This window comes from Zophobas morio, unplaced genomic scaffold (genome assembly GCF_036711695.1).
Source record: "Zophobas morio isolate AGI-343-1 ecotype UQ-CSIRO unplaced genomic scaffold, CSIRO_AGI_Zmor_V1 ptg000030l, whole genome shotgun sequence".
NCBI lineage: Eukaryota > Metazoa > Arthropoda > Insecta > Coleoptera > Tenebrionidae > Zophobas > Zophobas morio.
This window is the reverse complement of record NW_026972135.1, coordinates 6,222,171-6,443,094: the sequence shown is the minus strand read 5'-3', so window position 1 is coordinate 6,443,094 and position 220,924 is coordinate 6,222,171. Positions and strand designations below refer to the sequence as shown.

Here is a 220,924-nt window from a genome sequence, read left to right as displayed (position 1 = left end):
TTTCAGAATGAGCAAGAATAAGTACATGTAGTACACGTATTAGATACGAAAAAAGATTTTGTTGATCAGCGTTATTTAAGATGCGCTAATTTTATCGTATTTAAATTTAAGAGTGACACTACAGGACATTTTAAGTTAAGATTTTTTAATTATCCGATTTTTCAATTTTCCAATTTATTAAATTTTCAAGTTTCGATTTCTCGATGTGTGGATTTTTCCGTTTTTCGATTTTTAAATTTTAGATTTTCGTTCTTATTGTGGTTTTTCTTCTATTTTCCAATTTTTCGATATTTCAGTTTTAGGATTTTTTAGTATTTCGACTTTTCAATTTTTTGAGTTCTGGATTTTTCGATTTCTCGATATTTTATTTTTTGGATTTTCAATTTTTCGTTGTTTAAATTTTAAATTTTTCGACTGCTTTATACTTCGATTTCTTAATTTTTCAAGGTTTCAATTTTTAAAATTTTAGGTTTTTCGATTTCTTGAGTTTTCAGTTCTTCTATACTTCAATTTTTGGAATTTTTACATTTTCGATTTTCCAATTTTTCGATGTTTCGAAATATAAATAGGTCACAATCGAAAAATCGAAAAGTTAAAAATAGAATAATTGATAAATCGAGAGATTGAACAATCAAAATATCGAAACATCCGAATCTCGATGAATCGAGAGTTGAAAAAATTGAAAAACCGAAAATTTAAAAATTCGTAAAATTGAAAAAGTAAAATAGGAGAACTGAAAACTCGAGAAATCGAAAAATCTCTAAAAATTGAAGAATTACAATATCGAAAAGTTGAAAAATTGAGAAATCGAAATATGAAACAGTCGAAAAATTGAAAAATTTTTAAGAAACGAAAAACTAAAAATCCAAAAAATAAAAAATCGAAGAATCGAAATATTGAAAAATCCCAAAATTGAAACATTAAAAAATTGGAAACTTGAGAAATCGAAAAACCAAAAAAGCAAAGTCAAAAAATCGAAGAATTGATAACTGAAAAATCGAAACTTTGAGAATTCGAGAAATGGAAGTATCAAAAATGGGTTAATTGAGGAATCGGAAAACTAAAAATTTAGCAACGTCGAAATTCGAAAAAATTGAAAAATCGAAAATCTAAAAATCTAATATTTAAAACATTGAACAATTAAAATATCGCAAAATTGAAAAATCCAGAAATCCAAATATGAAAAAGTCAAAAAATAAAAATCTGAAATTTAAAAATCGAGAAATTGTATAATCGACAAATCGGGAAATCGAAAGCTCACATTTTAAGAAATTGAAAAATTGAAAAATCGGATAACTGAAAACTCGAAACTTCGAAAAATTGGAAAATCGAAGAATTAAAAAGCCCAAAAGTCAAAAATCGAAACATCGAAAAATTCAAAAAAACTGAGATATGGACAAATTGAAAGAAAGAAAAGTAATAATTGAAAAAATGATAAATGGAGAAATCAAAAAATTGGAAAATCGAAAAATTTTAAGGAAGAAAAATACGGAAAATTGAAAAATTAAAACATCGAGAATTGAAAAATTGAGAAATCGAAATATAAAACAGTCGAAAAATTGAAAAATCTAAAATTTAAAAAACGAAAAACTAAATATCCAAAAAATAAAAAATCGAAAAATGAAAAAATCCATAAGTCGAAAAATCGAAGAATCTAAATTTTTAAAAACCCCAGAACTGAAAAAAATATCCGAAAATTGTAAAATTAAAAAAATGGAAAATTGAGAAATCGAAAAACCAAAAAAGCAAAGCCAAACAATCGAAAAATCCAAGAATTGATAACTGAAAAATCGAAACTTTGAGGAGTCGAGAAATGGGAAAATCAAAAATAGGTTAATTGAGAAATCGGAAAACTAAAAATTTAGCAACCCCGAAATTCGAAAAATTGGAAAATAGAAATGCCGAAGAACTGAAAAATCAGAAAATCGAGAATCTAAAAATCTAATATTTAAAACATTGAACAATTAAAATATCGCAAAATTGAAAAATCCAGAAATCCAAATGTCAAAAAGTTAAAAAATAAAAATCTAAAATTTAAAAGTCGAAAAATCGAAAGCTCAGATTTTAAAAAATTGAAAAATAGAAAAATCGGATAACTGAAAACTCGAAACATCGAAAAATTGGAAAATCGAAGAATTGAAAAGCCCAAAAGTCAAAAATCGAAACACTGAAATATTCAAAAAACTGAGTCATCGACAAATTGAAAGAAAGAAAAGTAATAATTGAAAAATTGATAAAGGAAGAAATCAAAAAATTTAGAAATCGAAAAATTTTAAAGAAAAACTGGAAAATCGAAAACTTAAAAATTTGGAAAATTGAAAAATTAAAACATCGAAAGTTGAAAAATTGAGCAATCAAAATGTAAAACAGTCGAAAAATTGAAAAATCTAAAGTTTGAATATCAAAAAACTGAAAATCCAAAAAATAAAAAACCCAATAATCAAAAAATCCAGAAGTCGAAGAATCGAAAAATCCCTAAATTGAAAGAAATATCCAAAACTTAAAAAATTAAAAAATTAGAAAATTGAGAAATCGAAGAACCAAAAAAGCAAAGTCGAAAAATCCGAAAAATCCAAGAACTGATAACTGAAAAATCGAAACTTTGAGAAGTCGGAAATGGGAAAATCAAAAAAAGGTTAATTAAGAAATTAGAAAACTAAAAAGTTAGTAACGTCATAATTTGAAACATTGAAAAATAGAAATACTGAAGAATTGAAAAATCAGAAAATCGAGAATCTAAAAATCTAATATTTAAAAGATCGAACAATTAAAATATCGCAAAATTGAAAAATCTAAAATTTAAAAATCGAAAAATTGAAAAATCGACAAGTAGAGAAATCGAAAGCTCAGATTTTAAAATATCGAAAAGTTGAAAATTTGAGAAATCGAAATATAAAACAGTCGAAAAATTGAAAAATCTAAAGTTTGAAAATCAAAAAAATTAAAATTCCAAAAAATAAAAAATCGAATAATCAAAAAATCCAGAAGTCGAAAAATCGAACAATCGAAATATTGAAAAATTCCAAAACTGAAAGAAATATCCAAAAATTGAAAAATTAAAAAATTGGAAAATTGAGAAATCGAAGAACCAAAAAAGCAAAGTCGAAAAACACGAAAAATCGAAGAACTGATAACTGAAAAATCGAAACTTTGAGATGTCGGGAAATGGGAAAATCAAAAATAGGTTAATTAAGAAATTAGGAAACTAAAAATTTAGCAACGTCATAATTTGAAAAATTGAAAAATAGAAATACTGAAGAACTGAAAAATCAGAAAATCGAGAATGAAAAAGTCTAATATTTAAAACATTGAACAATTAAAATATCGCAAAATTGAAAAATTCAGAAATTCAAATGTCCAGTAAAAAAATAAAAATTTAAAATTTAAAAATCGAAAAATTGAAAAATCGACATATCGAAGAATCGAAAGCTCAGAAAAATCGGATAAATGAAAACTCGAGAAATGTCCAAAACTCAAAAATCGAAAAACCGAGAAATCCAAAAATCGAAGGAGTCGAAAGCCGAGAAGAAAATAATTGAAAAACTGATAAATGTTGAAATCAAAAAATTTGGAAAATCGAGAAATTTTAAATAATTTTCCGAATTTTAAAAATTGATTTTCGAAAGTTGAAAAATTGAGAAATCGAAGTAATAAAACAGTCGAAAAATTAAAAAATCTAAAGTTTAGCGAAAAATTTAAAGCCAAAAAGTAAAAAATCGAGAAATCAAAAAATCCAGGAGTTGAAAAATCGAAAGTTGAAAAAATCGAAAAATTGAAAAATTGAAGAATTGAAAATTACAAACTTTGGGAAAGCGAGAAATGGGAAAATGAAAGAAATCGGAAAACTGAAAATTTAGAAACGTCAAAGTTTGAAAAACTGAAAAATCGAAATATTTAAAAATCGTAAAGTTGAAAAGGACAAAAATTGAGAAATCGTATTATTGAAAGATCGGAAAATTGAGAAATCGAAAAATTAAAAATTCGAGAAATCGAAAATTCGAAGAATGAAAAAATACTCGCCCCGATCTCAATTGTCAGTCATGATGAATTTTTCATTCGTTGCCAGATCGAGGGTTGGGGCTTAATTGCAAGATCAATATTTGTCTAAAGAATTTACCATTTTAAACATTTTTTAAGTTTCTTTTTCTGAAAAGACGACTACGTATATTAACAAAAAAGGCAAAATATAAGTAGATGGGGTGGGTGGGCGGCGTTTATATTTTGCCTTTTTTTTTAATATACTCAGTATTCTTGGAACAACACGATATTCAAAAGTATGTTTTTAATTTCTTGTATAGAAATAAGTATTTTGCAGTTAAGTTCCGCCCTCTTGGTTCACGGCGAATAAAAAAAATCATCACAATTGAGATAGGACGGGTGGGCGGGTTTAAATTTTGCCTTTTGGTTTTAATATGTGTAGACTTCTTTTCACAACATGAAACTTAAAACATGTTTTAAATGGAAAATGTATATACGAAAATATCGAGTTTGCAATTGGGCTCCGCCCCATTATTGCAAAATCCATATTTCTTTCCAAAAATGTACCATTTTAATCATCTTTTAAGTTTCGTCTTGGGAAAAGATGGCTTTATATATTAAGAAAAAAAAAGGCAAAATATAAAATAAAAACTCGCACACTTGAATGTTTAAATTGTCGCTAATGTTGAGTGTTATAACTTTTTTACTTTTTTTTTCTGTTTCCAGATGTTCTAGAATAAAGTTATGTTTTCAATTAATGAATACATTAATGAATTGATTTTCGGAATATTTTTAACAAAAGTTCGACCAATTTCAGATAATCACAAAAAAATCAGTTCTTTCGATTTTTTGTCTGGCAGTCTACATTATTTAAGGTCGTTTTTGATATTTTTAATCGGGATAAAAATTTTAAGTTTCCTTCGGTACGAAATGCGAATTTTTTAAAATTTCTAAAAATTTCGATATTTCAACGTTCGATTCTGGAAAAACGGTTGCCCGTATCAAAGAAACGATGCCGGAAGTGAGTTCTAGAACCCCAAATCTACAAGAAAAAAATGTATTTAGTTAAGTTTCGAAAATGTCAAAAATTGGCCGAAATTTGAAGAAGGGGGGATCATTGCAAAAATTTCACTTTTAAAAAGCTTGTCTAAAAATTGTGAAAAAATTCAGGGACGTAGATCTCGACATGCTGAGTCCAAAAATATAGCGTGTTGATGGTAAGGCAGAAATATTTTCGAAAAATTCGGCGTGAAATTCGAATTTTTCGAAATTTTCAAAAATCGCAATATTTCAATGGACGATTCTAGAAAAACAGTTTAAGTTATCGAAGAAATGAAGTCAGAAGTGACTTCTGCAGCCCAAAGTCAAAAAATCGAAAAATCGAAAAACTAAAATGGAAAAATTGAAAAATTTAAATTTAAAAATACGGAAAAATCGAAATTTCTATAAATCAAGAAATCGAAAAATACAATAAAAATAAAAAATCGAAAAATTTGAAAAGCGAAAAATTGAGAAATCGAAAAACTAAGAACCCAAAAAACGAGATATCGAGAATTTAAGAAATCAAAAATTGGAGAAACGAGAAACTAAAAAATCCCAACACTCAAATATCGAAAAACTGGTCAATCCAAAAATTGAAGAATCGGAAAACTGAAAATTTACAAATTATCGAAAAATCGAGAAATTGAAGAGCTGAATCTGAAAATCAAAAATCCCGAAATCAAGAATTGGAAAATCAAAATACATATGTATATAAAAATCTAAAAATTGAAAAGTCGAAAAGAATCGAAATCTGAAGACTAGAAAAATTGAAAAATCAAAAAATAAAAAATCCTAAAACTTAAAATATTTGGAATAAAAAAATCCAGGAAACGAGAATTTGAAAAATCGACATATCTAGAAATAAAAATATTTAACCCAAATCGAAAAATCGAAAAATTAAAATGTGAAAAATTGAAAAATTTAAACTTAAAAATACGGAAAAATCGAAATCTCGATAAATCGAGAAATCGAAAAATTGATAAAAGTGAAAAATCGAAACATTTGAACATTAAAAAAATGAAAAATCAAAGAATGTAAGATTTCAACAACCAAAATTCGAAAAATCGAAAAACTAAACAACCAAAAAAACGACATATCGAGAAATTGAAAAGTCAAGAATTTAAGAAATCAAAAATTGGAAAATCGAAAAACTGAAAAGTCCACAAGAAAATGTATTTAGTTAAGGTTCGAAAATGTCAAAAATTGGCCGAAATTTGAAGGGGAACCATTGAAAAAATTTTACTCTTAAAAAACTTGTCTAAAAATTGTGAAAAAATGCAGGAACGTAGATATCAACATGCTGATTCCAAAAATATAGCGTGTTGATGGTCACGGTACAACATTTTCGAAAGAATCGGTACGAAATGCGAATTTTTGAAAATTTCAAAAAATGTCGGTATTTCAACGGACGATTCCTGGAAAAACGATTGGAGTTATCAATGAAACCAGGCCGGAAGTGAGTTCTAGAGCTCGAAATCTACAAGAAAATGTATTTAGTTAAGTTTCAAAAATGTCAAAAATTGGCTGAAATTTGAAGAAGGCGGGACCATTGAAAAAATTTTACTTTTAAAAAAGTTGTCTAAAAATTGTGAAAAAATTCAGGGACTTAGATATTAACCTGCTGATTCCAAAAATATAACATGTTGCACTGAGCAACATTTTCGAAAGAATTGGTACGAAATGCGAATATTTGAAAAATTTCTAAAAATCTCGATACTTCAACGGCCGATTCCGGAAAAACGGTTGCAGTTATCAAAGAACGGAGGCTCGAAATGGGTTCTGGAGCTCGAAATTTACAAGAAAATGTATTTCGTTAAGTTTCTAAAACGTCAAAAATTGGCTGAAATTTGAAGGTGGGCCATTGAAAAAATTTCACTTTTATAAAAGTTGTCTAAAAATTTTGAAAAATTGAGGGACGTAGATCTCGACATGCTGATTCCAAAAATATAGCGTGTTGTTGGTAAGAGAGAAATATTTTCGGAAAATTCGGTGTGAAACTCGAATTTTTCGAAATTTTCAAAAATTGCGATATTTCAATGGACGATGATGGAAAAACAGTTTAAGTTATCGAAGAAGTGAAGCCAGAAGTGACTTCTTCGGGCCAAAGTCTATAAAAATATGTATTTAGTTAAAGTTCGAAAATCGTCGAGAATGGGTCGAAATATGCATAAGGGATACCTACGATTTGTATGTTTTTCTTCTTAATAAGCATAGTCTTCTTTTCACAACAAGAAATTGAAAACGTGCTTAAAATGGTGTTTCTCTAATCATTTACCACTTTTAAGCATATTTTTAGTTTCTTGTCATGAAAAGAAAACTACTTACATATATTAAGAAAAAAAGCTAAATACAAACTCCTTAATATGCATAGTTTTCTTTTCACAACAAGAAACTGAAAACATGTTTAAATGGTAATTTTTTCCCCCTACTTTTCTTTACAATTTTACCATGTTTACAAATATTTTTAGTTTCTTGTCATAAAAAGAAAACTCCGTATATATATTAAGAAAAAAAAGCAAAAACAATGAATTTTATCCCCTACTTCTCCAAACATTTCCCATTTTTAAGCATATCTGTAGTGTCTTGTGATGAAAAGAAAATATATATTAAGAAAAAAAGTCAAAATACTAAGGCCGCCCACCCGCCCTCCTTATAATTGTGATGACTTATTTTATTCGCCATGAGCCGAGGGGCGGAGCTTAATTGCAAAATGCTTATTTCTCTGCAAGAATCTTCCATGTGAAACATGTCTGAAAAAAACTGTACCATTTTCAATGTTTTAAATATCTTGTGAAAAGAAGATTACGTATCTACAGAAAAAAGACAAAACTTTTGCAATTAAACTCCGCCCCAACTGGCTCACAACGAATAGGGAAAAATCGCCACAACTGAGTCAGGGCGGGTGGGTGGGGTTACTTTTTTTTTATTTTAAGCTGAAAACATGTTTAAAATGGTAAATTTTATCCCCACACTTTTCTCTACAAATTTACCATGTTTACCAATATTTTTAATTTCTTGTTATGTAAAGAAAACTACAAGAGCTTAAACTTGTCAGCAAAATACGTATTATAAGGCGAAAATGTAGAGAAAGATTTAAAACTGAAACTCGCTGAAATTGCTAATTTTAAATATTCTCCTTTAACATCGTGTGATGGTGAAAGATCCTTCTCTAGGTATAAAAATGTCCTAACTGAAAAAAGGAAAAATTTTTCTGCCGAACATTTAGAAAAGTATCTAACGTGTTATGTAGAGTAATAAAATCTTCTTGTAGACCGAGTTCTTGGTGCTCAACGAATGGAAAATTTCATTTTTGAAAAAGTCATCTGAAAATTCTGAAAAAATTCAGGGATATAGATCCCGACATGTTCATTCCAAAAAGATAGCGTGTTTATGGTCACGGAGTAATAATTATTTTTTTACAAAAAAAACCACGTGGTCCTCCTCGGAACGCCTCGGTCACCGCTTCTAGATTTGTCTGGAGCACCCATCGCGACTTCCGCTTCCAGGCTCTTCTTTAGTGAACCCCCTCCGGGCGCCGTCACCCACGGTAAGTCATCGCCGCACATACTAGAAAATCCATAGGCGTCGAACCGGGGCATGGGTTTATTTCTTAACAATATAGATAACTGAAACCATTACGGAAAAAATGAACAGTTACGAAAATATCGAACAAAAAAATTTGTAGTCACATTGTGCCACCACTAATAAAGTTTCTTGTAATGTTCTAAATTGATACAAAGTTATTTAATTCAGGTCATCGATCACTTAAATTATTGAAATAAATTAGTGCTTGTTATTATTTTCATCCAATAGGTTTTAATGTTTTAAGCTCCTTTAGATTTGATAGCAATAATGAACTTGATAATTTTTGCTTTAAAAATGTAATTCATTAGACAAACATTTTATGATAATTTAGTATAAAAATGAGAAATTTATGACACCAAATTAAAAAAAATCCATATTTTTTTATCTATGGTATTTCTACGTAATTTCTTATTTTCTGTTAATTTTGGATTTGGAAAACGTAGTAGAACATTATGAACTCCAAATGCACTTCTTGTTAATTTATAGAAATTATTTTAATAACAATTTTATCCCACCAGCAATCACTTAAATTACCTCCGATTTACAAATAACTGGCATTTTGCACAGTTTTGTTTGTGATTTCGAAATTGCTACTTACATATTGTAAAATCTAAAACGGGGAAAAAAGAAACAATTGTTGGTAATAATATTATTAATTAGTAGTAATAGTTATGGTTATTACATCACTATTGAACAAAAGGGTAAAAGAACATAATATATAATAGGAAAATAAAGCATATAATTTAATTAGAAGATGTAAAAAAATACTATACAGGGTCGCTAAAATGTATGGAAACGGTTAAACATTAAAAAGTATTGCATTACTTTAAGAATTAGTTTTTCCCTATGCTGAAATATGCTTCAGCTCACCCTTAAAACGATGAAGAGCTTATGTATATTATGGTTACCTGATTTCTTAACAAATTCTGTGCTAAACTTGGTGTAGAATTTACTTTAATACTAAAGACATATTAAAGAATCCATCATAGTTGGTATTGGTATGTACAGAAATGTTTTGATAGGTTATCACATTTCGGATGGTACAGTTATCAAAATGCCAGTGGGTGGTTGGTAATTTTGTAACACCAAGATAGTATTCTGGAATGCAAAATCCCTCTCACAAACAACTTGTCACAAACACCCAGCTGCCAATTCGCCCCATCTTATCAAAATTGACAATTCTTGAAATGCACACCATATCACTTCCTTCTCTCCCTATCAACTTCCTGAGGAACTGATAAGGGTCAAGTTCGTTCAAATCTCCAGTCGTGGCCCAAAGATGAACCTGTTCGGCGTTTTCATTTGCACCCTCTTCGTTTTGGAAGGGTGGACGGCGCGTCGATTGCCGGGATTGTGCCCCACGATGACAATTCGAAACGGGAGAGTGAGGTACAGGCAAAGGGGAAAAATCGCGCGGTTTTTGTGCAACCCGGGCTATAAACTAGCCGGCGATAGGTATAGTGTGTGTCTTGGGACCAACTGGGACAACCAGGGCTCCAAATGTGTCCGTAAGTTGGCAGATTGGAGAGTTGGATGGTGGCTGATAGTTTGTTTGTGGTAGGACCGGGCTGCAAGACCGCCAATCCACCTGCTAATGGGCTGATTTATACGTCGTACGGAGGGGCGGTACTGAATTTTTACTGCAAGAGTGGGTACGGGTTGAATGGGGCGAATATTACCTACTGCGATGGGGTGCGATGGGACAACCCGCTGCCGACGTGTTTTGGTAAGTACCTAGGTTAAGGGAGCGCGTGTTTGGGTTGACAAATTATATGCTTAAAATATAAATCACACCACATTCTTCTGCACATATCAACTTCCCGAGGAACCGATAAGGGTCAAGTTCGTCCGTATTCCTATCGTGGCCTACGCGATGAACAAATTTTACGGGAGGTTTATATGATTATATGCAAGCCGGGTTATAAACTAGGTGGCGCCCAATATAGTAGTGCAATGTGATTTCTAGATGTGTAGGTTGTGCTGGTTTTTTAAACTTTGTTTAACGCACCTAGAAAAAGACAAAGTTGATGTCATTTCCAAAAAACTATATAAGTAATATAAAGTTAATCCTACAATGAGTATACATTTTTCTCTATAACCCATAACCTTAAATAACCTCAAAAATTCGTTGGGTAACTAACACTATATCTCCATGTATTTTGCATAACTTATTGACGGGAAAAAAAATCGAAAATCGATAAATGGAAAAACGGAAAATCTAAAACTGAAAAAATCAAAAAATTGAAAAGTAAAATATTGAAAAATCGAAATTCGAAAACTGGAGAAATCAAAAAATCAAAAAGTAAATTAACTGAAACGTATAAAAATTGAAAAGTGGAAACATTGAAAAAAATCAAAAATCGAAGAATTGAAGAATTGAACTGAAAATTCGAATATCGAAAAACGGAAAATACTAACGATGAATCAAAAATTCGAAAATCTAAAATTTGAAAATCCAAGTCAAATATCGAAAAATCGAAAAACCTAGCAATTGAAACAACGAAATTCAAAAAAATTGAACATCAAAGAAACTGAAAAATTGAAAAATCAGAAATGGAAAGATTCCCAAAATCAATAACTTCAAAAATCAAGAAATTGAACAATTTTTTTTTAAATATTGAAAAACCTAGAATGAAAAATTCGAAGTATTAAAAAACTAAAAAAATCTAAAAATTGAAAATTCGAAAAATGTATAATTTAAAAAAAAAACGAGAAATCGAGGAATCGAAAAATCTAAAATTTAAAATGTGAAAAATTGAAAAATTTAAATTTAAAATACAGAAAAATCGAAATCTCGATAAATCAAGAAATCGAAAAATTGATAAAAGGGAAAAATTGAAGAATTTGAACACCGAAAAATTGAGAAATCGAAAAACTAATAACCAAAAAAACGAGATATCGAGAATTTAAGAAATCAAAAATTGGAGAATCGAAAAACTAAAAAATCCCAACACTCAAATATCAAAAAATTGGTCAATCCAAAAATTGAAAATACAAGGAAAATTGAAGAATCGAAAAACTGAAAATTTACAGATTTGAAATATCGGAAAACCGAATTAGCGAAAAATTGAAAAATCGGGAAACCGTAAAATCGAGAAATCGGGAACAGGAAGTTCAAAATATACAAAAATCTAAAAGTTGAAAACTCGAGAAGAATCGGAAAATTGAAGAATGGAAAAACTGAAAAACCGAAAAATTGAAAAATCAAAAAACCGAAAAATCCTAAAACTTAAAATATTGGAAAATAAAAAAAATTGAAAATCAAAAAATCCGGAAAACGAGAATGTGAAAAATCGACATATTTAGAAATAGAAATATTTAACCCAAAATCGAAAAATTAAAATGTGAAAAATTGAAAAATTTAAACTTAAAAATACGGAAAAATCGAAATCTCGATAAATCAAGAAATCGAAAAATTGATAAAAGTGAAAAATCTAAAAATTTGAACACTGAATAACTGAAAAATCAAAAACGTAAGATATAAGAAACGAAAATTTGAAAAATCGAAAAACTAAACGACCAAAAAAATGAGATATTGAGAAATTGAAAAGTCGAGAATTTAAGAAATTGAAAATTAGAGAATCGAAAAACTAAAAAATCCCAACATTCAAATATCGAAAAATTGATCAATCCAAAAATTGAAAAATTGAAAGGAAATTGAAGAATCGAAAAACTGAGAATTTACAAATTTGAAACATCGGGAAACCGAATTAGCGAAAAATTGAAAAATCGAAAAATCGTAAAGTCGAAAAATTCAAAAATTAAAGAGCTCCGAAAATCGAAAAATCGGGAAATCGGAAACTGAAAAATCAAAATACATAAAAATTGAAAAACCGAAAAATTTAAAAATCAAAAAATCGAAAAATCCTTGAACTTAAATTATTAGAAAATAAAAAAATTAAAAAATAAAAAAATCCAGAAAAGGACAATTTGAGAAATCGACATATCTAGAAATAGAAATATGTAATTCAAAATCGAAAAATCGAAAAATTAAAATGCGAAAAATTGAAAAATTTAAATTTAAAAATATGGAAAAATCGATATCTCGATAAATCAAAAAGTCGAAAAATTGATAAAAGTTAAAAATCGGTAAATTAAAATGTGAAAAATTGAAAAATTGAAATTTAAAAATATGGAAAAATCGATATCTCGATAAATCAAAAAATTGAAAAATTGATAAAAACGATATAAAGATAAAAAGTCGCGATATCAAGAAATCAAAAATTGGAGAATTGAAATACTAAAAAATCCCAAAACTCAAATATCGAAAAATTGGTCAATGATTCAAAAATTGAAAAATCGAAGAAAAATTGAAGAATCGATAAATTGAAAATTTACAAATTTGAAACATCGGGAAACCTGAATTTGAAAATCTAAAAATCGAGAAATCGGGAACTGGAAAATCAAAATATATAAAAATCTAAAAATTGAAAAGTCAAGAAGTAGAAAAATCGAGAAATCGAAAAGTCGAAAAATCCAAAATTCCTAAAATCGACAAATGGAAAAAAATCGAAATTTAGAAACATCAAAACTGAAATATTGGAAAATGGAAAAATTTTAAAATCGAAAAGTTGAAGAATTGGGAAATTGATGAATCGAAAAATTGAAAAATCCCAAAAATGAAATATCAAAAAATTGAGTAATCGAGAAATTGAACAATTGGAAAATCGGAAAGCCGAAAACTAAAAAAATCGAAAAATCTAGAAATTAAAACAAGGAGAAATCCCAAAATCCAGAAATGGAAATATGTCGCCCAAATTTGAAAATTCGAGAAAATAAAATGTGAAAAACAGAAAATTTTGAATTAAGAAAAAATCGAAAAATTGAAAACTCGAAATCTCGATAAATCGACAAATGGAAAAATTGATAAAAGTGGAAAATCGAAAAAGTTAAAAATCGAAAAATTAAAAAATCGAAAAACTGAAAAAGCAGAAACACGAGAAATTGAGAAATCAAATATTTAAGACATAAAAATTTAAAATATCAAAAAATCAACAATTTGAAAAATTTCAAAACCCAAATATCGAAAACTTAATTAGGTATTCGACAAATGGAAAAATTGAAAAATTGAGGAAAATTGAAAAATTGAAAAAGTGAAAAATTCCAGAGTGGAAATATCGAAAAACCGACATACGGAAAAATTAAAAAATCAAAAATCTGAAATTAAAAAAATTGAAGAACTGAAAATTTGAAAACCGAAAATACTAAAACCGAAAGAATCGAGAAATTGAAAAACGGGGAAATCAAAATATCGAGAAATGAGAAAATCGAAAAATCAAAAAATCCAAAAATCGAAAATTTTTTAAACGCAAAAATTGAAACATTGAATACTTGGAAAATTTAGAATTCGAAAAATTGAAGAATCGAAAAATGAAAAAACCGAAAAAATTAAAAAGTGTAAATCTGAAATATCGGAAAATAGAGAAATCGAAAATATTTTGCAAAATCGAGAATATTTTGCAAAATCGAGAAATTAAAGAATCGAAAAATTGAGGAATCGAGAAATCGAAAAATTGCAAAATTGGAAAACCGAAAAGTGAAAAAATTAAAAAATCTAAAAAATAAAATGGGAAATATAGAAAATTTTGAATCTACAAAAATTTGAAAATCGAGGAATACCTAGATATAGAAAAATTGAAAAATCTCAAAAATCGAAAAATTAAATAACCGAAAAGTCGAAAAATCATAAAACTGAAATATTGGAAAATAGAGGAATCGAAGAGTAAAAAAATTGGTCTAAAGAGTTTAGACAGTACTTCCCTCGCTGTCGGAAACTTGACGACTGCATGCCTATTGTGTTTTTTTTCTCATTACATTTTTGTAGTGGGAATTTAAAAAAAAATTGCGATGACGTCATCAACATTTTTGCAAGGACACGTATATCAGTTAGGATAGATGTAGTGTAATACTAAGAATAAAATTATTATATTCTCAAATTTTCGGGAAAATGAATTGGGTCGTTTGAATATTGATTTGTAATAATCAATAAAATAACGAAACAATTTACTCACGTATACCTACGTATCAGAGGCAACTGAAAATCGTGTATGTATAAACATTGTTAATTTAAGATGACAGGCGTAACAGCATACGTGAGAGTCAAACAGAGAAACTGTAAACAAAACGACCATCGGTTTTATTGCTTCGACTTCCGCTTATTATATAAAACATTGGGTTTTATTTTAATTCTTGACGGTGAAATTCACAATTGGTTGATTATAAACATGTCTATTTCACATTCGCGGAATCAAGTGAACGCATAAAACAAATGCAGGTCTGTAATGTTAAAGTCGATGTAAATAAGCGTGCTACCCTTATGTTTCAATCGAGTTTTTCCTTTAACAAATTTTGTGTCTACCAAATTGAGTTGGTTGGGGTGTAATACTAATAATAAGTGTTGCCTTTAATTTAATCAATAAAATAAATTGACTTCATTAATTTTTTTGAACCACCTCTTAAGAAAATCTAAAAAATATGAATGGAATGATAAATCACAAGTACAAACTCATCATATTTTTTGCATTTTAGATAGGATTTATTCAGCAAAATTTAAGGGTGACGTCATCAATTTTTTTAGGAGGGATGAACAAATACATTTTGAACAAAAGTTTACCATGCTTATAATAACTTTAAAATATTCCCAAGATTTCAAAGCATTCGGTTTTGTAATTCCTGATTAAATCGATAAAATAAATTCACGCCTTCATTAATTTTTTTGAGTCACCCTGCATATGCAAATCCAAAAATATGAATGGAATGATAAATCACAAGTACAGACTCATCATATTTTGTACATTTTAGATACGATTTATTCGGAAAACTTTTGAGCTGACGTCATCAGTTTTTTGTAGAAGATAACCAAATATATTTTGACTAAAAATTTATTATGCTCTTTATAACCTTAAAACATCTGCAAGATTTCAAAGCATTCGGTTTTGTAGTTCCTGATTAAATCAATAAAATAAATTTACGCATTCATTAATTTTTTTGAGTCACTCTGTATATGCAAATCCAAAAAATATGAATGGAGTGATAAATGACAAGTACAGGCTCATCATATTTTGTACATTTTAGATATGATTTATTCGGCAAACTTTCGAGCTGACGTCATCAAGTTTTTGGAGGGGATAAGCAAATATATTTTGACTAAACATTTATTATGCTCTTTATGACCTTAAGACATCTGCAAGATTTCAGAGCATTCGGTTTTGTAGTTCCTGATTAAATCAATAAAATATATTTACGCATTCATTAATTTTTTTGAGTCACCCTGTATATGCAAATCCAAAAAATATTAATGGAGTGATAGTTCACAAGTACAGACTCATCATATTTTGTACATTTTAGATATGATTTATTCCACAAACTTTTGAGCTGACGTCATCAAGTTTTTGGAGGGGATAAGCAAATATTTTTTGACTAAAGATTTATGATGCTCTTTATAGCCTTAAAACATCTGCAACATTTCAAAGCATTCTGGTTAGCAGATTAAAAATTAAATTTCAAAATGTTGTTTTATAATTTTGATTTTTTTTCCAAAAATCTGGACGTTTCGGGTGAAAAGTCGATTCAGAGTTGTAAACTACATGTGTAGGACTATGTTATTTTATACAATTGAAAACCCATTTACTATGTACAATTTTGAAGTGACGTCATCGCTTTAGTGGTGGGGATGATTCGACAAATTTTGGTTAGCGTTTTACCATCTACATGATATTCTTAATATAAGTACAAGATTTCACAACAATCGGTCGAGTACTTTCGGAGATTATCTGTCTAATAAAAATCCGTGACAACAGACGGACAGACGGACAGACGGACGGACAGACGGACAGACGGACAGACAGACGGAAATGGGAGACCTATTTCTTCGTCTTCTAGGGGTCATGAAAGATCGAGAAAACGTAAAAGTAGAGAGTCGGCCGACGGACTCGATTACAATACTTCCTTTGCTTACGCTCGGGAAGTAAAAATCGAGAAATCGAATATTTGCAAAATCGAGAAATTAGAAAATCAAAGAATTGAAAAACCCAAGAAAAATTGAGTAATCGAGGAATTGAAAAATTGCAAAATAGGAAAGCCGAAAAGTGACAAATTCAAAAATCGGGCAATCGAAAAATCAAGAAATGGAAATACGTCACCCAAATTTAAAACATTAAAAGAATAAAATGTGAAAAATAGAAAACGTTAAATCTACAAAAATCGGAAAATTGAAATCTCGAAATCTCGATAAATCAAGAAATCGAAAAATTGACATAACTGGAAAATCGAAAAATCTAAAAACCGAAAAATTGAAAAATCTAAAAGTGTAAAATTTAAAAAACGAAAAATTGAAAAATCGGAAAACTGAAAAATCAGAAAAACGAGAAATTGAGAAATCGAACATTGAAGAAACAAAAAATGAAAAACTAAAGAATCCAAGATCTGAAAAACTTCAAAACTCAAATATCGAAAAATTAATTAGGCAGTCGATACATTAAAAAATCGAAAAATTGAAAAACCCCAAAAATGAAATATCGAAAAATTGAGAAATTGGAAAATCGAAGAAATGAAAATCGACAAAAATTTTAAAAATTCAATAACCACCTAAAATATCGAAAATTTAAGAAATTAAAACTTGAGAAATCGAGAAATCGGACTCGAAAAGTCGAGAAATTAAATAAAAAAAAAAAAATTGTACACATTGATTTGTTTCCAAAAATTTGGATGTCTAGTGAAAAACTTAACACGGATTCATAAACCACAAGTGCAGGAGTATTTTATTTTATAAAATTTAAATAACAGATTAACCAAATTTTGGTTAGCGTTTTAGCATCTGCAGTATTTTCGGGGATTGTTTGTCTAATACAAATTCGGACAGACGACAGACAGACAGACAGACAGACAGACAGACGGAGGAACAAGAAGATGAACTTTTTCTGTATCGCAAAGAAAATTACAATAGATAGCGCTAGTTACCCAACGAATTTTTGAGGTTAGCAGAATCAATAAATACCCCAGGTCTTAGTCGGTCATGTAAAGAGTTACGAACTCAAATCCCGACATATAAACAACGTCAGTCATTTTAGCGAAACTTTAACTTGCCACTCTTGATTACCAACCAAGTCATCATATTTCCACGACTCACTGGGGTCTAAAAAGGTCGTGAAGGCACTATGTATAATAAGCGTCCAATTATTACCACTTATTAAAATGCACATCACATCGCCTCCTTCTCAATTTACCGACTTCCTGAGGCACCGATAAGGTCAAATGTAGTCGTGGTTCAAATATGAACTTGTTCGGTGTTTTGATTTGCATCGTCTTCGCGTTCCGAGAGTCGAGAGCCTCGAAACTGCCTCACAACTGCCCCTCGGTAACGCTCACAAACGGCATAGTTGATTACAGGCGATACGAAGATGGCGCGTTACACGCGATTTATCGATGCAATGCGGGTTATCAAATAGCCAGCGGCCCGTCGAGTTGGTGCCTGGGTAACGGCTGGCCTTTCCATCCTAGGTGTGTTCGTAAGTTGGCATGTCTGGGGGTTGTTTGGTTTCTGATAGTTTCTTGTTGGTAGGGCAGGGTTGCAAGGCGATGAAACCAATTGTTAATGGGTTTGTTCGGTCTCTGATAGACAATGCGGTGCTGTATTTTGTATGCAAGTTTGGGTACGAGCTGAAGGGGGCGGCTAGATTGTACTGCGACGGGGAGCGATGGGACAAGTCGCCGCCGACGTGTTCGGGTAAGTTGTGAATGCAGAATTTATGAGTGTTTTTAATTCATACTGACATCTCTAGAACTTCTACAAAGCGGATTTTAGACTAAAAACTGAAATATTTTTACAATATACAAGATATCGACTTTGCAATTACGCTCCGCCCCTCGATCTGACAACGAATGAAACATTCATCACGGTTGAGATCGAGACGGATGGGTGGGGCTTCTCTTTTGATTTTCTTTTTTAATTAATACATTTAGTTTTCTTTGTAAACACGATCACTTAAGAACATATGTCACAGAGTAATTTCTCGTAGAAAAATAAGAATTTTATAAATAAGCTCCGCCCCTTGGCTTACAACGAATAAAAAAAATCATCTGAATTGAGATAGGGTGGGTGGGCGGAGCTTATATTTTGCTTTTTTTTAATATACATAGCCATCTTTTCATAACAAGAAACTTAAAACAAGGGTAAAATCTTTTTTGCAAGGAAATATGGATTTTGCAATTATGGGGCGGAGCCTAATTGCAAAACTTATATTTCCTTATACAAATTTTCCATTTTAAACATGTTTTAAGTTTCATGTTGTAAAAAGAAGTCTACATATATTAAAAAAAACAAAATCGACCAACAGAGTATCACAAAATTCGAGAAAGTGAAAAATTAAAAAATCGAAAAATGCATAAGGTGGAAAATCAAAAATTAGAATAATTTTAAAAGGAAACTAGAAAATCGCAAACCAAAAACCTGAAGACACGAAAAGGTGAAAAAGTGAACGATTAAAAAAAAGTTAAAATACCTGTACTTACTGTGATAAAATGTATAACTGAAACGAGAAAAAGTTAAAAACCTTAGTTTTTGAAAATTGAAAAACCGAAAAATTAAAATATCCAAACAGTGAAAAACAGAAATTGTGAAATTAAAAATTGTAAAACTGAAAAATCTAGATAGTACAAAAATTGTAAATCTGTAGAAACGAAAAATTTAAGAAGCGAAAAATTGAAAATTGTGACATCCATAAATTTTAAATTAAAAATGGAAAAACTGCGAATCAAAAAATTTAACAAACGAAAAACAAACTCAAAAGCTTGAAAGTTGAAGAGTAAAAAAAAATGTAAAATCGAAAATATAACAACTCTAAAAACTCAAAATTGTAGAATATCTCGAAATTTTATTGTAAAATTAAATCACCGAAAAATTGAAAAATTGAAATATCTAATAACTGAAAAATCGAAAAATTAAACAATGGAAAATTGAGAAATTAAAAAAAAGTAAAGAACTTGCAAAGCGAAAAATTGAAGAAAAAAAATGAAATATCCAAAAATTGAAAAAAAAAAAATGAAATATCGAAAAATTGAAAAACCAAAAGTTAAAACATCGAAGAGGTGTAAAATTGAAAATTTATAAGACTGAAATACCGAAAAATTACTTATATGTATAGTAATTAAAAATTGAAAAATTGAAAAATCCAAGGATTGAAAGTTTTAGAAGTTGAAAAATTACAAAACCAACTGGAAAAACAAAAAATCAAAATATCCAAACTGAAAAACTCAGAAATTGTAAAATTAAAAATTTGTAAAACTGAAAAGTCGAAAAATCGGAAAAGTATAAAATTTTAAAATTGAAACATTGGAAAATTTATACCAAAAATTAAGAAACTCAAAAAGACAAAAAACCCAATAAATAAATTTGAAAATTGTAAAATAGAATAACTGAAAAATGGAAAAATAAAAAATCTAATAAATGAAAAATCGAAAATCTAAACAATGAAAAATTGAGATATTTTAGAATAAACAGTCAAGAAATTACAAAGTGAGAAATTGAAGAAAAAAGTGAAATATCGAAAAATTGAAAAACCAAAAGTTAAAAAGTGGAAGAAGTGTAAAATCGAAAATTTATAAGACTGATATATCGAAAAATTATAGAGTAATTAAAAATTGAGAAATTGAAAAATCGAAACACTGAAAATTCTAAAAATTGAAAAATTACAAAACCAACTGGAAAAATCGAAAAATTAAAATATCCAAACTGAAAAGCTGAGAAATTGTGAAATTAAAAATTCGTAAAACTGAAAAGTCGAAAAATCGGAAAAGTGTAAAATTTTAAAATCGAAACATTGGAAAATTTAAAAATCCAAAATTAAGAAACTAAAAATCGAAAACTTTAAAATCCCCAAAAAATTAAAAACGCAAAAATGGCATAAAAAACACAAAAAAATTTAATAAATAAATTTCAAAATTGTAAAATAGAATAACTGAAAAATTGGAAAACTGAAAAATTAAGAGATAGATAGCTCAAAATCGTAAATCTGTAGAAACGAATAATTTAAGGAGCGAAAATTTGAAAATTGTGACATGGATAAATTTTAAATTAAAAACAGAAAAATTGCGAATCAACAAATTGAACAAACGAAAAACAAACTCAAAGAAAGTAAAATCTAAAACTTGCAGAATAAAAATAGAAAATATAACAAATCTAAAAACTCAAAATTGTAAAATATCTCGAAACATTGAAAAAGTGGAAATTTGCATTAAATTTGTAAAATTGAATAACTGAAAAACTGAAGAAATGAAATATCTAAAGCTGAAAAATCGAAAAACTAAACAATAGAAAATTCTGAAATTTTAGAATAAAAAGTCAAGAAATTATAAAGTGAGAAATTGAAGAAAAAATGAAACTTTGAAAAATTGAAAAACCAAAAGTTAAAAACTCGAAGAGATGTAAAATCGAAAATTTATAAGACCGAAATGTCGAAAAATTATATAGTAATTAAAAATTGAGAAATTGGATAAAAAAAATCATCAGAATTGCGATAGGGTGGGTGGGCGGGGCTTATATTTCGCCTCTTTTTTCTTAATATACATAGCCATCTTTTCACAACAAGAAACTTAAAACATGGTTGCAAGGAAATATGGATTTTGCAATTATGGAGCGGAGTCTAATTGCAAAATCGATAATTTTTATACAAATTTTCCATTTTAAACATGTTTTAAGTTTCATGTTGTGGAAAGAAGTCTACATATATTCAAACAAAAAGGCAAAATGTAAGCCCGCCCACCCACCCTGTCTCTATTGTAATGATTTTTTTTATGCACCCTGAAGCAAGGGGGCGAAGTTTAATTGCAAAATACTTATTTTATTACAAGAAATTAAAACATCTTTTTGAGTATCGTGTTGTTCAAAGAATACTATGTATATTAAGAAAAAAAGGCAAAATATAAAAACAAAACAATTAGGGCTCTGATAAAAGGATTTCCTCAGATACACATTTATATACAACTTTCAAGCATTCGCCTACAAAAATCCATTAAGCGATATACAGTCTTGCGGTTGATATCACGGTTTAACGTGTTGCCTACAATCTCCCACTTTGAGGTTTGGGCAAAGATATCTATATAATTATCAAACGAGGTCTTCTGCGGTTACCAGTTAATTTATTCGTTAATTGGGTGGGCTAGTTTGATATAAGTGCTAGTGATAACTTAATACACAAAATTGTTGCAAGGTCTGTTTATAAAAATAAATACATGTACCTATAGAAATATACTTAAATGAAATAAGTATAAAGTAGTTCAAATAAATAATACTTAATTTATAGTGAATTTGAATTTTCAGCTTATGTAAAAACCTTCAGATTTTATAAATATGTAGTATAGGTTATGTATTTTAAAACATTTTTACTATTTATAAGGTCGAGAGGGTCAAGTTTTACCAGAATTGAAATTTTTGGAAGAAATATTTTGCTGCATTACAGTTATGTTATATTTGCTTACAGCGGTGTATTGTAGGTTATCTAACCACTTCGTCTTTGCTCAAATAACATTAATCTTTCAAAAAATCGATAAATGGTGTATATGTTACAGCTAATATCCGAAATCCGTTATTATGCATAATAACTAGACATTTTAGGAATTATGCGTAATAACTAAACTTGTCAGTTATTATGCATAATAACCGGAAAGATTAGGAATTATGCATAATAACGGAAACGTTTAGGTAATACTGATAATAACTAACAGAGGAACAGGAATTATGCATAATATTTTCAAAAAAGCTACCCACCCTGCTTCACTTTCCCCTACATATCACATGTACAGTTGATTTAAAAAAAAAATTGGTCCAAAGAGTTTAGACAGTACTTCCCTCGCTGTCGGAAACGTGACGACTGCACGCCTATTATGTTTTTTTCGTATTACATTTTGGTGGCGGGACATTTTAAAATAAAAATTGAGTAAGTATTAATTGTTTAAATTTTATCATTATTTGGCATTGACATCTTTGTCATTTTTTTTGTGATTCCTATGATTGCTTATTAAAAACAAAGTCGTCTCTGGGGTGTATAATATGTCGCCTATGCAAAAATTGTCAGGCGTGAACAGATAAAAGGAACATCTTGTATAGTACTTGTAATTTAAGACAAATAGCCATAACACTTATCAACCTGTAGACGTGACGGTGAAACATAAACTAAACTAAAACATGTTTTCCACGAATTGGAATAACCGGATGACAATGCCGACGGACCAGACATTTTTATTGCTCTGATTTCCGTTTATTGAATAAAACACTACCTACATTTTATTCGGTTTTTGGATGCTGTAATTCACATTTGGTTAATTATAACTTGTCTAGATCTAGGGGAGCATCCCCTAACCTCCCCCTAGCTACGGCCTTGTCTAGGGGTTATGAAATGTCGAGAAAATTTGAAAGTAACAAATTGCCCAATGGACTCTATTATATTACTGAACGTCGTTAGGTTATCCTCGATAAGAAAAACAACTTGAAAGTGTTTATGTTTATCCATCAAAAAAATGTCACCTAGAAATTAGTTTGATTTGAATGAGTTCGTCCCCTGAAAACAGAGGATTAAAACAATTAACTAGTAAGCTACAATCGACATAATTTTGGGTAGAATTTATGCGGCAAAATTTTGAGATAACGTCATCAATTTTGTGGGGGAAATAAACAGATTTATTTTGATTAATAATTTGCCAAGTATATAGTATTTCAAAGTATTCAGTTTTGTAATTCTTGATTTAATCCATAAAATTAATTGACTAAGGGGCCAATTCCAAGTTGGTGGCGCAAGTCACTGGTGCAGCGCAACTTTATAATGCTAATTTGGGTATCAAATGCTGGTTGCTAGGGGTAACGGAATCAACAAACGCAGTTTTGTCGAATTTTCCATTGAAATTTGCACCATGGAGTTGCGGCACCTCTAGTAGGCAGTGCACGTTGGCGCAATTTATCTCGAAAAATTGCGCTTGTTTATTCCGTCACCCCTAGCAACCAGCATTTGATACCCAAATTAGCATTATAAAGTTGCGCTGCACCAGTGACTTGCGCCACCAACTTGGAATTGGCCCCTTAGTCATTAATTTTTTTCAGACACCCCGTATAAGCAAATCTACAAAATATTAATGCAGTGATAAATCACAAGTACAGAGTCATCATTCTTTACACATTTAGGATAGAATTTGTTCGGTAAAATTTTAAGGTGACGTCATCAATTTTAGAAAGCAAATATATTTTGATTAAAAATCTTACCATACTTATGATAAATTTAAAACATCTCCAAGATTTCAAAATAATCGGTTTAATTAATACAATAAATTCACGCACTCATTAATTTTTTAGATTCACCCTGTATATGCAAATCCAATACAGACTCATCATATTTTGTACATTTGAAATATATGATTTATTCAGCAAAATTTTCAGGAGACGTCATAAATTTTTTAGGAGGGAGGAGCAAATACATTTTGACTAAAAATTTACCATGCCTATGGAAACTGTAAAACATATTCAAGATTTGAAAGCAGTCGGTATTGTAGTTCCTGATTAATTCAATAAAATAAATTCACACATTCATTAATTTTTTGAGTCACCCTGTATTTGCAAATCAAAAAAATATGAATGGAATGATAAATCACAAGTACAGACTTCATAGTTTGTACATTTTATATAGGATTTATTTGGCAAACTTTTGAGCTGACGTCATCAATTTTTTGGAGGGGACAAGTAAATATATTTTGACTAAAAATTTACCATGCTTAAACTGTAAACCATCTGCAAATTTCAAAGCATTCGGTCTTGCAGATTCAAAATTTAATTGCAAAATGTTGCTTTGTAATTTTGATCTTTTTTCCAAAAATCTGGACGTTTCGGGTAAAAACTCAATTCTGAGTCGTAAACTACATGTGTAGGACTCATCGCATTAGTGGTGGGCCTGATTAGACAAAATTTGGTTAGCGTTTTACCATCTACATCATATTCCTAATATAAGTACAAAATTTCACAACAATCAGTTCAGTACTTTCGGAGATTATCTGTCTAATAAAAATCCGGGGCGGCAGACAGACGGACAGACGGACAGACGGACAGACAGACGGAAACGGGAGACCTATTTCTTCGTCCTCTAGGGGTCATGAAAGATCGAGAAAACGTAAAAGTAGAGAGTCGGCCGACGGACTCGATTACAATACTTCCTTTGCTTACGCTCGGAAAGTAAAAACGGGACAAATTACAGTAACATAAACGTCATATTCCCATTGCTTTTCATTGATCTATGAGAACCTGATTTGCTCATTTTGTCCCGTTTTTTTGTGAAATCACCTGGACATGTTAGGCAATATGCTTAATGACTAATATTTCAGGTATTATGCATAATTCCTGTTCCTCTGTTAGTTACTATCAATATTACCTAAACGTTCCCGTTATTATGCATAATAACTGAAAGTTTCAGTTATTACGCATAATTCCTAATCTTTCCGGTTATTATGCATAATAACTGACAAGTTTAGTTATTACGCATAATTCCTAAAATGTCTAGTTATTATGCATAATAACGTATTTCGGATATTAGCTGTAACATATACAAACTTCGAGAAAGTGAAAAATGAAAAAATCGAAAAATTCATAAACTGGAATATTAAAAATGAGAAAGATATTAAAATGGAAACTAGAAAAATCGTAAATTAAAAAACTGAAGAAACGAAAAAATGGAAAAGTGAACGATTAAAAATCTCGCAAAACTGAAAAACTGAAAAATTAAAAAAACTGAAAATACCTGTATTGTGATAAAATGTATGTAAAAAAAAACTAGAAAAAGTTAAAAACTAAGAAACCAAACAATTTGCTAAATAAAATAGAAAAGATAAAAATTTGAACATTGGAACATGAAGGTAAATTGAAAAATTGAAAGATCTAAAAATGAAAAAACGAAAAATTAAAATATCCAAACACTGAAACACTGAGAAATTGTAAAATTAAAAAATTCAAAAACTGAAAAGTCGAAAAATCGAAAAGGTGTAAAATTTTAAAATCGAAACATTGGAAAATTTAAAAACTAAAAATTAAGAAACACAAAATCGAATTTAAAAAGACAAAGACCGGAATAAACAAATTTAAAATAGAATAACTGAAAAATTGAAAAACTGAAAAATTAGAATATCCAGATCGTAAAACTGTAGAAACGAAGGAGCGAAAAATTGAAAATTGGGACATCGATAAACTTTAAATTAAAAATGGAAAAATTGCGAATAAAAAAATTGAACAAACGAAAAACAAACTCAAAAGTTTAAAAGTTGAAAAGTAAAAATAAAATGTAATATCTAAAACTTGCAGAATAAAATTAGAAAATATGACGAATCTAAAAACTCAAAATTGTAGAATATCTCGAAACATTTGAAAAATTAAATAACCGAAAAATTGAAAAATTGAAATATCTATTAACTGAAAAATCTAAAAACTAAACAATGGAAAATTGAGAAATTATAGAATCAAAAGTCAAGAAATTACAAAGCGAGAAATTGAAGAAAAAAAAAAAGAAATATCGAAAAATTGAAAAACCAAAAGTTAAAAAGTCGAAGAGGTGTAAAATCGAAAATTTATAAGACTGAATATCGAAAAAATGTCTAGTAATTAAAAATTGAGAAATTGAAAAATCGAAAGACTGGAAATTCTAAAAACTGAAAAATTACAAAACCAACTGGAAAAAACGAAAAATTAAAACATCCAAACTGAAAAATTAAGAAATTGTAAAATACAAAATTTGAAAAACTGAAAAGTCGTAAGATCGAAAAAGTGTAAAATTTTAAAATCGAAACATTCAAAAATTTAACAACCAAAAATTAAGGGACTCAAAATCGAAAACTTTAAAACCCCCAAAAAACTGAAAAGACAAAAAACGGAATAAATAAATTTGAAAATTGTAAAATAGAATAACTCAAAAATTGAAAAACTGAAAGATCTAGTTAGTGAAAAAATCGTAAATCTGTAGAAACGAAAAATTTAACGAGCGAAAAATTGAAAATTGTGACATTGATAAATTTTAAATTAAAAATGGGAAAACTGCGAATCAAAAAATTGAACAAACGAAAAACAAACTCAAAAGTTTAAAAGTTGAAGAGTAAAAAAAAATGTAAAATTTAAAACAGAATAAAAATAGAAAATACAACAAATCTAAAAACTCAAAATTGTAGAATATCTCGAAACATTTGTAAAATTAAATAACCGAAAAATTGAAAAATTAAAATATCTCATAACTGAAAAATTGAAAAACTAAACAATCAAAAATTGAGAAATTTTAGAATAAAAAGTCAAAAAATCGAAAATTTATACGACCGAAATGTCGAAAAATTATATAGTATTTAAAAATCGAGAAACTGAAAAATCGAAAGACTGAAAATTCTAAATACTGAAAAATTACAAAACCAACTGGAAAAACGAAAAATTAAGATATCCAAACTGAAAAACTGAGAAATTGTAAAATAAAAAATTTGTAAAGGTGAAAAGTTGAAAAATCGATAAGGTGTAGAATTTTAAAATCGTAACATTGGAAAATCTAAAAATTAAAGATTAAGAAACTCAAAATCGAAAACCTTCAAATCCCAACACAAAAAACGGAATAAACAAATTTGAAAATTGTAAAATAGAATAACTGAAAAATTGAAAAACTGAAAAATTAAGAGAACTAGAAAGTTAAAAAATCGTAAATCTGTAGAAACGAAAAATTGAAAATTGTGATATCGATGGTTTGCGGAATTAAGGTCGTAACACATAAAATCGAAAATACAAAAGGTCGAATAACAAGATATCGAAAATACATTGCGTCGAAACACAAAAAATCTAAAACTAAATACTTGAATTGAAAAATCTAAACATTGAAAAACTCAAAATCGAAAATTTTGAAAATCCCAAAAAACTGGAAAGTCAAAAAATGGAATAATAATAAATAGAAACATCAAAAATTTAAACACCAAGAAATTTGAAAATCTGGAAAATTGAATAATTGAAAAACTGAAAAACAGAAAAATTTTATAAGATCTATTCGGTAAAAAATCGTAAATTTGGAGAAACGAAAAATTTAAAAACAGGAAAATTAAAAATCGAAATTGAATTAATTAAACTGAAACATTTAAAATGCAAAAATTTGAATCAAAAAACTGCATAAACAAACAATATCTAATAAAATCGATAAATTGAAAAGTTGAAAATTAAAAAAAAAAATGTAAAACCTAAAACTTGGAAAAATAAAAAAGCGAATTGAAAAATAGTAACATTTAAAAATTGAAAATTTGTAATATCGAATAAGTGAAAAATCAAAAAATTGCAAAATTATAAAATTGGGGAAAAGGATATTTTAAAAATCGAACAAATTTTAAATAAAACATTGCAAAAATTGCTAATTAAAATATTGGACAAACAAAAACTAAAAATCGAAAACTAAATATAGAGAAATTGAAAAATAGAAAAGTCGGAAAATCGAATAATCAAAAAATGTATAAAATAAAAATCCAATAATTGAAAAATCGAAAAATTGTATAATCGTAAAACTGATGAAGGAAAAAGTAAAGAAAATTCAAAAATTGAAAAATTTATGATTGGAATTTAGAAAAATTGCAAACCGAAAAATTGAAAAAAAAAGTTGAAAAATCGAAAATTAAAGGTTGAAATGTTGAAAAATTGTAAAATTTAATAAGTAGTTTCAAAACAAAAATCGGAAAACGGAATGATTGAAAAAGGGGAAACAGTTTTTGCTTTTTTTCTTTTTTGAGAGCCCCATCGGCAAACTGAAAGAAAAAGAACAAAAAATATCGCATAGGCTGTTCCATTTGAAAAATCGATGGTTGAAAATTATAACGTTTTAGAATTTTTTTATAAACATTCTGTACATTTAATATTATTTTGATTATTTTACAAACATTTTGAAAAATAATATTATAGTTATATTTTTGAACTTTTGCATTGCTTAAAAATTCAAGATTCAGTATGCAGTTAGTCTTTAACTTTTATTTTTTACTTCTGAGTAATTATGAAAAATCGAGGACTGCGCGATAAGTGGCTCAACCTGTATATTAATGGGGTCTTAAAATGGGCGTTAGTTAACAAGATGTAGTTATCCAAAAACAATAATAATTATTAATAGTAATTAATTACTTTAATTGCTACTTTTACTAAATACTAATTGTTAACTAACTGGTTAGTTTGCGTAATTAATTAAGTACTTATGATGTTTAACTACATGTTAAACAAATTAGTGTTGTTTTTTGCAATCTCAACCAGACACCGAACAACTACTAACCTTGCGAGATCAGGTTTATAATGTTATGGTGTTTTTTGTTATTTCCATTCGTATTTAAGCATTCAAAGATCGGAAATCCGCATTCTGAAACGAAAAATGAACAGTTTAGTGCTCTGTGTAACATTATTGCTAATTTCTTACGACGGTCTTCAATCTCGTCAGAATTTTCTAACTAGTTCTAGCAGCATTTTAAATAAAAGTGAATCTCCTATTTGGAAAAAGTGTGATAGAAGAAGAACCGATTTTAACCAGTGTTTAAGCAAAACTATTCATAAGACCCTTAGACTCTTAGACAAGCCTTTGAAACTCTACGGTTTGCCAAGCTTGTACGATGTCACATTTCCACCAGACGCTGTCATCGAATTTGGAAACACAACAGATGGACTGAGACAAAAATATCACAATTATAGAATTATTGGTCTTACTAAACCGCGAAGTATACGAGCCAGGTACTCTTTTCAAGTGGAAGTAGTTAACAGTTACTTATATTAGATTTTTTTTGCAGACTAGACTCTGGTGTCGCCACTAACACTTTAACAATTGAGACCACTTATTCCAAACTTGTATGGAAATGTGAATGCGAAGCTAACGGAACTCTCGTTCTTTTACCTCTGAATGTCCGAACACCGCTTGAATTCACTTTCGGTGCGTTTTTTCAACAATTTAATAACAATTTTTTTAAAGAGGTTATTTCGTAGACAACCCAACTTTTATTTTCGCTTTTGAGTTAGAAGAATACGAGAAAGCAGCTGCTACTTATTTTAGAGTAATCGAGTCAGCATTCGATGCTCGAGCCCGTGATATAAGATTTGATTTTAAGCACTTATTTTCAAACACATGGCTAAATGACGAATTTAATTCAGAACTGAGTGCTAAAGGGTCTCAAATGTATGCTCTTGTTAAACATTATGAAGCTATTTTTGCGCCATACTTTGGCTCTGTGTTCAACAGTTTCCTGGAAAAAGTTCCAGTAGTTGAACTCTTCGACGGATAATGAAACATGCCTTCGCTAAAGAATATGGAGAAGGTCTATGAAAGCAGTGACCGGTGTAATAGATACACAAATAAATAGGTGCTGAATTTAAAATTAAATTAGAAATTAGAAATTGTTTAATCGAGTTTTATTACAAATAGAAAAACACTTCTCCAGCGACATAAACCCGGCGCCTCCACCTTTTTTAATAGTTCTACGTAATTATATGTATGTATGTTATAAATTTAATAGAAAGCGAAAAATTCGAACAGTTATTTAATTTGTAATAATTAGATCTAATTCATAAAATAACAAGATTTGCGAACGATGTATATTATTAAAATTGGAACTTAATTATAATTACTGTGGATATAGACATTTTTATTTCCTGAGCATAAGCTAAGGAAGCATTGTAATCGAGTTCATTGGACAACTGGCTACTTTTATGTTTTCTTGATGTTTCATGACCCCTAGAGTATGAAAAATAGGTCTTCCGTTTTCGTCTGCCTATCTTGTTTGCCGTCTATCCGGATTTTATTAGACAGATAATCGTTGAAACTTCTGGACCGATTGTTGTAAAATTTTATATGTATGTTAGCAATATCGCGTAGATGGTAAAACGCTATCCAAAATTTTGGATAATGTTATCTTTAAAATTTATATTAGTAAATATTATTTAAATTCCATAAAATAAGATAGTCTTGTGGTTTATGAATCTGTGTCGCGTTTTTGTCCTAAGTATCCAAACTTTCGAAAAAAAAAAAAAACAAATTGGTAAATCATTAATCAAAATTTATCCGTTCATGTCCCCTCAGAAACTGTAGTCATTTTACAGTTTTATCGAATAAATGTTATTCAAATGATAAAAAGTAACATAGTCCTAAATTATTTGTAGTTAGTTTGTTATGAATATGTATCTAATATTTCGTTTATTCGATTTTTAATTTTTTCAATTTTTCAATTTTTGACGCTTCTCAATTTTCAATTTCTGGATTTCTTTCTTTCAGTTTTTTTTTCAATTTTTCGATTTTCAGTTTTTTGATTTCTCGATTTTTCGACTTCTTGATTTCTCAAGTTTTCAATTTTTGGTGTTGCAACTTTGGGATTTTTCCGTTTTTCGTGCTTCAGTTTTTTTCCCTTTGTTTAATTTTTCGATATTACAGTTTGGGATTTTACTAAATATATTTTGATTTTTCAATTTTTCGATTTCTAGATTTTTAACTTTTCAAATTTTTGGATTTTTAAATTTTAATTTCTTCTATTATTCGATTTTTTAATGCTATAATTTTCCGATGTTTTAATTTTTCAATTTTTTAAATTTTGGATTTTTCCATTTTCCTATTTCTTGATTTTCCGAATTTTTTAATTTTAGATTTTTTAGAGTTTTTGTGTATTGATTTTTCGATCTTTCAATTTTTCAGCTTCTCGATTTTGGATTTATGGGATTTTCTATTTTTGATTTTTCGATATTTCACTTTTTCGGTTAATAAATTTTTCGATTTTTCAGTTTTTTGATTTTCCAAGTTTCTCTATTTCTTGATTTGCCGAAATTTCGATGTATCGATCTTTTGATTTTTCATTTTTACGATTTGTGGATTTTGACCTATTTTGATTTTTTTCAAATATTCGATTTTTCAATTTCACCACTTTCGCATTTCTCGATTTCTCAATTTTTGATGGTTCGATTTCAAGATGCTTGGGTTTTTGAATATTTCGATTTTCCGATTTTTCAATGTTTCGATTTTTCAGTTTTTCGCCACTTCAGTTTTGGAATTTTTCCTTTTTTTCGATTTCTCGATTTCTGGATTTTTTTCTCTATTTCTCGATTCCCCGATTTCTCGACTTTTTGTTTCTGCAGTTTTTCGATATTTCTATTTTTCAATTTTTTGAATTTTGGAATTTTTGATTTTTCAGTTTTTTCATTTTTCAGTTTGTCGATTTTTCAAATTTTACATTTTTTGATTTTACGATTTTTTAGTGTTTCTAATTTTTGACATCTCGATAATTCGATTTTGAAAATTTTTCGACTTCGTGATTTATAGATTTCTCAATTTTCCAAGTTTTCTATTTCTCAATTTTGGCAACTGCTCAATTTTTGGATTTTTGAATTTTGATTATTTCGCTTTTCCAGTTTTTAAATGATTCGGTTTTTCAATTTTTCGGTTTGATAGTTTTTAATCATTTCACTTTTAGACTATTTCAATTTCTCAATTTTTCAGTTTTTCAATTGTTCACTTTCCCAATTTTTCAATGTTTGTTAATTTTTAAAACTTGGATTTGGATTTGTCGATTAGTCGCTTTTTTTAATTTTCGACTTTTCAGTTTTTTTAATTTTTTGATTTTTAAATTTTGGATGTTAGAATTTTTGAGTTATTTGATGTTTTCAATTTTTTAATTTTTCTTCTGTTTTTAGATGTGTGCTATTTTTCAATTTTATGTAAATTTTAGATTTTTCGTTTTCTCGATTTCTCGATTTTTTAATCTGTTTCTCGATTCCTTGATTTTTAGTTTTTGCAGTTTTTCGATATTTTCATTTTTTAATTTTTCGAATTTTGGAATTTTTGATTTTTCAGTTTTTTCATTTTTCAGTTTGGTGATTTTTCACATTTTACATTTTTTGATTTTATGATTTTTTAATGTTTCTAATTTTTAACTTCGTGATTTATAGATTTCTCAATTTCCTAAGTTTTCTATTTCTCAATTTTGGCACCTGCTCAATTTTTGGATTTTTGAATTTTGAATATTTCGATTTTCCAGTTTTTAAATGTTTCGGTTTTTCAATTTTTCGATCTCATAATTTTTGGTCATTTCACTTTTAGACTATTTCAATTTCTTGGTTTTTCAGTTTTTTAGTTATTCACTTTCCCAATTTTTCAACATCTGTTGATTTTTAAAATTTTGGATGTTCGATTTGTCGATTAGTTACTTTTTTTAGTTTTTCGACTTTTCAGTTTTTTTAATTTTTTGATTTTTAAATTTTAGATTTTAGAATTTTTGAAATTATTTGATGTTTTCAATTTTTCAATTTTTCTTCAGTTTTTAGATGTGTGTTATTTTTCAATTTTATGTAAATTTTAGATTTTTCGTTTTCTCGATTTCTCGTTTTCTCGATTCCTTGATTTTTCGTTTTTGCAGTTTTGCGATATTTTCATTTTTCGATTTTTCAAATTTTACATATTTTGATTTTACGACTTTTTGATGTTTCTAATTTTTGACATCTCGGTAATTCGATCTTCAAAATTTTCCGACTTTTTTTGATTTATAGATTTCTCAGTTTTCCAAGTTTTCTTTTTCCCAATTTTGGAAACTGCTCAATTTCTGGATTTTTGAATTTTTGAATATTTCGATTTTTCAGCTTTTCAGTGGTTTAATTTTTCAATTTTTTAGTTTTCATCATTACACTCTTGGGCTGTTTCAATTTCTCGATTTTTCAGTTTTTCATTTTAACTTTTCCAGTTTTTCAACTTTTGCTGATTTTTAAAATTGTTCAGTTTTTAGCTTTTCGATTTTTCGATTTTGACCTATTTCGATTTTTTAAATTTTCGATTTTTCGACTTCACGACTTTCCCATTTCTTTCCCGGTTCTATTTCTCGATTCTTATGTTTTTGAATATTTCAATTTTTCTTTTTTTCGATGTTTGGATTTTTAAAATTTTTCGCCACTTCAGTTTTGGAATTTTTCAATTTCTCGATTTTTCAGTTTTTTGATTCTTCACTTTTTAATTCTTCAATTTTTTTATTGATTTTTTAAATTATGGATTTTCAGTTACTCGATTTCTCGATTTTTCGATTGTTCGACTTTTCACTTTTTAAATTTTGGAATTTTAAAATTTTATGTTTTTGAATTATTGAGTTTTTATTTTTTTCATGTTTCGGATCATCGATTTTCCAATTTTTCGATTCTTCAATTTTTTTTAGTTTATTTTTCGATTTTGTAAATTTTAGATTTTCTCGATTTCTGGATTTCTTGAGTTCTCGATTTTTCGACTTTTCAGTTTTTCAATTTTTTAGTTCTATAATTTTTCATCATTTCAGTTTTGACTGTTTCAATTTCTCGATTTTTCAGTTTTCAATTAAGTATTCACTTTCCCAATATTTCAATTTTTGTTGATTTTTTAAATTTTGGATTTTCGATTTTGGATTACTCGCTTTTTACGATTTTTCGATTTTTCAGTTTTTCAATTGTTCGATTTTTAAATTTTTTTGATGTTTCGAATCCTCGACTAAATTTTTCGATTCTTTAGTTTTTAGATTTTATCTTTCAGTTATGTAAATTTTAGATTTTTAGATTTCTTGATTTGTCGGTTGCTCGATTTTTATGTTTTTTCAGTTTTTTGATTTTTCTAGTTCTCAAGTTTTCGAATCCTTGATTTTTGTAGATTATTCGATTTTTAAAATTTTTCGATTTCTCGTTTTTTCGAGTTTTCGATTTTTGATTTCTGAACTTTTCAGTTTTTAAATATTTCGATTTTCCAGCTTTTGGATTCTTCAGTTATCCATTTTTTTAACTTTGATTTTTAAAATTTTGGATTTTCGGTTACTCTATTTCTTGATTTCTCGATTTTTCGACTTTTCAGTTTTTCGAGTTTTAAATTTGTGAATTTTTCTATTTTTTTACATTCCAAATTCCCAACTTGTCTCGATTCCTCAATTTTTAGATTTTTTATTTTACAATTTTGTAAATTTTAGATGTTTCGATTTTTCGATTTCTCAATTGTCCAATTTCTGGATTTTTAGTTTTTCTGTTTTTCCATATTTCTAGTTTTTAATTTTTCAAATTTGTTATTTTTCAGTTTTTTGTTTCAGATTTTACATTTTCTGATTTTACGATTTTTTCATTATTCGATTTTTTGATATCTCTATACATATTCGATTTTTAAAATTTTTCAATCTTCGCTTTCTAGATTTCACGATATTTCAAGTTTTCGATTTTCCAATTTTGGGAACTGTTCAGTGTCTGGATTTTTGAATTATGTATTGTATAATTTAGTTTTTGGATTTTTTGTTGATTATTTAAATTATGGACTTTCCATTACTTGATTTCTCGATTTTTCGATTTTGAAATTTTAGATTTTTGAATTTTTAATTTTTCGATTTTGTTGGCATTTCAAATTCTCGATTTTTCAGTTTTTTGATTTCTCAATTTTTTGATTTTTGCATTTCCTTTCTTATAATAATAATAATATATTTAATAACAAAATTTTCTCAAAACTCTAAAAGAACTATTTTTAATTTTAAATAATATATAATACAACTTCAGACCAATTTTTATTAATTTATTCTAGAATCCAGTTCGGAAAACAATCCCATTGCAGTCAATAAGAATACATTTAATTTTTGTAATTTATTAAAACTGTGTTTTTAACCTCAACCAGACGTCGAAAAAAGGCAATAACAGTTTCAAAGCGTCTGCGATTTCGATCCTTCGGTCATTTAGGTAATTAATTGTAATACAAACTGCAACAACATTGAATATGGCTTGATTTTTAACGTAAATGATGAATATTCAGCAACCAGGTTTTCGAATTATTATAGCAAGAATTTTTATGTTAATTTCATTTTTATTTTTTTTAATTTTATTTTCATGAGTATTTAAACATTCAAATATTGGAAATCCACAAACACACTCCCAAACCAAAAATGAACAGTTTAGTGTTGTGTGTAATATTTTTGCTAATTTCTTGCAACGGCCTTCAACTTCGTGAGTATTTATTGGGATACTTTTAACATCTTTCTAAATCAAAGTGAAGCTTCCAGTTTCAAAAAATGTGATAGAAGAAGGAGCGATTTTAACCGGTGTTTAAGTAAGGCTGTCTATACGGCTGTCAAGGTTTTAGACAAGCCTTTAGAATTGTATGGTTTGCCAAGTTTGTATGATGTGGCGTTTCCTTCAGACGTTGTGGTTGAACTTGGAAATAGTACATATGGACTAAGACAAAAATATACTCAGTATAGAGTCATTGGTCTTACTAAGCCACAAAGTATAATAGCCAGGTATTAATTTCAACTGTGTCCAAATTATTTAGTTATTTATTGATTTTGATAATAGACTAGATCCTGGCCCTTTGACTAATACATTGACAATAGAAGCTATTTACCCTAAACTTATATGGGACGTTGAACTGGAAGCCAAAGGAACTGTCGTTCTGTTACCTCTGAATGTCATAACACCACTAGAATTCACTTTCGGTGGGTATTTTCAACAGTAATTTTACAACAAACTATCTAAAACTTTACTTCCTAGAGAGTCCCACGCTGACTTTCACTTTTGAATTAGAAGAATACCTGAATGAAGTTACCCACTTTAAAGTGATCGATTCAGCCCTCGATATACAAGTACATGGTCTTAAATTTGATTTTAAACACTTGTTTTCAAACAAGCGTCTAAATAAGGAATTTAATTCGGAATTTAGTGCAAAAGGGATGCAAGCTTTTGTCCTTTTTAAACATGTAGGGGCGATTTTCGGGCCGTACTTTCATTCTGTGTTCAATAATTTTCTAGATAAAGTTCCAGTTGGTGAACTTTTCGACGGATAATGAAGCATTAGAGTACGAAAAAATAGGTCTTCCGTTTCCGTCTGTCTGTCTGTCGTCTGTTTTTTTTTTTATTAGACAGATAATCTTCGAAACTACTGGACCGATTGTTGTCAAATTTTATTAGGAATATCGTATAAATGGTGAAATGCTAACCAAAATTTGAAAAAACCATCCTCATCATTAATAGGATGACGAATGTTATTTCAATTTTATAAAATAATATAATTTTTCACATGAGGTTTATGAATCCGTGTTGAGTTTTTACTCCGAAAAAATTCAAAAATGAATAACATTTTCCAATTTAAATTTGAAACTTCATCTTAAAATGTCGAATAAATCCTTTCTGAAATTTGCAAAATATAATTAAAATTGTGGTTTGTTAGTTCATTTATAGATTTTAGAATTTCTTATATAGGTTGACTCAAAAACTTAATGTATGAAGCAATTTATTGCATTGATTAAAATCAAGAACGACTTGCTCCATTTTCGACCAATTTTTTGATATCATAATTTTTTATTTTTTGAATTTTTTAATTTTTCTTTTCTTTAATTTGTCGATTTGCCATTCTTTATTTTTTGATTTTTCAGTTTCTCAATTATTTAATGATTTTCCGAATTCTTTAATTTTCAATATTTGGATTTTACAATATTTCGATTTTACAATATTTTGTCTTTTCAATTTTGCACTTTTTCAATTTAAAATTTAAATTTTTGATATCACAATTTTTCGTTTTTTCGTTGTCTTTATTTTTTCAATGTTTCGATTTCATAATTTTTCATTTTTACAAATAATTTTTTCAATTGTTTAATTTTTCGTTTCTTCAATATCTCTACTTGCCATTTCTCAATTTTACAGTTATTTATTTTTCGATTTTTCAGTGTCTCAATTTTTTAATTTTTAGATTATTTAATATTTCGTTTCCTCGATTTTTCAAGTTCTTTATTTTTGTTTTTCATTTGCCCGATTTTTTAATTTGTATTTCGTTGATTTTATAATATCACAATTTTTCCTTAATTTTTCATTGTTTCTTTCGGTTTTATACTTTTTCGCTTAATCAATTTTTCAAATTTTCAAATTTTAATTTTTCAAAGTTTCGATTTTCCAATTTAAAAATTTTTCAATTTTGTAATTTTTGAATTTCCCAATTATCCGATTTTCGAATTTTTTAATTTTCAACATTTCGATTTTACAATGTTTTGTTCTTTCAATTTTGCACTTTTCTGATTTTGAAGTTTCTCAATTTTTAATCTTTCGATTTTACAATTTTTTGATATCACAATTTTTGGTTTTTTATTTCTCGAGTTCTCAATTCTTCCATTTTTTTTTTCTCAAAATATCTATTTCTCGACTGTTTGATTTCTGGATTCTGGATACTTTTTCTGTTTCGGTATTTCAATTTTTTCATTTTTCAGTTTTTTAAAATTCTACATTTTTTGATTTCACTATTTTTGACTATTTTTGGATACTTTGGTTTTTAGATTTTTTGTGGATTTTTTAAATTACGGATTTTCGATTACTCGATTACTCGGTTTACGATTTTTCTACTTGTCAGTTTCTCAATTTTTCGATGCGTGAATTTTTAAGTATTTTATTTTTCAATTTTGTAAATTTCAGATTTTGCAATTTCTCGATTTCTCGACTTCTTGACTCATCGTTTCCTCTATTTTTCGATTTATTGATTTCTCGATTGGTGGATTTCTAGATTTTCAGTTTTTCGATATTTCTAATTTTCAATTTTTTGTATTTTTAATTTTTTGATTTTTCAGCTTTTTGATTTTTCTATTTTTAAATTTTTCGAATTTTATATTTTTTTATTGCACTTTTTTTATTTTACGAGTTTTTCATTTTTCGATTTTTTGACATCTCGGTTATTCGACTTTTAAAATTGTCCAAATTTTGGACTTCTCAATTTTGGAAGGATTTTATTTAATTTTTCAATTTTTTGTTGTTTTTTTAAATTATAGATTCTCGATTTCGCGGTTTCTCGGTTTTTCGATTCTGAAGTTTCCCAATTTTTGATCTTTAGATTTTTCTATTTTTTGATATCACAATTTTTGTTTATTTTTATTGTCTTTATTTTTTTTATTATTCAATTTTTCAGTTTTACGTTTCCTCAATTTTTCAAGTTCTTTATTTTTTATTTTTCTTTTTTCCCGATGTTTTAATTTGCATTTTCTCGATTAACATCATAATTTTTTCTTTCTTTTTCCAATGTTCCTTTCGATTTTATAGTTTTTCGCTTAATCAATTTTTGAAATTTTCAATCTTTACTATTTCAATTTCCCAATTATCCGGTTTTCCGATTTCTTTAATTTTCAATATTTGGATTCTACAATATTTTGTTTTTTCAATTTTGCACTTTTTCAATTTTAAATCTTTCGAATTTTCAATTTTTTAATATCATAATTTATCGTTTCTTTAATTGTCTCTATTTTTTTCACTTACTCCATTTTTAAATGTTTCGATTTCATAATTTTTCATTTTTCCAACTTTCATTTTTTTAATTTTTCAATTTTTCGTTTCCTCAAGTTTTCAAGTTCTTCATGTTTATTTTCCATTTTCCTGATTTATTAGTTTACATTTTCTCGTTTTTATATCACAATTTTCTCTTTATTTATTTATAATTTAACGGTTTTATAACTTTTCGGTTATTCAATTTTTCAAATTTTCAATGATTAATTTTTTAATTTGTTGATTTTCTAGTTTGAAAATTTTCGATTTTGCAAGTTTTCATCTCTTCGAATTTTGAAGTTATCGATTTCCTTCTTTTTAAATTTTAAAAGTTTACATTTTGCACTTTTTCATAATTTAATTTTTGATTTGAAGAACAATTTTGCAATGTTTTTATTTTTTTGTTATGAAAAGTTCAAAATTCGAAAAACTAAACAAAAGTGGAAAATCGGAAGATTGCTAATAGAAAAACCAAAGAAACGAAAAATCGAAACACGAAAAATGAATCGAAAATTATTGGAAAGAGGAAAAACGAATCGAATCAAAAAGTTGAAAACCCAAAAGTTATAGAATTATCAAAATTGTAAAATTGAAAAACTGTAACAGTGAAATATCGAAAAATTAACTTAAAAAATTAAAAATCGGAAAATTGAAAAATCGGATAAATGGAAAAGTAATAACACAGTGAAAGTTTTAAAATGTAATTATTATTACTTAAAATGAAAATTAGAAAAATTGCAAATTAAAAATTGAAGAAAGGAAAAATTGAAAAATTCGTCTGAAAATTAAAAAACCGGAAAATTGAAAAACCGACAATTGAAAAACATCGAAACAAAAAATTGCAAATTTAAAACTCGTGAAATTTCAAATCGCAAATTTGCAATATCTAAAAGCTGAAACATGCAAAAGTTGGAAAATCGAAGAACTGAAAAATTAAAAAATAAAAATTGGAAGAGTTACATATCGTAAAATTGAAAAAACAAAAAAAAATAAAGAATAGAAAAATTGAAAAATTAAGAATCGAAAACACGGGAAATTTTAAATTGAAAAATTGAAAAACTAAAAAATTGTATATTGAGAAGTTGAAAAATTAAAAATCCAAAATTTAAAAATCGCAAAAATAAAAAATCGAATAAATGAAAACGTTTTAAAAATTTAACAATTGGAAAAATTCAAAAATCGTAAGAAAGTCAAATATTTTAAAAATAATACTCCTAGTTATTATTACATATTTAAAATGAAAACGAGAAAAATTGCCAGTCAAGAATTAACGGAACGAAATATTGAAAAATCGAAGGAAGAAAAGAAAAATCTAAAATTGAAAAAACCGAAAAATAAAAAAATTTGGAAGTTAAAAAACCCAAAAATTGAAACCCACAGATTGAAAATTTCACATTAAAAAAAGAAAAATTATAAAATGAAAGCATTGAAAAACCGATAATTGAAAAACAAAACCGATTCGAAAAATTGTAAATTGACGAAATGAAAAATTGAAAAATTAAAAATTGTAAACTCGTGAAATTTCAAATCGAAGAATTGCAAAATTTAAAAATTGAGAAATTCTAAAAATAGAAAATTGAAAAACTAAAAAACTTAAACTTGAAGAAGCGGGATTTGTTTGACTGCATTTCAGGGGCGAGGGAAGATCTGTCGAAATAATCTTCGACCATTTTTTTGCAATGTTCGTCTTTTGTAGCAGATCTACGAAAACAATGACCGGTGTAGCATGTTCACAAACCAAACTGAATTTAAAATTAAATTTAAAATTAGAAGTTGTTTCAATTAGTTTTATTAGCCATAATATATTACTAATTTGTAATTAGATCTAATTTATAAATGAAAACTACAGTTATCTTTCTAATTAATTGGAGCGAAAAGGTGGTTGAAAGTAATTAATTGAATCATTCTTTACACTGAATGACGCCTAGATATATTTAAATTAAAATTAATTACTGATTAATTCCAGTAAATGTCAGTTTATGACCAGTTAATTACACAATTGATGGGAATTGTGTCGTAAAAAATCTAGTGTGCAGCTTCCATGGAGTAAGTATACGTCCTGATTTTCTCCAAATATATTTTTATTGTACACCCGTTAGTGATTATTATTTAAAACACTATTATTTTACTATAAGTAGTACCATACACCTATATAAATAACTCTTTATTCCCTTTAAACGAAAAAGCTCTTCGCTGGTACTAGTTCTAAAACGTTATTAAACCACTTTTGAAAATCCACCGTAAAATACTGTGGGAATAGCTTTTGCAGGTAGTCGAAAGCTTCATTTCCATTTTGGTTAATTCTGGCGTTTAGAGCATCGTTCTGGGATTGATTATCAAATACCCTAGTGTAATTAAATATAGCTCTCTTTGGTACCATATTCAACGTACTGTTGACTGCTCTAAAATACACCACACCATTCCTTCGAACTTCATACATGTAGAATACTAATTCAAACGTCGGTTCAACTGAAAAACACAAACCATCAATGACTGTCACTCCACTAGAAAAATATTTTCTCACCTAAGTGAAGACTACTATTTCGACTTAGCACGTCCACAGGTATTGTGATAAACCTGCCACGTATTCTATAGTCAAACGTTACAAAAAAATCATTGAAGGTAACATTTATAGCCAAAATTTCCGACGCACGACTGAATCTGCAAAAAAGTGTCAAAGTCGATGTGTTTCACATTTTTAAGTATAGTACGAGGCGCTAGTCGAGTTTATGTTAGTAAATCCAAAAATTTCAATGTTACTGTAGGTTTGTCGAAGACCGGTTTTAGAGTTTCCATAGACGGCAGTATGACCTGGCTTGAAAGGATCGATAACTGGTAAATCGTAGTCGGGTATTGGCACTTTTAGCTGTATGATGGCATGTTGAATGGCATCTGATAGACATTGGTTGAAACTCGGAAGGTGTATATCACATCTTCCAATAAAATCTGGTACTAAAAAAACGTTTCAGTTTTGAAAAAAATGGGAAAATGCACTCACCTGGCCCTAAGCAGTAGACGAAGATTATGAGGGCTGTTGGAAGGATTAACGACAAAGTTTTCATTTTTGGTATTACGATTTGGTGACCAGGGTTTCTGTATTTATAGGAGAACTGATTTTTTTTGGAAGATAACGAATATTTATTGCCACATTTTTGTCACTAAAGGTACAATTTACTAGATTAATTGCAATTATAGATGGAAATTTATTTTAATAATAATGGAATTATATAATTCATGCATGCGTTAAAACATAAAGTGCGTACATTATGAAGACCTCAGTAAATATTCGTCAAAGTTTATGAGCACCTACACTCCATTATCTAACAATGAATTATGATGAGTTTCTAAGAGTGAAATATTCGTACGTTACAAGGGTGACAGTGTAGCAAACTAATATATTAAGATCTTTATTATCATCATTATCCAAACACGTGTGGCAATAAAATACACGAAATTTTTTTAATGGAGTTTCATAGCTCCTAGATTTTGAAAAAGTAGGTCCTCCATTTCCGTTTGCAAGTTGTCTGTCGTCTGTTTTATTAAACAATCTCCATAGCTGCCAGACTGAATGTTGTGAAATTTTAGATTTAAGTATTTTAAAAATATTGTACCGATTGTTCATTCCTTCGGGAAAATTGATGACGTCATCTCAAAATTTTGCCGACTCTAAAATAAATTGTGGTTTGTCAATTCATTCATAGATTTTAGATAATACTTATATACGGCGATTCAAAACAGTAATATATATGAGGTAATTTAAAAAATCAAGAATAATTTACTCCATTTTCGAGCAATTTATTGATATCACAAATTTTCGATTTTTCATTTTCTTTATTTTTTATAATAATTCCATTTTTCAATGTTTCGATTTAATAATTTTTCTTCAATTTTTCGATTTGTAGTTTTTCAAGTTTGCAGTTTTTCATTTTTCGATGTTTCAGTTTCCCAATTTTTTAATTTTTCGATTTTTCAAGTTCTTTATTTTTATTTTTCTTTTTTTGGATTTTTTAGTTTGCATGTTCTCGATTTTATATCACAATACCTCGTTTCTTCATTTCCTTTTTCCAATGTTTCTTTCGGCTTTATAATTTTTCGCTTACTCAATTTTTCAAATTTTCAATCTTTGATTTCATCTTAAACTTTTGTCGAATAAATCCTTCCTGAAATATGCAAAATATAATGACTTTAGATTGTGATTTGTTAATGCACTTATAGATTTTAGAATTACTTATATAGGGTGACTCAAAAAATTAATATGTGAGGAACTTTATTGAAATCAAGAACGACTCACTCCATTTTCGACCAATTTTTTCTTTTTTTTTGTTAAAATTTTTTGGTACCTGAATTTTTCGTTTTTTCGTTTTACTTGATTTTTTCGATTTTACAATATTTTGGTTTTCTCAGTTCTGCCCTTTTTCGATTGTAGTTTCTCAATTTTTAATCTTTCGATTTTACATTTTACATAATTTTTCGTTCTTTCATTTTTTTTATTTTTTTTTAGTTTTTTCAATTTTCAATTCTTCGTTTTCTCAATTTTTCATTTTCTCAATTTCATAATATTACAATTTTTCCTTAATTTTTTCAATGTTTTTTCGGTTTTATAATTTTTCGCTTAATCAATTTTTCAAATTTTAATTTTTCGATTTTCCAAAATAAAAATTTTTCAATAATGCAATTTTTAAATCTCTCAATTATCCGCTTTTCCGATTTCTTTAATTTTAATTTTTGGATTTTACAATATTCTGTTTTTTTCGAATTTGCACTTCGATTTTGAAGTTTCTCAATTTTTATTCTTTCGATTTTTCAATTTTTCGTCTCTTCAATTTTTCAAATGCTTGATTTACAATTTTTAGATTATTCAAAATCTTCGTTTTGCACTTTCTCGGAATTTTATTTTTGATTTTTCAAATTTTAAAATTTTGCTATTTGTCCCTATTTTTCATTTGAAAAGTTGAAAAATCGAAAAATTTGTAATCGAAAAACTAAAAAATCGGAAAAAATTGCAAAATCGAAACGGTGGAAAATCGGAAGATTTCAAATCGAAGAATTGAAGAAACCAAAAACTGGAACGTTAAAAAACTAAAACTCGATAATCCAAAAAATCTAAAAAATATTAAATCGAAAAATTGGAAAGAAGAAAAAACGAATCGAATCGAAAAATTGGAAAACTCATGTCATAGAATCCTCAAAATGGTAAAGTTGAAGAACTGTAACACTGAAAGAATGAAAAATTGAAAAATTAAACAAGGAGAAATTCAAAATTTAAAAATCGAAAAATTAAGAATCGAAAAACAAAAAAATCGAAAAAAATTGAAAAATTGAAAAACTGAATAAACGGAAAATTGCAAATCGAAAAAGTGGAAAATGGGAAGATTGCAAATCGAAAAATTGAAGAAACAAAATTTGAAAAATCCGGAAACTGAAAAATCTGAATTTGGGAAAACGAAAAATTAAAAAATCAAAAAATCTGAAATTTGAGTTTACGATGTTTTGTTTTTTCAATTTTTCGTTTATTCAATTTCTCAAGTTCTTGTTTTCCAATTTTTAGATTTTTCAAAGTTTTCATTTTACAGTTTTTCATAATACCAGTTTTAATTTCTCAATTTTACAATTTTGCTATTTTTCCATTTTTTTTAGCGAAAAGTTGAAAAACCGAAAGACTGAATAATCGAAAAATTAGAAAATTGGAAAAAATTGAAAAATCGAAAATTAAAAATCGCTCAATTGAAAAATCGAATGAAAAATGTAAAAGTTTTAAAATCCAAAAATTGAAAAATGGAAAAATTTGAAAATTGTAAATTTAAGAATTTTAAAAATTATAATTATTTTTACAAATTTAAAACAAAAACTAGAAAATTTGCAAATTGGGAATCGAAAAATCGAAAAACTGAAAAATTTAAATTGAAACATAAAAACTTAAAAAATCTCAAAGTGGAAAAATCGAAAAATTGGAAAATCCAAAAATTATAGAATTCTCAAAATTGTAAACTCGTAGAACTGTAACACTGCGAGCAAGAATGAAAAATTAAGAATCGGAAAAAAAAATCGGAAATAATTGAAAAACCGAATTAACGAGAAATTGCAAAATTGAAAAAGTGGAAATTGGGAAGATTGCAAATCAAAAAACTGAAGGAACGGAAAATTTGAAACACTGAAAAACTAAAAGTCGAAAATCTAAAAACTCTAAAAAAATTGACGAATCCAATCGAAAAATTGGAAAACGCAAAAATTATAGAATCGTCAAAATTGTAATGTCATAAAACTGTAACTGTAACGTTGAAAGATCGAAATATTATATATATAGGAATTTAAAAATTCAAAATGGAAAAATTAAAAATCGAAAAATTGAAAAATCGAATAAATGAAAAAGCTTTAAAATCCAATATCTGAAAAATTCAAAAATTGTAAAGTTTTAAAAATCATAATTATTATTACAAATTTAAAATGAAAATTAGAAACCTTGCAAATCGAAAACTGAAAAATCGGGAAACTGAAAAATTTAAATTTGAAACATGAAAACTTAAAATAAGTATCTCAAAGTTGAAAAACCGAAAAATTGAAAAATTTCACAATGAAAAAAAGAAAAGTGATAAAATCAGAACCTTGCAAAAAAAATTGAAAAGATAAAGAAAATAAGAACCAAAATGAAAAATTGCAAATCGAAAAATTGGAGAAATGATAAAAATATAATGAAGCGAAAAATTGGAAAGAAGAAAAAACGAATCGAATCCAAAAATTGGAAAACCCAAAAGTTTTAAAGAATCCTCAAATTTTACAGTTGAAGAAATGTAACACTGAAAAAATGAAAAATTGAAAAATTACATATCGAGGAATTAAAAAATTAAATATCGTGAAATTAAGAATAGAAAAACAAAAAATCGGAAAAACTGGAAAAATCGAAAAACTGAATAAACGAGAAACTAGAAAATCAAAAAAGGGGAAGATTACAAATCGAAGAACTGAAGAAACGAAAATTTGAAAATCGAGAAGCTGAAAAATCTGAAATTGGAAAAACGAAAAATTAAAAATGTGAAATTTGAGTTGTTGTTTTTTCAATTTTGAAGTTTCTCAATTTTTAATGTTTCGATTTTTTAATATTTCGATTTTTTAATTTTTCGTTTATTGAATTTTTCAAGTTCTTGATTTCAAATTTTTAAATTTTTCAAAGTTTTCATTTTACAGTTTTTCGTAATTTCATTTTTAATTTTCCAATTTTCCAATTTTGCTATTTAAATTTTTTTTTTTATTCGAAAAGGTGAAAAACCTAAAGGCTGAATTATCGAAAAATTAAAAAATCGGAAAAAATTGAAAGATCGAAAATGTGGAAAATCGGAAGATTGCAAATCGAAGAACTGAAGAAACGAAACATTGAAAAACTGAAAATCATGTAACCAAAAAATCAAAAGAAATCAATGAATCGAAAAATTGGAAAACTCAAAATTTATAGATTCTTCAAAATTGTGCAGCGAAAAAGTGTAACACTGAAATATCGAAAAGTCATAGAATCATCAAAATGGTAAAGTTGAAGAACTGTAACACTGAAAGAATGAAAAATTGAAAAATTAAACAACGAGAAATTCAAAATTTATAAATCGAAAAATTAAGAATCCAAAAACAAAAAAAATCGAAAAAATTTGAAAAATTGGAAAACGGAATAAACGAGAAATTGTAAAATCGAAAAAGTGGGAAATGGGAAGTTTGCAAATCGAAAAATTGAAGAAACAAAATTTGAAAAATCAGAAACTGAAAAATATGAAATTGGGGAAACGAAAAATTAAAAAATCAAAATCTGAAATTTGAGTTTACGATGTTTTGTCCTTGCAATTTTTCGTTTATTCAAATTTTCAAGTTCTTGATTTCCAATTTTTAGATTTTTCAAAGTTTTCATTTTACATTTTTCGTAATACCATTTTTAATTTTTCACTTTTACAATTTTGCTATTTTTCCATTTTTTTTTTATTCGAAAAGTTGAAAAACCATAAGACTGACTGAATAATCGAAAATTTAAAAAATTGGAAAAAATTGAAAAATCGAAAATTAAAAATCACAGAATTGAAAAATCGAATAAAAAATGCAAAAGTTTTAAAATCCAAAAATTGAGAAACGGAAAAATTAAAAAATTGTAAAATTTAAAAATTTTAAAAATCATAATTCTTATTGCGTATTTAAAACAAAAACTAGGAAATTTGCAAATTGGGAATCGAAAAATCGAAAAACTGAAAAATTTAAATTGAAACATGAAAACTTAAAAAATCTCAAAGTGGAAAAATCCAAAAATTAAAAAATTTCACATTGAAAAAAAGAAAAATTATAAAATCAGAACTTTGAAAAAAAAAATTGAAAGGATAAAGAAAATAAAAAACCTAATTGGAAAATTGCAAATCGGAAAATTGAAGAAATGATAAATTGAAAAATAAAAAAAAAATGAATCGAAAAATTAGAAAGAAGTAAAGACGTATCGAATCGAAAAATTGGAAAATCCAAAAATTATAGAATTCTCAAAATTGTAAAGTCGTAAAACTGTAACATTGCAAGAATGAAAAATCGAAAAATTAAGAATCGGAAAAAAAAAATCGGAAATAATTGAAAAACCGAATAAACGAGAAATTGCAAAATTGAAAAAGTGGAAATTGGGAAGATTGCAAATCAAAAAACTGAAGAAACGAAAATTTGGAACACTGAAAAACTAAAAGTCGAAAATCTAAAAACTCTAAAAAATTAACGAATCCAATCGAAAAATTGGAAAACGCAAAAATTTTAGAATCGTCAAAATTGTAATGTCAAAAAACTGTAACTGTAACATTGAAAGATCGAAATATTATATATACATATAGGAATTCAAAAACTCAAAATGGAAAAATTAAAAATCGAAAAATTGAAAAATCGAATAAATGAAAAAGCTTTAAAATCCAATATCTGAAAAATTCAAAAATTGTAAAGTTTTAAAAATCATAATTATTATTACAAATTTAAAATGAAAATTAGAAACCTTGCAAATCGAAAACTGAAAAATCGAGAAACTCAAAAATTTAAATTTGAAACATGAAAACTTAAAATAAGTATCTCAAAGTTGAAAAACCGAAAAATTGAAAAATTTCACAATGAAAAAAAGAAAAATGATAAAATCAGAACCTTGCAAAAAAATTGAAAAGATAAAGAAAATAAAAACCAAAATGAAAAATTGCAAATCGAAAAATTGGAGAAATGATAAAAAAAATAATGAAGGGAAAAATTGGAAAGAAGACAAAACGAATCGAATCCAAAAATTGGAAAACCCAAAAGTTTTAAAGAATCCTCAAAATTTTACAGTTGATGAAATGTAACAGTGAAAGAATGAAAAATTGAAAAAATACATATCGAGAAATTCAAAAATTGAAAATCGCGAAATTAAGAATCGAAAAACAAAAAAATGGGAAAAAATGGAAAAATCGAAAAATTGAATAAACGAGAAACTGGAAAATCGAAAAAGGGGAAGATAACAAATCGGAAAACTGAACAAACGAAAATTTGATCTTGATTTCCAATTTTTAGATTTTTCAAAGTTTTCATTTTACAGTTTTTCGTAATTTCATTTTTAATTTTCCAATTTTACAATTTTGCTATTTAAATTTTTTTTTTATTCGAAAAGGTGAAAAACCTAAAGACTGAATTATCCAAAAATTGAAAAGTCGGAAAAAATTGAAAAATCGAAAAAGTGGAAAATCGAAAGAGTGCAAATCGAAGAACTGAAGAAACGAAACATTGAAAAATTAAAAATCAAGTAACCAAAAAATCCAAAGTAATCAATGAATCGAAAAATTGGAAAACTCAAAATTTATAGATTCATCAAACCGAAAAAGTGTAACAACACTGAAATATGGAAAAATTAAAAATTGAAGAATTGAAAAATCGAATAAATATAAAATAAAAAAAGTAGAAAACTTGCAAATCGGAAATTGAAAAATCGAGAAACTGAAACATTTTAAAATGAAAACTTCAAAAATCTCAAAGTTGAAAAACCGAAAAATTAAAAAATCCAAAAATTGAAAAAATTCTTGTGTTTCTTTTTGGTGGCTAAATAATAATGTAATTAAGACGGTGTATGTTAAAAAATAAAAATAGTCTGTTTTAAAACAAATTTTATTTTTCCTTTTAGAACCCAAGAAGAGAATTTATTAAACTAATGCAAAAATATGTGCAATAATTTTTTATGATTGTAATAATAATATATTTAATAATAACAGAATTGCTTAAAAAAAATCAAAAAAGTAATTTTAAAATAATCAAAGACTTGTAAATAAAAATCTCAAAACAACATTTATCTAACTAACGTTACGTGTTGTTTTGCCAACCTTGAAGAATCAGGTTTACAATTTTAATTATTTTTTATTTTCATAAGTATTTAAACGTTCAAAGTCTGGGAATCCGTCAAGTGCACTCCCAAACGAAAAATGAACAGTTTAGTGTTCTGTGTAATATTTTTGCTAATTTCTTGCAGCGGCCTCCAACTTCGTAAGTATTTATTAGCTACGTTTAACATTTTTCTAAATAAAAGTGAAGCTTCCAGTTTCAAAAAATGTGATCGAAGAAGAAGCGACTTTAACCGGTGTTTAAGCAAGGCTATTTATAAAGCTGTCAAGGTTCTAGACAAGCCTTTGAAATTTTATGGTTTGCCAAGTTTATATGAAGTCGCATTTCCTCCAGAATTTGTAATTGAATTTGGAAATAGTACATATGGATTAAGACAAAAGTATACTAACTACAGACTTATTGGTCTTACTAAGCCACAAAGTATAACAGCTAGGTATTAATTTAACTCTGTCCAAATTTTTTATTTATTAATTTTGATAATAGACTATATCCTGGCCCGTTAGCTAGTATACTGACAATAGAAGCCACTTACCATAAACTCGAGTGGGAAGTTGAATTGGAAGCCCAAGGAACCCTCGTTCTTTTACCTTTGAACGTAAAAACACCACTCGATTTCACTTTCGGTGGGTATTTGCAAGCAATTTTCCAACTAATATATAATAATAAAATGTTACTTCTTAGAGAACCCAACGTTCACTTTCACTTTTGAATTAGAAGAATACGAAAAAGGTGCTACTTATTTCAGAGTAATTGATTCTGGATTGGATATGCAAGCCCATGGTATTAAGTTTGATTTTAAACACTTATTTTCAAACAGGCATCTAAATAAGGAATTTAATTCGGAAATGAGCGCGAAAGGGCGGCAAATTTGTATCCTTTTCAAGAGCTTAGGAACGTTCTTTGGGCGCTATTTTGGCTCGGTGTTCAATAGCTTGTTGGAAAAAGTGCCAGCTAGTGAACTTTTTGACGGTTAATTGTTTTGTTTGTGTAAATTTTGACGAAGAGTAAAAGTTTTGACATTTTTGCGCAGTTTTATTATTTCTCACTAGATTTACATATCTATAAGTAGTTTATTTATGATAATATTCAGGAAGCAGGTTTAGAATTGTTGTGCCATTATTACTTTTTGGTCATTTTGTAACTAAGTATTTAAATACAGACACACCGAAAATTTATTAAGTGTAGTTCGACACACAAAATGAAGAGTTTAGTGGTTTGTGTGGTAACTTTGGCCACTTTTTGTAGCAGTCTCCGATTGCGTAAGTGTTTCATTAAGTTGTTTAATAAGTTTTATAAATAAACTTTGAAGCTTCTGGTTTCAAAAAATGTGACAAGAGACGTAGCGATTTCAACCAGTGTTTAAGCGATGCCGTTTATGACACTCTTAGAATTCTAGACAAACCTGTGAAATCTCATGGTTTACCAAGTTTGTACGATGTTGAATTTCCACCAGATGCTGTTATTGAAGTAGGAAACAGTACGTATGGATTGACACAGAAGTTTAGCAGATTCAGATTAGTCGGTCTTTCTAAACCACAAAGTGTCACAGCTAGGTCTAATTTTTTTTGTGTGTTTAGCATTTTTATTTTTTGGTCTAAACACTTAGGTTAGATTTTGGGCCTGTGACTAGTACTTTAACAATAGAGGCTTCCTTCGCTGAACTTACATGGGAGTGTGAGTACGAAGCTCGAGGTACTCTTGTTCTGTTGCCTCTGGACGTCACAACATTTCTTGAATACAATATGGGTATGGTTAATGAATTATTATATTTAATTTTGTTAAGATAAAATAGCAAGTGCTTGTTCTAGATCATCCAACGTTCACGTTTACAATTAAATTGGAAGAATACGAAAAAGGTACTACCTACTTTAGAGTGATTGATTCTGAATTCGATATGCCAGCACTGGGTGTCCGAGTTGATTTTAAGCAATTATTCTCTAACAAAGTTCTTAACGATGAATTTAATTCCGCCATGACTGAAAAAGGGTTGCAAGGTTTGCACCACTTTAAACATTTGCAGGCGCATTTAGCACCATATCTTGGTTCGATCGTCAGTAATTTCCTGGACAAAGTACCAGTGGCTGAACTTTTTTAGAATAGTGGTCTGCTTGAAACAAGGAAACTATGTAAAGTTGTGTAACAATAAAAGTCTTGAATTTGAAATGTGTTAAGCATTATTCAGAGTTACATTGATCTTATGTTGCACTGATTCTTCCACATACAGGATGGTCCACGAGTAATAAAGAGCCTGATAAATATAGCTCTACATACCTCCACTTACTCTAGAACAATTAAAAAATGAACTTTCCAAAACCACTAATCCACTTCTTGAAGATATCAACAACAAACCACCAAACACATTACTGACTGACACATTTACTAAAGATTTTTTAAACAAAACACCTCAAAATAAGATCACAACCATAACACAAATTACCAACACACTATCAAACAGATCCCAGACATTAACTGACAAATCACTTAACAATTTATCAAGAACAATCCAAAACCAAATTAACATCACAGATAATCTACAAAACACGTACTACAACACCGAAGACACATTAATCAAAACTGTAAGCAACAATTTTAAATTTCACATTAATTTCCAAAATGAAATTGAAGACCAATTTAAATTAACTTTCGAAACATGTTCTAAATTAAAACCAAATGATAGACATTCACTTCCCAGCCAGTGTTATTTTAAAAAGTTTCTGGCAATTGTAGAAATAATGAACTCCTTCGTTTACCAAAATATCTCACAAACTCGATCTCTTTTGAAAAACTTCATACAATTATCTACTGTGCAGCTTTAACTTGTATTCAAATTAACACATGTAAAGATAACATAATAAATACAAACACCAATCGTATACCTTCCACCCCTCATTGGAATCACGGTTAAATTATAAAATTAATAACATTAGAAAACAACTAGGTCAAATAACACAGTACCTTAGAGGATTACGATGAGTACAATACAATACTATCCCAAATTAAAGGTACCCTAGTACAAAAGCTTTCCTTATATAGCAAAAGACTTAAAAGATACAAACAATCACATCTCAGAAACATTCATAACACTAAATTTTTAAACAACGAAAAACTATTCTATCAACATTTAACTAATTCAAGCAAAACTCAATTATCCGGTGAACTTCCAAGTTCACAGGATGTAACAACATTTTGGTCAAAACTTTGGTCTCAAGAATTTGAATTTAACCAATCTGCCAAATGGATTCCTCATATATCCCATAAACTATCCACAGTTACACCAATGAATGATCAAGAGATAACACTTGCCGGATTAATAAATACCATCAATAAGACACACAACTGGAAATCACCAGGACCAGACAAAATCCATAATTTTTGGATAAAAAAATTAAATTGTGTACATATTCATTTACTACATCACTTAAATCAGTTCCTTCTTGACCCATCCTCCTTTCCAACATTCTTATGTTATGGTGTAACATACCTAAAACCTAAAGATAACGACACAAAAAATCCATCAAAATACAGACCTATAACATGTTTACCGACAATCTATAAAATATTAACCTCATGCATTACCCAAAAAATCTATCAACACTGTTTTAACTCTGACATCATTAATGAAGAACAGAAAGGATGTATTAAAGGAACCTTTGTTTGCAAAGAGCAATTAATCATAGATTCCATCATCTGTGAACAAGCTAGAAAAGAAAACCGAAACATATATACTGCTTTTATTGATTATAAGAAAGCTTACGATTCTGTCCCTCATTCCTGGCTATGCAAAATTCTGGAATTATACAAAGTTGATACTAAAATCTGCACTTTTCTCAAATGTTCCATGGAATTTTGGAAGACCACCCTTAAATGAACAAACAATTCAGTCAGATCCAATAATGATCCGAAGAGGAATTTTTCAAGGCGATTCTCTTAGCCCGTTATGCTTCTGCTTAGCAATAAATCCCCTCTCCGATATCCTGAACAGCTGCAATTATGGGTTCAATATAAGAATTAACAAACAAAGAGAAAACAGAATAAGTCACTTGCTGTATATGGATGACATAAAAATATATGCAAGTACACAAAATCAGTTAACAACCCTATTAAATCTGACTGAACAGTTTTCCGGTGATATTGGTATGTGTTTTGGTATTGAGAAATGTAAGACCCAAGCAATCAGAAAAGGCGTCCAACACCAAGTACCACATATAACCCAGAATAACGAAATAATCGAACCCCAAGAACGAAATGATACATACAAATATCCGGGTTTCTGTCAATCCTCCCACATCAATCATACCAAAACGAAAACACAGTTGAAAGATCAATACCTAGCGAGATTAAAATTAATACTGAAGACACAGTTAAATGGAAAAAATTCAATGAAAGCAGTAAATACATTCTGCGTTCCACTGCTAACATATTCTCTTGGAGTGATTAAATGATCCAAAACTGATCTTGAAAATTTAACATCGCAACAAGGAAAATCTTCACACAGTATAGAAGGCATCATCCAAAATCGTCCATTGAACGATTCTCATTACCAAGAAAAAATGGAGGAAGGGGTTTCCAGAACCTAGAAAACTTATATCAGAGACAAATCTCAGATCTGAAGAAGTATTTCTTGAAACGAACAGAAAGAAATGAAATGTTTCGCACCATCACAAGGGCAGATTTGAACCACACACCCTTAAATCTGTCGAACACCGAAGAAATCTCACCCCCCACACAATAGACAAAATAATAAGTGGGCTAAAACAAAAGCAACTACATGGAAAATTCTACAAAGACTTAGAAGAAACTCATGTCAACAAGAAGATGTCATTGATTTTGTTAAAAAAATCAAGTTTGTATGCCGAAACAGAAGGATTTGTGTTTGGTATTCAAGACCAAGTAATCAATACCAAGAATTATAGAAAATACATTATCAAAGATCCGAACATAAGAAACGACTGCTGTCGCCTGTCATTTAATTGAGAGCAAAACTATTTAAAATCTGGCGTTTCAGAAAATAGGGACACCTATAAAAACTGTATTTGTATTCTTTATTATATCAGTGAACGTACTCATCGCAGGTAGTATGCCGGATTTAACGTCATGAATGCCACCAAAAATAATTAGGTAGTCGTTGACTGTAAGCACAAACGGTCGGCCGGAAGTAAGAAAGTCTTTGAGGCACCGACAAGCGTCCGAACCCTAGATGGTCAGCTACAAGCAGCTACAACATATAATCTGAGCCTTAGTAATCATAGTCATAAAACACTAATAAACTTATTTTATGAAGCTAATTCATTAGTGGTGTTTTGTTGGTTGCCTATTTATAGATAAAAAAATTGAAATTGCCACTACCTCAAACTATTTATTGTTAGAACAAAATTACAAATAAGTGCCCAGAAATTTCGAAAACTGTACAGGTGCCATTCATACCGAAACTAACATGCATTAAATAAAAAAAAAGACAGGTTTCGCGTTCAACTTCCTGACTCAAGTAAGGAACATTCTTCGTACACATAAAACCGCCTGCTACCACACTCCCGTCCACCAGTCGACGACCAATTTCGCCCCACTTTATCAAATTAACAATCACATCACATACTTCTCTATCTACCAACTTCCTGAGGAACTAATAGGGTCAAGAGCTTCCAAATCTTCAGTCGTGATCCAACAATGAGCCCGTTTACCAAATGATAAAACGATGATTAAAATTTGTGTGATCATCTCCACCAATGATGATATGACATAATCTACAATTTTTAAAATATAAGAAAAGTTATTTAAATTGCATAAAATAAGAACCATACTCCTCTAGTTGTAGTTTATCAATCCGTGCTGACTTTTTAACCTAGGTAAATTTTTTCTGTGAAAATAAACCTCTGAGTAAACAAGTTATAAAAAATCGACGACTTCAAAAGTCGAGAAGTCGAAAAATTAAAAAATCGAAAAATTGAGAAACCGAAATAGGGCAAAATCGAAAAGTTAAAAATAGAAAAATTGATAAATTGAGAAATTCAATCGTCAAAATATCCGAATATCCATATCTCGATAAATCGAGAAATCAAAAAATGAAAAGCTCGAAAAACTGAAAAATCCAAAAATTTTAAAAAAGAAAAATTGAAAAATCGAAAATTTAAAAGTTCAAAACTTTGAAAAATTGAAATATAGAACTGAAAACTCGAGAATTAAAAATTAAAATATCGAAAAGTTGAAAAATTGAAAAATCTAAAATATAAAAAACGAAAAATTGAAAATCCAAAAAGTAAAAAATCGAGTAATCGAAAAATTCAGAAGTCGAAAAATGAAATGGTCCAAAAAATCGAAATACTGAAAAATCCCAAGACTGAAACATCAAGAAATTGGAAAATAAAAGAGAAATTGAAAAATCCCAAAACTGCAAAAACATCCAAAAATTGAGAAATTAAAAAATTGCAAAATTCAAAAATCAGAAACCTGAGAAAAACTGAAGAACTGAAAAATTGAAACTTTGGGAAATTGAGAAATGGGAAAACCAAAATATAGATTCATTCAGGAATCGGAAAACAAAATATCTAGAAACGTCAAAAATTGAAAAATTGATAAATCGAAATATTTAAAAACGAAAAATTGAAAATCCGAAAAATAAAAAATCGAATAATCGAAAAGTTCACATGTCGAAAAATTGAAAAGTCGAAGAATCGAGATATTGAAAAATCCCAAAACTGAAATATGGAAAAATTGAAAAATAGAAAACAAATCGAGAAATCGAAAACTAGAAAAATCGAAAAGTTGAGAAATTTTAAAAATCGAGAAACCAAGATGACAAGAAATCGAAACATAAAAAAAACCTAAAAAAAAATGTAAAAGTTCAAAATTCGAACAATTGAAAAATCGACAAATTCAAACATCAAAAAATCAAGAAAATAAAAATTAAAAAAATCTAAAACTCAAAAATCGAAAAATCGAAAAGCCGAAAAGTAAAAAATCAAAAAACCGAGGAATCGAAAATCGAAAGCATGGAAAGATACCAAAACTAAGACATCGAGACATCGAAAAATCAAAAGATCGGGAAATCGGGAAGTAGAAAAGTGGAGAAGTTGAAAAATCAAACTATCGGATCATCCAAATCTCAATAAATCGAAGAAGAATTGAAAAATCGAAAATTTAAAAATTCGAAAAATTGACAAATTGAAACAGAACTGAAAAATTAAAATATCAGGGAAGTTGAAAAATTTAGAAATCGAAATATAAAACAATTGAAAAATTGAAAAATCTATAATTTAAAAAACGAAAAACTTAAAACCGAAAAATAAAAACCCAAGTAATCGATAAATCGAAAAGTCAAAACATCGAAAAATTGTAAAAACCCAAAACTGAATGAAATATGCAAAAATTGGCAAAATAAAAAACTGAAAAATCAAAAACCTGCCAAAAATTGAAGAACTGAAAAATCGAAATAGGGAAATCGGGAAGTGGGAAAATAAAAAAAATTGATTAATTGAGAAATCGGAAAACTAAAAATCTAGAAACGTAGAAAATTGAAAAATTGACAAATCAAAATATTTAAAAACGAATAATTAAAAATCCAAAAAGTAAAAAATCGAGTAATCAAAAAATCCGGAAGTCGAAAAACCAAAAAATCGAAAAATCGAAATATTGAAAAATCCCAAAATTGAAATATCGAAAATTGGAAAAAAAAATCGAGAATGTAAAAATTAAAAATTGAAAAATTGAGAAATAGAAATACTGAAAAACTGAAAAATCGAGAAATAATAAAATCAAAAATCTAAAATTTAAAACAGTGCAAAAAAATTTAAATATCGAAAAAATTGAAAAATCGAGAAATGCGACCAAAAAATCATAAACTTAGAAATAAAAAATCTAAAATTTCAAAATCGACAAAACTAAAAAATCGATGAAGTGAAAAATGGAAAAATTTGAAAAGCCGAAAAGTAAAACATCGAAAAACTGAGAAATCGAAAAATTAAAGGACGGAAAACTGAAAAATCCAAAAATTTTTAAAAAGGAAAATTGAAAAATCGAAAATTCGAAACATGGAAAAATTGAACTATAGAACTGAAAACTCGAGAATTGAAAAATTAAAATATTGAAAAGCTGAAAAATTGGAAAATCGAAATACAAAACAATTGAACAATTGAAAAATCTAAAATATAAAAAACGAAAACTGAAAACCCAAAAGGTGAAAAATCGAGAAATCGAAAAATTCAGAAGTCGAAGAATTGAAATATTGAAAAATTGAAACAACTGAAAACTCAAAAATTGAAAAATAAAAATATCGAAAAGTTAAAAAATTGAGAAATCGAAATATAAGACAATTGAAAAATTGAAAAATCTAAAATTTCAAAAACTAAAAACTTAAAACCGAAAAAATGAAAACCCGAGTAATCGAAAAATCTAAAAGTCGAAAAATCGAAAAGTCAAAAAATCGAAAAATTGTAAAATCGAAAAGCGGAAAAGTAAAAAATCACAAAAACCGAAACATGGAAACATTCCAAAACTAACACATCGAGACATCGAAAAATCGAAAGATCGGAAAATCGATAAGTTGAAAAATCAAAAAATCGAAAAATTGAGAAATCAAAAAAGGCTAAAATCGAAAAATTGAAGGTTGAAAACTTGATAAATCGAAAAATTGAACAATGAAAATATCGAAACATCTAAATCTTGTTAAATCGAGAAATCAAAAATTTGAAAAATTGAAAAAATTAAATATACTCGTAGAACTGAAAGTCGAGAATTGCAAAATTTAAAGATCGAAAAGTTGAAAAATTGAGCAATCGAAAAATAAAACAATTGAAAAGTTGAAAGATTTATAGTTTAAAAAACGAAGAATTGGAAATCGAAAGAAATAAATAATCGAGCAATAAAAAAATTCAGAAGTTGAAAAATCGAAATATTGAAGAATCCCAAGATTGAAACATCGGAAAATTGAAAAATACTAGAAGAAAATTTGAAAATCCAAAAAATAAAAAATCGAATAATCGAAAAATTCAGATGTCGAAAAATCGAAAAGTCGAAGAATCGAGATACTGAAAATCCCAAAACTGAAACATGGGAAAATTGAAAAATCGATAAATCGGAACATCAAAAAATAAAAAAAAAAATAAAAATTGAAAAATCTACAATTACTTTTTTTTTTATTAAAATTTATTTGTTTATTTAAATCGAAACATGGAAAAATTCCAAAACTGAGACATCAAGACATCGAAAAATCAGTAATCGAGAAATCGAGAAGTCGAAAAGCCGAGAAATCCAAGCATCCAAATCTCAATAAAACGAAAAATAAAAAAATTGATGAAAAATCGAAAAATTTTAAACAAAAATAAAAAAATCGAGAATTTAAAAAGGAAAAAAATCGAAAAGCTGAAAAATCTCAATGTCCATAGTGAAAATTCAACGTGTATTCATAAAGCACAAGTTTAGGACTAGGTTATTTTTCAACAATCAAATAACACTTATTCGACAAAGTGAAACTTTTATAACTTTTTTATCTGAAGAAAATCTATTTTTAAGAAAACAAAATCTGTTATAATTACAAAAATTATCATATTCAGTGTTTACGTCTATCCCTGACCTAACCTCTAAATAAATTAGAACATTTATTGGTGATTAACGTGTCTTTATTGTAGACAAGATTTACGTAACAAACCCATTTTAGTATAAAATGCTGCTTTTATTACCTCTTAAGAAGCAGGTTTTCAAAATTTGTGCCATTTTTTGTGGTTGTTGCTTCCTATATATAACCACAGAAGAATTGAAACTTTATTAAGTGAATTTCCACCACGAAAATGAAGAACTTACTCTTTTGTGTAGTAGCTTTGGCGACACTTTGTGACTGCTTGCAATTTCGTAAGTATATTTTAACAACTAAACTGATAGTCTTTGTAAATAGATGTTGAAGCTTCTAGTTTCAAAAAATGCGATAAGAGACGAAGCGATTTCAACGACTGTTTAAGTGACGTAGTTTACAACAGTCTTAAAGTACTCGACAAACCTCTGAAATCGCATGGTTTACCAGGATTGTATGATGTTGAATTTCCACCAGATGTTGTGGTAGAAATCGGAAACAGCACGTATGGATTATTGCAAAAATTTGCTAAATTCAGGCTGACTGGTCTTTCGAAGCCCCAAGGTGTAAAAGCCAGGTATTATTCTATTATCAACTATTTTTATTTGATAACGTACTTAATTAGGTTAGATTTTGGGCCTCTAACTAGTACTTTAACAATAGACGTTTCTTACTCTGAACTGACATGGGGAGTCGACTACGAAGCCCAAGGTACTGCGGTTCTTCTGCCTTTAAATGTTGTAACACCTGTGGAACTTATTATGTGTGGGTATTAATTATTTACAAATGTCAAGATTAATACATGTGAACGTTTTAGACAATCCGACGTTTAGTTTTACAATTAAACTGGAAGAATACGATAAAGGTACCACCTACTTTAGAGTGATTGATTCTGAATTCGATATGAAGACAGCAGACCGTTTCAAATTCGAATTTAAACAATTATTTTCCAACAGACGTCTCAATGATGAATTTAACTCCGCACTATCTGAAAAAGGGTTGCAAGTTTTACATACTTTTAAACATTTACAAGTGGTATTTGCACCTCGTTTTGGTTCTATTTTCAACAGTTTCCTGGAGAAAGTACCAGTTGCTGAGCTTTTTGAAGATTAGATATTTAGGTCGAAGAAAAATATATAGTTATGTTTTGTGCTTACGCTAATTTGCGGACATAGTTTTTATTGATAATAAAGTTTATGGGTTTGGAATGTTTTCGTTGCTATGATTTTTTCCGAGTACTAGAATAGTTTTATCTATTTTATCATTTGAAAGAGATTTTATGTTAAAATAATTTTATCGGTTTCGGACTGTCCTTAGCATTCACAAAAGTTAGTTTGTAATGCACCTTGATTGGAATGATTACTTTTGAACAGTAATGCATTACTTTAACAATGACTTTTTGCACTTCGAAAAATTTGATGAAAACACAATTTTAGATATTTGTTGTATATGACCAGAAAAATGGCTAAAGTTTGTTTGACCAAAAATTTTAAATATTCTACCCCCTTTTACTCAATTATTTATTAAGATAATTTATTTCTGTAAAGCGCAATGGATTTTTTAATACAATTTCTACTAATGTACCTTTCTGAAAATTTAAAATTAATCCATAAATAGCGAAAACCAGATAATCTCGTTGACTGGGTCAATTTATTATATTGATTAAATCAAGGACTGCAAAACTGAATACCTTGAAATCTTGACGTTTTGTGAGCATAGTAATTTTTAGTCAAAATGTATGATTCTCAACCCCAAAAAATTGATCGTCATCTCAAAATTTTCCGAATAATGAGTCCGTTAATAATGGACAATTTCTTTCTTACAATTTAACTATCAAATGCACAAACCGATACATGGCAGCATAGGTTTTATTATCAATAGTGCCAACGTAATGTGACAAAATACTAACATTGCTGATTTAGTGATGACGAGTGTCAAAGAACCGACTCCTATCAAAGTTACAAATAAGCCAAACCGGAGATCCCATGTTGCTGCCATCAGACCAAAATCTAAACAGAACACAAGGGCCGAACAATGTGACCTTTGCTCAGGTACGTCACGATGAGATTGCAAACATTATTTTTCATATTTCGGCCGGGAAATTGCACATTTTCAAGGTTAATTTAATAATATTTAAGCAAATTGCTTTGTTTTTAGTAACTTTGTGTTCTTAAGAAAACGGTGTTCGATTTAATTAACATATATTAATACGTATCGTATTTAAACATTATAAATAATATTAATTATATTTAAATATTATTTAATTATATGGTGAAAATTTATAGCTTTGTTCGACCAACTTCAATCGTCTTGAAACTTTCTCCAAAATTTAAACTTTGTCGAGTAAACGAATCACGAAACCTGATAAATTAAAACTGAAGTCGTGCTTACCCTGTTTTCGGTCCTTTTCGGAAGAATATCCATTTTCTTCCGTGTTCACAGCACCAACACAACACATTTTCACTAATATTTATTAATAATAAATTAGAAATCCACGAAAAGAGCCCTACTTTTAAGCCAAACTGGAGTTCCAATGTTGCTGCCATCAGAACGAAATCTAAACTGAACACAAGGGGCCGAAAAATGCGACCTTTGAAGATGTAGCTCACGTGACAGTGACGGCATCGTACGTCACGATGAGATTGCAAAAATTATGTTTCATATTTTGGCCGGAAAATTGCCCATTTTCGGGGTTAATTTAATAATACTTAAACAAATTGCTTTATTTTTAGTAACTTTGCGTTTTGAAGAAAACGGTTTTAGATTTAATTATCATATATTAATACTTATCGTATTCAAACATTAAAAATAATATTAATTATGTTTAAATATTATTTAATTATATCCTGAAAATGATCGACCAACTTCAATCGTTTTGAAAATTTCCCCAAAATTTAAACTTTGTCGAGGAAACGAATCACGGAACCTGAGAAATTATAACTGAAGTCCTGCTTACCTTGTTTTCGGTCCTTTTCGGAAAAATATCCATTTTCTTCCGTGTTCACAACCATAACACAGCATATTTTCCCTAATATTTATTAATAATAAGTAAATTAGAAATTCGCGAAATTGCTCTACCTTTACGCCAAAAGGACGTGACGATCTTGTCGCCATCAACAGAAATTAAAACTGAACACAAAGGACCGAAAACCGTGACCTTTGGACAGGTAGCTCACGTGACAGTGACGTCATCGCACGTCACAATGAGAATACAAAAATTATTTTTCAAATTTTGGCCGGGAAATTAAGACATTTTCGGAATTAACTTAACAATATTTAAAAAAATTGCTGTTTTTAATACCATCGTGTTTTTACTAAAACGGTTTTCGGTTTGGTTATCATATATTAATAGTTACTTACCATATTTGACCATTGTAAATAATATTAATTATGTGTAAATTTTATTTATTAATATTATTATATCGTGAAAATGTATAGCTTTGATCGATCAAGTTCAACCGTTTCGAATTTTTTTCCAAAATTCAAACATTGTTAAGTAAACGAAACACGGAACCCGATAAATTAAAACTGAAGTCGTACTTACCCCGGTTTCACTCCTTTTCGGAAAAATATCCATTTTAATTCGTGTTCACAGCACCAACACAACACATTTTCACTAATATTTATTAATAATAAATTATAAATTCGTGAAAAGAGCCCCACTTTTAAGCCAAACCGGAGTTCCAATGTTGCTGCCATCAGACCGAGATCTAAACTGAACACAAGGGGCCGAAAAATACGACGTTTGAACAGGTAGCTCACGTGAGAGTGACGTCATCGTACGTCACGATTAGATTGCAAAAATTATTTTTCATATTTTGGCCGGGAAATTGCACATTTTCTGGATTAATTTAATAATATTTAAACAAATTGCTTTGTTTTTAGTAACTTGGCTTCTTGATGAAAACGGTGTTCGATTTAATTATCATATATTAATACTTATCGTATATAAACATTATAAATAATAATAATTATGTTTAAATATTATTTAATTATATCGTGAAAATGTATAGCTTTGATCGAGCATTGATTAAATAGATATAGATAGACCCATGCTATTGTTTGGAGCGAACAGGCCAACGGCCGGCGAACAAGAGATGGCGCACCAACAGTCGGCCGTCAAACGCCGGCGAAAAGCTTGGACACCAATCGCGCGCGTAGATAACCCAAATCGCAGCAACAATACATTTAATAAAGCTAGCACTCGACAGAGGGCGACGAAAACAATGTGTAAAAATCTCATAGTAACCATTTATATAATTTGCAACGTTGCCAGATGAGCCTAGCACAACTTTGCCGTTATTTCTAGTCGATTAGATTTTATTTCGTTTAAAAGTTTCTGGTGAATAAATGGAATTATTATAATGAATAAACAATACAAACAAATTATTACTTGTTATTTTAAATACTTGTTAGTGTTGATGAAAACATAAATGGTAATTAAAGTTATTCTAAATACGGTCCGGTCCGGTAGCTCAAATTTTACAGTACGAGTGATATGTTTCAGGTCGAGTAGGTAGCCGAGTCTTTAATTTCGAAACGAGTACTGCGAAAAGAGTTACCGGACGTATGTTGTTATGTATTTTATTTCATACTGTCAACATACTTTTTTATTCGATAATATTATTATTATTTTGAGAAAAAATCCAAATCGAGTCACTTTTTCTGACATCGTTAGCAACCGCTCTTTGGTAAATGTTTTAATTTGTTTATTCGTGCAAATCAGCATCATATGTTTAAACACATAGTACTTATAACACTTTACAGGACTTATTGTTTTGTATAATCCGACTCGATGGACGAATGTTTTGTGCAATCCGTCTCGAAGGACCAATGTTTGTGCAACTCGGCTCGTCCTACCAGTATTTTTTGTAATCTGGTTGATACGACAATGTGATACCGAATTGTACTTTGATATTGCTCCAAGGACCTTTGTTTTCTTGTGTGCGAGATAATAGACAGCGTTCGGTTTCGATGTTTAATACAGGACGGTTACAGAAATACTAAATTTACATTTGTATTTACAATAACAGGTAAAGCAAAAGAGACCCAAAAGGGTCAGTGGCCGCTTCCGGAAATGGAACACTTGTCCTTTTTGGCTCAATTTTATCGGACTTGTCCGTTTTTTTGATTTTACCGGAATCGTTCGATCCAGTAAAACGTCATTAATTCCTATTGGTAAACTGGGATTTTGAATAGAGGTCGCAGGAAAATTTTGTATGGTTTTATGGTTTATTTACATAATTTTCTTATTTACAATGAATGTTTTTGATATATAATACAAGTTCTTGATATTATTTATTTTAATTACATTTAATAAACCATAAAACCACAAAAATCTTTTTTTAACACAAATTATATTTCAATAAATTTTTAGTAGCGAATTATCGATACACTTAATTGTATTTACATCATAAAATTTATTTATTTTACTTCATACTATGTCAAGTTTGACGTTTTACTGGATCGAACTGTTCCGGTAAAATCAAAAAAACGGACAAGTCCGATAAAATTGAGCCAAAAACACGGAGGTAGAAGAGACACTCTTCTACCTCCGTGGCCAAAAAGGACAAGTCTTCCATTTCCGGAAGCGGCCACTGACCCTTTTGGGTCTCTTTTGCTTTACCTGTTATTGTAAATACAAATGTAAATTTAGTATTTCTGTAACCGTCCTGTATTAAACATCGAAACCGAACGCTGTCTATTATCTCGCACGCAAGAAAACAAAGGTCCTTGGAGCAATATCAAAGTACAATTCGGTATCACATTGTCGTATCAACCAGATTACAAAAAATACTGGTAGGACGAGCCGAGTTGCACAAACATTGGTCCTTCGAGACGGATTGCACAAAACATTCGTCCATCGAGTCGGATTATACAAAACAATAAGTCCTGTAAAGTGTTATAAGTACTATGTGTTTAAACATATGATGCTGATTTGCACGAATAAACAAATTAAAACATTTACCAAAGAGCGGTTGCTAACGATGTCAGAAAAAGTGACTCGATTTGGATTTTTTTCTCAAAATAATAATAATATTATCGAATAAAAAAGTATGTTGACAGTATGAAATAAAATACATAACAACATACGTCCGGTAACTCTTTTCGCAGTACTCGTTTCGAAATTAAAGACTCGGCTACCTACTCGTCCTGAAACATATCACTCGTACTGTAAAATTTGAGCTACCGGACCGGACCGTATTTAGAATAACTTTAATTACCATTTATGTTTTCATCAACACTAACAAGTATTTAAAATAACAAGTAATAATTTGTTTGTATTGTTTATTCATTATAATAATTCCATTTATTCACCAGAAACTTTTAAACGAAATAAAATCTAATCGACTAGAAATAACGGCAAAGTTGTGCTAGGCTCATCTGGCAACGTTGCAAATTATATAAATGGTTACTATGAGATTTTTACACATTGTTTTCGTCGCCCTCTGTCGAGTGCTAGCTTTATTAAATGTATTGTTGCTGCGATTTGGGTTATCTACGCGCGTGATTGGTGTCCAAGCTTTTCGCCGGCGTTTGACGGCCGACTGTTGGTGCGCCATCTCTTGTTCGCCGGCCGTTGGCCTGTTCGCTCCAAACAATAGCATGGGTCTATCTATATGTATTTAATCAATGGATCGAGCAACTTCAATCGTTTCGACGTTTTCTCCAAAATTTAAACATTGTCGAGTAAACGAATCACGGAACTTGATAAATTAAAACTGAAGTCGTACTTCCCCGTTTTCGGTCCTTTTCGGAAAAATATCCACTTTAGTTCGTGTTCACAGTACTAACACAACACATTTTCAATAATATTTATTAACAATAAATTAAAAATTCGCGAAAAGAAGTCTTCATTTAAGCCAAAATATTTTGCCTTTTTTTCTTGTTCGTAATCTTCTTTTCGCAACAGAAATCTTAAAACGTGTTTAAAACAGGAAATATGGATTTTGTAATTACGCTCCGCCCCTCGGTCTGGCAACGAATGGAAAATTCATCCGATTAAAAACTGAGATCGGGGTGGGGCTTATCTTTTTTTATTTTTTTTGTTGTTTTAAACATGTTTTCAGTTTCTTGTCGAGAGACGGAAAGTACGGACATATATTAAGAAAAAAAAAGGCAAAATACAAAAACCAGCCCACCCACCCTCACCTCAACTGTGATTCGTTGGCAGCCAAAGGGCGGAGTTTATTGCAAAAGGCTTATTTCTCTACAAGAAACTTCTATGTGAAACATGTTTATAAGTAACATGTTGTTGAAAAGAAACTATGTATATGTTAAAGAAAAAAAAATATTATTTTATATAATTTAAGACACATTTACGTTGTACAATAAACATAAATTCTTCAACTAACCTCCAGACTAATTAAATAATTTGTAGTCAAAATTCGTCAAGTTTCTTATCAGTTATCAGTCACAGACGACTTACATAACGGGTCTATTTTAGTATGATAATGACTGTTTGCTTACCTTGCAGGAAGCAGGTTTTCAATTGTTGTGCCATTATTTTTTTAGTGTTTTCGTATATATTTAAGCACCGGAAAATAGACAATTCGTTAAGTGCATTTCGGCCGCAAAAATGACAAATACTTCACTATTCTGGGTGCTAACTTTGGCGTATTTTTGTACCTGTGTGCAATTATGTAAGTGTTATTTAATACACAATTTGGTACTTCGTTTTAATAAACATTGAAGCTTCTAGTTTCAAAAAATGCGACAAAAGACGAAGCGATACATTACAAATGTTTACTCAAGTCACACACTTAGATACTAATAATAATTAAACTAATTCAAAATATATCTCAATAAAATCAAATTTCTTTAAGTTGAGAAACAACACAAAATTCATCAAGGCTAAAGAATGCCTTTCTCGCCAGAAATAATTTAATTCTTTTTTTGAAAACCTCTTTCCTCAAGCTTTTTATAAAAGGTGGAAGAGCGTTATAAAATTTAACAGCAAAATAGTCTGATCCTCTTGACTTATTTATACGCGTAAAGTTAGGGCGAAAGAGATCACAAGATCTTGTCATGTACATATGATCGGCAGTGTTAAATTCTGAAATATGAGAATGAATATACATTAAACAATGAAGTATATAAACGGAAGGGACGGTAAGGATCCTTAAATCTTTAAATACATGTCGACATTCTTGTCTATATCCCAGACCAGCTATGACACGTAGGTATACATTTTTGCTTTGAAATGAAAATATTGTTGCAGCATGAGGTGAATGATCCCACAGAAGAATACCATAAGAAATTAGGCTACCAACACAAGAATGATACACAGTCAACAATGTTTCAAGTGCAACAACACCATGCATTTGTCTGAGAACAAAGAGATTTTTGGCAATTTTGTCTAGAATATAGTCCACATGAAAATTCCAACACAACGTTGTGTCTAACACAATACCTAGCAACTTAATACTCTTTTTTTTGCAATCTAATGTCCTAAGAGAGCAAATCAAATTTTGGCTTTTATCTTTATTAATCACTAATTTGTTACTTAATGACCATCTAGTAAAATATTCATTAGAAATATTATCATTATTACTTAGCTTTGCAATATCATCACTGGTATTAGTAATTGTAGTATCATCTGCAAAGAGAGTTATTTTGCCAGTTGGTGCAGCTTGTGGCAAGTCATTAATATATATAAGGAAAAGTATGGGACCCAGTACTGATCCTTGTGGGACACCTTTCTTAATATACGTTGTTTCTGATTTGTCACCATTAACATAAACAAACTGACATCTAGAACGGAGGTAGGATTCAAGGAAAGTTACGGAATTTTGATCAATAGAAAGCCATTTTAACTTTGTGCATAAAATGTCGTGATCGACACGATCGAAAGCTTTAGAAAGGTCATAACAAATAACACAAGCATATTCTTTGGATTCAAATGTAGTTAATATAATGTCACAGATTGTCTTAACAGCAAGAGTTGTTGAAAGATTATGTCTAAAACCGAATTGGGAAGGATGAATTAATTGGTTACTTTCTAAATAGTCAACTAATTGGTTTTTCATACAAACTTCCAGAATTTTGCTTAAAACTGGAACAAGAGAAGTAGGACGGTAATTACCAACGTCAAATATGTTTATGAAGTGGAATAACTTTAGATATTTTAAGAGCATCGGGAAATATGTTGTGCATTAAGCATTTATTAATAAGTTTAGTGAGCGGAGATATCAACACATTTATTGTAGACTTTACAATATAGGAAGATATATTATAGGCATCTACACTTTTTGAGCGCTTCATGTTATTAATTATATTTCTAATATCAATTTGGGAAATCTGACAAAATGTGAAATGCTGATCCCCTCGCAAATTTGGCTTGAAGTCATTGTAACTAACACTATTAATAAGTCCTAAATCATTGTCATTTATAACATTCAAGAAGTAATTATTAAAATCATTAGAAGATAATTCAGAAGGAATGTCATGTTTTTTTGAGTTCTTTTTATATGAGTTTATCACATCCCAGGAGGGTTTTTGTTTATTGTTTGACTTAGAAATGTAATTGTCGTAGGCTCTCTTTTTTGATTCAATTATAGCTTTACGGTAAATATTTCTAAATTTATTGAACTGTTTCGGGTAATCAGGTTTCTGCTTAGTAAGTTACCATAAAATATTAATTGTTCACGCATTTTTCTAAGTGTCTCATTAAACCAAAATATTTTATCCTTAGGAGAACGGATCTTTTTATGTTTGATTGGTAAAAAAAAAGGTTAACACATGATGTCGCAGAATAAAGACGTGTCTCCGGGTCTCCCCGTATTACCATGTAAAAAGTGCAAAATTTTGCCGGTAGCTGGTCTCACATGTATTAAATGTGGGTCACTAAGCCACCCTAGCTGTGTTAAACTACTAAAAAACGTAAAAACAATAAGTGAAACGCGTATTAATTGTTGTGATAATAGTGATAACTTTGATAATAGTGTTCTTTAATCGCAACCAGATGAATTACTTATCCCGCAATCACAGTTCGAAATTCTTATTACAAAGGCAATAGAGCCACTGCTTATGCAAATTGAATCGTTACGAAATGATGTACGTAATCTCAAAGAAAGCAATGTGGAATTGGTAAGGTTGTTAACAAGTCCCTCAATGGTGAATGGTCAACAGATGCAACAGTTGAAATCTTATTGTGTCACAAACTCGGAAAAGAGCGTCAATTTTTCTGAGTCTGAAGTCAGTGCTCCTAAAAACCCTGTACTTTCACACACTAAAAATGAGTATAGAGTTGGTAAAAAGTATGTAAATACTAGAGACAAAAAAGCAACAGCTGATAATCCAACACAAGACATTATGAGTTCATCGTCCCGTGACGAACCGAAGGATGAAATTGTCTGTAAGGATGTTCAAGATGATGACTGGGTTGTGCAACGTCGTTCTCATAAATCCGGACGAAGGAAGGCTCCCACAATAGTTGGTACTTTAAAAAATGTTAAAGAGTGTGTTGAACTTCGTTCTAGTTATGTAAAGAGGGCATGGTTCTATGTAGGGAAAGTCGTTAAGGGCACTGTAGCCTCAGTTGTCAAACAGTACGTCCGTAATAAGCTCTCGTCTAATGATATGGTTGTAGAGAATATCTCTGTCAATGGGATCTATGAAACCTTCAAATTAGGAGTTCCATTTGAATACAAGGATTTGGTTTTAAAGGAAGATTTCTGGCCACAGGATGTTAGCATTAGACGTTTTAATTTCCCTAAAAATTCTTTTTTAGGAGGAAAACAGCCGCAAATAAGTGCCAAAAACCTAAACTTGCCAATCCCTTAGTGTACTATCAAAACATAAGGGGCTTAAAGACAAAATTGAAGGATTTCTACTGTGCCGTCCTCTCTGAGGAATATCCTATTATTGTCCTTACAGAAACTTGGTTATCTGATGATATTATTAGTACATCTGTTTTTGATGATCGCTATATAGTCTTTCGTACTGACAGAAATGCTATTAGTAGTGTCAAAAGTCATGGAGGCGGTGTATTAATAGCGGTTAACAAATATTTAAAATCTAGTCAAATAATGCTTAATGACTCCGTGGTGGAAGAGCTGTGGGTCAAAATTTGTTCTGAATCTAGTACCTTAATAGTAGGTTGTGTTTATTTACCTCCTAATTGCGATTTTTCAAAATTTGTTAGTCATATAAATTCACTGCATTTTGTTTGTGATCAGTCATGTGATGATAATATGATTATTATTGGTGATTTTAATCTACCTAATATTGAATGGAAGATTGTTGATGATAATTTTGGCTTTGTACCCTTTGATCTCAGTGATGAACGCTCATCTTATATTTGTGATCATTATGCTTCTCTAGGTTTTAGTCAATTTAATAATTTTAAAAATAATTGTAATCATGTTTTAGATCTATGTTTTTATAATGCATCAACTATTGAGTTGCAATTATGTAATCCTTTGATTAGGCCTGATCCGAGTCACCCTACTTTTATTGTTATTATTGATAATTTTCTTGCATGTGACTATAATTATTATTTTGAATATTTCTATGATTTCAATAATGCTAGTTATAATAGAGTTTTAAATTTTTTGATGTCCATTAACTGGAATCAAATCCTTACTAGTAATGATGTTAATGTAGCTGTGGAAACTTTTTATATGTACATATATGAAGCTTGTCAATTGTTTGTTCCTTTTAAAAGGAAATTTGTAAATAATTTGTTTCCTCCATGGTTCTCGAAATCTTTGATTTCTCTCATAAGGAAAAAAAAAATAGTGCATAAACGTTTTAAAATGTATAATCGTAATTGTGATCTCCTAACTTTGGAAGCTCTTAGAAAACGTTGTAAATCTGAAATTAAGATTGCTCATAGTATATATTTAGCTGGCATTGAAAATGATCGTAAGTCTAATCCCAAAAATTTTTGGAAATTTGTTAGCAAAAAATCTAAACTTAATTATACACCTTCGCCTATGTTATCTCAGGACTTGCATATTTTAAGTGATGATAAAGCCATCTGTGATGCATTTAATGAATACTTCTTTACTGCATTTGATTTCAATAATTTTGTGAAATGTACTTTGCTACCTGATAAGTCTGTTAATGTTGGATCTATTTCTGTTAGTCTTGTTGAAATTGAAAATGCTCTTAATAAGTTAGACGTTAATAAGGGACCCGGGCCTGATGGACTGCCACCTAAATTTTTAAAAATGTGTCATGAAGCTCTTGTCTTGCCTTTGCAAATTTTATTTAATCTTTCTCTTTCATCAGGAGTATTCCCTGATACATGGAAACATGCGTTTGTAGTCCCAGTATACAAAAATGGTGCTAGAAATCGTATCAATAATTACCGTCCAATTTCGTTGTTTTCTACTATAAGTAAACTGTTTGAATTTATTGTGTTAGAGAAACTATTTCCTTTGTTTAAATCTGTAATTTCTCCATGTCAACATGGGTTCTTTCCAAAGCGCTCTGTAATCACTAATCTATTTCATTATGTAAATTCTATTCTTGAATCCATGGGTAATGGTCTGGAGGTTCATGCCGTCTATAGTGATTTTTGTAAGGCATTTGACAAAGTCAATCATTATATTTTAGTACAAAAATTAGCTGCTTACGGAGTCTTTGACCCTCTCCTTAAATGGTTTGGTAGTTATCTGGATAGTAGAACTCAGCAGGTTAAAATCAAAAGTATCTTATCTGACAGACGAGGTGTGCCTTCGGGGGTTCCTCAAGGATCTATTTTGGGACCATTTCTATTTTGTTTATTTATCAATGATATTGGAAAGAATTTTAAATGCAATTACAGTTTATTTGCTGACGACTTGAAATTTTTTTTTAATATTAATAGTAACAGTGACTGTGAATTAATGCAAGCAGATCTTAACAGTTTATATCGTTGGTGTGTTGAGAATAGCATGAATTTAAACTTGGAAACATGTTATAGTATATGCTTTACTCGGAAAAAAAATAAATCGATTCCTCGTTACTTAATTAACAATACTGTTTTAAAATCTGTGCCCTGTGTTAAGGATCTCGGTATATTTCTTAATAGTCAGCTGAATTTCTCTTTTCATATTGATCATGTTATTAACAAAGCAAGTAAGGTACTGGGATGCATCAAAAGGTATTCAAGAGACTTCCTTGATTATACAACTATTGTTCATTTATATAAAACTTTAGTCGTACCTATTATTGACTATGGATGTATAATTTGGGGTCCACATTACAAAACTCACCTGGAGCGTATTGATTCGATATTAAAATATTTTTGAATTTTGTCAAGTTTAGATTACCTTCAAATATAAATTGCTCTCTAGAGCTTATGCTGTCTTACCTTCATTTGTCTACCTTTTGTACTAGGAAAACTTATTTTAGTATTTGCTTCATTTATAAACTGCTTAATAACCTTATTGATGTGCCTGATCTACTTAACATGATCAAATTTAGAGTGCCCCAACATCTGACTAGGATTAAGTCTTTATTTTATATTGATTTTGCCGTAACTAATTATATGTTAAAGCTTCACCTTTACATGAAATTTTGAATGTTTCTAACTTGTATTACAATGAAATTGATTTCTTTTGTTATGCTTCATTTAACTCTTTTAAACATAAATTACGAATTCTTCTTCTTATGTAGGTAATTATAGGTGTGTGTATTTTTTACTCTATGTATCCTCCTTCTTTGTAAATCCATGTACTTAAAGCTATTTTGGCGTTGAAATAAAGTATTATTATTATAAATAGTAGGGATGTACCGACCAGTGGCCGACCGGTCGGATAAGCCGACTATTCGGCCGTTTTTCATCGTCGGCTGCAGTCGGCGACTGGTCGGCTAAACAGCCGATCGGTCGGCTTCTTTTATTAAAATTAAAATAGTATATAAAACAATTAAACACAGTTTACAGAACCTCAATTAAATATTTAATTGCGATTTAATTACTAAAAATAATTAAATGTTAAAATTATCCAAACAAATTTAACACATTTTTTGGAAAACAAAGAAACTTTAGTTATTCCTTTTATTAAAATAAAACACATTTTTAAGGTAGTCAGAGAAATAGAAAAAAAAAAACACACTGTCTGTCGCATTTATAAACCGGTTTTAGCAAAGCCGAACAGTCGGCCGACTAGTTGGTTTTTACTGGCCGAACAATCGGCTGGTCGGTTAGTCGCCCAGACCTACAGTCGGTACATCTCTAGTAAATAGACATCAATGGTAGATGACAAAAAGAAAGTCTGTGTTGAAATCACCAGTTACAACAATGTGTGAAGCACTGTTTCTCCCTATTATGCTATTTAGTAGAGAATCTAGGTTTGAAAGGAAAACATCAAAGTCACCACTAGGCGATCTATAGACAGAAACTATGACGAGATTGTTGGTGCTTATTCGAACAAATTCACAATGAATTTCATGACAGAATTTAGTACAGTTTAAAATCTTAAAATGAGTAATACTTCTATGTAGAAGAATACAAACTCCACCATGAATATGACGTAAACGACAAAAATTTGTAACAATCTCATACTGTTCCAATTTTAATGAATGAATTTCAGTGGAATTCAGCCAATGTTCATTTAAGCAAATTATTTCAAGAGGTTCTGAACATTTCAAAAATGCCCCTAACTCGTGGATCTTATTACTAAGGCACTGAATATTTATAGTGTAAATATTAATAATTGCCTGATTTAAATCATTCCCTGACGATGACCTATTAAATTGCTTTATGTTACCTGAACAACTTGAGGAGTTAACTGAAAACCCCTACTATTTTTAAAGATAGTGGAAGATCAGCAAAAAGAGCAATTAATTTATGGAGGATTTCTTTGTTTTTACTGCAGACAAGATTTACGTAACCAACTTATTTTAGTATGATAATGCTACTGATAACCTTGCCAAAATCAGGTTTCCAATTATTGTGCCATTATTTTTTTTGGCATTTTGCTATATATTTAAGCCCAGGACAATTGAAATTCTATTAAGTGTACTTCGGTCTCCATAATGAACAACTTTCTGGTTTGTTTTGTCACTTTGGCGACTTTTTGTAACTGTGTTCAATTTCGTAAGTTTATTTTAATATTACTGACACTCTATACTAAGACATATTGAAGCTTCTAGTTTCAAAAAATGCGACAAAAGACGAAGTGATTTCAACCAGTGCTTAAGTGATGTTGTTTATGAAGGGTTTAAAGTACTCGACAAACCTCTGAAATCCCATGGTTTACCAAGTCTGCACGACATTGAATATCCGCCAGACGTTATTATAGAAATAGGAAATAGTACCTACGGACTAGAACAAAAGTTTAGTAAACTCAGGATAATTGGTCTCTCTAAACCCGAAAGTGTAACAGCTAGGTTAGAATTTGGGCCTGTAGTCAGTACTCTAACAATAGAAGCGTCTTACATTGAAATTATCTGGCAAATGAAATATGACGCTCAAGGTACCACCGTTCTTCTGCCTTTAAAAGTCCAAACATCTCTGGATTTGATATTACGTGAGTGTTCACCGGTTGTAATTGTTAAAGTTTGTACACGGGCAAGTTTTAGGCAACCCAACTTTAACTTTCACAATTGAACTCGAAGAATACGAAAAAGGTGCTACCTACTTTAAAGTGATCCATTCTGATTTCGATATGCACACAGACGACTTTACGCCTCGTTTTGAGCAGTTGTTCTCCGACAAACTCCTTAATGATGAATTTAATTCCGCACTGAACGAAAAAGGAGTGCAGGTTTTCAACATTCATAAACACCTACAAGTGAATATGGCACCGTATTTTGGGTCTATTTTTAATAGTTTCTTCGAGAAAGTACCAGTCGCTGAACTTTTTGTAGATTAGACGTTTGCTTCAAACACAGCATATTAACTGTTAATTTGAACTATGTTATGTTTTAATATCTAAAAATAAAAAAAGGATTTGGATTGCTTTAGTTAATATTAGTTATTGATTATTAACATATCTCTTGGAGACAAGATTTACGTAACATGTCTATTCTGGTATGGTAATATCATTTAATTACCTTGCAAGCAGCAGGTTTTCAATTGTACTCGTTTTATTATTGTGGTCTTCTTATATATAACAACACATTATTTGAAATTTTATTAAGTGAATTTTTACCACGAAGATGAATAGTTTGGTGCTTTGTGTAGTAACATTGGCGACTTTAAGTAGTTATGTGCAATGTCGTAAGTGCATTTTGACAATTAATCTAACAACTTATGTGAATAAATTTGGAAGCTTCTAGTTTCAAAAAATGCGATAAGAGACGAAGCGATTTCAACCAGTGTTTAAGTGAGGTTATTTAAAACAGTCTTAAACTATTCGACAAACCTCAACAATCGCATGGTTTACCGAATTTGTATCATCTTGAATTTCCGCCAGATGTGGTTATTGAAATAGGGAATCGTACGTATGGATTATTACAAAAGTATAACAAATTCAGTATTGTTGGTCTTACTAAACCCGAGAGTGTAAAAGCCAGGTACCATTTGAATTAGTATATTTACGATTTGTTATTAACTTTGAAAAACAGGTTAGACTTCGGGCCTGTAATTAGTAGAGGAGAGGCGGTGATTGTGGAATACCCTTTTTGTTCTTGCTTGCAGAAAAAAAATGTTTCAACAAAAAATCATGTAACTATGTCAAATGATAGGCTAATTATTATTCTATAAACCTCTCAGAAGATTTTTTTCAATTATGGATTTTTGTTCGATATATAACAAATTTTGTACTTTTATGTAATTTTCGGGGGTCGAGAAAATGGGTGGCTATTGTGGAATACCGCCAAAAATCTCACATTATCATACAAAGGTACATGGAAATGATGAAATATTTGGATTGTTTTATTAAAAAATAATAGATTAATTAAAATTAATAAATAATTCTCAATTTTATTTACTTTGGCCAACTGGTAAGCAATTGAACGCACATCTTTCCTCGTTAGGCCAAAAAATTTCGACTCCATAGTTAACAGATATTGAACAAGTTCTTCTTCTAGTTCAGGAGGTAGGACAGCTTTCCTGTCTAATTTTTCTTTCTTAATTTCCTTGTTTTTTTTAACATATCTATATAAAGTCGTTCTAGGCACATTGAAATGTTTGGCTGCCCGCAAATAGCCCATTTTTTTACTTTTTACAGCTACGCCAGCTTTTTCCATACCGCTTTCGGACCATAGTTGTTCTTTTTTGACTGACATAGTCCTTAAAATACAGGTAATATTAGAATTAACTTAAAACCGGTTAATGTGGAATAGTCCACATTACCGTACTAGTCAGTATTCCACATTAACGCAACGAGCCTACGAACGATTTTTATTAAAAAATAATAGTAATACCACATAAATAAATGTTAAATGAGATGGCATTTAACTGTTGATTAGAGACGTATTCTGTATGACAATATCTATGACTTTTATAACACTTATATGAAAAATATAAAGTAAAATTGAAACTTACCAAAACTTTTCTACTGCGCAGAATATACAAATAAATTAATTCTTAGGTTATGTTCACAGTTAAAGCAGGTAACTGCAGCTGTGCATTATTATGCACCATTGATTAAATACATATAGATAGACCCATGCTATTGTTTGGAGCATTGATTAAATACATATAGATAGACCCATGCTATTGTTTGGAGCGAACAGGCCAACGGCCGGCGAACAAGAGATGGCGCACCAACAGTCGGCCGTCAAACGCCGGCGAAAAGCTTGGACACCAATCGCGCGCGTAGATAACCCCATTGATTAAATACATATAGATAGACCCATGCTATTGTTTGGAGCGAACAGGCCAACGGCCGGCGAACAAGAGATGGCGCACCAACAGTCGGCCGTCAAACGCCGGCGAAAAGCTTGGACACCAATCGCGCGCATAGATAACCCAAATCGCAGCAACAATACATTTAATAAAGCTACCACTCGACAGAGGGCGACGAAAACAATGTGTAAAAATCTCATAGTAACCATTTATATAATTTGCAACGTTGCCAGATGAGCCTAGCACAACTTTGCCGTTATTTCTAGTCGATTAGATTTTATTTCGTTTAAAAGTTTCTGGTGAATAAATGGAATTATTATAATGAATAAACAATACAAACAAATTATTACTTGTTATTTTAAATACTTGTTAGTGTTGATGAAAACATAAATGGTAATTAAAGTTATTCTAAATACGGACCGGTCCGGTAGCTCAAATTTTACAGTACGAGTGATATGTTTCAGGACGAGTAGGTAGCCGAGTCTTTAATTTCGAAACGAGTACTGCGAAAAGAGTTACCGGACGTATGTTGTTATGTATTTTATTTCATACTGTCAACATACTTTTTTATTCGATAATATTATTATTATTTTGAGAAAAAATCCAAATCGAGTCACTTTTTCTGACATCGTTAGCAACCGCTCTTTGGTAAATGTTTTAATTTGTTTATTCGTGCAAATCAGCATCATATGTTTAAACACATAGTACTTATAACACTTTACAGGACTTATTGTTTTGTATAATCCGACTCGATGAACGAATGTTTTGTGCAATCCGTCTCGAAGGACCAATGTTTGTGCAACTCGGCTCGTCCTACCAGTATTTTTTGTAATCTGGTTGATACGACAATGTGATACCGAATTGTACTTCGATATTGCTCCAAGGACCTTTGTTTTCTTGCGTGCGAGATAATAGACAGCGTTCGGTTTCGATGTTTAATACAGGACGGTTACAGAAATACTAAATTTACATTTGTATTTACAATAACAGGTAAAGCAAAAGAGACCCAAAAGGGTCAGTGGCCGCTTCCGGAAATGGAACACTTGTCCTTTTTGGCTCAATTTTATCGGACTTGTCCGTTTTTTTGATTTTACCGGAATCGTTCGATCCAGTAAAACGTCAAACTTGACATAGTATAAAGTAAAATAAATAAATTTTATTCAATTTTGACATGTAAACAAACGTTTATTTTGCCGTCAGTAGGCCACTAAAGCTTTGGTTTATCCGGTAGCACCATAAAATTTTTAAACCGCTAGCGAAATAAAATTTTTATTTTGCTGTTTTAAAACCATGGTTACCATTTCTGTAATTTCTCCAATGCCTTGCTGCTCTTTCCATCTAAGGAACTTTTGATACACTTTCTGATTTGCTCTTTTTTGGGAGCAAGTTTTGCCGTTGGAATCTTGCATGATTTTGCAATTTTTCGATAATTTTAGTTTGCTTAAAATAAACAAACACCGTCGCCAGAGTCACATACTACACACACACACCTGATATTGTAACCTAAATTCTACGCATATAAAACTTTTATTTGGTCGCTGTCAATTCTGACGTTTCTCGAATGTGAACTTTGAATCACCAATTTTTTCACAATTTGGGACTTGGGGTTGTCAAAATTGAATAAAAGTTTGTATTACACTCGCGGTTAAAATGAATGTGTAACTCGTGGTCTTAATGCGCTCGCGGCATACGCCGCTCTCGCCTTAAACTGGCCGCTCATTAAACATTCACTTTAACCGCTTGTATAATAAATAACTATTATGATGTAAATACAATTGAGTATATCGATAATTCGCTACTGAAAATTTATTGAAATATAATTTGTGTTAAAAAAAGATTTTTGTGGTTTTATGGTTTATTAACATAATGTACTTATTTGAAATTAAATATTTTTAATACATAGCACAAGTTCTTGATATTCTTTATTTTTATTCCAAGTAATAATTGTGTTTCCTTTAGTTTTAATCAAGAAAATTTTTCGGTTATTATCTAACATACTTTTGTACATTAAGAAACTCCATTCCACGTCACAGGACGTTACAGGACAATATTTAAATAAATAAAGAAGTCGTTTTATGTGTTTTAAAATTCACTCTGATTTCCGGACTTTAGACTTTTTGGTGTTTCACTTCGGCACAAGAACTAGTCGTATCTCAAAGAAAACAAACAGTGGAATATACCGTATTGTACATATATTTCATAGTAAAAATGTCTACATTTTTTTATGAAGAGACAGACTGTTCTAGGAAACTTTACTAAATCTTTTCATTTACGAGCTATTGAAAGTCCGCCGGTCTCACTGATACTTCTTACTTGGCTCCTACGAATGAAGCGAAAAATGCACAGATTGAAAATATAGTAAATGGGGTAGTATGTATGCGTGATATGTCGTTAAGACATTAGGTATTTTGCAAATAAAATTTATTTCATTGAAAACAGAAACAATAAAAAACATATCTGTACAAGTTTGGAATCGATATGGCCAGTTGTTTAGAATATGCAAATATGCTTTTGTTCGTATTTACAATTATTACGAAACAGGTTATCAAATAATCTATTTTCACATGGCGAGACTTTCAAGCGGCCGAAGAATTAAAAACCATAAATTTTCATTGAAGAAACAAACTCTTCCAAGAAAATTACCAAATCTTTTAGTTTACGCACTATTGGACGAGCACTCCTTAAAACGGTCAGTATACCTAATCGCATTATTCCATTGATACCTACCTACCGAAAACGTTGCCAGATGAGCCTAACACAAATTTGCGGATATTTCTCGTCAACCAGATATTATTTCATTTAGAAGTTTCTGGTAAATAAATGGGATTATTGTAATGAACATATAAAACAAATAAATTGTGATTATTATTTGTTGTTTTAACCCATTAGACGCTTATAGGCTTATAAGCATACTTTTCTTGAAAAATCGGTAATAAATTCAGTGAAACATCTTTGTGCCTTAATTCCTATTGGTAAACTGGGATTTTGAATAGAGGTCGCAGGAAAATTTTGTATGGTTTTATGGTTTATTTACATAATTTTCTTATTTACAATGAATGTTTTTGATATATAATACAAGTTCTTGATATTATTTATTTTAATTACATTTAATAAACCATAAAACCACAAAAATCTTTTTTTAACACAAATTATATTTCAATAAATTTTCAGTAGCGAATTATTATCGATACACTTAATTGTATTTACATCATAAAATTTATTTATTTTACTTCATACTATGTCAAGTTTGACGTTTTACTGGATCGAACTATTCCGGTAAAATAAAAAAAAACGGACAAGTCTGATAAAATTGAGTCAAAAACACGGAGGTAGAAGAGACACTCTTGAAGAGTGTCTCTTCTACCTCCGTGGCCAAAAAGGACAAGTCTTCCATTTCCGGAAGCGGCCACTGACCCTTTTGGGTCTCTTTTGCTTTACCTGTTATTGTAAATACAAATGTAAATTTAGTACTTCTGTAACCGTCCTGTATTAAACATCGAAACCGAACGCTGTCTATTATCTCGCACGCAAGAAAACAAAGGTCCTTGGAGCAATATCAAAGTACAATTCGGTATCACATTGTCGTATCAACCAGATTACAAAAAATACTGGTAGGACGAGCCGAGTTGCACAAACATTGGTCCTTCGAGACGGATTGCACAAAACATTCGTCCATCGAGTCGGATTATACAAAACAATAAGTCCTGTAAAGTGTTATAAGTACTATGTGTTTAAACATATGATGCTGATTTGCACGAATAAACAAATTAAAACATTTACCAAAGAGCGGTTGCTAACGATGTCAGAAAAAGTGACTCGATTTGGATTTTTTCTCAAAATAATAATAATTTTATCGAATAAAAAAGTATGTTGACAGTATGAAATAAAATACATAACAACATACGTCCGGTAACTCTTTTCGCAGTACTCGTTTCGAAATTAAAGACTCGGCTACCTACTCGTCCTGAAACAAATTACTCGTACTGTAAAATTTGAGCTACCGGACCGGACCGTATTTAGAATAACTTTAATTACCATTTATGTTTTCATCAACACTAACAAATATTTAAAATAACAAGTAATAATTTGTTTGTATTGTTTATTCATTATAATAATTCCATTTATTCACCAGAAACTTTTAAACGAAATAAAATCTAATCGACTAGAAATAACGGCAAAGTTGTGCTAGGCTCATCTGGCAACGTTGCAAATTATATAAATGGTTACTATGAGATTTTTACACATTGTTTTCGTCGCCCTCTGTCGAGTGGTAGCTTTATTAAATGTATTGTTGCTGCGATTTGGGTTATCTACGCGCGCGATTGGTGTCCAAGCTTTTCGCCGGCGTTTGACGGCCGACTGTTGGTGCGCCATCTCTTGTTCGCCGGCCGTTGGCCTGTTCGCTCCAAACAATAGCATGGGTCTATCTATATGTATTTAATCAATGTATGCACCAAAGGGTATTTGAGTTATGCCAGCAGAACACAGATAGCGCTGTCAATTTTTTCAAAATAGTGATATTCCACATTATCGTCCTATTCCACAATCACTGCCTTTCCTCTACCTTAACAGTTGAAAATTTTGAGATGACGTTATCAATTTTTTAGTAGCATAATCCTGAACTTGTGGTTAATAAAGACATTATTGAGATTTTTCGGCTTTTCGGTTTTTCCATTTCTCAATTTTTGATGTTTCAGTTTTAATTTTTGACATTTTCAATTTTTCCATTTTTCAAATTTTCATTTTCTCCATTTTTTTATTTTTCGATTTCTCAATTGTCCGATGTTTCACTGATACTATTTCCAATTATTTAACTTTTCGATAATTTTTCAATTTTTAAAATTCTAGATTTTTCGATTTCTCAAGTTTTCAGTTCTTCTATGCATATTTCAGTTCAATTTTCTGAATCCATTAAATTTCTGATTTTCCATTTTTTTTAATTTTTCGATTTTCCAGTTTTTCGATGTTTCGATTTTTTAATTATACGATTGTTTAATTTCTCGATTTCTAATTTAGATTTTCCAATTTTAATTTTTTTTTATTTTTTCATGTTTGGACTATTTATTATTGCTAAAAATAAAAGTAAAAAATAACTACCAAAATTGTGATTAAAAATATGTAAAAATTAATAGAAAATAGAACACATTGCTGCTAAAACATAAAAATAACTGTACTTTCCCAAAAAAATCTGTTGCATGATTACTGTTCCACTAGTATTGCTAATTTAGGACGTTAGTATCAAACGCAATGAAAGTATTAATTCTTAGTTAAACAAAAAAATAGTTGAGTGTCAAAATCGAGTGAAACATGTGAGACGTGTGTAAACAAAAGCATCTAAATAATAACTATTTGCCGCAGAATTTCTGGAGGCTTATAGAGTCGACATTGGCCTGAACGCGCTCCGGTCTGTGGATCATACAAGTTCTCGGGCGACGATGTATCTAACAAGGCAGCTGATACCTGATATGTCACAGCGCAAAAAGTATTTCTCAAAAAACTTTCAAACGTTGATGTCTATTTAATCGAACAAAACACAATTGGCGAACGCAATAATCCAGAATGGTGCGCAGAAAAAAAATCCTTTAGACTAACCGAACATTATTTTGGTAAAATTTGCAAAATGAGAGAACAAGTAACACGGCTAATCCTACTGTACTGTGAAAAACATTTTACATCCCTGCAAATCTAGTTCAGCATGTACTCTCCCAAAATCTTTGCATAGAAAATGAAGCAAGGGCAACTGAAGCATTTTGCAGTAACACTAAACTGACAATAAGACAATGCGGTTTGTACATTTTTAGCGGCATCGCCAGACGGCTTAATAAAAAAAAACGCTATCGTAGAAATATATAAAATGTCCAATTTAAATAATGCTTAATTCAACGAGATGATAAATTCTGGGAAAATAATATGATAGAGCCCTAGAAAATTTTATTTATATGCCTTACTTCCGGAGAGAGTAGATTCTCGTTATTAAACAAGTCAACCCATTAGACAAATTGTAAATAAAAAATTGTATAATTAAAATTTTTTATTTGCATTCGCGTTATGTGTAGTTCATATAAATCTTTTGCCCTTCTAGTATAAACACACACAGGAATAAATAGTATTATTGGAATAGGTTTACTGGAGAAATCACGTAAAAAACGTGCCTATAGAACTCTACCTCATAGGTGGTGCGGAAAAATTAAATTTAAATAAATATGATAGTTCAGGTAAATAAGTGGTTAGTGAAGTGATGAGAATCTAAATCTTGTCAGTTTTGTGTATTGATTCATTATAATGACACATTAATAAAAAATATTCGAATAATTTTTTGAAAGAAAATATTTTAGTAGAATACGTATAAAATTATAAAAATTTGCATACTTTTAAATCAAATTATGTCAGCAATGAAAGAAGTCGACTTGTAAAAGAGTTTCAACAATGTTGGTCAGCTAAGAGTATTTATGAGCTTTATGACCTAAAGTACCTGGACTGATTACCTGAAATGGTCGGTCGGCAAAGCTTCCTGCTGTGTAAGACTAAGCCATTTATTGAAACGGAAAACTTTGTAAATAGGGTTGCCTAGTTTCACTTTATTTTCATTATTCAGTATTTTATTAAAAAGCAAATATTTTGATAAATATAAATTTTAAACAAAAATGACCGGGTCTTCCCCATAGAGCTCAATGTTGTCTTTGCACTGATATAAAAATTGAAGTGAAAAATGCTCTCTCCTCGTTTAAAAATGCAATTTCCTTCGAAGAATGAACGATTAATTAAACAATAAACAATCACTTACTTTAAAAAATATTGTGTCTTCCCCAGAGATTTAGACATAATCTATCAATTGAAATGTCGATCTTTTTTTCAAAGTTGAAATTACGCCCGTAAAATGAAAATCTATTTAGCTTATTTTTCGGTCTGCTACTGGGCACCCTTAAGTTGTAAATGAGAAGGCATTTGCCCTAGAATCCACTCTCCACGTATCTCTGTCGTAATTTACAGTTTTTAAAATTCTGGGAATTCTGGAATTTAGAGACTGTTGAGACGAAAAACAAGAATCGGTAATATGTGTACTTCGAAAAAACCGTGAATGGATAGAATAATACATATATTATTGATTATTAATAAGTAAATTGGAGACAAGATTTACGTAACGATTCTATTTTAGTATGATAATACCCCTTCTACTACCTTGCAGGAAACAGGTTTTCAAATGTTGCTCTATTTTTGTAGTGTTTTCGTACTAATATAAGCACAGAAAAATTTAAATCTCATTAATCCCAGGCTAGTGCAGAAATGAACACCTTATTCATCCGTGTGATAACTTTGGCGACTTTGTGCAACTGTCTGCAATTTCGTAAGTGCAAGTTGGCAAGTAAATCAACACCTTATGTAAATAAAAGTTGAAGCTTCTAGTTTCAAAAAATGTGACAAGAGACGAAGCGATTTCAACCAGTGTTTAAGTGATGCTATTTACACTAATCTTAAACTACTCGACAAACCTCAGAAGTCGTTTGGTTTACCAAGTTTATATGATCTTGAATTTCCACCGGATGTTGTTACTGAGATAGGAAATCGTACGTATGGATTATTACAAATGTTTTCTAAATTCAGATTCAGTGGTCTCACTAGACCAGAGAGTGTAACAGCCAGGTACTATTTTTGTCAATGCAGTTATCATTTTTTATCAATTATCGTAACTATCTAGTTTAGATTTTGACCCTCTAGTTAGTACCTTAAGAATAGCAGCTACTTACCCTCAAGTGACCGTGCAGATGGAATACGAAGCTCAAGGTACTATTGTTCTTCTGCCTTTGAACGTTGCAACATCTGTCGATTTTATATTGAGTGAGTGTTAACCAGTTTCGGGTATCACAGTTTTTACATGGACAAGTTTCAGATAATCCGACGTTTGTTTTTACATTTAAACTGGAAGAGTACGACAAAGGTGCTACGTACTTTAGAGTAATCGAGTCGGAGTTCGATGCCCAACCACAGGACTTCAAGCTTCATTTTAAGCAGTTATTCACGAATAAACGGCTTAATGAGGAATTTAATTCTGCGCTGAGTGAAAAGGGACTACAAACTTTCCACATTCATAAGCACCTACAAGTGATATTTGCACCACATTTTGGTTCCATCGTTAATAGTTTCCTGGAGAAAGTACCAGCTGCTGAGCTTTTTGTTGAATAGACGGGACGGATTAGTTAACAATAAAGAGTTTGAGCTTGGATTGTTTCTTAATTATTTAATCTTCACCACAGACACTGAAACATAACGTATCCACATATAATGTCCGTATTTGTGGGTTACATATAAATGGGGAAGAATATAGTCCGACAATGAAAAAAAAAAGCTAAAGATAGGCAGAAGCATACCCTGTTATAGGGATATAGGTTAAAAAATTTAGCAGAAGTGGGAAACGCAATTAATTTATCGACAACTTCGCTATTTTTACTGCAGACCAGATTTACATAACCAAACTGTTTTAGTATGATAATGCTAGTAATTACCTTGCCAAAAGCAGGTTTCCAATTGTTGGGCTATTATTTTTTTGGTGTTTGCCTATATATTTAAGCCCAGGAAAATTGAAATTCTGTTAAGTGTGTTTCAATCTCAATAATGAACAACTTTCTGGTTTGTTTAGTCGCTTTGGCGACATTTTGTAACTGTGTGCAATTTCGTAAGTGTATTTTAATACCAAATTAGGACTCTACATATATTAACAAATGTTGAAGCTTCTAGATTCAAAAAATGCGATAAGAGGCGAAACGATTTCAACCAGTGCTTAAGTGATGTTGTTTATGAAGGGTTTAAAGCACTCGACAAACCTCTGAAATCCCATGGTTTACCAAGTCTGCATTACATTGAATTTCCTTCCGATGTTATTATAGAAGTAGGAAATAGTACCTACGGACTAGCGCAAAAGTTCAGTAATTTCAGGTCAATTGGTCTTTCTAACCCTGAAAGTGTAACAGCTAGGTTAGAATTTGGGCCTTTAGTTAGTACTCTAACAATAGAAGCCTCTTACGCTGAAATTACCTGGCAGATGGACTATGAAGCTCAAGGTACCACCGTTCTTTTACCTTTAAACGTCCAAACATCTCTGGAATTGATAATGGGTGAGTTTCCCCAATTGCAATTGTCAAGATTTGTACACGGGCAAGTTTTAGGTAATCCAACCTTCACTTTCACAATTGAACTCGAAGAATATGAAAAAGGTGCTACCTACTTTAAAGTGATCCATTCTAATTTCGGTATGGAAACAGACGACTTTACGCCTCGTTTTAAGCAGTTGTTCTCCGACAAACTCCTTAATGATGAATTTAATTCCGCAATAAATGAAAAAGGAGTCCAAATTTTCAGCATATATAAACCGCTGCATGGGTATATGGCACCACATTTTGGGTCTATTTTTAATAGTTTCTTCGAAAAAGTACCAGTCGCTGATCTTTTTGTAGATTAGACGTTTGTTTCAAACACAGGATATTAACTGTTAATTTGAACTATGTTATATTTAATATCTAAAAATAAAAAAAAGGTTTTGGATTGCTTTAATTAATATTATTTATTGATTATTAATATATCTCGTGGAGACAAGATTTACGTAACGTGTCTATTCTGGTATGGTAATATCATTTAATTACCTTGCAAGCAGCAGGTTTTCAATTGTACTCGTTTTATTATTGTTGTCTTTCTATATATAACAACACATTATTTGAAATTTTATTAAGTGAATTTTTATCACGAAGATGAATAGTTTGGTGCTTTGTGTAGTAACATTGGCGACTTTAAGTAACTATGTGCAATGTCGTAAGTGCATTTTGACAATTAAGCTAACAACTTATGTGAATAAATTTGGAAGCTTCTAGTTTCAAAAAATGCGATAAGAGACGAAGTGATTTCAACCAGTGTTTAAGTGAGGTTATTTATAATAGTCTTAAAAAATTCGACAAACCCCAACAATCGCATGGTTTACCAAATTTGTATCATCTTAAATTTCCACCAGATGTGGTTATTGAAATAGGGAATCGTACGTATGGATTATTACAAAAGTATAACAAATTCAGAATTGTTGGTATTACTAAACCCGAGAGTGTAACAGCTAGGTACTATTTTAATTAGTATATTTACCATTTGTTATTAACTCTGAAAAACAGGTTAGATTTTGAGCCTGTCATTAGTACCTTAACAGTTGAAGCTTTTTTCCCACAACTGATATTACAGATGGAATGCGAAGCTCAAGGTACTATTCTTTTTTTACCTTTAAATGTTGTGACCCCTGTGGATTTTATAGCAGGTAGTAAGCAGTTACAATAATCAAGGTTTTCACGTGCCCAAGTTGTAGAAAATCCAACCTTTACGTTGACAATTAAACTCGAAGAATATGATAAAGGTGATACCCATGTTAGAGTGATCGACTCTAATTTAGATGTACAGACGGAGGCCTTCAGGTTTGATTTTAATAAATTATTCTCCAACAAACGTCTTAACGATGAATTTAATTCCGCGATGAACGAAAAGGGATTACAGATTTTCCACATTCACAAACCTCTGCAAGCCCATTTTGCGCCACACTTTGATTCTCTGTTTAGTAGTTTTATGGAGAAGGTACCCGCTGCTGCACTTTTTGTTGAATAGAGATATCCATAATTGGTTAAATTCTTTATATTCATCACAAAAATTATCATAATCAATATTTATGTATATTCCTGACCTAACCTTTAAATAAATTAAACATTAATTGGTGATTAACCTGTCTTTATTGTTGTAGACAAGATTTACGTAACAAACCTATTTTAGTATAATTTCCGTTTTAATTACCTTGGACAAAACAGGTTTTCAATTGTTGTTCAATTTTTTGTTGTCGTTTTCGTCTATATAACCACAGAAAGCTCGAAATTGTGTTAAGTGAAATGCGACAAGAGACGAGACGATTTCAATGAATATTTAAGTGATGTTTTCTAATACGACAGTCTTAAAGTTCTGGACAAACCTTTGCCTGGTTTTCCAAGTTTGCGTTTTGTTGAACCAGACGCTGTGATGGAAATAGGGAATCGCACGTATGGATTATGGAAAAAGTATTTTAAATTTAGGGTGACTGGTCTTCCTAATCCTCAAAGTATAAAAACCAGGTTTTGTTTTAGGGTTGTTTTAGTACTTTTATTTGACAACTTATAAATAGGTTAGATTTTGGGTAATTAGTACGTTAACAATAGAGCTTTCTTAATCTGAGCTTACGTGGGAATATGAGCTTGAAACTCAATCGCTTGAACTTTTTAACATTTACAAGTGGTGTTTACACCACATTTTGGTTCTGTTTTCGACAGCTTCCTGAACAAGGAACCAGTTGCCGAACTTTCTGACCAATAGAAATATTTGCTTTATAATTTGTTAACAATAAAATATATAGAAATTATTGGACTGGTGTTAAATAAGCATACCAATATTACGGATGGTTCTTCCACTAAGCTCCAGACCTTAATAAATCATTTCATTGGCCGGAATTGGGCCGGATTTACAATTGTACCTCATTGTGGCTATTTTATATGATTTTTAAATATTTCGATGTGAATGGTGATGGAAAAGTCCCGTTTTGATTAAAGTCAAAGTTTTATAGAAAAAGGCAAGCCGTAAATTATACTATTTGTCAATATAAAATCTCACTTTCGTCTCAGAGCCAATAAAATGAATTACCAAAATGGAGTGGGTGGGTGGGTGGGGCCACTTTTGATTCTTTTAACAGTAAACAAAATAACTCAGTTAAATGGAAGCAGAACTTGAGGGGCGTTAAGTTTAGCATTTTTCTACAGTCTTATAATCAAGAAATAGCCCCACCCACCCGCCCCCTCTTGATTCCAAAGACAACTCTTAATACTGTTATTTAATGAAAATAATATTATCTTATTAGAATCTCACTCAAATCTGTTAATCTGTTGGTGAGAAAATAGAGAAATTGTAAACAAAATATCTACTAGGTATTTACCTGGGGTTAAATAAGCACACCAGATGTAACTATTACATTTAAAAAGTAAGATTACTGATGCTCCTTCCACTCACACAAGCTCCTCCTCCATGTCATTGGACTAGAAAAGAGAGGCGGCGTTTACAGTCGTACTTCATTGTGTCTACTTTATATGATTTTTAAACATTTCTATGTAAACGGTGACGGTAAAGTCGTTTTTCAAATAAAAATCTACATTTTATAAAAAAAAATCTAGTCCTAAATTCTATTTCTCAACAGAAAGTCTAACTTTCGTCTCAGAGCCAATAAAAGGAATTATGAAAAAGGAGTAGGGGTGGGTGGGTGGGCCCACTTTTGATTTTGATTTAAATCATAGATTCCACCTCCTATCAAATCAAAATTCAATTCCCTTTTACAGTAAAGTGGATAAGTTGGCGAAATGGTGACAGGACAGAATCTTATAAGCAAATAATAGCCCCGCTCACCCGCCCTCCCCTTTGTTTTTAGTCATTAATCTTAATATGGTTAATCAATGGCATTATTTTAACATAAAATTTTAGGCAATTTTGTTAAACTGTGAGAAAATCGATAAATTGTAAATAAAGTATCTAGAAAGTATTTGGCTGTTGTTAAATAAAGATACCAGACCTGAGAATTATATGTAAAACGCTCCTCCCAATCACACGAGTTCCACCTTAATAACTCAGTTCATTGGCCCGGAGAAGAGGGCTCACTGTTGTACCTTATTGTGTCTACTTTATATGATTTTTAAATATTGCTATGTAAACCCTATATACCTAGTCCTAGATTTTATTATTTGTCAAAATATAATCCAACTTCCTTCTCAAAGCCAATGAAATGGGTCATCAAAACGGAGTAGGGGTGGGTGGTTGGGCCCACTTTTGATATCGGTCCATTGATATAAACGCGATTCTTCGAATAGCCCCACCTTCGGCCTATCCATCTGCCAGGAAAAGTTTCATATAGGTACTGACGCACTTGATGTCCAAAATGGGGTGGAGTACCATTTTGGTGAAACCAAATAGTTTCTGCTGGTAACTGCGGATTTTGGCTTTTGGGAAACAATCGGTAAACAACCACAGATAAGCTTATTTATTTTCAAATGAAGGGTACAGGGAAATAACCATCAAAGAAATTGAGTTGAAAGTTTAAAATGCTGCGGAAAATAACTTGAGAAACCCACAAGGTTCAGTCTAACACAACTTCTTATTTTCTTTGTAATGTTTTAAAAATACATAAAATAAACTGTTTATGTTCAAATATATCAGCAAAAAAAATTGGTGGAGAGTTGTTTCGACAGAACTTTCCTCGCACCTAAAATACAATGAAACATATCCAGCATTTTCGAGTTAAATTTTTACTTTAGGTACACAATTTTGTGATGAAATCATCAACATTTTACAAGGACACGTAAATCAATGTGGATTAGGCTAAAAATAACAGTATTCCAAAAATTTCTGCGAAAATGGAGTGAGTCGAGACTGATTTAATCAACAAAATAAATTGAATCATTCATTAAATTTTTTGAGCCATCTAGGTATATAAACAAATCTAAAAAAATATGAATACAATAATAAATTACAAGTAAAAACTCATCATATTTTGCACATTTTTAGTAGAATTTATTCAGCAAAATTTTGAGATGACGTTATCTATTTTTTAGTAGCATAATCCTGAACTTGTGGTTTATAAATACCTTATTGAGATTTTTCGGCTTTTCGGTTTTTCGATTTCGCAACTTTTGATGTTTCAATTTTTCAGTAGTTTAATTTTTGACATTTTCAATTTTTCCATTCTTCAAATTTTCGTTTTCTTATTTTTTTTTATTTTTCGATTTCTCAATTGTCCGATGTTTCACTGATACGATTTCGCAATTTTTCAACTTTTCGATATTTTAATTTTTCAATTTTTAAAATTCTAGATTTTTCGATTTCTCGAGCTTTCAGTTCTTCTATGCATATTTCAGTTTTTCAATTTTCGGAATTCATTAAATTTCTGATTTTCCATTTTTTTTTTAATTTTTCGATTTTCCAGTTTTTCGATGTTTCGATTTTTCAATTATACGATTGTTCAATTATACGATTGTTCAATTTCTCGATTTCTAAATTTTAGATTTTCCAATTTTATTTTTTTTTATTTTTTCATGTTTGGACTACTTATTATTGCTAAAAATAAAATTAAAAAATAACTACCAAAATTGTGACTAAAAATATGTAAAAATTAATAGAAAATAGAACACATTGCTGCTAAAACATAAAAATAACTGTACTTTCCCAAAAAAATCTGTTGCATGATTACTGTTCCACTAGTATTGCTAATTTAGGACTTAATAAACAAAAACGCTATCGTAGAAATATATAAAATGTCCAATTTAAATAATGTTTAATTCAACGAGATTATAAATTTTGGGAAATTAATATGATAGAGCGCTAGAAAAATTTTATTTATATGCCCTATTTCCGGAGAGAGTAGATTCTCGTTATTAAACAAGTCAACCCATTAGACAAATTTTAAAGAAAAAATTGTACCATTAAAATGTTTTATTTGCATTCGCGTCATGTGTAGTTCATATAAATCTTTTGCCCTTCAAGTATAAACACACACAGGAATAAATAGTAATATTGGAAGAGGTTTACTGGAGATATCACTAAAAAAACGTGCCTATAATACTCTACCCCATAGGTGGTGCGGAAAAGAGTATCAAAAAATTAAATTTAAATAAACATGATTGTTCAGGTAAATAAGTGTAATAAGGTAATGAGAATGTAAATCTTGTCAGTTTTGTGCGTTGATTCATTAAAATGACAGATTAATAAAAAATATTCGAATAATTTTTTGAAAGAGGATATTTTAGTAGAATACGTATAAAATTATAAAAATTTGCATACTTTTAAATCAAATTATGTCAGCAATGAAAGAAGTCGACTTGTAAACGAGTTTCAACAATGTTGGTCAACTAAGAGCATTTATGAGTTTTATGACCTAAAGTACCTGGACTGATTACCTGAAAGGGTCGGTCGGCAAGGCTTCCTGCTGTGTAAAACTCAGCCATTTATTGAAACGGAAAACTTTGTAAATAGGGTTGCCTAGTTTCACTTTATTTTCATTATTCTGTATTTTTTTAAAAGCAAATATTTTGATAAATATAAATTTTAAACAAAAATGACCGGGTCTTCCCCATCGAGCTCAATGTTGTCTTTGCACTGATATAAAAGTTGAAGCGAAAAATACTCTCTCCTCGTTTAAAAATGCAATTTCCTTCGAAGAATGAACGATTAATTAAACAATAAACAATCACTTACTTTAAAAAATATTGTGTCTTCCCCAGAGATTTAGACATAATCTATCAATTGAAATGTCGATCTTTTTTTCAAAGTTGAAATTACGCCCGTAAAATGAAAATCTATTTAGCTTATTTTTCGGTCTGCTACTGGGCACCCTTAAGTTGTAAATGAAAAGGCATTTGCCCTAGAATCCACTATCCACTTATCTCTGTCGTAATTTACAGTTTTTAAAATTCTGGGAATTCTGGAATTTAGAGACTGTTGAGACGAAAAACAAGAATCGGTAATATGTGTACTTCGAAAAAACCGTGAATGGATAGAATAATACATATATTATTGATTATTAATAAGTAAATTGGAGACAAGATTTACGTAACGATTCTATTTTAGTATGATAAGACCCCTTCTACTACCTTGCAGGAAACAGGTTTTCAAATGTTGCTCTATTTTTCTGGTGTTTTCGTACTAATATAAGCACAGAAAAATTTAAATTTCATTAACTCCCAGCTTGTGCAGAAATGAAGAGCTTACTCCTCGGTGTGGTAACTTTGACGACTTTGTGCAACTGTCTGCAATTTCGTAAGTGCAAGTTGGCAAGTAAATTAACACCTTATGTAAATAAAAGTTGAAGCTTCTAGTTTCAAAAAATGTGACAAGAGACGAAGCGATTTCAACCAGTGTTTAAGTGATGCTATTTACACTAATCTTAAACTACTCGACAAACCTCAGAAGTCATTTGGTTTACCAAGTTTGTATGATCTTGAATTTCCACCGGATGTTGTTACTGAAATAGGAAATCGTACGTATGGATTATTACAAAAGTTTTCTAAATTCAGGTTTATTGGTCTCACTAGACCAGAGAGTGTAACAGCCAGGTACTATTTTTGTCAATGCAGTTATCATTTTTTACTAATTATCGTAACCATGTAGTTTAGATTTTGACCCTGTAGTTAGTACCTTAACAATAGCAGCTTCTTACCCTCAACTGACCGTACAAATAGAATACGAAGCTCAAGGTACTATTGTTCTTCTGCCTTTGAACGTTGTAACATCTGTCGATTTTATATTGAGTGAGTGTTAACCAGTTACAGGTATCAAAGTTTTTACATGGATAAGTTCCAGATAATCCAACATTCGTTTTTACATTCAAATTGGAAGAATACGACAGAGGTGCTACGTACTATAGAGTAATCAAGTCGGAGTTTGATGCCCAACCACAGGACTTCAAATTTCATTTTAAGCAGTTATTCGCAAATAAACGGCTTAATGAGGAATTTAATTCTGCGCTGAATGAAAAGGGACTACAAACTTTCCACATTCATAAGCACCTACAAGTGGTATTTGCACCACATTTTGGTTCTATCGTTAATAGTTTCCTGGAGAAAGTGCCAGCTGCTGAGCTTTTTGTTGTATAGACGGGACGGATTAGTTAACAATAAAGAGTTTGGGCTTGGATTGTTTCTTATTTATTTAATTTTCACCACAGACATTGAAACATAACGTAGGCATATATATCGTCCGTATTTATAGCCCGACAGTGAAAAAAAAGCTAAAGATAGGCAGAAGTATATCCTGTTATAGGAATATAGGGTAAAAATTTAGCAGAAGAGGGAAACGCAATTAATTTATGGACAACTGATCTATTTTTACTGCAGACAAAATTTACATAACCAAACTGTTTTAGTATGATAATGCTAGTAATTACCTTGCCAAAAGCAGGTTTGCAATTGTTGGGCTATTATTTTTTTGGTGTTTTCCTTTATATTTAAGCCCAGGAAAAATGAAATTCTGTTAAGTGTGTTTCAGTCTCAATAATGAACAACTTTCTGGTTTGTTTAGTCACTTTGGCGACCTTTTGTAACTGTATGCAATTTCGTAAGTGTATTTTAATACCAAATTAGTACTCTACATATGTTAACAAATGTTGAAGCTTCTAGATTCAAAAAATGCGATAAGAGGCGAAACGATTTCAACCAGTGCTTAAGTGATGTTGTTTATGAAGGGTTTAAAGCACTCGACAAACCTCTGAAATCCCATGGTTTACCAAGTCTGCATTACATTGAATTTCCGTCGGATGTTATTATAGAAGTAGGAAATAGTACCTACGGACTAGCGCAAAAGTTTAGTAAATTCAAGTCAATTGGTCTTTCTAACCCTGAAAGAGTAACAGCTAGGTTAGAATTTGGGCCTGTAGTTAGTACTCTAACAATAGAAGCCTCTTACGCTGAAATTACCTGGCAGATGGACTATGAAGATCAAGGTACCACCGTTCTTTTACCTTTAAACATCCAGACATCTCTTGATTTGATATTGGGTGAGTCTCCCCAATTGCAATTATCAAGATTTGTTCACGGGCAAGTTTTAGGTAATCCAACGTTCACTTTCACAATTGAACTCGAAGAATATGAAAAAGGTGCTACCTACTTTAAAGTGATCCATTCTGATTTCGGTATGCAAACAGACGACTTTACGCCTCGTTTTAAGCAGTTGTTCTCCGACAAACTCCTTAATGATGAATTTAATTCCGCAATAAATGAAAAAGGAGTCCAAATTTTCAGCATATATAAACCGCTGCATCGGTATATGGCACCACATTTTGGGTCTATTTTTAATAGTTTCTTCGAAAAAGTACCAGTCGCTGAACTTTTTGTAGATTAGACGTTTGCTTCAAACACAGCATATTAACTATTAACTTGCACTATGTTATGTTTTAATGTCTGAAAATAAAAAAAAGGTTTTGGATTGCTTTAGTTAATATTATTTATTGATTATTAATATATCTCGTGGAGACAAGATTTACGTAACGTGTCTATTCAGGTATGATAATATCATTTAATTACCTTGCAAGCAGCAGGTTTTCAATTGTGCTCGTTTTATTATTGTTGTCTTCCTATATATAACAACACATTATTTGAAATTTTATTAAGTGAATTTTTATCACGAAAATGAATAGTTTGGTGCTTTGTGTAGTAACATTGGCGACTTTAAGTAACTGCGTGCAATGTCGTAAGTGCATTTTGACAATTAAGCTAACAACTTATGTGAATAAATTTGGAAGCTTCTAGTTTCAAAAAATGCGATAAGAGACGAAGCGATTTCAACCAGTGTTTAAGTGACGTTATTTATAACAGTCTTAAACTATTCGACAAACCTCAACAATCGCATGGTTTACCAAATTTGTATCATCTTGAATTTCCACCAGATGTGGTTATTGAAATAGGGAATCGTACGTATGGATTATCACAAAAGTATAACAGATTCAGAATTGTTGGTCTTACTAAACCCGAGAGTGTAACAGCCAGGTACTATTTTAATTAGTATATTTACGATTTGTTATTAACTCTGAAAAACAGGTTAGACTTCGGGCCTGTAATTAGTACCTTAACAGTTGAAGCTTTTTTCCCACAACTGATATTACAGATGGAATGTGAAGCTCAAGGTACTATTGTTCTTTTACCTTTAAATGTTGTGACCCCTGTGGATTTTATAACAGGTAGTACTCAGTTACAGCAGTCATGATTTTCACGTCACCAAGTTTTAGATAATTCAATCTTGTCGGACTCTGAACTTACGTGGGAATCTGAGCTTGAAACTCGAGGGACTGCAAGCTTTTGAACTTTTTAAACATTTACAAGTGGTATTTACACCACATTTGGGTTCTGTTTTCACCAGTTTCTTGGAGAATGTACCAGTTGCAGAACTTTTTGACTAATAGAAATATTTGCTTTAATTTGTTAACAAATTAGAAAGAAAGTTTATGAATTTGGACTGCTTCTGTTCTTATGTTTTCTCGAATACCTAAACGTGGAATTTTTTTCAAAAACAGACTCAAATTTCTGGAAAACTTTTTCGCCCATTTCACTTTGAACATTGGATAGTTTTTGAAAACAATTTGTTACTAGCTCTATGTTGTATTTAAATTTTAAAATTGCATCAGCCTCTACGGAAAAGGTAGCTGAAATAAATTCCAATTGAAATGGTAGTTTTGTTTTAGCAAAAATTATTTTAGATTCTTAATAGAGGTAGTATCATCTGCCAGCTCATTAACAAAATTTTCATTTGAATTGTAGTTTTTGCATAAAATACAACTTCATTTAACCATGTTCCCCACCTGGTTATTTCAAAGGTAATTTGACCGAGTCAGTCATAGAATCTTAGTATATAAATTAAATAACATGGGATTTACTCCTGGTACGAGTAATTGGTTGGTTTCGTTCTTAGTTGACAGATCACAACAAGTAAAAATCAATTCTTACTTATCGTCTCGTTATTCTGTATCACTGGTGTCCCTTAAAGCTCGCATTGTGGACCTATTTTATTCGTTTTATTTATTAACGATTTAATTTCTCGTTTTTTTTTTCAGAATCTTTTTTATTTGCAGATGAATTGGAAATTGTTTAAAATTATTAGATCCTTAATTGATGCGTTGGGGTGTTTCAATATCATCTGAATATCTTATTTGCCTGGAGTAGGGGTGGGTTTTGACTTTGCTTTAAATCATAGATTTTACATCTATTCAAATCAAGATTCGATTCTTTTTAAGAGTATTTAAATAACTGAGTGAAATGGAGGCAGAAGTATTAGCGCCGCCCAACCACCCCCTCTTGATTCTAGTGACCGCTCTTAACATTGTTAACTAATGACAACATTATTATATTATTGAATCTCGGGTAATTCTGCGAATCCGTTTATTAGAAAAAATATAAAATGTAAATAAATTATTTAGAAATTATTTGGCTGGTGTTGAATCAGCATACCAATATTACTGATGCTTCTTCCACTAAGCCCTACCTTAATAAGTAATTTTATTGGGCCGGGGCTTACAATTGAATCTCATTGTGCCTATTTCATATTATTATTAAACATTTATTTGTAAACGGTGACGGTGAAGTCGTTGTTTGAATAAAAATCTAAATTATATGAAAAAAATCTAGTCAACACAAAATCTAACTTTCGTCTCAAAGCCAATAAAATGAATTATCAAAATGGAATAGGGGTGGGTGGGTGGGGCCACTTTTGATATTAATTTACATCATAGATTCTACCTCTTGTCAAATCAAAATTCATTTCCCGTTTCCAGTAAAGAGAATAAGTTGGTGAAATGGTGACAGGACAGAGAATTATAAGCAAATAATAGCCCCACCCACCCACCCCCTCGTGTTTTTAGCCACTACTCTTAATATGGTTAATCAATAGCAAGATTATTATATCATAAAATCTTAGGCAATTTTGTTAAACTGTGAGAAAATCGATAAATTGTAAATAAAGTATTCAGAAAGTGTTTGGTTTCTGTTAAATAAAGCTACCAGGCGAGAGAATTATATTTAAAACGTAATATTACTAATGCTCCTCCCAATCACAGAAACTCCACCTTAGTAAATCATTTCATTGGCCCAGAGAAGAGGGTTTACAGTTGTACCTCATTGTGTCTTCTTTATATGATTTTTGAATATTTCTATATAAATCCTATATATCTAATCCTAGATTTTATTATTTGTCAAAATAAAATCCAACTTCCTTCTAAGAGCCAATAAAATGGGTCATCAAAATGGAGTAAGGGTGGGTGGGTGGGGCCACTTTTGACATCGGTCTTCTTCGATTCTTAAATAGCTTCACAAAAAAAAGTCAAAGGGTGTCAAATCTGGTGACTCAATAGTTCACTTTCGGCTTATGCATCTGACAGGAAAAATTTCATATAAGTACTGTCGCACTTGCCGTTCAAAATGAGGTGGAGCACCGTCTTGTTGAAACCAATTTTGGTTACTGGGAAACAATTCTCTAAGTCTAGGCACTATAGGTACGTTCTCGCAACAGCCTTAAGTGCTGTTGTTGTAAATGAAAAGACATTTACCCTAGAATCCACTCTTCACTTATCTCTGTCGTTATTTACAGTGTTTGAAATTCTGGGAATTCTGGAATTTAGAAACTGTTGAGATGAAAAACAAGAATCGGTAATATGTTTACTTCAAAAAAATCGTGAATGGTGATAGAATGGTGATAGAATAATACATATTCTATTGATTATTAATAAGTAACTGGAGACAAGATTTACGTAACGATTCTATTTTAGTATGATAAGACCCCTTCTACTACCTTGCAGGAAACAGGTTTTCAAATATTGCTCTATTTTTCTAGTGTTTTCGTACAAATATAAGCACAGAAAAATTTAAATTTCATTAACGCCAAACTTGTGCAGAAATGAACAGCTTACTCATTGGTGTGGCAATTTTGGCGACTTTGTGCAACTGTCTGCAATTTCGTAAGTGCAAGTTGGCAAGTAAATCAACACCTTATGTAAATAAAAGTTGAAGCTTCTAGTTTCAAAAAATGTGACAAGAGACGAAGCGATTTCAACCAGTGTTTAAGTGATGCTATTTACACTAATCTTAGACTACTCGACAAACCTCAGAAGTCGTTTGGTTTACCAAGTTTGTATGATCTTGAATTTCCACCGGATGTTATTACTGAAATAGGAAATCGTACGTATGGATTATTACAAAAGTTTTCTAAATTCAGGTTCATTGGTCTCACTAGACCAGAGAGTGTAACAGCCAGGTACTATTTTTGTCAATGCAGTTATCATTTTTTATCAATTATCGTAACTATCTAGTTTAGATTTTGACCCTCTAGTTAGTACCTTAAGAATAGCAGCTACTTACCCTCAAGTGACCGTGCAGATGGAATACGAAGCTCAAGGTACTATTGTTCTTCTGCCTTTGAACGTTGCAACATCTGTCGATTTTATATTGAGTGAGTGTTAACCAGTTTCGGGTATCACAGTTTTTACATGGACAAGTTTCAGATAATCCGACGTTTGTTTTTACATTTAAACTGGAAGAGTACGACAAAGGTGCTACGTACTTTAGAGTAATCGAGTCGGAGTTCGATGCCCAACCACAGGACTTCAAGCTTCATTTTAAGCAGTTATTCACGAATAAACGGCTTAATGAGGAATTTAATTCTGCGCTGAGTGAAAAGGGACTACAAACTTTCCACATTCATAAGCACCTACAAGTGGTATTTGCACCACATTTTGGTTCCATCGTTAATAGTTTCCTGGAGAAAGTACCAGCTGCTGAGCTTTTTGTTGAATAGACGGGACGGATTAGTTAACAATAAAGAGTTTGGGCTTGGATTGTTTCTTAATTATTTAATTTTCACCACAGACATTGAAACATAACGTAGGCATATATATCGTCCGTATTTATAGCCCGACAGTGAAAAAAAAGCTAAAGATAGGCAGAAGTATATCCTGTTATAGGGATATAGGGTAAAAATTTAGCAGAAGAGGGAAACGCAATTAATTTATGGACAACTTCGCTATTTTTACTGCAGACAAGATTTACATAACCAAACTGTTTTAGTATGATAATGCTAGTAATTACCTTGCCAAAAGCAGGTTTCCAATTGTTGGGCTATTATTTTTTTGGTGTTTTCCTATATATTTAAGCCCAGGAAAATTGAAATTCTGTTAAGTGTGTTTCAATCTCAACAATGAACAACTTTCTAGTTTGTTTAGTCACTTTGGCGACATTTTGTAACTGTGTGCAATTTCGTAAGTGTATTTTAATACCAAATTAGTACTCTACATATATTAACAAATGTTGAAGCTTCTAGATTCAAAAAATGCGATAAGAGGCGAAACGATTTCAACCAGTGCTTAAGTGATGTTGTTTATGAAGGGTTTAAAGCACTCGACAAACCTCTGAAATCCCATGGTTTACCAAGTCTGCATTACATTGAATTTCCGTCGGATGTTATTATAGAAGTAGGAAATAGTACCTACGGACTAGCGCAAAAGTTTAGCAAATTCAAGTCAATTGGTCTTTCTAACCCTGAAAGTGTAACAGCTAGATTAGAATTTGGGCCTGTATTTAGTACTCTAACAATAGAAGCCTCTTACGCTGAAATTACCTGGCAGATGGAATATGAAGCTCAAGGTACCACCGTTCTTTTACCTTTAAACGTCCAGACATCTCTAGATTTGATAATGGGTGAGTCTCCCCAGTTGCAACTGTCAAGATTTGTACACGGGCAAGTTTTAGGTAATCCAACGTTCACTTTCACAATTGAACTCGAAGAATATGAAAAAGGTGCTACCTACTTTAAAGTGATTCATTCTGATTTCGGTATGCAAACAGACGACTTTACGCCTCGTTTTAAGCAGTTGTTCTCCGACAAACTCCTTAATGATGAATTTAATTCCGCAATAAATGAAAAAGGAGTCCAAATTTTCAGCATATATAAACCGCTGCATTGGTATATGGCACCACATTTTGGGTCTATTTTTAATAGTTTCTTCGAAAAAGTACCAGTCGCTGAACTTTTTGTAGATTAGACGTTTGTTTCAAACACAGCATATTAATTGTTAATTTGAACTATGCTATATTTAATATCTAAAAATAAAAAAAAGGTTTTGGATTGCTTTAGTTAATATTATTTATTGATTATTATTATAACTCGTGGAGACAAGATTTACGTAACGTGTCTATTCTGGTATGATAATATCATTTAATTACCTTGCAAGCGGCAGGTTTTCAATTGTGCTCGTTTTATTCTTGTTGTCTTTCTATATATAACAACAAATTATTTGAAATTTTATTAAGTGAATTTTTATCACGAAAATGAATAGTTTGGTGCGTTGTGTAGTAACATTGGCGACTTTAAGTAACCGTGTGCAATGTCGTAAGTACATTTTGCCAATTAAGCTAACAACTTATGTGAATAAATTTGGAAGCTTCTAGTTTCAAAAAATGCGATAAGAGACGAAGCGATTTCAACCAGTTTTAAGTGAGGTTATTTATAATAGTCTTAAACTATTCGACAAACCTCAACAGTCGCATGGTTAACCAAATTTGTATCATCTTGAATTTTCACCAGATGTGGTTATTGAAATAGGGAATCGTACGTATGGATTATTACAAAAGTATAACAGATTCAGAATTGTTGGTCTTACTAAACCCGAGAGTGTAACAGCCATTTACACTCTGAAAAACAGGTTAGACTTCGGGCCTGTACTTAGTACCTTAACAGTTGAAGCTTTTTTCCCACAACTGATATTACAGATGGAATATGAAGCTCAAGGTACTATTGTTCTTTTACCTTTAAATGTTGTGACCCCTGTGGATTTTATAACAGGTAGTACCCAGTTACAGCAATCATGATTTTCACGTGACCAAGTTTTAGATAATCCAATCTTGACATTGACAATTAAACTCGAAGGATACGAAAAAGGTGATACCTATTTTAGAGTGATCGACTCTAATTTAAATGTACAGACGGAGGCCTTCAGGTTTGACTTTAAGTAATTATTCTCCAACAAACGTCTTAACGATGAATTTAATTCCGCGATGAACGAAAAGGGATTACACATTTTCCACATTCACAAACCTCTGCAAGCCCATTTTGCGCCACATTTTGGTTCTCTGTTTAGTAGTTTCCTGGAGAAGGTACCAGCTGCTGCACTTTTTGTTGAATAAAGATATCCATAATTGGTTTAATTCTTTATATTCATCACAAAATTATCATAATCAAGATTTATACATATTCCTGACCTAACCTTTAAATAAATTAAACATTAATTGGTGATTAACCTGTCTTTATTGTTGTAGACTAGATTTACGTAACAAACCTATTTTAGTATAATTTCCGTTTTAATTACCTTGGATAAAACAGGTTTTCAATTGTTGTTCAATTTTTTGTTGTCGTTTTCGACTATATAACCACAGAAAGCTCGAAATTGTGTTAAGTGAACTTTTGCCATAAAAATGAACAACGTACCACTTTGTGTAGTAACTTTGGTGTCCCTTTGTAATTGTTTGCAATTTCGTAAGTGGAATTTGACAACCAAGTTGATAGTTTTTGTAAATAAATCTTGAAGCTTCCAGTTTCAAAAAATGCGACAAGAGACGAAACGATTTCAATGAATGTTTAAGTGATGTTGTCTACGACAGTCTTAAAGTACTCGACAAACCTCTGCCTGGATTTCCAAGTTTGCGTTGTATTGAATTTCCACCAGACGCTATGATGGAAATAGGGAATCGCACGTATGGATTATGGCAAAAGTATACTAAATTTCGGGTGACTGGTCTTTCTAATCCTCAAAGTATAAAAACCAGGTATTGTTGTACTATTGTGTTTAGTATTTTTATATATAACGTATAAATAGGTTAGATTTTGGGCCTGTAACTAGTACATTAACAATAGAGGCTTCTTACTCTGAACTTACGTGGGAATCTGAGCTTGAAGCTCAAGGTACTGTGGTTCTTCTCCCTTTAAATGTTATAACACCTGGAGAACTAATCATGTGTGGGTATTATTTATTTAGAATTATCAAGATCAATATATGTGAAAATTTTAGATAATCCAACCCTTAGTTTTACAATTAAATTGGAGGAATACGAGAAAGGTGCCACCTATTTTAGGGTGATTGATTCTGAATTCGATATGAAGAGCGCGGACCGCTTGAAAATCGAGTTTAAGCAGTTATTCCCTAACAGACGTCTCAACGATGAATTTAATTCCGCACTCTCTGAAAAAGGGTTGCAAACTTTTGAACTTTTTAAACATTTACAAGTGGCATTTGCACCACATTTTGGTTCTGTTTTCAATAATTTCCTGGAAAAAGTACCGGTTGTTGAACTTTTTGATGAATAGAAATATTTGCTTTAATTTGTTAACAAATTCAAAATAAAGTTTATGCATTTGAACTTCTTCTGTTGTTTTGTTTTCCCGAATACCAAAATATGTCATTAACATATTGACGATTGACCTGTTATTCTAGACAACATTTACGTAACCGACATATTTTAATATGATAATGGTACTATTGTTACCTTGCAATAAGCCGGTTTCCAATTTTTGTGCTATTATTTTCTGATTCCTCCATATATTTAAGCAGACCAAAAGAGTATTTTTAGTAAGTGTATCTACCACACAATGAACAACTTACTTGTTTATGGACTAACTTTGGCGACTTTTTGCCATTGTTTGCAACTTCGTAAGTGTACTTTGACCACCAAATTAACACCATTCATTAACAAATATTAAAGCTTCTAGTTTCAAAAAATGCGATAAAAGAAGAAGCGATTTCAACAACTGCTTAAGCGACGTTGTCTACAACACCCTTAAAGTATTCGACAAACCTCTGAAATCTCACGGTTTTCCGAGTCTGCGTTATGTTGAATTTCCACCTGAAGCTGTCATAGAAATAGGGAATCGGACGTATGGGTTAGCTCAAAAGTTTTCTAAATTCAGGTTGGCTGGTCTTTCCCAACCTGAAGATATAAAAACCAGGTATTATTCTACAATTATTGTGGTTGGTACTTTTATTTAACAACGTAAATAGGTTAGATTTTGGACCCGTCTTTAGTACTTTGACAATGGAACTTTCTTACTCTAAACTTGCATGGGATTATGAGTACGAAGGTCAAGGTACTATGGTTCTTTTGCCTTTAAACGTTATAACACCCGTAGAATGTGTTTTGTGTGGGTATTGATTATCTAAAATTATCGAGATAAAAACATGTGAATGTTTTAGACAATCCAACGTTTACTTTTATGGTTAAATTGGAAGAATACAACAAAGGTGCTACCTATTTTAGAGTGATTGATTTCGAATTTGATATGAAGGAAATAGATCGCACTACAATTAACTTTCAACAGTTATTCACCAACAGACGTCTTAATGATGAATTTAATTCCGCACTGTCTGAAAAGGGGTTGCAAACTTTTCATATTTTCAAACATTTACAAGTAAAATTGACACCATATTTTGGTACTATATTCAAGAGTTTCCTGGAGAAAATCCCAGTTGCTGAACTTTTTGATGAATAGAAACCTGCAACAATGTTAAATGTATTTTTGTTGATATGAAAATAAATTCATAATAAAGTTTCTGCATTCTTTTGGTTAAATGTACCATGTAGCCTATTCTTCACCTAACATGTTACTGTAGACTACATTACGTAACTAATTAATGTTAATTTCATTATCTTGCAAGAATCAGGTTTTAAATTTTTGTGCTCTTATTTTTGTCTTCCTCATATAAATTTAAGCACAGAAGAACGGAATTTTTAGTAGGTGTAGTTCTACCACAAAATGAACAGCCTCCTTACTTGTGTAGTAACTTTGGCCACCTTTTGCAATTGTTTGCAATTTCGTAAGTGTTTCGACTCCTAAATTGACACCTTCTTTAATAAATCTTAAAGCTTCTAGTTTTAAAAAATGCGATAAAAGACGCAGTGATTTCAACGATTGTTTAAGTGGTGTTGTTTATGACACTCTTAGAATCCTTGACAAACCTTTGAAATCGCATGGCTTACCGAGTTTGCACGATGTTGAATTTCCATCAGATGCTTTCTTAGAAATAGGGAACAGTACGTATGGATTATTGCAGAAAATTTCTAACTACAGGCTGATTGGTCTTTCAAAGCCCCAAAATGTGAAAACCAGGTACTATTCTTCTGTTATTATATTTATCAATTTTATTTGATATTGTAAACAGGTTAGAGTTTGGACCTCTGATTAGTACGTTAACAATAGAGGCTTCTTACCCTGAACTTACATGGGAATGTCAGTACGAAGGTCACGGTACCGCGGTACTTCTACCTTTAAACGTTATAACACCTGTGGAACTTATCATGGGTGGGTATTAATTATCTGGAATTATCAACATTATTACTCGTGTTTTAGATAATCCAACGTTTATTTTTACAATTAAACTGGAAGAATACTACAAAGGTGCCGTCTATTTTAAAGCGGTCGAATCTGAATTAGATATGAACAGAGCAGACGGCATAAAATACGATTTTAAGCGTTTGTTCCAAAACAGACGGCTTAATCATGAATTTAACTCTGCAATGAACGAGAAGGGGTTGCAAATTCTTGGAATTTTTAAACATTTACAAGGGATATTTGCACCACATGTCACTTCCATCTTCAACAGTTTTCTCGAGAAAGTACCAGTTGCTGAACTTTTTGTGGAATAGATGTTCTCTCTGTTTGTGTTAACTCAAAAACATAAAATCGATAATAAAAATTTTGAATTGGACTGCTTGGTATTAATGTCAAAACCTAAGTACTCAAACCTTTCATGATATTATGTAGTTATAATTGGTTTCTGGTTCTACGTTTTCGATGAATGAGGGAACTTCAATTCACTTTTTTTTTAATTACGAGTATTAATTGAAAGATCATTTCATTTTACACAATTTTGTATTTTTATAACAGGTGATCAAAAATTTTTAGATTAGTTGGCTAACCCGGCGCCTCCACCATTTTTAGTAAAATTTATTTTAACTTAATACTTCTCTATAATAGCACGTATTTCTTTTATTTGATACAACCCCTGTTACTTTTTTATTTTTAAAGATAAACATATAATTCTTTAAGCAAATTTGTATCAGTTTAGTTTAGTTGACGGCAGTTTTTTAGCTCCGTCTATAATACAAGTAATGCACCGTTTTCTCCCTTCAACTTTGATTCACAACAGTTTATTAATAATTCTGGAACAATGTGTAATATTGAAATTACTTCTGAAATTGTTGCTACTAAACTGACACGCTTAAAGGACAGCTTCAACCCAGGACCAGATGGGATTCCTGCTCATATCTTAAAGCAATGCAGCTATAGTCTATCATGGCCACTAAGTATAGTTTACTCCAAGTGCTTAAAATCTGGTCTTTGTCCTGAAATCTGGAAGCTATCGTACGTCATCCCTTTACATAAAAAGGGTTCTAGATCGGACGTAACTAATTACCGCCCAATTTGTGTTATACCAGCCCTATGTAAGCTACTTGAAACTATAATAACTGAGAACATTTTCGTTTCATTTAAAACAATTATTTCATCTCAGCAACACGGTTTCTATCCTGGACGTAGTACTGTAACTAATTTAAGTTCCTTTACTAACTTTACTTACACAGCATTAGAGGAGAGTTACCAAGTCGATACAATATACACTGATTTTAGCAAGGCTTTCGATCGAGTTGACCACGATATTCTACTTTATAAATTAAAACAATACGGCTTGGCCGGTAATCTTTACCAGTGGATCGAATCTTACTTAAAACAGAGGTCTCAAATAGTTCAGTTAGGGAACCATTATTCTGATCCAATTATTGTGACGTCAGGTGTTCCACAGGGCAGCCATCTTGGACCTGTTTTGTTTTCCTTATTTGTTAACGATTTGGCTTGTCTACTCGATGATTTCTTATTGTTTGCAGATGACTTAAAAATTTTTGGTAGAATTTCTAGTATTAACGACTGTCATTTACTTCAAAATAAACTTGAAATCATTAGTTCTTGGTGCGTTAACAACTCTATGGGAGTAAACACTGATAAATGTAAGGTTATAACATTTACCCGTAGATCTAACTGTATTGTGTTTCCATATACTTTGAATAATGTTACTCTCGAACGCGTTTCTGAAATCAACGACTTGGGTGTAATCTTAGATTCAGAGCTACGATTTGCTAGTCATTTTGATTTTGTTCTGAATAAGTCATTTCGAACTTGTGGCTTTATCAAACGTCAGTCTATTGATTTTTGGGATATTAGTTGTCTACACAAATTGTTTGTAACTTTAGTTAGACCGATTCTTGAATATTGTTTTGTTATTTGGTTCCCATTTTATAAAACCCACGTTGATCGTCTTGAAAGAGTACAACGTAAGTTTGTCAATTATCTACTTTTTAAAATGGGAATAAATAAGGATAATTATAGCTATGACCAAAGGCTTGTACTTGTAAACCTGGAACTACTGGAGAGTAGAAAACAAAAAGCTGAAATTCGTTTGGGTTATAAGTTGTTCCAGAATTGCATTGACTGCCCTGGCCTAGTTATGTTGTTTGATATTAGAGTACCTAGATTAGGTTCTCGTTGCTCTGAAACTTTTATACCTAGATTTCATCGTACTAATTTTACGTTTCATGCACCTATGGATAATATAGTTAGATCTATAAACAAAATTTCAAATAATCTGGACTTTTTTAACGTAACTTTATCTTCTTTAAACAGCTACCTGAAAAATCTTTAAGTTGTATGGATTAATTATTTTTAGTTTTTATGTATTTCTTCTTTTTTTTTGTAATTAGTTTGCACATGTTTAGTTCTATTTTCGATATGTCGTCTTATGGATTTTGTATCTTTTTCGACATTAAATACATATTATTATTATTATTATTATTATTTCCGTTTCTACCGGAAGTGATAATAAAAATGTGAGGTTGACTTCACATAGATCTTTTAAAATGATACCAATTTGGCCAAAAAACTATAGATTTATCTTTAAGAATAAAAAAGTTCAAACCAATTTATACAGGGTGATTAAATTTAAAAATTGTCAGTGTTTTTAAATGGCACAATTAACTAAAAAAATTTGTGAAATTACATACCTCCATATTTACATATGGCAGTGTTGAGAATTTTTATATATGATCATTTTTTAATATACAGGTGAAGAACTTAAATCTGTAGAAGTATATAGGGTGTTACGAAACAAAAACCAACTGTTAAATTAAATACCTTGTCTAAGTCAAAAAATATTTTCAATAATTCAGAAGGAACACCCTATATAACACTCTACATTGCCTATCATTTAAATGAATCATTAAAATTGCTTTAAAAAAATAAAAAATAATATCCTTTCCTTCGTTAGTCCGATTCATAACTCACTTCAACAAAACAAGAACGGTACAATAACCAATAAATGGAGATAGCTTCATTCGTTCTAATTATAGAACCGCAACCAGACAGTGAAAAAAGCAATGCAGCTGCCCCAAATTGCCCAAAATTGCAAACTCGTGTCATTTATATAATTAATTTGTCTACACATTGCAATAACAATATACAAGCCGCTGATTAATGGGTCTGTTTATCTTAATGGTTACTATATTTACACTAGTTAAGGTCCAGTCTGGTTATGATTATTAATTAAGGTCAGTGATGCTCTTTCAAACAGGTTTCGAGTTTTGCACCAAAGCTCTTTTTGTATTTATGTATAGAGGTATAAAAGGAAAGGATTCGGATTTAGTAATTCCTGAAAACAATATGATCGCTTTAGTGTTATTTCTGGCTGTTTTATTAAGTGTTTGTGATTGTGAGTGTCATTAGAAAAATACATAATTATTTAAAAACTTATTTTGGTGAAGGTTCCAGCTACAAAAAATATGAGCGAGAAGTACACTATTTTGATGAGGGTTTGAACGAAGTTGTTTATATTTCGCAAAAAATGTACGAAGTGTCAGAGCTAGCGGAAATTTCATCATGTATTTTAAACGAATTTGCTGCAACGGAAATTAATTATTATAGGTACGGTAAATTTATTTATAATTTCTTTTACCGTTTTATTTTTATTTAGGACCGAATTTCGTTCCAACTCTTTACGAAATGAAAACACCTTTTCGGAAATTACAGTCCTGAGTAAATATGAATGTTCGAAATCTGAAATTTCGGGTACTAAATTTTTTATTACTGTTATAGTTTGTATTAATTTTTTCATTTACAGACTGGTTTAGGCTGCATTTTCCTGTTAAGATACGACAAAGAAAAATTTGGTTTCCTAATAATTATTAATTTTGTATTTACTTTCATGCTATTAAAATAAAAATTTGGCAATTTAGTTTCCACTCAAGATTAGAATTTAGGTTAATAATAATATTCACACAAAAACAGAATTATAATGTTAGTCTGATGGTGATAACCTTGCATCAAGCAGGTTTAGAATTTAATATTTTTTGTCACTTCGTGTATATTTAAATACTCAGAGACTGTGAAACTATTGAGTACATTCCTCAACAGAAAATTAAGTGTTCAACAGTTTGTTTGATAACGTTAGTAGTGTCGGTTGATGAAAATTGTAAAATTTATAACTAAATGCTGAAGCCCGTAATTTCAGAAAATGTGACAAAAACTCAGTGTTTGAGTGAATCCATTTATGGTGCGATTAAACTACTGGAGGAACTTGTAAAATCACATGACCTACCAAGTCTGTATGATCTTGAGGCCCCAGAAAGTGTTGTAGCATAATTTGGAAATCCTACCAATGGGTTGAAACAAAAGTAGGTATGGTAAATTTAGCTTTATTAGTCTGTCAAAGGTGCCCTAAGTACTACTCTAACAATATAAGCTACATGTTCTGAACTTATCTTGGAAGCCAACTAATTTTTTCGTCACAGTTTGATACCGTTTGTTTTGTCGTTTTAATAAAGATATGTGTATTTATATGGAAGAGAAGATTTACATAATTGCTTTCTTAATAGTACGACTCTCATTTCTGTGGAATAATTTACAAACAACTGGTTTAGACTCCATATATAACTACTTGAGCATCTTAAATGAATTTTAGTACGAAGCATGAATGTTTTAACGCTTTGTTTAATAAGTTTGCCTGCATTTTCGCATTGTTTGAAACTTCGTAAGTATTTTCTGAAAACAAAGTGTTTCTTTCTAAGTAGATTTAAAGCGTCAGGTTTCAAAAAATGTGATAGAAGAAGAGTCGATTTTAACCGTTGTTGGAGCAAAGCGATTTATGGTGCCGTTACATCACTGAATAAACCGCTAAAGTCCCAAATTTGTAGGATATAGAATATCCACCTGATGTTAAAGCCGAATTTGGTAATAGTACCTATGGGTTGAAACAAAAATTCTCCAAATTGAGGTTTATTGCATTGTCAGAACCACAAGAAATAGCTACAAGGTACCACTTCCTTATTTTGACTAATACAATATAACTCGTTTTAAATTCAGAATGTACTTTGGACCTCTAAGTACTATTGTAACAATAGAAGCTAGTTATTCCAAACTCAACTTTAAGTGTGCGTTGGAAGCTCAAGGTACTGTTGTTCTTCTACCAATAAATGTTGTAACGCCGATTGAAATGATCTTGGGTGGGTACTTCCGCTGGTTTGCGAAGTTGTTGCTAAAGTACTACTTATAGATAATTCGATTTTTACTTTCACTTTTGAACTTGAAGAATTCGAAAAAGGTGCCACTTATTTTAGAGTGGTCGCTTCTGGAATCGATATGCAAGTACGAGATTGGAAATTTGACTTTGAAGGTATATTTTATAATTCGCGTCTGGGTTATGAGTTCAGTTCTGCAATGGCTGAAAAAGGACATGAGTTATTTGCGCCCTTTAAAAATTGGGAGACGATATATGCACCTTTATTTGGTATTATTTTTAACGATTTTCTTGAGAAAGTGCCAGTTGCTGAGCTTTTTGATGACTAGAATTTTCAGTTTTCCACTTTGTGTAATATATAGTGTTTTAGTAGGTGTTTGTATTATTGTACTTGTGTTTATAATTGAGTCAAATTCAAAATCAACTAATCTTTTTTTTAAATACTCGTATTTAGAATTTCTACAAAGTAATGAATTGTCTTCTAGATTTTTGACTAAATAAGATCTTGGAAATTTCAGTTTGTTTCTTTCCTTTTATCCATATCATTTTAGAAAAATTCCAAATATATATACTTTCTCCTTCCTTAAATTTAGTTATATTATTTTTTGCATATTTATCATAGTACGTTGCCTGCTTTATTTTATTTTTTCTCATGGTGTTATTAATATCTTGTACTTTTGGATATAATAACTGTCTTTTAGTTGGTAACTTTGACCATAATATTCTAAACATAAGTAATTGTGATGGTGAGATTCCTAAATCTGCCAGTGGAGTTGTTCTGCAGTGCAGTAAAAATAAATTATAATCTCCTTGAAGAAAAAGACATTTTTTAGCATTTTCTTAGCAATTCCAACTCCTTTCTCCGCTAAATTGTTACTTTGGCTATGATGAGGGCTAAACGTTGCAATAGTAAAGTGCCACTTATTTGCAAATTATTTATAAATAAAACTGTTAAATGGCATATTATCTGACATTATTACTTCTGGAATTCCATATTTCCTAAAAATTATTTTTAAAATTGATATAATATACTGAATTACTTGGCTTGTCTTTTAATATTTCTACCAACTTTTTGAAATGGATATTCTGGTGTTTCATGCTTCAATAATGGTTCTTTAACATTAGCTGCACTGAATCTGGTACAAAACATGTACGACATAATCATGTTTTCTATGTTACTCTTTATTTCTGGTCAATATACTGTTGCTTTTGCATTTAGACATGGTAAGTTGTTGATCAAAATATATCTGTTTATTCCCTCAAAAATGACGACGTCATTTCAAAATTTGGTCGAATATATTCTACCGAAAATGTGCAAAATATGACGAGTTTTTACTTATAATTCCATTCCATTCATACTTTTTAGACTTATTTAAACAGGTGGCTCAAAAGAATTAATGAATTTACACGTATTTTATTGATTAAATCAGGAACTGCTCACTCCATTTTTCCAGAAAATTTTCGGATACAATATGTTATTTTTAGTATTGCACTGCACTAATCCAACTCAGCTGGAAAATGCTGGATGTTTCATTGTACTTTAGCCGCCAGGGAAGTTCTGTCGAACCAACTTTCGACCAATGTTTTCCTGAATATACGTATAGTCATCTTTTCGCAACAAGAAACCTGAAACATCTTGAAAATGGAAAATATTTTCTAAATTTTGTAATTAAGCTCCGTTAAGTGACAATAAATGAAAAATTCATCACAATTGAGACAGGGGTGGGTGGGCGGGGCTTAATCATTGGCTTTTTTCTTATACTGTATAGAGTTTGCTTTCAATAACATAATAAGTACTCAAAACATAATTCTAACCTCGATTTTGATATATATTTTAAGTATTTTATTATTGAAATGGACCTTAAAGCCCCACCCACCCGCCCCGTCTCATTTGTAAAGAATTTTTTTAATCGTCATGAGATCGAGGGGTAAAGCTTAACCGCAAAGTCCATATTTCTGTACAAGAAATTACTGAGTGAAATATGTTTTGAAGCATCATAGTATTGTTTTGAAAAAAATAGGGAACGAAGAAGAGAAAAAACTTTACAAAATTTTGTTAACATAGCAGCGCTAATAAATCGACTAAACAAGAAAAATGTGCAATTTAGTTGGAGCGTGGAATATCAAAACTATTTTGACACATTGAAAAATGATTTAGTAAAACCACCAGTTTTAGAGTATCCAAATTTTGCAGAAAATAACACTTTTATTTTAAAAACTGACACTTCTACCATTGCATTAGGAGCCGTCTTCATTTCTTTAAGTCGAATTTAGTATCATTTCAGTAATTTATCATTTATATGTATTTATCATTAGACTAAACTGCAAAAAGAAATCGCTTAGTATGTGAACGCAGCGAGAGTGTGAAAGTGTTATTAAAAATAATTCACTGTTGTCCCAGAGAAGCTAAATTATAAACAAATATATTTATCGCTTACAAAAAAGTGTATCTAGAAAATAATTGCTATTACTAATGATGAGAAGACTCTGAATGTGCTCACTACGCTCGTATTCTAAGGGTGAGTTTCCCAAAAAGGTACAAAATTGTTATTATAAATGATCCCAAACAATTTCGCTAAAACACTTTCTTGAACATTTCTGAAACTAAACTTTAAAGAAAGAGCTTTAAAAAAAAATTGGTCCAAATTTATAAAATTTTCAGCAAAATATTTTGAGCCGTTCTTGAGAAACGTCATTTTTTGGGAGACGGTAAACGATTTACGATGCATATGATAACCTTAAAACGTTTGCAAAATTTTAGAGGATTCGGTTGCAAAATTGTATCCTATATTTTTAATTTTTTCTTCAAAAATCTAGATGTTTCGAGCAAAAATCAACATATCTTTTTTTAACAAGTCTCTTAATGGTCCTATTAAAGAAGCTAATTTAATAATCCTAAATTATTAATCCCAAAATTCTTCGTAATTGTTTTTGTTAGTAGGGTTTTTAAAATTTTTTATGACACCTGTTTCACTGGGATCAACTGTTACACCTATCTTATTAAATATAAAGCCCAGATATTTAACTTCATTTGTTCAATATTTCAATTTTTCGGGATTAAATTTTATGTTAAGGTATGCTAAATGTACATAATATAGAAAATTCTTCTGTCAGTCCCACATGCCAAAATCCATTTTTGAGACCTAGACGAGGAAAGAATTTTTTATGAGCTAATTTTGGTTTAATGTCAGAGTAGGAATTTCATAAAAGTCTGCCAGTATAAATTCATTTGGAACTTTAGGATCCAAACAAATTCGTAATGATTTTTCTGGCTTTTCAACAACAACTATGTTGTGGACTCATTCAGATGTTTCATTATTTATTTTGCTAATAATGTCCTTTTCAACAAGTATATTTAAACTTTTTCTAAACGATCTCTAATTGCTACAGGAACTTTTCTTGCAGAATTAGCTTTAGGAACCGCATCATTTTTTAACTGAATATTATATTTATCAGGGGAACATCCTAAACCATCAAAAATATCTTATTCATATTAATGAAATCATTTTTTTCATTGCATTTGCCAAAATCAGTCTTATCGAAGCAGGTACTAGCCCCGCCCACCCACCCTCTCTTTTCTTCAGGGATATCTCATTCGCCAAAATCAGTCTTATCTTAGCAAGTAGTGATGACTAACTTTTACAAAAAATGATCAAAATTCGGGAACATTATTAACTTACTTATAAGCACAAGGCAGGAATTTTGAACATCTTCTCTAGTGTTTAGTTGATCATGCTTTAAATGGATTTTTCTTTTGTTGGTTTTGTTTTTATTTATAATTTATAAATGTCTTCTAAAATGTTTTTTTTTTTGGTTTATTTATTAATGAAAAATTTCAGTTCGTTTTATTAATAATAATGCACAACGATTAATGACTACTGGTTGTTATGGTTGTTGTCCTAAAAAATAGAAGGTTTGAAACTGCGCTTCGAAGATTAAAAATCAAATAAATCTACTTAATAAAATAACATGAACTATTTCTGCATAATTAATAATTTGTAATAATTGTAGTTGAACTGTCAATAATGATGAGAATTTATCAACATAATGAAATATTTTTCAAAATTATGTTTAATTAATACCCCTTGCCAATATTAAAGATGTGAATATAAAATTAAACTTCCCAAAATGAAGAATAGTTGGTGACGTTTTGTATAACATTAACTTTATACGTGTTTGTTTATTTTGGAAATAAACTTTCCATAGTTCCAAAAAGAGCAAGTTCTAAATTAATATCAACACTCCTCATAATTTTTAATAATAATCAAACTTTAGAATAACTAAAATTGGCAGTTATGCAAACACTAATGCTCGCCGGATTACCTTGCATCAAGCAGGTTTGAAATTGTTGATCTATTATTTTTTCGATGTCTGAAGATATATTTAAACCGTTAAAGTTTCTAAATTTATTACATAGATTCCGACACCCAAAATGAACAGTTTTGTGTTTTGTTAATTAATCGTAGTGGCTCTTGGTAGCTGCCTTAAACTTCGTAAGTAGTTTCGGAGAAAAACAAACTTTGGTTTTGTGTAACCAAATAATTAAGCTTCCAGTTTCAAAAAATGTGATCAAAAGAGAACCAATTTCAACCAGTGTTTAAGTGAAGCTATCTATGGTGCCCTTAGAATTTTAGAGAAACCTTTGCCTTCTCATGGTTTACCAAGTTTGTTCGATGTCGAATTTCCAGACCTCGTGGCTATATTTGGAAATCGTACCTACGGGCTGCTGCAGAAATATGATCAATTTAGGTTAATCGGTCTATCGCAACCAGAGAATATAGACGCTAAGTACTATTTTAACTTTGATTTTACGTTTTAAGTATTTATTTTCTTACACAGATTAGATTTCGGTCCTTTGACTAGTACTTTGACTATAGCAGCCACTTATCCTCAGCTTACGCTAGAAATTGAGTGTGAAGCTAAAGGTACCATTGTTCTTCTACCCGTGAATGTCATAACACCTGTCGCAAACATTTTGGGTAGGTATTCTAGGCACACATTTATTATCATTGCTACAAAAATTGGTCTTTTAGATCACCCAACTTTCACTTTTACATTTGAACTGGAAGAGTACGAAAAAGGTACTACTTACTTTCGAGTAATCGATTCCAAACTAGACATGCAAGTAGAGGGCATTAAATTCGGCTTCGAACAACCCTTTTCCGACAAGGTTCTGAACGAAAAGTTCAATTCTGCTATGAGTGCAAAATGGCGATCAGTTTTTGCTATTTTTAAAAGCTTTGAAGAGATTTTCGCTCCACGGTTTGGTTCAATCTTTAACACTTTACTGAAAAAAGTTTGTGTTGCTGAACTTTTTGATTGAGAGGTTTTGTTTAAACATTGCTACATTTGCATAATTTGCAGTCTAGAATAATAAAATCTTGTACGTAGTTGTTTTATTTGTCTTCACCTATATTACATAACAACATATATACATAATAATAAGTGAACATTTACATAACTACTTCTTTAGTGTAGAGATTGTGCTATTTTTAAATGATGTTGTCCAAAACATAACTTCATTTAATTTTTAACTTAGACAAGTTTAACATCGCACTGGCCCGGCGCATCCACCATTTTATTCGGTAGATAATTTATAAGGTCACTGAAAATAAAACTTTCAGTTAAGTAAACAAACAAAAATGCTCGCTGGGTTACCTTGTAAGTGTCAAGCAGGTTTCAAATTGTTGACCCATTACTTTTTTCGATGTCTGAGGATATATTTAAGCCGCCAAAATTCTAAATTGATTAGACGTAAAATGAACAGAGTGGCGCTTTGTTTATTAAGCGTGGTGGCTTTTGATAGCTGTCTCAAACTTCGTAAGTAGTTTCGGACAAAAACAAAGTTTCAAACTATGTAAAAAAATGACCAAGCTTCCAGTTTCAAAAAATGTGATAGGAAAAGAACCGATTTTAACCAGTGCTTAAGTGACGCTATTCATGGTGCTCTGGAAATCCTGGATAAACCGTTACCGTCGTATGGTTTACCAAGTTTGTACGACTTTACACCTTCCGAAACTATCATTTTTGGAAACCGTACTTACGGGCTGCTACAGAAATATGATCAGTTTAAGTTGATCGGGCTCTCGAAACCGAAGAATATAAACGCTAAGTACCTATATTACTATATATTTTACGTTGTTTTATAAGTATATATTTTATTAATCAGGATAGATTTTGGTCCTTTGACTAGTACTTTGACAATAGAAGCGTCTTATTATCAACTTACTTACTTAGCTGATTGCGAGATGCAAGGTACTCTTGTTCTTCTACCCGTAAACGTTCAAACACCTGTAGAATTCACGTTCGGTAGGTATACTGTGCACATTATAACAGTCTTAAAAAACATTTTTTAGTCGTTCCAACGTTCACGTTTAGTTTTGAACTCGAAGAGTACGAGAAAGGTATCACTCACTTTAGGGTGATCGATTCCAAACTCGATACGCAAACACAAAGCCTTAAATGTGACTATAAACAGTTGTTTTCCAATAAAGTTCTGAATGCAGAGTTTAATAATGCTATGGATGCGAAATGGGAGCCAATATTTGCTCTTTTTAAACATTTTGATGAAGCGATGTTCCCTCCATTGTTTAGTGTGATCTTGAACACTTTTCTGGAAAAAGTTCCCGTTGCTGAGCTCTTTGATTGATAGATTTGTACTTACACTTTGTGAACGCTGTACGATAATAAAACAATATTTTTAATCGGTTTATTTGTGTTAACCTACTGGCACATTACGCCGAAGAATGAAATTTAAGACAGAATTTGGATAAATATATTAATCTTATGGCTTATGAGATTTCAGAGTCAAATTATAAAAGTTGACCTTCATCGATTACGTTTTCTAATTATACGCAAATCCATCAATGGACAAAAATATACCGAGCGTCTGGAAAATCGCGGATTAATTCTTAGCTTCGCTCTTAACAATCAACTAGTGAGTCTGGGAAAAATAGTAAAATTAATATTTTTATCGCTCATGACCAATTGACCATATTTAATTACCATTTCAGTTAGATTGTACAAAGATATGGTTGTGCTGTTTTTCTAATAATTTTATGAATTCCATTTGACAACAATGTTTGCCTGATATAAAGCGAAATTACAAATTAGCAAAAATCGAGTAAGCAGTAAAAATGTTTGACGTAACAAAAATTGTCAAAATTTCCTAAACCCTACGTTTAAAATAATGTTCGCAGTTAATTTTAGGTCCCTGGTGTTTTATTTTCGGATAAATTTAAAGGAATCTGGTGTTTTATAGCTGGATGAACTTGAAACATTTTTTCGAGCTTTTAGTGTTTTGTTTTTACGAATTTGAAAAAGTTTTGAATGCCGCAGTGTTTGGGTACGCATTGTATATTATTTTGGAAGCCTGTGACGATTTTTTTTGTAAATTATTTAAAAAAATTTTGGGAACTTGGTGTTCTAGTTTTGGAAAATTCAGACCTGACCTGTTTTTGAGTCAATTTTGCGATCCCGTTTTTTTTTGAAAAATTTAAAAATATCTTGAGGTTCCAGGTATTCCTGTTTGGAAAGAACTTGAAAAGCCTCCAGTGTCTTTTCTTATCATAATTTAATTAAATTTTTTAGTGGATACTTACATCATTTGCTAAAATCAATCTTATCTTAACAGGTGCTCTATTTTCATAGAGGGATCGCATTTGCCAAAATCAGTCTTATCCTAGCAGATACTTGCCCCGCCCACCCACCCTTTGTTTTCTTAGAGGGTATGTTATTTGACAAAATTAGTCTTAGCCTGCTAGTAGCTGCTAAAATAAAAATGATTTTGGCATATGACGTATCCTCTAAGAAAATGGAGGGTGGGTGGGGGGGGTTCGTAGCTGTTAAAATAAGACTAATTTTGGATAATGAGATACATTCTATGAAAAGTGAGGATGGACGAGGGGCGTAATACCTGCTAGAATAAGACTGATTTTGGTAAATGAGATCCCTCTAAAACATGAAGGCGGGTGGGCGGGATTAATATCTGCTAAAATAAGATCGATATTAACAAATGATATATCCACTTAGAAAGGAGCGGGAGGGTGGTTGGGCGTGGCAATATCTGCTAAGATAAGACTAATTTTGGCTAATGAGATACCTTCTAAGAAAATAGAGGGCGGGTGGGCGAGGCTAGTAGGTGTTACAGTTAATTTTAGGTTCCCTGGTGTTTTAGTTTCGGATAAATTTAAAGGAACCTGATATTTTGTTGCGGTATGAACTTGAAAAAATCTTTTGAGTGTTTTTTTTACGAATTTGAAAAAGTCTTGAGTCGTGCAGTGTTTTTTTTTTAATTCGGGACACTCTTGGGTACCCCTGGTGCATTATTCTGTAAGCCTATGGATACTTTTTCTGAAAATTATTTATAGCAATTTTAACGGACTTTGGTGTTCTATTTTTCGAAAATTGTGACCTGACGTGTCTTTGAATCAATTTTGGGACCCCGTTTCTTCGAAAAATTTAAAGCAATCTTGAGGTTTCAGGTATTTCTATTTGGAAAAAATTTGAAAGTGCTTTGGGGCCACTAGTGTTTTTTCTTATAAAAATTTAATCATATTTGTTAGAGGATAAGTCATTTGCTAAAATCAGTCTTATCTTAACAAGTGCTAATCCCACCCACCCGCCCTCTCTTCTTATTTCACAAAATTACTGTTATCTTAGCAGGAACTAGCCCTGCCCACCTCTTTTCTTAGAGGGTGCCAATTACCCAAATCGGCCTTAGGTTAGCAAGTATTAACCCTGCCCTCCCGCCCTATATTTTCTTGGAGAGATCTCATTTGCCAAAATCAGTCTTATCCTAGCAGGTACTAGCCCCGCCCACCCACCCTCTCTTTTCTTAGAAGTTATGTCATTTGCCAAAATCAGTTTTGTCTTAGCTAGTAGCTGCTAACATAAAAATAATTTTGGCATATAACATATCCTCTCAGAATAAGACCAATTTAGGCTAATGAGATACCTTTTACGAAAAGGGAGGATGGGTGGGTGGGGTTAGTACCTGTTAAGGTAAAATTGATTTAGGTAAATGAGATCACTCTAAGAAAATAAGGGCGGGTGGGCGGGGTTAGTATCTGCTAAAATAAGATCGATATTGGCAAATGACATACCCTCTCAGAAAAGAGTGCTGCAGTTAATTTTAGGTCCCCTGGTGTTTATTTTCGGATAAATTTAAACGAATCTGATGTTTTGTTGCGCTATGAACTTGAAAAAATCTTTTGAGCTTTTTTACGAATTTAAAAAAGTCTCGAGGGGTGTAGTGTTTTTTTTTTCAATTGGGGACGCTCTTGGGTACCCATGGTGTATTATTTTCGAAGCCCATGGATATTTATTTTGTAAATTATTTAAAACAATTTTGGCCGCGTTGGTATTCTATTTTTGGAAAATTCTGGCCTGACCTATTTTTGAGTCAATTTTGGGACCCCGTTTTTTTTTGAAAAATTAAAACAATCTTCAGGTTCTTGTTCGGAAAGAATTTGTAAGTGATTAGGAACCTCTAATGTCTTTTCTTATATTACTTTAATTAAATTTCTTAGTGGATACGTCATTTGCTAAAATCAGTCTTATCCTAACAGATACTAGCCCCACCCACCCACCCTCTGTTTTCTTAGAGGATATCTCATCAGCCAAAATCAGTTTTGTCTTAGCTGGTACTAACCCCACCCACCCACCCTCTCTTTTCTTAGAAAGTATATCATTTGCTAAAATCAGCTTTTCTTAGCAGATACTGATGACTAACTTCTACAAAAAATGATAAAAATTAGGAGACATTGGTTTTAAGGAAAAAAATTTCAATCATTGTGAGAATTTTTGATTATTTTTCAAATTTATATTTGTTTAATACCGTATCGAAAATTAAAGATGTAAATACAACATTAAACTTCTTAAAATGAAGGATTGTTGCTAACGTTTAATATATCATAAACTTTATTCATGTTTGTTTACTTTAGAACTAAAATTCCTCATAATTTATAATAACAATTAAACTTCGGAATAACATTTTCTCATGTCTAAACACCATCTAATTATAATTGGCAGTTATGCAAACACTAACGCCCGCCGGATTACCTTGCATCAAGCAGGTTTCTATTATTTTTTCGATGTCTGAAGATATATTTAAACCGTTAAAATTTCTAAATTTATTACATAGATTCCGACACGCAAAATGAACAGTTTTGTGTTTTGTTTATTAATCGTAGTGGCTCTTGGTAGCTGCCTTAAACTTCGTAAGTAGTTTCGGAGAAAAACAAACTTTCGCTTTTTGTAACCAAGTAATTAAGCTTCCAGTTTCAAGAAATGCGATCGAAAGAGAACCGATTTCAACCAATGTTTAAGTGAAGCTATCTATGGTGCCCTTAGAATTCTAAAGAAACATTTGCCTTCTCATGGTTTACCAAGTTTGTTCGATGTCGAATTTCCAGACCTTGTGGCTACATTTGGAAATTGTACCTACGGGCTGCTACAGAAATATGATCAATTTAGGTTAATCGGTCTATCCCAACCAGAGAATATAGACGCTAAGTACTATTTTAACCTTGATTTTACGTTTTAATTATTTATTTTCTTACACAGATTAGATTTCGGTCCTTTGACTAGTACTTTGACCATAGCAGCTACTTATCCTCAGCTTACGCTAGAAATTGAATGTGAGGCTAAAGGTACTATTGTTGTCTTACCGGTAAATGTCATAACACCTGTCGCAAATATTATTGGTGGGTATTCTAAGCACACGTTTATTATGATTGCTACAAAAATCGATGTTTTAGATCACCCAACTTTCACTTTTACATTTGAACTGGAAGAGTACGAAAAAGGTACTACTTACTTTCGAATAATCGATTCCAAACTAGACATGCAAGTAGAGGGCATTAAATTCGGCTTCGAACAACTCTTTTCCGACAAAGTTCTGAACGAAAAGTTCAATTCTGCTATGAGTGCAAAATGGCGATTAGTTTTTGCTATTTTTAAAAGCTTTGAAGCGATTTTCGCTCCACGGTTTGGTTCAATCTTTAACACTTTACTTAAAAAAGTTCCTGTTGCTGAACTTTTTGATTGAGATGTTTTGTTTAAACATTGTTACATTTGCATAAATTGCAGTCTAGAATAATAAAATCTTGTACGTTATTGTTTTATTTGTCTTCACATATATTATATAACAACAGATATACATAATAATAAGTGAACATTTACATAACCACTTCTTTAGTGAGGAGGTTGTGCTATTTTTAGATCATGTTGTCCAAAACATACAAAGTTATTTTAATTTTTAATTTAGAGCAAGTTTAACATCACGCTGGCCCGGCGCATCCACCGTTTTATTCGCTAGAAAATTTATAAGGTGAGATTGAAAATAAAACTAGCAGTTAAGTAAACAAACAAAATGCTCACTGGGTTACCTTGTATCAAGCAGGTTTGAAATTGTTGACCCATTATTTTTTTTCCGATGTCTGAGGATATATTTAAACCGCCAAAATTCTAAATTGATTAGACGTAAAATGAACAGAGTGGCGCTTTGTTTATTAATCGTGGTGGCTTGTGGTAGCTGCCTCAAACTTCGTAAGTAGTTTCGGACAAAAACAAAGTTTCAAACTATGTCAACAAATAACCAAGCTTCCAGTTTCAAAAAATGTGATAAGAAGAGAACCGATTTTAACCAGTGTTTAAGTGACGCTATTCATGGTGCTCTGAAAATCCTGAATAAACCGTTACCGTCATATGGTTTACCAAGTTTGTATGACGTTACTCTCCCCGAAGTTATCTCTTTTGGAAACCGTACCTACGGACTGCTACAGAAATATGATCATCTAAAATTGATAGGGCTCTCGAAACCTACAAATATAAACGCTAAGTATTTATATCCATTTTTAGTTACGTTTTTTGTTATATATATATTTTGTTACGCAGAATGGATTTTGGTCCTGTGACCAGTACTTTGACAATAGAAGCGTCTTATTCTCAACTTACTTACTTAGCTGATTGCGACTTTCAAGGTACTATTGTTCTGCTACCTGTAAACGTACAAACACTTGCCGAATTCACGTTCGGTAAGTATTCTAAAATGTACACACACATTATAACCGTCTTAAAAAACATCTTTTAGTTGATCCAGCGTTCACCTTTAGTTTTGAACTGGAAGAGTACGAGAAAGGTACTACTCACTTTAGGGTGATCAATTCCAAACTCGACAGACAAATACGAGATTTTAAATTTGACTTTAAACAGTTGTTTTCCAATAAAATTCTAAATGAAGAGTTTAATAATGCTATGGATGCAAAAGGGGAGCAAATATTTGCTCTTTTTAAAGATATTGATCAAGCGATGTTCTCCCCCTTGTTTGGTAGGATGTTTAATGCTTTTTTGGAAAAAGTTCCCGTTAATGAGCTCTTCGATTGATAGATTTTCATTGAAACTTTGTTAAAGCTGCACAATTTGTAATCGAGTAATAAAAGAATGTATCAAATTGCCCGATGAACTCCATTACTGTATGTCCTTATCCTTGATAAGAAGAACAAAAAAAAACAAATGGTACTTAATTATCTCTATGCACCGACAACTAGTTAAAACGATCAATTATGCAAACATCAGCATTTTAACTAAAACCTGAGACTCGCCTGGTTACCTTGCATCAAGCAGGTTTTGAAATTGTTGATCCATTATTTTTTTGATGTCTTAACATATATTTAAACCGCCAAAGTTTCTAAATTTAGTAAATGGATTCCAGCACGAAAATGAACAGTTTCGCGTTTTGTTTATTAACCGTAGTGGCTTTTGGTAGTTGTCTCAAACTTCGTAAGTAGTATTGGAGAATAACGAATTTTCGATGATAGTAACCAAATAATTAAGCTTCCAGTTTAAAAAAATGTGACAGAAAAAGAACCAATTTTAACCAGTGCCTAAGTGAATCTATTCATGGTGCTCTTAGAATCTTAGACAAGCCGTCGCATGGTTTACCAAGTTTGTACGACGTCGAATTTCCAGACCTGGTTATTGAATTGGGAAACCGTACCTACGGGTTGCTGCAGAAGTATGATCAAATTAAATTGATCGGGCTGTCGAAACCAGAGAACATAAATGCTAAGTATTAATATTAAAGTAGATTTTACGCTTTATTTATATTCTTACAACAGATTAGATTTCGGTCCTTTGACTACTACTTTGACAATCGAAGCGACTTACTCTGAACTTTCAATTGAAACTGATTGTGAGTCTCAAGGTACTATTGTTCTTTTACCCGTAAACGTCAAAACACCTGTCGTATTCACGTTCAGTAGGTATTCTGTGCACTTCTACATTCTAACCGCTATAAGAAACGTCTTTTAGTTGATCCAACGTTCACGTTTACTTTTGAACTGGAAGAGTACGAGAAAGGTGCTACTTACTTTAGGGTCATCGATACCAAATTCGAGATGCAAACACAGGGCGGTAAATTTGACTACAAACATTTCTTTTCCAATAAGATCCTGAATGAAGAATTTAACAATGCTATGGATGCAAAATGGGAACAAATATTTGTTCTTTTTAAAGGGTTTGATGAAGGGATGTTTGCTCCGTACTTTGGTGCGACATTTAATGATTTTCTGAAAAAAGTTCCTGTTGCTGAGCTCTTCGATTGATAGATTTTGGTTTAAACTTTGTTAAGCCAGCATGATTTATAACTGGTGTAGGAATAAAAAATTCTTTGAATTGTTTTATTTGACTGCACCTATATTATATAATAATACATGTACACTGTACATTTATTCATTTAATTCAAAGTTAACAACTCAACCTTGTCCACCTCTAGTAATAAATGTTCCTGAGACCCCTAAGGCTATGAAGATCAAAAGAAAGTTGTCTTATTATCTGACTAATTATTTTTGGTGGCAATCATGAGGTAAAATCCGGCATACTACTCACGATGAGTACGTTCGCTGATACAATAAAGAATATGAATACCGTTTTTATAGGACGTCCCTATTTTCTGAAACGCCCGATTTTAAATAGTTTGGTCTATCAACTAAATGACACTCTGCGTAGACTAGCTGAATCTAACAATAACATATTTTATTTGGACTCGAGCAATATTTTAGAAAAACAATTTAAAACTATTAATTTTACATTCAAAGAGGCTTCCAAAAGATCGACAATGAAGCATGTGGCTGATGGTATTTTGATAAAAGAAACGATTATTTTGACTAACGGGACTTCTCCCACATCCTCTCGATCAGTTAATCCTTTTTTAAAAAAATGATGATGCGCTTTCTATTTCTAAGAATGATTTCAATGATTTTTCGGACCGACGACCTAAAATAACATGCATGTACCAAAACGTAAGGGATTTAAACTCTAAATTAACCTCTTTCTATAATAATATAAAAGATTTTTCGAATATGCTGGTATTATTGACGAAATACATGATAGGACTGTTCTTTTTCTAGGAGACTTTGATACATTCACGGATAGCAGTAATATTAATAATAACCACAGTCAATGTTTGAATCACTTTGTGTAATGTAAGTAATTGTTTCGGTAATACTTTAGATCTTATATTCTCTTCTTCCTCTTGTCATGTTGAAAAGTCTAGCTTCCCTCTAGTCCAAGAAGACGCATTTCATCCTCCATTAGAATTTGATATAGACTGCAACATTCAAAAGGCTGATATCTTTTGTTTAAATTCAAACAATTATATCTATAACTTTAAAAAAGCGGATTATCCTGGTTTATATAATGCATTATTGGGTATTAATTGGTCTGAGCTTGGAAAAATTAAAGATGTTAATTTAGCTTGTCAACACTTCTACACAATTTTATTTAGAACTTTTGATTTATACATACCAAAGACTGGAGCTTTCACAAGAAAATGCCGTCATTATCCACCTTGGTTCGATAAGGATATTATAAGAACTCTTCGATTAAAAACCAATATGCGTAAAACATTTCTGTCGAATCATAATCTCCAGAAATATATTGAATTTAAGTGACTCAGAACAGATGTTAAAAAGAAAATTTGTATAGCATACGCAAAATATATTAGGAATATTGAAAATAACATTATCACAGACCCCAAGAAATTCTGGTCGTTCATTCATTCTAAACAAGGCAAGACGCGTATACCTGGAGTACTAACATACGATGGAAAAACCATTTCTAATCGGACGGATATAGTTACCAGCTTTGCTGATTTTTTCAAAAGTGTTTACACTTCTTCCCAGCCTATTAGTGCCGACATGGTTTCAGAAACATTTGCCAATAATTTGACCATCAGTCTGTCTTCTATAACTGAAGATGAAATTATACGGGCTATGAAAGTGGCAAAAAATACAATAACGTCCGGTTCTGATGATGTACCGAGTTTTTTTCTAGGAGATGCTGCTTATGTTTTATCAAATCCACTGAGTCATATCTTCAATTTAATCCTTCAAATATCGACTTTCCCCGAACTTTGGAAATTAGCACAAATTACTCCTATTCACCAAAAAGGTGATACTTCTCAAATCATCAATTATAGACCAATATCTATATTGTACAATTTTTCAAAAGTAGTTGAGTGCGTTCTCTCTACTCACATTTACAACTCGGTACGTAATTTAATTTCACCTGACCAACATGGTTTCATGAAAGCGCGTTCCACTGCCACGAATTTAGCCACTTTTACGCAATTTACATCGGAAATAATAGATAGAAATAATCAGGTAGATGCCATCTATACAGATCTGCAAAAAGTGTTCGATCAAATTGACCACAACATCTTACTTCATAAATTGGATCGTATTGGCTTCTCAACCCCGTTATTGGCCTTAATGAAGTCTTATCTCTTTAATCGAAGACAACAAGTTGTACATGGCGGGGATTTTTCTGAAGTGTACATCTCAATATGGGGAGTCCCGCAAGGGTCAAATCTCGGCCCCCTGCTATTCTTAATATTCATTAATGATGTGACGAATGCACTAGTATCTTGTAATAACTCATTGTTTGCGGACGACTTAAAATTATTCCTGGAAGTTCGCTCTTCAGCTGATTGAGATGCTTTAGTAACTTGGTGCGTCAAGAACCGGCTTCAACTAAACATATCTAAATATTTCGTTGTGACGTTCTCTCGAAAGTTTATCAAAACAGAATTTTCTTACAGAATAGGAACCGCCATTCTACAGCGTAATGAGACTGTACGTGACCTGGGAGTATTATTTAACGATAAGTTCACATTTGTATTGCATATAACAGAGATTGTTAAAAAGGCATACTCTATGTATGGTCTGATTATTCGAAATTGTAAAGATTTCCAAGATACACAAACGCTAAGTGTTTTGTATTTTGCATTAGTGCGTAGTAGATTAGAAGATTGTGCAAAGACGATTTTTAAAATTTTTGTGTTTTGTAAAAGACGGTAACTATCCGGTTAGAGGATATGACCATTTCATATGAAGCATAGTTTTTATGAACAAATAATTGAACAAGATAAGCTGCAAGTGGCTGTTGAATAAAATAAATTTCATAGTACCCCGATTAAATGTGCGACAATTGACAACCATCTTTTCAGCTACATGTAGAACCAATACTCTGTGTAAATCACCTATTTTCATCTTAGATTAATAATAATATATCATCAATATGTGGCATACATTTTGACAGTCTGCGAACTACCGAAAAAAGTATAATCAATTTGTTCGATCATTACACTATTCATTACATAACCGTTCGTTTCGTCGTTTTTTTAAATATAGTAACCAATTGTTGTTCTAAATATATGTTCTTTTATATGTTATTTTATATTTTCTATAATTGGGTTATGTACCTGTATAAAATAAATTATTATTTTAAGACCCACCACTGATCCGGAAATGACCGGCATTCAGGCAAGACTTCTACCATTACGGGTACTAAGACCAAGTAATGATATGCATTGATTAGATTAACAAAACAACTTTCGAGATGCTAGAATTACAGCATACAAATTAGTCTGCTATTATTCTCTAATCTCACCCCATCCCCAAAATTCTAGCGTAACAACCGATCATTTATCCGCGCATCACTTGGAAAGTGACCTACACTACTCTGACCTACTGGTGCTAATCTAATCTGACTGACATGATCAGACTGTTCGAGAAACTTACGAACAATATGACATGTTCCTAACAAAACAGCTTTTTGAATTTTGTTTTGGGACTACACCTACATTAGAGATAACTAAGGGTAGAATTGAATTTTTTTTAAGATTCAACATGGATTTCATTTCTATCGATAATTTATTGAAATATTAAATAAATCTAGAGGTGGGGGAGTTTTATTAGGTGTTAAACAATATCTGGCTGCAGTAGTAGTGGATCTACAGGGAACTTTGTTTGATTCTTTAGAGGAAATTGATGTGCTATGTGTTAAAATTATTGACATGTATAATCCTTTATACATTTTTGTAGTATACATTCCTCCTAAAATAAGCACAAACAAATTTTTTGACTTCGTTGATGCTATGTTTTCACTGGAATTTATATTTAAATCCAAGATTATTATAATTGGTGATTTCAATGTCCCTGAATATGTTTCATATTTAAATTCAGGAAATTTACTTGGAAACACACTTCCATTGCTGCATCTCATGAATACTCTGGAGTTTTTGCAATATAATAATGTCCTAAATGTTAATCATCGCATTCTTGATTTAGTTATTTCTAATATATCATGTTACGTAAGCAAATCGGATGAAGAACTAGTTCCTGTAGATGTACATCATCCCCCTCTGCTACTGATGGTTAAAAGTGCTGTAAAATGTACTAATTACATATGTGGTGTGAACACAGGTGACAACTTCAATTTTCGCACAGCAGATATTACTGTTTTAATCAAGGGTATCTCGCTAATTGATTGGTCATCACTTAATAAATCTACTGATGTGAATTTAGCATGTGAAATATTCTACATGAAACTTCAAGAGGTGTTCGGTTCAAATGTTCCAAAAAGTATAGCACGTAAACATCACTATCCTCCTTGGTTCTCTGTTGATCTCATAAAGGAAATAAAGCAAAAAAGTAAATTTTGGAAAAAGTACAAGAAATACGGTGATAAAGAAGACTATGAAAAATTCAAAAATTTGCGTAGGGTTATCAAAGTGAAACTAGCAAAGCTATATAAAGATTATTTATTCAAAGTTGAGGGCGAAATTTCTAATGATCCGAACAAATTCTGGCAATTTGTTAAATATAAAAGTAATGGTACCGATATTCCCTTTAATATGAGTCTTGGTAATGTAAACTACTCTGGACCAAAGGAGATAGTTGATGCTTTTTACGAAATGTTTAAGTCAGTGTTCACTCCTGTAACATATAACTTAGGGAACTATTCCAAGGAATCTCAGTCTTTGTGTCAATACGTGTCTTTGAAGTCTATTTCTGAGCAAGATGTTATTGAGGCAATATACCAATTAAAGCCCAAGTATACAGCTGGTCCTGACAAGATTCCGGCGATAGTGATTAGGGATTGTGCATTGAGTCTAGCTGAGCCTTTAACAGCATTATTCAATTTATGTTTGAGAGAAGCTAAATTTCCTGATGAGTGGAAAAAATCGAAAATTGTCCCTGTCTTTAAGAGTGGTGATAAGTTTTGCATTGAGAATTATCGCCCAGTGTCTCTGATTAATAATTTTGGAAAGGTTTTCGAATTTATTATTTACAAACAGCTTTTTTCCCAATTAAAATGTTATTTTAATGAAGTACAACATGGCTTTTTTCCTGGGAGATCGACAGTAACGAATTTGTGCGCAATCACACAATATATTTCGAAATCAATAGACCTGAATTGTCAAACTGACGTTATTTACATTGACCTGTCGAAGGCTTTTGATAAGTTAGACCACGATCTTCTTTTGTCAAAACTTAGTAATATTGGCTGTTCCCCAAATGTAGTAGAATTTTTCTCCTCTTACTTGTGTAGAAGAAAGCAGCATGTATTTGTTCATGGTCATTCCTCTCAAGAATTTATAGCTCATTCAGGGGTACCGCAAGGTTCTGTTCTTGGACCACTGTTGTTCAATATTTTTATAAATGACATAATGGCTGCACTGAATGTACCCTGTTTATTATATGCAGACGATATCAAAATATATACTACCATTTATGGTATCGAAGATTGTGAGAATTTACAAAAGAATCTTAATATTGTATCTGATTGGTCTGAACTAAACCAACTTCCCATTAATAAAAAAAAGTCAGTGGTGATGTCTTATGGTCTCAAAAACAATACATTCCTTTTTAATTATGAGTTAAAGGATTATTTGTTGGATAGACCGGAAGTGGTCAAGGACTTGGGTGTGACATTCGATAAGAAATTGTGTTTTTCGGATCATATTGAGAGAACGGTAAACAGCTCTATGAAAATTTACGGATATATAGTGCGTACCGCAAAAGAATTTTCTAATAATTTGACTTTAATAAGAATATTTAATTCGTTCGTACGCAGCAAACTTGAATATGCGTCGGTTGTTTGGTTCCCACATCATAAAAACCATACAGAAAATTTAGAGCGCGTGTTGAGACGGTTTTTAAAGTACCTTTGCTATCGAGTGGACGGAACTTATCCTCCTGTTGGATATTCTTATTGCAGACTTTTGGAAAGGTTTTCATTTCAAAGTCTTAGTGAAAGAAACAAGACAGCAAAAATTATTTTCCTGTATAAAATTTTGAATTCTGTTTTCGACTGTCCATGCTTACTGGCACAAATAAGTTTCCATATAAACGTAAGAGCATATAATACAAGGTATATGTCAATTTTTTATATTGGAAAGTCTCGTACGGATGTCTTAAAATATTCTCCTCTATGGACAATGTGTCGCTTAGGTAATTATGCCCATAATCAGACAGATCTGTTTACAACTAATGTATCGGAATTGAAGAAACTCGACTTCTCCGAATTATCTTAAAAATTATGAATGAAAACCTAATTGTGATATATATATATATATATATATAATAAAGTTGAAATGATCAGATGTATGTTCTGTAATTGGAGTTTTGCTCCGTTGGACATACTGCATAATAATATTAATAATAATAATAATAATAATAATAATAATTGTAGATATTTTGAAATCTTGGTGTGGTATGTTTAATAATAATATTAATAATAATAATAATAATGTTTATTAGTACATATAACAAAAGTCGTTGTACAAGTCACAAATTCAATACAAGGCACATTACATACATATAGGATTTTTATAACTTTAAAATCAAGTCAAAACATTGGATGGGGGCACAATTACTGAGGTAACACTGAGGAATTCATAATAATTGTAAAATGCATTTTTGATGAGATAATCTGATATTTGTCTCTTAAATTGCTTTATACCAAGATTTTGAGTACTTTCTGATAATTTATTGTTAAATTTGACAGAGTAATAATTGAATGACTGGTTTCTTTTTAACCTTACAAAATTTGGAAGAAGTGCAGCGTTGTGACGTGTATTATACGAGTGAATATCTTTGTGTCTCATATGATTATTGATGTTAAGTTTGAGATGTAGCAGTGAATTTAATATATATATTGACGGTAGGGTTAATATTCTTAAGGATGTAAAATATGAGCGGCAATCATCCCTATAACCTATGCCAGCAAGAATTCTTATTGCTCTTCTTTGGAGCCTAAATATGCGATTACAGATGCTGGCATGACCCCATGTTAGGATACAGTATCTTAGATGCGATTCACATAAGGCAAAATATGCTGTTCTGAGCACTTGATATGATACTTTATTTTTAAGACTCCTTAACACAAATAAGTTTTTGCTAATTCTATTGGCCACCTCGTCGCCGTGAACTTTCGAGGTTAGTTTTGCATCCAAATGTATCCCAAGGAATTGTGCTGAAGTGGTGAAATTGGATGGAACATCGCTATTTTTTAAAGAAAATAACATAGTGGTAGTTTTATTTGCGTTCAAGCTGAGGTGGTTTTGTCTGAACCAATCCTCAGCCCTCGATTGCGTCTCCTCTCTTTTGACGCAGATAGTCTCCGTCGATGTTGCTTGGTTTATTAGGGTTGTATCGTCTGCATACAAGATAATTTTTGAGTCTTTACTAGAAGATAGGTCGTTAATAAAAATAATGAATAAGAGGGGCCCCAGGATGGACCCTTGTGGCACACCTTTTCTGACAGGAAGACAATCGGATAATTGTTCCTTATATTTGACAACCTGGTGTCTATCTTCCAGATATGATCTAATAGGTTGAATGCTAGACGGTACCAAGTTATAGACTGTCAGTTTTTTGAGGAGAAGTTTATGCGAGACGCAGTCGAAGGCTTTGGACAGGTCCAGAAAAGACGCAACTGCAATTTTACGATCTTCAAAGCACTGAGATATAAAATTAATTAACTCCTGAACAGCATTACCAGTGGAACGGTTTCTCCTAAAACCATATTGTGAGTCAGAAAGTAAAGCATGTGATTCAAGATAAGTACAAAGTTGTTCAAATAGAATTTTCTCTAATATTTTGCCAAATATGGGAAGTAATGAGATAGGTCGATAGTTAGATGGATTATTAGGATCACCCTTTTTGTATACTGGTACAGTGACCGCTGTTTCAAGACATTTGGGAAAGACGCAATATTTTATGCAAAAGTTAATAAGTTTTGCAAGTGGAGGTATCAGCAAGTCCTTTATACTTTTGACAATTTTCACATTAAGATTAAAGATATCAGAAGAATTACTATTTTTCAGGTTATCTATAGCTTCTCTCACTTTTATGTGTGACACTTCTTTAGAACTGAAACTAGGGCTATTAATCAAGGAGTGAGTAGACTTACTTGCTATATCACAGAGTTCAATATCACAGTCATTATTGCTTTGCGTTCCCAATTTTGAAATTTCATTTATAAAATAGTTATTAAAATCGTCACAGGTCATATCACAGCTTAATTTTTGACTATTAACACTTTTATTGCGAGTTTCGTTGATAATTTTCCACATAGCCTTGACTTTATTACTTGCAGTAGAGATGAATTTTTCATTACAAAGCATTTTCTTTTCATTTATTTTGTCACGATATACTTTCCTAAACGAGTTTTTTGCTGACTGGGTTTGTTCACTCCCAGTTAGATTATTTATTTCACATAAATGTTGTAATGTTTGCCGCATTTGAATTAATTCACTATCAAACCACTTTACAGTTTTGTTATTGTTAGGTTGACGCCTGACTACTTTTAGAGGGAAGGCTTGCCCTACATGACCTCCTATTAGATTTACAAATTTTGTAAACAAGTCGTCAACTGAATTATTACTGCATAGCTTAATGAAGTCCCAGTTGATATTGGACACCGACTCGTACAATTTGAATTTACCAAGAGCAGTAATTGGCCTATGTTTAATAAGCTGTGTTTTTTGTTTGTTTTTAGTAGACGAAATAAACACTTTAATTTTGATGCCTCTATGATCTGATAGGTGTAAATTCCATGGACTAATTTGAAAAAGTGCGTGACCTAAATTTGTAAAAACGTTATCCAGACAGTTGTTATTTCTAGTTGGAAATTCGACTAAGTGAAAAAGCCCATAAGTTCTCATAAAATCTAATAAGCAGTCTTTTAAGAGGTCGTCTTTGTCAAATTTTACATTAAAGTCAACAGTCAAGATTATGTTGTTCTTTAACGTGTTAATTTTACCAAAAACTTTTTCTAAAGTAGTGATCTATAGATATTTATCACATAAATTTCTAGGTTATTCATATAAATTCCAGATATCTCACCATGTTTCTCAATTGAGAGTTGTTCGAGATTTTGGAGACGAGTGCAAGAAACCTCAGCGTTCCTCATAATCATTGTGCCCCCATGTTTCGTTGAGTTTCTTGAAAAATAAGAGTCAGTTACAAAATTATTGACACGTATTTGGTCAGCTACTACTGCCATCAACCAATGTTCACAAAGGGTAAGGAGGGAGAAGTCATCGTCTGCTACTGCTGCCTCTAATTGCGCTAGTTTAGCCCTCAGTGATTGGATGTTGATTGACAGAATGTTCAAATAGCCTTCTACCTCTAAGGCAACGCGGTCTTCTTTAGTATCCGATGAAAAAAACGATTGACACAGCTGCCAGGAGGCCAGGTTTCAGGTTTCATAGCTACGTCTTGGTCTTTATGATCAATGGTCACTTTGAAGCTTGAATATAAGTCCGGATATCTTGACTGCAGCTTTTCAACTCCGAAAGTGCATATATTTGACATGCAGAGGTGATCTTCGATATCCTTTGTAGTCGTTGAAGGATTTGTCGAAACACGTGGATGAAGCTTCTTCGTGGGACTGCTTTGAGGGTACTATTATCCACCGAGCATCCAGTTATCGGTTTGTTGGTTTCTCTGCGATGTCTTTTTTTGCTTTTGACTTTATTCCAGTTATCGTCTTCATTCTGCAGTGTCTTATTATTGTCCAGATTTTCGTTATCGTCCTGAACTGACTCCTGGAGTTCGCTATAACCACGAAGTGTCTTCTTTACTTTCTTATCTTTATCTCCTTGATTTGGTGTTTTGGCTTGATTAGATGGCGAGTCTTGCGTTTTTTTCTGTTGTTTATCGTTGGTGTTTTTGAGCGGGAGCAGCTTACTTTTTTTGACAATTTCATTAATTTCTGGATTATGATTATTGAAAATTCCTTCCTCCTGCTTAATTATGATGTTATTTAGCAAGGTTATTTGCTTGTGGAGTATGTCCAAGTTGGCACATAAACTTTTTATGTGCAAGTCTTTCTCCTTCAGCAGTTTTTTAGATACTTATTTTCCACCTTTGCGGTATCAGAATTCTCAATTGCAGAACTAAAGGATTCATCATCCAATTCGTTGTCGGGGTCATTAATTGAAGCAGCAACTTCTTCTTGGGCGACGCTATTGGTCATTTTCTTCTCTGGCAATGTCGTCGGAGTCACCTTGGAACCACAGCACATAACCTCACAAGGAGCAATTTCCACAACATCTTTAAGATATTTAATGCACCCTGGATGAAAAACTGCATTGCACTGTACACATTTTGGGCCTTGCGTTGGAATATTGCCACACTTTTTGCACATTTTTGTAGCGTTCGAGTTACTTTTGAGCTGCCCCGTCACGGTCGCCATCTTGGATGAAACAAATTTGAATAATGTTGTTTGTGTTAGGAATAGCAATGTCAATGAGAATGGCTTCGTTCGTGTGTTTTTTGATAAGTATGATGTCTGGTCTGTTAGCTGTAATGTTTGAGTCTGTAAGTATTGTGCGATCCCAGTATAATTTGTATTTGTTATTTTCAAGGAACGGAGATGGAATGTAAGTGTAATAGGGTGTCGTATCTTCAATTAAGTTCATAAGTGTTGCTAATTCTTTGTGAATGATTTTGGCTGCGTTGTCGTGTCTAGCTTTGTAGTCAGTTTGTCTCTGATATAAGTTTTCTAGGTTTTGGAAACCCCTTCCTCCATTCTGTCTTGGTAATGAGAATTTTTCAATGGACGATTTTGGATGATGTCTTCTATACTGTGTGAAAATTTTCCTTGTTGCGATGTTTAAATTTTCAAGATCAGTTTTGACCTTTTAATGACTCCAAAAGAGTACGTTAGCAGTGGAACGCAGAATGTATTTACTGCTTTCATTAAATTTTTTCCATTTAACTGTGTCTTCAATATTAATTTTATTCTCGCTAGGTATTGATCTTTCAACTGTGTTTTCGTTTTGGTATTATTGATGTGGGAGGATTGACAGAAACCCAGATATTTGTATGTATCATTTCGTTCTTGGGCTTCGATTATTTCGTTATTCTGGGTTATATGTGGTACTTGGTGTTGAACGCCTTTTCTGATTGCTTGGGTCTTACATTTCTCAATACCAAAACACATACCAATATCACCGGAAAACTGTTGAGTCAGATTTAATAAGTTTGTTAACTGATTTTGTGTACTTGCATATATTTTTATGTCATCCATATACAGTAAGTGACTTATTCTGTTTTCTCTTTATTTGTTAATTCTTATGTTGAACCCATAATTGCAGCTGTTCAGGATATCGAAGAGGGGATTTATTGCTAAGCAGAACCATAACGGTCTAAGAGAATCGCCTTGAAAAATTCCTCTTCGGATCATTATTGGATCTGACTGAATTGTTTGTTCATTTAAGATTATTTGGAGGGTGGTCTTCCAAAATTCCATGGAACATTTGAGAAACGTTATTTTTTATGTCTTGGCATGTATTTAAATTATTATTTTTATTATTATTATTACTTAATTTTGGTGCTAATTTTAATTCGAAATTTATGAAATTCCGCAAAGTCGTCAAGGTATTTAATGTTATCCAGCCTATTTATTATCAAACTCGTCCGGATTTATCATAACTTTATTATTTACCAACGTAATTTAGTGGCTATTAGATTTTCAATTTCGATATTTTGTTCATTAGTTGTTTGTTCCGGATTAACAATTTTAAATGGTGCTTTGTCTTTTCTTGAACGTGAATAAATTTAGGTAAAACGTTTTCTTTTAACTTTAAGTCTTAGACGAAATCTTCTTGATGAAAGTCTAACTTAAAATATGTTTTAAAAATACATAAGAAAGGATTTTACAGACGTAGGTACTAACACAAATGTTTTCTCTATTATCTATGTATTATTTCATCACCTTGTCCCGGCGCATCCACCATATTTTCTTCAGACACATGAAGCTTTGACCAATTTTTATTTCTATATATACCTATATATATTTTCCCTTATGAACAAGATCAGGTTCTGCGTTAAATTCAACAATCGTTGTAATTATTAATAATCGTATACCAACCTCAAACTAATATTTTCGCATTTCTAATCACCGATATCTAATTACCATAATCGGTAGTTATGCAAACACAAACTCCCGTTGGGTTACCTTGCTTCAAGCTGGTTTGAAATTGTTGACCCATTAATGTTTTTTTAAATCTCGATATGTATTTAAATCGCCAAAGATTCTAAATTTATTAAATAGTTTCCAAGAACGAACATGAACAGTTTAGTGCTTTGTTTATTAACCGGAGTGGCTTTTGGCGGCTGTCTCAAACTTCGTAAGTAGTTTCGGAGAAAAAAAAAAACACTTTGTATAAACAAATATCTATTAAGCTTCCAGTTTTAAAAAATGTGACAGAAAGAGGACCGATTTTAACCAGTGCTTAAGTGAAGCCATTCATGGTGCTCTTACAATCTTAGACAGACCTTTGCCGTCTCATGGTTTACCAAGTTTGTATGACGTCGAATTTCCAGACCTTGTGGTTACTATCGGAAACCGTACCTACGGGCTGTTGCAGGAATATGATCAATTTAAATTAATCGGTCTATCGAAACCAGTGAATATAAATGCTAAGTACTATTTTTAACGTAGATTTTACGTTTTATTTATTTTCTTATATAGATTAGATTCTGGTCCTTTGACAAGTACTTTGTCAATAGAAGCAACTTATTCTCAACTTACGCTAGAACTTGAATGTGAGGCTAAAGGTACCATTGTTCTTCTACCCGTGAACGTCATAACACCCGTTGAATTTAATTATGGTAGGTGCTTTGTACACGTGCACATTATAACTGTTTTAAACAACGCATTTTAGTTGATCCAACGTTCACATTTAGTTTTGAACTGGAAGAGTACGAGAAGGGTACTACTTATTTTAGGGTGATCGATTCCAAAGTGGATATTCAAGTACAGGGAGTTACGTTCGACTACAAACACTTCTTTTCCAACAAAATTCTGAATGAAGAATTCAATTCTGCTATGAACGCGAAATGGCGCCAAATATTTGCTATCTATAAAAGCTTTGAATGGATATTAGCTCCCTTATTTGGTACCATTTTTAATGATTTTCTGAAAAAAGTTCCCGTTGCTGAGCTCTTCGATGGATAAATGACTTTATTTAAAGTTAGTTAAGCACTCGTGATTTGTAATCCAGAAATAAATTCTATTAATACTTTGTTAAAATAATTACATTTATTTTTTAACAAAACCTTAATCCTGGCCGGATTACCTTGCATCCAGCAGGTTTTGAAATTGTTGACCCATTATTTTTTTCATGTCTTAACATATATTTAAACCGCCAAAAATTCTAAATTTAGCAAGTAGATTCCAAGACGTAAAATGAACCGTTTCGTGCTTTGTTTGTTAACCGTAGTGGCTTTTGGCAGCTGCCTCAAACTTCGTAAGTAATTTTAGAGAAAAACAAATTTTTATTTTTTGTGAACACATAATTAAGCTTCCAGTTTCAAAAAATGTGACAGGAAGAGAACCGATTTTAACCAGTGTCTAAGTGAATCTATTTATGGTGCCTTTAGAATCTTAAACAAACCTTTGCCATCGCATGGTTTACCAAGTTTGTACGACGTCGAATTCCCAGACCTTGAAATTGTATTGGGAAACAGTACCTACGGGCTCCTACACAAATACGATCGATTTAGGTTTATAGGTCTTTCGAAACCAGACAAGATAAACGCTAAGTATTAATTTAAATGTAGCTTTTACGCTTTATTTATTTTCTTACATAGACTAGATTTCGGTACTTTAACAATAGAAGCGACTTACTCTCAGATTACTATAGAAGTTGATTGTGAAGCTCAAGGTACCATTGTTCTTTTACCCGTAAATGTCATAACATCCTCCGAATTCACCTTCGGTATGTATTTTGTGCACACGCACATTATAACCGTTTTAGGAAACGTATTTTAGTTGATCCAACATTCACGTTTAGTTTTGAACTGGAAGAGTACGAAAAAGGTACCACTTACTTTAAGGTGGTTGACTCCAACTTCGACATGCAGACACAGAGTGTTAAATTTGACTACAAACAGTTCTTTTCCAACAAAATTCTGAATGAGGAATTTAATTCTGCTATGGATGCCAAATCTCGACAAATATTTGCTCTTTTTAAAAGTACTGAAGTTAAGTATGCTCCCTTGTTTGGTACGATCGTTAATGATTTTTTGAAAAAAATTCCCGTTTCTGAGTTTTTCGATGGATAGTTGTTCTACTCTTGAAATAAAAAAAAATATATTTTCATTCGTTTTATTTGTCTTCCAACTTCAAAATGACATTTTTCGACCTAATTAAAATTAGCAGTTATGTAAACAACAGTTGTTTGGCAAATCCCTAATCTCGCCAGATTACCTTGCATCAACAGGTTTTAAAATTATTGACCCATGATTTTTTTGGCTTTCTTCACTTATATTTAAACCGGAAAAATTTCCAAATTTATTAAGTAGCTCCTAAGACAGAACATGAGGAGTTTAGTGCTTTGTTTGTTGACCGTAGTGGCTTTTGGCAGCTGCCTCAAACTTCGTAAGTAGTTTCGGAGAACACAGATTTTCGGCTTTTGTAAACAAGTAATTAAGCTTCTAGTTTCAAAAAATGTGACAGAAAGAGAACCGATTTTAACCAGTGCTTGAGTGACGCTATTTATGGTGCTCTTAAAATCTTAGACAAACCTTTGCCTTCTCATGGTTTACCAAGTTTGTATGACATCGAATTTCCGGACGAGGTCGCTACAATAGGAAACCGGACCTACGGGCTACTACAAACGTATTATCGCCCTAGGTGTATCGGCTTGTCGAAACCAGAGAATATAAACGCTAAGTATAAATTTTAACCTGGATTTTACGTTTTATTTACTTTCTTACAAAGACTAGAATTTGGTCCCTTGACTAGTACTTTAACGATAGAAGCTACTTATTCTCAACTTACGGTAGAAACTGGATTCGAGGCTCAAGGTACTATTGTTCTTCTACCGGTAAATGTCGTGACACCTTTCGAATACACTTTGGGTAGGTACTTTGTACGCACGCTCTTTGTAACCATTGTAAAAAACGTCTTTTAGTTAATCCAACATACACATTTACGTTTGAACTGGAAGAGTACGAGAAAGGTACTACTTATTTTAGGGTGATCGATTCTAAACTCGATATGCAAGCACATGGCCTTAAATTAGACTACAAGCAGTTGTTTTCCAACAAAATTCTGAATGACGAATTTAATTCGGCCATGAATGTAAAATGGCGGGAAATATTTGCCCTTTCTAAAAGCATCGATGAAGATGTTTTTGCTCCCTTGTTTGGTACCATCGTTAACGGTTTTCTGAAAAGAGTTCCCGTTGCTGATCTCTTCGATGGATAGCTTTTATGTTAATGCTGTACGATTTGTTCTTTAGAAATAAACAAATTCTTTATTTGTCCTATTGTATTTTTTGTTTAATTAGTTCGTATTAATGTAAACAGTGATCCGGAAATGACCGGCATTCAAAAAATCAATCACTTTGAAAAGTTTGATGAAGACACAATTTTAGATATTTGTTGTCTGGGTCCAAAAGGTCACTAAAAACGTGTTAGAATGAAAAAGGCTGTGAGTGATTTATTTTACCAACGCATCTTAAGAACTTCCACTCTCGCTGTGTAAATGTTGATCTTCGAGGTTTTCACATGAAGAAAAATTGGGTATGCGGAAGACCCCTATGTATTAAACCGACGCCTCAGTTGAAGACTACAACTGGTGAGATAGAAACAGAGACTTTTTGGGACGCGGCCGAAAATATTTTGGATGCTAAAGTGTTCCAATATATCTTGAAGCAAAAAGACGAGTTGATTCATGAATTAAAGAGTAAAATCCATCTATTAGAAAAGCATGTCGAACTATTGCATGAAAAAGCTGGTGAGAAAAGTTTGGGTAAAAAATCCGATATCTCCAATGTTGAAGGTGAAGCGTCATTAGAGATAACCCAAAACACGAAGCCAAGAAAAAACAGCAAACAACCAACAGCTGATGTAAATAAACAAAGTCCAAATCCGACTTCACCTAAGACGTTTCACGAGGAAAGCGGTAAGCCCGAAAATAGAAAAAACCAGTGTGACTCATTACAGACAAGTATGGTTAATAATAACAGAAAGAGAGAAGCTTCAACGACATTAGCGAAGACCAATATTGTTAATAAACAACCGATCTTTGGTAAAAGAAGCGATTCTGTGACGATAAGGGCATCGCCAGCCAAAGCCTATCTATACATCAGAAGACTTGTCAAGAGTACAACCGCTGCCGATCTGAAAGGATACTTGGTGGAAGACTTCCCAGAAGTTGTCTGTGAACCTCTGGAGAACTATGAAGCGTCTCACTCAAGATTCAAGGTTACTGTTAATTTTGATAATCTTGAAAAGATCTACAATCCGGATTACTGGCCAAATGGAGTCCTAATCTCAAAGTTTTTTCATCCCAGAAGTCCAAAAATTCAACAGAAATAACATCAGGCCAGCACTACAAGACGGATCTGCCTAAAACCAGCCTTGAAAACTCTCACGATGACAACATGTTTCGAAGCATTACCTTAAAAATTGCTAACCAAAATATTCAAAGTCTGGGGAACAAAGCTGTACGCCTAGAGTATCATCATCAAAGTACCGATGTATTAGTCATAACAGAACATTGGATGGACGAGCAAAGAATCTTAAATTTCAAATTGGGTAATTTTTTGTTAGGTAGTTATTTCTGTCGGGATAAATCAGTAGATCATGGAGGAGTAGCTATATTTGTTCGTGAAAAAATTGTTAAATATAAGGAACTTATGTTTGTGAAAAATATTTCGGTTATCAATGTGATAGAGTGTTGTGCCGTAGAAATTCCAAATTATCATTTAATAATTGTGGGTATTTACAGACCTCCTGGAACAAACCTTCAGAATTTAAACATCTTTTTTGATAGAATAAGTTGGATACTGTCACACCTCTCTAAATTTAAAGACAGACGTATAGTAATCACTGGTGATTTTAATATTCATTTCAATGATAGCAATAACAAGGAAACAAAAAAATTACATGATATCTTAACTGTGTACAATATGACGCCCCTGTCTACTGCACAGACAAGAGTGACCCCCTCCAGTAGTTCATGTCTGGATAACATCTGTGTGAGTATTCAGGATGTCCATAATTGTCACTTTTCAGTATTTAACGACTTCGTATCTGACCATTCTGGTCAGATGTTGCTACTTCACATTGATGAAAATATATGAAAAGCCAAAGTGGACCTCACTCAAAGGCGGATTTTCTCTAACGACAATATTACTTATTTCCGTAAACTTTTATGAACTCAAAAGTGGGATACTGTCTTAAAGGAAGAGGATGTGAATGTAAGTTTCAATCGGTTATGCAATATTTTAAGCAATGCATTGTTAACTGCTTTTCCTTTAAAAACCATCAAATCTAATTCAATTAAAAATAAACAAGATCTGTGGGTGACCGATGAAATAATTAGAATGAAAAATCGTGTGGCACTATATGCAAATCTATCCATGAAGTATCCTACCTTTAAACCGATTTTTTCATTGCTTAACAGTCAATATCAAGATATGTTAGTAGCAAGGAGGAAGGCCTATAATGATAATCTGATTATGCCTGGAAACAATAAAAGCAAGGCCACTTGGAGAATTATAAATAAAATAACCAATAAAAGTTTTAAGGACTCTAATATTGAAATTTTTGAAAATGGTGTGACTTGTTCTGTTAAGGAAAGTGCCGAAAAACTTAATAATTTCTTTGCTAGTGTGGCGCGCAACTGTACTGCCAATTTACCGAATACCATAGATATTGACTTTGTCAGAAGTAGCATTCCTCCAAATTTACATAGTTTTTTTTTTGCACCAGTAACGAATAGTGATGTTGGTAGTGCAATAAATAAATTGAAATCTTCAATGTCAGCCGGTGAAGATGGCATCTGCAATAATTTATTGAAGGCGGTGTTGGAATTTATAACTACCCCATTAACTTATATTTTTACCTTGTCCTTCTTAAAGGGCATCTATCCTGATTCGTTAAAGAATGTTCTAATTATTCCTCTTTTTAAGAAGGGTGATCGTAATGTAGTGGAAAACTATCGCCCTAACAGTCTCCTGCCATGCATTGGCAAAATTCTTGAAATCATTGTAAATGATAGACTCACACGCTTTTTAGAAAAATATAATCTCTTGCACAATTGCCAGCATGGATTCAGAAAAAGCTTTAGTACTGACACTGCACTCAGCAAATTCATTCACAACATTCAGTTATCACTTGATAGAAATTTAACAACCATGGGTTTGTATGTGGATTTCACTAAAGCCTTCGATTGTGTGAACCATCAAATACTAATTGAAAAACTTCATAGATATGGAATTCGTGGGGTTGCTCTAGATTGGTTTACCTCTTACTTATCCAATCGTTCGCAAAAAGTGCAGTTACATAATGCCACCTTCTCCTCGTTAAGAAGTGTAGATTGCGGAGTGCCTCAAGGGTCGATCCTCGGGCCTACTTTGTTTATTATCTATGCTAATGACCTTCATTTGTATTTACAAAAGTTTCCTAATGTTTTCAAATCTATTGTGCTGATGATTCAAATTTTTTGTTAACTGGTAACAGTCTACAAGAAGTTGCTTCTATTTCAACCCGACTATTGCAAAGCATAACTTTATGATGTAACAAAAATAGGCTTGTGATTAATAATAACAAAACAACGCACGTGCTATTTCGGAAAAGGTATAGTAGTTTTGAAAACTCTCTTAATATCTCATTGTCTATTTCTAGTAAACTACTGGGAGTTGTAGTTGACAACACATTGTCGTGGACGTCACATATTGACTATATTTGTGGTAAACTAACGAAGGTTTGTTAAATGCTTAAAAGTGCTTCGCATCACTGTAGTAGATAACTCTATATTTTGGTCACTTCCACTCGATTCTTGCCTATGGCATTGAGAATTGATACAAATCATCTCAATTTGAAATTAATCGGGTGTTTAAAATACAAAAATGGGCGATCCGTACCATCGCAGGTCTGAAAAGATTGGATTCTTGCAGACCATTCTTTAAGATTTACAATATTCTTACTGTTGCTAATATTTACATATGCAAGGTATTATGTTTTGCCTTTAAATATAGAGGAAAATTTCAAACCTGTGGTGCTACTCATACATATTTTACCAGAAACAGGGAATGTCTTCTACCTGAGAAACATGTTACGTCAAAATACCAAAGAAGTTTATTCTTTAATTCGTGTAAACTTTATAATAACCTGCCGAACGATATAAAAAAAAATAGATAATTTTTTTACATTCAAGAAAACTATTAAACGATATTTATTAAAAAAAAATTGTTATGCTGTTAACGAATATTTTAATTGATATGTCTCTGTTTTTAATTTTTAATTTTTAATTTGTTTTGTACCTAATTATTTATGTAATGTTATTGATTACTTTGCTATGACGTGCAAAAATGTAGACATGTTGTATATGTTTTTATGAAATATATTATTATTATTATTAATTACTGGATAATTGTTAAAACCAGTTGTTAAGAATGTACAAACTTAAATAAATATCTTAATAATAATTACTACTCTATACTTCTTATTTATAAAGCTCTAGCATTCCTACCCAATTATAATACCTTGCAAATAATAATAATTGTTCTACCTAAAAATAAAAAAAAAGTAAATGCAAAACTTGTTTGCGTTTATAAAGGGCCATAGTTTTTTTGGATCTTTAACTATTTCATATTTCAGTCGATTGTAAATAGTCACGATAATCTTTATTTATACTAGATCTAAGCATTTTTCTAGGAGACTTAAATCTCAGATTAAATGATAATGCGGGAGGATAAGCATCTTCTGATACAAGATATGCATGGGAAACATTTCTATGTTCAACTTCGGGGCTACAATATATGAGATCTAAGCATCTATCTTTACAGTTTTGACTGCGTGAACAAAATTAATAAGACAAATTCTTTTAGTTCTGTGCTTAATTCTGAATTTTGCCCTAATAACTATACAACCCTCAGATCAGACAGAAATTTTAATAAAACTAATGAAACTAGAGGTGGAGGAGTTCTTTTTGCATCCTAGTTGCAAATTTCAACTATCCAACTTGACTTGGTGTCTAAAGGGTTTGATGTGCTCATTTCCACAGATATTCTTCACACAAATTATCCAATCTGAAAAATAACTTAAATCCCGGGCCAGTTGGAATTCCTGTCTTTTTTTTATAAAATATTGCAGTCCAACTCTCACTTGGCCAATTACCTCTTATATCTGAGTATAACATTCGTAATTTTAAGACTATTCGCTCTTTATTAAACCAATATTAAAGAGAATCCTAGGAAATTCTGGGGTCATATTAGCAACTTAAAGAAACATTCTGGAATACATTTGCAGATGAATTACCTTAATCGAATAGTTGATAATCCAAAAGATATTCTTCATGCTTTTGTTGACCACTTTAGTTCAGGGTTCAATCGTTCTGCCAATGTCAATTCGAATGAGTTTGTTGATGAGTCCGTGAATGCTATCATACATCTAGCCTTTGTTAACGAATCAGACACTCCTGCGGCTTTGAAAAAAATTAAGCCTAATTTAACTTCTAGTTAAGATAATATTCCTGATTTCTTACTTAATGATTATTAGGCTTCGGATTTTAGGTCGTTAAAATATGAATAAAAGGAGAAAGTTTAGGTTAAAAACTTGGAGTAAAAAATATTTGCTCAACGAAAAAGCATACATCAAAAAAATATATATTTAAAAAAAAACATTAAACAAAACATTATAGAAACAAATATTTTGTGTAACAAACAAAAAAATGATTAAATAAATAAAAGATCTATAGTGTTACGTCAACTAATTCTAAGTTATCGCAAAAAAATGGCGATCAAATTAAAGCAAGTCGCACATAACAAAAAATAAAATATTAATTCGGGTATTTAAAATGAGCTACAAAAGCCAATTATATTTCTCTAAATTTTCGATTGTAAATTTACACTTTTGATCTCTTAAAACAATTTTAAGTTTTGAAAACGTGCGTTCCACATCACAAGAAGTGATGGCTGCAAAATTAAATATTGAACAATCTACGTCTTCATTTATGTATGTATTGTTGGTAGCATTTCCATTACCGCAAATTACGCTATTTACTGAACATATAAAATCGTATCCTGGATTTTTTCTTAATAGAAAACATAATTTTTTGAACGCCATTTCCCCCACCTTTCCTGGTGTGTTTTTTAAAGATGTATACACTTTTTCCACAATTTCAATACTTTGGTTTAATTTTAAACCTATAGTTTCTAATTGTTCTATTGCATCAGCATTAATTTTAAAGTGAGTTTTAATGTACTAGAGTTCATTTTTAACGTTTGCTTTATTCAGGAATTCTTGAGCTTTTTAAATGCTTTGTGCATCTGTGACTTCAAACGACATTACAACCTAAAAATATTCAATATAAGAATGCTATTAAAAAAATCATTATATATTTACTGAGTTGTTTTAAAACATCAAAGTGTTCTGCATAAAAGGTGAGAGGTGTATTTGGTAAACTGTTTTCATAAAACTCTAATCTTATTGGTGCTTTTAAAAAGATTTTCTTAACATTGCTAATTATCCCATTGACATCTGGATAATTCAGTCTAATTGTTTCAAACACTAAATGTAACCCATGTGCCATACATGTTAAGTGTGTTATATTTTCATAAAACACCTTCAAATTAGTACCAGTTTTGATCATGTATGAAGCACCATCTGATACAAACAATTTAACTTTTTTGTGTTCAGTTTCTTTTGGCCACAATAAAGCTACAAATTAACAATTAAATAAATTATAATAATTTCAATGCTTAAAATTATCAATAGCACACCCAAGGATTCGTTTATAAATCTCTAGATTGTTTTGCTATTAGTTTTAACAAGCTGCTTCAAAGGTAGTAGAAATGGACGCCCAGCTTCTTCAGAAGATAACTGTCCAATTACTAAATGGCCTATGTATCTTCCTAATCTATCCGTCGTCTCATCGACGTTAATCCATATATTATTATTGCCAACAGAATTTCTAATTTGTTTAATTAGCTGTAAATTATAAAATTTATGTTAAAAATTTTTTAAATAAAAATTCTAGTGCTCACCATATCGTAATCTTTTGGTAAATAATTTTTTCTCAGAGTGCTTTCTGAGGGTAAATGCCTTCTTGTATACTTATACATAAAATTTTTAAACTCAGGACAACTAACTTTATTCCATGGAATATTTGCGGCGGTAAATGCCCTACATAAATCGGTGCAAAATTGCGTAAAATCATTGTCGGAACTAATGTTTAATAAAGTCTGTTTACTGGATTTATTCTCGTTCTTTTTATGTGCATCGCCACTGCAGTGCCGTTGAAAGTGTGATTTTTTTTCGCACTTAAACTAGGAAACAAAATTGTGAACATAATTCAAGCTTCAGTATTTTAAATGTTTACTTTACTTGAAAATTAGTGCCCAAATTATTCTTTAACCAAAATTTGATTTTATCTTTCATGGATGATTTTACCTTAGGTATTTTGAGGATTCTTTACTGTATGCACAAAAATCAAAACCGGGTTCAGCACACTCACTAACACCCAAAGACACTCAGTAGCACTAACAATAAACTTCTAAAATAAAATGCTTTTCCAGAGATTCACTTTAGGTCTCGAACGGTAAATTAGGCACTTTAGGGAGTAATAAATGGACGTTAAATAAATAGATTTTTTTAAATTCGGATAAATATATAAATTTCGCGCAATGTCTGAAGTAGATATAAGAAGGCAAAAAACCTAAGATCCGAAGCCTAATGATTATCTATTATTTTTAACTTATCATTCCCTGGTATGTGCAAATATTATATTGTCAACTATCGTTCCATTTCAATCATATCTAATTTTTCAAGAGTTTTTGAAATTTCTCATCATTATTTTTTATTTTTTTCAGGTACGTAACTGCTTAAGTAATTTCTAAGTTGGATTTATTAAAGTAAGGTAAGTGTATAAGATAGAAAGACAAAAAGTTTCACCTGCGGTATTTCCGCCACTATACTTCTTGCAAACTGTAGTTCTAATAAGCTAGTTCCATTACTTTTAATCAAATACTGAACACTTATGACTAAACTTGAAAAGGAATGACTGGATTAATATTTTTTGTAGTGACTAATTTGTCAAGATCTGCAGCTTCTATTTTAAAAAATCTGATAAAAGAACTGATTTTTTTCTCACCTTCATGCATCTTTTTCTAATTAGAATAGTAGTTATGTAAGCCCCAATGTTATGCTAGCCAGATTACCTTGCATCAACAGGTTTTGAAATTGTTGACCCATAATTTTTTTGATGTCTTAACATATATTTAAACCGTCAAAGATTCTAAATTTAGTAAGTGGGTTCCAGCACGGAAAATGAACAGTTTAGTGCTTTTTTTATTAACCGTAGTAGCTTTTGGCAGCTGCCTCAAACTCCGTAAGTTTAGTAGTTTAGTCGAACACAGATTTTCAGTTTTTGTAAACAAATAATTAGCTTCCAGTTTCAAAAAATGTGATAGAAAGACAACCGATTTTAACCAGTGCTTGAGTGAAGCTATTTATGGCGCTCTTAGAATCTTAGACAAACCTTTGCCATCGCATGGTTTACCAAGTTTGTATGGCGTCGAATTTCCAGACGTCTTTACAATGGGAAATAGTACCTATGGGCTGCTACAAAAATTTTACCAAACTAGGTATATTGGTCTGTCGAAGCCAGAGAATATAAATGCTAAGTATTAAGTTTCACGTTGATTTTACGTTTCATTTAAGTATTTTCTTACAAAGACTAGATTTTGGTCCTTTGACTATCACTTTAACGATAGAAGCTACTTACTCTCAACTTACAGTAGAAACTGAATTTGAGGCTCAAGGTACTATTGTCCTTCTACCTGTAAACGTCATAACACCTGTTGTATACACTTTGGGTAGGTACTCTGCACACACGCTCTTTATAATCGTTTTAAAAAACGCCTTTTAGTTAATCCAACATACACATTCACGTTTGTACTGGAAGAGTACGAAAAAGGTACTACTTATTTTCGGGTAATAGATTCCAAAATCGATGCACAAACTCAGGGTCTTAAATTTGATTACAAAGGGTTGTTTTCCAACAAAGTTCTAAATGAAGAGTTTAATAATGCTATGGATGAGAAATGGAGGCAAATATGGATTCTTTTTAAAAGCTTTGATGAAGTGCTTTTTGCTCCTCTATTCGGTACAATCTTTAACGATTTTCTGAAAAAAGTTCCCGCTGCTGAACTCGTCGATGGATAGTTTTTATGTAAACTTGACAATTAATAATCTAGAAATAAACAATGTTTTTATTTGTTTTATTTGTCTTCACGTACATTATATAATAATGCATATTCAAATCGATCATTTACATAACAACATAATTTTCAAAACTTTCAAATACAAATGCCAGACAACCTTGCATTAAGCAGGTTTGAAATTGTTGACCCATTCTTTTTTTGAAGTGTTTACATATTTAAACCATCAGAAGTTCTAAATTTATTAAGCAGAGTCCAACCGGACAATGAAGAGTTTAGTGCTTTGTTTAGTAGTCGTAGTCGTTTTTGGTAGCTGCCTCAAACTTCGTAAGTAGTTTTAGACAAAAACAGAATTTCACTTTTTGTCAACACATGATTAAGCTTCCAGTTTTAAAAAATGTGATAGAAGAAGTACTAATTTCAACCAGTGTTTGAGCAAATCTATTCACGGTGCTCTTACATCATTAGAAAAACCGCTAAAATCGCATGGTTTACCAAGTTTGCACGATGTTCTGTTCCCACCTGCCTTTGGTTTCGAAATTGGAAATAGTACTTACGGTTTGAAACAAAAATGTGGTAATCTCAGGCTTTTCGGTTTGTCAAATCCCGAAAATGTAGCTGCAAGGTACTACATACCTCTAAATTTGTACACTTTTACACAAATTTTGAATTCAGAATGAATTTCGGTCCGGTAGTCAGTACTTTAACAGTAGAGACTACTTATTCTGAACTCAAGTGGACTGCTGAATGGGAAGTTCAAGGTACCATGGTTCTTCTACCTTTAAACGTCGTAACAGCGGTTGAGGCAATTTTGGGTGTGTTTTGTACAAAATGTGGGAATTGTTTTCTAAACTGTTAAGTTTTAGTTGAGCCCGTACTTACCATAATTTTTGATTTAGAAGAGTACGAAAAAGGTGGTACCCACTTTAGGGTGGCGGGTACTGGAATCGATTTACAAGCACGAGATTTTGTTATTGATTATAAACGGTTGTTCTCCAATGAACGTCTGAATCGTGAATTTAATTCTGCGTTGGTGGAAAAGAGTTCTGAAATATTTGCAATGTTTAAGCACCTAGAAAAGATCTATGCACCTGCTTTTGGTTCTATGCTTAATGGATTTTTGGAAAAAGTACCCGTTGCTGAGCTTTTTGACGGGTAATTTTTGATTTGGTGTAAAGTTCCCGTGACGTGAAAGTGACCTCTTAAAATAACATTTTCTCATTTCTGTCAAGCGGTACCTAATTAAAATTAGCAGTTATATAAACATCAGTTTTTTTTTTAAATCCCTAATGCTCGCCGGATTACCTTGCTTCAAGCATGTTTGAAACCGTTGACTTTTCTTTTTTTAATGTCTTAATATATATTTAAAGCACTAAAGGATCAAAATCTATTGGATTTCAAGACGGAAGATGAACAGTTTCGTGCTTTGTTTATTAACCGTAGTGGTATACGTTCGTATTATGACTGTTCTAAATGCGGTCTTTTAGTTGATCCAACGTTTACATTTAGTTTTGAACTGGAAGAGTACGACAAAAGTACTAGTTATTTTAGGGTAATCAATTCCAAACTAGACATGCAAGTAGAGGGCATTAAATTCGGCTTCAAACAACTAAATTTATAAAAAAAAATTCTTCAGGCAATTTTCGAAGTCTCGCAATTTGCATACATTGGAAGTATTGAAAAGTTGAGTTTTTGAAAATTGCCTCTAAAAATCCACAAAAAATTCTGAGACGTAGATCTTTCTGGAGCAAGAATTTTGAAAATTATTTGGCTTGACAATTATATTTTTTATTTCCAACAATTTCCATATTTTATTAGACAATTCTATAAAAACTGTAAAAGATTTCGAAGAAAGGAGGCCGAAAGAAAATTCTGGAGGTTGAAATCTACAAAAAATTAAAGTTTAAAATTTTCACGAAAATGTCTAAAAATCTACAACAAATTCTGGGATATACAGGGTGAGTCATTAGGTGCGCGTTTCTCGATATGTCACTTATTATTAAAAGTCGTTGTCCAGTTCTTTGAGGAATATACTGTGATTAAAAAGTCTAGGAAAAGGCTAATGAGAATATGTAAAAACATATAGCGTGTTTTATTTACAAAAACTAGTGAAAATTGTATAGTCCTAAAAAAAAACGTACAACTTTGGTATTTGTGCTGGAGCAAAATTTTGGATATATTTTTCTTGAAAATCATTTATTGTTTTATTTAATCTTAAAAATTGCAAACATTCTTTCCAATATCAGCACTTTTCGAAGAAATGAAGGTCCAATTTATTTCTAGATAGAGGTCTTAGTCTGCAGAAAAATGTCTCTAGGTAATTTTTGGAAGGAGTTTTCTAAAAATCCACAAAAAATTCTGGGTTTTAAAATCTCAACATGCTAATTCCAAAAATAAAGCGTGTTTATGGTTCCGGAGCAAGATTTTCAAAACATTCGGTTTGAAAATTGAAGAAACTAAAGATTGGACCATTGAAAAACTGAAAATCGAGAAACTTAAAAATCGAAGAAACTTAATGAATCAAAAAATTGGAAAGAAGAAAAATCGAATTGGAAAACCCACAAATTATAAAATCGAAAAACTGTTATATGGAAAGATCGAAAAATTGAAAAACTCAATATTGAGAAATGGAAAAAATAGAATTTAAAAAGATTGAAAAATCGAATAAATGAAAAAATATTAAAATTCAATAATAATAATAATTATTAGATACATATTTAAAATAAAAATTAAAAATATTGCAAATCAATTGAAGGAAATGAAAAATTCAAAAACTGAAAAAATGCAAAACAGAAAAAGTGGAAAATCAAAAAATTGTAAATCGAAGAACTGAAGAAACGAAAGACTGAAACACTGAAAAACTAAAAATCGAAAAAACTTAATGAATTAAAAAATTGGAAAAAATAAAAACCGTAGCAAATCGAAAAATTCGAATACCCAGAAATTGTGAAACCAAAAAATTATGGAATCGTCAAAATTGTAAAGTGGAAAAACTGTAACATTGGAAGATGGAAAAAATCGAATAAATGAAAAAGTTTTGAAATCCAATAATAAAATGAAAACTAGAAGCATTACAAATCAACAATTAAAAACTGAAAAATTGCAAATCGAAAAATTGAGAAATCCAAAAGCTGAAAATTTATTAATTTTTTTAATTTTTATTTAAATGAAAGTTACAGATTGGCGGAAATTTACAGAAAATAAAGAAAATAAAAGCCGATGTGAAAAATTGCAGTTAGATGAATTGAAGAAATGAAAAATTGAAAAATTAAAAATTAAAAACTTGTGAAACTGCAAATCAAAAAATTCTAAAATCCAAAAGCTGAATAATTCAGAATTTGAAACTGAAACTCGAGAAATCGAAAAATCTAAAAATTAAAGTGTTGAAGAACTAAACAATAGAAAAATTTAAACTTCAAAAAATCGAAAAATTGAATAATCTAAAATATAAATATCTAAAATTTAAAAATTCGAATAATTGAAAAACAGTAAGGTAGAAGAACTGAGACGTTGACAAATCGCAAAATCTAAAATTAAAAAAATCCAAAGATTAAAATACCGGAAAATTGAAGAACCTAAAATTTGGAAAATCGAGAAATCTAAACGTCGAAAAGTCGAAAAATCGATTAATTGAAAAATTGAGAATTCCATAAACCGGCAAATCAAAAATTTGGAAATGCTGAAATTTAAAAAATCGAAAACTTGTAGGATCAGAAAATTCAAAAATCGTAATAGCTAAATTACGGAAAATTGAAAAATAGAAAAATAAAAATAAAAAACGAAAATTTGAAAATCGAGAAACTGAAAATTGTAAAATTTAAAATAGAAAAATGTAAAATTTTAAACATTAGGAGTGAAATATTGTGAAGAATCAAAAAATCGAAAAATCGAAAGTCGAAAATTCGAAAAATTGAAAACCAGGAAAATCGAAGAACTGAAACAAAAAGAATTAAAAACCTAAAATGTGAAAAAATCGAAAAATCCAGAAAAAGCGAGAAATACAAAATTCGAAAAATTTTAGAAAAAACTGCAAAAATTGACATAAAAATTTCACTAAGTCATTTGGAAAATCATAGGGTTTTCCAAGACATGAGGCCAAAAGTAAATTCTTGAGGTCGAAATCTACAAGAAAATCGTTCTGCGTCTGTAACTCAACAACTACACTATGATTTTCTTATATTACAGTAACAAATATAGTGATAATAAAATTGTTTTATACAACTACGACATGACGTCAACATAAACTGTTAGGTATATAACATGGTTTCACACCGGGTGTGAAAGCGACCTCTTCTCAGACTTATCTTAATTAAGATTAAAAATAACTTTTCTCATTTTTACGCACCAGCATCTAATTAAAACTAGCAGTTATGTAAACACCAGTTTTTTGAAAAATTCCTAATGCTCGCCGGATTACCTTGCTTCAAGCAAGTTTGAAACTGTTGATCCATTCCTTTTTTGATGTCTTAATATATATTTAAACCACCAAAGTTCAAAATTTAATTGACTCCAAGACGGAAGATGAACAGTTTCGTGCTTTGTTTATTGACCGTAGTGGCTTTTGGCAGCTGCCTCAAACTTCGTAAGTAGAAAAAAGCAGATTTCGCTTTTTGAGAACAAATAATTAAGCTTCCAGTTTCAAAAAATGCGACCGAAAGAGAACCGACTTTAACCAGTGCTTGAGTGAAGCTATTCATGGTGCTCTAAAAATCTTAGACAAACCTTTGTCGTCTCATGATCTACCAAGTTTGTACGACGTCGAATTTCCAGACCTTGTTCTTGAGTTCGGAAACCGCACCTATGGGCTGCTACAGAAATATGATCAAATTAGGTTTATTGGTCTGTCGAAACCGGAGAATATAAACGCAAAGTATTATTTTCAATGAAGGTTTTACCTTTTATTTATTTTCTTACGCAGATTAGATTTTGGTCCTTTGACTAGTACTTTGACAATAGAGGCTACTTACTCACAACTTACGCTAGAAGCTGAACTTGAGGCTCAAGGTACTATTGTTCTTCTACCCGTAAATGTCATAACATCTGTCGAGGACATTTTAGGTATGTACTCTGTACACGTGCACACTATAATTACTCTAAATACGGTTTTGTAGTTGATCCAACGCTTACGTTGAGTTTTGAACTGGCAGAGTACGACAAAGGTACTACTTTTTTTAGTGTGGTCGATTCGAAAGTAGATATACAAATGCAGGGTATTAAATTTGACTACAAACAACTATTTTCCAACGAAATTCTGAACGAAGAATTCAATTGTGCTATGAGTACAAAATGGCAGTCAGTTTTTGTACTTTTTAAGAATTTTGAAGCGATTTTTGCCCCACGGTTTGCGACAATCTTTAACGCTTTTCTGAAAAAAGTTCCCGTTGCTGAACTTTTCGATAATTAGGGGTTTATGTGTTTATTTAACATTTTTAAAGCTGCATTATTTGTAGCTTAAAAATAAAAAACAAGTTCCTATATTAGTTTTATTTGTGTTTATCTAGATAACATAACAAAGTATTTACATAACAACTTATTTAATGAGAAGTTTATGCTATTTTTAAAATTATGTTCCAATAAGGTGGTTCCGTCCTCTTTATAAATGCTTGAACATTCAACTACTGGACATTCATTTACTGAACTGCGCTAAGAATGAACAGTTTAACACTTTGTGTAGTCACCTTAGCAACCATTTCTAGTTGTCTGCAGCTTCGTAAGTAACTTCTCTAAACATTGACACCAATTTAATGAATTGTGCAGCTTCTAGTTTCCAAAAATGTGACAGAAGACGAACTGATTTCAACCAGTGTTTAAGTAAAGCTATCCATGGTGCTATTACGTCGTTAGAAAAACCACTAAAATCCCATGGTTTACCGAGTTTGTACGATGTTGTGTTTCCACCCGATGTGGTTGCCGAATTTGGAAATAGTACTTACGGTTTAAAACAAAAATCTAGCAATCTGAGGTTTACTGGTTTGTCAAACCCACAGGATGTAGCGGCAAGGTACCACTTTTAAACTTGAGCAACAATTTTTTACACGTTTGTAATGCAGAATGGACTTTGGCCCGGTAACTAGTACTTTAACAATAGAGGCTACGTATTCTGAAATCACGTGGTCCTCTGAATGGAAAGCTGAAGGTACTGTGGTTCTTCTGCCTTTAAACGTCGTAACATCGGTTGAGGTAGTTTTGGGTGTGTTTTGTACAAAAAGTCGAAATTGTTTTCTAAAGTATTAAGTTTTAGTTGAACCTGTATTTACCTTGAAATTCGACTTGCAAGAGTACGAAAGAGATGGTACCTATTTCAGAGTGGTTGGTACTGGAATTGATATACAAACACGAGATGTTACATTTGATTTTAAAAAGCTCTTCCCCAGTGAACGTTTGAATCGTGAATTTAATTCAGCGATGACCGAAAAGTGGTCTGAAATATTTGCGGGATTTCAGCACATGCTACAGATGTATACACCTTTCTTTGGCGCTATGTTCGATGGCTTTTTGGAGAAAGTACCAGTTGCTGAGCTTTTTGATGGGTAATTTTGTATTTCATGTAATGTTTGATTGGTAATTCTTTTGACTTAATAATGCTTATCGTTTTCTTGAATTCGTAATACCTAATCAATTTATTAAGAGTTTTCTTTTTCTTTAGCTACACTTCCTTTATATATAGGTATTTTATTCTATGTACTATGTTTTCTTTACTGTTTCTGCAATTAAATAATTTAATAATTTAGTAATTTATTTTCCAACAGACAATTGTCCATATAGGAACATATACTGACAGAGTGGTACTACATTTACATACATAATAAAAAATTAATAGTAAAAAATGAATATATAAACTAGAGAAAAATAAACAAAACACCATAAATAATTAACAATCGGTATTCCTATACAAGATTAATTAAGCCATTCGTACTACAAGACCAGACAGTTGACATACATTTTATTGTCTATAATGCAATATAATTATTTTTTTTACTTTACTTCTATTATTTAATTCTATATTTCAAGTTTAACTGAACCGTGCAACATGAAAGACACGGAATCATGTTGTTCTGAGTGTTACGAATTAATTGAAGATGAAAGCAAATCATTTATGTGTGGTGGTGAATGTGGTTATATCACCCATTTGGACTGCTCCAGTTTCAAGAAAACGGAACTGAAGTTTATCGAAAATAACAGAGTTTAGAAAAAAAGAAAGGTTGAAGTCATAACCGGAACAGCACAAATTGAGGAAACTGCCAACTTCTCGGCATCTTTAAAAACAAAAAAGGCTTGGATTTATGTAGGCAACGTCAAGAAGTCTGCTACCTCCGATGATGTCCAAAATTATATTGTAAATCGATATCAAGATGAAGATATCAATATCTCCATCGAGAATATTTCGTATAAGGGTCAAAATCAATCATTTTACATTGGAATTAAATTTGAATTGAAGAAACGGCTAATGGTCGCGACTTTTTGGCCAAAAGAAGTAGTCGTAAGAAGGTTTAACTTTGATTTTAAAAATAGTCGGGGTTTTCAGTTAACTCCTCAAGTTGTTCAGGTAACATCAAGCAATTGAATAGGTCATCGTCAGGGAATGATTTAAATCAGTCAATTATTAATATTTACAATATAAATATTCAGTGCCTTAGTAATAAGATCCATGAGTTAGAGGCATTTTTGAAATGTTCAGAACCTCTTGAAATAATTTGCTTAAATGAACATTGGCTGAATTCCACTGAAATTCATTCATTAAAATTGGAACAGTATGAGATTGTTACAAGTTTTTGTCGTTTACGTCATATTCATGGTGGAGTTTGTATTCTTCTACATAGAAGTATTACTCGTTTTAAGATTTTAAACTGTACTAAATTCTGTCACGAAGTTCATTGTGAATTTGTTGGAATAAGCCCCAAGAATCTCATTATAGTTTCTGTCTATAGATCGCCTAATGGTGACTTTGATGTTTTCCTTTCAAACTTAGATTCTCTACTAAATAGCATAATGGGGAGAAACAGTGCTTCACACACTGTTGTAACTGGTGATTTCAACACAGACTTTCGTTTACAAGAGAATGATACATGTGCTCTTCTACATTTATTACGCTCATTTGGTCTTAAACAAACTGTGTTTGAGATTACGCGAGTAAATGCATGTCTTGATAACATTTTCACGAATATTGAAAATGATAAGTACGCAACTGTAGTACATGAACCTTTTTTGTCTGATCACAAAGGGATTTGTATGACTTTATATACAACAAATGATTCTATATATGTAAATCAGAGTATCTTCTACAGACCTCATACGTTTATTGGTATGTTTAACTTGTATAATTATTTGGAAAATCTGTCGTGGTCCTTTTTAGAAGATACTTCCCTCGACTTGAATGACTTGTGGAATAAATTTTTGCTTGTGTTGTCATCTGCCATTGATGTCTATTTACCAATCAAACATAAAAAGATCCGTTCTCCTAAGGATAAAATATTTTGGTTTAATGAGACACTTAAAAAAATGCGTGAACAATTAATATTTTATGGTAACTTAGTAAGCAGAAACCTGATTACCCGAAAACAGTTCAATAAATTTGGAAATATTTACCGTAAAGCTATTGAATCAAAAAAGAGAGCCTACGACAATTACATTTCTAAGTCAAACAATAAACAAAAAGCCTCCTGGGATGTGATAAACTCATATAAAAACAACTCAAAAAACATGATATTCCTTCTGAATTATCTTCTAATGATTTTAATAATTACTTCTTGAATGTTATAAATGACAATGATTTAGGACTTATTAATAGTGTTAGTTACAATGACTTCAAGCCAAATTTGCGAGGGGATCAGCATTTCACATTTTGTCAGATTTCCCAAATTGATATTAGAAATATAATTAATAACATGAAGCGCACAAAAAGTGTAGGTGCCTATAATATATCTTCCTATATTGTAAAGTCTACAATAAATGTGTTGATATCTCCGCTCACTAAACTTATTAATAAATGGTTAATGCACAACATATTTCCCGATGCTCTTAAAATATCTAAAGTTATTCCGCTTCATAAAAAGGGCAACATATTTGACGTTGGTAATTACCGTCCTATTTCTCTTGTTCCAGTTTTAGGCAAAATTCTGGAAGTTTGTATGAAAAACCAATTAGTTGACTATTTAAAAAGTAACCAATTAATTCATCCAACCCAATTCGGTTTTAGACATAATCTTTCAACAACTCTTGCTGTTAAGACAATCTGTGACATTATATTAGCTACATTTGAATCCAAAGAATATGCTTCTGTTAGTTGTTTTGACCTTTCTAAAGCTTTTGATCGTGTCGATCACAACATTTTATGCACAAAGTTAAAATGGCTTTCTATTGATCAAAATTCCGTAACTTTCCTTGAATCCTACCTCCGTTCTAGATGTCAGTTTGTTTATGTTAATGGTGACAAATCAGAGACAACGTATATTAAGAAAGGTGTCCCACAAGGATCAGTACTGGGTCCCATACTTTTCCTTATATATATTAATGACTTGCCACAACCTGCACCAACTGGCAAAATAACTCTCTTTGCAGATGATACTACAATTACTAATACCAGTGATGATATTGCAAAGCTAAGTAATAATGATAATATTTCTAATGAATATTTCACTCGATGGTCATTAAGTAACAAATTATTGATTAATAAAGATAAAAGCCAAAATTTGATTTGCTCTCTTAGGACATTAGATTGCAAAAAAAGAGTATTAAGTTGCTAGGTATTGTGTTAGACACAACGTTGTGTTGGAATTTTCATGTGGACTATATTCTAGATAGAATTGCCAAAAATCTCTTTGTTCTCAGACAAATGCATGGTGTTGTTGCACTTGAAACATTGTTGACTGTGTATCATTCTTGTGCTGGTAGCCTAATTTCTTATGGTATTCTTCTGTGGGGTCATTCTCCTCATGCTGCAAGAATCTTTTCATTTCAAAGGAAATGTATACGTGTCATAGCTGGTCTGGGATATAGACAAGAATGTCGACATGTATTTAAAGATTTAAAGATCCTTACCGTCCCTTCCGTTTATACATATACTTCATTGTTTAATGTATATTCATTCTCATATTTCAGAATTTAACACTGCCGATCATATGTACATGACAAGATCTTGTGATCTCTTTCTCCCTAACTTTACGCGTATAAATAAGTCAAGAGGATCAGACTATTTTGCTGTTAAATTTTATAACGCTCTTCCACCTTTTATAAAATGCTTGAGGAAAGAGGTTTTCAAAAAAAGAATTAAATTATTTCTGGCGAGAAAGGCATTCTTTAACCTTGATGAATTTTCTGTTGTTTCTCAACTTAAACAAATTTGATTTTATTGAGATATATTTTGAATTAGTTTAATTATTATTAGTATCTAAGTGTGTGACTTGAGTAAACATTTGTAATGTATTAGCTTTAATAAACTTATTATTATTATTATTATGTAATTTGTCGCAGAAAATATCGAACTTATCACTCAAACAATTGCATAGTTTAAAACAATTTAATAAAGGAGAATTGTAGTGGTGGTAACTATTCGGAATTACATAATGAAACGTCTGTGGCATTCGGCTTATACTCCTAGGTGCAATGAAATTTATTTGGCTAAGTAATGTATCACTATGCACTGAACCATCAATAATTTTTTGTAAAAATGTAAGACAAGCCAAATTTCTTCTACTCAAAAGTGATGTTTCATTAACTGTGTTCAAAAGAATTTTTTGGTCACAGTGTGGTGCAAGGTATCTGCCAAACATTTTGAAAAATACGTATTTACAAAATTTTCTCACTACATTTTCAACAAGAAAGATATAAATATTATGCGTTGGGTTCCATACTACACTACAGTATTCTAGCTTTGCTCTGACTAAGGTGTAAAACAATAACTTTATACAATGTACATTATGTAAATCTGTTGCATTACGAACTATAAATCCTAACATCTTCATTGCACTGTTTGTAACATATTCGATATGCGGTATAAACGACAATTTGTTATCTACTACAATCCCCAGGTCTTTAAACTGATCACAACGATCTAAAAGCGTACCATTCATGTTGTACATACAATTAATGGGTTGCAATTTCCTAGTTATTGTCATAACTTTACATTCAGGTAAATTTACATTAAGGCAATTAATTTAACAATAATTTAAGAATGAATTAATACTATCTTGTAATTGAAGACAGTCAGAATACGAGGCTATAACATTTACAATCTTCAGATCATCCGCATATATGTAAATTTTACAATCAATATGGTTAGATATGTCATTCAAAAAAAGTATGAAAAGCAACGGACCAAGGTTGGACCCTTGAGCTACACCGCTTTTACAATAAAATTCTTTAGACATAAATCCATTATACTCAACAAATTGACGCCTATTCATAATCATTGATTTCAATAACTGAACTAAACTATTGCACAGACCAAAATTACCAGGTTTTTGGAGTAATATACACTGGTTAACTTTGTCGAATGCTTTTGTAACGTCAGTGTATATTACGTCTACTTGCTTTCTATCATCTAAGACCTGAGAGGCAAATTGCGTAAATTCAACTAGGTTGGTAACAGTTGATTTTCCTCTAATGAAACCAAGTTGATCATGACTTATTTGGCTACTTACATGAAAGTTAATAGTATTAGAAAGTATACACTCAAATATTTTTGCAAAATTACATAGAATTGCTATGGGTCTATAGTTTGTAATCTTGCTTTTATCACCGGATTTGAAAACTGGAAATACTTTTGACACCGACCATACATTAGGATACAATGAATACTTCAAAACTAAGTTATAAATATGAGTCAAAGGCGATAAAAAACAATGAATACAATCTGCTACCACAAACGCTGGTACTTTATCCGGACCTGATACATAATTGTCTTTAATTTTTTTTACAGCCAGTAAAATATCACTGCTTGCAATCTTGATCTTGTGAAGAGTTGTAGGTAGATCACAGCTAGATTTGATATTCACAGAGGGACAGAACTTTTTATCACAGTAAATACAATTCACGGTATTATCACAAAACTTATCACAGCTAGAATTATCACCAAAAACCGCAGCAAATTGTTGAGCATAAGCTTCCACGATGTCCAGAGGAGATTTGAGAATGTTGTTTCCATCAGTTAACGTACCAGGTAATCTACTTTCCTTCCTTTAAGTGTTGACACATATGACCAAAAACTTTTAGGATCGACTTTGATAGATTGTTCAGCGCTCGCAATGAAACATTTGTATTCATTACGGGATTCATACTTAATCCTTCGTCTCAACTCTCTATATTTGTCTAAATGATGTACAAGACCCGTTTTTTTAAATTTATTCCAATGCCACTGTTTTAGCTTGATATTATTAATCAAAGATTTAGTAAACAAGATGGATGATGATGAATTTTAGAACTACCTTTATATAGCGGCACATGTTTTATGAAATTATCATATAAGATATTGTAAAAATACGCACAGGCTTGTTCAACTTCATTACAATTCAATATTCTTAACCAATCAGTTGTCGATAATGAAGTGTAAAGTCCTGTAATATCTGCTTTCATGAAGTTGAAACGAGACGAATCAGTGTTCTCAACGAAGTAAGAATTTTGAGTTGTTTCACAAAAAACTTCCAAATCTAAAATTGGATGATGTGGATCACAGTTTACTAATGGAAATTCATTGCTAGTCGTATGAACAATTATTTCATCTGAACTGAGAATTAAATCAAGAATACGTAAGTTTTGATTTACAAATAACAGTTTGTTTCATTAATAATAATTCACAGCGATTAATGACTACGTTTTTTTCAAATTCTCCAGTGAGGCCATAGGACGACTTTAACTAGGCTCTTATATTTTTTTATTTGTGAAAAGTTCTTTTGCCGATAAGCATTCAGTTCTTCCGTATTTAGATTTGTAGCTGGTGACAGCAAATAAAAGCAGAATATTGTCGTTAATTTTAACACTAGTATTATTTGTATCGTGGCCGCTTACAATACCACTAGAGATCCGTTTCTCTGACGTGAAAGTGACCTCTTCGCCTAGACTTATTTTAATTCAAGAGCAGTTAAGTGAGATTAAAAATAACATTTTATCATTTCTATGCACCGGTATCTAATTATTATGCAAACATCTTTTTTTTTAAACTCTAATGCTCGCCGGATTACCTTGCTTCAAGCAGGTTTCAAACTGTTGACCCATCCTTTTTTTGATGTCAGGATCAAAATTTAATAGATTCCAAGACGGAAGATGAACAGTTTCCTGCTTTGTTTATTAACCGTAGTGGCCTTTGGCAGGTGCCTCAATCTTCGTAAGTAGTTTCGGAAATAACCGAATTTCCCTTTTTGTGAACAAATAATTAAGCTTCCAGTTTCAAAAAATGTGACAGAAAGAGAACCGACTTTAACCAGTGCTTGAGTGAAGCTATTTATGGTGCCCTTAGGATTTTATAGAAATCTTTTTGTTTGGTTGACGTCGAATTTCCAGACGTTGTCAAACCTATATCCGTGAATCGAAACCGGAGAATACAAAGGCTAAGTAATATTTTCAGAGTTTTACCTTTAGATTAGATTTCAGTCCTTTGTCGATAGAAGCGACTTACTCTCTAGTTACGCTAGAAAGTGACGTTGAAGCTCAAGGTAGTATTGTTCTTCTACCTATAAACGTCATAACTAGAGAGCGGATTTCTAGGTTTAATGCTTTTTGTGAAAAATGTAAGCACTTTTTATATCTGTAATTATGATACAATTTGAACTCATTTGACACATTTTTTTTATGCTTATTTGCTTTTTTTTCAATTTTATGCATATTAAAACTTATATGCTTATTTAATGCTTTTTTCGACGAATATGAGTTTTAATGCATATTTTGTTCAAATGCCGGCCTTGTCGGGATGACAAATACTTGTTAGTTAGCCGTATCGTACGGTATGCATTTTACCTGGACTTGACCATTGAAGTACACTTACTCAAGACCCTTTCTGTGAATAGGTTCCGGTCGTTTGGGTAATAAAATTTTATTATAAGATTGGAAAAATACTCTACAGATTTTATGACTTTAAATCCTTACTTCCGTTGATAATGAATTAAAGCTTTTAACCAGATGTTCTTTTTCGGCATTTTACGGCAAGACCGTTGAAGATTTTCTAGAAAAAAGGATTATTGTACACAACTACCTACCTTAACAATTTTCCAATGGAAACTTTTAAGTAAATGAACCGTTTAATTCACAACCATCAGTCTATCGCATCTGTCGTGGTACAGTGTTATACGTGGTTCTCCCTTGTTACATGTTGAATTCTTTTTGGTAATATTACTAATATTTTAAAAGAATGCCGAAAGTAAAATCGACGCCGGATGAGTGGATAAGGGATTTTCCAGAATTAAAATTAGAAAACAACAAAATATTCTGCAGAGCTTGTGTGAAAACCGTAAGCCCACTAATTTTTTTTTATCTATTTTCCTTGGTTAATCCTGTATATGTACGTTGTTTTAGATTCAAAGTGATAAAAAATATAACGTGATGCAACATGTCAGAACGACTCTTCATGTAGAAAGGAAGAAAATGTTTGAAGTTTCTAAAATTAAACAGCAAACCATACATGAACCTGTTGCATCTACTTCCACAAAAGATGAGCACTTTCAGTTTAATTTCGATTTATGTAAAATGATGATCCAGTCCAATAAACCTATAAAAAAATTGGAGAAAGGCCCTCTTCAAGAATTCCTTGAAAAACACTGCAATCGACATATTCCGGTTGTAAGTACTCTCCGAAAAAATTATGTAGGCCCAGTGTTTCAGCAAGTTTACAACGAAATTAAACATCGCATTGGAGATAATTATTTACGGTTCGCTGTCGATGAAACAACCGATAGTTGTGGAAGATACGTGGCAAGTTTAATTGTTGGAATCTTAAATGAAAATTTCCCTAGTCGAGGGTATGTAGTAAGTTTGAAAATGTTAGATAAAACAAATGGCAATACGATTACCAGATTTGTAAATGACAGTCTTACGTCACTATTTTTGCCAATAAAATTTTATTGATGATCTCGGATGCAGCTCGTTATATGTTGAAAGCAGGGAATAATCTAAAAATATTGTACCCCAATTTAATTCATTCTACTTGCATTGCCCACGGTTTAAACAGAGTGGCTGAAGGAATACGTTTGCAGTTTCCTACTGTTAATAAATTAGTGGCAAATGGTAAAAAGATTTTTGTTAAAGCCCCACTAAGAGTGTAACATTTTAAGGAAAAATTTCCAAACATACCATTGCCCCCAGAGCCGATTATAACGAGGTGGGGAATGTGGTTACAGGCCACATCTTATTATGACAAATATATCAAAGAATTTGAGGAAGTAGTTACGGAGTTTATCGAAGATTCTTCTCAATCGATTAAGGATTGAATAAATATTTTGGAAAACAAAGATTTGCGACAAGATCTAGCTTTTCTAAGAAGCAATTATCAATTCGTATGTGAGGTAATAGAAAAGTTAGAAAAACCCAACATGTTGTTGGTAGATGCCATAAACTTAGTGAAAGAATTTAAACAACAAGCAAACGAAGTAAGGGGTGATATTGGTACTAGAGTATCTCAAAAACTTGACGAAGTGTTCAATAAAAATGCAGGTTTCGGTGTTCTTTCCGACGTTGCTCGTGTTTTACAAGGCTAGAAGGTGGAAAATTTGGAGTTAGATTCAACATTAGTTACAAATTTCAATTTGCGCCAACAACGAGTGTGGATGTTGAACGCACAGTCTCCAATTTTAAACATATTTTAAATGATCGACGAAAAAATTTTACAGTGGACAACTTGGAACACATTACAATCATAAATTGTTTTAAAGAAAATTGAAATACGTGAGTAAAATATAAAGTCTAGGATTATTGTAATAATATTTTATCCAAAGTGTTCTTTGATTTGTAATATGATTATGTTTTTAATGCTTTTTTGCTTAAAATAAAACTTTGTTATTGAAAATGTTGTGCTTGTTTAAGCGCTTATTCTTAATTTTTTTGTGCTTATAAATCCGCTCTCTAGTCATAACACCTGTTGCATACACTTTGGGTAAGTACTCTGTACACGTACACATTATGACTTTTCTAAATGCCGTCTTTTAGTCTATCCAACGTTTGCATTTAGTTTTGAACTGGAAGAGTACGACAAAGGTACTACTTACTTGAGCGTGGTCGAATCTAAAGTAGATGTGCAATTACAAGCTATTAACTTTGGCTCCAAACAACTATTCTCCTACAAAATTGTGAACGAAGAACTCAATTCCGCTATGAGTGCAAAACAGCGCTCGTTTTTTGCTCTTTTTAAGCGCTTTCAAGCGATTTTGGCTCCACGGTTTGAGACAATCTTTAACGAATTTCTGAAAAAAGTTCCCGTTGCTGAGCTTTTCGATGGTTAGGTGTTTATTTAACATTTTTAAAGCTGCATTCTTTGTAGTCCAAAAATATAAAACAAGTCCCTGTATTAGTTGTATTTGTGTTCACCTAGATAACATAACAAAGTATTAACATAACCACTTATTTAATGAGAAGTTTATGCTATTTTTCAAGTTATATTACATTAAGCTGGTTCCGTCTTCTTTATAAATACTTGAACATTCAACTATTGAACATTCATTAACTGAATTGCGCTAAGAATGAACAGTTTAATACTTTGTGTAGTGACCTTAGCAACGATTTCCAATTGTCTACAACTTCGTAAGTAACTTCTCTAAAAATTGACACCAATTTAATGAATTGTGCAGCTTCTAGTTTCCAAAAATGTGACAGAAGACGAACTGATTTCAACCAGTGTTTAAGCAAAGCTATCCACGGTGCTATTACATCATTAGAAAAACCACTAAAATCCCATGGTTTACCGAGTTTGTACGATGTTGTGTTTCCACCCAATTTGTTTATCGAATTTGGAAATAGTACTTACGGTTTAAAACAACAATTTAAGAATCTGAGGTTTACTGGTTTGTCAAACCCACAAGATGTAACTGCAAGGTACCACTTTCAATTTGCACAACAATTTTTTACACGTTTGTAATGCAGAATGGACTTCGGCCCGGTAACTAGTACTTTAACAATAGAGGCCACGTATTCTGAAATCAAGTGGTCCTCTGAATGGAACGCTGAAGGTACTATGGTTCTTCTGCCTTTAAACGTTGTAACACCGGTTGAGGTAGTTTTGGGTGTGTTTTGTACTAAAAGTCGAAATTGTTTTCTAAAGTATTAAGTTTTAGTTGAACCTGTATTTACCTTGAAATTCGACTTGCAAGAGTACGAAAGAGGTGGTACCTATTTCAAAGTGGTTGGTAGTGGATTTGATATACAAGCACGAAGTTTTAGATTCGATTTTAAAAAGCTCTTTTCTAATGAAGGTTTGAATCGTGAATTTAATTCAGCGATGACCGAAAAGGGGTCTGAAATAATTGCACTATTTCAGCATGTCCTACAGATTTATGCACCTTTCTTTGGCGCTATGTTCGATGGCTTTTTGGAAAAAGTGCCAGTTGCTGAGCTTTTTGACGGCTAATTTTGTATTTCGTGTAATGTTTGATTGGTAATTCTTTTGACTTAATAATGCTTATCGTTTTCTTGAATTCGTAATATCTAATCAATCTATTAAAAGTTTTCTTTTCCTTTATCTACACCTCCTTTATATATAAGTGTTTTATTCCATGTATTATGTTTCTTTTACTATTTTTGCTACTAAATAAACATCTATTTCTTAAGCTCAATACATTTTTAGACTAGACGCATATCAATTGCGATTTGATCTCCCTTCATCACAATTTCGGATAAATTTACAGCAATCTGATGTTTTATTGCTGGATGAACATGAACAATTTTTTTGAGCTTTTAATGTTTTATTTTTACGAATTTGATAATGTCTTGAATCCCACAGTGTTTTTTTAAGTCGAGAGACTCTTGGGTACGCATTGTGCATTACTTTGTTTTGGGGCACTTTACTGTTCTATTTTTGTAAAATTCTCACCCGACCTCTTTTTGAGTTAATTTTGGGACCCCGTTTTCTTTTTGAAAAATTTACAACAATCTTGAGGTTCTAGGTATTCTCTTTTAGAAAGAATTTGAAAGTGCTTTGGGGCTTCTGGTGTATTTTCTTGTGATTTAATTCAATTTCTTAGAGGATACATCATTTGCCTAAATCAGCCTTATCTTAGCAGGCACTAGCCCCGCCCACCCACCCTCTCTTTTCTTAGGGTGTACCATATTAGCCAAAATTAGTTTTATCTTAGCAGCTACTTGCCCCACCCGCCTACCCTCTCTTTTCTTAGAAGGAATGTTATTTGCCAAAATCAGTTTTATCTTAGTAGGTACTAGCCCCGCCCACCCACCCTCTTTTTTCTTAGAGGTTACCTCATTAGCCAAAATTAATCTTATCTTAGCAACTACTTGCCCCGCCCGCCCACCCTATTTTTCTTAAAGAGAATGTTATTTGCCAAAATCAGTTTTATCTTAGCAGCTACTAGTCCCACCTACCCGCTCTATCTTTTCTTAGAAGGTATTTTATTTGCTAAAATCATTCCTATTTTAGAAAGTACTAGCCCCTCCCACCCACCCTCTTGTTTCTTAGAGGATATGTCATCTGCTAAAGTCAGTTTTATCTTAGCAAGTAGTGATGACTAACTTTTACAAAAAATGATCAAAACTTGGAAACATTACGAGCTTAGTTATACATATATGTATATATAGGAATTTTGAACATCTTCTCTAGTGTTTACTTGGTTATGCTTTAATGGATTTTTCTTTTGTTGGTTTTGCTTTTGTTTATAATTTATAAATATCTTATTAATTTTTTTTTTCCATTTATTTATTAATGAAAAATAAGAACTTGTTTCATTAATAAATATATAAATTATAATGCACAACGATTAATGACTATTAGTTGTTTATAAAATTAGGTTGTTTTCGTATTCTGCATCATAAAGAAGTTTTTTATAATTATTTTGGAACGCCCGAAACTCCCATACATAACGTACTAAAGAGTTAATCCGCCATTTTCCAGACATCCGGTATATAACTACATAAACTTTGTATATTTATTTTTCCCAGATTTAAAAAAAAAGTAGCCGAACGTTTTTTTTTAAAGAGACAAATTTACGTTTATTTAACACACAACAATAGAAACAGCAGTTTTTAAAATTAAATTACTAAACTAATTGTGATTGGTATGTATAACTCGACAAAAACATCATATATCTAGTGCATAAATAAAAATTGAAAGCATTAAAAGTTTCACTCCATTTACGTAAACTGTTTTATTATATTACTCTGATCTAACATCACTAGATATAAACGCGTTACCAAAACTCGCGTATGTACTATTGTCACACTTACGTAATACAAGTGTTAAAAAACAGGTACAAATTTTGTTAAAGTTTTCGAAGAAATATAGCCGAAAGTAAATTCTGGAGGATGAAATAAAAAAAAGTCCTTTGATATTTTTCCGAAAGTGGTCTAGGAAAGATCGAAATTTTCATGTGGGGGGAGTATTTGACAAATGGAGCTTTTGAAAATGGACTCTAGAAATCGACAAGAAATTCTGAGAGATAGATGTTGACGTACTGACTCCAAAAATACATAGTATTTTAATGTTCCGGAACAAGTATTTAGAAAATTATTTGGTTTGACAATCCATTTTTTTAATTCTAGTAAATACCATAGTTTGTTAGACGATTCTGGAAAAATGGTAAGAGTTTTTGAAGAAATGAGACCGAAAGAAAATTCTAGAGTGCGAAATACACAAAAACGGAAAGCTCAAAATTTTCACGAGGGGGATTACTTAAAAATTGACCATTTGAAAATGTTTACAAATGCAGTGTTTTTTTAATTTTGTTTGCAATTTAAGGGTGCATAAAAATCGCAGTACGGTTACAATCTCTCAATATTTTGTGGAGAGATTAATAAAAGTATGCACTCTGTTGTGATACAAAAATAATTAATATCTACAATTTTCAAATATCGATATTTTATTTTATTCAAATTTTGTATTTTATCCTTTTTATCTTTTGTGTAAGTATTTTTTATATTTAAAGTTGATGATTACTACAATTTTTTACTTTTTTAAGCGACACATCGAAATCTCAAAAAAATGAGAACAAAAAATAGAGCAAGATACACTAATAATATACACAGTCGTTCTGGTTGAAAAAACCGAAATAGCAACATTGGAAAATTGAAAAAAAAAAGTTTTTAGAAACATCCTATATATTACAATTTGTTCAATTGGTACGACAATAAGGCGCGTACCATTCCTTCCATAAAATATTGTAACACAAATTTCAAAAAAAATGGTAATAACGTGGCAACGTCACATGGGAATTTCAAAAATAATCTGTCATAAAGAGTCTAGGAAAATGCTAACGAGAATGTGTAAAAATATATAGGGTGTTTCATTTACAAAAACTTATTCAGCGTGTAGCCCTCAAAGAAATGTACAACTTTGCACTTAGTGACTCACCCTGTATATCTCAATATACTAATTCGAAAAATGTAAAGGTCCCGGAACAAAATTTTGGACATATGCGATTTGAAAATGAATTAGGAATAATCTTAAAAATTGCAAAAATGTATTCAAATAATTAATAGCAGTTTTCGAAACAATGAAGCAGAAATAGATAGAGGTCGTAATCTACAAAAAAAATGTCTAGGTAATTTTTAGAGGAGCTTTTGAAAAAGTCATCTAAAAATCCAAAATAAATTCTGTGTTATGGAATCTCGACTTGTTGATTCCAAAAATAAAACATGTCTAGAGATCCGTTCCTCCGGCTGGATTATTCCAGATAACTCCCGAGCAACCGTCCCGGTAAAAGGCCCCAATCCCCTGACGTGAAGGTGACCTCTTCGCCTAGACCTATCTTAATTTAAGAACAGCTAGGTTAGGTTAAAAATAACATTATCTCATTTCTATGCAACGGCATCTAATTATAAAAATTAGCAGTTATGCAGACACCAGTTTTTTGAAAAATCGCCGGATTACCTTGCTTCAAGCAGGTTTGAAGCACCCATTCTTTTTTTAATGTCTTAATATATATTTAAACCAACAAACGTTCAAAATTTAATAGATTCCAAGACGGAAAATGAACAGTTTGGTACTTTGTAGTGCCCTTAGGATTTTAGATAAACCTTTGCCATCGCATGGTTTACCAAGTTTGTTCGACGTCGAATTTCCAGACGTTGTCAATATATTCGGAAACCGTGTTTACGGGCTGCTACAGAAATATGATCAAATTAAATTTATCGGTCTGTCGAAACCGGAGAATATAAACGCTAAGTATTATTTTCAATGAGGGTTTTACCTTTTATTTATTTTCTTGCACATATTAGATTTCCGTCCGTTGACTAGTACTGTGACTTAAGTACTCTCAAGTTACGCTAGAAAGTGAAGTTGAGGATCAAGGTACTATTGTTCTTCTACCTGTAAACGTCATAACACCTGTTGAATACACTTTGAGTAGGTACTCTGTACACGTTCATATTATGACTGTTCTAAATGCGGACTTTTAGTTGATCCAACGTTTACATTTAGTTTTGAACTGGAAGAGTACGACAAAAGTACTAGTTATTTTAGGGTAATCGATTCCAAACTAGACATGCAAGTAGAGGGTATTAAATTCGGCTTCAAATAACTATTCTCCAACGAAATTGTGAACGAAGGTTTGAAACAATTTTTAACGCTTTTCTGAAAAAAGTTCGCTTTGCTGACCTTTTCGTTGGTTAGGTGTTTATTTAACATTTTTAAAGCTGCACTCTTTGAAGTCTAAAAATAAAAAAACAAGTCCCTATATTAGTTTTATTTGTGTTTATCTAGATAATATAACAAAGCATTTACATAACCACTTATTTAATGAGAAGTTTATGCTATTTTTCAAGTTATATTCCATTAAGCTGGTTCTGTCTTCTTTATAAATGCTTGAACATTCAACTACTGAACATTCATGTACTGAACTGCGTAAAGAATGAACATTTTAGCACTTTGTGTAGTCGCCTTAGCAACCATTTCCAGTTGTCTGAAACTTCGTAAGTAACTTCTCTAAAAATTGACACCAATTTAACGAATTGTGCAGCTTCTAGTTTCCAAAAATGTGACAGAAGACGAACTGATTTCAACCAGTGTTTAAGCAAAGCTATCCACGGTGCTATTATATCGTTAGAAAAACCACTAAAATCCCATGATTTACCGAGTTTGTACGATGTTGTGTTTCCACCCGATTTGTTTGTCGAACTTGGAAATAGTACTTACGGCTTAAAACAACAATTTAAGAATCTGAGATTTACTGGTTTGTCCAACCCACGGGATGTAGCTGCAAGGTACCACTTTTAAATTTGAGCAACAATTTTTTACACGTTTGTAATGCAGAATGGACTTTGGCGCGGTAACCCATATTTTAACAATAGAGGCCACGTATTCTAAATTCAAGTGGTCAGCTGAATGGAAAGCTGAAGGTACTGTGGTTCTTCTGCCTTTAAACGTTGTGACACCGGTTGAGGTAATTTTTGGTGTGTTTTGTACAAAAAGTCGAAATTGTTTTCTAAACTATTAAGTTTTAGTTGAACCAATATTTACGTTGAAATTTGATTTGCAAAAGCACGAAACAGGTGGTACCTATTTTAGAGTGGTTGGTACTGGAATTGAGATACAAACACGAGGTCTTATATTTGATTTTAAAAAACCCTTCCCTAGTGAACGTTTAAATCGTGAATTTAATTCCGCGATGACCGAAAAGTGGGCTGAAATATTTGCACTGGTTCAGCACATGGCACAGATTTATTCACCTTTCTTTGGTACTATGTTCAATGGCTTTTTGGAAAAAGTACCAGTTGCTGAGCTGTTTGAGGGTTAATTTTGTATTTTGTCTAAAGTTTCATTTGTAATTCTTTTGGCTTAATGATGCGTATCGTTTTTTTCTTTATCTTCACTTCTTTTATACATATATAAGTATTTTATTCCATGTACAATGTTTTCTTTACTATTTTTGAAACTGAATAAACATCAATTTGATAAGCTAAATACATTTTTATATTAGACGCATATCAATTGCGATTTGATATCCCGTAAGACTCCCTTCATCACATAGAAATCATCACAATTTCAGATAAATTTACAAAAATCTGGGGTTTTGTTGCTGGATGAACTTGAAAATTTTTTATGAGCTTTTAGTGTTTAATTTTTACTAATTTGAAAAAGTCTTGAGTACCGCAGTGTTTTTCTTTAATTCGGGAGACTCTCGGGTACCGGGGATTTTTTTTGTCAATTATTTAAAACAATTTTGGAATTGCTTTGGAGCCTCTGTTTTTTCTGATAATTTAATTCAATTTCTTAGAGGATACGTCATTCTTATTAAAATTTTCACTCCATTCTCTTAAACTCTTTTATTATAGGTAGTGTGATCTAACATCACTAGATATAAGCGTGTTACCAAAACGCTCTTATGTACTATTGTTAAGTGTTACAAAACAGGTACATATTTGTTAAAGTTTTCGAAGAAATATACCCCAAAATAATTTCTGGAGGTTGAAATCTACAAACAAATTTCATTTGATAATTTTCGAAAGTGGTCTAGGAAAGATCGAAATTTTCACGTCGGGGAAGTATTTGAAAAATTGAATTTTTGAAAATAGCCTCTAGAAATCCACCAGAAATTCTGGGAAACTCAAAATTTTCATGAGGGGGAGTATTTAAGCTTTTGAAAATGTCTAAAAGTGCACAACAAATTCTGGGTTATACAGAGTGGGTCATTAAATGCGCGTTACTCGATATCTCACTAATTATTAGAAATCGTTGTACGGTTCTTTGGGAGTTTATTTATAAAATTATTTTTGACTATTGCGTTTTAAATAAATACAAGTTTCAAATACCGATACTCCAGTTTTTTTTAAATTCTCTATTTTATAACTGAAGCCTGTTCTACGTATTTTTCCTTTTCTATTTTTTCTGTTAAACATTTTCCATATTTAAAATTGATCCCTGCTAGGATTTTTTACTGAGTAAGATACAATAATAATATACAGTATAATAATAACACATTGTATATTAAAATTTGATTCAATTGGTACGACAATAAAAAGTGTACCTTTGTTTACTGTTCAACAAAATATTGCAACATAGATTTTAAAAATAACCTTGTGCCATTTTTTGTACGAACCTCTCCATTAACTAAAAATTTCCAAAAAATTGGATTAACGTGGCAACGTCGCATCGGAATTTCAAAAATAATTTGTGACTCAAAAGTATAGGAAGTGTTAATGAGAATATCTAAAAATTTAGAGGGTGTTTCATTTACAAAAACTACTAAAAATTATTTAGTGTGTAGTCCTCAAAGAAACGTACAACTTTCATATTTGTCTTTATTCTATTTCTAATAATAACCAATGAGATATCAAGGACCGTGCGCTTAGTGACCCACCCTGTATATTTCAATATACTAATTCGAAAAATATAGAGGTCTTGGAGCAAACTTTCGGTCATATTCGACTTGAAAATCAATTAGTTTATATATATATACTCTTAGTAATTATACGAAAATGAACCTGAAAATTAACTTCCAGATAGACGTCGTAATCTACAAACAAATGTCTTCGACTTGGTGAATCCTAAAATAAAGCATGTCTAAAGATCCGTTCCTCCGGTTGGAGTACCCCAGATAGCGCCCGAGCAACCGCCCCGCTGAAAGGCGCCAATCCCGTGACGTGAAGGTGACCTCTTCGCCTTGACCTATCTTAATTCAAGAACAGCTAGGTTAGGTTAAAAATAATATTTTCTCATTTCTATGTAATGATAGCTTATTAAAATAAGCAGTTATGCCAAACACCAGTTTCTTGAAAAATCCCTAATGCTCGCCGGATAACCTTGCTTCAAACAGGTTTGAAACTGTTGACCCATTCTTTTTTTAATGTCTTCATATATATTTAAACCACCGAAGTTCAAAATTTAATTGATTCCAAGACGGAAGATGAACAGTTTCGTGCTTTGTTTATTAACCCTAGTGGCTTTTGGCAGCTGCCTCAAACTTCGTAAGTAGTTCCGAAAAAAAAACGAATTTTGCTTTTTGTGAACAAATATTAAGCTTCCAGTTTCAAAAAATGTGACAGAAAGAGAACCGACTTTAACCAGTGCTTGAGTGAAGCTATTTATGGCGCCCTTAGGATTTTAGACAAACCTTTGCCATCGCATGGTTTACCAAGTTTGTTCGACGTCGAATTTCCAGACGTTGTCAATGTATTCGGAAACCGTACCTACGGGTTGCTACAGAAATATGATCAATTTAGGTTTATCGGTCTGTCGAAACCGGAGAATATAAAAGCTAGGTATTATTTTCACTGAGGTTTTTACCTTTTATTTATTTTCTTGCACAGATTAGATTTCGGTCCTTTGACTAGTACTTTGACAATCGAAGCGACTTACTCTCAAGTTACGCTAGAAAGTGAAGTTGAGGCTCAAGGTACTATTGTTCTTCTACCTGTAAACGTCATAACACCTGTTGAATACACTTTGGGTAGGTAATCTGGACAAGTTCATAATATGACTGTTCTAAATGCCGTCTTTTAGTTGATCCAACGTTTACATTTAGTTTTGAACTGGAGGAGTACGACAAAAGTACTACTTACTTTAGGGTAATCGATTCCAAAGTAGACATGCAACTAGAGGCCATTAAATTCGGCTTCAAACAACTATTCTCCAATGAAATTCTGAACGAAGAATTTAATTCTGCCATGAGTGCAAAATGGCGTCCGCTTTTTGCTCATTTTAAGCACTTTTTAGCGATTTTTGCTCCGCGGTTTGGGACAATATTGAACGATTTTCTGAAAAAAGTTCCCGTTGCTGAGCTTTTCGATGGTTAGATGTTTATTTCACATTTTTAAAGCTGCTTTCTTTGTAGTCTAAAAATAAAAAGCAACTCCCTATATTAGTTTTATTTGTGTTCGCCTAGATAACATAACAAAGTATTTACATAACAACTTATTTAATGAGAAGTTTATGCTATTTTAAAAATTATGTTCTTATAAGTGGTTCTGTCTTCTTTATAAATGCTTGAACATTCAACTACTGAACATTAATTTACTAAACTGCGTCAAGAATGAACAGTTTAACACTTTGTGTAGTCGCCTTAGCAACCATTTCCAGTTGTCTGCAACTTCGTAAGTAACTTCTCTAAAAATTAACACCAATTTAATAAATTGTGCAGCTTCTAGTTTCCAAAAATGTGACAGAAGACGAACTGATTTCAACCAGTGTTTAAGCAAAGCTATCCACGGTGCTATTATATCGTTAGAAAAACCACTAAAATCCCATGGTTTACCGAGTTTGTACGATGTTGTCTATCCACCCGATCTGTATTTCGAATTCGGAAATAGTACTTACGGTTTAAAACAAAAATATAGCAATTTGAGGTTTATTGGTTTGTCAAACCCACAAAATGTAACAGCAAGGTACCACTTTTAAATTTGAGCAACAATTTTTTACATATTTTTAATGCAGAATGGACTTTGGTCCGGTGACCAGTACTTTAACAATAGAGGCCACGTATTCTGAAATCAAGTGGTACTCTCAATGGAAAGCTGAAGGTACTTTGGTTCTTCTACCTTTAAACGTTGTAACACCGCTTGAGGCAATTCTAAGTGAGTCTTGTGCATGTACTGGAATTTTTTTCTCTGAATTGTTAATTTTAGTTGAGCCTGTATTTACCTTAAAGTTTGATTTACAAGAGTACGAAAAAGGTGGTACCTATTTTCGAGTGGTTGGTACTGGAATTGATCTTCAAGCACGAGGCCTTGCGTTTGATTTTAAGCTTTTTTCTAATGAACGTTTGAATCGTGAATTTAATTCAGCGATGACTGAAAAGGGGGCTGAAATATTTACAGCATGTAAGCCCCTGGAACAGGTTTATGCACCTCTGTTTGGTACTATTTTTAGTGGTTTTTTGGAAAAAGTACCAGTTGCGGAGCTTTTCAAAGCGTAACTGTTTAAATCTGTGTCTAGTTCTACATGTTTTTTATGGGTTAGTCAAGGTAAATGTATTTTAATACGCATACCTATATGATGTTAAAAAATTTGATACTGAAAATTTTGATACATGTATTATAACCACATTTATAATTATTTTTAAGGATATGTCTATATTTCGCTCATGAATAAAAATTTATTTTAATGTAGGAAAATATGCTTTTTCTTTAATTTTTCTCCAATTAAGTCAACCTAAACGACTAATTTTCAATATTCAAGTCGTCTAAATTATCGGGAGTGTTAGATCCGAAGACCTAGGTGGCCATTCCATTGGTCGATGTCTTCCAATCCACCTTCCATCAAATTAATTATCCCCTAACCAAATCCTGGGATCAAAATTTTGTGCATTATCTGGATCAGGAAACGTAGCAATTAGATTCCGAAGCACTGCGGTGTTTTTGTATTTTTTTCAAAAACAATTGTTGCCTTTTTTATGAATTTTGTGCATTACTTTATCAAAAGCCTGTATATAACCGTGCAGGTTATAGGTAGTTCCATGTGATTGGCCCGGCGCATCCACCATTTTGTTGTATTGGTTTTCAAGTTTTTGCATCACCATGTAGAAAAAAATATTTTTATCTAAATTTATGTTTGATTTTTGAATAACTGTTGATATTTATGCGTCATAACTATAACTGTATCTATCGCTATTGTTCAATTTTTACATATAAAATACAACTTCTTCAAAAAAAGTAGAGCTGAAACAACATGATTTCCAGTGTCGTCAATAAAAGTTCGAATATTAAGCACGTACTGATAACCAGCATCAGAGCTCACAGGTCAAAGTATGCATTTGTTTTAAAAGAAAATGAAATTTGATTTAATAAACTAGTTAATTAAGCTTCAATGGAGCAAAATAATTGGAATTTTTTTTCACTACTAGCTTCATTATCAATAACCTCATCTTATATACTTAGTTGTCATTCTTACTAAATACGTAATTTTTAAAGACTAATTTTTTATGTAAATTTTTCAATTTTTAATTTTTTCAGCTTTTGAATTTTTTAATTTTTATATTTTCAATTTTTCTAATTAAGATTTCTCCAATTTTGAATTTTTAATTAAATTTTTCGATTTTTTCAGTTTTTCGATCTGTAATTTCTCAATTTTTTTATATGTGGTTCTTTGAGTTTTCATTGTCAAATTCTTCAGTTCTTCGATTTTTCATCTTTTGGATGTTTCAGTTTTCAAAATTTGTCATTTTCCGATTTTTAATTTTTCAATTTTTCGTGTTTTTAACTTTTGAATATTTCAACTTTCGAGTTTTCAATTTACAAATTTTGGTTTTTGATGTTCTCAATTTTTGATTTTTCGATTTTTCAATTTTTTGTTTTTTTCCTACTTCGAGCTTTAAGTTCAACGATTTCTCAATTTTTAGATATTTTTATTTTTCGTTTTTCAGTTTCTCATTTTCTTTCTTTTTTTCGTTACTTGAATTTTTTGAATTGTAATTTTTAAATCTTACCGTTTTTCATGATTTCAGTCACATATTTTCCAATTTTCCTGTTTCACATTTGAATTTTAAAATTTTTCAATTTTTCATTTTTTAATTTTTTGGTTTTTCATTGATTGAGTTTTTCGTTTTTTCACTTTTTGGATATTTCGACTTTCGAATTTTTCGAATTACAACTTTTGGATCTTTCGGGTTCGATTTTATAATTTTTGGATTTTTCCCTTTTTTTGATACTACAAATTTCAATTTTTCGTTTCACAATTTTCAGATTTTTTTATGTTCTTGTGTTTTATTTTTTCGATTTTTCAATTTTTCGTTCTTTCCCTATATCAATTTTTAAGTTCCTTGATTTTCAGATACATTGACTTTTTTGTTTTGTTATTTTTCGTTTTTTTTGTTTCTTCAACTTTTTGATTTACAGTTTTTAGATTCTTCAGTTTTTCAAGTTTTTAATTTTACAATTTTCAGATTTTCTTTTTTCAACTTTCGAATGTTTCAATTTTTAGATTTTGCAGCTTTTCTAATTAAAATTTCTCTTATTTTCAATTTTTAATAAAATTTTTCCATTTTTTAAATTTTGTTTCTTCTGTTTAATTTTTATATGTCACCCTTCGAGTTTTCATTGTCAAATTTTTCAGTTCTTCGATTTTCCATCTTTTGGACGTTTGAGTTTTCAAAATTGGTCATTTTTCTATTTTTAATTTTTCTATTTTTCTATGTTGCAATTTTTGGGTTTTCCAATTTTGCGATCTGAATCGTTTTTCTTCTTCCAATTTTCCCATTCATTAATTTTTTCAATTTTTTTGAATAGTTCAACTTTTGGTTTTTCAGGTTCTAAATTTTTGATTTTTCGCGTTTTTAATTTTATGTTCTTTCCCTACTTCGCTTTAAGTTTCTTGATTTCTCAATTTTTACGTATTTTTATTTTTCGTTTTTTCACTTTTTCGATTTTTCAGTTTCTCATTTTTTCCTTTTTTCGTTACTTGAATTTTTGATTTGTTAATTTTTTAATCTTACAGTTTTTGAAATCTTCAATCTCATATTTTTCAATTTTCTTGTTTCATCTTTAGAACTTTAAATTTTTTAAAATTTTCATATTTTCACTTTTTACAGATTTAAGCTTTTCAATTTCTTGATTTGTCAATTTTTCGATTTTTAATTTTTTATTTTTAAATCTCTTTATGTTTCATTGATTGAATTTTTCGTTTTTTCAATTCTTGGACATTTCAACTTTCAATTTTTCGAATTTCAACTTTTGGATTTTTCAGGTTCTCGCTTTTTCGTTTTACCCTATTCCGGGTTTTTAATTTTTCGATTTCTCAATTTTTAGATATTTTTGATTTTTCGTTTTTTCGATTTTTTAGTATCTCATTTTTTGATTTGTCCTTTTTTCGTTTTTTCAAAATTTTAATTTCCAACTTTTAGTTCTTACAGTTTATAGAGTTTTCATTTTCATATTTTTCAATTTTTCTTTTTAATTTTCTTATTCGGGTTTACGATATTTCAACTTTTCAACTTTTCGATTTTCAATTTTTGGATTTTTCAGTTTACATATTTTGAATTTTAATTTTTGTCAATATTCCGATAGCTTTGTTTCTCAATTTGCCAAAGTTTAATTTTTCGCTTTTTAATTTTTAGATATTTAAATTTTTTCAATTTTTGGATATTGCAAATTTCAATTCTTCGTTTCACAACTTTCGGATTTTTTAGGTTCTTAACTTTTATTTTTTCAATATTTCAATTTTTACTTTTTTGCCTATATCGTTTCTCGATTTTCAGAAATTTAGATTTTTGTTTTTTTTTATTTTTGGTTTTTTTGTTTCTTCAACTTTTTGATTTACAGTTTTTAGATCCTTGGTGTTTTTAATTTTGAATTTTTCAGTTTTTCTTTTTTCGTCGTTTGAATTTTTCAATTTTTCGTTTCTTCGATACAAATTTCGATTTTTAAATTTCGAAAGTATTCGTTTCTTCAATTTTTCGACGTTTCATTAAGATGCCGATTTTTCGGTTTTTTAATTTTTCATTTTTTCGATTTTTTTTTTTTATATTTTTTCGAACTTCACTTTCTCGATTATTCACTTTTTCGATTTGGAATTTTTACATTTTACATATTTTTGACTCGTTATTTTCCTAGTCTTTAATTTTAACTTTTTCAGTGTTGTAACTCACGAACTTTTCTATCTTTCATTTGCAATGTTCAATTTGTAATTTTTCAACTTTCCAATTTTTCGTTTTTAATTTTGAGATATTTTAATTTTTCGTTTTATCAACTTTTTAATTTCTCAGTTTCGTGATTTTTCAAACTTTAAAATTAAAATATATTTTTCAGGTTTTCGATTTTTCAGTTTCATCATTTTTGATTTTTTGTAGTTGTTTTTCCAATATTTTGATCTTAGAATTGTTCAAGTTACAATTTTTCCAGTTACGGATTTAAAATATTTCAATTTTTTTAATTTTTTTCCTCTTTTGAATTTTTCTCTTCTTCAATTTTTAGATATTTTAATTTTTCAATTCGAAATTTTTCGTTTCTTCAGTTTATTGATTTACAATTTTTCGATTTTCTACCTTAGCAATTTGTAGTATTTTCAATTTTTAGATTTTTCAGTTCTTCGATTTTTCAGCTTTTCTTCTGAAAAAATAGAAAAACTGCAAAATTGTATATATAATTTAAAAATCAAAAATGAAACTTCTTAAAAGTCAAAATGAAAGCTAAAAATTGCAAATCAAAAACTTGAAAAATTAAAGAAGAAGATTAAAATTTGAGAAATTTAAAAATCGAAAAAGTACAAAATCAAAAAAAGAAATATTGTAAAATCGAAATATTGAAAATAAAAAAATCGGAAAATTGGATAACTGAAAAATCCAAAAATTACAAAATTGAAAAATTTAAAAATCGGAAAATCGAGAAACTGAATAATCAAAAACTGAAAATTTGAAAAATTGAATAAACGAAAAATTATAAAATCGAAAGAAACATTGAAAAAATAAAGGAAATCAAAAAACGAAAAGTTATAATATAAAATCGAAAAAATGAAAACTAAAAAGTCGGAAAAATGAAAAATCAAAAATTAAAAACTTGAAAAATTGAGGAAACGGAAAACTGAAAAATCGAAATTCATATGTTCTCATATTATTATATTTTCTCCATTACATTACATTGTTTTATTTTGTAAAAAATTGTTTCCCTTGTTTGCGTTCAACTGAAAAGGGATTAGTGTTTCCAAAATTTCTGTTAAGTTGACCTTCAAATTTCTAAAATTAACACTGCATTCATTAAAAATTGGACGCAATTTGAAGTCTGCTGAATAAAAATGCAATTGAATATCTTAAATATCTACTTTTAGTTAATATCGTTTTCAAAAAATAAAAGAATAATTGGGAGATTAAACTTAAATTTTGCAAAATTTTGCCATTGACATTACAAAAAGACTAGACTAATTTCATTCTTTCATGCATATTAATTCTAATATGAAAATTCATAAACTTATGCTTATTTTCAGACTGGTCAAATTAATCCAACAATTTTGGTAATTAAGACACCCAAGAATGATAATTCAAATGTCTAGCCGCTCTAATGGCCATACTTTGTCTAATAATACATCTAAATTGACCAACTTTTTCACAAACTTTACGTAACAAACCGTTTTTTGATAATATGATAATACTGTTTACGTTGGACTGGTCAGTGTTGACCTTGCCAAACCTGTACACAATTTTTTCTTGCCACGGAAAATAAATATATTCAGCAGCACAAAGGAGCGGAACTCAGTGCATACTACAGTGAAGAAAATGACTTCTTTCGTAGTCTTTGTAGTGACATTGGCAACTTTTGCCGCCAGTCTTAAACTACGTAAATATTTAATTTTTCAAAGTTTTCATAATTACAACCCGTTTTAATTGAAGCTTCTAATTTTAAAAAATGCGACTTGCGAAGAACTAATTTCAACGAGTGCTTGGGTGATGCTATCCACGATGCTATTATACAACTGGACAAACCAATTAAATCACACGGTTTGGAAAGCTTATACGATGTTCAGTTAAGACCTGATATAGATGTGATGAATATTGGGAATCATAGTCAGTCAGTTTTGAGGCAAAAGTTTAGCAAGTTTAGGATTGTAGGGCTTTCCAAACCTGAGGCCACTACAGCGAGGTACTGCAGCTTTATCGTTACATAACCTAATATTCCGGTTTTTGTTTTATTTTTTTAGGTTAGATTATGACCATAAAATTTATACTCTGACTTTAGCTGTAACTTATCCTGAACTTTTGTTCCCAACAGAGTACGCAGCTGAAGGTAGCATCACTGTGTTGCCTACTAACGTTGTAACACCTGTGGAAGTCACCTTAGGTGAGCTTTTTGTGAAAACTTTCGAAGTTAATTTTTAAACCTCAATATTTAGAGAACCCGACCTTAACCTACACTTTTAAACTGAAACCGTACCAGAAAGATACTACTTATCTCAAAGTAATTGATACTGGAATAGACGTTCAAGTGCATGGTATGAGGTGGAACTTCAAACAATTGTTCCGAAACAAACGTCTCAATGAGGAGTTTAATTCGGAACTGACTGAACATGGGCAGGAAGTTTTTGCTACTTACAAATACCTGGAAGTCACGTTTGCTCCATACTTTGGCTTGATGTTAGACAATTTATTGGCGAAAGTACCACTCTCTGAGCTATTTGATGGGATTTAGATGTTTTTGACATTTTAAGCGTACTTTTTTCTGCTTTTATATCTGTACCTTCTGACGTTATATGTAAAAATGCAGAATAAATAATGACATGTTATATTTTAGTTGTAGAATTGACACTTTGCCTTTTTTTTTAATTGAAACCCTATTCACCGAAAATTTCGCACCAGTTTAAAATAAATAATGCATTTAATAATTATTTTATATGTTTTTAAGGCATAATTTACAACTCAGTTTTTTTTAAGAAATACTCTATATATTTTTATATTTTTTAATTTATTTTTGCAATTATCTGCGACGTCGTCACGTTATTCCAATTTTCTTGAAATTGTTTAGCATTGGAAGGGTCCCCAAAAAATTGGGTTATTTTTAAAATCTATCTTACGATATTTTTTGGAAGGATATGTTGTGGAATTATCAAATTTTAATACAAAGAGTGTTTATAAAAAATCTAAAACTTCACAATTTTTAAATATCGATATTTCAAGTTATTTAAATAAAACACCCTATATTTTATTAATGCATTTTATTCTATTTTTTTCTCTTTCTTTTTTGCTAGGTATTTTTTATATTTAAAGTTGATAGTTACCGGGATTTTTTATTTTCTTAAGAGACACTTGGATATATTAGAAGAATGAGGACAAAAAGTAGAATAAGGATGTTCCATTTGAAAACCATTTCAAAATTGTAATATTTTAGATTTTTTATAAACACTCTGTATATTAAAATTTGATTTAGTTTCTCTAGATCCTTTCACAAAATATTATAAGACGGACTTTAAAAATAACCCCGTTGCCCATTGCCAAAAATTTCGAAGAAATTGGAATAACATGGTAACGTCGCATCGGAATTTCAAAAGTAAAATGAGATGAGATCAATCAAAATACCTAAAAATACAGTGTGTTTCATTAAAAAATGAAGTTGTGTGTTACGCCTTAGAAGCAGAGCACTATTATAATAAACCTTAAAAATAATTCTAAAGTTTTTTTCAATTTTTCATAATTAGTGAGATATCGAAGACCGCGCCCTTAGTGACTCACCCTGTATAATGTAACATTTCTAATGACTTCTAAACTGACATTAAATAAAGCGCTCTTACAAAAAAATACCGTCTAAAATAATAGTTTGGACAACATTTAGAAGTATTAATGAAAGTACTGATTGTGAGTACTTGGAATATCTACTTTCAGTACTTTAAGTACTGCGAGACAAACTTTACTATAATATATGAGTACTTTACGTAACCTTCTACTTCAAGTATTGAATAAGTCTGAAAACCTACTATTTTCCAATTTTTCCCAAGTATATTGTGAGCCGTACCGAGTACTAAAATAAAAGAGTACTCAGAACAAAATACTACTTCAAGCACTCAGGAGTTATGACTACTTCATTGTTTTATTTTTTTTTATAATACAGACAGTACTTACAAATATTTAAAATACGTACTATATACAATATTTGCTTTCGGTACTTTTAAATATCATGAGATATAAAAATTATTTGAGATACTCATGAAAGAACTTGACAAAATCAAGTATACATTCCAAGTTCATTTTAAAAATAATCCAAGTAGTAAATACCACGTACCGAAATATATGAGCACTTCAAGTTGAATATTTCTGATTGAACCTAAACACATTTTACGCAGCAATTACGAAGTACTAAAATATAAGAATATTTACTACTAGTGAAGTACTACCTCAAGCACTTAGCAACTGTGACTACCCAATAGTTCTAGTACTTGTGAAAATAAAGTACATTTAAAAATACATCCAAGTAGTAAGTACCAAGTACGGAAATGTATGGGCACTTCAGGCAACTACTTCAAGTACTCAATAGCTCTGATGGAACTCAGTGGTTTTCAATTTTTGTTTAAGTACGTTTTATGAAGAAAATACAAAATACAGAAATATAAAAGTACCTGCTTCAAGTAAAGTACTACCTCAAGAACTCAGCCAATAGTTTTTTTATAATAGAGACAGTACTTACAAATATGGAGAGGACATACTTTCTGTATTTTAAGATGTGAAAACTAGTGTGCATGAATACATCTAATATTTGTTTTTAGTACTTTAAGTACCTTGAAACATAGATATTATTTGAAACACTCATTAAAGTACCTGCCAAAATCAAGTACGAAATACAAATACATTTAAAACACATCCAAGTAGTTAGTACCAAGTACCGAAATATATGAGTACTTCAAGCAACGTTCTACTTCAAGTACTGAAAATTTCTGTTAGTACCCATTGTTTTTCAATTGTTTCCAAGTATATTTTACAAATACGAAGTGAAGTACTAAAATATATAACTTAAATGTGTACAATCCAAATAAAATAGTACTTTAAGCACTGAACTTAATATATTGAGACTACGTACCTTCTGTATTATGGGTACTAGCACATGATTTTTTTTCAGTAGTTGAAACACTCATTCAAGTACTTGGCAAAATCAAGTAGGAAATCCAAGTATATTTTAAAAATAATCCAAATAGTAACTATCACGTACCGAAATATATGAGTACCTCAAGCGACGGACCATATATTTGAAGTGCTGAATCGCTCTGACTGCACCCATTCTTTTACAATTTTTCCCAAGTACATTTGAGGCAGCTGATACGAAGTACTGAAGTGTGAGAGTACTCCAAGGAAAGTACTACTTGAACTACTCAGCAGCTCTGTTTACCTTATAGTTCTATTTTTTTATAATATAATTAGTACTTACAAATAGTAATAACATGCAATACTTATTTCCATTACTTTGAGTACCTTGAAATACACAAGTTGTTTGAAACACCTATTAGAGTACTTGACAGAAATCAATTACGAAATACAAGTGCACTTAAAAAAAGTCCAAGTAGCATCTAGCAAATACCGAAATATATGACTACTTCAAACGACGTACTGCTTCAAGTACTGAATAGCTCTGGTTGTACCTATTGTTTTTTCCGAGTACATTTTACTCAGAAAATACTAAGTACTGAAGTATAAGAGTACTGCAAGTAAAGTACTACTTTAGACAGTCATCAGCGGGGACTACGTTATTGTTCTATTTTTTTGTATAATATAGACAGTACTTACAAATGGTCAAAGTAGGTATTTCCGTTTTTTGAGATGTGAAAACTGGCGGGTATGAATACATGAAATATTTACTTTCAGTACTTGTCAAAATCAAGTACGAAATACAAGTGCATTTAAAAATATATCCAAGTAGTAAGTACCAAATACCAAAATATATGAGTACTCAAATGACGTACCTACTATTTCAAGTACTGAATATTTTAAATACCTTAAGATATAAAAAAATGTATTGAAATAATCATTAATGTTCTTGGCAAGGTAGTAAGTACCAAGTACCGAAATATATAATTACTTCAAGTGACGTACTACTTCTGGTAGCTCTGAATGTACCCAGTGTTTTTCAATTTTTTCCAAGTACATTTTACGCGGCAGATACGAAGTACTCAGCAGCTGTGACTACATCACAGTTCTACATTTTTTTAATATAGTACTTGAATAACTCATTAAAATAATCAAGTACGAAATCCAAGTATGTCCATGGAAAAAAAATTCAAGCATTAAGTACCAAGTGCTGGAATATATGAGTACTTTAAGCGAGGTACTACTTCAAGTGCTGAATCGTTCTGGTATATAACAGTATACAAGTAAAGTACTACTTTAAGCGTCTAGCACCTGTAACTACCCCATAGTTATTGTTTCCATAATTTCGACAAATATTTATTTCAGTACTTTAATACCTTGATATATAATAAAAATATTTGAAACATTCATGAGATGTGAAAATTAGTAGGTATAAATACATTAAAATATTTACTTTCTGTACTTTAAGTACTTTGACATAAAAAAATTACTTGAAACACTCATTAAAGTATTTAGAGAAACCAAACACGAAATCCAAGTAGTAAGTACCAAGTACCGAAATAAATATATGAGTACTTCAAGCAACATAGTACTTCTAGGATTGAATAGGTGTGATTGCACCCACTGTTTTTCAATTTTTTCCAAGTACATTTTACAGAGCAAATACGAAGTACTGAAATATAAGGGTACTCCAAGTAAAGTACTACATCAAGGACTCAACAGCTGTGACTACCTCATAGTTCTATATTTTTATTCCATAGACAATACAACTTACAAAAATTGAAAATACGTACTTTCTGTAATTTGAGCTACGAAGTGTAGTGGGCATGAGTACACAAAATATTTACTTTCAGTACTTTAAGTACCTTGAGACATAAAAATTAATTGGAACATTTATTGAAGTACTTGCCATAATGAAGTACCTTAAAAATAATCCTAGTGGTAAGTACCAAATAAAGAAAATGTATGAGTACTTCAAGAAATGTACTAGTTCAAGTACTGAATAATTTTCTAAGTACATTTTACGTAACAAATACGAAGTACTGAAATATAAGCATACTACAGGTACAGTACTACTACAAACACAAGACCTACCACATGGTTCTATTTTTTTTATAATGTAGACAGTACTTATAAATATTGAAGGTACGTATTTTTCGCATTTTGATATTAAAACTAGTGAGTATGAATACATGAAGTACTTATTTTCAGTATACTAAGTACCTTGAAATATAAAAATTATTTGAAATACTCATTAAAGTACTTGTTAAAATTAAGTATGATATCCAAGTACGTTTTGAAAATAGTCCAAGAAGTAAGTACCAAGTAGCGAAATATACGAGTACTTCAAACGAAGTACTACTTTAAGCACTCAGCAGCTGCAATTACCTCACAGTTCTATTTTTTTGATAATGTAGACAGTACGTAATTTCTATAATTTGAGATGTGAAAACTATTGGGTATGAGTAGGTACATATACTTTAAATACCTACCTTGAGATATCAAAATTATTTCAAACACTTATTAAAGTACTTGGCAAAATCAAGTACCAAATCCAATACAAGTATGTTAAAAAAATCCAAGTAGAAAGTACCATTTATCGGAATATATGAGTACTTCAAGCGACGTACTACTTCGAATACGAATAGCTGTGCTTTTATATACACTGTTTTTAAATTTTTTCGGAGTATATTTTTCGCAGCTAAAACGAAGAAGTGAAATACGAGCTCCAAGTAAAGTACTACTTTAAGCACTCGACAGCTGTGATTACTTCACAGTTCTAACATTTTATAACATAGACAGTACCTGCTTAGAAATACTGAAAGTACATAATTTCTGTATTTTGTGATATGAAAACTAGTGGAATGAAATATTTACTTTTGAGTACTTTCAGTACCTTGAGATATAAAAATTATTCGAACACTCAAATTAAAGTATTTGGCAAAATTAGGTATGAAATCCAAGTACATTTTAAATTAATCCAGGTACTGAAATATATGAGTACTTCAAACGACGTACTAGTTCAAGTAAGTACTGAACACCTCTGGTTATACCCGCTGTTTTTCAATTGTGTCGAAGTACATTTTAAGCAGCAAGTACAAAGTACTGAAATAATAGTGTACTCCAAGAAAGTACTAGACTAATGGGAATGGGTATGAGTACATGCAATATTTCCTTCCAGTACTTTAAATATCTTCAGGCAGAAGAATTATTTGACACACTTTTAAAGTACTTGGTTGAATCAACTACGAAATTCAAGTACATTTTAAAAATAGTGCCAGTAGTAAGTACCAAAACACATGCATACTTCAAGCGACGTACTACTTCAAGTACTGAATAGCTCTAGTTGTACCCACTGTTTTTCAATTTTTTCCAAGTACATTTTACGCAGCAAAGATGTATTACAAAGTTGAAAGCAGGTACTTTCTGTATTTTGAGATGCGGAAACTAATGGGTATGAGTACATGAATTATTTCTTTTCAGTACTTGAATACCTTGAGACAGAAAAAATATTTGAAGCACTGTTAAAATACTTGGAAAAATTAAGTAGGAAATAACAATTTAAAAGTAAAATCAATAGTAAGTACCAAACATGAGTACTTCAGGTACTGAATAGCTTTGATTATATCCTTTGTTCAATTTTTTCCAGTACATTTTACGCACCAAATACGAAGTACTAAAATATAAGAGTACTCCAAGTTAAGTACTATATCAAGAACTCAGCAGCTGCGCTATTTAATAGTTCTATTTTTTTATAATATCGACACTACTTACAATTATCCAAAGTACGTACTTTCTGTATTTTGAGATGTAAAAGCTAGTAGGTGTGAGTACACGAAATATTTACTTTCAGTACTTTTAAATAGCTTGAAATATGAAATTTATATGAAGTACTCATCCAAGTACTTGGCAAAATTAAGTACGAATTCTTTGTATATTTAATTTAAAAAGTAATCAAAGTTGTAAGTACCAAATACCGAAATATATGAGTCCCTACTTCAATTATTTACAATACTTCCAAGTAAAGTACTACTTCAAGTACTGTGACTATTAATATTTGTGATTTTTTCGTCAGGTTGGCAACATATTTAAAATTTTATGATGGCGTACCTGACAACTCGGTGACATCTTCTCATTGGCTTTCGGGCGCTTCTGTCAAAATTGACAACTGAAAATTGACATACATTGCTGCCAATAACTCAGAATTGCTAACCCAAAAATTTGCTTGAATCGTTAATAATTGACGTAAGATTTTACATAGTTATATCTACATTTGTATTTGATTGATCTTAACAATAAAACAATAAACCTGTTCATATGCAAAATTTTTCCATTGACATTTATGGTAAGCAATATCACCAACTTTTTTGACACAAAGCCAAAACTGGATTATAGTGATTTCGTAGTTTGCATAATGCAAATTGTTAAACTCATTAAAATGAACTTCTAAAGTAGACCAACATTTATTGTTTAATTAATTAAAACAAACAAACGACTATTCATGTGTCTAGCCACCCTAATTGAGCCATTCTACCTATTAACACACATTTAAACTCATCCATTTTGATAATATGATAAGACCTTTTACAATACGCGGGTCAGTATTGACCTTGCCAAACCTGATTCGGACCTGTACAGATTTTTCCGCATTACTAAACTTAAATATATATATTCAGCACCACAAAGAACCTCATTCGGTAGTACCGCGTTTGCTAGAAAATGAATTACTTTGTGGTTCTTGTGGTGATTTTAGTACCCTTTGGTACTTGCATTGATCTTCGTAAGTATATTAACTTTTCTGTTCACAAATTGTAACCAATTTAATTCAAGCTTCCGGTTTTAAAAAATGCAATATGAAAAAAATCGATTTCAACCAGTGCTTAGGGAGTGCTATCCATGAAGCTGTCAGAAAATTAGACTCAGCTATTACGTCACACGATTTGCAGAGTTTGTACCATGTTCAGTTCAGACCCCAAGACGTGATGGAATTCGGGAATCGGAGTTTGTCGGGGCTGAAACAAAAATTCAGTAATCTTTCGTTTTTGGGGCTTTCTAGACCTGAGAAAACTGTAGCTAGGTAGAGGCAGTTTTTTACTCGCTGTATTACTCAGTACTCGGTACTTTTTTTACAGACTGGACTACGAAAATAATACGTATACTTTGACCGTGAGTTTAACTTATCGGGATATATTGTTCCAAGCTAACTACGAGTGTGCAGGTACTATCGTCATGTTGCCTCTCAATGCTATGACACCCGTAGAAGTACTAATGGGTGAGCACTTGTTAAACCAAAGTAACGAAAATAACTAACAGTTTTTAGTAAACCCGACCTTAACGTACATTTTTAAACTGGAACCGTACTACAAAGGTACTACCTATCTTAGAGTACTCGATGCTACGGCGGACGGACGAACGCAGGGTTTGAGATGGAACTTCAAACAGTTGTTTGAAAATAAACACCTCAATGAAGAGTTTAACGCCGCAATGACCGAAAAAGGGGCCGAAATTTTTACTCTTTACAAGTTCTTGGAAAGTTCATTTACACCATACTTTGCCTTTTTGTTAGACAGCTTTTTGAGCAAAGTATCGGTCGCTGAACTTTTTGATGGGTTTTAGGTACTACTTTGACTGTATACTAATCTCGTTATATTTGTGTAAAAATGTGAATAAATAATACCACGTTTATTTTTTTTTTTTTATAAACTAACACTAGCGCACTTTGAAAGTCACGACCTTGTCAAAACCAGGTTCTTCAAAAGCCATAATTTTCTTATTTTGTTCAAATATTAGTATTTAAAAAGCGCGATACAATCAAAAGTGAGCCAGTTGATCTGAAGACATACAATGAAAAGTCTAAGTTTTAATCTCGTCATTTTGGTGACGGTTTGCAGCTCGATCAAGCTTCGTGAGTATATCAAACAAATTTAAGTCCTCTACAATATTGTTTTCTAAGCTCCCACTTTCCAAAAATGTGACAAAAGAGCATCAAATTTTGACGACTGCTTGGGAAAAGTCATTCATGACGCTCTTAACCAACTAGATAAACCATTCCCGGAATATGGTTTACCGAGTCTGCAGGAAGCAGAAGTAACACCAGATGTCGTTGCAGAATTTGGAAACAGCACCGACGGCTTAAGACAGAAATTTAGTAACTATAGATTGTTTGGTCTTACAAAACCTAACCTCACAAAAGCTAGGTATATTTAGTCACTATTGACTATTATATTTGACAAATTATCACTCTCAACCGTAGAATGGATTTTAAAACCAACACCCTAGTCTTAAACGTGTCTTTCCCCGAAATTGTTTTCCGAACTGACTATGAAGCGGAGGGCGCGGTTTTTGTTCTCCCTGTAAATATTGCAACCACTTTTGAAGGATTGTTAGGTGAGTTAACGTTTTCTAAGTCACGCAGTATTAAAACAGGGATATTTTTTAGTAAAACCTACGTTTAATTTGGTTTTTAAGTTGCAAGAATACGAAAATGAAGGTCGCTACTTTAAAGTGGTCGATACTGATTTTGACATGAATGCTGAAAATTTTAAGCTAGAATTTAAGCGGTTGGCTCCCAATAAGCGTCTCAATTATGAACTCAATGCTGCTATAAACGAAAAAGGGGTGGAGATTTTTGCGCGATTTAAGCATCTTCAAGTGTTTTTTGAGCCGTATTTTGGCGGTTTGTTTGATGGTTTGTTGCAGAAAGTGGAGATCAAAGAATTGTTCGACGGAGTTTAGATTTATTTTTTTGAAGAAATAAGGTTGAAATTATTTCTGTTTATGTACAATGTCTGTAAAATGCGAAATAAACTACTAAGAAATATCTAATTTTTTTATTTTTTTTAACATACTGATAACTAATAAACAACTTTGAACCGGTTATAATATAAACACTGACCTCATGCATAATCCAAAAAATCTGTTAGAACTTTTCTAACTCCGATATCATTAATAAAGTAAAGAAAAAAATTTGGTCGAAGGTCGAGGCAAAAACTGCTGACGTAAATAACACTCCCACAGTCCCCGCTTTACGAATGAATAATCGAAATATCGAGAAATTGAACAATCGAAAAATTGAAACATTTGAATATCGATTATTCCAGTACCGAAAAATAAAAAAAACATGTTAACGAAAAACTGAAAAATTGAAAAATAATAAATTTTTAAAATCCACGAATTGAAAACCAATAGATCGAAATGCGAAAAGAAAAATCGAGTAACTGAAATCGAATAATCAAAATTTTAAAATGTCGAAAAGTCGAAATGTCGGAGAATTTAAAAAAACGCAAAATTTAAAAATCTAAAAAATATAAAATGAAAAAATTGGTCTAAAGAGTTTAGACAGTACTTCCCTCGCTGTCGGAAACTTGACGACTGCATGCCTATTGTGTTTTTTTCTCATTACATTTTTGTAGTGGGAATTTAAAAAAAAATTGCGATGACGTCATCAACATTTTTGCAAGGACACGTATATCAGTTGGGATAGATGTAGTGTAATACTAAGAATAAAATTATTATATTCTCAAATTTTCGGGAAAATGAATTGGGTCGTTTTGAATATTGATTTGTAATAATCAATTAAATAACGAAACAATTTACTCACGTATACATATCAGAGACAACTGAAAATCGTGTATGGATAAACATTCTTCATTTAAGATGACAGGCGTAACAGCATACGTGAGAGTCAAACAAAGAAACTGTAAACAAAACGACAATCGGTTTTATTGCGTCGACTTCCGCTTATTATATAAAACATTGGATTTTATTTTAATTTTTGACGGTGGAATTCACAATTGGTTGATTTAAAACATGTCTATACCACATTCGCGGAACCTAGTCAGCTATGTTTCAACCGAGTTTTAACTTTAAAAAATTTTGTGTCTACCAAATTGGGTTGGTCCAATGTAATACTAATAATAAGTGTTGCCTTTAATTTGATCAATAAAATAAATTGACTTCATTAATTTTTTTGAGCCACCCTTTAAGAAAATCTAAAAAATATGAATGGAATGATAAATCACAAGTACAAACTCATCATATTTTCTGCATTTTAGATAGGATTTATTTAGCAAAATTTAAGGGTGACGTCACCAATTTTTTTAGAAGGGATGAACAAATACATTTTGAACAAAAGCTTACCATGCTTATAATAACTTTAAAATATCTCAAAGATTTCAAAGCATTCGGTTTTGTAATTCCTGATTAAATCGATCAAATAAATTCACGCATTCATTAATTTTTTTGAGTCAGCCTGTATATACAAATCCAAAAATATGAATGGAATGATAAACCACAAGTACAGACTCATCATATTTTGTACATTTTAGATAGGATTTATTCAGCAATCTTTTGGGGTGACGTCATCAATTTTTTAGGGGGGATGAGCAAATACATTTTGATAAAAAAATTACCATGCTTATAATAACTTTAAAACATCTCCAAGATTTCAAAGCATTCGGTTCTGTAAATCCTGATTAAATCAATAAAATCAATTGACGCATTCAATAATTTTTTTCAGTCACCCTATATATGCAAATCGAAAAAATATGAACGGAGTGATAAATCACAAGTACAGACTCATCATATTTTTCACATTTTAGATAGGATTTATTCACCAAATTTTAGGGTGACGTCATCGATTTTTTTAGGGGGGAAGAGCAAATACATTTTGATAAAAAATTACCATGCTTATGGTAACTTTAAAACATCTCCAAGATTTCGAAGCATTCGATTATGTAATTCCTGATTAAATCAATAAAATAAATTGACGTATTCATTAATTTTTTTCAGTCACCCTGTATATGCAAATCGAAAAAATTTGAATGGAATGATAAATCACAAGAAGAGACTCACCATATTTTGTGCATTTTAGATAGGATTTATTCGGCAAAATTTTGTGGTGACGTCATAAATTTTTTAGGAGGGACGACCAAACACATTTTGATAAAAAATTTCAACATTTCGAAGCATTCGGTTTTGTAGTTAATGAGTAAATCAGTAAAATAAATTTTGCGCATTCATTAATTTTTTTGAGTCACCCTGTATATGCAAATCCAAAAAATATGAATGGAGTGATAGATCACAAGTACAGACTCATCATATTTTGTACATTTTAGATATGATTTATTCCACAAACTTTTGAGCTGACGTCATCAAGTTTTTGGAGGGGATAAGCAAATATTTTTTGACTAAAGATTTATGATGCTCTTTATAGCCTTAAAACATCTGCAAGATTTCAGAGCATTCGGTTTTGTAGTTCCTGATTAAATCAATAAAATATATTTACCCATTCACATTAATTTTTTTGAGTCACCCTGTATATGCAAATCCAAAAAATATGAATGGAGTGATAGATCACAAGTACAGACTCATCATATTTTGTACATTTTAGATATGATTTATTCCACAAACTTTTGAGCTGACGTCATCAAGTTTTTGGAGGGGATAAGCAAATATTTTTTGACTAAAGATTTATGATGCTCTTTATAGCCTTAAAACATCTGCAACATTTCAAAGCATTCTGGTTAGCAGATTAAAAATTAAATTTCAAAATATTGTTTTATAATTTTGATTTTTTTTCCAAAAATCTGGAGGTTTCGGGTGAAAAATCGATTCAGAGTTGTAAACTACATGTGTAGGACTATGTTATTTTATACAATTGAAAACCCATTTACTATGTACAATTTTGAAGTGACGTCATCGCATTAGTGGTGGGGATGATTAGACAAATTTTGGTTAGCGTTTTACCATCTACATGATATTCTTAATATAAGTACAAAATTTCACAACAATCGGTCGAGTACTTTCGGAGATTATCGGTCTAATAAAAATCCGGGACAACAGACGGACAGACGGACAGACGGACAGACGGACAGACGGACAGACGGACGGACGGACAGACGGACAGACGGACGGACAGACGGACAGACGGACAGACGGACAGACGGACAGACAGACGGAAATGGGAGACCTATTTCTTCGTCTTCTAGGGCTCATGAAAGATCGAGAAAACGTAAAAGTAGAGAGTCGGCCGACGGACTCGATTACAATACTTCCTTTGCTTACGCTCGGGAAGTAAAAATTGAAACACAGAAATCGAAACATGAAAAGATCGAGAAACCAAGAACTCGAAAAGTCAAGAACACGAAAAATCGAAAAACTTAAAATTTAAAAACATCGAAATCTCGATAAATCGATAATCGAAAAATCGAAAAAAAATTTGTGAGATCTGACCTTAAAAAATTTAAAAATTTAATAAGCATTCAAGAATTCGAAGAATCGAAAACTGAAATATCGAAAAATCTACAAAAATCGAGATTATTAAAAAAAATTGAAAAATTGAAGTATCCAAAAATTGAAGAATCGAAATTTTGAAAAATAGAGAAATCGAAAAATCGCAATAGCTTAAAAAACATTAAAAATTCAAAAACTGAAAAATTTTAAATTCAAATACATCGAAATCTCAATAAATCAATAAAAAATTAAACAATTGAAAAATTGCAAAATCAATAAATTAAAAACCGAAAAATTGAAAAAGCAAAAACTTAAAACCGAGAAGTCGAAAAATGTAAAATTAAAAAATTATAAAAATTAAAATATTGAAAAATTGAAAAATCGAGAAATGGAAAAAGCAAAAAATTAAAAAATGGAGAAATCAAAAAACCGAAAAGCCGAGAGGACAAAAAAATCGAAAAATTTTAAATAAAAAAACATCGAAATCTTGATAAATCGATAAATCGGAAAATTACAAAATTGAGAAGTGGGAAAATTAAAATATCCAAAAATTGAAAAATCGAAAAGTCGCAAAATGTAAAAATCTAGAAATCGAAAAATTGAAACATCGAGAAATCGAAAAACCCGAAAAACTAAAACCGAGAAATCGAAAAATCTAAAGATCGAAAAACTTCAGTATTCAAAACTTCGATGAATGAAAAACTGAAATTGCAAGAAATTTAGAAATCAAAAAATCTGGAATCTAAAAATCGAAAAATTAAAATATACAAAAATTGAATCGAAAATATGAAAAATCGAGAAATCAAAATTCGAAACTATGAAAAATCAAAACACCTCGAAAAAATTGAAAAACTGAAAAATTTTAAATTCAAATTTTAATCGAAATTTCGATTAACCGAGAAATTGAAAAATTGAACAATCGAAAAATTGAAAATCGAAAACTCAAAAATGGAAAAACTGAAAAATTGAAAAATTGAGAAATCGTAAAACTAAGATATCCAAAAATTGAAGAAATGAAAAATTAAAAAATCTAGAAATCGAAAATACGAAAAATTGAAAAACTGAAATATCAGGAATCGAGAAACTTCAGTATTCAAAAATTCAAAAAAAGAAAAACCGGAATCACAAGAAATCGAGAAATCAAAAACCTTGAATTTAGAAATCGAAAAATTAAAATAAGTATACAAAAATCGAATCCAAAATTTCAAAAATCTAGAAATCAAAAAATCGAAACATTGAAAATTCTAGAAAGTTTTAAATTAAAATTCGTCTAAATTTCGATTAACAGAGAAATCGAAATATTGAAAAGTCTAAAAATTTAACAAGCGAAAAATCTAAAACCGAGAAGTCAAAAAATGTAGGAGTAAAATTTAAAATTCATAAAAAATAAAATATTGAAAAATCGATAAATTGAGAAATCGAAAACGCAAAAAATTAAAAAGTAGAGAAATCGAAAAGACAAAAAAATAAAAAAATTCAAGAACCGAAATACTGAAAAATCCCATAACTAAAATATCGAAAAACTACAATCTGGGTAAATCGAAAAATTGAAAACTGAGAAAAATTGAAAAATCCAACATGGAAAAATTGAGGAAACGAAAAAGTGGAAATTTGAGAAATCGAAATGTCGGAAAACCTGAAAATTTGCTGGTACGAAAAATTGAAAATCGAAAAACTGAAAAATCTAGTAAAATAAGAAGTCGAAAAATCGAAAAATAGAAAAATTGATAAATCCGAAAATTGAAAAATTCCACAACTGAATATTTGAAAAATCGAAACATCGGAAAACCGAAAAGTCGAAAAATCTAAAATCCGATAAGTCGTATAATCGAAACATCGAAAACTTGAAAAATTTATACATAGAAAAATCGAAACATCAAAAGATCAAGAAACCGAGAAATCGAGCAATGAAAAAGTCGAGATGACGCAAAATCGAGAAATTTGTAATTCAAAAAAACTCGAAATTTCGACAAATAGAAAAACTGAAAGATTGAGAAATTGAGAAACGGAAAAATATAAAACCGAGAAATGTACAAATTTAATAAGTTTCCTGAAAAGTTCCTGATACGAAAAATCGAAAAATAGAAAAATTGATAATTCGGGAAATTGAATAATTCCACAACTGAATATTTGAAAAATCGAAAAATCGAAAGCCGAAAAATCTAAAATCCGATAAATCGTATAATCGAAACAACGAAAACGAAAAATTTAAACATAGAGAAATCGAAATATCAAGAAACCGAGAAATCGACCAATAGAAAAGTCAGGATGACCCAAAATCGAAAATTTTATAATTCTAAAAACCTCGAAATCTCGACAAATGAAAAAATTGAAAGATTGAGAAATTGAAAAACCGAAAAATATAAAACCGAGAAATGTACAAATTTAATAAGTTTTCAAAAATTCAAAGAAAAAACTGAAATACCGAAAAATCAAAAAATCTAGAACTGAGAAAATCGAAAATTTAGAATATCCAAAAATCGAGAAATCGAAAAATCGAGAAATCGAAATAGCCCAAAAATTGAAAAATTAAATATTGAAAAATTGAAAAATCGAATAATCGAAACATCAAAAAATCCAACAATTAAAAAATCGGTAACTCTAAAATAAAAAAGTCGAAAATTGAAAAACCGAAAAGGTAAAAAAATTGAAAAATAGAGAAATTGAAAAATCGAAAAATCGAAAATTTGGAGAACCCAAATACTGAAAAATCTCAAAAATGGAATATAGAAAAGTCGGTAAATCAAAAAACTGAAGAATTTAAGAAAAACTGAAGGATTGAAAAATCCCAAAACTGAAACATCGAAAAATTGAGAAATCGAAAATTCGAAAAACTCGAAAAATTGAAAAATTGAAAAACCTAAAATGGAAAAATTGAAGAACTGAAAAAAAACAAAAGTCGAAAAATCGAGAAATAGGAAAGTCACAAAATCGAAAAATTTAAAAATTGTAAAACTGCTACATCGGGAAATTGAGAAATCAAAAATCAAAATGGAGTAATCGAAAAATTTAAAAATCGAACATTTGAAAAATCTCATATACCTATTGAGAAACCGAAAAATTATAAAATTTAAAACCCGGAAAGTTGAAAAATCGAAAGATCGAGAAATCGAAACTTCAAAAAATTGAAAACCTGAATTAGAAATTAAAAAAATTAAAAAATTAAAAAATCAAACGACTGCAAATTCAAAATATCGAGAAATCGAAAAATTTAGAAACGTCAAAACTTGATTAATTGAAAAACTGAAGAAGCAAAATAACCGAAATATTGAAAAATCGTGAATTGCTCTATCGAAAAATCGACAAATTGAAAAATAGAAAAACCGAAAAATCTAGAACCGAAAAATTTATTTTTCAATTTTTCGGTTCTAGATTTTTCGAAAGATCGGGAAATCAAAATTTCAAAAAATTGAAAAACGTAATACATATTTAAAAATCCGAAAAATGTAATGATTATTAAAAAATCGAAAAACTGAAAAATCAAGACATCGAGAAATTGATAAAAAAAATTTTAAATTAGAAAAATCGAAAAATTTTATAACCGAACTATTGAAAATTCTTAAAACTGAAACATCGAAAAATTGAAGAACCGAAAAACAGAAATTTCCGAAAACTGAAAAATCGAAAAATGAAAAATTGAGAAATTGTAAAGTCGAAAAATTTGAAAATCTGAAAAGTGAAGAACTGAAAAACTGAAAAATCGGAAAATCGGTAAATGAAGAGTTGAGAAATCGAAAAATTGAAACCTCGGAAAATCAAAAAGATTGAAGAAGCGAAAAATTGAAGAAATGAAAAATTGAAAAGTCGTGAACTGCTACTCTAAGTCGAGACAAAAAAATCGAAAAATTGTAAATAAAAAAACATCGAAATCTCGATTAATCGACAAATCGGAAAATTGCAAAATTGAGAAATCGAAAAATTAAAATATCCAAAAATTAAAAAATCGAAAAATTAATCGAAAAATAAAAAATCCCAAAAGTTGAAAAATCTAAAGATAGAGAAATCGAAAAATTGAAATATCGAGAAATCGAGACATCTGAAAATCTAAAACCGAGAAGTCGAAAAATCTAAAGATTGAGAAACTTCAGTATTCAAAAAATCGAAGAATGAAAAACAAATTACAAGAAATCGAGAAATCAAAAAATCTGGAACTTAAAAAATCGAGAAATTAAAATATAGGTACAAAAATTTTATCGGAAATTTAAAAAATCGAGAAATCCAAAAATCGAAACATTGAAAAATCGGAATACATAAAAAAAATTGAAAAATTAAAAATTACTAAACTGAAAAATTTTAAATTTAAATATATCGAAATTTCAATTAACCGAGAAATTGAAAAATTGAACAATTCAAAAACTGAAAATCCAAAAACTAAAAAATCGAAAAATTTAAAAAGAGAAAAATTGAAAAATTGGTAAATCGTAAGATTAAAATATCCAAAAATTGAAGAAACGAAAAATTAAAAAATCGAAAAATCGAAAAATTGAAAATTCCAAATGTCAAAAAGTCTAAAATCGAAAAATCGAAAAATGGAAAAATTGAAAAATTGAAATATATCAGAAATCGAGAAATCGAAAAGTCGAGAAATCGAAAAACCCGAAAATCAAAAACCGACAAGTCGGAACATCTAAAGATCGAGAAATTTTAGTTTTCAAAAATTCGAAAAATGATTACTGAAATCACAAGAAATCAAGAATTCAAAAAACTGTATTTTAAAAATCGAAAAATTAAAATACAGAAATTGAATCGAAAATTTGAAAAATTGAGAAATCAAAAAATCGAAACATTGAAAAATCGAAATAACTCAACAAAATCAAAAAATCAAAAACTGGGAAGTTTTTAATTCAAATTCATCGAAATTTGGATGAAACGAAAAATCGAAAAATTGAAAAATTGAAAAACTGAAAAATCGAAAAATTGATAAATCTGGAAATTAAAAAGTTCCACAACTGAATATTTGAAAATCGAAAAGTCGAAAACTCTAAAATCCGATAAATCGAATAAAACCTCGAAAACTTGAAAAATCGAGCAATAGAAAAGTAAAGAAGACGCAAAATCGAAAAATTTGTAATTCAAAAAAGCTCGAAATCTCGACAAATCAAAAAATTGAAAGATTGAGAAATTAAAAAACTGAAAAATTTAAAACCGAGAAATCTAAAAATCGAAAGGTCGAGAATTGTAAAAATTTAATAAGTTTTCAATGTTCAAAGAACTGAAAAACTGAAACACGGAAAAATCAAAAAATTTAGAATTTAAAAAATCGAAAAATTAAAACATGAAAATAGAGAAATCGAAAAATTAAAATATCCAAAAATCGAGAAATCGAAAAATTAAAAAGTTGAAATTTGAATTTTAAATTCAAATAACATCGAAATCTCGTTTTAACGAGATTTCGATGTTATTTGAATTTTTGATTTCTCTATTTATAGAGAAATCAAAAATATGAAAAATCGAAAAACTGAGAAACTGAAAAAGCGAAAAATCTAAAATCGGGAAGTCGAAAAATGTAAAATTTAAAATTAGTAAAATTAAAACATTGATAAGACATTGAAAAATTGAGAAATCTAAACATCAAAAAATTCAAGTATAAAAAAATCGAAAAATCTAAAATTACAAAATCGAAAATTGAAAAATCGAAAAATTGAAAAACCCAAATACTGAAAATCCCAAAACTGAAACATCGAAAAATTGCAAAATCGGGAAGTCAAATCTTGAAAAATCGATTAATTGAATAATTGAAAAACTGAAAAAACCGAAAGTCGAAAAATCGATAAATAGGAAACTCAAAAATTCGAAAAGTCGAAAAATCGTAAAATCGAAAATTTAGAAACGCCGAGAATTGAAAAATCTAAAAATTTAAAAATTCTAAAACTGCTATATCGGAAAATTGGGCAGACAAAAATAGAAATTTTGAAATCGAAAAATTGAAAAATTGAACAATTGAAACATCTAAAAATTAAAAAACCGAAAAATTGCAAAATTTAAAAACCGGAAAGTCGAAAAATCGAAAGATCCAGAAATCGAAACTTCAAAAAATTGAAAAACCAAAAATATATTTAAAAATTTGAAAATTAAAAAATTAAAAATCGAAGAATTGAAAAATCAAAATTTCGAAAAATAGAAAAATTTAAAAACGTCAAAATTTGATTACTGAAAAATTGAAGAAGCGAGAAATTGAAAAATAAAAACTCGAGTAATCAAAAATTTGAAAAATCGAGAAATTGAAGAATTGAAAAATTGGGTAATCGAAAACTAAAAAAATCAGGTAATTGAAACATTGAGAAATTAAAACATTGAAAAACTGAAGAATCAAAAAACTGAAAAAATGCAAGTTGAAAATCGAGAAATCTAAAAATCAGAAAGCCGGAAAATCAAAACTTTTTTTTTTTCAAAAGATCTCGATGTCTAACAGAACAATTCAAGACGGATTCATAAACCACAAGTTTTTTTTAACATTTAAACAACATTTAAACAACATTTATTCGACAAAATTGTGGCACGAGCAGATAAATTTTTTAAATTAAATTATACAGTATAGGGTGCAGTTAAGCAATTTTGATTTTTTTTTCCAAAAATCTAGATGCCTAGGCTAAAAACACGACACCGTTCATAAACCACAAGTAGAGTATCTTATTTTATAAAATTTAAATAACATTCACTATTGCAAAATTTGGAAATGAGGTCATTCCATTGCTACTAAATAATAGCAATTTTCTTATATGAAAAGTTGTAGAATGCAATATGCAATCAACGTAATTTAAATTTTATGTATCCTATTACATTCACGATTTTTAGTTTTTCGTATTCGATTTAACAGAAATGTCAACATAAAAAAGGAAGAATAAAAGAAAATAAAACACAAAAATTTGAATAAGTACTTGATTTAAGATGCACATAAAATCGGGTCTTTTACGGTAGGACTAATAAACACTCGGTTATTAAGCCTGTCGGGTTTAAATGAGCCAACATTTTATCTCATTTAGTTACATCTACCTGGAGTTATTCAAACATACTTAAACCCTTTATTTTTCATGGGAACATAATAAAAACCAAGACGGCAATAACCTTGCAGAATCAGGTTTACAATAAAAGCCCACTTTGATAACTTTGTATATAAATATACGAAGAAAAGAAGCTGCATTTAGTACCACCTGAAACCCACAATGAAAAGTTTTGTGTTGTATGTGGTGGTTTTAGTGACTCTATGTGAGGGGATTTCACTTCGTGAGTACCTACCAAGTGAAAAACTTTTTCTACAAAATAATTTTTAAAGCTTCTAGTTTTCGAAAATGTAGTAGAAAAGAACGCGATTTTAACCAGTGCTTGAGTCTAGCTATCAACGATGCTTTCACACAACTGGACAAACCTTTAGAAGACTATGGTCTTCCAAATTTGGCCCATCTTGAATTCCCACACAACTGCAAAGTCGCATTTGGAAATAGTACTGATGGTCTAAGACAAGAATTTACCAAATTTACGGCGACAGGTTTCTCAAACCCAATAAACACCACAGCAAGGTAACATTTCAAGTCGTGATTACACTTTATATGACAATAAAAATTTTTTTACAGCATGGACTTTGGAAAAAACGTTTTAACTCTTAAAGTAACTTACCACCAGCTGCTTTACCGGGGTGAATACATAGCACAAGGGAGAGTATTTCTTTTACCTGTGGATATTATGACACCAGTGGTTATAACTTGGGGTTAGTAAAAATCAAGGCGGATTCATAAACTACAGCTGTTCATTTCGTGATATTTTAGATCTGCCTACGTACACATTCACCTTCATGTTGGAAGAATTTATGAGAGAAACGAAATACTACAAAGTAGTCAACAGTGACATAGACATGCAACCTCGAAGTCTGGCTTTCCACTTTGAGAAGTTGTTCGACGATCAGCGTCTTAACGATGCACTGAATGAGGCCATGTCTAAAAAATGGCTACAAATTTTTACCCGGTTGAAATATAAAGAAAAGGTCTTTGCACCGTTTTTCGGTACATTTTTTAACAACTTTTTAGAGAGAGTTCCAGTTTCTGAGATTTTTGGTTAAGTGATTTGTATTGATTTAAACAACTTCAGCTTATAAATGTATTGTATGAGTACTTTTAGTTTTGCTTAATTTCTTCAAATAATAAGTATGTAAGAATTTTGTGTTGAAGTTTGATTTTTTCCAAAAACGGTTCTATATTTATGTATTTCCAATATTTCAATGTTGTTGCTAGCTTCTGATTTGAAATTTTCTTGCATTTAACTGCATTTTTTAGAATTTTTGTTTAATTTTTTTTTCATTTTGACGAAAAATTTTGAAAGATTTTGATTGTGACAAAGTTGGCAAAAATTCAATTCTGGCGGTGCAACATTTAAAAAAAATATATATTTTTTTTAATCCAAAACCTTCTGTAGATCAAAAATTATAAGAAAATGACTGTAGTTAGATTTCGAAAATTATCGAAAACAAAATCGGAATATATTCTGATTGAAAAAACGATAAACTGAAAATCGAAAAACTGAAAATTAGAAAAATAAAAAATCGAGAAATTCATTTAAAACTCGAAAAATGGAAGAATTATCAAGCTGAAAAATCCCAAAACTGAAATGTCGAAAAATTTGAAAACCGAAAAATCGAATATTTGAAATATTGAGAAACCGAAAAGTCGAAAAATCGAATTAGCCAAGAATTGAAAAATCGAAGTATTAAAAATTGAAAACTTGGAAAATTAAACATCGGAAACTCGACAAACCCAAAAGTCAAAAAATCGAAAAAGCGAGAAATCGAAAATTTAAAACATCGGAAACCAGAAAAATTGGAACATCGAGAAGTCGAATAATCGAAAAAAAGAGAAAAAGAACTAGCCCAAACTGAATAAATTAAAAATTGAAAAGTTGAAAAATCTGAAATCTAAAATATCAATAAATCGAAGAGTCGTAAAATTAAAAAACGAAAAATCAGAAATTGAACAATCGAATAGTCGAAAAATCGAAATATTGAAAAACGGAAAAATTGAAACATCGAGAAGTCGAAAAATCGAAAAAAAAGAAATCGAATTAGCCTAAACTTGAAAAGCCAAAAAATTTGAAAAATCGAAAAATTTAAAAGCCCAAAAATCGGGAAAATGAACCATCAAGAAATCGAAACATCGAAAAATGGATATATTAAAAAATCAAAAACTTAAAATCCAAAAATTGACAAAATGAACTAATTCTGGTGATCGAAAGAAAATTTATTTACTTAAATTTCAAAAATTGTGGAAAAAAATCCGAAAATATTCTGATAATCTCCATTAAGTAGGAACCAGTGGCGTAAATAACTACACTTACCCCAACTCGAAATCGAAAAATAGAAAAACTGATAAATCGAAATCTGAAAAGTCCAAAATCTAAACTGAATCATCAAAAATATCGAAAAGTAAAAAATTTAAAAAATCGAAAAATTGAAAAATACAGAAGATGAAAAATTTCCATAATCAAGATGTTAATAAGTTGAGAGACCGGAAACCTAAAAAATAAAGAAATCGAAAATGGAAGAATCAAAAAATAAAAAAAAAAGGGAGAAGACGGAAACCTGAGATGTCGAGAAATCAAAAATTCGAAACATCAATCAATTTTAAACGTAAACTCGAAAAACTGAAAAATCGATAAATAGAAAATTTAAAAATCAAAACATGTCAAAATTTAAAACATCAAAAAAACTGAAAAATCAAAAAAATAGGTAATCGAACAATCCATTTAAAAAATGGAGAAATGGAAGAATCGAAAAGCTGAAATATGGAGAAGTTGAAAAATCCCAAAAACTGAAATGTCGAAAAATTGGAAAATAAAAAAAGGAAAAATTGAAACAAAAAAATCGAAAAATCGGAAGAGTCGAAAGTCGAGAAATAGAAAAACCGAGAAATCAAAGAATCAAACCGTGGAAAAACGGAAAATTAAAAAATTGAAAAATTGAAAAACACGGAAATCGAAAAATTCCCATAATCAAGATGTTAAAAAGTTGAGAAGAATCGAATAATTGAAAAATCAAAAAAAGGCAGAAGAAACCTGAGAAACCGAGAAAGTGAAATATCGAAAAGTCAAACAATCCTAAACGTAAACTGGAAGAATTGAAAAATCGATAAACAGAAAATTTAAAAGTCGAAAAATGGCAAAATGTCAAAAACCCAGAAACTGAAAAATCAAAAAAAAAGGTAATCGAAAAATCTATTTAAAAAATGGTAAAATGGAAGAATCGAAAAGCTGAAATATTTAGAAGTTGAAAATCCCCAAGAATTGAAATGCCGATAAATCGGAAAATAGAAAAATCGAAACGGCCAAAAGTCGAAAAATGGAAAAACCAAGAAATCAAAAAATTAAAACATGGAAAAACGGAAAATTAAAATATCTAACAACTGAAAAATACGGAAATTGAAAGATTCCATAAAATTTGAAAAATTTCTAAAATTGAATGTTGATAAAGAAAACAGAAACCGGAAAATTCGAAAAGTCGAAAGGTTGAAATATTAAAAAATTAATAAACTGGAAAACCAAAACATGACAAACTCGAAAAATTGAAAAACTGAAACAGGAGAAATTGAAAATCGAAAAACTAAAAGATGAAAAAACGAAAAAACAATATCAAGAAAATTTTAAAATATAAAAATCAAATAATTGAAGAAGCAACAAACTGAAAAATCGAGGAATTAAAAAAATCCACAATCCAAATCCCCAAAAAGTTATGAAATCGAAAAATCGAAGAATCGAAACATGAAAAAATTGCAAAATTGAAAAATCGAAAATCTGAGCACTTGAAAAATCTAAAAACCGGTAAATCAAACAGTTGAGATGTTGAAAAATCGAAAAATGTTAAATGGAGGAAACATTGAAGTATCGATAAATCTAGAAATCGAAAAATCTACAATTCAAAAATTCGAAAAATTAAAATTTCCGAATATTTAAAAATTGAAACATTCAAAAATCTAGAAACCAAAAAATTGAAACATCGAAAAGTCGGAAAATTGAAAAATTGAAAAGCTGAAAAGTCTAAAATTTTAAAAACCAAGAAATCGAATAATTGAGAAATCTAGACATCGAAAAATCGAAAAATCAACAGATCGAAATACCTAGAAACCTAGCACAAAAAAAAATAAAAAAATTAAGAATTGAAAAATTTAAAATTCAAATAACATCGAAATCTGGATAAATCGGGAAATCTAAAAATGTAAAATTTAAAATTGGAAAAATTGAAATATTAAAAAATTTTAAAAATTGAAAAACGAGAAATTAAAAAGCGAAAAACTAAAAACTTAAAAAAAAAACAAAAAAACGGGATATTGACAATTTTAAATTTAAAACATCGAAAAATTGAAGCAACAAACTGAAAAATCGATAGATTGAAAAATTCCACAACCGATATCTCGAAAAGTTATAAAATCGAAAAGTTGAAAAATCGAAACGTCGAAAAATTGCAAAACTGAAAAATCGAAAACCGAAAACTCGAAAAATCTAAAAACCGGGAAATCGGAAAGTCGAGAAATTGAAACATGGAAAAATTGAAATATTTATAAAAAAATTCAATAACTGAAAAATCCAAAACTTGACAAAATGATCTTTTCTGGTGATCGAAAGAAAATCTATTTAATTAAATTTCAAAAATTGTGGAAAAAATCAGAATATATTCTGATATTCAATATTAAGTAGAAACCAGTGGCGTAAAATACAAACTGAAGCATCAAAAAAATCGAAAAATTAAAAATTTAAAAAATCGAAAAATTAAAATATCGAAAAATTGAAAAATATAACCAAGACGTTAAAAATCGAAAATCGAAGAATTGAAAAATCAAAAAAAATGGAGAAGACGGAAACCTGAGATGTCAATAAATAAAAAATTCGAAACATCAATCAATTTTAAACGTAAACTCGAAAAACTGAAAAATCGGTAAATAGAAAATTTAAAAACCGAAAAATGCCAAAATTTAAAAAATCCTAAAACTGGAAAATCAAAAAAATAGGTTATCGAAAAATCCATTTAAAAAATGGAAAAATCGAACAATCGAAAACCTGAAATATTGAGAAGTTGAAAAATCCCAAAATCTGAAATGTCAAAAAATTGGAAAACCGAAAAATCGAAACAGCCGAAAGTCGAAAAATGGAAAAACCGAGAAATCAAAGAATCAAAACATGGAAAAACGGAAAATTAAAATATCGAAAAATTGAAAAATACGGAAATTGAAAGATTTCTTAAAATTTGAAAAATTCCTAAAATTGAATGTTGAAAAATAGAGAAAGCAGAAACCTGAAAAATCAAAAAATTGAAATATTAAAAAACGAAAAAACAATATCTCAAAAATTTTAAAATTAAAAAAATAGAAAAATTAAAGAAGTAACAAAATGACAAATCGAAAAATTAAAAAATTCCACAATCCAAATTTCCAAAAATCATGAAATCGAAAAATCGAAGAATCGAAACATGAAAAAATTGCAAAATTGAAAAATCGAAAAGCCGAACACTCCAAAAATCGAAAAATTTTAAATTCAAGAAACGTTGAAGTATCGATAAATCGAGAAATCGATAAATCGAGAAATCCAAAAAACCACAATTCAAAAATTCGAAAAATTGAAATTCATAAAAAATAAAAAAATTGAAACATTCAAAAATCGAGAAATCAAAAAATTGAAACATCGAAAAGTCGGAAACTTGAAAAGTCGAAAAGCTGAAAAGTGTAAAAATCTAAAATCCAAGAAATGGAAAAATAGGAACATCAAAATATTGAGAAGTCGAGAAATCGAAAAATCCAAAAATCGAGACATCGAAATACCTAGCACAAAAAAACAGAAAATTAAAAATTGAAAAATTTAAAATTCAAATAACATCGAAGTCTGGATAAATCGAGAAATCGAAAACTTGAACGGCTGAAAATTTAAAAACTGCAAAATTGAAAAAGCGAGAAATTTAAAATTGTAAAATTTAAAACTAGAAAAATTAGAGAGAGAGCGAGAGGTATTAAAAAGCGAAAAACTAAAAACTCAAAAAACCAAAAAAACGGGATATATAATTTTCAAAATTTAAAAAATCAGAAAATTGAAGAAACGACTAACTGAAAAATTGTGATATTAAAAAATTCCACAATCCAAATCTCGAAAAGTTATGAAGTCGAAAAATCGAAGAATCGGAACATGAAAAAATTACAAAATTGAAAAATCGAAAAGCCGAACACTTGAAAAATCCAAAAACCAGGAAATCGAAAAGTCGAGATGTCCAAAAATCGAAAAATTTTAAATTCAATACAACTCAAAAATTCGAAAAATTAAAATTTCCAAAAATTAAAAAATTAAACGTTCAAAAATCGAGAAATCAAAAAATTGAAAGGTCTAAAAATCTAAAATTGAAGAAATCGCAAAATAGGAACATCAAAATAGCACAAAAAAACAGAAAATTAAAAATTGAAAAATTTAAAATTCATATAACATCGAAATCTGGATAAATCGAGAAATCGAAAAATTGAACGACTGAAACTGAAAAAGCGAGAAATTTAAAAATGTAAAATTTAAAACTAGAAAAATTGTAATTTTACAAAAATTAAAAATTCAAAAACGAGAAATTAAAGAGCGAAAAACTAAAAAATCAAAAAACCAAGAAAACGGGACATCGAAAATTTTAAATTTAAAAATCGAAAAATTCAAGAAGCAACAATCTGAAAAATCGATAGACTGAAAAATTCCACAACCGAAATCTCAAAAAGTTATGAAATCGAAAAAGTGAAAAATCGAAACACTGAAAAATCGAAACAATAAAAAATTGCAAAATTTGAAAATCAAAACATCACAAAATCGTCAAATCGAAAAATTAAAAAATTAAAACGAACAAATTGAAAATCGAAAAACTGAAAACTCAAAAACGAAAAAAGGAAATCTCTAACATTTTAAATTTAAAAATAGAAAAATTGAATAAGCGACAAACTGAAAAATTACAAAACTGAAGAATCGAAAAGCCGAAAACTCAAAAAATTTAAACACCGTGAAATCGAGAGTCGAAAATTCAAGAAATTTAAAATTCAAGAAGCATTTAACTTTCGAGAAATCGAAAAATCTAGTATTTAAAAAATCGAAAAATTAAAATTTCCAAAAATTGAAGAATTGAAAAATTCAAAAATCGAGAAATCGACAAGTTGAAACATCGAAAAGTCGGAAAACTGAACAACTGAAAATTTAAAAAGAAAATCGACAAGTTGAAACATAGAAAAGTCGGAAAACTGAAAAACTGAAAATTTAAAAAGTAAAAAATTTAAAAAGCCAGAAATCTAAAAATGTAAAATTTAAAATTAGAAAAAATATAGTATTGAAAAATTGAAAAATCGAGAAATCGCGAGAACAAAAAATCGAACAATTGAAAAATTCAAAAGTCTAAAATTTAAAAATCGAGAAAGGAAATATTAAAAAATAAAGTAATTGAAAAATAAAAAAATTGAAGAACCGAAATATTGAAAAATCCAAAACCTGAAATATCAAAAAATTGAAAAATCTAAGAAAACTTGAAAGATTGAAAAACTGAAAAATCCCAAAACTGAAACATCGAAAAATTGAAAAATCGAAAAGTTGAAAAACATGAAAAATTAAAAATTGAAAAGTCGAAAACTCCAAAAATGTGACAATCAAAAAGCGAAAAATTGTAAAATCATGAATTTAGAAACGCTGGAATTTGAAAAATCGAAAATCGAATCACTTAAAGACCGAAAAATTGAAAAATTAAACAATCCAAAACCGAGTCGGGAAATCGAAGAATGTAGAATTTAAAAAATCGAAAAATAAAATATCGAAAAATTCAAAAATCGAATTGAGAAATGGAAAAATTTGGACATCAAAAAATTGAAAATTTGAAACATCGAGAAAACAAGAATTAAAAACTGAAAACATGTAAAATTTAAAATTTAAATAACGTCTAAATATCGATAAATCGAGGTCTAAATAGTTTATAAGAAAATTTCTTTAGTTAAATTCCGAAAATTGCATAATGTGTTCTTATTTTCTCAAATGGAACATCCTGTGTATTTATAACACTTTTAACTTCGCTAAGCATATTTACTTTTAAGATTAGATTGGTATGTAGAAATACAAAATACTTATATAGATGTATTAAAAAAAAAACAAATAGTGTTTAAGTTTGAAGCTTTGAGTCAAAATATCCGATTGTGGCTCAGCTTGTATTTTTCCATTTTTTTACGACTATGATTCAACTTCATTTAATTAGTAGCGGCGTATAAAAAATTATAACTAGAAAAAAATTAAACTGGAAGAAGCACTTTAATTGCTTACGTAACAAAAATTCTTACATCAAGAAATTAACTTATAAAACGGAATAAAAAATAAGCAGGTCAGTTAAAATGATTTATGACTGTACACTCAAACAGGTTCGAATCCAGCTTTTTTCATTAAGAACTAACCTACGACGACGTTAACTATAAAAAATTGTTAATCGAATAGTAATTAACGTTCGCGATTCAACTGAATAAGGTCAATGGTAACATGAATGCACAGATGTTCACTTACGTAGGTAGACAAAAAAAGAAATTAAGACATGTCAACAAAAATTAAACCCCTGGTTGGGTTTAAAATCCGTTTCAATCGGCGTCGCAATAATCAAAAAAATGACACGTCATTAAGTATTCAAGTTTGTAAATTATAATGCGCCTTTATTGTTACATAAATTAAAGTGTTTTTTACGAGTGTTCTCTTGCAATTCTTTATGCAAATTCGACCTGATGTTTTCAGTCCCCATTAAACGGATTCCCTCTTTAATAACCTGCGACATTCAGCCGAAAAATGTCAATAATCACCTTCAATCCAGCAGGTTTACCCTCCGTATTCTCCGCCTTAGTTACCTGTTCGTATATATTTAAACGAAGCTCGGAAAGACGCGACTCACAATCTCGCCAACATGAAAACCGTGCTAGTTAGTATTTTAGTTTTTTTAAGTGTTAGTAGTGCTTCGAAATTGCGTAAGTACCACACGTATACAAGTACCACTGGTTTGAGATTTATTTTCGTAGCTCAAAGTTTCAAAAAATGTGATAAACAAAAACCCGATTTCGAGCAGTGTTTGGGTTCTGCGATTCGAGACGCTATTAAACAGTTGGATAAACCCGTACCCGAATATGGGTTGCCGAATTTGGAACCACTTGCGTTACCACAGGGTATAACCATAGGTAACGCTACCACAGGAGTTCGACAGAAATATAGCAACGTCGGAATTTATGGTCACACCGAAATTACAAATGTTAAAGCAAGGTAACAAGTGTCTTTGTTCCCACAAGTCGTTTTAAATTTTTCCGGCACAGGATGGACTTTGACAAGGATATTTTAAATTTGGAATGCTCTTTTCCCGAAATTCGCCATGAAGCCGACTATGAGGCCTTAGGTGCCGTGTTGTTGCTGCCGATTGACTCGAAAGGCAAAGTCGTTGTCACTTATAGTAAGTATTTTCAAAGTGTGTTATTAAATTATGAATTTGTTTTCCAGAAAAGCCAATATTTACGTTGACTTTCAACCTTGAGAAGCACCAGAAAGAAAATCGACAGTTTTACAAAATAATCAAGACTGATTTTGACGTTAAACTTGACAAAGTGGTGTTCCAGTATACTAATTTGTTTGAAAATAGCGTCTTGACTGATAATTTCAACGCCCAGATGAATGTTAAGTGGGACAGTATTTTTAGCCACCTTAAGGTGAAATATTTGGGGTTATACTCAAAGTTATATGGGACACCGTTTGGAAATTTGTTAGAAAAAGTGGCGATTTCTGATATTTTCGACGGTATATAAGTTATTGTGATTTCTAATTTTCAGATTATTTCTGTCTACTAATTATACAATAAACATGTTTTGAGAATTTTTGTCTTTCTTATTCATTCGATAACAACGTAAATATGTTCACCAAATTTACAAAATCGACAACAATAAAGTAGTAGTTTTAGTTGAGACCATCAATAAGGTCACTGATGGGTACCTTCTCCAAGACAGCACTAAGCAAGTTCCCGAAAAAGGGTTCAAAAGCGGCCAAATCTTCCCTAATGTACCCCAAAGTCTCCATAAACTTTTTACTCGATTCTTCGTTAATCTGGTCATTCAGAACTTTATTGTCGAACAAATTATAAGCAAACGTCGCCTTTTGGGGTAGCATGTCCAATTTAGTACTGACGAGTTTGAAATGTTTAGAACCTTGACCAGATTCAATCATCTTAAAGGTCAGTTTGAAGGTGGGTTTTTCTAAAAATAAAAAACTTAGGTACATCCCGAAATTATTAATTGTGGTACTCACCATAAGTGATTCTAAATGTCGTATCTACATCTACTGCCAACAAAACCACCCTTCCATGGGCTTCAAAGTCTGAGTCGAACTGGACCACTGGAAAGCTTACATCCAGTTGTAACGTATTTTCGGAACCAAAACTCCATCTAGAAAATATCTTACGGTACCATCATCTAACCACGTTGTAATTAGCTACTTTGCTATCGTTGTTGTTGGTTTAGTCAGACCATGAAGAGTCACATTCTTCCACAGTTGCTCTAAACCCTCCTTCCGATTCCCAACTCTCATCTGGAACGTGGGTAGTCGAAACGGGTTCAAACTGGGTAAACCCAGCGCCGGGATGGGCTTGTTCAACTGTTGAATCGCATTGTGAATCGCCTCACTCAAACATTTGTTAAACCCACTATCTTTGGCGTTACATTTCTTGAAACTGGAGGCTGTAAATTGTTTTAAGTACGACAGTGCGAGTGAAATCGCGGAAGCTGTTATAATTACGTAATTTGGTGCAGCTGCATACAAGCAGCATCGACATGAAAGTGGTTGCAATATTAAGCCGCATATTGATGCTGGAGACTGGACTGGTTGTGAGAGGTTCTGTTTTTATACTCCGGTAAAGCAAGATTAGCAATGACCGCAAAATCGAGAAGTTACGTCGGTTTCCTTGTGCCAGTTTGTTGTTGGGAGTCGCTTGTTATACGAATAGAGTCATTAGCAAGTCTTCATGGGTGTTGTGGAGTGATTATTGTAAATTGTTGGACTATAATAACATTTTTATGGTGGTTGAAATTGTTGTAAATTACGCAGATTTATTAATAGTTGCGTACTTATTGGTGATGACGTCATGTAACGAGTTTTGCGTAATAATTAATGGTGTATTATGTAACGAACATTTAATGATATGGGTGATTTAATCCATTAAATGAGGGTTGTAAACATCAAAACAACAATCCAGTGAATTTTTCAGTATTGGGTTTGTTTTTTATTTGAACATTTTCAATGAAAGGTTTTCGTTTTCTGAAAAACCGCATGCTGAATTTTTGTTTTTTTATTTTTTTATTATTCCATTTTTCAATATTATGATTCTATAATTTTTTGTTTTCTCCACATTGATTTCTTCAATTTTTCGCTTTGCGATTTTTCAATTTGTTACTTTTTTTGTTCCATAAATTTTTAGATTTTGCATTTTTTCGTTTTAAAATTTCTCCAGTTTTCAATTTTTGTTTTTTAATCTTTCGATTCTATCATTTTTGATTTCTTCCAAGTTCGGATTGCAATTTTTGTTTTTGTTTTTCCAATCACATTTTTTTCAATTTTTCGATCTGCAATTTTTCATTTTTTAATTTTTCTATTTTGCTATTTCCCATTAGAATTTTAAAATTTTCAACTTTTTAATTTTTTTTGTTTCTTCGGTTTTTCGATTTGCAGCTTTTCGGATTTTTGAGTTGAAATTTTTCAGTTTTTCAATTTTCCAACTTTTGAAATTTTCAATTTTATGATTTTGTAATTTTTTCAATTTGTCACTTCGCGATTGTTGTCTCAATTTTTCGCTTTGCGATTTTTCAATTTGTTACTTTTTTGTTCCTTCAATTTTTAGATTTTGCAATTTTTCGAATTAAAATTTCTCGAATTAACAATTTTCGTTTCCCAATTTTTTGACTCTGTAATTTCACAATTTTCGATTTACAATTTTTCTTTTTTGTTTATTTGCTTTATTTTTGTGATTTTTCGAGTTTTCAATGTTCCGATTTTACAATTTTTTGTTTTTTCGATCTCATTTTTTTTCAAATTTTCGATTTTTTAATTTTTGATTTCTTTGATATTTTTTTCTGTCTGATTTTACTTTCTTTATTTTTACTATTTTTCTATTTTTCAATGCTCCGTTTTACTTTTTTTCAATTTCAATTTTTCGACTTGTAATTTTTGAATTTTTCATTTTTCTCTGTTCAATTTTACAATATGGAACTCCTGGAGTTTTCATTTTTTATTTTTTAATTTTTCAATTTTTCTATTTCCCATGTGATCTTTAGATTTTTCAATTTTTGTATTTTTTTAATTTTTTATTTTTTGCAATTTTCCGAATATTCAAGTTTAAATTTGTCAGTTTTTCAATTTTCCAACTTTTGAAATTTTCAATTTTTAGATTCAAGTTTCTCGAGTTTTTAATTTAAAATTTTTCAAATTCCTCGATTTGCAATTTTTCGTTTCAGTTTTATATTTTTTTTGTTTTTTAGTTTTTCGATTTTTCAATGTAATGTTTTCATAATTTTTGTGTTTTCAATTATTTTTTTTTTAATTTTTTGCTTTGTGATTTTCCAACTTTTCGTTTATTTTGTTTTTTCAGCTTTTAGATTTTGCGATTTTTCGATTTAAAATTTTTTCCGTTTTTCATTTCTTTAATTTTTAATTTCTCCCAATTTTTGATTTGCGATCTTTCCTTTCGGTTTATTTTATTTGTTTTTATAATTTTTCGACATTTTATGTTCAGATCTTACAATTTTCTGTTTTCTCAATTTCAGTTTTTTCAATTTTTCGACCTGCAATTTTTCTTTTTTAATTTTTTTTTTCTTTGTTCAGTTTTACAATAAGCAACTCCTCGAGTTTTTATTTTTGGATTTTTAGGTTTTTAAAGTTTTTTTATTTCTCCAATTTTCATTTTTTTTGTTTCTCGGTTTTTCAGTTTTACAACTTTTGAAATTTCCAATTTTTAGATTTAAGTTTCCGGGTTTTCAATTTCTAATTTTCCACTTTTGTTTGTTTCTTCGGTGTTCAAATTTTACAACTTTTGAAATTTTCAGTTTTTAAATGAAGTTTCCCCGCTTTTCAATTTTTAATTTTCAATTTTTTGATTTGTAATTTTTATTTCAGTTTTTTGTTTTGTTTATTTTTCAGTTATTCGATTTTTCTATTTCCCATTCGATTTTTAGATTTTTTCAACTTATTGATTTCTTCAAATTTCATTTTTTTTTTATTTCTTTGGTTTTTCGATTTGCAATTTTTATTTCAGTTTTTTAGTTTCTTTATTTTTCCGTTATTCGTTTTTTCAATATTATCATTCTATATACGTATTTTTTTTAATTTGTAAATTTTGCAATATTTCGATTTAAAATTTCTCCAATTTTCAATTTTTCGTTTTTCAATTTTTCGATTCTTTAATTTTTCGATTCTTTAATTTTTGGTTTCTTTCAATTTTCGATTTATAATTTTTCCCTTCAGTTTATTTTCTTTCTTTTTTTATAATTTTTCGACTTTTTTATGTACGGATCCTATAATTTTCTGTTTCTTTAATCTCAATTTTTTCAATTTTTGGTTTGCATTTTTCAATTTTTAATCTTTTTTTTGTGTTTGTTCAATTTTACAATATACAGCTCCTCGAGTTTTGATTTTATAATTTTTCTATTTTTCTATTTCCCTCTCGATTTTTAGATTTTTCAGTTTTTTATTTCTTCAATGTTTCTATTTTTGTTTCTTCGATTTTTCGGTTTGGAATTTTTTTAATTTTCAAGTTTAAATTTTTCGGTTTTGGAATTTTCCATCTTTTGAAATTTTTAACAAAGGTTAAGTTTGTCGAGTTTTCAGTTTTTTTATTTGCAATTTTTCGTTTCAGTTTTTATTTTCTTTAATTTTCAGTTATTCGATTTTTCAGTCTTATGATTTTATAATATCTTGATTTTTCAATTTTCTAATTTTTTTCTTTCTTCAATTTCTCCCATTCGATTTTTATATCTTTCAATTTTTTCATTTCTTCTGTTTTTAATTTTTGTTTGTTTCTTAGATTTTTCAATTTTCAATTTTTTTCATTTTCAGGTTTATATTTTTCAGTTTTTCGATTTTCCAATTTCTGAAATTTTCAATTTTTAGATTTGGTTCGTGAGTTTTCTCCAATTTTTTATTTTTCAATTTTTCGTTTTGCAATTTTTCGTTTCAGTTTCCTATTTTTTTGTTTTTTTTTTAATTTTAATTTTTAAAATTTTTTGCTTTGCGATTTTTCAATTTTTCGTTTATTTAAATCCTCCAATTTTTAAATTTTGAAATTTTTCGATTTAAAATTTCTCCAATTTTCAATTTTTCCGTTCTGTAATTTTTGATTTCTTCCAATTTTCGATTTGCAATTTTTCTTTTCGGGTTATTTTCTTTGTTTTATAATTTTTCATTTTTATTTTTTTCAATTATTCGCTTTGCAGTTTTTTGTTTCAGTGTTTTATTTTTTTACTTTTTGGTTACTCGATTTTTTAGTGGTATGGTTTTATGATTTTTTGTTTTTTCAATTTATTAATTTTTTCAATTTTTAGATTTAAAATTTCTGACGTTTTCAATTTTTCGTTTATTTAATTTTTGATTTCTTCCAATTTTCGATTCGCAATTTTTCAATTTTTGCTTTTTTTTTTGTTTCCAGTTTCTGAAATTTTCTATTTTTTGATCTGTTTCTCGAGATTTCCATTTTTCAATTTTTCGACTTGCAATTTTTCATTTCAGTTTGCTGTTTTCTTTATTTCGCAGTTATTCGATTTTTCAATGTTATGATTATATATTTTTTTGTTTTTTCAATTTTTCGCTTTGTGATTTTTCAATTTTTCATTTTTTTTTGTTTTTTCGGTATTTAGATTTTGCAATTTTTTTATTCAAAATTTCTCGAGTTTCCAATTTTTCGTTTTTCAATTCTTTCATTTTTAATTTTTTTTTGTTTTTTTTGAACTCTACAAAATGTAGCCCTTCGAGTTTTCATTTTTAAAGTTTTCAGTGTTTTGATTTCCCAAATTTTGAATGTTTCAATTTTTCAGTTTTTCGGTTTACAATTTTTAGTTTCGGTTTTTTGTTTCCTTCATTTTTTCATCGGTTTTTCATGTTCTGGTTTTTTAATTTTTCTTTTTTCAATGTAGTTTTTCCATTTTTTTTTCAATGTTTCGATTTTTCAATTTTTCAAATGGAAATTAATAATAATAAAATTTCATAAATATGGGGATTGAATTGTTCAATGTAATTTAGCTGTAGAAATTTTCATAACCCAAATCTTTAAAATTTTATATAACTCATACGTCAGAAGTGGTCTACAAAAAAATCCTCTCTACGTTTATTAATTTTATGGGTGCATATTTAAGGGTGTTAATTAGATTTGGGTCTATGTTAATTCCATTACTAAAACCTCTTAGTATTTTAGCTACCTTTGCTAATAATTAATAAAATATAACCATGATTTCTTCCAAATACTTTCTTAGATTTGTTATTCACAATTTGTCCTACTTTCGCTTTTACTTTTTTAACGCTATATTCAAATTCCTCCACTAATTTAAAACCGACATCCCGATTTAGAGCCTTTGCTTGTGTTTCTAAATTTAATCCAAATAATTTTACATAAGTATAAATTCATAATTGCTTTGGAACAAATGCTAATTCCGAACCTAATGATTCTTTTTGTAATATTGGATCCTGAGGAGACACTTCAAAAATATTTTTTAACATTGTTTAACAACACCTTGAAATTGATGTCTAATTTCTACAATCACATTTTAAATTACCGACCTACTCTAAACATCTTGTGGCGTCTGAAAGCAAACGTAATATTTTTTCAATCAACAAGTGTGCAATATATCTGCCACAGCACTTGGTGGTTTCGTTAACAATTAAATAATAACTGTAGTGGTACCTTTTGATACAACTTTCGAACTCTTGTTATTACCTAATTATAATAGATAAGACCACAAGGAATATATTAACACGTTCCATTAGTAGAATAATTTACAATTTATTCATTTTAAAGACCTACACATCATAAAAATACGGTTCTAACTTAACCCATCGAAAATTTGATCAGCCGGAACTCTTTCCAAAATACTTCTGAGCAAAGCACCAAAATATGGATCGTAAACACCCACAAACTCATGGACGAAGTCCCAGGTTGCTTTCCAATTTTTGTTTATCTCCGAGTTTATTGCATCTGTCATACTCTGATTTTGAAAGAAATCGTGATACATAAATTTCACTTGCTTGGGTTCAAGTACGACCTTGGTACTAATCAGTTCGAAATAACCGCTGCTTTTTTCAGGTTGTTGAATTTTGTAAGTCACTTTAACGTTTCCGCCGCCCACAAAATCGCAAGTAAATTTAGAAAATATGTCAACCACCAGAAGAAGAGCTGCACCGTGGGCTTCGTAGTCGGTGGTGAAAACTAATGTGTGGTCGTACCTCACATCGAGGTCTAAGGTGATGATAGAACCAGAAGTCCATCTAGTAAAAAAAAATAAAAGATAGTCTTGAAATTGTCAGATAGAATTTGTTGTTACCTTGCATCTGTAGCTGCTGGTTTGCTCAAGCCTTGAACTGTAATGTTGCTCCATATCTGCTGCAAACTCTGAGTACTATCTCCCAAGTCCAACTTTATACTTTTCATATTAAATGGATCTATGCTGGGTAAACCCAGTTCAGGAATTGGGTCTTTCAATTGTTTGATGGCGTCGTGGATGGCGTCACTCAAACATTTTTCAAAATCCAAGTGCTTGATGTTGCATTTTTCGAAACTGGGTGCTTAAAAATTGCCAATTTAAGTGAAAAAATAATTATTAAAATTACAAATTTACGTAGTTCCGCACAGGAAGAGAAACTCAGAACTGTCAAAATACAGACGGACACGATTGTGGGTTTCATGTTTAGCAAGAGTGGTGCGAAACTGTCTGTCTGAGGTAGCGTGTTTTTATAATCGATGAGTGACTTTGGTAAGAAAAATATTTGTTGTTTTCTTGATTGTGACGTGGTTTGGCGATTAAAGCGTTAATTTAGTCAAAACGAGCGGGTTTAACTGATGTTTTTATTAAACTGGTTATATTGTCTTGTTATTGGCCTAAATAGTAGCCAATTAATGTTATAACACACTACAACAAGATAAGTTTGTTCTTGGTATTTATAAATAAAATGTTTGTGTTCTGACTATTACGAACTTTTTGATATGAAAAATAAATACTTTAGTATAGATATATAGGGTGATTGCGAAATGTGTGCAATAAAAACAACTATGTTTTGGAAATACATTGTTCTACTTTGTATGAATTTTTAAATGTTTTTAGTGGACAATTTTTGTGGTTATCTTCGATACACTGTATGATTTTAATAGTGAGAAAAAAAAATGAAAAATTAAAATGATGGAAATTTCGAAAAATCGAGAAATCTAAAAATCGAAATATCGAAGAACTGAAAATCGAAAAACCGAGAAACCGAAATAGGCCAAAATCGAGAAATCAGAAAACTTAAAAATTCGGAAAATCGAAAAATTGAAATATTGGGAGGTTAAAAAATCCAAAAGAACGAGAAATCGAAAAGTCATGAAATCGAAAAATCGAAAGATTAACCAATATTGAAAAATTAAAATATCAATAGACTGAAAAATCTAAAATTTAAAACTCCAAAAATTGAAAAATCGAAAAAGTAAAAAGGTATAGACAGACACATCGAAAAATCCAGAAATCAGAAATAGAAAAGTCGAAAAATCGAAATATTGAAAAATGGCAATACTGAAATATCGAAAAACCGAAAAATCGAAAAATCAAAAAGTGAAGTCGAAAAATAGTAAACTTAAAAAATCGAAAAAATGAAAAATCAAAAACCTGAAAAATCGAAAAATTAAAGAATTGAAGAACGGGCAAATGGAAACCCTCGAAAGTCAAGAAATGGGAAAATCAAAACATTTATTAATTGAAAAATCGAAAAATTGAGAGTTTATAAAAGTCAAATTTGAAAATTTTAAAAATCGAAAATTTGGAAAAACGACAACTGAAAAACAGTAAATCTAAAATCGAGAAATCGAAAAATTTAAAATTTTAAATATTGAAAAATTAAAAAATCAATCGAAAACCTGAAAAACTGAAAAATTGAAGAATTGAAGACCTAGTAAATCGAAACAAAAAGTCAAGAATTGGGAAAATTAATTGAAAAATCGCAAAATTGAGAATTTTGAAAAGCCAAAAATTGAAAAATTGAATAATCGAAATGTTTAAAAATCGTAACATTGGAAAGGGGAAAATTTGGAAAACGTAGAATTGAAACATCGGAAAATTAAGAAATCGAAAAATTGAAAATCCAGAAAGTGAAAAATGAAAATTTGTGAAATCCAAAAATTGAATAATAAAATGAAAAATCCCTAAACTGAGAAATTAAAAAATTGAAAATTTGAGAAATCAAAAAGTCAACAAATGAAATTGAAAAATCAATACTTTAAAAAGTTGAAAAATTAAAAACCTAAAAAAATGATAAATAATCGAAAAACCGAGAGTTTATAAAAGGCAAATTTGAAATATGTAAGTGAAAAATCGAAGTATTTAAAAGTTGTAAAATTTAAGAGGAGAGAAACTGAAAAACGTAAAATTGAAACATTGGAAAATTGAGAAATTTTAAAATCGAAAAATTGAAATGTTAAAAATTGAAAAATTGAGAAATTGATAATCAAAATAACTAAAAATCCAAATCTCGATAAATCGAGAGATCAGAAAACTTAAAAATTAGGAAAATTGCAAAATTGAAATATTGAGAGATTGGAAGATCAAAAGAACGAGAAATCGAAAAGTCACAAAATCGAAAAATCGAAAAATTGAGAGTTTGAATAAACGACAACTGAAAAACAGAAAATCTAAAACCGGGAAGTCCAACAATCGTAAGATTAAGAAATCAAAACATTTGAAAAATTGGAATATTGACGAACTGAAATGAAAAATCGAGAAATCGAAAAATCAAAAATTTTAAATACATATTAGAATCTCAAAAAACTGAGAACTCTAAAATTTAAAAATCGAAAAAGTAAAAAATCGACACATCGAAAAGCCAGAAATCAAAAATGGAAAAGTCGAAGAATAGAAATATTGAAAAATCTTAAAATTGAAATATCGAAAAACCGAAAAATGGAAAACTGAAAAATTCGAAAACTGAAATATCCAAAAACTGAGAATCTAAAAAGTCGAAAAATTCAGAAATCAAAAAATCAAAAAAGTGAAGTCGAAATATCGAAACCTTAAAAAATAGAAAAATTGAAAACTCAAAAACCTGAAAAATTGAAGAACTGGAGAAATGGTTAGTCGAAACCGTCGAAAGTCAAGAAATGGGAAAATCAAAACATCGATTAATTGAAAAAAGTGTAAAATTGAAATATCGGAAATTTGAGAAGTCGTAAAATTGAAAATCGGGAACTTGAAAAAACGAAAAATTGAAAAATCCAAAGATTGGATAATAAATAATCTGAAAAATCTCTAAACTGAAATTTCGAAAAATTGAAAAATAAAAGAAAAACTGAAGAACTGGAAAAAGTGAAAAATCCCAAACTGAAATATCAAAAAAAAAACAGAGAAATTAAAAAATAGAGAAATCGAAAAGTCAAAACAGTGAAGTCCAAAAACCAAAACTTAAAATTGTAAAATTGAAGAATTGAAGAAATGAAAAATAAAAAAATTGAAGTTGAAAAATCGAAACCTGAAAAATTAATTAATCGAAAAATCGACAAATTAAGAGTTTATAAATGTCAAAAATTAAACAACTCAAATATTTAAAAATCGTAAAATTGAAAAATCGAATGATCGAAAAACTGGAAAATCGAAAAACCGATAAATCGAAAAGTTAAAAATTTGATAATTGATAAATTGATAATAAGACATTGACAATCAAAATATCGAAAAATCCAAATCTCGATTAATCGAAAATTCAAAAAACTTTAAAATTCGGAAAATTGAAAAATTCAAATATTGAGAGATTGAAAGATCAAAAGAACGAGAAATCGGAAAGTCATAAAGGCGAAAAGTCCAAAAATTGAGAAATTGAAAAAACGAAAACTTAAAGGTTGAACAATTGGAAAAGTGGAAAAACAAAAAAACGAATAAATGGTAAACTGGAAAAACCGAAGTAGGCAAAATAAAAAATTGAAAAGCTGATAAATCGAAAAACTGAACAATCAAATCTCGATAAATCGGGAATGAAAAATTAACAAATCGAAAATTTGAAAAAAAGGAAAATTTAAAAACAAAACATTTAAAATGGGGAAGTCGAAAAATTGTAAGGTTAAGAAATATTGAAGAATTAAAATATCAGGACTGAAAAATCTAAAACTCAACAATTCAAAAATTAAAAAATCGAAAAAGTAAAAAATCGACACATCGAAAAATCCAGAAGTCAAAAATAGAAAAATACAAGAAT

At 30.5% G+C, this 220,924-nt stretch overlaps 37 protein-coding genes and 3 long non-coding RNA genes across 51 annotated transcripts; 37 read left to right on the top strand and 3 right to left on the bottom strand.

The window, feature by feature from the left end:
- The first annotated feature begins 9,840 nt into the window (after nucleotides 1-9,840).
- Nucleotides 9,841-10,347, top strand: LOC135138442 (complement component receptor 1-like protein). Its single transcript, XM_064068415.1, has 2 exons — nucleotides 9,841-10,112; nucleotides 10,166-10,347. Exons 1-2 carry the CDS (start codon nucleotides 9,884-9,886, stop codon nucleotides 10,345-10,347), a joined length of 411 nt encoding a protein of 136 aa, XP_063924485.1. The 5' UTR covers nucleotides 9,841-9,883.
- A 7,473-nt stretch (nucleotides 10,348-17,820) lies between these two features.
- Nucleotides 17,821-18,354, top strand: LOC135139033 (coagulation factor XIII B chain-like). The gene is made up of 2 exons (XM_064069103.1): nucleotides 17,821-18,110; nucleotides 18,164-18,354. The coding sequence occupies exons 1-2, from the start codon at nucleotides 17,876-17,878 to the stop codon at nucleotides 18,337-18,339; spliced, it is 411 nt and encodes a 136-aa protein (XP_063925173.1). The 5' UTR covers nucleotides 17,821-17,875; the 3' UTR covers nucleotides 18,340-18,354.
- Nucleotides 18,355-28,951: 10,597 nt separating this feature from the next.
- LOC135138821 (uncharacterized) lies at nucleotides 28,952-30,003 on the top strand. The gene is made up of 3 exons (XM_064068843.1): nucleotides 28,952-29,338; nucleotides 29,395-29,534; nucleotides 29,588-30,003. Exons 1-3 carry the CDS (start codon nucleotides 28,986-28,988, stop codon nucleotides 29,881-29,883), a joined length of 789 nt encoding a protein of 262 aa, XP_063924913.1. The 5' UTR covers nucleotides 28,952-28,985; the 3' UTR covers nucleotides 29,884-30,003.
- Nucleotides 30,004-35,484: 5,481 nt separating this feature from the next.
- LOC135138968 (uncharacterized) lies at nucleotides 35,485-36,566 on the top strand. Its single transcript, XM_064069019.1, has 4 exons — nucleotides 35,485-35,563; nucleotides 35,613-35,856; nucleotides 35,912-36,051; nucleotides 36,107-36,566. The coding sequence occupies exons 1-4, from the start codon at nucleotides 35,503-35,505 to the stop codon at nucleotides 36,397-36,399; spliced, it is 738 nt and encodes a 245-aa protein (XP_063925089.1). The 5' UTR covers nucleotides 35,485-35,502; the 3' UTR covers nucleotides 36,400-36,566.
- A 4,458-nt stretch (nucleotides 36,567-41,024) lies between these two features.
- On the bottom strand, nucleotides 41,025-41,985 carry LOC135138806 (uncharacterized). Its single transcript, XM_064068826.1, has 4 exons — nucleotides 41,850-41,985; nucleotides 41,563-41,803; nucleotides 41,376-41,512; nucleotides 41,025-41,320 (listed from the first exon to the last, which is right to left on the bottom strand). Exons 1-4 carry the CDS (start codon nucleotides 41,911-41,913, stop codon nucleotides 41,025-41,027), a joined length of 738 nt encoding a protein of 245 aa, XP_063924896.1. The 5' UTR covers nucleotides 41,914-41,985.
- Nucleotides 41,696-51,364, top strand: LOC135138807 (uncharacterized). Of its 2 annotated transcripts, XR_010282058.1 has the most exons (9): nucleotides 41,696-41,771; nucleotides 41,821-42,015; nucleotides 49,230-49,342; nucleotides 49,391-49,634; nucleotides 49,685-49,824; nucleotides 49,883-50,460; nucleotides 50,511-50,754; nucleotides 50,808-50,947; nucleotides 51,010-51,364. XR_010282058.1 is itself a non-coding variant. In XM_064068828.1 (8 exons), the coding sequence occupies exons 5-8, from the start codon at nucleotides 50,400-50,402 to the stop codon at nucleotides 51,294-51,296; spliced, it is 732 nt and encodes a 243-aa protein (XP_063924898.1). In that variant the 5' UTR covers nucleotides 41,716-42,015; nucleotides 49,230-49,342; nucleotides 49,391-49,634; nucleotides 49,685-49,824; nucleotides 49,883-50,399; the 3' UTR covers nucleotides 51,297-51,364. The 2 variants fall into 2 exon arrangements, 1 of the variants encoding a protein (XP_063924898.1); XM_064068828.1 differs by having other exon boundaries at nucleotides 41,716-42,015.
- Nucleotides 51,365-58,946: 7,582 nt separating this feature from the next.
- LOC135138897 (uncharacterized) lies at nucleotides 58,947-59,972 on the top strand. 2 transcript variants are annotated; one of them, XM_064068924.1, is made up of 4 exons: nucleotides 58,947-59,041; nucleotides 59,094-59,337; nucleotides 59,386-59,525; nucleotides 59,578-59,972. In XM_064068924.1, exons 1-4 carry the CDS (start codon nucleotides 58,981-58,983, stop codon nucleotides 59,871-59,873), a joined length of 741 nt encoding a protein of 246 aa, XP_063924994.1. In that variant the 5' UTR covers nucleotides 58,947-58,980; the 3' UTR covers nucleotides 59,874-59,972. The 2 variants fall into 2 exon arrangements, with proteins under 2 accessions (XP_063924994.1, XP_063924993.1); XM_064068923.1 differs by having other exon boundaries at nucleotides 59,085-59,337.
- A 13,740-nt stretch (nucleotides 59,973-73,712) lies between these two features.
- LOC135138872 (uncharacterized) lies at nucleotides 73,713-74,665 on the top strand. Its single transcript, XM_064068899.1, has 3 exons — nucleotides 73,713-73,791; nucleotides 73,841-74,224; nucleotides 74,277-74,665. The coding sequence occupies exons 1-3, from the start codon at nucleotides 73,731-73,733 to the stop codon at nucleotides 74,567-74,569; spliced, it is 738 nt and encodes a 245-aa protein (XP_063924969.1). The 5' UTR covers nucleotides 73,713-73,730; the 3' UTR covers nucleotides 74,570-74,665.
- A 183-nt stretch (nucleotides 74,666-74,848) lies between these two features.
- LOC135138155 (uncharacterized) lies at nucleotides 74,849-84,707 on the top strand. 3 transcript variants are annotated; one of them, XM_064068045.1, is made up of 6 exons: nucleotides 74,849-74,916; nucleotides 74,969-75,136; nucleotides 83,710-83,833; nucleotides 83,880-84,129; nucleotides 84,185-84,324; nucleotides 84,377-84,707. In XM_064068045.1, exons 3-6 carry the CDS (start codon nucleotides 83,773-83,775, stop codon nucleotides 84,667-84,669), a joined length of 744 nt encoding a protein of 247 aa, XP_063924115.1. In that variant the 5' UTR covers nucleotides 74,849-74,916; nucleotides 74,969-75,136; nucleotides 83,710-83,772; the 3' UTR covers nucleotides 84,670-84,707. The 3 variants fall into 3 exon arrangements, with proteins under 3 accessions (XP_063924115.1, XP_063924114.1, XP_063924116.1); XM_064068044.1 differs by having other exon boundaries at nucleotides 74,969-75,212; XM_064068046.1 differs by lacking the exons at nucleotides 74,849-74,916; nucleotides 74,969-75,136 and having other exon boundaries at nucleotides 83,886-84,129.
- Nucleotides 84,708-85,066: 359 nt separating this feature from the next.
- LOC135138974 (uncharacterized) lies at nucleotides 85,067-85,951 on the top strand. Its single transcript, XM_064069033.1, has 3 exons — nucleotides 85,067-85,159; nucleotides 85,215-85,598; nucleotides 85,650-85,951. The coding sequence occupies exons 1-3, from the start codon at nucleotides 85,099-85,101 to the stop codon at nucleotides 85,940-85,942; spliced, it is 738 nt and encodes a 245-aa protein (XP_063925103.1). The 5' UTR covers nucleotides 85,067-85,098; the 3' UTR covers nucleotides 85,943-85,951.
- Nucleotides 85,952-86,176: 225 nt separating this feature from the next.
- On the top strand, nucleotides 86,177-88,155 carry LOC135138735 (uncharacterized). Of its 3 annotated transcripts, none has more exons than XM_064068719.1 (4): nucleotides 86,177-86,289; nucleotides 86,342-86,585; nucleotides 86,637-86,722; nucleotides 86,777-88,155. In XM_064068719.1, exons 1-4 carry the CDS (start codon nucleotides 86,229-86,231, stop codon nucleotides 86,794-86,796), a joined length of 411 nt encoding a protein of 136 aa, XP_063924789.1. In that variant the 5' UTR covers nucleotides 86,177-86,228; the 3' UTR covers nucleotides 86,797-88,155. The 3 variants fall into 3 exon arrangements, with proteins under 3 accessions (XP_063924789.1, XP_063924788.1, XP_063924787.1); XM_064068718.1 differs by having other exon boundaries at nucleotides 86,774-88,155; XM_064068717.1 differs by having other exon boundaries at nucleotides 86,178-86,289; nucleotides 86,637-86,776; nucleotides 86,825-88,155.
- Nucleotides 88,156-91,776: 3,621 nt separating this feature from the next.
- LOC135138859 (uncharacterized) lies at nucleotides 91,777-98,879 on the top strand. 4 transcript variants are annotated; one of them, XM_064068884.1, is made up of 4 exons: nucleotides 91,777-92,325; nucleotides 92,372-92,621; nucleotides 92,677-92,816; nucleotides 92,869-93,201. In XM_064068884.1, exons 1-4 carry the CDS (start codon nucleotides 92,265-92,267, stop codon nucleotides 93,159-93,161), a joined length of 744 nt encoding a protein of 247 aa, XP_063924954.1. In that variant the 5' UTR covers nucleotides 91,777-92,264; the 3' UTR covers nucleotides 93,162-93,201. The 4 variants fall into 4 exon arrangements, with proteins under 4 accessions (XP_063924954.1, XP_063924956.1, XP_063924955.1 ...); XM_064068886.1 differs by lacking the exons at nucleotides 92,677-92,816; nucleotides 92,869-93,201 and adding exons at nucleotides 98,357-98,496; nucleotides 98,549-98,879 and having other exon boundaries at nucleotides 92,177-92,325; nucleotides 92,378-92,621; XM_064068885.1 differs by lacking the exons at nucleotides 91,777-92,325; nucleotides 92,372-92,621; nucleotides 92,677-92,816; nucleotides 92,869-93,201 and adding exons at nucleotides 97,902-98,005; nucleotides 98,058-98,301; nucleotides 98,357-98,496; nucleotides 98,549-98,879.
- LOC135138990 (uncharacterized) lies at nucleotides 93,362-94,417 on the top strand. Its single transcript, XM_064069049.1, has 3 exons — nucleotides 93,362-93,621; nucleotides 93,677-94,060; nucleotides 94,112-94,417. Exons 1-3 carry the CDS (start codon nucleotides 93,561-93,563, stop codon nucleotides 94,402-94,404), a joined length of 738 nt encoding a protein of 245 aa, XP_063925119.1. The 5' UTR covers nucleotides 93,362-93,560; the 3' UTR covers nucleotides 94,405-94,417.
- Nucleotides 94,690-95,565, top strand: LOC135138862 (uncharacterized). Its single transcript, XM_064068888.1, has 4 exons — nucleotides 94,690-94,752; nucleotides 94,805-95,048; nucleotides 95,100-95,239; nucleotides 95,288-95,565. Exons 1-4 carry the CDS (start codon nucleotides 94,692-94,694, stop codon nucleotides 95,359-95,361), a joined length of 519 nt encoding a protein of 172 aa, XP_063924958.1. The 5' UTR covers nucleotides 94,690-94,691; the 3' UTR covers nucleotides 95,362-95,565.
- Nucleotides 98,880-99,192: 313 nt separating the features above from the next.
- On the top strand, nucleotides 99,193-100,097 carry LOC135138861 (uncharacterized). The gene is made up of 3 exons (XM_064068887.1): nucleotides 99,193-99,301; nucleotides 99,357-99,740; nucleotides 99,792-100,097. The coding sequence occupies exons 1-3, from the start codon at nucleotides 99,241-99,243 to the stop codon at nucleotides 100,082-100,084; spliced, it is 738 nt and encodes a 245-aa protein (XP_063924957.1). The 5' UTR covers nucleotides 99,193-99,240; the 3' UTR covers nucleotides 100,085-100,097.
- A 1,327-nt stretch (nucleotides 100,098-101,424) lies between these two features.
- LOC135138722 (uncharacterized) lies at nucleotides 101,425-102,426 on the top strand. Its single transcript, XM_064068707.1, has 4 exons — nucleotides 101,425-101,574; nucleotides 101,627-101,864; nucleotides 101,915-102,054; nucleotides 102,107-102,426. Exons 1-4 carry the CDS (start codon nucleotides 101,514-101,516, stop codon nucleotides 102,400-102,402), a joined length of 735 nt encoding a protein of 244 aa, XP_063924777.1. The 5' UTR covers nucleotides 101,425-101,513; the 3' UTR covers nucleotides 102,403-102,426.
- Nucleotides 102,427-102,677: 251 nt separating this feature from the next.
- LOC135138962 (uncharacterized) lies at nucleotides 102,678-103,641 on the top strand. The gene is made up of 4 exons (XM_064069014.1): nucleotides 102,678-102,745; nucleotides 102,798-103,041; nucleotides 103,094-103,233; nucleotides 103,286-103,641. The coding sequence occupies exons 1-4, from the start codon at nucleotides 102,685-102,687 to the stop codon at nucleotides 103,579-103,581; spliced, it is 741 nt and encodes a 246-aa protein (XP_063925084.1). The 5' UTR covers nucleotides 102,678-102,684; the 3' UTR covers nucleotides 103,582-103,641.
- Nucleotides 103,642-103,812: 171 nt separating this feature from the next.
- LOC135138901 (uncharacterized) lies at nucleotides 103,813-104,745 on the top strand. The gene is made up of 4 exons (XM_064068928.1): nucleotides 103,813-103,906; nucleotides 103,956-104,199; nucleotides 104,252-104,391; nucleotides 104,440-104,745. The coding sequence occupies exons 1-4, from the start codon at nucleotides 103,846-103,848 to the stop codon at nucleotides 104,733-104,735; spliced, it is 741 nt and encodes a 246-aa protein (XP_063924998.1). The 5' UTR covers nucleotides 103,813-103,845; the 3' UTR covers nucleotides 104,736-104,745.
- A 2,993-nt stretch (nucleotides 104,746-107,738) lies between these two features.
- LOC135137953 (uncharacterized) lies at nucleotides 107,739-108,367 on the top strand. The gene is made up of 4 exons (XR_010281963.1): nucleotides 107,739-107,845; nucleotides 107,898-108,057; nucleotides 108,107-108,201; nucleotides 108,254-108,367. It is a non-coding gene; the product is annotated as an uncharacterized LOC135137953 (long non-coding RNA).
- A 413-nt stretch (nucleotides 108,368-108,780) lies between these two features.
- On the top strand, nucleotides 108,781-122,105 carry LOC135137952 (uncharacterized). Its single transcript, XM_064067733.1, has 6 exons — nucleotides 108,781-108,806; nucleotides 120,918-120,980; nucleotides 121,053-121,198; nucleotides 121,253-121,490; nucleotides 121,547-121,686; nucleotides 121,743-122,105. The coding sequence occupies exons 3-6, from the start codon at nucleotides 121,138-121,140 to the stop codon at nucleotides 122,033-122,035; spliced, it is 732 nt and encodes a 243-aa protein (XP_063923803.1). The 5' UTR covers nucleotides 108,781-108,806; nucleotides 120,918-120,980; nucleotides 121,053-121,137; the 3' UTR covers nucleotides 122,036-122,105.
- On the top strand, nucleotides 113,857-115,006 carry LOC135137955 (uncharacterized). 2 transcript variants are annotated; one of them, XR_010281966.1, is made up of 4 exons: nucleotides 113,857-114,141; nucleotides 114,196-114,436; nucleotides 114,488-114,627; nucleotides 114,682-115,006. It is a non-coding gene; the product is annotated as an uncharacterized LOC135137955 (long non-coding RNA). The 2 variants fall into 2 exon arrangements; XR_010281965.1 differs by having other exon boundaries at nucleotides 114,488-115,006.
- LOC135137943 (uncharacterized) lies at nucleotides 115,091-116,636 on the top strand. The gene is made up of 4 exons (XM_064067723.1): nucleotides 115,091-115,468; nucleotides 115,523-115,760; nucleotides 115,818-115,957; nucleotides 116,005-116,636. Exons 1-4 carry the CDS (start codon nucleotides 115,291-115,293, stop codon nucleotides 116,295-116,297), a joined length of 849 nt encoding a protein of 282 aa, XP_063923793.1. The 5' UTR covers nucleotides 115,091-115,290; the 3' UTR covers nucleotides 116,298-116,636.
- Nucleotides 119,569-120,904, top strand: LOC135137954 (uncharacterized). The gene is made up of 4 exons (XR_010281964.1): nucleotides 119,569-119,868; nucleotides 119,923-120,163; nucleotides 120,215-120,354; nucleotides 120,409-120,904. It is a non-coding gene; the product is annotated as an uncharacterized LOC135137954 (long non-coding RNA).
- Nucleotides 122,106-135,321: 13,216 nt separating the features above from the next.
- On the top strand, nucleotides 135,322-137,598 carry LOC135137947 (uncharacterized). Of its 2 annotated transcripts, XM_064067729.1 has the most exons (7): nucleotides 135,322-135,638; nucleotides 135,694-135,934; nucleotides 135,983-136,122; nucleotides 136,176-136,760; nucleotides 136,815-137,055; nucleotides 137,104-137,231; nucleotides 137,285-137,598. In XM_064067729.1, the coding sequence occupies exons 4-7, from the start codon at nucleotides 136,700-136,702 to the stop codon at nucleotides 137,575-137,577; spliced, it is 723 nt and encodes a 240-aa protein (XP_063923799.1). In that variant the 5' UTR covers nucleotides 135,322-135,638; nucleotides 135,694-135,934; nucleotides 135,983-136,122; nucleotides 136,176-136,699; the 3' UTR covers nucleotides 137,578-137,598. The 2 variants fall into 2 exon arrangements, with proteins under 2 accessions (XP_063923799.1, XP_063923798.1); XM_064067728.1 differs by lacking the exons at nucleotides 136,815-137,055; nucleotides 137,104-137,231; nucleotides 137,285-137,598 and having other exon boundaries at nucleotides 135,345-135,638; nucleotides 136,176-136,519.
- Nucleotides 137,599-137,669: 71 nt separating this feature from the next.
- Nucleotides 137,670-138,767, top strand: LOC135137944 (uncharacterized). Its single transcript, XM_064067725.1, has 4 exons — nucleotides 137,670-137,893; nucleotides 137,947-138,187; nucleotides 138,236-138,375; nucleotides 138,429-138,767. Exons 1-4 carry the CDS (start codon nucleotides 137,833-137,835, stop codon nucleotides 138,722-138,724), a joined length of 738 nt encoding a protein of 245 aa, XP_063923795.1. The 5' UTR covers nucleotides 137,670-137,832; the 3' UTR covers nucleotides 138,725-138,767.
- Nucleotides 138,768-146,526: 7,759 nt separating this feature from the next.
- LOC135137949 (uncharacterized) lies at nucleotides 146,527-147,736 on the top strand. The gene is made up of 4 exons (XM_064067731.1): nucleotides 146,527-146,857; nucleotides 146,915-147,152; nucleotides 147,205-147,344; nucleotides 147,398-147,736. Exons 1-4 carry the CDS (start codon nucleotides 146,797-146,799, stop codon nucleotides 147,691-147,693), a joined length of 735 nt encoding a protein of 244 aa, XP_063923801.1. The 5' UTR covers nucleotides 146,527-146,796; the 3' UTR covers nucleotides 147,694-147,736.
- A 179-nt stretch (nucleotides 147,737-147,915) lies between these two features.
- LOC135138923 (uncharacterized) lies at nucleotides 147,916-148,953 on the top strand. The gene is made up of 4 exons (XM_064068955.1): nucleotides 147,916-148,016; nucleotides 148,071-148,314; nucleotides 148,365-148,504; nucleotides 148,556-148,953. The coding sequence occupies exons 1-4, from the start codon at nucleotides 147,956-147,958 to the stop codon at nucleotides 148,846-148,848; spliced, it is 738 nt and encodes a 245-aa protein (XP_063925025.1). The 5' UTR covers nucleotides 147,916-147,955; the 3' UTR covers nucleotides 148,849-148,953.
- Nucleotides 148,954-151,649: 2,696 nt separating this feature from the next.
- LOC135137950 (uncharacterized) lies at nucleotides 151,650-153,107 on the top strand. Its single transcript, XM_064067732.1, has 4 exons — nucleotides 151,650-152,271; nucleotides 152,319-152,559; nucleotides 152,608-152,747; nucleotides 152,801-153,107. The coding sequence occupies exons 1-4, from the start codon at nucleotides 152,211-152,213 to the stop codon at nucleotides 153,091-153,093; spliced, it is 735 nt and encodes a 244-aa protein (XP_063923802.1). The 5' UTR covers nucleotides 151,650-152,210; the 3' UTR covers nucleotides 153,094-153,107.
- A 164-nt stretch (nucleotides 153,108-153,271) lies between these two features.
- Nucleotides 153,272-154,375, top strand: LOC135137945 (uncharacterized). The gene is made up of 4 exons (XM_064067726.1): nucleotides 153,272-153,399; nucleotides 153,447-153,690; nucleotides 153,740-153,879; nucleotides 153,931-154,375. Exons 1-4 carry the CDS (start codon nucleotides 153,339-153,341, stop codon nucleotides 154,221-154,223), a joined length of 738 nt encoding a protein of 245 aa, XP_063923796.1. The 5' UTR covers nucleotides 153,272-153,338; the 3' UTR covers nucleotides 154,224-154,375.
- A 9,931-nt stretch (nucleotides 154,376-164,306) lies between these two features.
- Nucleotides 164,307-165,382, top strand: LOC135137946 (uncharacterized). The gene is made up of 4 exons (XM_064067727.1): nucleotides 164,307-164,408; nucleotides 164,456-164,699; nucleotides 164,748-164,887; nucleotides 164,939-165,382. The coding sequence occupies exons 1-4, from the start codon at nucleotides 164,348-164,350 to the stop codon at nucleotides 165,229-165,231; spliced, it is 738 nt and encodes a 245-aa protein (XP_063923797.1). The 5' UTR covers nucleotides 164,307-164,347; the 3' UTR covers nucleotides 165,232-165,382.
- A 4,245-nt stretch (nucleotides 165,383-169,627) lies between these two features.
- LOC135138830 (uncharacterized) lies at nucleotides 169,628-170,685 on the top strand. The gene is made up of 4 exons (XM_064068853.1): nucleotides 169,628-169,739; nucleotides 169,787-170,030; nucleotides 170,080-170,219; nucleotides 170,271-170,685. Exons 1-4 carry the CDS (start codon nucleotides 169,679-169,681, stop codon nucleotides 170,561-170,563), a joined length of 738 nt encoding a protein of 245 aa, XP_063924923.1. The 5' UTR covers nucleotides 169,628-169,678; the 3' UTR covers nucleotides 170,564-170,685.
- Nucleotides 170,686-172,560: 1,875 nt separating this feature from the next.
- LOC135137948 (uncharacterized) lies at nucleotides 172,561-173,624 on the top strand. Its single transcript, XM_064067730.1, has 4 exons — nucleotides 172,561-172,733; nucleotides 172,787-173,027; nucleotides 173,076-173,215; nucleotides 173,269-173,624. Exons 1-4 carry the CDS (start codon nucleotides 172,673-172,675, stop codon nucleotides 173,559-173,561), a joined length of 735 nt encoding a protein of 244 aa, XP_063923800.1. The 5' UTR covers nucleotides 172,561-172,672; the 3' UTR covers nucleotides 173,562-173,624.
- A 113-nt stretch (nucleotides 173,625-173,737) lies between these two features.
- LOC135138967 (uncharacterized) lies at nucleotides 173,738-174,819 on the top strand. Its single transcript, XM_064069018.1, has 4 exons — nucleotides 173,738-173,858; nucleotides 173,906-174,149; nucleotides 174,199-174,338; nucleotides 174,390-174,819. The coding sequence occupies exons 1-4, from the start codon at nucleotides 173,798-173,800 to the stop codon at nucleotides 174,677-174,679; spliced, it is 735 nt and encodes a 244-aa protein (XP_063925088.1). The 5' UTR covers nucleotides 173,738-173,797; the 3' UTR covers nucleotides 174,680-174,819.
- Nucleotides 174,820-179,956: 5,137 nt separating this feature from the next.
- Nucleotides 179,957-180,989, top strand: LOC135138904 (uncharacterized). Its single transcript, XM_064068932.1, has 4 exons — nucleotides 179,957-180,026; nucleotides 180,080-180,329; nucleotides 180,388-180,527; nucleotides 180,580-180,989. The coding sequence occupies exons 1-4, from the start codon at nucleotides 179,966-179,968 to the stop codon at nucleotides 180,873-180,875; spliced, it is 747 nt and encodes a 248-aa protein (XP_063925002.1). The 5' UTR covers nucleotides 179,957-179,965; the 3' UTR covers nucleotides 180,876-180,989.
- A 6,933-nt stretch (nucleotides 180,990-187,922) lies between these two features.
- LOC135138365 (uncharacterized) lies at nucleotides 187,923-188,938 on the top strand. Its single transcript, XM_064068330.1, has 4 exons — nucleotides 187,923-188,033; nucleotides 188,084-188,330; nucleotides 188,386-188,525; nucleotides 188,574-188,938. Exons 1-4 carry the CDS (start codon nucleotides 187,973-187,975, stop codon nucleotides 188,867-188,869), a joined length of 744 nt encoding a protein of 247 aa, XP_063924400.1. The 5' UTR covers nucleotides 187,923-187,972; the 3' UTR covers nucleotides 188,870-188,938.
- Nucleotides 188,939-189,074: 136 nt separating this feature from the next.
- Nucleotides 189,075-190,073, top strand: LOC135138831 (uncharacterized). Its single transcript, XM_064068854.1, has 4 exons — nucleotides 189,075-189,158; nucleotides 189,207-189,450; nucleotides 189,507-189,640; nucleotides 189,693-190,073. Exons 1-4 carry the CDS (start codon nucleotides 189,098-189,100, stop codon nucleotides 189,986-189,988), a joined length of 735 nt encoding a protein of 244 aa, XP_063924924.1. The 5' UTR covers nucleotides 189,075-189,097; the 3' UTR covers nucleotides 189,989-190,073.
- A 10,388-nt stretch (nucleotides 190,074-200,461) lies between these two features.
- LOC135138829 (uncharacterized) lies at nucleotides 200,462-201,638 on the top strand. The gene is made up of 4 exons (XM_064068852.1): nucleotides 200,462-200,710; nucleotides 200,760-201,003; nucleotides 201,058-201,191; nucleotides 201,250-201,638. Exons 1-4 carry the CDS (start codon nucleotides 200,650-200,652, stop codon nucleotides 201,537-201,539), a joined length of 729 nt encoding a protein of 242 aa, XP_063924922.1. The 5' UTR covers nucleotides 200,462-200,649; the 3' UTR covers nucleotides 201,540-201,638.
- Nucleotides 201,639-209,343: 7,705 nt separating this feature from the next.
- LOC135138882 (uncharacterized) lies at nucleotides 209,344-210,343 on the top strand. The gene is made up of 4 exons (XM_064068906.1): nucleotides 209,344-209,454; nucleotides 209,506-209,743; nucleotides 209,794-209,927; nucleotides 209,975-210,343. The coding sequence occupies exons 1-4, from the start codon at nucleotides 209,394-209,396 to the stop codon at nucleotides 210,274-210,276; spliced, it is 735 nt and encodes a 244-aa protein (XP_063924976.1). The 5' UTR covers nucleotides 209,344-209,393; the 3' UTR covers nucleotides 210,277-210,343.
- Nucleotides 210,333-211,474, bottom strand: LOC135138881 (uncharacterized). Its single transcript, XM_064068905.1, has 4 exons — nucleotides 211,259-211,474; nucleotides 210,960-211,200; nucleotides 210,773-210,909; nucleotides 210,333-210,720 (listed from the first exon to the last, which is right to left on the bottom strand). Exons 1-4 carry the CDS (start codon nucleotides 211,320-211,322, stop codon nucleotides 210,425-210,427), a joined length of 738 nt encoding a protein of 245 aa, XP_063924975.1. The 5' UTR covers nucleotides 211,323-211,474; the 3' UTR covers nucleotides 210,333-210,424.
- Nucleotides 211,475-216,483: 5,009 nt separating this feature from the next.
- LOC135138695 (uncharacterized) lies at nucleotides 216,484-217,582 on the bottom strand. The gene is made up of 3 exons (XM_064068674.1): nucleotides 217,336-217,582; nucleotides 217,042-217,282; nucleotides 216,484-216,985 (listed from the first exon to the last, which is right to left on the bottom strand). Exons 1-3 carry the CDS (start codon nucleotides 217,400-217,402, stop codon nucleotides 216,544-216,546), a joined length of 750 nt encoding a protein of 249 aa, XP_063924744.1. The 5' UTR covers nucleotides 217,403-217,582; the 3' UTR covers nucleotides 216,484-216,543.
- Nucleotides 217,583-220,924: the final 3,342 nt, after the last annotated feature.

Coding starts and splice junctions, on each gene's coding strand:
- LOC135137952 (XM_064067733.1), top strand. CDS start 121,138: ATGAACAGAGTGGCGCTTTGTTTATTAATCGTGGTGGCTTGTGGTAGC. Junction 121,199..121,252: donor TGGTAGCTGCCTCAAACTTC/GTAAGTAGTTTC, acceptor CAAATAACCAAG/CTTCCAGTTTCAAAAAATGT. Junction 121,687..121,742: donor ACTTGCCGAATTCACGTTCG/GTAAGTATTCTA, acceptor AACATCTTTTAG/TTGATCCAGCGTTCACCTTT.
- LOC135137945 (XM_064067726.1), top strand. CDS start 153,339: ATGAACAGTTTAACACTTTGTGTAGTCACCTTAGCAACCATTTCTAGT. Junction 153,400..153,446: donor TTCTAGTTGTCTGCAGCTTC/GTAAGTAACTTC, acceptor TGAATTGTGCAG/CTTCTAGTTTCCAAAAATGT. Junction 153,880..153,930: donor ATCGGTTGAGGTAGTTTTGG/GTGTGTTTTGTA, acceptor ATTAAGTTTTAG/TTGAACCTGTATTTACCTTG.
- LOC135138872 (XM_064068899.1), top strand. CDS start 73,731: ATGAACAACTTTCTGGTTTGTTTTGTCACTTTGGCGACTTTTTGTAAC. Junction 73,792..73,840: donor TTGTAACTGTGTTCAATTTC/GTAAGTTTATTT, acceptor GACATATTGAAG/CTTCTAGTTTCAAAAAATGC. Junction 74,225..74,276: donor ATCTCTGGATTTGATATTAC/GTGAGTGTTCAC, acceptor GGCAAGTTTTAG/GCAACCCAACTTTAACTTTC.
- LOC135138155 (XM_064068045.1), top strand. CDS start 83,773: ATGAACACCTTATTCATCCGTGTGATAACTTTGGCGACTTTGTGCAAC. Junction 83,834..83,879: donor GTGCAACTGTCTGCAATTTC/GTAAGTGCAAGT, acceptor TGTAAATAAAAG/TTGAAGCTTCTAGTTTCAAA. Junction 84,130..84,184: donor CCAGAGAGTGTAACAGCCAG/GTACTATTTTTG, acceptor GTAACTATCTAG/TTTAGATTTTGACCCTCTAG.
- LOC135137950 (XM_064067732.1), top strand. CDS start 152,211: ATGAACAGTTTCGTGCTTTGTTTATTGACCGTAGTGGCTTTTGGCAGC. Junction 152,560..152,607: donor CCGGAGAATATAAACGCAAA/GTATTATTTTCA, acceptor TTTCTTACGCAG/ATTAGATTTTGGTCCTTTGA. Junction 152,748..152,800: donor ATCTGTCGAGGACATTTTAG/GTATGTACTCTG, acceptor ACGGTTTTGTAG/TTGATCCAACGCTTACGTTG.
- LOC135138923 (XM_064068955.1), top strand. CDS start 147,956: ATGAAGAGTTTAGTGCTTTGTTTAGTAGTCGTAGTCGTTTTTGGTAGC. Junction 148,017..148,070: donor TGGTAGCTGCCTCAAACTTC/GTAAGTAGTTTT, acceptor CACATGATTAAG/CTTCCAGTTTTAAAAAATGT. Junction 148,315..148,364: donor CCCGAAAATGTAGCTGCAAG/GTACTACATACC, acceptor TTTTGAATTCAG/AATGAATTTCGGTCCGGTAG.
- LOC135138962 (XM_064069014.1), top strand. CDS start 102,685: ATGAACAACTTACTTGTTTATGGACTAACTTTGGCGACTTTTTGCCAT. Junction 102,746..102,797: donor TTGCCATTGTTTGCAACTTC/GTAAGTGTACTT, acceptor CAAATATTAAAG/CTTCTAGTTTCAAAAAATGC. Junction 103,042..103,093: donor CCTGAAGATATAAAAACCAG/GTATTATTCTAC, acceptor CAACGTAAATAG/GTTAGATTTTGGACCCGTCT.
- LOC135137947 (XM_064067728.1), top strand. CDS start 135,578: ATGAACAGTTTAGTGCTTTGTTTATTAACCGGAGTGGCTTTTGGCGGC. Junction 135,639..135,693: donor TGGCGGCTGTCTCAAACTTC/GTAAGTAGTTTC, acceptor ATATCTATTAAG/CTTCCAGTTTTAAAAAATGT. Junction 135,935..135,982: donor CCAGTGAATATAAATGCTAA/GTACTATTTTTA, acceptor TTTCTTATATAG/ATTAGATTCTGGTCCTTTGA.
- LOC135138967 (XM_064069018.1), top strand. CDS start 173,798: ATGAACAGTTTAACACTTTGTGTAGTCGCCTTAGCAACCATTTCCAGT. Junction 173,859..173,905: donor TTCCAGTTGTCTGCAACTTC/GTAAGTAACTTC, acceptor TAAATTGTGCAG/CTTCTAGTTTCCAAAAATGT. Junction 174,339..174,389: donor ACCGCTTGAGGCAATTCTAA/GTGAGTCTTGTG, acceptor TGTTAATTTTAG/TTGAGCCTGTATTTACCTTA.
- LOC135137949 (XM_064067731.1), top strand. CDS start 146,797: ATGAACAGTTTAGTGCTTTTTTTATTAACCGTAGTAGCTTTTGGCAGC. Junction 146,858..146,914: donor TGGCAGCTGCCTCAAACTCC/GTAAGTTTAGTA, acceptor ACAAATAATTAG/CTTCCAGTTTCAAAAAATGT. Junction 147,153..147,204: donor CCAGAGAATATAAATGCTAA/GTATTAAGTTTC, acceptor TTTCTTACAAAG/ACTAGATTTTGGTCCTTTGA.
- LOC135138830 (XM_064068853.1), top strand. CDS start 169,679: ATGAACATTTTAGCACTTTGTGTAGTCGCCTTAGCAACCATTTCCAGT. Junction 170,031..170,079: donor CCACGGGATGTAGCTGCAAG/GTACCACTTTTA, acceptor TTTGTAATGCAG/AATGGACTTTGGCGCGGTAA. Junction 170,220..170,270: donor ACCGGTTGAGGTAATTTTTG/GTGTGTTTTGTA, acceptor ATTAAGTTTTAG/TTGAACCAATATTTACGTTG.
- LOC135137943 (XM_064067723.1), top strand. CDS start 115,291: ATGCTCGCTGGGTTACCTTGTAAGTGTCAAGCAGGTTTCAAATTGTTG. Junction 115,469..115,522: donor TGATAGCTGTCTCAAACTTC/GTAAGTAGTTTC, acceptor AAAATGACCAAG/CTTCCAGTTTCAAAAAATGT. Junction 115,761..115,817: donor CCGAAGAATATAAACGCTAA/GTACCTATATTA, acceptor TTTATTAATCAG/GATAGATTTTGGTCCTTTGA.
- LOC135138365 (XM_064068330.1), top strand. CDS start 187,973: ATGAATTACTTTGTGGTTCTTGTGGTGATTTTAGTACCCTTTGGTACT. Junction 188,034..188,083: donor TGGTACTTGCATTGATCTTC/GTAAGTATATTA, acceptor ATTTAATTCAAG/CTTCCGGTTTTAAAAAATGC. Junction 188,331..188,385: donor CCTGAGAAAACTGTAGCTAG/GTAGAGGCAGTT, acceptor CTTTTTTTACAG/ACTGGACTACGAAAATAATA.
- LOC135138821 (XM_064068843.1), top strand. CDS start 28,986: ATGAACAGTTTAGTGCTCTGTGTAACATTATTGCTAATTTCTTACGAC. Junction 29,339..29,394: donor CCGCGAAGTATACGAGCCAG/GTACTCTTTTCA, acceptor TTTTTTTTGCAG/ACTAGACTCTGGTGTCGCCA. Junction 29,535..29,587: donor ACCGCTTGAATTCACTTTCG/GTGCGTTTTTTC, acceptor GTTATTTCGTAG/ACAACCCAACTTTTATTTTC.
- LOC135138968 (XM_064069019.1), top strand. CDS start 35,503: ATGAACAGTTTAGTGTTGTGTGTAATATTTTTGCTAATTTCTTGCAAC. Junction 35,564..35,612: donor TTGCAACGGCCTTCAACTTC/GTGAGTATTTAT, acceptor ATCAAAGTGAAG/CTTCCAGTTTCAAAAAATGT. Junction 35,857..35,911: donor CCACAAAGTATAATAGCCAG/GTATTAATTTCA, acceptor TTTTGATAATAG/ACTAGATCCTGGCCCTTTGA.
- LOC135138881 (XM_064068905.1), bottom strand. CDS start 211,322: ATGCGGCTTAATATTGCAACCACTTTCATGTCGATGCTGCTTGTATGC. Junction 210,910..210,959: donor CCAACAACAACGATAGCAAA/GTAGCTAATTAC, acceptor GATATTTTCTAG/ATGGAGTTTTGGTTCCGAAA. Junction 210,721..210,772: donor GACATTTAGAATCACTTATG/GTGAGTACCACA, acceptor TTTTATTTTTAG/AAAAACCCACCTTCAAACTG.
- LOC135138861 (XM_064068887.1), top strand. CDS start 99,241: ATGAACAACTTTCTAGTTTGTTTAGTCACTTTGGCGACATTTTGTAAC. Junction 99,302..99,356: donor TTGTAACTGTGTGCAATTTC/GTAAGTGTATTT, acceptor CAAATGTTGAAG/CTTCTAGATTCAAAAAATGC. Junction 99,741..99,791: donor ATCTCTAGATTTGATAATGG/GTGAGTCTCCCC, acceptor GGCAAGTTTTAG/GTAATCCAACGTTCACTTTC.
- LOC135138904 (XM_064068932.1), top strand. CDS start 179,966: ATGACTTCTTTCGTAGTCTTTGTAGTGACATTGGCAACTTTTGCCGCC. Junction 180,027..180,079: donor TGCCGCCAGTCTTAAACTAC/GTAAATATTTAA, acceptor TTTTAATTGAAG/CTTCTAATTTTAAAAAATGC. Junction 180,330..180,387: donor CCTGAGGCCACTACAGCGAG/GTACTGCAGCTT, acceptor TTATTTTTTTAG/GTTAGATTATGACCATAAAA.
- LOC135138735 (XM_064068717.1), top strand. CDS start 86,229: ATGAATAGTTTGGTGCTTTGTGTAGTAACATTGGCGACTTTAAGTAAC. Junction 86,290..86,341: donor AAGTAACTATGTGCAATGTC/GTAAGTGCATTT, acceptor TAAATTTGGAAG/CTTCTAGTTTCAAAAAATGC. Junction 86,586..86,636: donor CCCGAGAGTGTAACAGCTAG/GTACTATTTTAA, acceptor TCTGAAAAACAG/GTTAGATTTTGAGCCTGTCA.
- LOC135138829 (XM_064068852.1), top strand. CDS start 200,650: ATGAAAAGTTTTGTGTTGTATGTGGTGGTTTTAGTGACTCTATGTGAG. Junction 201,004..201,057: donor CCAATAAACACCACAGCAAG/GTAACATTTCAA, acceptor ATTTTTTTACAG/CATGGACTTTGGAAAAAACG. Junction 201,192..201,249: donor ACCAGTGGTTATAACTTGGG/GTTAGTAAAAAT, acceptor GTGATATTTTAG/ATCTGCCTACGTACACATTC.
- LOC135137948 (XM_064067730.1), top strand. CDS start 172,673: ATGAACAGTTTCGTGCTTTGTTTATTAACCCTAGTGGCTTTTGGCAGC. Junction 172,734..172,786: donor TGGCAGCTGCCTCAAACTTC/GTAAGTAGTTCC, acceptor ACAAATATTAAG/CTTCCAGTTTCAAAAAATGT. Junction 173,216..173,268: donor ACCTGTTGAATACACTTTGG/GTAGGTAATCTG, acceptor GCCGTCTTTTAG/TTGATCCAACGTTTACATTT.
- LOC135138974 (XM_064069033.1), top strand. CDS start 85,099: ATGAACAACTTTCTGGTTTGTTTAGTCGCTTTGGCGACATTTTGTAAC. Junction 85,160..85,214: donor TTGTAACTGTGTGCAATTTC/GTAAGTGTATTT, acceptor CAAATGTTGAAG/CTTCTAGATTCAAAAAATGC. Junction 85,599..85,649: donor ATCTCTGGAATTGATAATGG/GTGAGTTTCCCC, acceptor GGCAAGTTTTAG/GTAATCCAACCTTCACTTTC.
- LOC135138882 (XM_064068906.1), top strand. CDS start 209,394: ATGAAAACCGTGCTAGTTAGTATTTTAGTTTTTTTAAGTGTTAGTAGT. Junction 209,455..209,505: donor TAGTAGTGCTTCGAAATTGC/GTAAGTACCACA, acceptor TTATTTTCGTAG/CTCAAAGTTTCAAAAAATGT. Junction 209,928..209,974: donor CAAAGTCGTTGTCACTTATA/GTAAGTATTTTC, acceptor TTTGTTTTCCAG/AAAAGCCAATATTTACGTTG.
- LOC135139033 (XM_064069103.1), top strand. CDS start 17,876: ATGAACTTGTTCGGTGTTTTGATTTGCATCGTCTTCGCGTTCCGAGAG. Junction 18,111..18,163: donor TTTCCATCCTAGGTGTGTTC/GTAAGTTGGCAT, acceptor TCTTGTTGGTAG/GGCAGGGTTGCAAGGCGATG.
- LOC135138990 (XM_064069049.1), top strand. CDS start 93,561: ATGAACAACTTTCTGGTTTGTTTAGTCACTTTGGCGACCTTTTGTAAC. Junction 93,622..93,676: donor TTGTAACTGTATGCAATTTC/GTAAGTGTATTT, acceptor CAAATGTTGAAG/CTTCTAGATTCAAAAAATGC. Junction 94,061..94,111: donor ATCTCTTGATTTGATATTGG/GTGAGTCTCCCC, acceptor GGCAAGTTTTAG/GTAATCCAACGTTCACTTTC.
- LOC135138897 (XM_064068923.1), top strand. CDS start 58,981: ATGAAGAACTTACTCTTTTGTGTAGTAGCTTTGGCGACACTTTGTGAC. Junction 59,338..59,385: donor CCCCAAGGTGTAAAAGCCAG/GTATTATTCTAT, acceptor GTACTTAATTAG/GTTAGATTTTGGGCCTCTAA. Junction 59,526..59,577: donor ACCTGTGGAACTTATTATGT/GTGGGTATTAAT, acceptor TGAACGTTTTAG/ACAATCCGACGTTTAGTTTT.
- LOC135138901 (XM_064068928.1), top strand. CDS start 103,846: ATGAACAGCCTCCTTACTTGTGTAGTAACTTTGGCCACCTTTTGCAAT. Junction 103,907..103,955: donor TTGCAATTGTTTGCAATTTC/GTAAGTGTTTCG, acceptor TAAATCTTAAAG/CTTCTAGTTTTAAAAAATGC. Junction 104,200..104,251: donor CCCCAAAATGTGAAAACCAG/GTACTATTCTTC, acceptor TATTGTAAACAG/GTTAGAGTTTGGACCTCTGA.
- LOC135138831 (XM_064068854.1), top strand. CDS start 189,098: ATGAAAAGTCTAAGTTTTAATCTCGTCATTTTGGTGACGGTTTGCAGC. Junction 189,451..189,506: donor CCTAACCTCACAAAAGCTAG/GTATATTTAGTC, acceptor TCTCAACCGTAG/AATGGATTTTAAAACCAACA. Junction 189,641..189,692: donor CACTTTTGAAGGATTGTTAG/GTGAGTTAACGT, acceptor GATATTTTTTAG/TAAAACCTACGTTTAATTTG.
- LOC135137946 (XM_064067727.1), top strand. CDS start 164,348: ATGAACAGTTTAATACTTTGTGTAGTGACCTTAGCAACGATTTCCAAT. Junction 164,409..164,455: donor TTCCAATTGTCTACAACTTC/GTAAGTAACTTC, acceptor TGAATTGTGCAG/CTTCTAGTTTCCAAAAATGT. Junction 164,700..164,747: donor CCACAAGATGTAACTGCAAG/GTACCACTTTCA, acceptor TTTGTAATGCAG/AATGGACTTCGGCCCGGTAA.
- LOC135138722 (XM_064068707.1), top strand. CDS start 101,514: ATGAACAACGTACCACTTTGTGTAGTAACTTTGGTGTCCCTTTGTAAT. Junction 101,575..101,626: donor TTGTAATTGTTTGCAATTTC/GTAAGTGGAATT, acceptor TAAATCTTGAAG/CTTCCAGTTTCAAAAAATGC. Junction 102,055..102,106: donor ACCTGGAGAACTAATCATGT/GTGGGTATTATT, acceptor TGAAAATTTTAG/ATAATCCAACCCTTAGTTTT.
- LOC135138695 (XM_064068674.1), bottom strand. CDS start 217,402: ATGAAACCCACAATCGTGTCCGTCTGTATTTTGACAGTTCTGAGTTTC. Junction 217,283..217,335: donor CTCTTCCTGTGCGGAACTAC/GTAAATTTGTAA, acceptor GCAATTTTTAAG/CACCCAGTTTCGAAAAATGC. Junction 216,986..217,041: donor CCAGCAGCTACAGATGCAAG/GTAACAACAAAT, acceptor TTTTTTTACTAG/ATGGACTTCTGGTTCTATCA.
- LOC135138807 (XM_064068828.1), top strand. CDS start 50,400: ATGAAGAGTTTAGTGGTTTGTGTGGTAACTTTGGCCACTTTTTGTAGC. Junction 50,461..50,510: donor TTGTAGCAGTCTCCGATTGC/GTAAGTGTTTCA, acceptor TAAACTTTGAAG/CTTCTGGTTTCAAAAAATGT. Junction 50,755..50,807: donor CCACAAAGTGTCACAGCTAG/GTCTAATTTTTT, acceptor CTAAACACTTAG/GTTAGATTTTGGGCCTGTGA.
- LOC135138859 (XM_064068883.1), top strand. CDS start 97,945: ATGAACAGCTTACTCATTGGTGTGGCAATTTTGGCGACTTTGTGCAAC. Junction 98,006..98,051: donor GTGCAACTGTCTGCAATTTC/GTAAGTGCAAGT, acceptor TGTAAATAAAAG/TTGAAGCTTCTAGTTTCAAA. Junction 98,497..98,548: donor ATCTGTCGATTTTATATTGA/GTGAGTGTTAAC, acceptor GACAAGTTTCAG/ATAATCCGACGTTTGTTTTT.
- LOC135138806 (XM_064068826.1), bottom strand. CDS start 41,913: ATGAAAACTTTGTCGTTAATCCTTCCAACAGCCCTCATAATCTTCGTC. Junction 41,513..41,562: donor ATAAACTCGACTAGCGCCTC/GTACTATACTTA, acceptor ACTTTTTTGCAG/ATTCAGTCGTGCGTCGGAAA. Junction 41,321..41,375: donor AAATAGTAGTCTTCACTTAG/GTGAGAAAATAT, acceptor TGTGTTTTTCAG/TTGAACCGACGTTTGAATTA.
- LOC135138442 (XM_064068415.1), top strand. CDS start 9,884: ATGAACCTGTTCGGCGTTTTCATTTGCACCCTCTTCGTTTTGGAAGGG. Junction 10,113..10,165: donor CCAGGGCTCCAAATGTGTCC/GTAAGTTGGCAG, acceptor TGTTTGTGGTAG/GACCGGGCTGCAAGACCGCC.
- LOC135138862 (XM_064068888.1), top strand. CDS start 94,692: ATGAATAGTTTGGTGCTTTGTGTAGTAACATTGGCGACTTTAAGTAAC. Junction 94,753..94,804: donor AAGTAACTGCGTGCAATGTC/GTAAGTGCATTT, acceptor TAAATTTGGAAG/CTTCTAGTTTCAAAAAATGC. Junction 95,049..95,099: donor CCCGAGAGTGTAACAGCCAG/GTACTATTTTAA, acceptor TCTGAAAAACAG/GTTAGACTTCGGGCCTGTAA.
- LOC135137944 (XM_064067725.1), top strand. CDS start 137,833: ATGAGGAGTTTAGTGCTTTGTTTGTTGACCGTAGTGGCTTTTGGCAGC. Junction 138,188..138,235: donor CCAGAGAATATAAACGCTAA/GTATAAATTTTA, acceptor TTTCTTACAAAG/ACTAGAATTTGGTCCCTTGA. Junction 138,376..138,428: donor ACCTTTCGAATACACTTTGG/GTAGGTACTTTG, acceptor AACGTCTTTTAG/TTAATCCAACATACACATTT.